Source organism: Vigna unguiculata, chromosome 8 (genome assembly GCF_037176805.1).
Source record: "Vigna unguiculata cultivar grain cowpea cultivar isolate G323 ecotype 2 chromosome 8, ASM3717680v1, whole genome shotgun sequence".
NCBI lineage: Eukaryota > Viridiplantae > Streptophyta > Magnoliopsida > Fabales > Fabaceae > Vigna > Vigna unguiculata.
Window position 1 is genome coordinate 32,016,227 of NC_140799.1, and position 269,624 is coordinate 32,285,850.

The following is a 269,624-nucleotide window of genomic DNA, read 5'->3' on the forward strand; positions in this document are numbered from 1 at the left end:
AAATAATTAATATTATTATTTTTTTATTTTACTCTCTTTTTTTTGGTTAATTGATGTTTCGCTGGTATACGAAGGATTTTTAACATCATTTATTTCCATTTTTCTACACTGATTCCAGAGAGAGATATAACATATTAGAAATTTCCATTTTATTTAGAATTTATTAAATAGTGTTGTACAATTTATTAGATAAATCTTATAATTTATAAACATGTTTATTGAAAAAATCAAATAAATATATTATATTTACTTTTATTATCCCTCATACAATAACTATGAGTCCATCTGTTTGTGCTCAGAAGGTATATTTTAAGGTACAATTTAATTTTAAGAAAAAGAACAATTATATTTTTTTACAAAAACGTATTATCTAAAATTATATTTTATGATTTTTTTAGTTTATAATCAATAAAACATTTTGATACTTTAACGATATTATGAGTAAAAAAATAAATAAAAAAAAGTCTTATTATTGAAGACAAAAAAAAAAACGTGGAAAGAAAGAAGGAAGGAAGAAAAAAATAAAACAAAGACCAAAGACCAAAAGAAGACGGAGACTATAGGCTCTACATTAATTTCTCTTTCCACCCAACTTCACACTTCTTAAAACGGAAAATTTTACATACTTATGAAACACTTAATAAAAAAAAAAAAATTTCTATTTTGTAGATGATTCTTTGTAAATTATTTTATATTTTAAATTGAATGAATAATTTAAGAACTAAAAAATAATTTAAGAATAGTAAATGGTTTTAATGATAAAACTCGATTATTTTATTTATAATTGAACTATAAATATATTTGACATTAACTAAAGTTTCATTTCGTAATAAAAACTTTTAAAATTTTTTTTTTTGCTTTCTCTCTTTTCTGGTATGTTTGACTATCAGAGTGGATTCAGGACGAAGAGGTGTACAATCTTTTCTCATAAAAATATTAAACAAAATATATTTATTTTTTATTATTCTTTTTGGTCTTTTAAGAAATATACTGTGTGTGAAGTGTTTTGGTTTTGCATGTGACATTTAAGAATTCAAGATGAATTTTGTTAGGGATGGTTGTGCAGAGCAACCTGTGTGATGTATAGTCTGTGTGAAGCAATTTAGTTAAGAGCTTAGTGTCACCTTGTTTTCACTTAATATCTGATTTGTAATAATTCAGCCAGCCTTAATACGTGAAATTAAAATATTACAAATAATGTTCAGTAGAACGTATAGAAGATGGAGTATTATTGGAGGAACAAATTGATCAACTATATTATTATATGTATTCTTCTCCAATGACAATTATTATGATGCTATTAAGAAAAATGTTTACATATACAACAATCTCCATCCCAACAACAAAGCACTGGAAACCAAGAACAATATTACTAAAAGAACAGATCTTCATCGAAGTGAAAGTGAGAGTCCAAAAGAACAGATGCCACCCCACCAAAATCCATGTCCAGATTTTGAATGTCTGCACATGAATACGCATTTTCTGCACTGTTATCAGATGCCTTCGTTAAGGGCATTATGGTAGAGTTGAATGGTTCAGATTCCTTCCAATATTCTAACCACATGCTAGACTCTAATAACCTGTGATCATGAAGATCACTTGATGTGTGAGTTTCTCTGGGAAACTCTGGTTTCATAGCTAAGTTTGGTGAGCTAATGAGATGATCCATTTCATTGGAGCCACGATCAGAATGCAGAAGAGACGATTCCCCAGTGGAAGAATCTACGGTTTTGTGTGTAACCTTAGGAATATCATTGCATGTGTGAAGATCGATGTACGTAATTCGATACATACGTGGGTTTTCTTGTTCCAGCTGCACCTGTTTGGTCGCGTTACAACCTTGATCATGTTTGTAACTGCACCTGAAGTAACTCCTATATACAGAATTATACAAAATTATTTGTTTATATTCAACTTGAAAGACACCAAAGAAAGGTATATAAAGATGATCGTGTTTTGGAATAAAATATAAAAATAAGATCATAAAGAAAAAACGATATACAATATACCTAGGATATTTATAATTCTGGATTCCCTTTTGTCCATACTTCCTCCATGCATACTTATCATCAGTGGTGCAAGACAGTGTAGTCTTTGTCGGTGCACCCTTGCTACACAACAACAACAACAAACCAGAACACAACATGTGTTAATATAAAGAATATAAAACATGTTTTAGATATATGTATAAAGAAAAGAGAACATAACATAGAATCTGTAAAATGCATGTTTGAAAAATAGCAAGGAGTTATATATATTAACCCTCTTGGATCTGACCCTCAACTAACAGAAATCATCATGTAAAATATATATATATATATATATATATATATATATATATATATATATATATAACAAAATCATCAAATCCAACATATATATGTATAAGTTATAACCTAGGAAAATCCAACTTCTATTCTTAAAACTTTAATGAACGTTAAACATGACACACTCTCTATGTGTTTCGTACACTTCCCAAATCCTCAAACCTTAACCAAATTTGTGAGACCAAAGAAGGGTTTGTTGTTTGAACTACAAAACATATGTGTCGGTGTGATTAAGAAAAGCAGCGTATGGTGATCGAGAAAGAGAAAATGTGAAGAAGTTAACCGTCTAATGTAGCGACCTCTCCCACCCTTTTGGGATCTCTTCTCACTGCAATGTCCAGACGTTGGATCATTGCCGGAACCGGTCTCCGGCGAGATATATCCGGTGGGATTCAGAAGATTCCGATGAGGCACCCCATCTGCTGAACTGGGTTCTGAAGAAGAAGAAGAGTAAATAATAGAAAGAGATTGTGTGAAAGATGAGAGGACACTGGCCACGAGTTGGTGATAAGAGAGCAAAGGTTCACTCTCAGAGGGTTTCTGAAGCAGAATCTTCAGCTCAATAGCAGCTTTTTCACCCTTAATAATTTCTTCCATTATCTCTCTCTTCTTCTTTTCTGAGACACTCTGGGATTCAGAATAAAACATGTTATTCATTTTCAGTATCTATCTCTTGGTTTTTCTTTGAATTTCTCTGTTGCTTTAATTGTTTCTTTTGGTCTAGATTTGGAAGAGGCTATGGAGGAAGGAGAAGAAAAGGAAATAGTTGTGAGAAACAAAATGAATCAACTTTCTGAAACTGAGAATAGTGTTCTTAACCTTTTATACATACAAAGAAGTTTTAAATTATATTTGACTTTCAACGAGATACTTAAATTTCAATTAAGCCTTACCAATAATATAAATATACTATTTTTAAAATAATTTTATTAGAAAAAAATTCACTCTTCCATTTAGATAATTTTTTTTGGAATGAAAAGTAATGTGTTTGAGAATATATTTTAAAAGATATTATAAGATATGAATTTAAAAAGAGTGAATGAACGGTGAGGATTTAATTGCAGTCTCCAATTATTTATTTCTTATCGATTATCTGTTTCTATTACATATCCATCATCGATTTGGAACCCTTGGAGACGACAATTATTTTGTCTTTTAATTGGATGGCGTCTTTGAACATTTATAAGAATTAATTTTTAACTTTCATTTTAAAATATAAATGTTTATTTTATAAAATAATAAATAATATAATTTGATTTTTTATACGTTTATATTTTTATTAAATTTTTTTATTTTTATTTAAAATTATTTAATAATAAATACAGACTAAATGAAAAGTTGTATCAAAATTATTGAATTGATTATCCGTAGTGATTATTCTCAGAAAATTGATTTTTGTGTAAATAAAAAATAAACAAATGTTTACAATAACTCACACGTACTGAATTAACATAATTCTATGAAAAGCATTATCTAATTCAAATACAGTCCTGATAATATTATTAGCAAGATTTTTTAAAATTTGATTTTGTTGTTGTCTTTAAAAAAAATTATGGCGGTTCATAATTAATCTTCGTATAGTGTAATTTTGTTAACTTTCATTTTAAAGATAGAAAGTTTAAGCACGTGTTATGTAAAATTAATTGGGATTATAAGCATAACTTCATTAACAGTTCTCAGTTCGGAACCTGATACCAGATAATCTTATCTGAAATAAACAACTTTATATTCTATGGATAAAAGCGACATCTCTATAGTTTATTATTTAAGTCATATAAGAAATTAGCAGGTAAATACTAAGGTCGATTATGTTTTTAAATAATATTATACTTTAATTATTTTAATTTATAAAACACGATATTTGATGATCTGAGTTAATCTAATCAATATAATCGCTAAATTTTAGTGTAAAAATGTAATTCGTTCTTGTTTAAATATTTGATATAACTTGATTTTTAACTTTAAAAATAAATGAATAATAATTAAATTATGTTATATTTTTTTATCATGTACACAATTTGACATATTCTAATTTAAATATTAGTCTTAAAAATAATTTAACTCATAAAAAAAGATTTAACAAGATGAAATTAAAAAATTATATCCATTATTTTTAAAATAATATTTTAAAATTTTAAATAATAATTTTACATTAACTAAAATTATATTTAACCTTAATTAATATTGTATATTTGTATTTTTATAAATCAGTTTAGTGTCCTCGTTCTTTTACGCGTTTCCCATTTCGATGGTGTTATCATTGTGATTAAAACAATCATTTTACCTCCATAATATTATTTACATAAAAAATATAGAGTTGCATTTTATGTTAGTAAAAATTAACTAAACAAAACTCCCATTAATAATACACAAACTAAATTCAATATAACTTGTCTTTTTTTATTAGTGTAATATAGTATATTTATAATTATTAATTAATAAAATAACTTTTGGTAATAGTTTGGTAACTTTTTTTATATGTATACATTTTACTATTAATTTTATTTTATTATTATAAATTACTTTTTATAAATTTAGTAAAATTTTTTTTTATTTTAATAATAATTTTAATAAAAATAAAAATACTTAAAAATGGATATAGACATACGTCTAAACTTATGTGTTTTTATTTGTATATAAAAATAAAAATACTTAAACAGATAAATATATTCAAAACTTTTTGAGATTTCATTATTATAAATAAATTAGATTTAAATATTGTATTTCACGTAATATATTTTTATTATTTTTCGTATGAGAAGATATATTATAATTTGATGCATGATCAAGATGAAACGAGGTATTGAAGATATTACAGATGTTGACTGGACTGCAATCTTCAGTAAGCAATGACGTTTGACAGTGAGATAGGATGACGTCACTGCGGTGTCCTTTTTTTCTCTAAACAAAACCCAATAATTGTACAAACCAATAGATGGTAGTGAGAAATTAATAATATTTAGCTTTTATTGCATTGGATAAGGATGAGTATTTAAGAAACAATGTTTTTACCTTTTTAATTGTTATTTTATATCCAATTTTTTTCATTATCTTATGTTAGTCCTTAAAATCACTGCCAAAATTAAAAAAGAGTAATTGTTAAAAATTTTGCATTAGACGTTAGAGTGTATATTTTTCTTATTAAATCCAATAAAATTTATCTTATATGTTTAAGATTTTTTGAATATGAGAGACGATTATACAAATACATATAAATGAAATTTCTGTAGGTTAGATAAGGAAGAATAAACTACTTGTACTTCTCTGGCAATGAATTAATTGCCATATGTAAATTATTTATTTATTTTCTTAAAAAAATAAACAAACATCTAAAAAAAGAGTAAGTATTCTTGTGCTAAGTAAACAAACTCATCGTAAATTTTACGCAGACAGTTATTATTTTAAGTTAATTAATACAGAAAGATTTGATTTTCTAGTTTAGATGAAAAGTGATATAATATAGATTTTATTTTCATTGCGTAAACTTGTTTATAAAATCTGTTTGAAAGTAAATAAAGTTAATTCATAAAATTTACAATTGAAGTAAATGGCATTACCATGGTCACTTATATTTTTGAAAAAAAAAAGTTTAAACAGGATAAATTAATAAAAATTAATGTCTTAAGTATTAACAAAGGTAACTTGAATACTTACAAAAGTATATTAATCATTTATTTTAGTTGCTTTCACAACATTCTGAAAATTTCACGTAGAATATTTAAATCATTGGCATAAGCTACAAAATTAACTCACCTAAAGAATAATTATGGATATTGTTACAATTATATACAAAGTCATTAATCGCCATCAAGATAAAAAATCAATTTTTTTAGCAGAGAATAACATAAACATAACATCACACTCAATATTATAATTGTTACTAACCTAATAAATTTTCATAAATAAAAATGAATATATATATATATATATATATATTTGATTATTATTTCAAATTAAACAAAGTGCTAAAGAAAAAAAAAACAGCTGGAACTACGAGTGGCACAGAAAGACCCAAGGCCAGGTCTATCTTCATGGCTCTTTCCAACCAACTTCACAATTGTTCTTAAATATATCTTTTCGAATTTTAAAAATATTTTTTATATATAATTTTCATTTGTGTTTTACATCGAATAATAATGTTGACTTGTACTCCGTCGCGAAAATTAAAGAACATGCTTTATAATTTTCAATACTAGAAAAATATAACTAGTCAAACTCATGGACTTTAATTCATACACAACTAATAAAAATTCTTCATAAAACGTGTATTAGTTTAGAAAGTAATAAATCTAAAATTAAGAAATAGTCATATACAATAATAATAATAATAATTCCATGACAGTTAATTTTTTTTTTTAAACAACAGTCATTTTTGTGACGTAAAGACAGGGTTAAGTTAGTAACAGTTAAAGATATGGTTATGTCTAGTTTTCTATACGCGTGTTTGTTCCTTCATGTGACAAAAGATTGTCCCTTATAATTTTCTGTGTCATGTTCTTATTTTTGTCGCTGCTTGTAACCTTAATTTCATTGAACTAAAGAGACAAGGTCAATGGTGGTGTAATGAAAAGGATCTGAAAGTTGAAATTCCAAAAACTGACCAAGTCTATCTTCTACTCTTAATATTCATGTTCTCACAGAATTCTATGGCTCACACTCATTCCATCTCAATAATTGAAAGCAAGAAACAAAAGTGAAATGCTAAACACCACTAACTGCGTGCCCTAAAACAAACGGCATTGAATCAATTTCAAATAGAAAGAATTTCCCAAAGGGTCTTTCTTAAGAATTCAACGATGTTTCAGGCTGAATTTTACAACCCTATTTCTACTTATATTATGCAGTGCTAAATATTTTTTTTACCCGAAAATTATACCAGAAGAAAAATAAATGGTACTATAAAAAAAAAAATTGTTGACACAGAAACATCAAAGTAAATAACCTTTATTATTGTAAAAAAGTGAGATTTTAGGAAACCAACACTAGGGTTTGAATACTTTTTTTTTAGAAATAGAAAGCTATAAAAAAAAATAACTAACAATTTCTTCACAAACCTAAATTACCATATATATAATTTTTTTTTGAAACGAAGGATGGGATTGATTTACATAAAATTTTGATTTAGAAATAAATTTATTTGATTCTTCTTCTTTTGTTTTAAAGTATTTATATGAAGAAACTTATTAATACAGTTGGTCAAAGTGAAACCAAAATGAAGAGATGCCTGCATTGTTGTCTGAGTTCTTCCCTAGGGCACATTTGGCAGCGGTTGTTTTTAATATTCTGCACCGGTTCGGGAACCGAAGCATATTGGGGCGAGGCCAAAAGGTCATAGCTTTTGGCCTCGGTTAAGAACCGAAGCCATAGAGGGAGCTTCTGCCTCGGTTTTCACTGCACCCGAGGCCATATGGGCCTTTTTTCTTTTTTTTTTAAAATTTGAGAACCCTTTTGGCCTCGGTTTTTGCTGCAACCGAGGCCATAGGGGCTGTTTTTGGCCTCGGTTTTTGTTCCACCCGAGGCCATATGTGTTTTTTTTTTTTTTTTAATTCGATACTCTTTTGGCCTCGGTTTTGGCTTCACCCGAGGCCAAAAGCACCCTTTTTGCTTCGGTTCTGGTATGAACCGAGGCCTAATACTCTGTTTTTTTTTTCAATGCAGTTTCTGTTTTGGTGTTATTCCCACATTTAAACCTGCAAATTTTGTTCAGCACCCAGCACAGACCAGAATAGACCAGAACAAAATAGTTTAAAACACATCCACAATTCAAATTCATTTAAAAGACAATTACAAATCATTTACAATCAAGATACATGTTCTAATCAATAGTATTGTACATTTCAATTATATATTTGGCACATGCTATCCTACCAAACTTGATGGACTTTGCGGGAATTGCTGCAGGACTCTTGAATGTCTACAAAATAATAGATTAAGTTAAGTTAGTATATAAAAAGGAAATATTGCAAAGTATTCATTTTAATTCAAATATATATTACCGTTTCCCAATTTGTTGTAATACGAGCACGCACAGTGGTTGTCATCCATTGCATTATATAGTAACCACACTCATATGAGCCGGTTTGTCTATTACACTACATTATATTAACAACGTTACAATTAATTAATGAAGAAAATCAAGCAAACAATCATGAAGATATGGATAGAAATATCAAACCTGGAGAGAACACCATACAAGACCTTTTGCCTTAGCCGTTGATCTCCCTAACAACATGTTATGTGCAGCAATTGAACTATGATATAGGGAATAAGTTAGGATATTTTTATATAACATGTCATATTCATAAGATTGATATTGAGGTTCTTACCAATCTATCACTTGTCTAAGATGGTTGGGGGGAGGGCGATGCAAAGAGCAAAACCACACAACAAGGTTCTCCCTTAGGGAAACCACAAGTAACTGCCAATGACGCCTGATAAGAAAATAAATTCATTGTTATGAATTAAAATGACTTATTATATTCATAAGTTAACAAAAATTACTTACCCAGCAAGATAAGGGACAAAATAAATTTCTTTTCCACGTTGAAAGCATTTGGTCACATATGCTTGAATGTCATCAAACTTGTTGCCTTCATGGGTGAGTTGGGGGTCTATAAACCCATATACATCATTCAGCCCCATAGTTTCAGTGACACCAGACAGATACCTAAACCAAAAATTGATTTGATATAAGTAAATACATAAATATATCAAATAACTATATATAATGACTAAAAGACTTACATCATCCATAATTGAATAATGGTAATATTGAGTTCTTCTTGTCCTCGTGCAAGCTCCAAGACATCTTGGGAATGCAAGTAAAGTGGGATGTCAAGATCTCTCCCAAAAATGTTAGCATCCCAAGGAACCTGCATCGGCTTATCTGCTATGATTTCTGCAAGTTGGAGCAATGCACCAAGAGGATCATCCAAAGAGAGAAGAATCTTCTTTGATTGAGGTTTTTCCTATATTGATGCAATTTCAGTTAAAATGGAATATAATTTAAGTTTGAATATAATAAACATGTAAACTTAAAAATGTAGTATATTTGTGGGTTTAAGAGTCTGTACCGGGGGGTCAGTATCAACCAAATCTCTAGGCCAGGCAAGGAAACACTGGAATGCCTGTGCCACAGTATACACCTCATCTGTTGGCACAGGAACTAAAGCATGCGGCATGAGAACCTCCTCTACCGTGACCTTCACCTCATCCTCTGATAACTCCATGCCATGAAGAACTGTGGCTGCCTCAAATACTTTTCCACGAGCCACTAGTGTCTTCTCTGTACCATCCCAAATATATAGCTGACATGGATGAGTGTCATCCATGTCATCCCCGGGTGGAGCTGAACAACTCCCCTTTCCGCTTCTACCTGTTAGAGCCAACGATTTATTAATGTTATTCAATTACTTTATTAAATATCATTTATTCAATTCATAACTTATAGAAAACAAATTTACCCGTGGGAGGCACAAATGGGTCTAGTTCTGGCGGATGATCCACTGGCGAACGAATGCCATAATGCTCAAATTGGCGCATTAGTTCTTCTCTCACTTGCGCCGTGATCATTTCCTTTAGTCTTTGTTCATAATCAGCACCATGACTGCATGAAGACTGACGAGAGGAGGAACCAAAAAATTGGCGTATGCCGACTCCTGATCCAACACCACGCACACGTCCAGGGTGCTCAGGTCGTCCAATTACAGCAGCAAGTATGTCATGACGACCTTCTGGAATGAATCCTCCTTGGGAGGTCTGCTCAACCAACGAATCCTACAAGGTAACAAAAACATTTATAAATCAAAATACAATATAAAACATGAACGAGCAATTTAGATAAAAATTGTATCTTACAATTTTCTCAGAGATTTCTCGTGCAGAGTCAGAAGTGTAGTTGCCTGATGAGCGTAAACGGGCTAACTTCCACTTCTGATGACGTGATGGTGGTGAAGGAGGCTCAGTATCTTCACCCTCAGAAGGTGGGGGCCTAGATTTTTTCTTTTCTGTCATTATCTTCTCTTCAAGTTTTCTATACCCACCACGAGATAATATGTGCGGGTTTGTATTTTGAGCACTTATGCTTTGAGCCTTTTTCCTCTTGACATGTAACATATAAAACCCATTTTATGAATTAGTTAAAATTTTGCATAATTATCAATTGTGCTATTCATGATTTCAAATAAACATACCTGCCATCCCTCAGATGTCCGAAGCTCAAGAAACTGACGCCATGTGTCTTCATCAATCCAAGTGTAATTCAACAATGGATTTTCATTCTTTTTGTGTCCAAAGACATACCTTGACGTCAACTTGGTCTTAAAACCACGAAATTTCTCAGCCACCGATGACAAACATTTTTGTCTTAAAGTCGGCACATTTGGAATATCAAATGTTAGCTGCAATATAGAAAATGTCATCAACAATATTTATCATATTATCAACAAAGTCAAAGTATAACTTTAATAACATTAATATTAGTTACCAATAAATCTTGCCATATCATTTCCCGATCAACTTCAGTGACATGATCAAAAGATGGCGTAAGGATTGATATTCTCTCTCGTGCCAACATTCCTAAATAGCTTTTGAAGACGTCCCCAGAACGACCACTAGGTTCACCAGTGTCGACGTTAATATCAACATGTGTTTTCTGACCTTTAGCTCTTCTAATTAAGACCTCTCTCAACCTAGTGGCTCCTCTAGTGGGTCTCTTAGTAGGTGCTTCATCCTCTGATGAAGTATGTTCAGCCATGTATCTGTGAAATGAAAACATAAAAAAACATTAATAAGCAACTGACAAATTAATATATAAAACATTATTTAACAAAACACCTAAATGTTAACAAGAATATGAAATTCATACATAAAGTTATTGATTGGTCATATGTATATTCCTTCATTGTGATCTTCTCGAATTGCATGTACATCATCAACTAGATGGATTTCATCAATATTTGTCGTTCTTCTAAATGGATGGGTGACAGCAATATTAAGATCACTCATATTCTCTTCATTAGGATCAATTTGTTTTTTTCCATGAAGAGCGACAAACCAATGTTCAGACGCAGGATCTTTAACATAGAAAACCTGAGATGCTTGTTGTGCCATGATAAATGGCTCGTCTCGATAACCCACCTTTCGAAAATCCACTAGAGTCATTCCTGATTCATCTATTTTGACACCACTCTTATTGTCAATCCACTTACATTTGAACAGTGGAATAGTAAACATGGTATAATCAACCTCCCATATCTCTTGTATTACACCATAGTATGTCATTGATCCTACTACGGGATTTTGATCTTTAGATGTAGAAAATTGTAGCGACTCGGCTTCAAGACTGACTCCACTATTTTGTACTGTGCTTTTATCATCAAGACACTTTGTATAGAATGTGCAATTATTGATTTCATAACCTGTACAACAGATGACATCAAATTTCAACCCATTTGCTAACCACATCAAAGTCTCAGAGCATTGCGCATCTTTCAAAACCTCAGATTTAAACCAAGGCATGAATGTTCTATTATGTTCCATCAAATGCCATTTCTCTGATTGTCTTGGATTGTTCTCTTTCACAATGACTTTGTGTGCAGATAAGTAAGGCATTACCTCATTTGTGTTGTTCAAAATGTATATGTGTGCTTGCATCAACTCTTCGCGATTTTTGGTAACCACACTCACACCTCGTATGCTGTTACTTATAGAACACCTGTTCAACCATGATCTGTGAGGAACTCCTATCGGTTTTGCTTTTGCCATGTAATCTGAACAGAACTCGACACTTTCTTCAGCAATATATCTTTCGATCATTGAAGCTTCTGGACGATATTGATTTTTCACATACCCTTTCAAAATCTTCATGTAACGTTCAATGGGATACATCCATCTTAAGTATACTAGTCCACAAAACTTGATTTCTCTCACCACATGAACAAGTAAATGTACCATGATGTCAAAAAATGATGGAGGGAAAAACATCTCTAGCTGACACAAGATGATAACAATTTCGGCTTGAAGTTCATCTAACTTTAAAGGATCAATGACTTTGCTACAAATTGAAGAGAAGAATGCACACAAACGCGTTATAGTTTGTCTAACATTTTTGGGTAAAATTCCACGAATAGCTACAGGTAACAATTGTTGCATTAAGATGTGGCAATCGTGAGACTTGAGGCCAACAAGCTTCAAGTCTTGCATGGACACTAAACTCTGAATATTTGAAGAGTATCCTTGAGGTACCTTGACACTCTTTAAACATAAGCAAAAACTTATCTTCTCTTGTCTGGACATAGTGTAACATGCAGGGGGCAAATAAGTGTGCCTACCAACCTCCCTTGGTGCCAAGTCTTCTCGGATCTTCATTTCAACCAAATCCAAACGAGCATTTACTCCATCTTTTGTCTTTCCCTGAATGTTGAGTAGTGTACCAATCAAGCTATCACACACATTCTTCTCTACATGCATGACATCTATGCAATGCCTAACTTCTAACTTCGACCAATATGGAAGGTCAAAGAATATTGATTTTTTCTTCCAAGGGCTCGATGCAGATGACTTCTTGGACGTTTTACCAAATACATGGTGTACTTTATTAACTTTTTCATGAATTTCAATGCCAGTTAATGGAGTTGGTGCTTTGTCATTCTCTTGATGTCCATTGAATGCTTTCTTTAACCTTCGATAAGGATGATTAGCTTGTAAAAACCTTCGATGGCGCAGATACACGGTCTTCCTTCCATTTTTCAATTGATGAGATGCAGTGTTTTCTTCACATATAGGACATGCTTTATGACCCTTGACACTGTACCCTGACAAATTACCATAAGCTGGAAAGTCATTAATGGTGCAAAATAACATTGCATGCATCATGAAAGTTTCAGAAGCAACAGCATCAAATACTTCAACACCATCAACCCACAACACCTTCAAGTCTTCAACTAGAGGATTGAGATATACATCTATGTCATTTCCAGGCTGCTTTGGACCAGATATCATCATAGACAACATCATGTATTTTCTCTTCATGCAGAGTCCAGGAGATAAGTTGTAAATGAATAATATAACAGGCCAACAACTGTGATTTGTACTTAAATTACCAAATGGATTCATTCCATCGGTAGCTAAGCCAAAACGAATATTTCTACATTCTTCACCGAACTTGGGAAATTCCTGATCAATATTTTTCCATTGCATTGAATCAGCTGGATGACGAAGGAGTCCGTCACATCTTCTCTCAGTTGCATGCCATCTAAGGTTTTTAGCGTCTTTAGGATTTGCAAACAAACGCTTAAGTCTAGGCACGATTGGAAGGTACCAGACTACTTTCAAAGCAGATCCTTCCTTCTCTATTTGACCATTATCTTCACTGTTTCTTTTCTGCTTGTACCGTGATGACCCACACTTTGGACATTTTTTCAAATCTTCAAATTCTTTTCTGTATAATATGCAATCATTAGGACATGCGTGTATCCTTTTATACTCCATACCCATCGGACAAAGAATTTTCTTGGCATCATAGTTTCGAGTGGGTAGAGTATTTCCTTTGGGAAGAATTTCATTCAAGAGCACGAGCAATTCTGTGAAGCTTTTATCTGTCCAACCATTGGTCGCTTTCAAATTCATAAGTCTTAAAACCGCTGATAATCGCGTGAACTTAGTTGAACCAACATACAGCGGAGTTTCCGCATCAACAGACATCGTCTCATACACATGCGCTTGTGCAAAAGCTTCTGCGCCAACATCCCGTATCATGTCCTCTATATTGTCTTCTTCTACTCGCTCTTCACATCGCTCTTCACATCGCTCTTCCCGTCGCTCTTCTCGTCGCTCTTTCATGGAGGAATTGGCAAGATATTCAGATCGAGAAACAGTTGGAATGTGTATTAATTCGCCGTGCCATGTCCATATTGTATAACTTTTAAGGAAACCATCACAAATAAGATGTTCCCTAACTTGAGTTGCATTCAATTTTCTTCCATTCAAACAGTTGACACACGGACATCTGAACTTCACCTCATCATCACTTCTCCCCTCATAACGTTGCGCAAATTTTATAAATTCTTCTACTCCATTCTCATACTCAGCGCTAATACGTGGTAAACTAATCCAATCTCGATCCATACTGAAATTGCGTGAACAATTTCAGTAATCTTTGAATCAATGCTCACGTCGTAATCAAGGTGTGACCCTATCCCATTTAAGAAGATTCACTTTCCTTATTTTATTGGTACATATTACTTTTAAAATACATATCTTAAATTTCACGAAATTTTGCCAGCATTTCGCATTGGCCTTCAGGATACACGAAATGAAAGTGATTATAAACCACAATCAAATATGCACCCGAAGATCAATACAAAACACAATTGACAAATATTCATGAATTTTAAGATATGTATTTTAAATATATATGCACTAATAAATTACTAGAAAGTGATTAATCTTCTTAAACTGTCCAATCGGACAATTCAAGATTCAATACATTTAAATTATTAGTATTGTATCCCCTTATATCTAATTTTAAAAAAATGTAATTTTTTCAAAATGAAAACTCGGGGACAATACATAATTTACGTATTGAATCTCAAACGGGAAACTAAGGCTAACTCACATATAAGAAAAACAAACAACATGTTTTAACAAATAATTAATAAAATATATAAAGCAAACAACAGATTGGCATCGTAGGAAAATATTAGAATTAGGAACCTGGGAGCGCGTAAAAAGAGCAGATGACACTGGAAGATGATGCAATTCAACGCGTTCGAAAGCTACAAGAGATAACAAAAAACACAAGAGAAAGTCATAAGTAACAAATAAAAGCAAAAACAACAATTTCCTTAACATCATATATTACCTATTTAATTATAGTGTTTTTACGATTCTCTTAAATTAAATTCAGACTTAATGCTCTACGTCTGAACACACAGTGCTCTTAAATTGAGACTCAATCCTTTCACAAAATTAATCAAAACACTCCAAACAATTTCTATCTCAATCCAAATTAACACTCACAATAACTAAAATTTAAAATTAACATACACAAAAACAGAAAATCAAACAAAAACGCGTTCGAAATTTACCTTAAAGAAAACCGCAGCGCGACAATTGCGGCAAAACAACGAAAGTGTTCGCGTGGTGGTAGAGGGACGCCGGAACACTTGCAAAGAGACAGAGAGAGGGACGAGACAGCGGCACGACGAGACTGCGGTGGCTGGTGGAGGCTCGCGTGGAGGTTCGCGTGGTGGTGGCTGGAGGCGCGACGAGACTGCGGTGGCTGGTGGAGGCTCGCGTGGTGGTGGCTGGAGGCGCGACGAGACTGCGGTGGCTGGTGGAGGCTCGCGTGGAGGCTCGCGTGGTGGTGGCAGGAGGCTCGCGTGGTGGCAGGAGGCTCGCGTGGTGGTCGCCGGAATTTGCAGAGGAGAGAAATGGCAGCTGCGCGCGCGAGGAAGAAGGGGTTCTGTTTTTGAGCCCTAATTAAACGATATGGCCTCGGTTCCACGCAGAACCGAGGCATATAACCACTCTTTGGCCTCGGTTTCCTAACACCCGAGGCCTATCACCCCTCTTTGGCACCGGCTTCTCCCAACCGAAGCCTATAGTTCAACCTTTTGGCTTCGGGTCTTCTTAACCGAGGCCTATCAGCCCTCTTTGGCACCGGTTTCTTAAGAACCGAGGCCTAAAGATGCATTTGGCACCGGTTTTTGACTGAACCGAGGCCTATAAGTTCCCTTTAATTTCAAAATTGCCACCGCCTCCTTATAGGCTTCGGTTCCGCCATAACCGAGGCCTATAAGGCGAGGTAAAATCCCAAATCTGCACTAGTGTATAAAAAAAAAAATTGTTGACACATAAACATCAAAGTAAATAACCTTTATTATTGTAAAAAAGTGAGATTTTAGGAAACCAACACTAGGGTTTGAATACTTTTTTTTTAGAAATAGAAAGCTATAAAAAAAAATAACTAACAATTTCTTCACAAACCTAAATTACCATATATATAATTTTTTTTTGAAACGAAGGATGGGATTGATTTACATAAAATTTTGATTTAGAAATAAATTTATTTGATTCTTCTTCTTTTGTTTTAAAGTATTTATATGAAGAAACTTATTAATACAGTTGGTCAAAGTGAAACCAAAATGAAGAGATGCCTGCATTGTTGTCTGAGTTCTTCCCTAGGGCACAATGGTGGCCATGAATGGTTCAAAATCCTTCAAAATCTGACACCAGGCTTGGCTCCAATGTCTTACTTTCTTTGGGAAAATCTTGTTTTACATTTTTGGTGAGCAAACTAGGGTTTCATGCACATGATCAGAGTCATGATCAGAATTCAGAAGATAAGATTCCCAATAAGTGGAAGAATCTGTGGTTGAGTTTGTTACAACCTCAGAGATTTCATTGCATGTGTGAGAGCCAATGTAAGTAGTTTGATACATCTGAGGATACTGTTCATCCCTCTGCACTTGTTTCGTTGCTTTGCAACCTTTATCATACCTATGACTGCACCTGAAGTAACTCCTACAACATGTTATATTATAACAACAATGTGAGTTTGATTTACCAAAAGGATCTGTGTAACTTACAAGGTATAAAGTAATGTAATATCCAGAAAAAAAAAAAACATAACAGAATATTGGTCTAGATGTGTTAGGGTTTCTGTTGGAACCAATGATCGATGTGAAGTTTTACATAGAATTTAGTTTTTTCAACTACAGCAATTTTCCGATTGCTGAGTATGTTAGTAAGTTTTATGGGTGAGAACATAAGGAATTAAGGAATTAAGGACTCGTATTAGGTTCTTATAGTCGCATTAGAATAATAACTTTCTATATATGTAAGTTAGTTTTTTGTACTAGGTCTTCCACTCAGACACATGTTACTGTAGTTTCTACTTTTGAAATGAATAAGTCACTCCGGAATGAACAATTTACAGAGATTAGCTTAGTAAAGTAAATTTCTACAATGTAAGTTTTGTATAAAAATCTATCAGCACTTTTCTGAGATGTAAGGGAACAAATGAATTAATACATCTACTAAGTAAACAAAATGGCATTTACAAATGATGCAACTTAATTACTACGTGTAAATAATAATGTTTACAGATATATATATTTCCCAAAATTATATATCTCCATTGGGAATAAAAATTGAAAGGTTATAATATAAGTTAAAGAGAGATATATAGATAAGTGTAGTGGTGTGTATAGCAATATAGTAAATATAGGTTATAGAAGATACACTTTGGAGATGGTATAGTTAATGTAAAAGAGTTTTAAACAAGGTAGTGATTGACTTGATGTATGCCATCATACATATATATAAAAAAGGGATGGGGCAAGAGGCATCACTTAGCATTGATAAAGAATTCTATTCTATGCTCTTAGAGATTATACTACACACAATACACCTTTTGATTACTTTTCTAGATTGTTATCACAAGTAGAAATTGTTAGTTTTAATACTTTTGAGGAATTTTATTTTCTTGAACTTTCTAAAAATTTGCATCATAATTTAACTTTGCTCTTTTAAGCAAATTTAAAAACTTCAACATATATCATAATTGTTTGAACTTGACTCTAGGTAGTGTCTTCCAACTTGAGTTGAATTTACTTAACTTTAGTAAGTATTTCATTGTAATCAATCCTTAATCGTTGCATCTATCCTTTATTCTTGTGTATTGTGCTATTTGTATTAGTTTTGTTGTGTAAACCATTTAAGTTCAATGATGCCTTTTTGTTGCAAACAATGTACAAGTTCTCAAGTGTAGAGTATATAATATGACTAGACAAATTTAATAGACTGTGGTTAAGTATTTTATTATTGAAAAGCTTGAGATATATATTGAAAACTAACTAATCGAATTTGATTTTATAAAAGTTAATATCTCTATAAGTATACTCCTCTTCTCTTTCTTTGTATTCTCTCTAGATTTCTGCATTAATTTATTTATATGTTTGAAGATCAGAGTGAACCATATGAGTCTTGGTGTAGAAAACAAACATCTTATCCAAATAAAGTTTGAATTAGGGTAAGTTCATCCACTACCTTTTTCTTGAGTCAACTTAGTGATATGCTTGTGTTTGTTTGAAAACTTGCTTGCATGTGATTCTTATGGGTTCAAGATGAATCTCTACATGTCACTGATCAATATTATGTGTTCAGATAATTGATTTGAGATTTTCTTTGTATAGATAGAACATTGTGAGAGTGAGAGTTTGTGGATCTTGATAGAGAAAGAGCTCAAGTTTGAGTAAGGGAAGGTAACTATGTTATTTTTAATTGTGAGGTTGACTGATTTTTTGTTATGGGAATTGCATGTTTGTGATGAGAGTTGATTGTTTGTTGTTTGTGGTTGATTTGATGAATCCAATTATTCAATATGGTTGAAAGCTTTTTGTTAAAATCTTATTTATGGGATGTTTAATTTGTTGAGCGAGTTTGCACCTTTGAAATGTATCGTCCAAAACAAATGATTTTATTGAAGGCAAATTTTAAATAGAATGTATGTTATTTAGAATAAAAAATTAATATAAACACCTAAATAAACCAAAGGGATAAGTTGATATAGTTAAAGAGTTTATGCAATTGTGCAGAGAAAGTTATAGACAGTAGTCTAAACGATAGGATGAGTGACTTTAGAATTAGTTGGCCTAAGGTAACTTATTTTAGAACTAGACGATATTCATTGAAAGGTTAAAGAGAGATAAACCTAAGTAGATGTTAATAATACCAAATTGATAAACTTATTAGTTTTTTTTTCTAAATAAAGTCGACGATACTAGTCAAACAATGTACTTGTTGGACGAGCCACCAACTACTGAGCGGTAGTAGTAAGGATTAATTTCCGAAGAGAGCTTCAAATGATACACTCACTAGGTGAGTCAGACTCACTGCATAAGCCTAATGAATGTGGCTCCCAAGGGTTTGGGTTGCTGGGTAAGTAATATCATTGTTAAGCGAAGAATAATTTTTTAGAAATCTAGAGAGCTCAGGGTGGCATGCTCATTGAGTGAGGTATGAATTCATTGGATGATACACTCACCAAACAATACTTTCATTGGTGAGTATATATGCTCGTTGGGTAAGGAAGAGGAAAATCTTTATAAAATTTTGGAACTTTTATTATGAGATGTAATGAGTGAAAAATGTGTGGAGCTAAGTAGAGCTAGGGAAAGGCCACAATCTACTAAAAATATAGATGTATATATGGATATATGTGTGCGGGATTTGTGGGACTGAGTAGAGCAAGAGGTCGTACTGAGGTTGTTGATTAATTTGTGCATGACATATGAGTAATGTTTCCAAGGAGGAAATGACATGTTTGTATGATTATAGGGTGTATATTGAATAAGGACTAGGACAAATATTATCCTAACTCTACTAATTATTGAACTTATATAAAAGAAGATATTTAGGTAGTAAGAGGTGATGGAGGTTCCTATATTCTTAGGGGGCAGTACAAAAAATGACCATGTACTTTTGCAGATGGTATAGGAATTTACCATGACATATGATAATGACTTAGTTCCTAAAATGTAAGGTTCTGAAGAAACAATACTTTGACCATAATCTACTGAGAGGTCGTGTGATAGGTGTAGGATCCTAGTGTCTAATTCAACACATGAGTCTTTCGAAAGTAGAATATGTTGTCAGTATTTATTTATATATGATTTCTTAAATGATTTGGTGTGGTTGATGAATGAGGTGTGAAAACATATAAGGTCTTAACATGTGTTATTTTAGAAATGATACTTTATTTAAAATATGCTAGGTTGCCCTAATTTTTTATTATGGTTTCCATATGTTATGATCGTGTGTTACATAGAAGCATACGATAGTGCAAGTGAGGGTATTCGACAATGAGGAGGCTAAGAGTTATTTCTTTTTGTAGATACTTTTATATACGTATATCTTATTTATATGATCCTCTAGACAATATGACATTTATAAAATTTTTTTGAAAACTTTTATTCAAGAGAATTGTAAACATAAATATGCATATAGAAATTACTTATAAATGTTAAATGCTTAGTAAGATGAGTTATACAAAAATAGATTTTTATGACGACTTATTATGTTGGTTATGCACTCGACATAATAAGTGGCGTAATGGTAAAGTTGTAACTATGGTTAGATTTTTTAAGTCGGTCATCACTAGAATCGGCATAAAAAGTGGATGTAGTGACATATTCGTAATAAATTAGAAAACTTTATATACCGGTTGTACCTATACATGACATAGAAAGTTTGAGCGGTGAGATTTTTGTAATAAACTAGAAGACTTTCTATACTAGTTGTATCTAGACTCGACATAGAAAGTTTGAGTGGTGACATTTTTTTAATAAATTAGAAGACTTTCTATATTAGACCTAGAACTAATATAGAAAGTAGGAGGGTGGAAAATGCTATTCTCGACGCTGTGTTCTTCAAACTATTTTCTTCTTAATCTTCTCCAAACTCTCTCAAAAAGCTCTAGCACAAACAACCCAAACATTCAAACTCTCATTTCTAGCGGTGGTCTTGTTCAAGTCATGGAGATGTAATATCAGGCGAAATCTTGTTTGGTTTTTCCATTTGATGAAATTAAAGGATAATGAGACCGACGAGACTGGCAACGAAGAGTAGTGGGTGGTGGCTCGACATAGTTGAGAGGAAGAAGCAAAGAAGGGATTGAATAGAGTGAACCATAAGTGATGGTGAGTGTGTGATGACAACAACGACCAAGTACGAGTGCGAACGTGACGACAACAATGATGGTGTAACAGAGAAGAAGAAATCCTAAATGAGAGAAGTTATACCAATTTTGGAACAATCGATATAAAAAGTAAAAACTTTCTATATTGCCTGTATTTATGCCAGTTCTGGAACCACCATAGAAAAGGTTTTTTAACTAATGTAAAAGGGCTTATCTACATTAGTGATCATAATATGACTCCAATGAAAGGTGTTACATGAAGTTTATTCCTTTCCATCATTTTAATTCTTTCTTCATTGTCTTAGTCCTAACTTCCTGCTTTACTACTTCTTTGTATCATTCAAATTCAAAACATTGCATGTCAATATATATATATATATATATATATATATATATATATATATATATATATATATATATATATATAGTATAAACTTGTCCTAAAGTAGGCTCTAGGGAAGAATCTAGTTCTTGTGTAGGTAAAAGAGGTGTATTTTCTTTTGTCATTTCTTGAACTTCTTCTTGAATATCCTAAAGATTTTTTATTCTTTTCTTTAATGAAATAAACTCATTATTCCAGACAAATCATCAATAGAAAAGATAATTCATATTATTTAATAATGATGCCTTCATCGGTCCATAGATGTGATGTGGATTAACTCAAATAGTTGTTTTGTTCTCCATGCTTATTGTTAGTTGAAAATGATAATTTATGTTTTTTTTGTAGGAGACTTCCTTCATAAGCTTCATTATTTTCTAATGCTTGGGTGGATTAACTTCAACAATTGTTTTGTTCTCCATGCTTTGTTAGTTAAAAATGATAATTTATTACTTTCCTAGGAGGAGTCTTTCACAATCTTCATTATTTTCTAATGTTTTTGTGAATTAACTTCAATTTGTTCTTCTTGATTTGTCAAGTGAAAATGGTAATCTATGTTGCTTTCCAATGAAACATCATTTAAAGGCTTCATTATTTTTCTTTAAAAAATGACAATTTTCCTCCTTTCACGTTCTATTGATTTAAAAGAATATCAGTTTGGACTTTCATGACAATACCAATAGTATATGTGAAGTGTGAAGTTTACAAGGAAACTTCAATTTCTTTTGTCCATTTTAAATTCATTAATATCTCGTCTTTTGTTGTCATAGATTCAACAAGTATCTTCTTTGAAGTGAAGAGTATATCTTTTCAGCATCATTTGGCCAATGCTCAAGATATTTCCTTTAAGATTAGAAATAGGTTAGAAATATTTTATGAATCTCACAACTATCTTTGTTTTCACCACATCAATATTGTTTTTCAATCGATTTTTCACTTTGACAAAGTCATCAGTATCCCTGAAGATGCTCTTGTCTTTGACCATGTAATTACTCTACCCACTATTCAAGTACCAATTTGCACTAATTTTATCACTAAATTCTCAAGTAGCATATAAAAAAGACGATGTTCATGCTCTTTAATGAAATTTGTTTTATAGTTATTTTAGTTGCAATGTCTAAATTTCTTGTATTGTTAACATGGTAACTTTATGCAATATTAACTATCTTTTTTTGGTTGTCTTAACTTCTTGAAGATGTCACATGGACAATAATTATCTTGATTGAACTTAGAGAAACTGTTAGAGCTTTCTTTATTTCTAGAAATATCTCCATCGAGTTATTACTACATATTTTCAATTTTTCTCACATATACGTCAATAGAGCCTATTAGTTTTGTCATCCACAAAGAAGTCAAATATTTGATTTGTTGTATATAGTTGCAATTATATCATATTTATGAAGATTAGAATTTAGAATTATCTTGATAAATTTCTTGTATAGAATATTTTTCTCACATATACCTTTATTTGATTGACTTTTTTTTAAATTTTTTTTATAATAATAATAATCTTTAGTGATTTGAGATTCCTTCATATATAATAACTCCAACTCGTGTCTTAGGGTTTGAAATTTAATAGTGTGTATATTTACATTTCCTCAAAAGTCTTGTGGTGCTCGAGGCCTCTTTAGCACTTGTTACATCCCTTATTCTTAGAAAAGTTGTAGCATCCACCACTCCTTGCTGTAGAAGATATATATCACCCTCGGATCTTTCTACTTATTTTCCTTGCGGTTGTTGATGTAGAAATATCAAAAAAATGTATTCATTTTAATTAATATTTAAGTAATCACAGTTTTCTCCCTTAAAAACATGTTGAAGAATAGATGAAGAAGGATTGGTATTAGCCATTGGTTAAGAAAATTTTAGGATTGATATGATATATACTAGGAAACTATTTCAAAATAATGGGATATTATATCTACATCAACTATTAGAATTTAGAACTTTAAGAGAGATAGACAAGTTTACTCGGTATGTATAATAATATATATTAAATATATAGAAAACGGTAAATTATGTAGAAGAGTTTTGAATAAGATAATAATAATAATAATAATTGAGTTGATGGAAAAATAACTTTTATTAAATTTTGATGAAGATATACATACATCATTAAATTTTATTAAATTGTTTTTAAATTTCTAAAAAATTTCAACATAATTTAACACCAAAGAATGATTAAAAAATATATACCTAGGGAATTCAGAATTCAGAATTTTCTTTTGTCCATACTTCCTCCATGCATGATTGTCATCAGTATTGTAAGATAGCTCAGTCCATGTGAGTACACTCTTTCTGCACAGCTCCAATTCATTCATGAATTAGTTAATATCAAATACACACACATACATACATATATATATATATATATATATATATATATATATATATATACATTTCTGCACATCATACTATCAACACTGTAAAGTTCATCCCTCAGAAATTACAAGAAACCCTTTTGGATCTGAACCTACCATGAACATATAGGAATATTAATTCTGCAGAAATTCTTGTATCTATATATATACAACTACATAACCTAAAATCCTCAACTTGTTTCATAAACCAAAAAGTTCAGACATGTCAACCATAACATACACTATGTCCGTACATTCGTACACCTCCCAATTCATCAAATCTACCAGTGATTATCCTAATAAGCAATCAGAGAAGGCTTCTTGTGCCAGTAACTGAACAATAAAACCTTTGACACTGTAAGAAAACATATACTTTATATATATATATATAGAGAGAGAGAGAGAGAGAGAGAGAGATTGGTGAGAAAATATGACATGTTAACCTTCTGTTGTAGCGACCTCTCCCACCGTTTTTGGATCTCTTCTCACTGCAATCTCCAGATCTTGGACGGTTGCCGGAACGGGGCACAGACGGCCCATTTTGGCCGGAAACAGGTGCGAAAGGAGAAGAATTGATAATAGTAAGAGCTTGTGTGAAAGATCTGAGGACCTTGGCTATGAGGTGATGAGAAGAAGAGAGAGAGGGTTGAGTTCCAAAGGGGTTCTGAAGCAGAAGTCTTAGTTCAGTAGCAGCTTCATGACCCTTAACAAGATCTTCCATTAGCTCTCTCTTCTTCTGGGCTGAGACACTTTCACTTTCAGGGCAAAGATTCGTTTTCATTTTCTGAAAGCCTGAGGTTGTAGCTTCGGTTTTTCTTGATGTTTTTTTCTGGTCTTTGCTTTCTTCGTTTTGTTTTGCTTGAATTTGCATAGCAAGAAGTAGATAAGGGGTAGAGAGAGAGATAACATTAAATGAACTTTATGTAAAACACTGGAAACCACGATGTCAAATAATAAGAAATTCTTCAATGAAATTAAACAATTTTATTTTCTACTCAGAAAATTGACATCTCTTCATTATCGTTAAGTCAATGAAAAAAAGAAAGAAAAAGTAGAAACCATCATTTTCAATTGTTTTCTTGGAAAAAAAAATGTTATTAATGGAAAGAAAAATTTTATTTTAAAACATACGAATGTTTTGAAGGAAACAAAAATTCATTATGATGAATTCTTAGAAATGACAAATGAAAGATTATATGCACACGTCTCTCAATGGACTTTTTATGTTTAAAAAATATATAAAATAACTATTTTTTAGTCTTCTCATAATACAAATATTCTTTTTCTAATTTTTTTCTCTAACTCTTGAACGGATATATTTGTATTCAATAAACTCTGACTTTTCTCTCTTTATTGTCTTCTTTTAAATGAAATAATGTTTTCTTCGGCTCTTTTTCGCATTTCAGCCCAATCAGTGAAGTGTTGAAATGCGAACATACAAATGTTGATTATTAAAATTTTTAATATTATTAAAAAATAAATAAAATCATTGGCATTCGGATTTTAAAATAAAATGTATAATTATAATCGAAATAGAATAATTCATATTGTTTTTATACGTAAGAAGATTATTTTTTTTATATTAAATTTAAATGTTGCAGTTGAAGTAACGTGCTTTATTAATATTTTATTAAGTTGATACATTTAATTTGGACGCATTATGGAAGACCAATTAATGCTAGACTGCCGTAAATAACTAGGGATGACGTATGGTTGTGGCGTTTAGATGACGTAAGGTTTTCCTAAAATCAAAAGAAAAATAAATGAATAAATGAGAATTTTTATGTAATAAACCAGAAACAAAAATGCAACATAGCTTTCTTCCCGTGACGAAACTTATTCATCTAAAACCTCATAGAAAACCGTTAGGAATAGTCGGTTCTTACATTACACTTAATATCTTTTATTATTATTAACTTTTTTGTTTTAAAAATATAAAATTAACTTTTATTAAAATTATTTTATCTTTGTAAAAATTATTAAATAATCATTAAATTGTGTTAAATAATTTTTTCTTTAATATATGATAATAAAAAGGACCAATTCGGTTCATTTTGGTCTATGCTTCACCGGTCAAAATCGGATCAAATTGAAATGGTCTGCAATCGTAAATGACTTAGTTTAATTTCCCTTTTTAATGTAAATTTTATTAGTAATAATGATTGAAATAAAGTTTAATAAATTTAAAAAGAAAAGTATAAAAGATACATAATGTTTATAATTGATATATAAAAGTTATAATTTTAAACTAGAGTCACTTCATTTGTATATATATTGTACTTTTTTCATTTGTCAAATACAAATAATTAAAAACTATATATTATCGTTTTCTCATTTGTCGTATAGATACATAAATTGTCTTTCTTTCCATTAATAAGGAGAAAGAACGTTCTCCTATAAGGAACAAGTGAAATTTTATGTTTGATTATATTTTCCAAGATTAAAATTTTTAACGATTAAAAATTATTATAATTAAAATAATCGTTAAAAATAATATTTAACAACAAAAATTTAAATGTTGATATTATTACTTGAAAAGAAAAAAAAAGTTATTAACGGTTACAATCGTAAAAGTTACTTTTTTATATAACAATTTATTATATTTGACAATTAAAAATATCACATAAGTATATTATAGTTTATTATCACTCAGCTAAAAGTTTAAAATTTTCAAAAATTATTTAATATATTTTTTTTAATTTTTAAAATTCAAAAAGATATTTATTAATTATTTTTCATGTACTTCGTAACTGATAATTTAATTGTTTATTTTATTCCATGAATAAATAATGCAGTTAAAAGTTAAAGTTCTAAACTGAAAAGTAAAGAAACAATTTTAAAAAAATCATATGTTTGTATTTTTTTTATTATAATGAAAATATGTGTTAAAGATAAAAATAGTGAAAGATATCCATACAAAATAGTCGTTATAAAGTTATAAAATAACATTTAAAAGTAAAGTTTTAATGAATGTAATTTGTTATGAGTTACTAGTTCAAATGGTTGAGAGTATTTGATTGTTTATTTTATTCTATGAATAAATAATGCAGTGAAAAATTAAAGTTCTAAACTGAAAAGTAAAGAAAGAATTTAAAAAATCATATGTTTGTACTTTTTTATTATAACGAAAATATGTGTTAAGGATAAAAATAGTGAAAGATATCCACACAAAATAGTCATTATAAAATAACATTTAAAAGTAAAGTTTTAATGAATGCAATTTGTTATGAGTTTGAGAATATTTGATTGTGTTGAAATTATTTGTTGTGAATATTTGTGATCATGGTGGGTGTGCTTGTTTGTGGTATTCGTTGTATTAAGTTCTCTACTAAATATGCCACACTTATTATTATTAATATTAATATTATTTTTATTTTTATTTTTATTTTATTTTACTATTATTATTATTATTTTATTTTACCATTATTATTATTATTATCATTATTTCTTTTATTATTATTACTATTATTATTATAATTATTCTTATTCTTATTCTTATTATTTATTTTATTATTATTATTATTATTATTTTATTATTACTACTATTATTATTATTATCATTATTATTTTTATTTTATTTTACTATTATAATATTTATTATTATTATTATTATTATTATTATTATTATTATTATTATATGCATCTTTTAAATATGCATGATATTATATTAGTAGGTGTTGATAATGTAATGTTATTAAGTTAATATATAAAATAAAATTATATTTTAAAAAATAAAGTGAAATATATCAGAAAAGATAAGAAAATAACTGTTGATAAATAGAAAAAAAGAGAAGAAACAAAGATAAACAATTTTATAATAAAAACTTATAAAAGTAAGGGTCAATTTTCAAAAATTTAATAAATAATTATATTTTAAAGGATAAAATTAGTATTTTGAAATGTGGACACAAAAAGAGAAAATCTTCTTTATATATTGTTATAAATGTTTAAAAGAAGAGAAAAAATTAAAAAAAAAATGTTACAAGCCTAATATGATAAACTAATGGAAACATAATAGTAAAACAAACTCAACTAAAACTCCTAAAGCCTGTGTTTGGATTATATTTAGAAAAATTAAATTTGGTTGAATGAAACTGAAAATCTTATTCAACGGAAAAGCTTTATGGTTTTTATTTGAAACCAACCCAGGTTTAGAGTTCAATGAAACAAAATAAAAATTTGTCAAACATCATTTTTGGCTTTTAATGCAAAATAAACTTGGGTTTGAACTCCCAAACTAAAAATCAAACACACATTAGGACTTTTTCTTGGTAACGACCAAGATATTATTTAAAATAGAAACAATAACAAAACTCTAACAAACACGTTCCTCCCTTAAACTAAATATCATGAAGCAATTAGCTTATATCAATGATGTTACATATTCTTACTAGCTTCTGAAACGGATCAACCTTTCATGACTTGCTCATTATATCTACCATATATTCTTGACTTTATCAATGAATTAGGTCAATTATACCCTCCTTAGTAAGATTTCTTAGAAGATGAAGACTCACATTAAAATGCTTGTTTTGGCCACGCATGACAGGATTTTTAAACAACTTAATGGTTGAGTTGTTATCCCATATCACAATTATACTGTCTACATAAGAATGTCCTAACTCTTTTAAGATTCTCTTCAACCATACTCCTTGATAAGCACAAACAATCATTGCTATAAATTTTACTTATGTGATTGATAAAGATAAAGTCACAATCAATTATTTCTTTGAACACCATGAGACCACACTTGAACTCATTAAAAACACATGATTTAATGCACTCTTTTTATCTTCCATATCCTCCCCGACACAATCATTGTTTGTTAATCCCAACAGCTTGCCATCTCCTGTTGTCCTATAATAAATTCCGTAGTCCATAATCCCTTTTTATATAGTGTAGTGATTTTTTAGTTGCTTGGAGATGAATATCCATTCCTTTTGCCATATATGTGCTTATGAGGCATGTGACAAACATTGTGTCAAGCCTTGTGGTGGTGAGATACATCAAACCACCAACTAGCAACTTATAATAGGTTTCATCAATAACATTTCCAGATCCATCTTTGCTTAATCAACCATGGTTGAGAAATTTTCTCACTAAAGATTTAAATCTTTCCCATGCTTCACATAATGGCTCATCACTTGCTCATGAGAAAGTGGTAATAACTCCCAAGTATCTAGCTGGTGGAACGAATATAGTGAGGAATTTCCTTTCTACATCCTCTAAGTTGTTTAGGCTTTGGTTGAGCTAGGACAATAATCAATTCTTTGCCTTACTTGTTAAAGAGAATGGAAATAACCTAAGGTGGGATGTTACCTCATCTTCTTCTTAAATCCCAATAGTTCCACAAAGCTCATAAAAGTTTGATAGATGTAAGGGTCCTCATTGTCTAAACCTAAAAATTGGTTAGAGGTTATTAAAGATAACAGAGCTGGTTTCATTTATATCCCTTTTGCAGGTCTAACAACATTAGAGAAATGTCTAGGCCCTTGCAGTGCATAATCTTCGAGCTGCCTCCTTTGCTAATTTTTGTCTGCTATTGGTGTTGATTGAGCGTGAGAATCAAGATCTAAATTAGATATATCATCTTGTTGATGCTGCTGCGATTTTGCTAGGTGTTTCTGTTTTATGGTTTTGCTATTGTTCCTTCTTGTTGTCTTTTCTATTTCAGGATCAAACAATAGAACTTGAATTTATTTCCTTCTTTGCATACAAAATAGAAGTTAAAGCAAATAAAAGAGCAAATAACAACATAGTGGTTAGATAAATTTGTTAATATACACAATTTTATAAAACAATCCAATTATAAATATTGGTTATTTTAGTCAAATCTTTGAAAATGGCACCAAAAATATAATGAAATGTCGGAGAAGCAATTAATTCAAACAAGTGCACTGGATGAAATAAGATGACATAATTTGATTGAACAATAATTTGATACTAGTCTTCCAAATCAGTCAAAACTAGTGAAATAAGATGAGTTGTCAATTCATTTAAGCATTAAGCATAAATAAAATCACAAACTATTGAATAAAAGAACATACATAAATATTAAAAGAGGTAGTGGTACAGAGAATTAGATTCGATTACATTCAACATCAACATAGGAGAGTTCAACTACTCATGTTGATAGAAAAGCTAAGAAAATTGATGCTTAAATTAGGAGCAAAACCTTGTATTTATAGATATTTTTGACTGGTGCTCATCCATTCTTTAGCGCTTAGCAACAGTGGTTTCTCTCATAGTGAGTTTTCTCATCAACTCAACCCTTTATTTTAGTGGTAAACACTTGAACTTTCCTTCTTTAGAGGATTTCTTTGGCTACTTGCATTGCTTAGCTGAAAGGCCCAGATCCAATGCTCTATAATTTCTTCTTACACACTCAATGTCAATAATTGTGGCTTAGCTGCATCGTTATTTTCCTCCAAATTCACCAAATTTTAATTCTCTATACCTCATTTGATTACTTAGAGCTAAAAAGATTATTTTAATTACTATTTTGTTACTTAGAGCTAAAAAATTATTTTAATTACAAATGTACTCGATTAATGAATAATAAATGTCAAATTAATGTAAAATTACATGTATCATATAACCAACTATATTTCAATCTAAATGTCTATGTTTCTTAATTAATTCTTATTCCCCATACACTAAAAATATTCTAAATAGATAATTAGCATATTTGACCACTTTTTTTTATCTGATTTAATTAAATATTTTTCAATCAAAATATGTGCATTCTTTAATTAAATATTATTTTCCAAACTATGAATCGCTCGATCTTATTTAAAAAATAATGAATTCAAAGCTTAATAAACATTGGTTTTTAACCTATATATATCAAGCTTTTACAACCACAGCTAAATATTTAAAAAAGTCATAGAGGTCGTCATATTAAATGTTACACTTCAATAGTTTAAAGACTAAAGAAAGAAGAAACCTACTTAAAAATATAAAACTATATTATATTGGTGTACGTGTACCGATGCATTGGAGAACAAGGTTTTATGAAAAATGTATATAAATTGAAGGTTAAAATACTCCGTTGGTCCTCGTTTTGGTTCAGAAATCTCAAATTGGTCCTCGTATTTTAATTGATCTCAATTTCGTTCTCGTTTTGGTTATTGAGTATTAAATCAGGGCAATCGTTAACTGTTGGCAAACGACGTTTATATGTGATGATGTGGCTGTAATGTTCATTCTTACGTGTCAATGAGTTGTGGGTGGCACCGTAAACAACCATTGTTGTCTTCTCTTTTAAGAAGGTGATATTGGGAGAGGGTAAGTGTTTGAACTTGAAAGAGGGTGTGGAAGGTTTGTGGCCTCCTCCGTTTTGCTCGTCCTGCACCGGTAATGTCTCTCTCTCATTCTTGCTCGTCCTACACTTGGGGAATGAAAAATTCTACCGTTTCTTCTCATGGGGGTGTGGGGAGGAGGTTCGATTTCGCACCTCTTTGTTATTGCGGTGAGAAGGCAATCATGAGAACTGCTAGAACTACTAAGAACAGGGGGAGAAAATTTTGGGGATGCCCAAAGTTCAAGGTATGAGATATGGAAATGAATTTAGTTGTGTTTTTTGGTGGATGTTGTTTTTGTATTTTGGTTTTGGAAAACCTAATTTTGCAATTGGGGTTTTTTGTTTCGTTTGATAGGGTGGAAGTGAAGAAGTTGTTGGCTGCAACTTTTTTTCATGGTGCAGTGAAAATGTAATTGAACAGAAATGTGGTCCTACTGTGAAGAATGAAGATGAGAGTGATGACACTGCGACGAAGATGGTAGAAAGGGATGGAGAAAGAAAATTACTGAAGATCGAGAAATGTATTATGAGTTTGGAAAAATGGGTCAAAGTGTTGTTTATAATGGTTTGTTTGTTGTATGTGTTAAACATCTTCCTTTTCACAATGAAGTAAACCTGTTGATGTAATAATTCGAAATCAATGAAGTAAACCTGTTGATGTAAACCTGTTGAGCATTGTGTTTGGAATTTATTAAACCTGATGATGTAATCATTCACAATATATGAAATCCAAATATTGGAATATATTGTGTTGAACTTAATTAACAAGGAAATGACACCAAATGTGATATAAAACATAAATCTGGACATCACACACATTATAAGAAATTGTAATTTATATCCATATCCACTGTCAAAGTTGATCATGGCCAAAGCATGAGCATGAGTTCTTCAAAATACATTAAAGTGGACTGCCCCAAAAAGACAATGTCTATTCCTATGAAATACCCAAAAAGACAATGTCTATTCTTATCAAATACCCAAAAAGACTACATAAGTAGAGTCTTAAATTAACAAAAGTATCCACAACAACTACAAAGCACAACGAACGTGCTTAATACAAATCATCAGGGCTTCCAAATACGTCCCCTTCTAGCCTGGAGTTTGTTCCTCATTGGTTGGACAAATTGGTTGTTTGATGCACGTTGAGATTGACCTTGGCGTGGTTGGGTCTGAATGGCTGCAATACTAGTTTGTGTTGAATGGGCTGATGGTGATGTTGGAGTTTTAGGACAAGCAGTTTTATTGTGACCAATTTCCCTACACACAGCACACCTTTTGCGAATTCCTCCTTTTCGTAATGTGGTGTCATCCTTTCTCAACTCCCAAGGTTCCAATCTTCTTTTCTTTTTAGGTCTTCCAGGCATAATTCGTTTGGTTGGTGGCAGGACATCAGGATATGCAGTCACCTCCCACACCTCTTGACCATTAATTGGGAAAATTACTGAATTATACGTCTCCTCATAGGTTGACGTCCTGAACCAATGGCCTATAAAATCCTCTCCTTGCAGATTCAGAAATTTCATGGCAGAAAGTGCGTGGCAACAGGGAAGTCCACTTATGCTCCATTTCCTGCATGAGCACTCCAACTTGTCAATATTCACCACAAATTGTTCCCCTAGATTTGAAGCATGCCTCACTTCAAACAAATTCTCAGCTGACCATCTGCGTGTAATACAACAGAAGTGTAAACACCCAATATGATTGTGTTGCTGACATAAATATATATATTAATGACATACCTTGGTATCCAGTGTCTTGTTAAGCTTGATTCCTTCTTAAGCCTGTCAACAATTCTGGGATAGACTGCACCTTTAAAGGATTTCACCTTAGATCTGTTTGTGGCCCATCTCTTCATGATATAAACACGAATGTCCTCCAGCATACTTATGATTGGCTTTGTTCGAGTCTTCACTATCACACTATTGAATGCCTCACACATATTATTAACCAAAGTGTCACACTGGGCTCTTACAGTGAATCTAGATCGTGACCAAAACCTAATATCACATAAACAAATAATTAGTTTTTAATCATGCAATTGAAATACTGTAAGTATTCAGTATGTCATACCTTGGAGGAATACCAATCAAGTGTTTAAAGGCGTCTTCATTGACCTCTTTGATGTCCCTCATTATCCTCTCCCAAGCTTGTGGATGTGTCGTTGAAGCAGCCTTCCACATCAGACGTTTTAAATTTTTTCCAGGGAATTGCTTTCTAAAGTTAGCATACAGGTGCCTAACACAAAATCTCTGGTCTACTCCAGGGAGAAGTTCTTGCATAGCTGGGAGAAGACCCTATGTTTATATATGAAAAAATACTCCAGAATTAGCATACTGCTTGATGTTAAAATACAAATAAATTGAAATAATCAAAGTGAATAACCTTTTGTTGGTCTGATATAAAAGTGCATGATGCACAAACTGAATCACCACCAAGATCATTTATCAACAGCTCCAAGAACCACTTCCATGAATCCTTGTTTTCCACTTCTACAACAGCATATGCTAGAGGTAGAATCTGCTCATTCCCATCTCTTCCAATTGCAATTAATAACTCACCATCATACTTGCCTTTGAGAAAGCAGCCATCCAACTCAATGAAAGATCTGCAGCATGTGAAACTATCTTTGCATGCCTTCAAGCATGCATAAAATCTCTTAAATATGGTTTCACCTTCTATGTTATCAACATTCACCTTTACTGTTGACCCTGGATTTGTTCTTAGCAACTCGTGTGCGTAATCATATATTATCTTGAACTGTTCTGAAAAAGAACCATCCACATGGTCTCTTGCAATAGCTCTAGCCCGAAAAGCCATGTTTCTAGATATACCAACGTTCCATTTCCTACTAACCTTATCACGAATGTCCATGACCTTCATATCAGGGTTTTCTCTCACTGTCTTTTCCATCTTCTTGCTAAGCCACTTTGCATTCATTAATTTCACATTAAAATCTCTAGAACATGTATGTTCATCTATTATTTTCCTAAGTTGCCATGACTTGACTGCACCCATATAACCACAATAAGCATACCATTTGCATTCTTCATTTGATCCCAAACATTTCACTGCAACCCTTTGATTGTCATTTTTTAAGAATTTTAAACTTTTCCCATTTGCAAGTGCATAAGTCCTAATCGCTTCAATGAATTCATGTTTCTCTGTGAAATAAGTTCCTATTTCCCATCTATATTCATCCATCTTTTTTGGCATTGAAAATGTAGGAAATGACCCATAACCCTCAACATCATCGTTGCCCTCACCAATGTCTGAACCACTAACTAATTCATCTGAATGCCACTCGAAATCTGACCCTACACCCTCAGTCCTGACTTCATCATGATCTGTATCAGTTGACTCTTGGGCTGTGTAACAACCTTCTCCATCGGATATACTTTCCATATTACATTCCACATTACCATCATAATCTGAATCGCTATGTCCATCACGATTAATGTTAACATCAACAAGACCTTCCTCATTGAATGATTCGGCCTAACCTTCATACACTCTCTTTCCTACATTTTGTTATACTCCATGACCTTCATTATCCCCCCCTGCCACTCTATCAGTACCAACATCAACCTCACATTCAGTAACCCCCCTGCCACTGTATCATTACCAACATCAACTTCAGGTTCGTCCCCTGCCACTGCATCAGAACTGCCATGAACTTCAGCTTCCTTTTCAGTTGCAACACCTTTCTCACCCTCACCACCTTCTTTTTCCAGTACTTCACCTGGACCACCTTCTTTTTCCAGTACATCATTAACCTCAGAAGGACCAACCTCCCCCATACCAACACCCTCTAGCATGTTGATTATCTCAGGTTCTGTCATTTCATGAACCACATACAAATGAACGGCACCATTTAACCTTGCTAAATTTGCCATACGAGTGGCCCCTTTATCATCACAAAGGAGCTCCAATCTATCTTCTAACACACTCTCACCTCCTACACAATACCACAACTCCTTCAAAGATACGTGTCCTATCTCTTTTAATCCAGCTATAACCTCAAAATATCCCCACGTATCAGGATCACAAAACCACGTGGTTATTTCCCCATCATATTCCAATTTCCCATTACCAATAAAGTGGCCACTATGGTGGACCACCACTTCAAAACGGTCAACAGACATTCTATTTCTACACCTGTATACATTGCCCCAAACCAATTCAAAAATTACAAATCATGCCAATACAGACAACACAGAACCAATCATTCAAATAGGGGACCACAACATTAAAAAACACATACTACAATGCATATACGGTGACCAATTAAAAAATACATTGCAATAGGGGACCACCAATAAAAAAGGAACTCGATGTCGACAATGGGGGGACCAACAACAGTATAAAAGCAATACAAGTTCATACCCACACAACAAAACATCAAAACCCCAATACAAACCCAAAACCCCAAGACGCGAAAAAACCCTACACATATTCAACTACAATAACTCGTACTTACCTCCTTCAGACTGGTGCTCAACCACGACCACAACGAACACTGACCTCCGATTGCACTCGCTCTCACCTCCGACAACGATCTACTTCACTTTCGCAATCCACGCACATGGGGTTCGCAATCCACGCCTCTGATTTTCCCAATCCAATCCCCAATCCCTAATTCCCTAATTACATCATTTAGGTTTTTTCAAACTTTTTTATTTGTAATTCAGTCCACGAAAACACTGTGCCAATCTGAAAAATAATTCATAACGCCACGTCAGAAAATCAAAACAAGTTAACGTTAAAAAATTTAACACTGTTACTGATTGTCCTGATTTAATACTCAATAACCAAAACGAGGACGAAATTGAGACCAATTAAAATACGAGGACCAATTTGAGATTTCTGAACTAAAACGAAGACCAACGGAGTATTTTAACCTAAATTGAAAAATAATTGATTAAATTAATTCAAAAAATAATTAAATACGTTAGGAAGTTGAACACTTGAATTTCAAAATCAATATTAGTGTACATCGTCTTATTGTTGGTGAAGATGCTGTGCAGCCATGCAGGGAAGAACATAACCGAAGTTCAAGATGAGAACTTTGACTTCACTGTCATCCCAAAGCCCAACCACAAAATTTAAGCATTGGTTAATGCAATGGCTGGACTCTGCCAAAACCATTGATCATCTGAAACAAACCCATGCTCTTTTTCTCAAACTCCTCTCTCAACAACCACCCCATCATTATCATCACTACATGGGTCGTTTGTTATACCGAGTTCTCCAATTCCATGGCGAAAATGCCAATCTTTGCTATGCCCACCAACTGTTTGACACAATGCCAAACTGCCCGAATGGCTTCCTTTGGACCTCCCTCATTCGTGCATTCCTATCCCATCGTGCCCATGTTCTCCATTGCATTTCTATCTATACTAGAATGCATCAAAATGGGATTTTGCCTTCCGTGCTCACCTTCTCTTCGGTACTTAGCGCGTGTGGGCGAGTCCCGGCTTTGTTTGAAGGAAAACAAGTGCATGCCAGAGTGGTGCAGTCGGGGTTTATTGGAAACAAGATTGTGCAAACTGCACTCCTTGACATGTATGCAAAATCGGGCTGTATAAGTGATGCACGTGATGTGTTTGATAGGATGGATGACAGGGATGTTGTTGCTTGGACGGCGATGATTTGTGGGTATGCTAAAGTAGGAATGATGGTTGATGCACGGTGGCTCTTTGATAACATGGGAGAACGCAATTGTTTTACTTGGACTACCATGGTTGCTGGATATGCAAATTGTGAAGACATGAAAGCTGCCAAGGAATTGTATGATGTAATGAGTGACAAGAATGAGATCACTTGGTTTTCAATGATAGCAGGCTATGGTAAGTTAGGTAACGTGGAGGAAGCAAGAGGAGTATTTGATGGAATACCTGCGCTGCAGTCTGCATCTGCTTGTGCAGCAATGCTTGCTTGTTATGCACAGAATGGATACGCAAAGGAAGCTATTTACATGTATGAGAAAATGAGAGAAGAAGGGATAAAAATCACTGAGGTGGCAATGGTGGGGGCTATGTCAGCTTGTGCACAACTGAGGGACATTAGAATGTCAAACACACTAACGGACCATCTTGAGGAGGGTTGCTGTGGTAAGTCCTTCTGTTATTGTTTGTCTGTTGTTATTACTCTGTAATTCTGCCCTTGTAGGTAAAGAATGTTTCACGTACTGACCTCTGTCCTTTTTCTTGATTTGGAACCCATTGTTATTTTATCCCAGATAGAACACATGTTGTTTCCAATGCATTGATCCATATGCACTCAAAATGTGGAAATATAAACTTAGCAGTAAAAGAATTCAGTATAATGAGATACAGGGATATGTATGCCTACAGTACAATGATTGCTGCCTTTGCTGAGCATGGAAAATCACGAGATGCTATAAACCTTTTCTTTAAAATGCAAAAGGAGGGATTAATGCCAAACCCAGTCACATTCATTGGTGTCCTCAATGCTTGTAGCTCTTCTGGTCTTGTTGAAGAAGGTTGTAGGATTTTCCAGATTATGACTGAGGTATTTGGTATTAAGCCCTTACCGGAGCACTATACTTGTATAGTTGATCTCCTTGGGAAGGCTGGGCAACTAGAAAGGGCCTATGATCTAATAAAGGAGAATGCAACCAGTGCTGATGCAACAACTTGGAGCTCTTTATTGGCGGCTTGCAGGCTATATGGCAATGTAAGTTTGGGTGAGATTACAGCCAGACATCTCTTTGAGATTGACCCTGACGATTCTGGAAATTATGTTCTTCTAGCAAACACTTACGCATCGAAAGGTAAATGGGAGCATGCACAAGTGGTTAAGAAGTTGATTAGTGAAAAGGGAATGAAAAAACCTTCAGGGTATAGTTTGATTCAGTGAGCAAACAAGAACACTATAAAGAAGAAGCACTTTGATTAAGCAGTGTATCCCCTCAATCAGTATAATGATGTTCTGCTTATCACTTTTGTACTGGTCAACACTGTTGAAGGAGTAATTGCTGAACAAGCTTTGAATTCCCCGCGTTATTTTCTGAGATATGCACGTAAGATATCAATATCATCATGTAGGTGTATGATCATTTAGTCATGAAGCCATTAGGCAAAGCTGTTAATCCATCTTAGAACAGGAACGAGTTTCATGTGGCCGTTGTGAAGTTGTATTGGCCTCAAGGTGCAAAAACTTAGTTCCCTACGCCGCAAAATTTGTATGCTGGTGATGGGGATATGGATGGGGGAGTATAGGATATATGTCACAAAATGGGGACTCTATACCGGGGCATTTACTAAAGATATCACGGACAATAGTGAAGACAGGATCCACATTACTTTGAAATGCAGGTGTTGTTTTGGAGGGAGATGGCAATAATGGTTCTGTGTGGGAGTTTTATTTGGCTGCTATGAGTAATAATTATCAACAAACAGATATAAGGACAAAGATGATTCATAAGGGAAAGAAACAGGGGGATCTTCTCCCTAAAAAAGCGGATTACCGCTCAATGTGGGCATGCAAGGAACAGTAGAGGGCTTAGAGTACTCAAAACTTTTCACAATCCGACTCAATGCTTGTTGGCAATGAAGCAGCAGCAGACATGTTTCTTACGTTCAGGCAACTTCTTTTCCTTGTGCAGTATCTTTCTTCTGCCTATAATTTCGGATATCTCTTTGTGATTGTCGCAGTCTATTAATATTTTGGTACGGAGGTTGTTAGATAACTTCAAGGAAATGAAGTTATCTATTGAAGGTTCGAGAGGTTAGTAAAAGAAGAGTTATCTATCAAAAGCCAAAATTCCTTTTTTATTATTGATAGAAGAAGATATTATAAGAAGAAATTATAGAAGGTGAAATCTCATGCTGGACATGTCAATACACAAAAGATGACAAGTGAACCTTCAAACATAGTCTCAGTGTAAGTTTTCGTACTAATAAAGTAATTGTAAAACTGCTTGAAAGTAGTGTTTGTATATAGGTTTTTTATTTGTAGTTAGTTAAGTCTGATAAAAATTACTATATACTAAATTGGAAATGACAAAAAACATTTATTTTACTTGTGTTTTTAATCACTATCTTCTTCTTCTTTTTATTCTTGGAAATATATATTTCTTCTCATCTACTTTTTATGAATTACATTTAAATTTCTTATGTTGTTTGTGTTTCTTTTATTTTTTTTCCAAGTTAAAGTTACTCATTGTTTTAGTGTCCAGTTTTATTTTTAACATTTATTTCACTGAACTTTACTACTTAAAATTCAAGTTTTTTGTATGTTAGTCATTCTTATAACTGTAATTTATTGCTTTAGTTTTTCCTAATCATTCTTTTACTAATACGATGATGAGTAAGTAGATTAATTATTATGTTATCTGAAAAAGTGAAATATATTATATAAAGATAATCATTAAAAGGGATTCTATTCGAGTCAATTTTTGTTACAAAAGTGTTTGTTTTTCATGTTTAAAATTAATTTAACACAGTTAAATTAAAAATCATATTCCATTGTTAAGGTAAATTAAAAGAACAAAATAATTTATCCATTTTATTTAAATTATTATTCATCGGTTATATTATTTTCATAGAAACTTAGGTATTATCCAAGGTAAGAACAGGTTTTCATGTATGTCATCTCTTTCATATTTGATTCCTATTGTGAAGTATAACTAGATTCATGGAGGGAACTATCTCACCCCTTAAACCCCAAATAATATATATTCTAATACTCAAACATAATCAATAGCATATATGTAGAAACTTATTCAAATTCAACATTCCAAGAAAATAGACAATCAGTATCAGACATGTCAGTGTTCTAAGTGACATTGAGATTCTATTGTATCAACATACTTAATATATCACCATCCCCATCAACCAATATATCAACATACTTAATTGTATTTATTTAAAAGAAAGTGATAAAAAACATATTGGTTACATATTCAAAGGTATGGTTAAATATATTTTTTGTCCCTCAACTTTTAAAGAAAATTGGAATTAATCCTTTTTAAAAACTTTAGTCCAATTTAGTCCTTCAATTTTATAACTGTATGAATTTAGTCTTTTTAACCTAATTTTATTAAGTTATATTTGACATTTTAAACGTGTTTCTCAGTTAAGATTGAACAAAAAAAGATATGAAACTTTACAAACAACTCAAATATTATCATGAAACACGTTTGAAACATCAAATAAACTTTAAAAAAAATTGTTAAAAAAACCAAATTCAAGCAGTTATAAAGTTGAGGGACTAAATTGGGTTAAAGTTTCAAATATGAACTAATTCTAATTTTCATTCAAAATTAAAGGACTAAAAAATATTTAACTCTCAATTGTATATTACTATTATAATATATATATATATATATATATATATATATATATATATATAATAATCATATATGTATATATTGATTTAGATATTAAATTTTGTATTTAATTATTATCCTAAAGCTTAAATAAGTTTTTAAAATTGGTAATATATTCTTTTAATATTTTTGAAAGAAAATGCTTTTACTTTTAGAAAATTTCTCAAACACTTGTGTTAAATATGTAAATATTCAGTTAAAGAGAAACTAAAATATTGCTTGCACACATGGTTTTTTGTTTTTAAATAAAAAAAGTTTCAAATCGTTATACAATTTACTTGTTTTAGTTTATCGATGGATGTGTCACATTGATGTATTTTCTTATTTAAAATATATATTTAATTAAAGGTCTTTACTATCTTTTTTTTTTTTTTTGAAACAATACTAGAGTGTGGAGTTAAAAAATTTATAAAAACAATACATATACACAATACTTATAATCTTAAGAAAAATAAAATAAAATAATTGTAGTGGTAATCACCCTCTCAAACCAATTGCTAGATAGGTTTGTTTGATTATGATATTCTAATTATGATTTATGACGTAAAAATTAGCATTTTTTATTACTTGTGCTAATAGTCCTAAATATATATTAAAGCATTTGTGATATCTTCCCTTAATATAATACCTTGATCACTTTTAGTTTATTTTTTTCTGGCATTAACAGCTTCTCTACTATAAATTAGTTTCTACTTGTCCTCTCTAATAATAACTCTCCTTTAACAAAATTGTCTTACTTAAATTAGTTTATGTGTGATGTTGTCTTCTTTGTCACGAAGATTCACTTACAAAACAATGAGCTAGTGAATCATTTGTTCTGTTCTTAACATTTCATTCTAAATATACTAGTTCCAATAATAATATATATATCATTGATGTTCGTTTTCCTTCAGTCCATTCATTCACTTCATCTTTCTCATTGACTATTGAATTTGTTCTAAGGATTGTGAAATGGAGGTGGATACATTGTTTGCTTCAATTAATCAGATCAATGTTTCTGATCATACTGCAAAATGTGGTGTTTGCCTTAAAACTCCACCCAATATTGCATCAGATGGCCTATGGGGAAATCATGGCACAGAAGGGTCTCCTTTAAAGTCTTCTATGCCAATATTTCTACTCCAAGTGATTTTGATTTACACTGTAACACGAACTTTGAATTACCCTTTGAAGAAGCTGGGTTTTCCTGCCATTTTTTCACAATTGATGGTAAGTTTTGTTATTAAGATTGTTATAGAATCTTAAATCATACAATAGATAGAAACATTAACATGGATTGATCAATATCTGTCTAACAAAATGCATTATCTTTATTTGAAGGCTGGGCTTATTTTAGGACCATCTTTGGGTATATTGGAGAAAGAGAAGACAATGTTGTTTCCTTATGGAAGTCAAGATACACTTGCTACAATAGCATCACTTGGTTACATGCTATTTGTGTTTGAGAATGGTGTGAAAATGGATTTTAGCATGATCACCAGAACAGGAAAACAAGGATGGATCATAGCCATTGTGGGGTTGCTATTTCCTCTAGTAATTGGTTATTCATCTGTAGAAACCATTTCTAAACTTGCAAACCAGGGTTCGTTAGACGAACTGCATTCAACTGTTGTTATACTGATGACACAGAACATGACTTCATTTGCAGTGATTGCTTCTGTCCTCAATGACCTTCAAATCCTGAACTCTGAACTTGGAAGATTGGCATTGTCTTCTGCACTGGTGGGTGACACGTTGAGTAATATTCTTGTAGTTGCATCTGCAGCATTGGATACCAGAAAGGTGAATGCAAGGGGTATAAATTTGGTGCTCCTTTTCGCTGTAATAATCATCATTTTCTTTGTGTATCGGCCTTCAATGTTCTTGGTGATTGAGCACACACCAGAAGGCCAAGAAGTGAAGGATATTTACATCAACGTTATCATTGGGGTTCTCTTTGTTTTGGGTTGGAGTTCAATGCTCTTCAATATAGAATTCATCCTTCTACCTTTCCTTTATGGATTGGCTACACCAGATGGACCTCCATTAGGATCTTCATTAGTTAAAAGGATCCATACTTTTGGTTTAGAATTTCTTACGCCAATCTTCATCACTACGTGTGCAATGAAGATGAATTATTCCTTGGTAGAGTTCAGATCACCTATGTTTATAGGCACCGTCCTTATGATCCTTATGGCTCATCTACTCAAAATTATATCTTACGCAGCACCTTCACTCTATTTCAAGCTTTCACTAAAGGATGCAGTTTCTCTTGCCCTCCTTCTAGATTGCAAAGGCGTTGTGGAAGTAGCCATGTATAGCTCTGCATTAGACAAAAGGGTAACCAAGAAATTCACTCTTCAAACATCTTTCACGAATTCAGATTCTCTACTGGATTTTTTTATATCGTCATCTGCAAGAACAACACAGAGCAGAGAATCCAAATGGCTTCTCTCATAATTTCTTCTGGCTTGTTTTCTAAACAGTTAATGATCATGATACTTGTTATATATGCAGGACATCCAACCAGTACGTTACACTGTGGCTCTAACAATGATCTTGATCTCAAATAGCGTTTCACAACTTCTGGTGAAACGTTTGTATGACCCTTCAAGAAAATACTTTGGCTACCAGAAAAGGAACATGTCTAATCTGAAATTTGACGCGAATCTCCGGATCCTAGTTTGCATTCACAAACAGCATCACACAGTGCCTATAATATCAGCTCTTAATCTATTCAACCCTACGCCACTGTATCCAACAACTGTGGATGTTCTTCATCTGATTGAACTGGTAGGGCGTTCTAGTCCCATTTTCATCTCTCACAAGATGAAAAAAGGTTCTCCTTGTCATGCAAGCAACTCCTACTCGGAGAACGTGATCCTCACCTTCAAACTCTACGAAGATGAAAAGCTAGGTGCAACAACAATATACCCTTATACAGCGATATCTCCACCCACACTGATGCATGAAGACGTGTGCTACCTTGCATTGGATAAAGTTGCATCCATCATCATTCTTCCCTTTCATCGAAGATGGTCTTTCGATGGAAAAATCGAACACGAGGACAAGACAGTGAGGTTGCTGAACTGTAAGGTCATGGATAAGGCTCCATGTTCGGTTGGAATACTGGTGACTCGTTTTGTTCGTAAAAGTGATTCACCACTTCGATTAGCCATGATCTTTTTCGGTGGTGACGATGATAGAGAGGCTCTGTGCCTGGCCAATAGAGCAGCGAAAGACAGTGATAATGTTGAGCTTGTGGTGTATCACATGACAACAAGTGAAAAGAAGGACGAAAAACACGACGAGGACACCATGCTTGATCATTCAATATTGAAAAACGCTAGAAGAGAATGTTCTCGTATGAGAAATGTTGTGCATGAGGAGATAATTGTGGAGGGTGGTGCTCAAGTAGCTTCTGTTCTTCACCGTCTTGCAGAAGATCATGACTTTTTCATAGTTGGGAGACGTAATGGCATTGATTCTCCTCAAACAAAGAGTCTTCAAGAATGGAGTGAGTTTCCAGAATTAGGTGTCATTGGTGATTTTCTTGCTTCTCCAGATCTTGAATGCAACTCATCTGTTTTGGTAGTGCAACAGCAAAAATTTCACCATTAATAAGTAATTTGGTTGTATGAAATCATCATCATTTTTTGTGATGATATATGTTCATAGAACCTTCTATTACAAGATCTAATGTTCATGAGATATTCAATGAAGATAATTATTTACTACACGATTGAATTATTTTTGACTTATAAAATTGTATTGCTTGTTTTGATTGATTACCGAAGTTAGAAGATGCATCACAACAAGAACGACAAGGATCAAAAGCAAAGAAACCAAGTAGGATATGTTATTACTGCATAAACCTAGGACATTACAAAATGTTCAAATCAAGAATGACACTTTAAGAAAGAAACAAAGAGGTGTCATATGTTAACATCAAAAGATCTTCATCTGTCATAAAAAGAAGCTCAAATAAGTTTTACTGCTAGCACAACATTTGATCCATTGTCTAATAAATTTGATGAATAATGATTTACATTCTAAATCTTATAATGAAATTCTTTTGACTATTACACTTTTGGAAATTTTCAAAATTGAAAACTTCAAAGCATTTTAAGACTCGAGACATATAATTCCAAAAAAAAAAGTAAAAACATATTTTTCAAAAATTAAATCCAAATTCAATTAGCTACCAAATATCCTTGAAAAAGTTCCATTTCATGTTTATGTTATACATGTGATCATAATATTTAAGGGTAAATATCTTGAATTCTAGTATTTGTTTCATGTATTACTTTTGGTCATTTTAGGATGATTCCTTGGGAACTAACTCACTTAATTCGAAGTTTTTTTCTATTCAAAAGGACGTCACTAGCAGATAATAAATTGATATAAGAAAATACAAATTCTTGCATAACAATTCTATAAACCATAGGATTATGATTTGATATAATGACAAATGTTTTTGGTTCAAATGTAAGTTTATACATTGATAATAAATAATTTTGTTGTATGAAATCATATTTTTTTTATGATATATGTTCGTAAAACTTTCTATTAGAAGATACGATGCTCATAACATATTTAATAAACAAAATTATTTACAGCTAGACGAGAGACCGTGCGTACACACCAATCTTTTTTTTTTCTGTTTTATTTTTTAATATAGATTAAGATAAATAATATAATTACTATTATATTTGAATAAATAATTTATTTAAATAATTATATTTAATTTTTATAATCATGTATAATTATATATAATATTTAAATAATACTTTTGATAACTTTAAATAATTTATTATTATTATTTTTTATAACGAATTATTTAAAAATAAATAAAATTATTTTAATATTAATTAATTTTATGTTAAAATAATGAATTATAAAATATACAGTTAATAATATCGATATTAATATATAATAATATTAGGTTATATTATAATATTATTATTTAATAACAATAATATTAATTAACCTTTTAATATAAATCACTAATTCATAACAATAATATTATAATACTATAACATTAAAATTTACGGTTAAATTTTTATTTATATATTATATTAAAATAAAGTATTTATGTATGGGACATTAAAAAAAAGTGAAATTTAGATATATCTAAAATATAAGAAAACAATGACCTCTAGAAAAGATTCATGTCAACATCCAATTTTGTCTGGATTATAATATATATATTTTTTATTTATCTATTTATTTATTTATTACTTTTTGTTATTATTATCATGTATATTGTTAGTTTTTTTATATATTTAATTTAATATAATTTATTTTCAGTTCATTAATTAAATGAAAAAATAAGTATTGAATGAAATTAACATAATTTTTAAGAATGATAAGATTTGGTTGGAGATCTTTTCGTATTCCTATAGTCAATAAGTCCATTTTCGCTTCTCAAAGATTTTCTTTCAACGAAATCATTATATTTCAACTTCCCAAACCAATGTCTATTTATATTTATACTCCAAAGACTTCTCTGAATTGCTGCACATTTCCAACACGAAATCATCATTACATTTCTCGCATTCCCAAACCATTGTTTTTCAAAGATTGCAATTGATTGCAATCGTTGATATTACCGTTGCGCTTCTCCATAATCAATATTAAATACAAATTTATTGTGATTTTAAGAGTCTTTAAAACACATATACACGTCCAGACAAACTACTGGGTGCTCCATGTTTTGCTTTATTTTATTTTATATTATATTATTTTAGAATACCTATTTTATTTTAGGGTTAAATATGTTTTTGATCCCTCAAGTTTCAATGAATTTTGGAATTAGTCCCTCATCAAAACTTTATACCAATTTAGTCCTTCATCTTTCAAAATGTGTGAATTTAGTCCTTTTAATCAAATTTTGTTAAGTTTATCTGATGTTTCAAACACATTTCATGATAGTATTTAAGTTAATATTGAAGAAAAAATGTGTCAAAAAGTGTAAATAATTTAAATACTATCATGAAATGCACTTGAAACGTCAGATAAACTTAACAAAATTTGGTTAAAAGGACTAAATTCACGCATTTTGAAAGATGAAGGACTAAATTGGTCAAAAATTTTGATGAGGGACTAATTCCAAATTTCGCTGAAACTTGAGGGACCAAAATCATATTTAACCCTTTATTTTATATATGTTTTGTATGCATTAATGAAATTCTAATTTATTGGGAGACACGTGTCTTGCTGGATACAATACAACATGTATGAAATTAATTATTTTAGCAATGAAATGATTTTTCTTTCAAAAAGATTTCTAATATAAGGCGGTTGAATTTGACATTTGACAGGTGAACATATAAGAATCATCAAAGGGAACTGCTCGATGAATTGAGAGCTAAAGTATAATCATTGTGTTATAGAGCTTAAAAAAAGTAAACGAGTTTTTGTTCATTATAATGTATCTCATCTCATGTAAAGTGCAAGATTAGAAAGCATAGAAAAAAAATTATATCAATGATATTAACATGCCTATCTTGATGGACTGTAAATTTACTAAACTTTTTTAAATAGCAGTATGCATCACCTGTTTTTTGGTTTTTCTTTACAATTTGTTTTTTCTTGGTAATTATGATATCTGCAATATCTCATACGTATACTACTTTGTCTTTAAGTTTCGATTTTTATTTTCTTTTTGCTTTCAATTTTCTATCCTTTTACTTAATTTTTTAGGATTTTCATATTGATGATTGATAATAAATACTAAATACGACTATATAAGACACAAACACCATATATATTATAATTAATTTGAATTTTATTAATATATTTAAATTATTATAAAGTTTAATCAATTATTTTTAATTTGTTTAATTTTTTATTTTTTTTGAATAATAAGATTAATTTATTATTGTGAAAATGTATTGAAATTAGAAAGTGGACATTTATTAATTATAATGTAAAACTAAGATATAAAATTTATAATTTTATCTTTGTACTTTAAAAATAAAAATAATTTTATATGTTGGAATTTGTACTTTTCCTAAACTCTTTTTGTTCACCTTCCCCACAAGATTTATGCTCATTTTCAACCTTTTTTTTGTTTATTTTTCCAAGGCATTCCAGATTGATAAATATTATTATCAACTATAATTGTTTCTATTATTATTATATTATTAGTATCATAACTAATATAATAATAATAATTATTATTATTATTATTAAAAATTATAATTATTATAATTATAATTATTGTTATTATCAACTATAATTATAATTATATTTTTAACAACTTAATTATTATACATATCACTGGTAAATTATTATGTCAATTTTATAATTTAATGCAAACAACTTTATATCCAAAAGTATTATTGGATAATCATAATATTTTCATTTTAACCAAAAATAAAATAAAATGTGTGTATGCATCAATAATTAATTATTATAAATTTAATTTCTACATTGATAACAATACCTTCATTTAGTTTTCTTTACAAATTTTAACATCAATTTTACATTATGTTTGCATTTTTGTTTAAGTTGATTATTGTGTGGATATTATTTTTGCACGAGACCAGAGTTCTCAATATTCTTATATTTTATTTTAACAATATGTAGATATGCATTTCATTTCAATATAATATATAACTTAATGTGAATTTTTTTTCTTCTAAATTCATATGTTAATATCTTTCAATATTTTTTTTCTTTTAAACTCTCTGTATCTATATGTGCTTCTATTTAAAATTTTAACATTAGCTTCTATATGTGCTTCTATTTAAAATTTTAACATTAGCTTCTATATGTGCTTCTATTTAAAATTTTAACATTAGCTTCTATCTACTCTTAATTAATTCATTATAAAAAACAATGGTAATGAATTATTTAATTGTTATTGTATTATTTAAATATTATATATAATTATATAATAATATATTTTATACAAGACCATCTTACACAATACACCAAAATTTTACTTTAACAACGATGGTGCATATCCATTTCATTTTAATGTAATATATACGTGTTTCTATTTAAAAATATTAACATCAATTTCATGTTGTATTTACTTGTACGGGACCATATTACATAATATTTCAACACTTTACTTTAACAGAACATAATGAAGCAGATTATCGTAACTACTTCTTTGTTTGATGAAGGTTTTTCTTTGAGATTCGTGAAGAGAATGACGAACACACATGTTTTTTGTTATGCTATATAGTTGTCACTGTTTCAATATGTATAAATTTAATTTAATATAGTGCTTTTATATTTATGAATATATATTTGATTTGATATATTTAATTAGTTAGTCATATCAAATTTGTTTTTATATATAATATTTAATGAATTCAAACCATCATAATGTACAGTTGTGACTCTTGGAATAATTATCATTATCCTACTTTGTTTATATTATATATACTTATAATGTTTATCAATTTTCTACTTTCTTCGATAGCCATCAAATTTTAACAATCTTCTTCAATCTTCTCTTCTTTATAATTGTTTACATTTATCAATTCCTTAATAAATATTTATTAAATGGTTTACATAAATGACTCATAAATGGTTTCATATTCCAATATTATAATTGTTTCAATTGCATTGCAAATGGACATATTCCAAGATAATGTATTAATGTCACATTTATGACTACTTAGGAAACAATGCAAATATCTTCATATTACTAAATTACTAAATCTGAGTTTATTCCAACTTATGAAAACACAACTTTCAATAAAGATATTTTTAAATCTATTCCTAATAATATTTTTTTAAATAATCAAATGTTTTTCTTATTATTTACGTCATGAATATATTTTGGAATCCACATTCATCATTGTACTGCTAATATCGTTAATATCATATTTAAATATCTATTATCAAATCTTATTATTTCTACTATTTCTTTTAATTAATTTCACTAAAATAAATTTATTATAGTTAATTAAATCAATTCTATGCTAAAATAATGAATTAATAATTATATACAATTAATCCGATAAAAATAAAAATTTAAATTAATTTTTTATTTATATATAAGAATAATAAAATCTATTTTAAAAGTAAAACAAAAAACATGACCCATGTGTATGCATTGGTCTTCTCTTTATATATTTGGTATATATAAAATGTTATAATTTTTAAAATAATATTAAGGATAAGACTGAAATAACGAAATGTAGACAAAAAGAGGGTATCCTCTTTATATATTGTTATAGATATATTTTTATTTTTTTATTTTATCTATTATTATTTATTGAATATTAAAAACAAAATTAATTACTATAATACTTTCATATTTATTGTATTATGTTTAACTTTTATTATAAATTCAATATCTACGTTGATAACAATATCTACATGTATATTTGTTTAAAAATTTTAACATCAATTTTAGTTACTCTAACTTTTAATAGGGACCATATCATCTCACAATATGTTTGCATTTTTTTCTATTTTTCTTTAAGTTGATTATTCATATGTGTACAATATTTTTACATGGAACAAAAGTTCACAATATACCAATATTTTATTTTAACAACGATATGTACATATGCACTGAACAAAAGTTTACAAGACACATGATTATTATACCTTGCCGCCAAAATCATACCCTTCAGATTTATTCTCAAATGAAATCATTTCAATATTTCAATATAAATTAAGTATAACTATAAACTATGTATTGTGTAACTATAGATTATATTAATATATAATAAACCTAATCAATAGTCTTAAATAATTAGATAATAAAGTAGATTGTTGTAATTAACCAAAATCTAATTAATATATTTACAAATTCACATAAATTAAATCAATAATAACAATACTTTAATTTAATTTTTAACTAATATAATATATAATATTTAAACAAAATACCTACAATAATGATTAAAAAACATAAAAATTCTGTGCGTACACGAGTCCATACTAGTTATGTAATATAATCACATATAAAATAAATATAACATATTAAAAATTTTAATTAACAACACATGTAAAAGAAAAATAAATATTAAAAAGATACGATAATAATAACAATAATAATAGTTCTTTTACAATTAGTAATAAAGATAAAATGATAATAATTATTACTATTATTATAACAATGTCAATAACAATACTAATATTAATACTAAGATTAATCCTACTACTAATATTAATATTAATATTAATAATAAAAATAATGTTAATAATAATAATATAAATACACAACACCACCAACCACAATAATAATAATAATAATAATAATAATTAATTATTATTATTATATGTGTAGTTATGTAATTAATTATAATTGAATAATTATTGTAATTCATTAATTATTATTAAATTTTTGAAAATTTAAAATAATTATGTATCTATATATAATCTATTATATAGATAATAGATGTAGATATAATTTTTTATTGAAATTTTTCTTTAAATGAAATTATTATTGATTGTTGAAGAGTTTAAAGTTAATATATATATATATATATATATATATATATATATATATATATAATCTGTTATCTATAATTGTAGTTAAGTGATAATTCAACACTTATTTGGTTAATGTAATAAAATTTATTTTAATTTCTATATTTATATTTTTCAAATTATGTTATTTTTATTTGTTTGTCTTTTTATACATATTTTTTATTTGAAATTTTAATATCAAAATCATGGTGTAGTGGTACTAAATTTTTAATAGAAAAAACATGTCAAATTGATTGTTATTATTATTTTAACTGTGTTATTTTCATTTTAAAAATAATATTTTTATTTAGATATTTATATTTTTCAAATTACGTTATTATTATTATTTATTTTTATATATTTTTTATTTTAACTTTCAATATAAAAATCATGAATACAGTACTAAAACGATTTATTTCATTTTATGTTATTATTATCATTTTAAATTTTTATTTACATTTATATAAATAATAAATATAAATATATAGTATGAAAAAATATTTATACTTATATGTAACTAAATATATAAATATATATATATATATATATATATATGTATGTATATATATATATGTATGTATATACATATATATATACATACATATATATATATATATATATATATATATATATATGAATATTTAAAAATAATGAAAGTCACAAAATAGGAGATAAAATAAGTGGGCACATGTCAAGAAAAGACATTGTACATGTCATGTTATTATGTAATCATGTGTCATGTTATTATTGTACATTGTACATGTCTTTTTTTTTTATTAGTTTTTTTAATTGTTTTTTGTTTGATATTTAAAAATTTTGCACTTTGTCATCCTTCCATTTATATATTGTATAGATAGATATGCAAGAAAAAAATAAAACCATAATTATTAAAAAGATGTTGGTAAATGGATAAAAAAAAAGGGTTTGTATGAAAAATAAAAAATCGCTCGAGTCTCACACACAAACATAGTATTTGTTTGTGATAAGAACATAAGCATGAGAAGTCAATAATCGGTAAAATAACCTACCATCAATAAAAAAAATGAAACACTTTTATTAGACAAAAAATAAAACTCTTACATCTACTACCGAAAGAAACAAAAACCAACATTTAATGAGAAAAAGTAAAACGCCACTTGTAAAGATTTGGAGATTAATAAAACCTACCATAAAGAATAAACATTTTATAACAACAAAAATGTTAATTATCCGAAAAAATTATCAAGTCAATAAAAAAATTAAACATTCTTCTAAGTAAAAGAAACAAAACACTTACCCTTATTAGGCTTCAAATAAATAAAATCAGGAGAAAAAACAACGTTCTCATTTTGACCTTCCACATAAAAATTTAAGAAGTAAGAAAGTCTACCACATGGATAATTAAAATTTTCTTTATCACACAAATTATTATTTAAATATATTAGACCATATGTATTATCTTATATTTAATGTTTATCATTTAAAAATTATAAACTTAAAAGTAGTTGTTTAATATATATATATTTGAATACTTATAAGAAAAATAAAAAAATAAAAAAATATATGCGTATCATTTAATGTTTAATTGTTTGAAACAAATAATTGTTAAACATATATTTTCTTTAAAATAAAATTAATCAATTTGGCTCATGCAGCAGCGGGTTTCGAACCTGAGACCTACAACATTTTTCGCATGAATTATTTTAATAAAAATTGGCCCATGCAGGTTTCGAACCTGCGACCTTCGCGTTATTAGCACGACGCTCTAACCAGCTGAGCTAATAGGCCACGTTAAAATTTTAAAGAATAAGCGTTTTAAATCACAACAGATACATATAGTTAATATTGTAATTTTATAATAATCATTCAATAATACACTTCTTTCTAACATGAACATAAATAAAATGGGCACGTTTAATAAATGACTATTACATTAATTAAATTTGATAATATATTATTTTAGTAAGCATACTATTATTCAAAAAATATCAACATTGTTTCTTTGTTATGGTTTGTTTTTAGATAAATTCAAAAATAGGTTTGTGATAATGTTTAGTACAAGGATTCTGAAGGAAAAACAAAGGACTAAAAGACAATAAGACCCCTTTATTTGAAAATGTTCTTGATAGTCCAAGTTTATTTTTTCTAAAATATGTCAACTGAGTTTTGTTGCATATGTTGCTTTTTAAAGTTGAAGTTCTGATGTTTTTAAACAATGTAGAAATACTTTCTCAATTTTTTTCCAAAGGCTTTACTATAACATTCACAAATAAATTTGTCCCATGAGTATTGTCAGAACTCGTCTTCATTTTGACGAGAAATTTCCACGTTGACTGGATATGGGTATGAGTTTGGTTATGGAAAATACTAGACTTTTTCAATTGAGTATGAGAGGATATGAGTATATATATATTTGTTCGTTCTCGTTTCCATACCTGCCATAATATTCATCTTCGTCATATTTCCGTTTTCGTTTAAATTATTAAAATAGTCATATATATATATATATATATATATATATATATATATTACACATTTTTTATTTTTTATTTCTTCTAATTTTTTGGATTGTTAGAGAATTCATTCACATTTCTAAAATATTTTTCGTCTTATCACAACCTTTATGCAATTATTTTCAAAATTATATATGTCAATTAAATAATTTTTATGTCTCACATTTGAATATTTCTACTATCTTAATTTTTTTTTCATTTTATATTTTCTTTTCACGTGAAAATGTTTAACCCCTCAATTTAAGTATTTAATAGCATAAACAATTCTAATTACCTCTCAACCATGGACTATTAATATTTGAAAGGTTTTATTAAATCTGTAAGGTATTTTTCATCATATCATATCCTTAATAATTATACATTTGTTTTCTTTTGTACGATTTTATCCAATGGTCTCTCAAATTGTTTATAAGAAACACATTTGATTATTTTTTTTAATATTTTTATTTGTTGTTATTTTATATGTAGAATACTATTTTGATATTTTTAATACAATTTTTTTTTAACTTATCATCATACATGTAATTTTATCACTATAATTATATAAATTAATTTTATTTACTATAATATAATAATTTAATATAATTGTCATGAATCATTTTTATCACCATCCAATATATATTAAATTTCAAAAGATAAAAAATCTATGTTAAAATTCTATTATTATTAGTTTAACCTATGTTCTTTGGATGATTTTGATCAATTAATGTATTATAACTTTTATTAGTATATAAAAAAGGAGATTTCATTATAATTTAAAAAATCTAAGTAAACATACATTTAAAACATTTTTTAATTTGAGTATTTATTTTTCTTTTATAGTTTTTTAAAAATATTTTTAAATGTTATCAACTATATTTCATTATCGTTTATAAATTTAATAAATATTTTGGTTCTCATAAAATGTTATTTGGTTTTCTAATTTGAAATGTATACAATTATAATTTTTTTTTAAAATATTTGATATTAAAGAAACAACCCCTTTTAATATTGAATATTTGATAATATTATGTTTTCTTTACTATAATTTTTTATTATTTTATAAAAATTAATTAATATATACATGTTACTTATGGAATGAGAATGTGATAAAAGTTTGATACATGTTGAATTTAGATATGGGATAGCGAACCCATTCGTCCTGATCCGTTATTATAATTCACATGTAGCTTGTAGCCTGTGTTCTTACTATTTTGTGATAAAATAGTCTATCTTTTAACCATACAATAATTTAAAATTTAATGTATACTTTTTAAATAGTAAAATAAATTTTTGAATACAAGAATTAAAAAAAAATAGTGTAATGTATATCTATATTATTTATATATATAAAGATGATTTATTTTTTGTGTCCACATTTATTTTTTTAATCTTAACTTTTAAATATTTTTAAAATTAAAATAATTATTTTATTAGTTTTATCTTTTAGGTCATCGTTTTTTTAAATTTAATCACTTTTTTTAATTAAAATTACCACAAAATAAATACATTTTTTACAATAAAATTGTAAAAATTATTTATATTCAATTTTATAATTATAATAATAATAATAATAATTTTATTATTTTTTATTATTATAAAGAAAAATAAACTTATGTTTTTACTAGTTATTATTATTATTATTATATAAAGGAAAATTTTCAATTTGGTGTATACATTTATTTCCATTTTTACCCTTTAAATAATCATTTTCTTAAATTAAATTAATTACTTTGCAAATTGTACTCTTTAAGTGACCATTTTTTAAAATTGACATTTTTTATTTGACCAATTTTTTTAAATTTAAAGTTTTTAAAATTAAAATAATGATCTATAGTAAAATTGTAAAAATTATTTATATTTAATTTTTAATTGAAATAATAATAATAACTATTTTTTTATTTTTTTATTATGAAGAAAAGTGAATAATCATGCACGTAGGACATGTGTTTTTGTGTTTTTGTTGGGTTTGGAATAAACATTAGTCGTTGGAGCTTTATGAGTAGTTAATCTATTAGTTGTTGGAGCCTTGTAGATAGTTAATACTAACCATTGGAGTCTTAGGGGTAGTTAATGTGTTAGTCTTTTTAACCACTTTTACCTGTTTTGAGTACAACAGTCATGAATATGTGAGTGTTGATTGCATGAATAACAGGACAATAACATAGGTGAATGAATTTATTCACCAAGTACATTTGTTTGTTGTTTATAAATTAGTATCAGTTGGAGAGCTTGACTGTCTGAATGTTCTTTGAGAAGTTTGAACGAGATGGTCAACCTTATAAACATGAACTTAGAAGGTCCCTAGGGGACCAAACCCCCAATGATTTTTTAATTTAAAAAAAAAATTCAAATATTTTTTTAAATTTTTTTAGAATTATTTTTAATTTTTTGTAAAATATAATATTCAATATTAATAAATAAAAAATAAAAAATTAAACATAATAAAGAATAATAAAATTTATTGAAATATTTTTATTGTTCTCTCTCATTTTACGTTTCTCACATATTGTATTTATTTATTATTATTGTATATCTTCCTTTGTTTTATGTGTTTTAAAAAAGGAATAGAAAATTAAACCAAATTCATTCTCCTCGTTCTCGGTTCTCAATTCATCCTTCTTTAAGATAAAAAAGGTAATTTTCTCATTTCTCTTATATAGAAAAAAATTAGTTTGATATTTAGTTTTTTTTTTATCTTATGATATTTTTGTATATTTATTTTTTCATAAATATAAAAATAAAAGTTATGTACTATATGTTTTTTCATAACCATTTCTTAAATATGACTTGATTATCATATTTTTTTTAGTAATTACCTCTCTCAATTTTTTATTCGATTTTGATAAATTATTTTTTAGTCTTAATTTTTTTTAAATAGGTATATTGATGAAAAATAAAATAATAGATTCATTTTTTTAAAAGTGATAAAAGGAAAGATACCCTAAAAGATGAAAATAATACAATTTTACTTGTTCACTTATTTTCAAGCATGATACTAAGAATTCAATTGTTCAATTAGAAACCATTTCTTAAGATTCAAATAATTATAAGTGAGAAGTTTCATTTTAATTCTTTTAAATTATATGTGGAATATTTCATATTAATTCTATAAAACTTATTATAAGAAAATGTCCTCAAATATGAGAATATCCGGGGAGAAAGATGAAATTAAAAAAACTTATTTAAAATTTATTTCATATCAAATACAATTTCAAAACTATTTAAGGAAAAACATACAAGGACTTCAATAGTAAATTATATATACTTTTGCTATATTAGTAATAATAATTAAATATATAAAATTTGAATATATTATTTTAGCCCTTCAAACCTTTTGATCAAGATCCGCCACTGCTTATAAATAGTGTGCTTATGTCAAAGTTGACAAAGGCAATCAACTAGGACAATTGGAGTCTCCCAATGAAGGCCTTTCTTGGCTCCCAAGATAATTAGGAGGTGGTTGAAAATGACTATGAAGAACCAACAAGCCTTGTGGGTTATACGAATGCACAAAATAATGCATTGAGAACAATATGTACAAAGGACAAAACAACCATGTACATATGAGTATGGCTTTGAGGAGATTGTAAGTACGAAATCTTCAAAAGAATGTGGGACATTCTTTAGAAAGAGTACAAAGGGGATAACAGAGTGAAGAAAGTCTAACTTCAAATACTCAGGGGCAAGCTGAAAATCATGAAAATGAAAGAGACAAAAGGAGTGTCCGAGTACATAACACGGTAGAAAAACACTACCCACTACTCGAGTTGTGGGAAAAATTTGAAGGTCGTTCACTAATCACTTTGAGAACACAGTGTGCGCAATTGGGGAGTCCAAGGATCCCATAAATGCTCTCGGTTGAAAAGCTTATTAGATCACTTGAGGCATATGAGCAGTGAAAGAAGAAGAAGGCGGAGCCACTTGATCAAGTTATCCCAATGGAGATTAAAGATGAGAAAGCTCAAAACACTCAAGTCAGAGGACAAGAACGAGGAATTAGAAAAAATGGCCGTGAAGGTAGACGTTTTGGTCAAGATGGAGAAAAGGAGCAATCAGGACAAAAAAATATGGACAAACATTTAAGTTTGTGGGGGAGCTTTGTTCGGATTTAAAATAAACATAAATATATTAGTGGTTAGAATCTTATGAGTAGTTAATGTATTATTCGTTCGAATCTTATAAGTAGTTAATGTATTAGTCATTAAAGTCTTATCATTAGTTAAAGATATATAAAATTTAGTTGGATTATCTTACCATATCTTTTCTAAATAATTTTCTTTTAAAATTATACCATTGATTATTTTTTATATTCATTTATTTTCCTAGAGCCAAGTGATGTAATAGTCTTACTCAAAATATCATATGATTTGATGTCTAATAAAATCAAATATTGGTACTCTAAATCATATATATCATTTAGTATATCAAAATTATTGTATTTTAATGTTCAGAAAGAATCTCTACATTATAAATCAAAAGAGACATCTAAACAAATTTAAGAATACAATTGTTAACTAGATGTCAATCTTACTAATCAAATATTTAAAAAATTAGTATATCAAATTTATTGTATTTTACTCTTTTGAAGGAATCTACATTGTAACACTACTAAAAAAACTCATTTCCTGCCAATTTTGTTTTAAATTTTTTTTGTAGGAAATAATTATAAATTTTGTTATGAAAAAAAAATTGTTGCCAATTCTTTTGCAAAATATTTTGTATAAAACACTTTTCCCAACAAATTTTGTAAGAAATACTTACGAATTTTATAATTTTGTAGGAAATAATTACCCACGAAAGAATTATCTGTCAATTAAGTTTTTTAGAATAAATAGTAGGAAAAAGTCTTTTATTGAAATTTTTATAACAAATTTACAAGAAAAATCTCATATAATATGATAATTTTTAGTAGTATAAATCAAAAGAGACATCTAAACAAATTTAAGAATATCGTTGTTAACTAAATGTCAACCTTACTAATCAAATATTTAAAAAATTACATTTTTTTAATTTATCTAATGCATTTTTAAATTTATTCTTATATTGTTCATATCATATATTTTTTAAGGAACTATAAAATCTCAATCTAAAATTTCAAAAATAATGGTTTTACCATAAATTTCTTCTATATTAACTAAGTATTTCCCTTATATTCTACATAAACCTTATAAACCTTTAAACACATGAGAAGGAAGATTTTAAGTTTGAGGTGGACGATGAGTCAGTTCAAAATACAAGGAAGGTAGGTCAAAGAAAATTAATACTAAATTTTTCAAAGCAAGAATTTATAAAAAGTACTAATGAGATTTAAGGGATTGTATATCTTAATATGCTGAGAAATTTGATTATTGAGCTTTTGTTTCCTATTAGTGTCGCATTGCTTTACTTTTTTTCATATATGATTATTGAGCTTTAGTTTCCTATCAGTGTCGCATTGCTTTACTTTTTTCCATCTATGTAGTTACTTAGTTTTTTTATAATATGTATTTTTGCCTATAAGTGCAATGTATTTTTATCATGAGTTAGATGTAGTCCCCCATTTTCTTTTATTTTCTTTTCCTTTTTTTAATAAAATCTCCATGTCATGATAATAATGTCTAACACGAGCATTTATTTGAATATTTCTTCACGTCCCTTCCTTCTTTCTATTATTGTACCCTCGTAAAACTCATAAATGACAAATTATCCCTCATTAAATTATAATAAGAAAGTAAACATTATTTTTGTATCTCACTTTTTAAATTCATTATAGATTATGCAATTGAGAACATATTTTTGAATATAAAAACACACATTTCAAAATGCATTCAAAGAATACAAGATGAAATATGTATTTCAAACGTATCTCTGAATCCAAAAATATCTTTCGAATTATACAATGTAAAATGCGTTTAAAAAAAATACATTTTGAAATGTATATTTTGCCATGCATTTAAAAAATGTATTTTGTAGTGTACATTTTAAAAATGAGCTCATTTTGTTTGATGATATATATGAATATTATTAGTTAACATGATAATGTAAACTAAAACACAGATTTTGAACTTAGTCTAAAAACATGTTTCCTCATCTTTATTGGCGCTCATTCTTCTTCCACCACTTCTATTGAAGTCTTTCGTCATTTTCTTCCTCCCACAACTTTTTCTTTGATCTTTATCTTCTTATCCCTCCAAAATATATTTTGAATTTCATATTTTAAAATTTAAAATAAAAATTGTAATTCAAATTGTACGCTTCACATTATAAATTTTATATTTCAAATTCTACAAAATGTATTTTTTATTTTACATTCTAAAATATGTAATCCAAAATATATTTTTATTTTATATTTCACAATATACGATTTAAAATACAAATTTTGTATCTATATTATACATTTTGAAATACAATATTTGTAATATTTGTATTTAACAATGTAAAATTTGAAATATAAATTTTATATTCTAGACTTAGCATTCTGGACCGTTTCTTATTGTGAGGCACAACAAGACAAAACTAAGAATATTGACCATAATAAGTAAAAGAAAAATTACTTGGGCTCAGGCCGGGGACCCGGGTCGTAGTTTTGGGTTGAAAAGCTTGGCTTGGTTCATTTTCCATACAAAATAACCGAAATGGAAGCATATCCAAACGCGGCCTCCATGCTGAGAAGCAGAACCATAATACCTCCTCCTCCACCGTTACTCGCCCTCAGTAAAAGGCTTCCGTCACCGTCACCGTCACCGTCACAGTCACCGTTACTGTCACCCTCCGTTACCCCCTCGGAACCCACACTATTGTGTTCAGGAACCCCGAAACCCTTGCTCCACCGTTTTTCTCTCTTCTCCAATTCTCACACTCTTCAAACCATGACGCTCTCCAAGTGCTTCTCTCACATTGGGCCCACCGTCCCCATTCCGGACCCACCCGGATCCGAACCCCAACCCGATTCCCCTCTCGTCGTGGTTTCCTTCTACAAATTCGCGGATTTTCCCGATCATGCTCTCATGCGAAACCCCTTGAAGCAACTCTGTCAACGCCTGGTACTCACTTTCTCTGTTCACTCTTTTTAGCGGATTAGGGGAACACAATTTATGCTGTACTTGATTTCATAGCCAACTATTTCCTTTCTGCATAATTTTTTTGGGAATACTTGCTTAGACTTAAGATAAACTCGGTGCCATGTTTTAGCTGAAAAATGAAATAAACTATTCATTTATCTTTTGAAAGTTCAACGTGTTTCTACAAATGTTGTTAGTGTGTTGGAGTGGCAGTAGAGTACGCATTGATTTTAAATTATGTGAGATCACCTCAGAAAGAGGCTATGTATGGGTATGTTTGGACAAACTTCTTTAAAGCACTTTTAGAAAAGAAAATATAAGAAGGAAAGAAGAATAAAATTTAGTTTTTTCATAAGCTAAAAAAATTAATTTATATATATGTAAGTTAAAAAGCAAAAACAAATATGAAAGATCTTCTACAAATTTGCTTAGAAATACCTATGGAGATGTTTTTCCAAATATGTAGAAGATGTAAACAAATTGATTTTAGCTTATGCAAGAAGCTGAATTTATTTTACCTTATTTTCTTTTCTTACAAGCGTTTCTAGATAAATTGATATTTATCTTAACATTCCTATCAGGTTTTCTTTACCGAAGCTTAATTGTAGTTTGCATGCATTTTTTTAACCATACAATTTTAAAATGTTACAATTTAATTTATGTACATGAATTAAATGATGGATTAAACGGCTTGGACAGTTAACAAGCTCAACTATACAAAACTAAATGTTAGTTTGAGATGGATGTGAGAAAAGCTTTTTGACTGATATGTGAGTAATGTGTCCAAAAGAGAGAAGTGGGAGAATATTAAGAACCTCTAATTGAAAGATTAAGGAAAGTGAGTCACTCTCTTGAATATGGTAATCTATAACACGGGAGTTGATTTGACATGAACTAACATACTTGATATTTTCATCGAAGTGCTACATCAACTTCATAGCAGAATTATTTAGTTTCAGTTAGAGATAGTTAATAGTACAGAACCTTAACCCTTTTTGTATTTCTGTGTATGGCAGTGGTGCAATGTTCATTACAACGAGTTTTTTTGCAAATTGTTCACTTGGTTTTGTTGAGATGTGGTGTCTCACCCATCTGATGCTACTCAGCGTGTTTCAGGTGGAATTATTCTTGCACCTGAAGGGATCAATGGCAGCATCTGTGGGACTCGGGAGTCAGTTGAGGACGTTCTGGCATTTGTGGAAGGTGATGATCGATTAAAGGGGCTTAGGCGAGTGGAATCATCTGTCAGTCCTGAGGAGGAGGCCATCCATCATGGTCATAGTGCTGCTTCTCCTCTTGCTGCTGGGGAAGATGCGCCCTTCCGTTGGGATCATGTGAGGGTCAAGTTGAAGAAAGAGGTGTGTTTGTTTGCAATGTCAGAAGGATGAACTCCTTTGTTGACTTTAACATGGATACTGTGTGCAAATAACTTACAGAGTTTTGTTTTTGCTGCATGTTTACAGATTGTTACTCTTGGAATGCCTACTGTATCACCAATTGAAAAGGTTGGAAAGTATGTTGGCCCAGAAGAGTGGAATGCTTTGATCAATGAGCCAGATACAGTGAGTTGCTAACTTCTTATTATCATCGTTCTCATATCTGCATTATGAGGAGTTGTCTTTAATATGATCTCTGATAAGCTATGAGGAGTTAATTTATTAAACTGTACAGCTTCAATTTCTTGAGAATATTTCCAACATTGAATATATTAAATATCTTATTGTTTTCCATTGCTGGGGACAAGTTTAATACGGCTTTAAAGTTAGACTATGGGTTTTATAGCTAAAAAGGTGAAAGGTATTGTGGTATCCAAACATATTTAAATGGAGTTTTAAAAATATTATATTTATGGTTATTTTCCTAATGTATTTTTAAAAGGATATGCGAAGAATTTGTAGAATTTTTACAAAATTGTAATTTCTGTTTGTCAACTCTGCATGGTAGGATTTCGAATTGTTTGTGATGTGCAGTTGGATAAAACTTTAAATAATCCTGAGAACTGCAGTGGTTAATTTAATGTAGCAAGTTGGGAAGTAGAAGACATGTTATTGCTATTGTACATGCCAGAATGTGAATTTTCATTGTTAACATTCTCATGTGTAGGTGGTTATTGATGTGCGAAATAACTATGAAACCAGAATAGGAAAGTTTAAAGGAGCAGTTGATCCATGTACTACATCATTTCGTGAATTCCCGTCTTGGGTAGAGGAGCATTTCCAGCTTAGCGAAACAGATGATAGTGAGAATCCAAAACTTGAGTTAAACAATTCAGTCCAACCTGCTGAAAAAGAAATGGAGAATCAAAAACAACAAATGCCACGTGTTGCAATGTATTGCACTGGAGGTATTCGTTGTGAGAAAGCTACAAGTCTACTTCTCAGCAAAGGTTTCAAAGAGGTGATTCTCTCCTCAAAGAGGTTTCATATAATAAGCTTATGCAATTGTGGTGAATGTGGGGTTGGAAGCTATTTTATGTTCATAATAAAATATGTTTTCTAACAAAGCAATACATTTTTGTTAAACTGAAATGATTGCGAATTTGCGACGTACTTTTCTGTTGTACTTCTAATATTATTTATACTTGAAACTTAAAAGAATTGCTAAAAGCAGAGATGGGTGCCCTTCCATGTATCTTTCTTTCTTTCCATGGTAAGGCATCGTGACGAGATTGTGTGCAAAACCGACTGTCTTGAGGCAGTGGAGCATATCAATGATTTGAACTGTAAACTCCATGAATACATCTGTGATCTGTTGTCACCAAACAAGCAGATCTCATATCACATATGCTGCGTTATTTTCTCAGGAATTAGTTTACTTTGCTGTTTGCTAATCTTCTGTTTAACCGTTTTGTGTTTTTCATTTATGCGATCCTAATAACCACATTTTTAACATAGACTTTTGTTGATATTTGATTAACAAGTAATAGTGATATCACTGTTACTTTGAATATGAGCTTTACTAGCGCTGGATTCAATCTAATTACTGTCATATAATATGATTTTGTCATATTTCTATTCAAAAACATCCCAGGTTTATCACCTGGAAGGTGGAATTCTAAAATATCTCGAAGAGGTTCCAGAAACAGAAAGCCTCTGGGAAGGGGAGTGCTTTGTTTTCGACAAACGAGTCTCTGTGGAGCATGGCTTGGTGCCAGGAAATTTCAAACTCTGCTATGGCTGTAAACAGCCTGTGAGTGATGCTGACATGGAGGCCCCAGAATTTGAATATGGAGTTTCCTGTCCTCACTGTTTTGCACTGAAATCTGATGAAGAGAAGGAGAGAGCTCGAGCTCGACAAAGACAATTTGAGAGATGGGGAATCATAGGTGGTCCAGACAAGGGTCGCCGCCCAACTACTCAAGAACCGGAAAGTGCTAGCAGGAATCCAAACCAGCTTTCACGTTCTATTTAACTACTCAGTCAGACAAGGAAAGATGAGATTGCTTCTTTCCTATCCATTTTGAACGAATGTTTGTCCTCTACTCTTTTGCCCCTTGAATTTATTTAGAATGCATGAAACCATAGATGTATCAACTCTTGGTGTCTGTCTTATCTCTAGAGAAAGGACACCACTTTATTGACATTCAATGTGTGTGTATTGTTGTAACACAATAGCAAGGCTGGAAAATTTTGTTCTTGACAACCTTTACTCTGTTACTTAGTAAAATGTTGTGAAACCACTGATTTTAAATACCAATTCACTTTCCTATAAAAACTACATAAATTTTTTCACACAAGGTAATATTACTTAATTTTGATATAAGTGGTGTGTTCAAATTAAACTCAAACTCTGTCAATGTTCTCAGGTTTCGGTTTCAGTTTCATTTCACTTGACTGTAGCTTGGTTTCTCAACATTGAATAAGAAAATTAAGACACAACATATAATAAAGAGAAGTTCTGAGTACTATGTAGTTCATTTATGTATCTAAATGACCAAATTCTATTTGTTTATTTCAAATACAAGTATGGAGTCAAAATGAAAACAAAGCTACTTCCTGCTATTAGGAAGACTCTTGTGGGAAAACATCAGTGTTATGTTCTTTGAGAGCTTGGAATACTTGAGAGCTTCTATCAAATATCTTAGCCCTTCGGTTGTAATCAGTAGGATCTTTTCCCACATCTTCACCCATTATTGCTTCCCTTTCCAAGCACTCCAACAGCTCCACAATCCCCTCTCTTTCTCCACACTTATGTCTAAACCTTGCCATTCCACTCCTACCCTTGTCCTCATCTTCATGTGTTTTCATCTCATCTTCCACTTCTCTCTCCAAACCCCATTTTGCACACCCTACCACAAACCCATTATCCCCATTATTATTCTTTTTCCGTTGCACCACAAAAGAAGCATGGCTTTGACAAGAAGTGCTGATCTTGAAGCTCAAACCTTTCGCCATGGTAACTGATGTTGGTGTCACTTTATTTGAAGAGACAAGGGTTTGACATGGAATAGCAGGGTTACTGGGGTTACTGATAGAAAGAGAAGAGATCTTGATGGAACCAGCAACATACAAAGACCCTATCATGATGGATTGTGTTGAATTATGTATGAATCTTCGTGATGAGATACTATATCTATATATAAGGGTTTGAAGCAGAGGAAACAGTGGCCAATAGTTAATGTATACAGGTGGCATCTTTCTAGAATAGTAACAGGGCTTTCCAGAATTTTGGAGGTCCTCTTAACAGCATTTGGCAAGATAGAAAGAGACCACGTGTTGAAAACAACCATTGCTACTTCATGTGACACAAATAACACAAATATGTTTTAAAATGTCCTCTTAATTTGTCTGCCAAAACTTGGTTTTTATCAATTTTTTGTTTTTGAAATAAGTCTAATGTACTTTAAATAACCTTTTTTACAATTATCTTGCAGGTGACTGAATTATTTAATTAAAAGTTGAAAGATACAATATTTTAGATATTGATGTTATTGTGTCTCAATTAAAATTAGAGTTGTACTTTAACAAATTTCTTTTGCTAAAACAAAGCACTGCTATAATCAGATGGCATTATCTTGAAGCATAGATATCATAAAAATAAGTTCTATTTTTCTTACGAAAGTGATGGTTTAGAAAATTAATATTATCAAGAAACCCAATTATCTGCCCGTTTTACTTCAATAATTAACGTAATAAAAAATTGTACTAAAAAATTATGCAAATTATGATGGTGAAACTTAAATTCAACTAAAAAAAGGTACAAACAGTAGCTTTAGTATTGTTTCTAAGTTAACAAATTTATAATTACTCGGTGCTCTAAACTCTCATCAACGAACTAAAAAGTTTATTGAAATACGTAACAGCTTCAATGATTTCCAAAACACTCATAATTTCTAATATTTATTTTCCCATTTCACTAATTGTTTAGACTCTAGTTGGGAAGACTAAAATAACTAAATCAGTTTGTGAATTAATTAGTGGGATACAATTTTGGGTGTACGAAGTTTACATGAAGAGATTAACAAAGGTGCTACAGGATTAATATATATTTTACAGATTTCTACTCAACACTTAAAACCTTAATATAACTAAAATTATGTACAAGAATAAATAAATTTATAAATATCACAGAATTTTTTTTGGTTGGAAGAATCTACAGCTGAGATTATTGCATTGCATGCATCTCCTCTTGCCTCTTGAAATTACTGCATTTGTGTTTAGTGGCATCTTTGAAATGCAATGCAACCCATCTATGGAACAAAGAGAGAAGCAAAATCATGTCCTTTGTTCATTAAGTCTCTTCTCAGCAGCTATAGCAGCGGCTACTGATGGTGGCAAGTGTCTAAGATTTGTGTTTGTGCTATGATTTTCTTCACTTTCTGGCATTGTAAGTGGTGCCCTAGACAGCAAGGCTTCCACATCCTTCAGGGTCAAAACAGGTTGATCTTGATTTTTAGTGTTTCCACTGATGAATGAATGATTGCTCCTGCTTCTGTTCAATTTGTATAGACTCTCTTCAACCGTGTCTTTTACCTAACACATACAAGAACGAAGCTATAAGAACAGAAAATGTGTTGAATTTATTTGTATGACAGCAATATAAAAAAGGACAACAGTTACATTGAGTTGGCACATGAAGGATAGGGAGAGAGATACAACAGTGCTTACAATGAAACGATGAATGAGGGTCTTGTTTTTTTGTCCAATCCGATGTACACGACTGATTGCTTGTGCTTCAGCAGCTGGATTCAGCAATGGCTCTACAAGAACCACATGCTGTGCTTCCAAAAGATTGAGTCCATTGGCACCATGTTGGATTAAAAGCAGCAACACCTGAATAGATTTTGGTGTTGACCCCTCACATCCTTTTGTATCATTCTGTTTTCCTCTGAATTGACTGATGGCAACATGTGCTTTTCTGAATTCAAATTCATAACCAAAATGATATCAGTATGAGAAAGTTGAAATAGGCTGATTGTCCAAGTAGCAGATCATCAGCCATTCTTATTAACTGAAGCAAATCCTAGATGGTTCCATAAGAAATAATCCTCTGAACCAATTTTATGGACTATACTAGGGTTATTCACGGGGTGAGATAACTACGACTCAATCTGACTCGATCCACCTTAATCTAATTCTTCATAAGCTTGTATTAGACACCATAACATGAATATTTTATTAAAAAAAAGAAAAAGATAACAAACAGGAAAACATGAGGGATCACACCAAATTCATGATAAAAATACCTATGATCCAACTTAATATAGTTCAATCTTCTAATAGTTGGGAGACAGGTTATATATGTTGAATCTAAGATCCAACACAACTAGACCATGTTGAAGAAAATTACAACCTTGTGAGGCTAAAATGAGAAAAGGTAGAAACATAGGAATGTGTTGGGGAGAAAATAAATGTGTGGGACCACAATAGGATCTTAGTCATAATCTTCTCTTTGCCTATCTTGTATTTTATTTTACCCCCAAGTGAATATCTAGTATCCCAGCATAAAAACACAAATAAATGGAGAAATAGTAACTGCACAGATTATCATACCTGCCTCCCTTCATCCGGATGAAGGTAATGTTATTGGCAGTAAAGGCATGCTCCAATACATCAAGTACATCATTCCAACTTGAAAATACAAGAACTTTTGCATTATGATCATTAGCCTTTACCCACAATATTCTTCTTGTGACTGCTTCAATCTAAACCAAATATAAAAAAATATGAGGAATACAAGAGTTAGAAGGCACAAGGGATATGGTATAAATCAAATATGCCAAAGCATGTCTTATTTTCTAAAGCAAGCAAATTACAATGTAAAATGTAGCAACAATATATTTTGAGAAATGTTAGACACATTTATAATGGATATTAAAATTTAAAAAAATCTTAATCTTCTTTTGGAGATAGTCTTTGAATGGTATCCCTGTCTCTACGATGATAGACTATTTTCCTAAACCCTTTGGCAATATGAAATTATAATAGACACCACAACACAAACACTATGTGATCAAATAAAACTTATTAGATTGATCATAATCCTTCCTAACATAGTATAATAAACTATATTTCGAACAAATTAATATTCATATCAGTTATTTAGCAATTTATAATATATAGGGTTAAATATGCTTTTCGTCCCCTAACTTTAAATGAAAACTAGAATTAGTTCCGGTTCAAAACTTTGATCCAATTTAGTCTCTCAACTTTAAAAATGTCTAAATTTAATTCTTTTGAACAAATTTTGTTAAGTTTATTTGACGTTTCAAACGCGTTTCATGATAATATCTAAGTTGTTTATACTGTTTGACATATTTTCGCTTCAATGTTAGCTGAAAAGCGCATTTAAAACGTTAAATAAACTTAATAAAATTCGGTTAAAAGAACTAAATTCACGCATGTCTAAATATTAGGGACTAAATTAGTCTAAAGTTTTGAAGAGAGATTAACTCTAATTTTCACTTAAACTTAAGGGACAAAGAATATATTTGACTCTAATATGTATTATAACATATTTAAAATTAAAAGATCGGTTATTAGCATATGTATCTAGCACAAATTTGTATACACTTTTGGTCATTGTATGCGCTCTAATTCAACATGAACAAACCTATTCTACTAATAGCTTAAGATGCTCGAGGCAGCTGAAAATGGTTTTATATCTAGTTACAAATAGAAATTTTCTTAACCAGTATTGGTTTACCAGCTTAATTAGTCTATGGAAATTTAATCTCACAGAAAATCAATTTGCCATGTTGCATATAAAACGAAAAGCATCTCAATATCACAACAATGCAGTCAAAAGAATTGAAGTCTAAACTATATGCCGAGAGACACAATCAACTCTACATGCCAGTTTTTGAAGTCCAACAATGACAGACACAAGCCTATATCAAAGAAAAAGGGTTTGCAGGCAACAAACATTGAAATTTGTTTCATGGAATTACGAGTAAAATATTCAGTGCAAAAAAGTAAAAAACCATGAAAGTTCAGAATTAAGAAAAATAAAGTGTATCCTGGGTAGTGGTATGTGTACTTGTAGAAAGGAATTATGCTTGTCTATCTTAGGGGTATCAATAGAAAAGATCTTGTGCAGAAAAAAACCTTAGTCCCATATGATCCTTTGACACTAATGGATGCTTCACATATTTCACTGCTGTCGTTTGTATGCAGCTCTGAAAGATTGGAAGATTCATTCTGTGAATCAACTGCATAGGCAATGTTTCCAAAATCAGTATGCTGCCGACATGTAGGGCACATCACCCAATTATGAAGCTTGCTATTTTGAAGTCTTTTCTCAGTCATAGCAAATAAACCTGTAAAAGTAGATGCATAGTTAATTTTCATATAATATTCATTTCGATGTCAATAAATGTTTAACTGTATGTCTGTTGAACAAAGATGGATGAGTGTAATACTAGAAGAGTACAGGCTATGCATCCTGATACTATTTTCTTTCTTCATGTTTTATGTGGACATGGAGAAATGCAGATGATCAATGCGAATTCAGTATACCAGTATTTTTTAGTAAAGCATAAAAGACAAAGGATACAAAATATTTTCTATATAATATACACCAACTATATGTCTGCTAACAGATTGAATATGTGCAGGACTCAACAACTTATCAAAATCTATTGAAATCTTAAGCTATTAGATAATGACAATAGAATGGTTTCATTAGAGCCCTTTTACACACAGAGACTCATATTTACCGTATAAAAATTCAACGTTTTATCTAGAAGAATGAAATGAACAAGGACCAAATTCCAAGTTCTTGATCATATAGGCTCCAAAATCATGCCAATAACCAACTCTCCTAAAAGCTTAAGTTGCTAGGTGAAGACCAAATGTCTTTATTAAATCTCCAACACAACTAAATAATGATGATATAAAGTTTCCTAGTATAATACTTACATTTACAGCATGTAACATGCCCACATGGAAAAACCATCTTCTGATTGCCTAGCTTTTCTTGGCAGACCGGGCATGTTTCATCATCAGTTTTAGCTATAAGTGCAGCCTTCTCTTCTGTAGAGTTTGACATTGCAGTTGTTTCTCCTGAGATTGAAGAGCCGTTTGGACTTTCAAATTGCATTTTTTGCTTGGATTGAACTAAACCCTGAAAAATGGTTCAGCTTTCCAAGTCAGAAAAGAAATATCATATTCCAGGGAATCTTAGTGGGGAATTAAAAAATATCATTTTGAATTTTTAGTTAGATTGGTAATAGTAGTCACCTAGGAAGATAAAAACACAGGTGGATCATCAACTTAAGACGGTTATTTAAATGTCAAACAAATATTGGTCTCTAAGTATAAAGTATTCTCTCAAGTCCCAACTTCCTTTTATGAAAGTCTCATGTTTAAGATTAAATCGAAACATTTCAGCACTCAAATATTTCACTGTTATGTTCATTTTTAGTGCACCTGCCATATGAAGTTTTTTTGACCAAATTTTTTATAGGCAGACCCTAGATGTGCAACCATTAAACTCTTTACAAAGTTTTAAAGCACAGGCCAAAATTACAATGTTGGTCACAACATCAAGGTTTTAGGGGTCTCCCAAACTGCATTGTAACTGCAATTACGACAGCGTTTAGGTGTAATTTTGCAATGTCAATATTTTGAGGACTCCACGACCACAATTTAGAACCTTGCAAGTCTTATGAGTTCATGCTAGAAACAGAACAGTGAAAAATCATCAATTGACAACCCTCATTAATATTGGCATAGAAGTGTTGACAGAATGATAGTATCGACATATATTAGAAGCAAAAAGGGCCTAGCTAGGGGAGAGGTTTGCTCAAGTCTTCCAAAGAGTACCATAGCCATATTTGTTAATATCCTAAAGCTTTAAGGAAAAGAGTACAAAATTATTTATAGAAATGACGACTGTCCAGATTTAAAGCATCTGAACACAAACAAACTATAACAGCTGAATGTTACAGCTAACAGAAATATAACTAACAGTTTCAACTGACAGTTACATCCGTGAGTAGTGTATCCTTAACAATACTAATAACCACGAAACACGACATGAGACATCTTAACATATACAATGTAATCTTGGGAAGCTAAAAGTAAAAAGAATTTCGAGGACAAAAATGGGAATCACTGAATCTTTTAGGTAGTAAAGGTTTCCTTTGGTTATTCATTTAATTTCGTATGTATACAAGTTTCTTATAACAAAATTAGGTTTATAAATGAACTCTTATATGACCATTCAGATTTATTTCACACGTCTCATATAGCAATTCATGATTATTATTGTCAAGAACCAATTCTCAAAATGATTTTATGTTTCAAACATACTACCCGACCCACCTCATGGTGAGACTGAAGCATGAACAATAGACTAGTCCACCTGGTGCTAAAATTTTTAAATTAACTACGAAGAATGAAGACTACAAGGATTAAACTAACCACTTTGTAATAGAACCTCCACCTCTCTAAAAAGTTATATAGATGCCCATAAGGGATTTTATAGATATATCAATTATTAATGAAAAGATTCAATGTATATACATATATATATATATATATATACATATATATATATACACATATATATATATATGTATATATATATATATATGTATATATATATATGTATATATGTATGTATGTGTATATATATGTATATATGTATGTATGTATAAAGAGTAAGCGAAAACAGTTCATTATATACAAATTTCTAACGGTTATTTCTTTATACCTTTAAGTAGCGGAGTTTTCCTTTCGTCTGGGACAACATGGTCAATGACATAAACTTTTCGTGGGAAAAGTTGGAGCTAGCAGCAGTTAATTCATTTTCACCTAAAGCATCGAGAGATTTATCATCTTCACTTGTCCTTAGGTGCAGACGGGAAACAGCCATCTTTATTTCATCATGTGCACGCAGATACTGAGCTTGAGCTAATGCCAAAGACCTTGCATGGCCAAACTCCTTTCGCATTCCCTTATAAGTCAACAACAGAGGAAAGGAACCAAGTCAATCAAAATTGTTATTACAGATAATCTTAGCTTTTAAAAGTTTTACAACTGTCAGTCAATTACTTTTTTACTGAGCACAATTAAACAATCCTGAAAAGGTTTACATGTATTTTGGGAGGAGAGAAGATTAAAATTGAAAATAAAAACACTTTAGATTAATTTAATAACTCCTTGAGGAATCCTATCCATAGAAAATATTTCATAAGGCTATACCTCAAAAACATGTAAATCCTTGGTAGCAGCCGAGACAGAGTCCCTTCCTAATCTAGCCTTGCAGTAGTTCTTTATAACTCCAAGAATTAGCTCCATTTCAGATGCTGATCTTGAAACCTAAAACATAATCAATTTGGAAGATTAAAAAGGTAAGGTTACAAGTTTCAAAATACTAACCAAATTTGCTCGAAATGAGAACATTAGCCAATCATTGTTGATGGTCAGCCTTGGAATCTAATTTGCCATACAGTGCATCTTGACACTTCGGAACAATATATTAAGGAACATTTATAACAGTCGAATGTAATACAAGAATTCTCAAAAATTGCGAATTTTCCTCAACAATGATTGAACATGATGTTGACTCCATTGATATATTTCAGGAGTCCTTTTCTCCATTTTGATTTCCTTATTATAACAATTCAAAACTCTCTTTCAATATAGACTGAATATTTCCAATGCAGAGATCTTAAGAAGGTTCTTAAATTTAAGCATCAGGTCTTATAAGAAACTCTAATTGGAGAGAGCTTAAATACCAGGTCTTAACAATAAATAAAATATTTCAAGTGTGGGTTCTTACGTTTTTAAGTATTAACAAATTGAAGTATGGGGTTCTTATATGACCTCAGCGTTGAATTATAAATATATAGCAAGAGTTGTTGAGAAGTGATGTAACGTAATGGGATTCATTTAAATTAGAACACGACCTTGTTTCTAAGAAGACTCTTGCACTGCAGATGCTCTTATATCAATAAAAGAGAAGAATCCTCTTTAAAACAACAGGAGAGAGAGAGAGAGAGAAGAGGTATAATAAATATGCAGTAGTCTATGACCCAAAGAAAATGTCAATCAAATGAAGTAACTCACCACTACTCTTTGTCCAACATTCCTTTTCTTTGATTCTTCATGACCGATATCAGATGTTGTAGAACTGTTACTAGATTGTGATAGCTTTGAGAGAAAATGATTTAGTGCAAAGTTTTTCTTCTGAAAATCTACTGCCTCCTCAGCAGATGAAATTATCCCTCCACGATCATTCTTAAGAACGAAGAGTCTTGCTTCATAATCCTGAGGAAAAAAATAAATCATGAGACCATATTACATTCATTAGACACAAGATGAAGAAAATTGACAGATAAATTATGCAGTAAACCTGAAACAATTCATCTAGCTCGCACAAAACACATGGGGGACCATCACAATTAGGCTGACAATTTCGACATTTACCCACACGTTCAATATCTTCTTCTTTTGGTTTTTCCATAGTCTGATCAATTTCTAACAGTCGATCTAGTAGTGTTTTTCTAGAGGCCTCTAACTGATCCAAACCTGTCTGAATTTGATACTTTAGAGAGCTTATGCTTCGGAAACTGGATTAAAAGCAACACGCATCAGTAATAGCGATCTCACAGTCAAGTTACCAGAAGCTATCTATCAAAATATCTTAGTAAATAATTTTGAAATCTGGTTGCACAATAGAAGATCCCTCCCAAAGCCATGTATTAGAGATTTAAAATCATTCATAAGAGTTTACTAATTGCTTAAGCTATTGATTATTCGTATTTGACATGGAACCAAAGCCTCTCTAACCAAGTGGTTAGATGTAGAAGTTTGATCATTACTGCACACTCTTAATAATTAAGTTCAATTTCAGCACAAACTAAAATGACATTTTGCATTGTATGGAAAACCATTAATGAACTTTTTGACAAATAACTATAGCAATGAAAGTTATGTAATTCTTAGAATGTGGGTTTTAGTCTTTTAGACCTAACTTAACCCCACAAAACCAATTTGTAAGGTAAGGATTGCTTCCCTTATATACTCTGACTTAGGCTCTTTCTCTAGCCAATGTGGAACTTGGCTCTTTTTAAATACATTTGTTGTCCAACACTATTGGTTTGGTACATGGATAATATGATGGATTATCCTTCTATAATGATAAATCTTTGATATATGTTGGTACAATCTTATAATGTAAATTAAAGTCTAATTATCCTACAAATTTGTCTTGTAAAGTGAGAATTGTCTCCATCTACTCTCTTTTAGGCTCTATCTCAATGAGGAACTTGAGGTTTTCCCAACAGTCATTGTTGAAGATCTCAAGTCGACTAGAAATTTAGCCAAATTGTAATAAATAAATAGATAGGTACAAACCTCACCTTTCAAGATGGTTTTATAAAGTTAAGTTAGGCTTAAAGTCCACCTTATAAGAGTTACTGACAACATATATGAAAATGACCAGTAATAACTATATATTAGAACACTGTTCATAACTGGATATTGTATGTTGTTGATATCAGTTTTAAATGTATTACATTGTTTAGCAACTTTTTTACGGTGAATCTACATATAAAGATCAAGAGCATAAAAGAGAAAGTCAAGTATATGGATACGGTTAAAACTGTAGTACTTGACAATTGTGTTAAATAGTCAAAGCCTGACTGACCGAGCAGTTATTCTTGATGACTTTGAATTGCTTGAAGTTCCTGAGATGGCTTCTTCAATCTTTCTAATCAACTCAGTGGAGAAATCTTTGCTCTGCTCAGCATGATGGAGTGCTTCTAACCACCAAAATGTATTTTGATCTGTTCGATTGTCACGATAAGCATTACTGACCTACAAAAAATACAAATGTCATTTACAGAAAATATCATCAAAGAAAGGAAAAAAAACTTGAGCAGATTCGATCTTCATAATTATAGCATAATAAAGCATCTCAACATGATTTCACACTACTATATATCTCATGTAGTTACTAAATAATATAAAAATTGCTTATCCTCAAAATGAAACAAAATTAGTGATCATATTTATTTTTTTTCACCTCTAGAAACAACACATCTTGCATTCTTTCCTTTTTTAACTATGAAAACAGAAGGCAGGCACGAATTCTGTGATTCATTTTGATTGAAAATGAACTGGCAAACCAAGGTATATGGTTAGTCTTTTATAGGATTCAACTTACTATCTGAAGAAAAAAGATTTGCATTGATTTTGGAGAAAAAAATTCATTACACGTGAGTATTGTATTACTCAGATGGCTACAATGTTTCTTAGCTGCCTATTAGTTTGTTAGTAGTTAAACTTGTAGACATTTAGTTAGTTATTACACATGCCAACTCTTACTATGACAATTGTACCTTTCTCTTTGTTGTATATAAAGAGACTCTTGTAAATTAGTTGAATTAAATACAAACACATATGAAGAGCTTGAAGGTTCTTCATAGCTATTCCCTCCTTATTCCCCTTCCTCCACAACCTATGTGAAGATTTTAGAGAAACTAGATAATTGTAACTTCTTGCTGGCAGCAACAAGTGGAACCAAGAATTAAATTGCATTGTCTTCAACACTTTATGGTTAGTCCGTCTATTTTTCATCAATTTCTTAATGAAGCTGATTGTGAAGCTGGAAAAATCAGTCCAGCATATAGACATGGGAACAACGAGATCATATATTGTGGACATGGTTTCATGGTTTCAATCTACACTATTGCAATCGTCCTTTCTCGTGTTCTTGAAAGTGTTCATTCCTATCAGGTTTGGTATGAATTTCATGAGCATTTTCACAAATAGACATGAGCAAGAGTGCAGTAACTTGGTGCTGAACTTCATTCCACGTCTCTTGAAAATTGTTTCATGATGAAATGTTTTCTTCAAAATGAAAGCATTGGTTATTGTCTTGCTTTTGTGGGTATCGGAATGTTGGTATGAGAGAAAACAGAAAATATTACCAGAAAGAAAACTGATTATTATTTCACTAATTAAGAAAGAAGACACAAGCTGAGCACATATAGGCTCAAAAGAGGTTACAGCAGTTACACACTAATCATGACAGAAAACAGAAAAACCCAGATAACTAACTAACATCCAGCTGAATAACTGAATGTTTACATTTATATCTCTAATGGTGGAAATGCTGTTTCTCTTTAAGAACACATTGATGTGATCCTTAAAGGTTTCCCTCAAGACTATGAATCTGTTCTTTTTGTTATTGAAAGTAGGCTTGAACATCTTATTGAAGAAGCTGAAGCTCTTCTTCTAGCACAAGAGTCTCAGCTCAAAAAGTTTCAAAAGAAAGTTGTTCTTAGTTGTGCTTCTGTTAATCTAATTCAAGCACCACGCCTGATTCAATTTCAAAGAATGAAGTACTGCTGAAGTGATGACTTAGAATGTGCAGAACCAAGATGCAAAAGCTCATATCACTAGTTTCGTGGATCCTCTTCCTTCCGTGATGGTTGCAACTATGATTATAGAGGTGGTGATCGTGGTCGTGGAGGACACTTTGCTAAAGTGAAGTGCCAAGTATGCTTCAAGTATGGACCTATTGCTTCCCTTTGCTATCACCAGTTTGATCAGAACTATTGGGCTCCCACTCAAGGCTATTTTTACTTAAATTCTCAAGGAAATTCAAGCCATATTTTCTAGAGAAACTTTCATCCATTTGCTCAATACAATATATACTCACATTTTCCTCAACACCAACAATGCTCTGCTCCATTTCTTGTATATCCTTCAACCAACCAATGTCCTCCTTTATAGCAATTACAACACCCCCCTGATGCTTTGCTAACCATAACTGGAGCACGTTCATTGCCTACTCCCAACATTCAAAATTCTGATTCCAATTCATTCCCTAGTTTTAATGATTGTTACATATTACTATTCCAATTCATTCCCTAGTTTTAGTGCTTCTTTCATATAACTGGATATAGTCAGAACATTCACCACAATGTTCATGAATGAAGGTCCTGAAACATTTACATTGGTAATGGCGAATCCAATCTTTTGGATCCTCCTATTTTTCAGCTCCTAATAATCATATCGTTTCCTCAGCCCTTCATCATTTACTTCATGATCCAACTATCACTAAAATTCTAACTAGCGTCAGTAAACCTGCTAAGGATAATTTTGTTTACTTTGAATTCCATGCTACTGTTTTGTTAAAACTTTTCGTTATTCAGTTAGTTAGGCTTGTTAGCTATTACTATGACAGTTGTACCTTTCTCTTTGTTCTATATAAAGAGACTCTTGTAAATCAATTGAATCAATTGAATTGAATACAAACAGGGATAATTTTTAGTTTCACTTCCTTTTCCTTTCTCTCTCTCTCTCTCTCTAGAACTCTAATATTACAAAAATATAAGAGCAATGTATGCTCCTATGCTCCCAACCAAGGATAACAACTTTGGTCCTTCTATGAGCTAAGAAAACTGGAAGGAATTCATTCATCTTGAATCCTCCCCAAATCTACTCTCCTTAAATATTTCTTAGTTTAGCCTTAGATCACGTGTAGGAGGACTATTTGAATGTGAATTTAGACTTAACCCCACAAAATCAACTTGTTGAGTGAAGGCTTTTTCCCGCTTATATACTCTCTTCAAGCTCTATCTTGGTTTTGCCAAATACACCCCTTCATGCACAACAACACCATTGGGCTTGGTGAGTAGATAATAAGTGGGTGACCCTTATAACTGATTCAAGATAAGTTTTAATGCCATGATAGAATGTGAGTTTTGGTCTAACTCAACTCTACAAAATTGATTTATACGACAAGGGTTGTTCCTGACTAATATTCTCTTTCTAGGTTCTATCTCTAGCCTATGTAGGACTGGGGTTTTCCCTAAAAGGACCATCCAATACCAGCATCACTATATTTATCAATCTCATAAAAGGTGTTAGTTTGCACCATTCAAAAAATTCACTTAAATGATCATAGAAACGGTTTTTGTGACTTAAATTAATGGTGGACAAACTCTGTATTAGGAATAAATGTAGTATTAAATAGTTTGGTTATATCCAATATTGGATAGTTACAATATTACATACACAGCTAAGATCTGATCACATTTCGCAGGAAATAATCAACTTACATAAACAAATCCCAAAGTTCAATATAAGTGAACAAATTCTTCCTTAAGATCCGGTGAAAATATTTACCTGAATGTAAGAACTTTGAAACTCCTGTTGGGCTGCAGATAGCTTTGAACTGAAGACAGACAAGAATTTCTGTTTCGAATCTTCACATTCTGCTATCAGAGATTTGACAGAACTGGCTGATAAATTATCAAATTCCTGATCCTCCTTTGTGTCATTTTCCAAAAGGCTAACATTTGATGGTTCTGCAGACGGCACGGTTGCATTTATGTAATCACAGCCACTTATTCTTTGCCTCTTCACATGACAACTGTCAACCTTTACAATTAAATGCCTTTTGGTCATCTTAAATTCAGAATTTTCAGAGAATTGTTTTCCTTTGGATGCCAATGTTAAAGCAAAGTTTGAAGCAAGTGGAAGTATTTCAGCAAGATTATGATGAATGTGGATATTTAACAAAGGATCCAGGCGAAAATCTTCAGCATGCTCTCCAGCCAAAGCAAGAGCTTCACCGTACAGTGATGTAGCTTGAGAAAAATCTTTTTGTATTGCAGCAATAGCTGCAAGTGCATTCAAAGCAATAACTAACTTCCTGAGAGCTTCCTCACCTTCGATTTTGGTCTTGCTTATAAGAACCTACAGATCATGTTGCATAAAAAATTGACAGACGAATGTATATTGTATGTGAAAACAAATCAAAGATCCTTCCAAGTAACATACCATTAGTATTTCTTCCATAGTCATTGGTGTCTGCTGTAGGGAGCGCAACCCAGAACTTCCAACCTGGGGATGACAACAAGCTTGACGAAGCTTCAGCAAAGCATTCAGTAGCTTCCCTGCCTCGTTGTGAGTGATTAAAGGATCAGAGGAACTTTGCAAAGAGATAGCATCTGGAATATGCATCAAATATTGCAAGTTCAATCATTATCATGGATGCACATTTCTTTCAAAGGATTTATAAAACGAAATTACACAGCACTAAGCAAAAACCTGGGCCTTTTCTATTAAGAATATCATTTCTCAAACTTTCAATAACTTCATGAGCATCTCTAACACAAGTTTCATGTTGCCTCTGGTAAAAGTGCTCCTCTACTGGTGAGAGAGTAAGCCAAGAGAGACACTCCTCTTGGGATGGAAGGTCCAATTCATCAGCAACATGTTTTTTAGAAGAACGCCACATGATTTGTTTGAAAACTTTGTGTGTAAACTCCATAGCTCCCACATCTCCCTTCTGCATAAGTATGGAGTGATAGCAAAGTTAAGTAAGATAAATTTACAAACCTTTCTGAACTCTGCTGAGATGCAGGACATGACAAAACTGGAGATGTCTAAACTAAAATGAAATTACAAAAAGGTTATTGATTTCCTCTATACACACAAGGCTTATAGCATGTCAAATGAGAATAAAATTTGGACTTGAAGGTAATTGCAAAAAGGCTTACTCCTAGTTGATACTCAATTTTTATGTATAAAATAGAAAAAAAAAAAAAACTAGTAATAAGGAAAGTCAGTCCGCACCAAGTTCATAAAACATTAAATTAAAAAGAAAATACCTCATAAGGATCTCTAATAACATCAGTCCACCACCTGTATTTATCAAAAGGACTGGCCACAAGGAACCTTAGAAGTCCATATAAGTCATCAAGTTTTCGCTGAATTGGGGTACCAGTAATGCACCATCGATACTTTGAATGGAGTCTTAGAGCCATTTCAGTAGAAGCTGTAGTATTACTTTCCACCATTTGTGCCTCATCCAAGCAAACCCTCCACCAATATATTCTCGTAAGAAGAGTTGGGATGACAGGGTACCTACAAGGAAAAAGAGGCTACTAAAACACTTGGGACCATAATAGACATACTGAGATCTAAATTTTTTCTAAAATATAACATCGGTGAGGATGGTTCGTGAAAAGGTTTAAAGATTAGAAATCATAAACAAAATATAACACCTCAAATACACAGTCAAAACTGATGGATGAAAAGCTCGACCAAACTCATAAACTCGTCTTGAAATGTATAAATAAAATATCCTACATATTATATAATAACAAAGGGGGAATATTGCAGCCTTTAGGGCAAACCTTTTTTGAAACCTCAGAAAGTGCCGATCACCTTCATGCCTATCAGAATCATGAGACAGATCCTCTTTAAGCACATCATATGTAGTTAATACAATGTCAGCACTAGCAAGATCACTGATATCCATAACAGACGTATTGGAAAAAGTTGTTTCTCGCACACCTTCGTAGACACAAGTTTTCAAGGAGCCCTGATGCGTATGGCTATAATGACAAATAAAGTTAATGAGAACATTTTACTATAACTAAATTAAATAACTAAAAGGGCATTACACTCGAAATCATACTTTACAGACATACTAAAGCATGAAACAAGCACATTAGTCCCTAGTCCACACATAATATGCAGAAAACCCAAGTCCCAAATTGACTACAGATTGTGTCAAAATACAATATATAAGTGAGAACAATCCTCACTTACAAACTAGTTTTAAGGGTTGACTTAGGCCCTAACCCACTTTGTAAGACATCCTTGCGCAGAATTACATAGGGTAGGAGGATCAAGTCCTCCTTAAGGCAACACAGACATACTCACACAAAAAAAGCATTCGTAGTTCTGATTAAGAAAAATACCGTATAATTTCATCATGCCACTGGGGCAAAATAGGTGCAGGGCAGACAATGAGTGTGGCGCCAGAGGCAATAGGAGATTCAGTAGCTTGAATTAGTTCAGAGCACATATGACATACATATTCTCCATCCCTCACAGATACTGTAGTTTTATATGCCTTGCCTTCAGATCCGTGTTTTGATTTCAAATATTTTCCTTTCGGTGAATAACCAACACAATCCGCATGTTGCCAAGCATCGCAAATGTCACACTGAACCCACAGTCCTTCATATTTAAGACTTTCGCTCACAGCTCCACATATGCACTCCACACGATCTCTTTTAACTCTCTTCAAAGTGACTTTTTGGTCCACATTAATTTGTGGATCTAAATCAAATAATATGTCACTTCCAGATGCTGATCTACGATGAGTAAAGATGCAAGAAAGCAATTCAACAGTTTTTCCCAAGCCCATCTCATCTGTTGCATCAAAATAAATTAGTCATAGAAGACCGAATTTTCAATTGTATATATGCATACAACACCCATATAGTTTGTATATAATATCATACATAAATACCAACTATAATATAATACTAAGTCAAAGACCAACCTCTCCATAAAACCTAAGCCATTGGTGGATGGCAAAGAATGGTTCCAAAAAACAGCTGATATAAACAGGAATTGATAGAATTTCAACAGCAAGATTCTATCAGTGGACTCATCATCCTAAAGCTACAAGATCCAATGGACTATTCATTATGCAATAAATTTGACTGTAAACAGTCAATTCAATATGACAAAAGAGGCCAACAAGAAAAAGGAATTTCTTTATATATAAAACAGTAGTTTCTCTACAGTGGTAAATATCTAGAACCTATCCAAACTAGAATGTAGCAAAGATCTACATGACGATATGAGGAAAAAAATTAAATATGCAACATAGGTTGGGACCTACCAGCAAGAATGCCTCCAAATACATAAGGCGAAGAAGTCTCTGGGTACAATGAAATATTTCCACTGAAGCCATTGTAATTCAAATAAGCACAACGGAAGAGAGAATGAATTCATAATAGTTGGGGGGTAGAGTGACCAGCCTTACATGAATAATACAATAAAAAAGAATGCCTGGATATTATATTTTGAAAACCCATAGACAAAACTTACCTGAATGGATTGAAAAACATTTGAGAACTGGCGTCCAGAAAATCCACAGGTATGCATAGTGGAGAATGAAACTGATTTCTTTCTGTTTCACCCTGACTTTCTTCCACTGCTTTCTCTCTTTCTACCATCCAGAAAGCTGCACGCCTTTGATATGGCCTCAATTTAGGAAGTAACTCTGGTATGTCATCTTCAAGCATTGGCTCTGCTCTGTACACAAGATATATGAAAGATAAACAAAAAAGATAAACAAAATGTTTGACATGAGATTGACTACCACTAGACTTCGGTGAAGATTGAACTATGTTATTGTATGATCAACTGACCATTGTACCAACTATTCTAACCGTTAAATTAGAATCCAAGGACAAAGAGAATGTTTAACTTACTTTGAAGGCTTTATGGCTTCATATAAACCTGCAGGATCAAACCTTGCATGTTTCCTTGCTTTGCAAGTGTCATCTACCATCTCTGTCTGTGGATCACCATCCATTTTCATACAGCTAAACCCGTACCTAACTTCTGAAGTCATTATTTCTGGACGCAACCAAGACATTACATTTACCATACTCTTTTTCCATAGTTGTCTAGAAGTATCAAGAAGCGACTCACATGCATTGAAGGCGTTCTTTAGTACCTCAACCCTTACCCTGAGGGAGGAAATTTCCTCCGAAAGCCTAATCCCAAGAACTGGCCTCAGTGTAACAAACTTCAAACTTGCCAAGTGAAGAAGACCAGTAACACCTTCATCAGGTCCGTCAAAAATACCAGATAACAACACTGTATAAGTTTCCACATGGTCAACGGTAACTCTTCTCGCAAACTCTAGATGAATATCAGTATAGGGTAACACAGGCCAATGGCCTAATTTAATTCGACCAAGAACATTACTGACATTACATACTCGAAATCTCAACAAGTACTGCTGATCCCGACAAAAATCCTCAGCCAATTCAAAACCAGAAAAACCTTCACTCAAGTTTAAATCCCTCAAAACAATCTCAGAAATATCAAGGTGTTGACCCGACAACCAATCCAACCGAGCAACCTCCACAAAATAAGGCTTATCAATGTCACCATAACTATCTTTTGCTTCTTCCCCTCCTTCTACAACATTTTGTTTATTCAATTCTGTCTCAGCAGAAGCATCTGGGTCTAGTATTATCCCACCTGCTCGATGCGGTTTGTTTTTTCGCCTACCCATCACTTTTCACCACTAGCAAAACAAAACTTGCTAAGCTATATTTCATAACATAATACAATACAAAGATTACTCATGATTTTAAAGAATTGAAACTGAAGCTCAACATGGAGCCAAACAACTTATTATCTCTAACACTTCGGTTTCGAAAACAACACAATCAAAAAAACCAAAAGAAACACCTTACACTGTCATAATAGAAAGTCAAGAACAAACTTAACAAGAATTAAACATATCATAAATAAGGCAAAGTAAAGAACATTGAATGAGAAACATTCAGGAGTTGGTAGATGCAACTACGGAACAAGAGATTGGAAAGAACAGAGGGTCAACTGAATGAAGGGGGTAAGAGCAAGTGATCAATTGCACCGCCATAGCCTAATACTGAAAGTCAGAAACTTGAGATAATTTTGAGAGACCCAATAGAGCAGTGAGTGTTGCACGTGAATTTTTGCATGGGAAAATGTGAAGGGGGTTTAGAATTAGAACCTGAAGAGAGTGAAGAGAGCATGAATTGGGGAAGCGAGCGAGAAAGAGCATGCAGCAGAGACTGAGTCCCACGCGCGAGTTTGCGAAATTAGGAAAGAAGCTAGAGAGAGAAACAGAAAGATTGATAGATAAATAGGATGCGAAAACAAAATAAAAGTGTGTTTGTCTATGTTTCTGTGAGTGAATGTGAAAGTGTTGGATGGTGTTGTTGTTACAGCCGCAAACGTTGTTTCCAACGAATCCAGAGATCTTGGATCCACTTTCATCTTGCCAACATCACCCTTCAACCCCTCTCGTATATTCAATTTTACCCATCTTTAATTGCTAGGTTAAATTTAAATTTTAATCCTTTATTTTTTTATTCGCGAATATTGATTGTCCCTTTTTTTTTAATTTTAGTTTTAAAATGTTTGGAATTCACAATTTTTATTTCATTCTAAATTAATATGTTAAATTTGAGATTGAATTGAAATAGAATAAAACTTGTATAATTAAGGATTACACTAAAGGTTATTTGAAAACATAATTCAATGAGAAAGAATAAGGAAATTAAAAGTCAAAATTAAATATAAATTTATCTTTATTATTTTTGGACTTCGTTAAAAAAACGATAAAGAAATAGAAGAACCATAAATATATTCACAATTATGAATATTATTTGAATTTATTTCAGATTTAAAACAAAATACTCATATAGTTAAGAGTTTAAGAATAAGTATAATTATATTGGAGGACTTCAATCCTAGTAGTACTTCTCATTTTAATTAATAATTAGGTAACTTAAAAGCTTATTTTCAATATCTCATTGAACATTGATTTTATTTCACTTGAAAAATTCTTTTTCTGTACATCGTCTTTAACCTTTAATGAATTATTTGATTTGTTCGATATCTATCAAATTCATTTATATTTCTAAAGTATTTTTTTTCTCGCATCACAACCTCAATTAAGATTTCTAATGGATTTACTCTTGACACTTGGAAAAAATAATAAATGTAAGTTATAAAATTTCAATTATGTATAATTACTTACTATCTTCTATTACATGTATGCAATTGTTGTTTGTTATTTTATTGTAAGATTTGTGCAAATATAATTCTTCCTTGATATTATATGTTGAGTTATTAATAACATCATATGAATAGTAAATAAACTTATAGTAGTAGGTATCGTTCAAACTCATTCTAATTTTAATAAGGAAATCCTCTAACACTTTGAATATTACACAAAAAATATTGTTGTTTAATTAAAAATTGGGAGCAATAACCCCTCCATGAATTAACTTTCTCTCGAAGATCTCCCAAACTTAAAAAAAAAAAATAACATCTATTTCCGCTCGTACCACAAATACATATAAAAGAAAAACATGAAAATTGTTAGATCTTTGGATTAAATATGTTTTTAGTCCATATAACTTTTGGTTTTACTTAACTTTTGGCTTTGATCAACCTTCCACCTTTATTGAGTCTAATCGCTTATGTTAGAATATGTGGTTCTCATTTAATTCCTAATATCACACGTTACTTAAGCACTAATTATTAATTATTTACTGCTTAAGTTTTGAAGACTCTTCATATGGCCTATTTATTGATTCAGTTTTGAAGACTCTTCATATGGTCTATTTACTGGTTCAGTTTTGAAGACTCTTCATATGACCTATTTACTGTTTCAGTTTTGAAGACTCTTCATATGGCCTATTTACTAGTGCAGTTTCTGAAGACTCTTCATATGGCCTATTAATTGGTTCAGTTTTGAAGCCTATAAATAACATCTCCATGACTTGAAAAAAAACATAGAAAAACATTTACAGAGACACACTGTGTAATATACACCTGAGTGTATTTTGGTGAGGATTCTTGTTCCCATTCAAGAGCTTTGTACTCTTCTTTTCATAGTGGAACTTTGTTCATTATCGTCCCGTGGTTTTTCCTCTTACATTCAAAAGAGGTTTTCCACGTAAATCCTTATGTGTTATTTCTCTTGCTCTTTTACTTACTTCTCTTTAATTTCCAATTGTCTCGATCCCGTGCTTCCGCATGCTATGATACCATAACAAGTGGTATCAGAGCTCTTAGTTGGAAATTCCAAAATGTCTGCAAAATTTGACATTGAGAAGTTTGATGGCAAGATTAGTTTTTCTATTTGGCGAGTCCAAATGAGGGTCGTTTTAACCCAGAGTGGCTTAAAAAAGGCTTTAAATGGAATAGAAAATAAGCCAGCTTCCATGACTGATGAGCAGTGGGAGGAGTTGGATGAAAAGGCGCTATCATCAATCCAACTCTCTTTATCAAAGGAGGTTCTCCATGAAGTAGCAAATGAAACAACCACTGCTGCATTATGGCTAAAGTTAGAGTCTTTATAAATGACCAAAGCCTTGCAAACAAGCTTCGTCTCAAAGAACGCTTATATACAATTAGAATGGTTTAAGGTACTCCTATTCAATCTCATCTTAATGAGTTTAATTCTATCCTCTTGGATCTGGAAAATATTGATATTAAAATTGACGATGAAGATAAAGTTGTTTTGTTGGTTGTCTCTCTACCTTCTACCTACAAACACTTCAAAGAAATTATGTTGTATGGAAATAATGATACCTTATCCTTTGAAGATGTTAAATCTAATTTATTGTCCAAAGAAAAATTTGATCTTGAAGTTCATTCTGTGGACAAGGGTGAGGGTTTAAGTGTCAGAGATAAAACTCAAGAAAGAAGGAGTACAAGTGACAAAAAGTTCAGATCCAAGTCTAGGGGACGCAAATCCAACAAATTTTGTTGCTATTGCAAGAAACCTGGACACGAGATTTCTTATTGTTTTATCTTGAAGAAAAAACAAGAAAAACAAGAAAAAGGAAAAGCCACACAATCCCCTGAAGCTACCAATATTGAAGCTGACTTTGACGGTGACATTACTTTGTCTGTTGTCTCTTCTAATAAGAGGAGTAAAACAGAGTGGATCCTTGATTCTGGATGTACTTTTCATATGTGTCCCAATAAGGACTTATTCACTACTTTTGAATCTGTTGATTGTGGTGTTGTCTTGATGGGTAATGATGCCCAATGCAAGATTGCAGGAATAGGTACAATTCAGATCAAGACTAATTATGGTGTCGTCAGGACTTTGTCTGATGTTCGCTATATACCTGAATTAAAGCGAAACTTAATTTCACTTGACACTCTTGAATCTCTCGGGTGCAAGTACTCAGCTGAAGGTGGAGTTCTAAAGGTATCAAAAGGTTTTCTTATTCTCTTGAAAACTAACCGAATTGGAAGCTTATATGTCCTGCAAGGGACTGTTGTGACAGGTTCAGTAGTTGTATCATCTTCTATGGCTGAAAATGATGTCACTAAATTATGGCACATGCGCCTAGGCCATATGAGTGAAAAAGGTATACATCTTCTAAGCAAGCAAGGTTATCTTGGTAAGCATGTCATTAGTAAGTTGGAGTTTTGCAAACATTGTGCTTTTGGGAAACAAAAAAAGGTTAGTTTCTCTACAGCAACTCACAATACAAAAGGTATTCTTGATTATATTCACTCTGATCTTTGGGGGCCTTCTAAAGTTCCTTCCTATGGAGGACGTCGTTATATGATGACTATCATTGATGACTTTTCCCGTAAGGTCTGGGTTTATTTTTTGCGACATAAAAATGAGACTTTCCCCACATTCAAGAAATGGAAAACTCTTGTTGAAACTCAGACAAGGAAGAAAGTAAAGAAGCTCAGAACAGATAATGGATTAGAGTTTTGTAGTGGTGACTTTAATGAGTTCTGCACAAATCATGGTATTGCTAGACACAAAACCATTCCAAGGAATCCTCAACAAAATGGTGTTGCAGAACGAATGAACAAGACTCTACTTGAGAGAGCTCGTTGTATGCTCTCAAATGCTAGGCTATGGGATCGACATGATCTTTGGACTGAGGCAGTATCTACTGCATGCTACTTGGTCAATCGTTCTCCACATTCAGCACTTGACTTCAAAGTTCCAGAAGAGATTTGGTCAGATAACCCTGTTGATTATTCTAATTTAAGAATTTTCGGATGTCCTGCATATACACATATTAATAATGGCAAATTAGCTTCAAGAGCTATTGAGTGCATATTTTTAGGTTATGCATCTGAATCTAAGGGGTATCGTTTATGGTGCTCTGAATCAAAGTCTCAAAAGCTAATTCTTAGCAGAGATGTAATTTTTAATGAGGATGCTTCTGGAAAACAGTCTTTTGTGTCTTCTTCTACCAATACAGCTACTATACAGGATACTAATGAGAAGGTGGAGTTTGAATTCAAATATGAAGTTCCTGGTATTGATGTCCCATCTTCCTCTACAAATGATTCCAATATTGATAATCATCATGATGATGGTGAATGTGATGATAGAACCATTTCTCCTATTCAACAACAAGGAGATGATTATTGTATTACTCAGGACAGAGCTAGAAGACAAATCAGAAAGCCAGCCAGATACACTAATGATTATTTAACCGCCTATGCATTATCAATTGCACAAGAGGTAAATGATGGTGTTGAGCCTGTCAGCTACACTGAAGTTGTTTCTTGTGTTGAGTCTTCTTAGTGGCTAGGTGCTATGAATGAAGAAATTCAGAGTCTTTATAAAAGCAATACTTGGACTCTGACAGAACTGCCTAAAGACAAACGACCATTAAAGTGTAAATGGATTTATAAGAAGAGAGATGGCATTCCCAGGGTTGAAAATGCAAGATGCAAAGCACGACTAGTCGTTAAAGGCTTTAATCAAAAGAAAGGTATTGACTTTAATGAGATATTCTCACCTGTTGTTCGTCATACTTCCATTCGTGTTTTGCTTGCTTTTGTTGCTCTGTTTGATTTGGAGTTAGAGTAGCTAGATGTAAAGACAGCTTTTTTACATGGAGAGCTGGAAGAAGAAATTTACAAGGAACAACCAGAGGGATTTATTGTTCCTGGAAAGGAGCATTTTGTTTGTCGTTTGAAGAAATTCTTATATGGCCTCAAGCAAGCACCTAGGCAATGGTACAAGAGGTTTGATTCTTTCATGATTGGGCAAGGTTACTGTAGGAGTCAATTTGATGAGTGTATTTATTTTCAAACATTCCAAGATGGATCTTTCATATACTTGTTACTATATGTTGATGATATGTTAATTGCATCACGTGACAAAGCAATGAGTTTGAAATGAAAGAATTAGGTGCAGCAAAGAAAATTCTTAGTATGGAGATTCGCAGGGACCGTCAAGCTGGTAAATTATTTTTATCTCAACAAAGGTATATTTAGAAAGTACTTGATAGGTTTAATATGAATGATTGTAAACTTGTTTCTACTCCACTTGCTGCACATTTTAAGTTATCCTCAGATCTTTGCCCAGATACAAAGGAAGATATGAAGTACATGTCACATGTTCCTTATGCTAATGCTATTGGCAGTCTTATGTATGCCATGATATGCACCAGGCCAGACCTTGCATATGTTGTTAGCATGGTAAGCCGATATATGCATAATCCCGGCAAGAAACACTGGAGTGCTGTAAAATGGATTTTTCGGTATCTAAAAGGTACTTCTCATGTTGGCTTGGTATTTGACAAAAAATTGGCTACAACTGATAATGTTGTAGGATATGTTGACTCAGATTATGCTGGTGATCTTGATAGAAGAAGATCTCTCAGGTTACATCTTTATCCTCTGTAATAGTGCTATCAGTTGGAAAGCAACACTTCAATCTATTGTTGCATTATTTACAACTGAAGCATAGTATATTTCAGCCACAGAGGGAGTGAAGGAGGCTATTTGGCTCCGAGGTTTGGTAAATGAACTTGGTCTAACACAGAAAGTTCTTAATGTGTTTTGTGATAGCTAAAGTGTTATTCATTTAACCAAGAATAATCGTTATCACGACAAGACCAAACACATCAATATAAAACATTACTTTATTAGAGATGTTGTTGTTGGAGAAATTATGGTTGAAAAAATTCACACTTCTGAGAATCCAGCAGACATGCTTACCAAGCCGCTTCCAGTTACCAAGTTTGAACATTGTTTGGACTTGGTTGGTCTATACAACATTTGAATGCCCTTTGGGGCTTTATCGGACAATGAACACTTGTAGAATTCGAGCCAAGGTGGAGATTGTTAGAATATGTGGTTCTCATTTAATTCTTAATACCACATGTTACTTAAGCACTAATTATTAATTATTTACTGCTTAAGTTTTGAAGACTCTTCATATGGCCTATTTATTGGTTTAGTTTTGAAGACTCTTCATATGACCTATTTACTAGTTCAGTTTTGAAGACTCTTCATATGGCCTATTTACTGCTTCAGTTTTGAAGACTCTTCATATGGCCTATTTACTGGTGCAGTTTTTGAAGACTCTTCATATGGCCTATTAATTGGTTCAGTTTTGAAGCCTATAAATAACATCTCTATGACTTGAAAAAAACATAGAAAAAAATTTACAGAGACACACTTTGTAATATACACCTGAGTGTATTTTGGTGAGGATTCTTGTTTCCATTCAAGAGCTTTGTACTCTTCTTTTCATAGTGGAACTTTGTTCATTATCGTCCCGTGGTTTTTCCTCTTACATTCAAAAAAGGTTTTCCATGTAAATCCTTGTGTGTTATTTCTCTTGCTCTTTTACTTACTTCTCTTTAATTTCCAATTGTCACGATCCTGTGCTTCCGCATGCTACGATACCATAACAACTTCTTTGGCTAAGGTTGACTCGATTTGATTCTTTGATCTGGGTTGACTCATCTCAATTCTTCGGCTTAGGCTAACACATCTCAACCTTCATATCAGGCCAACTCAACTCGATTCTTTGACCCGAGTTGATTAGACTTGACTTTCCAACTCGCCTAGACCTTCGACTGACTCGTGAAAGACTTGTCTAGACCTTCAGCCTAGGTAGACACGTCTCAACCTTTGGCTCAAGCTGACTCGTCTCGACCTTTGGCCTAAGGTGACTCATCTTGACCTTTGGCCTGAACTAACTCATTTTAACCTTTGGTCTGGACCAACTCGACTTAACCTTTCAAGCCAACTCTTCTCGAGCAAGGAATACTCGACTAAACTTAGGTTAATCTGACTCAACCTTCGTATTGGATCGATTCAGCTTAACTTTTGACTCAGGCCAACTTGACTTGACCTAATTCTCAATCGCCTTGGCTCAACTTAGATATATCATGATTTGGATTTTCAAAATCCAAAAAATAATCCAATTTTAATTCAATCCAATGCGATTAAGTGAATTGAACTTAAAATCCAAAAATATGATTTTAGATTTGAAATAATTTAAATAGACTTGATATTTGAATTACTATGTATTGAATTTCACATTTTATATTTTTCCCACGCTTAAAATAACTTAATTCAAATAATACTATTTTAAAACTTACTTTCAAAAAGGATGTTTGATCATTAAAATGAAGATGAATGTAAGATGCATGCATCAAATATAGAAATTATAACTATGAAAGGAAAATCAGCGTGAAAAAAAATTATTGAAGAAAGTAAGTACTAAACTTTAAATGTTTAGAAGTGTTCAGAATAAATAAATAGTGAATGAAATTGAATATAGAGAAATATTATTTAAAGATAATATGAATTTAAAGAGTAACATGAATCATAAAACACATTTTGATTGCCTCCATTTGCATTGGGAACCTACCGTTGCTCCAATGTTGTGACCACTTCATCCATGTTTGATCTAAACTTGGGATCTATTGACACACATTGCAAGGCAAGGTTGGTCACCTTATAGGCATCATCCATTGAATATTATCCTTCAAACTGAGTGTCTAATACCTGAATCTATTAGTAACAATAAGAACAGTATTAATAATGATAATTATAATTATATAAATAAATCCAATATTAATATAATAAATAATAATTATAATAATAAAATAATGTTATTGTCCATTTTTATTATGGTTTAATATCATTGTATAAATTGTCAACATAATAATTATGACATATTTTTTGTTAACAATAATTTAAATAATAATATACAAATTATTATTTAAGAAAGTATATTTGAAATTTATTCCTACAAATCCCTTTTATAAGTTTTAATTTTATTTTTCAATTTTAATTTTTTTATTATAAATAATGAATTCAATTTCATATAATATAATTTTTACTACTTACATTTAAATTTATATCACATTTCTCTAAAATGGTAAATTGGTAATCATTTATTTTTATCAATTAAAACACTTTTTAGTTTATCACACTAATCAAATATTCACAAAGTCTCACACTAATCCCTTTTAAAACACTTTTTAGTTTATCACACTAATCAAATATTCACACTATGTACTGAAGGAGCTCAGCAGAGATTCTCTTAGAAAGATTCTTGCTGGTAGGTAGGTGAAGCATTGAATTTTTTTTTAACTAAACACTAGGTGGATGGGTGGTTGGCTTGTGTATTTATAGTTGTTGTGGCTGAGTTATTTGGTGCATAGTGTAATTACAAAGTGTTCACGAGGCTTGGCTTGGTTGAAGATGTGAAAAGAGGTGCTTTGTGTGGTTTGAAGCAACTTTGAAGACCCATTTCTGAGTAAGCCATGCACAAATGGGGTTCTATAGTTCAAGGGCAGAGGTTTTGAATAATAGAAGGTTCTATATGTAATGTCATTGTTTTTATTTATTAAATAAAATAGTGCATATAGGATTATTTCATGTTGTCATAGAAAATATTTAAAGTTTTATGGAATTAAATAATGATAGGAATTAAATTTGAAAAATTAATTTGTTTTACCTTTTTTTAGTTCTTGAAAAGGAGGAATTAAGTCATTCAAATTAATTTGTCATTTTAAGTATAAGCATATAAAATTTTAACGTGCAAAAATTTGAGGTTCATTTTTTGTGTCAATTTCAAAAATGGCGGACGATATGGATTGGGAAAATTTTATTGCAATGACGATTTTGAAGTTGTTTTGGGTGATGACTTTAATTTAATTCAATATTTACAACAACAAATAAAATGCATCAATTCCAATCCTTTGTGTTATTGCTTACGTTCTCAATATGTTGTCTATGTTAACTCCAACTGTTTCAAAGTTAGTTCATCAAAAAGAGAATTGTAGATAAGAGTTCCTATCATACTTAATACACAATGCACAATCTCGAGGCATTATTCAAATGGGTCCTTAAGCTTTTATTATCGTATGTTACAACTTTGTTAAAGATTCTGATTGTTAAGAAACCTAATCTACTGAGAGAGAAAATGTATGACAAAGGAATGAAAAATATTATATTCTCTTAATGACCAACATCTAATACTATATACAACTGTGAACTAACAAAGGGTAACTTTTTCAATATTTTAATCTTTTTGAATCATTTGCATTCAAATTTTTCTTTCTAGGAAAAGATGACTACGTGTCATCTTCTCAGAATTTTCAAGATAAAAAAATAAATCAAAAACAAAACAATCTCACACATTTTGTTTTCACTATCCGTATCCCACACAGAATATCATCTCTTTCAAACTTCTCTCTCTTTCTCAAACCTCTTTAACTTCCTCTCTATCTTCCTCAAACATTTTCATTGTCTTCTCTCTCTCTTTCTCAAACTCTTCAGAGCTTCTTCTCTCTCTTTCTCAAACATCTTCAGCTTCTTCCTCTGTTTCTGGATCACTCACACACAACACCATGGCGAACACCAAATCTTTAGCTTCTTCTCAACCTTCCTTTTTTCTCTGTTTTTCTCACGCGCAAACAACACCTCTTCATCTTCCTCTTTTCCGCTTTTTCAAATGAGAAGATCTGAATATATCGTTTTTTTAAGCAGATCTGAAGATGTTGTATCTCTTTTTTCGCAAGTGTTATCACCTTTCTCAAGCAAGCATCTCATTTTCTTCTTATATTTTGTCAAATCTAACTTTTTCATGTGTTTTTTTACAGGTAAGAATCCAAAAGTCAATTTTATTTTAAGTTTTTCAAGCGAACAACTCATTTTCTTCTTATATTTTGTCAGATCTAACTTTTTCATGCGTTTTTTTACAGGTAAGAACCCAAAAGTCTATTTTATTGAGTTTTCTAAAGCGAACAACTCATTTTCTTCTTATTTTTTGTCAAATCTATCTTTTTCATGCGTTTTTTTTACAGGTTTAAACCCATAAGTCGTTTTTATTTTGAGTTTTCTCAAGCGAACATCTATTTTTCTTCTTATATTTTGTCAGATCTAACTTTTTCATGCATTTTTTTACAGGTTTTAACCCAGAAGTCGATTTTATTTTGAGTTTTCTCAACCGAACAACTCATTTTCTTCTTATATTTTGTCAGATCTAACTATTTGTTTCGTTTTTGTACAGGACTAATATGGTTCACTACGACATATGGTTTTATTACGCAGATTTCGTTTTCATTTTGACCTTTCTCAAGCGAACAACTCATATTCTTCTTTTATTTTCTCAGATCTAACTATTTTTTTCCGATGATGGTATTTTCTAGGGTTGCTACATGTCTAATATGGTTCACTGCGACAGATTTAACATCAGGTTTATAAAAACTTTTTATCTAACTATATTTGGCGTTTATGTACTTTGATCTAACTGTTTCTTATATTTTTCTTCTGTTTACAAGCTTCAAATCAAGATTTCAAACTGATTCAAGAGTCTTTTTCGCTGTACAACTTAACTGGTAAGTAATTTGTATCAAAATCTACCTTTTTATTTACCAATTTATCTATATTTTTCCACCTTTTACAAGCAACCTGTTCATCTTCTTCATTTTTCTACCTTCAACTCTCTTGGTGTCATTTTTTTTCGTTCATGGTATTTTTTAATAATGCATTCTATCAGCATATCTCTTTATTGTTACCTGATTTACGTTTTTATTTGGACATTTTTCAAAGAGTTCATCATACATTATATTTTTTCAAAGTTCTACACCAAAAAGAGTTAATCTAACTATTTTTCTGTTTATGTACTTTGATCTAACTGTTTTTCTTCTGGATACAGGCTTCAAATCAAGATTTCAAAGTCATGCACGAATCTTTTTCGTTGTACAACTTAGCTGGTAAGTAATTTGTATCAAAATACCTTTTTCTTTACCAATTTATCTGTATTTTTCCACCTTTTACAAGCAAACCCTTCATCTTCTTCATTTTTCTACCTTAAACTCTGTTTGTGTCATTTTTTTCGTTAATGGTATTTTTTAATAATGCATTGTATCACCAAATCTCTTTATTTTTACCCAATTTTTGTTTTTATTTGGACATTTTTCAAAGAGTTCTTCACATTTTTTCAATCACCATTTACTCCATCAAAACCATTTCATTTACAAAACGTTTTGTATTCCAACCCCTTCAAATACTGCTTCAAATTTGTTCCAAATCAACCTGTCAATCAATATTCAAACGCATTAAATTTCGCACTGCTCGAGATAATGATGAATAAACTGCTCCATCATCTGCCACACGTCATAATTATTAAACTTGATTCTATTCCAATATTAAATACCCCATCCTGAAAAAAATCAACATTAATAAATTACATTAAATAATTCTTCTTATACTTTTACGACGCTTCATAATTCTTTTTTTGTTAACGTATTATTTTTTAATTCGTAATTATTAACCTATACTTTTTACCAGTTCAAACTGTCCAATATGTACGGATACTTCCAACAGCTATGACTTCTCCTATTCTTTATATATATATATATATATATATATATATATATATATATATATATATATATATATATATATTCCCTATGTTTACCAATTCAAAGTCAGACATATGATTTTTCTACTGTTACCTATTTTCTTCTCTTACAATTTTACTTCATCACCAACCTATTCTCCTGCAATGGAATCCATGCCCACACCACAATCCATACTTTCTTCATAAATGGTTGGCGGATTCATTTCCATGTTTTTGAAAGACCATGTATATTTTTTGATTCAAACTCATTTATTTTTGTTATTTATATTTATTTATTTCTTTATTCTTAACTTGCTAATCTTTTAAGGACTTTGGACATGTCGACCGAGTGTTCATAATACGCTATTGGAAGGACCTTGCTGTTAAATGGATTGTTGTTGATTACCAAAGTAATGTTCACCATGTTACTTACAACATGGATATTCACACTCCAATGATTACCCAAGGCTGGAACCAACTAAGATCTTTTTATGGAGATCATCAACTCTCTACAGAGGATCACCCTGAATTGTTTTTTGAAGTTTAAAGTGAAAGAACAAGCAGAGATATCAAAGTTCTTTATCTATTTTTTTTTTGTATTAAAGTTGAAAATTTTGTATGTAATTTTGTTTGAACTTCTAAATATATAAGAAGATTTCAATTGGACTCTTATTTTGTATGCAATTATTATATATCTCAATATAAAAGTTATATTTTATTCTCTTTTATTATATGTATTTTCCTTTTTTGTATTAGATTTTGTTCGACTTCATTTTAGTTAATATAAATTATTTTTAATTAGAAATTGAATTAATTAACATTAATTACCATTCCATATAAATTGGAAATTTAAATGTCAGTGAAATACAATAACTATTACTTATTAATTATTATTATTATTAAAATAATATAAGTTATAAAATAATTAAAATATTTTTCACCATTTTCATACTCAGAAGAATTTAAGATCAATTTTTATGGAAAAATAAATTTAAAATGTCCATTTAAAAAAAAAATTGTATTCCAACGCCTTCAAAAAGTGGTTCGAATTATCTCCAAATCATGTCAATCAGTATTCAAATGCATTAAATTTCACACTGCTCGAGATAATGATGACTAAACTGCTCTATCATCTGCTACACGTTTTAGTTATTAAATGTTTTCATATTCCAATATTAAATACTAAATCGCCAACCAAGAAAGTTTCATTTTTTTAAATTTCTCTTCATTATGGTTTTCACTTCTCAAGATAAAATTAATTGCACTGTCCAGAGTTATCAACACTTCTCAAGACATAATCATGATTGCTCTATGTAATATTATTATCACTAACACGCTTTGATTACCGGTAACTCTTTTCACACTCAAAGAACGCTGCTACGTCTACAGTTTACAACTTATCTTCTTTCAAGGTACTCATATGGGTTCATCTGTGTAGATCAGATTTCTAGACATGTATTGGAATATACAACATTCATTTATTATAGTAAAGAGTGTCATGTCCCAAAAAAACATAATTGGTGGTCTTCATAATTAATGTTTTGGAGCAGTAAGTATCATAAGATGACATTTTAGGAACCTTTACAAAGTTTTTTAGAGGAAGTAACTATTGTTTTTAAAAAAAATTAAACTAAAAATGGTAATACAATAAATTAATCAGGATTTGGTGTGAAATTTACAAAATATTACACGATATTTACTGAAATGTTTCGTAGTTTTGAGAGTGAATACTTTCAAATATAATTTTCATGTTATTTTGATACAATTATATTTACTGTTTAAGAATTATAATAGTGAAGTAAATGAAAATCATAAGTTACAATTTATTTTTAAAATAAATGCAAATTGAGGTAAAATCTAAATTTTCTAAATTTTTCAACAAACAAAATTGAAATAAAGCTCATGCTTCAATAAGTATTTATTAAAGTTTAATAAGTTAAATCCATGAATGAAATATATTATTTGTTTGCTTCCTCATTCCAGTCTCACGTCTTAAAAATTTCAGAGTACAAAAAATATTTATAATTTAAAATTAAAAGAATACATAATGATAACTATCAAATATTTTTATATAAATATTAATAGTTTCTCCTTTTTTATAGACAAAATTAGTTATTTTTTTTAATTTTTGTTTTAAAAATAATATTACATATTACACTTTTTTGAATCTGATTAATTAATAATTTATTATTAATAAAAAATGCAAATAAAATTATTTACTTTAAATACATTTATTTACCAAATTAAAAATTAAAACTTTTTTTTCACTTGGCTTGCTAGATATGCTTTTAATACTTTTCAACTAATATTTTTCATCTTCCAGAAATTAAAAGATGTTGAAGAGAATAAAAATAACTTTTCAGTTTCTTTCAACACTACTTTCAAGATAAAAATTTGTCTCTTCCAACACATCTTTATAATCAATTAGCATTAATTATGAAGAAACCAACAACTTTTTTAGTGTCTCAATACAATGTTATATTTGAATTTATTGTATTAAAATTTTAAATGGAAAATATTTTAAAAATCTACCTACCTTTTTAAGAGAGCTTTATACAGTTTTCAAAAATCTTCTTAAATTTTAACGTAGCTTATTGAATAAACTTTATAAATCAACACTTCCGTATTTCAATATAAATGTCACACATATAAAGAATAAATGGAAAAATTTTCGTCTTCCAAGAATTTTGCATTTTGAATTATGACTATTTATTATGAACAACAACAATCATGATTTGTGGGACTCAATGAATCATGAAGTATCAATCAAACACATAATTAGAGTTTAAGACATTCACGAAAAATATTATTTATCAATTTTAGGTATATAAAAAATATAAAAATTTTATATCATCATGTTGTTTTTTGAGATGTTATATGCTTCTTTATTTATCGCTAATGATTAATACAAAATGCAAAATCTTCTTCTATTAATGTGCTTGAAAACCGATTAATCTAGTATTACTTATTATGGTTGTATTCTTAACTTTATATCAATTATGGTTTTAAAATATTGCATTGGAAACCAAAATCTTCTTCTATTAACGTGTTTGAAAACTGATTGATCTAATAATACTGATTATGGTTGTATTCTTAACTTTATATCAATTTATGATTAAATTTAAATATTAATTTAAGAATAAATTTATATTTATGTAGGATTAATGTAATATTATCATTTTATATTTTTATATAATATTACATTACATTGGAAACTATTTTTTTTCATTTAATGTCCTTCAAAACTGAACTTTTCTTATAGTTGATTTTTGTAAACATCAAGCAGTAGATAATATTAGGTAATATATTCCTTCCGTGTGTTTTTAGAATAAATTTCAAAATTAATTCATTGAAAATAATATCGTTTTTAAGTTGTGAAAAATTAATCATAATACATATAATAATATTAATAAATTTTTTATTCAAATTTAAAATCGTAACCGACAGTAAAAGAAAGAGAATGTGATAAAAAAAATTAAATTTAACATTTAAAATGAAAAATATATACAAAAAGTTAATTTTTGTAATAAATACTTTAATATTTTTGAGAAAAATATATAAATTCAAATATTCAAAAAATTTGATGACCCATAATGATATAATAATATATTATAAAATATAATAATATGTAACCATGTAAATATAAAATATAATAATATTAATATAATTAAAATATAAGGTAAAAAATAAAAATTATAAAATTTTTAAACTTTTAAAGATATGGAAATAATTAACTATTTCAATTTCAATATTATTGCAAGATTAAAATTCATATATTGTGAAAATTGGAATTCGAAATATATACAGTAACATTTTCTCTAAAAGCAATTACCAAACTGAAACTTTAGAATGAAAGTGGTACTATTTGACTAATTAAACAAAAAATATACCAATAAAATTTAAATTTTAACATTAAAAAAATTGTAAAATAGTGTAGGTTTTTCAATAGATTCTTGTAATGTCTCTAAACAACTTTCAAATATTTTTAACTTATAAGAAAGGTTCGTATTTTATATATTATCAAAATCTGAAAAATGATAAATTAAAAAAATTTAGTGAAAATACATTAATATTCACAATTAAAAACAATAAAAGTTAAAAATATGATATAGAAAATAAACAAGTAATATAATATTTAGGAACAAAAGATCTATGGTTCTTAATAATATAATAATATATTAACATATTAGTCCTAATATAATAATAATAGTAAAAATAATTAAACTATGGTGTAAAATAATAAATAAATAATTGTAAAATTTAAATATGAATTTTTAAATATTCTTCACATATTTTTTGACATTTTACACAAACTTAAACAATAATTTAAAAAATAATTTTTATAACATAGACATTGGTATATCATTACAAGTTAAAATTATACATTCTTAAAATTTTTAAAGATATAAAAATCACTAATAATCTCGATTTCAATATTTTTTTTTCTAAATTAGGATATGTATTGTCAAATTTGAAATTCAAAATATATAGTAATAAAGTTTGAATTTAAATTCTAAATTTTAAAAGCTATGGAATATGGGAGCAAAGTTAAAATTTGAAATTCAAAATCCAAAAAAATTGTAAAAAAAGGACTCCAATAGAAAGTCTATCAACGTCTAACCTTTGTATTTTTGCATAGTGTACTATTTATATTTGTCTACATAGTCTACATTTTGTAAGTTTTGATTGTTTACTATTTATATTTTGTTTGCAGTCTAACATTTGTATCTTTAAAGAATCTACTATTTATATTTAGGTTAATTAGTCGGATAATACTCACTTTTGTTTGGATATGTCAGTTTCATACCCACTTTTACAAAGATGTCAATTGGGTCCTAACTTTGGAAAAGATGTCTCAATCAGGTCCCTTTGAGAAAAAAATATTAACGCCATTAATGGTATCAATATTTAAAATGACTTACAAGAGTGAAAGGAACTTAATTGAGACATTTCTACAAAAGTTGGGATTCTATTGACACATTTTTAAAAATGAGTACCAAACTGAGACATCTGAAGAGAGTGAGTACTATCTGACTAATTAAACATTACATTTATATGCACGATCTATCATTTGTAGCTTTATATCGTTTACTCTTCACATTTTTTTGTATCGTCTAATGTTTCTATCTTTATTAAGTCTACTCAACAATTTCTATATCGTCCATCATTTTAATTATTAGAGAAACAACTATTATATTTTTCTACATTTTTTACTCAATATTTCATTCAAAATTAAATTTGATTTCTTAATTTTAATTATCTAAATCTTAATATATTATTTAAAATAGTTATATATAATACATTTTATTAAAAATATATATAAATAACTTAAATACATTTTTATTATAAAATCAATTAAAATATTATTATTGATTTTATAAAATAAAATTTATATTAAATTTAATTATACTTTTATAATTTCAAATTAATTTAATAAATATACTATAATTTTTAATTTTAAAATTCGATATGCCGTGCGCACGGGTAAAAATACTAGTTATGTACAAATGTCCTTTATATAAGGAAAAAAAACATAAAACAATAAATGCAAAAATACAACCTATAAGAAACGCTAACTACCCAACATCATATTAAAACATAAAAGATATAGTCAACAATAATAATCTAACAAAAGAGATTTTAACAGAAAACATTATATGCTAACACTGATTAACTGTCGAGGAATAAGTAGCTAAATTTCTTCATATTATTAAACATGACATGAAGAATAGAAATGTCTCATTTTTTTTCCATCAGTCTTGGGAAACTGTTTCTCGACACTTCCATAACGTGTTGAATGTTGTTTTCATGTTGGAGAAAGAATTCTTAATTGAACCCTCTGGGAGTGACATGCATCCTTGTGATCTAATCAACAATCGATTTATCCTAACTTTTAGGTAACATATTCAAAACTACATTGTCACTTCATAAGAGTAAGGTTTTACATATTATCAATGTCTTTTTCTATTACCCTTTATGATTGTTTAGGTGTAATAGATCATGTAAGAGTTAGGGTTCTGCTAGTTGATGCCCATCCTTTTAGAAGAAGAAAAGATTGGCTGACCTAAATAGTTTTCGCAACTTGCAATTTTGACATGAAATTTATGTATGTTTTAGTCGATTGGGAAGGAACAACATCTAATTCACGAATATTGAAGGATTCCCTTGCACGAGAGGATCCATTGACTATTCGACAAGGTGAGTTGAAGAGAATTTGGTTCATATGATTTAACTTGACTTTATCATGATGAATATAATGTTTGAAGTAATAATTGTAGGAAATTTCTACCTTGGGGATGTCGGTTTTATGTTGAAGCATAATATTTTAACACCGTATCGAGGTGTAAGATATCACCTAAAAGAATATAACAGAAAAGGCCCCCAAAATCCAAAGGAGTTGTTTAATCTTTGGCACACATCACTTAGAAATGTTATTGAAAGGGCATTAGGTGTTCTAAAGAAGCAATTTCCTATCATATGTAATGGAACTAAACCATATTACTCATTAGAAACCATGAACAAGATTCTCTGAGCATGTTGTATTCTCCACAATTATCTCCGCGAAATGGATAACAATGAGGCATTGGTTGAAGAAGTTGATCGAAAGTTGATGGAAAAAGACAAACATCCTTCTAGAACGCAAAATTGTGATGAAGAATATAGATTGGGGTCAAACTTTAGAGATGTTATTGTCAACAATATGTGGTTAGACTATGGAAATATTTAAAATGTTGTGTTTTGTTATTCATTCATATGTATAAGAATTGAATGTCAGACTTTATTCACTCATTAATTTGTTTTTCTTTAACAATGTTTACATTCAATTGTGTTTTTATTATTGGTAAGGTTTTTGCAATAGGTTAATCATGAATAGAGGCAAGAGACATGGGGCAAAGATATCTGTTGGAGTTAGAGAGTTCACTAAATGACTACAAACATGGACTTATGGCTACTATTGATGGAGCCCATTTCGGGAATAGAGTTGATGGAAGGTGAACTTCACAAGCTTATGATAAAATAGTGGAGTCGCTACAACAATCTGGATTGGTGGGGATAAATAAAAACAATGTTAAGAATCGATAAAAGACACTAAGGTACAAGAGGAGAAAGGTTCATAACATGTTCTCTGGATTAAGTGGGTTTGCAAGGAGTGAATCGACTGAGATATTTGAAGTTGTAAGTGAAGTGCGGGATCATCTCATAAAGGTGCACAATATTCCTTTACTATTTCTTTGCAATATACTATTAACGTTAGTAATCTTCGCATAATTGTATACACTTGTTTGTCATACTTAGGTGAAACCTTTTGTTGCTAAGTGGAGAATATCTCCAATCAAACACTACGCCTTGATGGAGGAATTCTGGGGTGCGAATTGGGTCGCTAGACATGGAGTTGTTAACACCCAATTTCGTCTAAGTGATTAAAAAAATTATTTTCAAAAAATTCAAAAGAAAATAAATGTTAAATAAAAATAATAAAAATAATTTGTCTTAAAATTAATAATAATAAAAAGTTTCTTTAATTTATGTTTTTAAAGTCTAGTAAAATAAGAATTTTGTGTTTTAAATTAAAAAATTAAAAAGTTAAAAAATTATTAATTATTAAATATTTTTCGTTTTTTATTAATTAAATTCAAAAAATCAAAAATTAAAAAATTAAAATTAAAAATAAGGAACAATTTTAAAAATTAGAGGAGCAGTTTCTCATGGTTTCAACTTCCTCCAATTGCGCAAGCACCAGGAGGTTCCCACTCACTAGGGGTAAGCAGCAGTCGGATTCGGGTCTGATCTGCCTAATCTGACGTAATCCATATTTAATATTTCAAAATTCAACACGACCATTTAATTTATCAGGTTAATCGAATATGGATAAGTTTGGATACAGATAATTTCGGTCGGGTTATTCGAGTATTCAGGTATGACATATATTAAATTAATTAAAAAGTTAATGATTAAATTTAAAATCTTACTCTCCTGACATAAACTAATGAAATTTATCAAAAATAAAATAAAATCAAAGAAGTTTTTATGAACAAAACTCAAAAATCACACAAAAGACATGGCACTGAACAAGCATAATATACATAAAAGTATATTAAAGGGATACAATGATGCAGGAAGCAAAATCTTCTTCACACCAAAAATCAAATATTTAAATCATTTAACCTCATTATTAACAATCAGACCCATTTCAAGCCTCCCTTTACCTAAACCCTAAAATTCACAAACGCACAAACCACTCTTTCTCTTTTTCTCTCTCGATCCACAATGCCAGATCGCGGGGCAGTCTCGCGGTGGGCGGTCTCGCGGTGGGCATGGCAATGATAAGGGGTCGTGGACGCCGTTGAAGACCTTGCTAGGAGGAGGAGAAAGCGATCTCTGTCATAAAACTTGAGTGTCACACGATTTTGGAGATGCTAAAGGTTTCAGAGAAGAAATGGAAGGGCAGTTGCTTCGATGAAGGAATTGAAGTGGGTAAAGTAAGTGGAAAGACAAATGGGAAAGAGGAATGACTAATAGGAAAGTGGAGAAGAAATGAAAAATAGGGGCTGTCAAGGTTTTTCACGTTTTTCACTCTTAAAGTACGGTCGGATCGGGTATCGACAATTTTTTTTCTTAATCTGAATCTGACCGTTTGTATCTATTTTACTTGTTTTAAATCATTCAATCTTTCCCGAATTCGTACCAAACCAACCCATCACCTATTTTTTCATTGGGATTGGTAGGGTTTGATCGGTTTAACCATTTTTGCTCACCCCTACCACTCACACGTTGATCCATCATCAAACATCCTCTCCTTTTGCACCACTTCTATCAAAACAATCTTCATTCAATCATTGGTACAAACAATAGTCACCACATTAAACCTCCATTTTTTCCAAATTTGAAAAGCACGTTAATAGTCAAAGTGGATTTCTCATTTCTTCTCTTGAGAATCGGGAATTGCAACAAAGGACAACCAATTGATAACCAACAACATTTGGAATCAAGAAAAAGAGTTCAATAGGTATACATTTTCTATCTTCGAACCTTTTTTAATCTTGTATGATGTTATGAGTTGGGGCTCTTGGTTGTTGATTATATGCCGGTAAAAAATCTCAATTGAAACAGATTTCATGTCACAAAAACACTTCTTTGTTCTTTTTTACATTGGCAAACCAATTTATAATGAAATAAAAGAGAAATAGAAAGGTTGCCGTTAGAAAATAGAGTTGTGGCAGTGAACATCGACATTGCGGGAAACATTGGAGGCAATTTGAGTTGGTGTTGGAGAAACTTGGGTTCAGTTCTGAAGAAGTGAAATTCTTGCGCGAGAGAAAACACTGTTGCGGTGGCTCTGTTCAGACACTGATGGTGGCTGTGATGGCAAATGGTGGCAACACTAACAAGCATTTTCGACAACAAACATGGTAAGCACGAACCAGAGGGGGCTATTGTGCGTTAGGATTTCGCGACTGAGAGAGGAGAAGTGGAGTGGCTAGCACCGCTATTAGTGGTGGCGTGATGGGGATGGCCTGCGCCGTCGATGTCGTGTCGTTGCTGGCCTAACTATAAGCATGAACGTGATTGGTGGACGCACATGACGGTGTGGTGGCGTAGATGGCTGTCGGTGTTGTCGAGGGCGGTGCCTTCGTGAGCAGTGCCGCCACGGCCTTGTACGAAATTGGCAACATTGGTGCTTGCGTGGTGGCCGTTAGCGGAAGGAAGAAGATGAACTTTGGGGTGTTAGTATCAAAAGCTGTGTTTTAATTAGATCTAGGGTTGGGAGATTTATTTTTCTTCACGTAACTCCATAATTTAATTCGTGCACCCCCTGCTTTAATTTGCTTTTAATTAGGGTTGGCATATTTATTTTTCTTCACGCACCTCCATATTTTAATTCATACATCCCTGCTTTTAATTTGGGTTATGGTTATTTGTTTACTTCATGCACTCCCCCCACACCCTTTACATTAAGTTTTACTTTACCTTATGTACCAGTGTTTTCACTAAGCCCACTCTTCACTCCTTTAATTTCCTTTTCTATACTAGGATGCATTTACTTTATGCACCACGCGTTTTCTCTTTATGCACTATGTTTCGATATGTGTAGTTTTTCTCATTGCACTCACATACTCATATATGCACTCTCATTTTTATTTTATTTTATTTTTTTTCTTCCAAGTTTACCTTTTTTTAATTAAACTCACATTTCAATCATCTCATTTTTTTTAATAATAAAAGTATTTTAAAATTAAAATTAAAATTAAAATAATTTTTTAAAATGATAAAAATAAGAATAAATAAAAATTTAAAATTATTTTCTTTATTTTTTTAGTGTCTAATCAATTGTTCGTGTCGCACGACACTTCTTTTTAAAATACAAAAATTATAAAAATTATTTTGGTGTCTAATCGACCGCTCGCGTCGCACGATACTTCTTTTCAAAAATATAAAAATTAAAAAAATAGTTTTGGTGTCTAATCGACCGCTTGCGTCGCACGACACTCCTTTTCAAAATATACAAATTATAGAAATGTTTTGGTGTCTAATCGACCGCTCGCGTCGCACGACATTCCCTTTCAAAAATACAAAGTATAAAAAATGATTTTGGTGCCCGGCCACATGCGTCGCATGACACTCATTTTCAAAAATGTCAAAAGACAACTTTAAAAACTTAAATATTCTAATCAAGTTTTATCAAGAACTACGTGATCCTTGATTCTTCATTGTGAATGGAGATAAGTAGTAGGACAAGTCCTTGTTAGGTTCACTTCCCAAAAATTAAAAGGTTTTTCAAATCATTTTAGTTTTATAAAGAACTACGTAATCCTGATTTCTCATTTTTAATGAGAATACGTAGGACCAAGGTTTTAATCCTTGTCAGGTTCCTTTCACTCAACATATACTTGTTCACTTTTTTTTTGGGGAAAAATAAATATTTTAAATAAACACATCTCTTTTACAAATTTAATTAAAGGTACCGCCTTTGGGTGAACGTTGTAGGGTGCTAATACCTTTCCTATGCGTAACCGACTACCAGACCCTAAATTTGGTTTTTCCAGACTTTATTTTATTTTTATGGTTTTCCATAGTTTTCCAAAATAAACTATGGTGGCGACTTCAAATATATATTTTTTTCAAATGAATTTCTTTTTAGTTTGTTGTCCCGTTGCGATATAGGTTGCGACAGGGGTGAACATAACATGTCAATTTAGACAGAACCTCTAAACACAAGAATATCGAGTTTATCTTAATAATGACATGGATTACATTCCTGAGGAGCCTATATACCTCGTTCACCACTAATGAGCAGATAAAATGTGTATGCATTCATGCTTTAGTTGGGCCATTTTTATTTCTTTTTGCATTATTAGAATGATTTCATCATGCATTATCTTTGTTATGGATCACACATTTAGGTTTGTGCATTGTTTGTGTAAACAGGTGTTTTGAGGTGCAATCATAGTTGGAAGGAGTTAGTGTCAAATCTAAAGTATGCAAATCAGTGAGATCCACATCTGACTTGTGGATTTTTCCACAACCTATGGATTTAGCTTCAAAGACGCAGCGAGTTCCATATGTGTCTGTGGATTTTTCCACGACCTGTGGATTTGGTTTCAAAGATCTAGGAATCAAAACAACGAGTTCCATAGGTGCCTGGTGGATTTTTCCACGACCTATGGATTTGGCTCTAGAATATAGGATGCAAAATAGTGTGTTTCATAGGTGGCTTATAAATTTTTCCACAACTTTTGGATCTTTCAACGAGAAATCTTAAGATGACATGGACTGACAAAGATTTAAAGGAAAAAGAAAATAAAAGAAAGAGAAAAAGGGGGAAACGATTAAGGGAGAGAAGATCGTTCACGAAAAGTCTTCTTCTTCATCATTCTCTTCTTTTGTTAGTTTTAGTTTTCTTCTTATTATGCAGAACGAATTTTCTTTTTGTTGGATGATTGATATAAGACTCTGGATTATAGTTTCTACTCTTTACAATTGATGTTTTGTTAATGTTATTTATCTTAGTGCTCTATTTATGATTTTATTGTTTATTCTATGAGCAATTTCACAATTGGGAAATTGAGGATTATTTACGATTATAAATAAGATAGGTTAGGTTATGTCACAATTGAGAAATTGAGCATATGTAATTAGTTTGCAATAGAGATTATTATTGATTTTTCATGATTTTATTGGATTTTTGTAAACTGACCTAAGGGATTGCGGGTTCAAATTCAATGAATAAAATTTTATCTACTAAAAAATTAGGGGTAAAACAACTTTGAGTACACTCAAGTGAATGATTACATTGCTGACATCAATTGAAAGGAGTATAATTCTATAGGAAAGGGTACAAAATCAATCCTCCGACAGTTCTTATATTGATTGAATTTTTTGTTATAATTTTATGCTTGTCATTCTATTGAATCTCATTTGCTCAAAATTACATAAACTAGGAATCTAGTATTCAACAACTTAATCCCAAAGGACGATATTTTATTATTACGTTAACGATTAGTGCACTTGCCAAACATTCATCAACCATCAAACGTGTACTCCTATAGTCCATCTCCTATGCCATCCATTTTGTCATGTGGGACATCCTCCTTTTGAGGTTCAGAAAGGAAGGTAACCATGATCAATGTTATCAAAACCTAGTTTGAAAATTTACACACAAAACTCAATGTATTTGTCAATGGTATTAAAAAAGGTAATGAGATATGTTAACAACAAGTTGTAACTGCAAAAAGACAAGTCTTAATATCCGAACGTCATGTGGTTGTAAATGAATGACGAAATGAGCTGCTGACTGAACAAGTTAGTAACATGAGGAGGAAATCAAATTTCCAATACTCCTCCTCTGATAGTTGGCTAATGTTAGTGGAAATACAAATCAGTGATGATAAAATTATTGATAAGTGCTACAACTTTCTTGATCGTGCGCCTATTCGAGATGCCTCCTAAATGGTGTCTGAACAAGCTAATCAGTATTATGAATGGTAGAGGCTAGATTATTTGTTTTTAAGAAGTAGCCATGAACTTTGATGTATTTCTTTCTGTGTTATTATTATGCACTTGTTGCATGCACTATTGAAAACTTATGAGGAAATTAACTTTGTTTTCAAATGTAGAGCATGTCTATCCTTTTTTTCATTTAACATTAGGTTTTGCAGGAATGACTTCATCTTCTTCAACGAAAAGACAAAGAAGTTCTAAGAGAAGTGAAGGAAAAATGCATGCAAGTGCTAATGATGATGGGGTTGAACATGTATATGTTCACGCTGCATTAAATTTGACATGGTAGTTTAGCACATATGCGCAGATGAGAGAATACAACGTCCATTTCCCGGGGAGGAGAATATTGTCACCAAAAGTCATGGTCATGTATTTTTTCCAAGAGTTTAGGGTGGACTTGATATAACCCATATTGTTTCAAGGTGTGAAAAAAATTATCCAAATCTATAGTCCAACTTAATACAAATAACTGGTTAGAGTTTTTTACAAAAACCTCAAAATCAGTGAATGAGATTACATGTCCACTAAGATCAAGACGACAAAGATTAAAATCACTCCTACAAATTGGTTGACTCTATGCAATTTAAGATATGAAGGTTGAAAGTTATCATTTCTAACTATACCTAAAGACCTAGATTAGGACGAGCAGGCAACTTTAAACTCCATGGTCATATCACACCTACAAGGTCGGATGGTTAGGAATGCAGGAATCTTGTATATCAATGACAGACTATTGCATTATGTCCCTGTGCATATCTTGTCTCCTTGTGGTGCAAACTTTGCAACAATTACTAAGGAAAACATTTTTTATGTGGTGTTTGAAAAATAATATTGCCATCAACTGACCATATCACATTATGCAACACATTATTAAATGCAAGGACAACAACATATCTCTTCACAAATGCCATGTTCATTACAAGGATATTTTCTCACTTTAAGGTTAATCTTAGTTATGAGACCTTCATTGGTCTAGGATGGAATCACTTCTTTGGTCCTAAAACATTGTCAAAATTGGACATTGTAAATATCAAAGGCATTTGGTAACATGGTAGGGTACAAATCTCAGATGAAGATGATGGTGATGAAAACCCTCCAAATGTTGTAGAACATGTTCAAAACATTAGACCAGAACACCCTTTTCAACAACAATCAGTTGAGCGAGTCCCCGATTATGATGACAAGTTGGACAAACTTTTGGTGGCAATTGAAAACATTCAGAATATGATGCAAATGATGGAAGATGGCATGTCCCATTTAACCATAATTGTGAACCAAGGATTCGACATCACTAACACGAGAGTGCAATATTTGGAAGATCAAATTGTTAAACTCTATTAAATTATCTTTCGAAATTCTTCTATTTACTTTAATAGATTTATATTATCAGTAATTGATTGTGTTATGTAAACTTATTTGTATTGTGAGTTTTTGGTAATCCATAAAATCTTAATATGCTTGGGTAAATTAAATTTATTGTCAAATTTAATTATAATCCATGTTTGGGTACAATGTTGGTGTTTTATATTATCCGAAAATAATTTTATAATATACTACAAATAAACCTTAATAATATTTGAACTTATAAAACTAATAACAACTTTCTTGTTTGAATCTATAACAATATATAAAGGGGATTCCCCTTTTTGTGTCCACTTTCTTTAATTCCTATTTTACCATTTTTAATATAATAAGTTATTTATTATTTTTAAAATTATTTCACAAGTAACCATTATTTTACAGTTTATTTTTCTGTGCAACCACATTATTTCATCACTGTTCCTTTCGTGAAGTTGTTTTGTCTTGCTTATTGTCTTAGTTTTCACACTCACTTTGCCGATGTTATTTATCTTCATTGGACTTCATTGGACAAAACAATAACGGTATTTTCTATTGCTCCTTTTCATTTATGATTACTATTGAATGTCCAATTTATGATTATTTGCTTTGGGTAATTGTCCAATTTCCTTTTTTCATTTATGTTATAGATGTTGGCGAGATCTTCGTCGTTGGTGATGGAAATCAGGGTCTCCAAGTCTCCCTTGGGTAATTGACACTTCAAGATCACGGATGAACCGCAAAACTCAGTAAGTTTGACCATCAATTCTGCACAACGACGCATCAAAACGTTAAATTAAATTCACGAAACAAAGTAGCGAGTGAAAATGAAGGTTAAACATTACGAAACGAACCTGAAAAGGAGATCGAAGAAAATTCTATAAAAGAACAACAAAAGCACTTACTTTCGGAACCTTCAAAACATGCCGGATTCAAAGCCAAATTAAGGATACTTCATCTTTGGAACAGTGTAACATATTTCATATCTGTTTTCAAAAAAGTTTTTGTTGGACATAGATGTCATTATACAAAAAAAATTAACAAAATTTTAGAAATTATTAATGCAATGTATTCTAATTTATTTTAAAAAATACCATGGCCACTATAAGATAATTATTTAAACAAAAGCTGTAGTTTATATTTAGATTAAATTATTTTAACTTTGAAATTTGAAGGTTAATTAATTCTTAAATTATCAAGCACTGTGCAAAGGAACAGTGTAAAGTTTTTCGTTGTGGAAATGGAAGATGAGTGAAGATGCTAATATAATAATGTTTGGTGGGAGTGAAAAAGAAGAGAAACATCATTTTAGAAAACGGTAACAATTATATATATTTTTAACTTATATCTATTTTTAATTAATTTTATCAAATTACTTCAATTAAAAGTCATTGGTATGCATTTTTTTTACTTTATAAAATAACTACATATCAAACTTTATTTACTAGAGGTGCATAATGAAATAACAGGGTTACTATAGATGTTTTCAATATAAAAATAATATTCTTATACATAATACGGGTGTGTTTGTTTATATCATATATAAACTTGACATAAAAAGCTACCATATTTATCACAATATGTTTTAAAATTCATTTTTGTGACAGAGAATACTGAAGAGTATAGTTTTCATCAGTTTTTAAGTTTGACTTTTTATAGAAATCAATAAAACTTAATATTTTTAAAAGTAGATGCTTGAACAATTTTAATACGGTTGAAAAAAAAACTTAAGGTACTAATGTTAGATTTATTTATGTTTAGTCGGTATACATCTTAACGTTCTAATTAAAACATATTTTATAAACTTTTGAATTCAGCCTAGATTTTATACTCATTAGTCTCTCTGTAATATGGTTATCAATTTATTTCGTTATTTATCAGAGATAAAAATTTATGACACTTGATATTAGTTTTTAAAATTATAATAATAAAAATTAATAAATGTATTGTTTTGTGATAGAACAGTTATATTTACACTACACTACCCTTCATGTATTATTTATTTTATCATTTTACCAGATAAAATATGTAAATGGTCGTTTGATAATAAGATTAGTGTTAAAGTAATAAATTGTAACAATATAATCATGTATTAATATCAAATTTAAAATGTAATTTTCTTTTTATTATTGTACAAATCTTTATGTCTCTAGCCTTATGTCCAAACCAAACATAGAATATACTAATACTAAGCAATTTTTTTTAGAAATTAGCAACTTTTTTACATCCTGTATTATTTTAAAACTGACAAATTATTTTTTTTAATTACAAATCTTTTTTTTTCAGTAACTTGCTAACTAGCCTGTCATCATCTGCATTGCTGCTCTTCATTGTTACATCAAATCAAATTTTGTAGTCTTTCTACTCACACATTTAGGTATTTCTTCCTATATCATTATCTTCTTTTACTTTTATTTGTTGTACATATTATGCACTACTTTCATTGTCCTTCTTTTCATTCATTACTTTCTTCCAAGTAATACATTTTTAAATTGATATTAATTTTGGATTTATTAATTATTGTTTTTTGTTTAAATAGACAACATACCTAAATGGAAAATATTCCTTCTAACAAATCAACATTAGAATAACAAAGACAAAGATGGAAAATAAATGCTGTAAATAGAAGACGTAAAATGACCCCCCAATAAAGACTTATTGAACAATCTAAAAGAAGGAAAAATAATCCTGAAAACACAACCAACATTGTCCAAATGCCAAACAGAGCTCCCCAATTGAGAATGACATCTTTTCGACAAATGGCTCGGTCAGTAACTAATGCAGGTAACATCACATTTTTCCTCATCACTACTGTATGTAAACTATATATTCGATTTAAATAAAATTTAACTTATCTTTTAAATATTAGGTTATGGTTTGGTCCCACAAAGGTTTGCAGGACGTAATGATAATGAAGCAGAACCAAGTAATACACACATTACTGACACTCTACATGGTCAGTCAATTTTATTCATCAATATTTAATCCATGTTATTTACTTACCATTTTATGAAATATTTACATATTTATATTTATTATGCTTCATGCTTTCACATAACAGGTTCTCCTCATGCACCACAAAGGTTTAAAGAATATAATGTATATGAAGCATTGTCAAGTACTTCACCTGTCAGTAACATTGATTGTGGTCAGTACACTATATTTGTATTATGTACAACAGTAAAAAACATATATAAACAATAATGTATTCTAACAATCTTAAAAATACTTCATAAATAATTACATTTACTTACGCTTAAATGTAAAATTATATCTAACTCTATACAAAAAAGTATAATACACCTTCTTTGTTTAGGTTTAAACCCACCTCATCACTACTGTATGTCATTAGCCGAGAAAATTCTTTCGAGTATGCTTACATTCTTTTTAGTTTTTTCCTATAAAGTATATATTTGATTCAAATACAATTTATCTTATTTTTTAAATATTAGGTTATGGTTTTTCCCCACAAAGGTTTCCAGGACATAATGATAGTGAAGCAGGACCAAGTAATACGCACATTACTGACAGGTTTCCAGGACGTAATGATAATGAAGCAGGACCAAGTAATACGCACATTACTGACAGGTTTCCAGGTCGTAATGATAACGAAGCAGGACCAAGTAATACGCACATTACTGGCACTGAACATGGTTAGTCAACTTTATTCATCAATAGTTAATTTATGTTGTTTACATTCCATTTCAAAAAATATTTTCATTCTATTTATTTACTATTATAGGATTTGTAATTATGATTTTGATATAATTTATTACAGTGTTGAATAATAAAACACCTTTAAGTTGTTGTTAATTTTCGCAATTACTTCCTTTTTTTCCTCTGTGTATCAAGATATGATTATACTTTATTACCATCTATCATGGTTTTTAATTTTCTCTTTATTTATTACAGTGATATTGGTTTTTTATTATGCACTTTTTTTCATTGATTTAATACCACACATGTTATGATTTTCCTACACAAAGATTAGAAGGATGTAATCATAAGGAAGCAGGACAAAGTAATACACACATCAGTGCCCTTCAACGTGGTTAGTAAACTATTTCCATCAATAGTTAATACTCATTTTGGTACCATTGAACCTTATTTGTATCTTTTTCCTATCATAATTAATACATGTTGTGCTTTAAGAATGCACTTTTAATACTTTTGCAATTTATAATACTACATTATTTACTATTCCTCCAATATATCACAATAATGTAGATATGCTACGTAGATTCCCCCGAACACATAATAGTGCTAGAAATTTTTCAAATACGGTTTCGATGCTCAAATTTCAATTGCCTAGACCAACTATATGTCCACATTGTCATGCACAATTATTTTATCATGAATTGCGCGATATGTGTTGCTCTAGTGGGAAAGCCTTACTTCCACGTGTTCCTCCTCCACATGAGCTTCTTCAAATATTTTCAGATAAAACATCTGAAAGTAGACATTTTAGACAACATATAAGAAGTTGCAATCATGTCTTCTCATTCACTTCTCTTGGTGTTCATATGGATGAAACTATAGTAGCAAATGGTCGTGGTATATATAGTTTTTGTGCTCAAGGTGCAATTTATCATAGGATAGGAGGATTTTATCCAAATGATGGGTCCAAACCCCGGTTTTTGCAGTTGTACATTTATGACACTGAACATGAATTACAAAATAGGATGTTGGAAAACCCTTAACTTCATCAAACTATTGTTAATAAATTGCAACAAATATTACATCGGTGCAATCCTTTTGTGCATGTATTTCGACAACTTGCTCAAGAACCAAATATTCAGATATGTTCTTTACTCATTAAAGAGCGTCCTGCGAATCAACCACATTATAATCTTCCAACTACATCTCAAGTAGGAGCTATTATTGTTACTGCAGACACAGAATCAATGGAACATGGCCGAAATATTAAAGTTGTAGATCATAATGGAAATTTAATAAACATACAAGAGACCATAGGATATTATGACCCTTTATAATATCCTTTATTATTTCCATTTGGAACATATGGCTGGGACACCAACACAAAAAATCATAATGGCCAAAGTATCTCTTACTAAGAATATTATAGTTTCATGCTTCAGGTAACTTCTATCATAATTATCCCAGTTTCATTAAATTATGTAATATGAAGAAGGCTAACATATTTTAAAAACACGTGATTATTTAATGTAGATTCGTCCAAATGATCAGTCTGTAATATTACAAGCGGGACGACTTTTACAACAATATGTTGTAGATAACTACGTTAAGATTGAGACCGGAAGGTTACGATGAATTCGTAATCATCAAAACAACATTCATGCTGAAGTGTACCAAGGTTTGCAGGATGCTTTGCATGAAGGACAAACTCACGCAGGTAAATATATTTAAAACAACATTTATTACATCTAAATATATTATCATTCACTCTTTCATTTCTTTGAAGATACTGTTGGAAAGAGGACAATATTACCATCGTCATTTATTGGTAGTCGTCGAGACTTGACACAACGATATCAAGATGGTATGGCAATTGTTGCTCACAATGGAAAACCTGATATTTTCCTTACAATGACATGCAATCCATCTTGGAGTGAAATTTCTTCTGAACTACAAAATCAACAAACTCCACAAGATCGCCCTGACTTGCTCACAAGAATCTTTCGAGCAATTGAAGGAAGATATTGTTAATAAATGAGTCCTTGGAAAAGTTATTAGTTATATGTATGTTACTGAATTTCAAAAACGTGGGTTGTCGCATGTACATATGCTATTGATCTTAGATAATAATGATAAGTTACGTGATCCACAAGATTATGATAGCATTGTGAGGGCAGAAATACCAAATAAGGAAGAAGAACCACAATTGCATGAAGTTGTGTTGAAACACATATACATGGTCCTTGCGGAACTCTCAATCCTAGATCACCATGTATGAAGCGCAATCAATGGCAAAAGAGATTTCCCAAGGATTTCTTGGAAGAAACACGATAAGGTAATGATTCATATCCACAATATAGAAGACGTTTTGATGAACCAATTTCCATAAATAGAAATGTGACAGTTTACAATAGATGGGTGGTTCCTTATAATCCTTGGTTACTCTTAAAATACGACTGTCATATAAATGTTGAGGTCTGCAGCAACATCAAAAGTATTAAATATTTGTATAAGTATGTTTACAAAGGACTAGATCGAGTAGCAATGGAGATTCATATTGGACCAATTATAGATGAAGTCCAGCAATATCTTGATGTTAGATGGATTTGTGCTCCCAAGGCTTTATGGAAAATCTTCAGATTTACAATCTATCAAATGAATCCAGTTGTTGAAAGATTGCAAATTCATTTACCAAATCGACAACAAGTGCGATTTTATAAGCACCAAAACATCAATGACGTGTTGAATGATGATAACAACTCCAAAACCATGCTTACACAATTTTTTGCCCTCAATCAAAGAGATCCCCAATCTAGAACATTTTTGTATCGGAAAATTCCAGAGCATTATTGTTGGAATAATAGACATAAGGAATGGTATCCAAGAAGGTCAAACAAGAAAGTTATCGGTCGAATTTATACTGTATCTCCTTTTGAAGGAGATAAGTTCTTCTTGTGGGTTTTGCTTTCTCACATAAGAGGACCAACCAGTTGGGAGTATCTGTTATCACCAAATGAAACATATTGTTACACATTCAAAAAGGCGGCTGAGAAATGGGGATTTTTAGAAAGTGACAACAATATTCATGAATGCTTAGTTGAAGCATCAACTTTACAAATGCCATATGCTTTACGAAGACTATTTGTGGCCATATTACTTTTTTGTGAACCAACTGATGTTAGAAGCCTTTGGAATCAGTTCCACACCTATATGCTAGAAGATTATACTTCAACCAACACTTTTGTCAATGAGAACTTTATTCCTATATTATTGAGGGATTTAAATGACCTTTTAATTCAACATGGTAAAACAATCAAGGATTTTGATTTGCCACCTTTATCTTATGATGCATTGGCAACTACTTTAGTACCAAGAATTATACAAGAAGAATTATCAATACAGATACCTAATGAAGATGTTGGCAATGTACACAAATTGAATCATGACCAACTCATTACCTTCAATACCATTTTAGATGTAATAAACTGTAATCAAAGTCAGGTCTTTTTTGTGGATGGACCAGGCGGAACCAATAAAACATTTCTTTATCGTACTTTAATTGCACATTGTAGGAGCAACGATCAAATTATTTTAGCTATAGCCTCCTCTGGTATAGCAGCAACATTATTACCGGGTGGTAGAACTGCACATTCTCGATTTAAAATACCTATCAATGTCGAGGCCAGTTCATTTTGTTCTATAAGTAAACAATCAGATCTTGTAAAACTAATAAAAACAACAAAGGCAATTATTTGGGATGAAGCACCCATGATTAACAGATATGTTTTGGAGGCACTAAATCAGACATTAAAGGACATTCTAGATTCTGATGCTCCATTTGGGGGGAAAGTGATCATATTAGGAGGTGATTTTCGTCAAGTACTGCCAGTTGTTCAAAAAGGTACAAAAGCACAAATGATTTTTGCCTGTATTATTAACTCTCATTTATGGAGTAACACAAAAATATTACATTTACAACAAAACATGCGATCATTACAAGATCACAACTTTGTTGAATATCTCATGCGCATCAAAAATGGTATTGAACCAACACAAGTTGATGACATGGTAAAAATACCCCAACAACTAGCAATAACATGGGAAGGAGAAACCTCAATACAACACCTCATACACCAAACTTTTCCTGAGTTACAATTTCATACATGTGATGCATCTTATATGGTTGAACGAGCCATACTAACTCCAAAAAATGAAGATGTAGAAAAACTTAATGACATAATTATCAATCTATTTCCAGGAGAAGAACGTAATTTGTTGTCATTTGATGAGGTTGAAGGAGACACATATCATTTATACCAACATGAGTACTCGCACACTATTTCTCCAGGAGGTTTGCCACCACATAACTTAAAGGTATGCTAACAATTTTTTTTTATCATTCATTAACAATTATTATTTCTTCTTTTCTCAATTTATTTCACTTTGTTCTTACCTAATAAATATAAATTTACTCTCTATATTAACTATTAACCTAATCATGTTACAATATTAATCACCTACTAATATAATATTATATATATATATATATATATATTTAAAAATGTGTACACATATTTATTTTACTTTATTCTTAATTAATATGAATTTAATTTCTATACTAACTTAATCATATTACAATATTGATCATCTATTAATATAACATCATATGTTTACTGTATTTGGTATTAAGGAAGACACAATATTTCTCTATTTTGTAAAAAAATATTCAGATAAAATTCTAACAAATAAGGGTGGATACTAAATTGAAACAAATAAACATAAATGGGTACAAAATTGAAACAAATAGACACATGTGGGGACTAAATTGAAATCAAAACAATGACACTTGACAGGTACCTTGCCATGTGGCAGTACCTTGCCACGTGTCACATCAAAGATTTGACACGTGGCAATTTTTTTAATTTTTTTTTTAAAATTAAAAAAAAAATTAAAAAAATTTAAAAAGCAGAGACTGACATGTGGCAAGATACTTAATAGCGTTTGCAAAGACTTAACGGAGGGTACTACATTGATGCACATTGCGAATTTAGGTACTAAATTGAGACAAACTTAAAAGTGGATACCATTTTGAAATTTTGGAATCAAACTGGATATGTTCCGAGTAATTAAGCCTAGAAATAATGATAATAATAAAAAAATTATATATTTTTTAATTTCAAATAAAAACTTCAATTTAATTTTAACATTATTTCTCATAGTGTTATTAATTTTGTTTGAATTTTTTAATAGTTGAGATAAATGAATATATATTCCTTTTTTTATCTTTAATAATTATTAAGTGTGTTTATTAAAAGGAAAATTAAGGTTAATATAAAAATTTATCCTTTTCTTTCTTGTTTGGTAAATTAAAAATTCTTAATAATTTCTTTAATGTTTTAATTAATAAATACTATATACTAAATACGTGTTGAATCATATTAGTTATTAATTGGATTTCAGACAAAACTAAAGTTATTAAGATGATATTTTTTTTACTATACTAAACAAAATTATTAATATTTATTGCACTTGTCAATTATTTTCCTGGAATGTTTTACTCATTTCTATATTTTGTTCACTCATTTTACATAATTTAAACAACCTTACTTTTCAATTTTTACTTTCCTGTGATTCATTTAAAAAATTAAATTAAAGAATATAAATAAAAAAAAACATTAAAAAATTTAAAGGTGAAAAATTGGAATGAAAAGCAAAATCTACAAATTTATTTAGGATAAAAACCTTTTTTAAAAAAAATTTGACGCATGTTAATAGTATTTGTTGGTGCGACTCAACTATAAATATTTAAAATTTATTTAAGAAAAAATTAAATTAATAATGAAAAAATTAAATTCATATTAATTATACCATTAAATATTTCAACTTAAATTACAACATATCAATTTTTTCTTATATTCATATATTAAAACTTTTTTATGAGAGCTAACAATTAGAATAAAAATAAAATATCTATCTATAAAACAATTTTTCCTTTCCATGGAAAATTTTCGTATATAGAAATGTTGAATTCAATTGTTAAAAATCTGTACTCGTTAAACCATCCACGTCATCGTCATGACACTAGCGAACACAATCATTTCTTATAACTACCACATGAAAATTCAATCGACCAAGAAAAAATAATAATAAAAATCGTTCATTTTCTCAACTTCCATCGTCATGGCGGTTTCGGGGTTGAGAAGCGGTGGTTTACCGCTCTTCCACCACCATCACCACCACCAACTTCGCTTCCTTCAATCCCCTCCTTCCTTCGCGAAATTCAACGTTCTTCGCTCCAAGTCGAAGAAGGGGTTCACTGTCTTCGCTCGCTCTGCACAAGCGCGAGACCTTTTCTCCTCCCGTCGATTCCAAGGTTCCGTTTTTCTTCACTTTACTTCTACACACTCTCTCGCTTTTCAAATTGAACGAATTGGGTGTTTTTGTTGTGTCAGATAGCATGGAGAAGCTGCCGAAGCTGGTGGAGGACATTGTGGAGACATCCTTAAACACCGGTCCCAGGGGTGTCCTTAGGTTGGCTCAAGGGGTTCAGGCCTTCATTGGCGTTGGTCAGGAGTGGTTAACTGATGTCTCTAAGGTAACCATAACACTTTATCACAGGGTTTGGTCCACAGCTTAATTCGAGAAGAGCTTGTGTCGTAAGTGCATAATTCAATTAAAGATTATCCTGATGAGTTTAGCAGAGAAGCTCGTTGAAATAGATTATGGGTCTATTTGGATTAACTCTTCCGAAGCACTTATAGAAAAATAAATTAAGGGAAAATAAAAATAAAAATTCTCCACAAATTAAAATTAGATTGTGTATTATTTTAAACCAGTTTTTAGATAAGCTAATATGATAGAACTTCTTCAAATTTATCTCTTGCATAAACTTATTTTAGTGAGAAAATGGTTTTTGTTCTTTAAAAGTTGGTCAAGTCCATTCATTGATTTGGTATGGACTATGGAATTGATGTTACATAAGTTACCACCTCTGTCCGCACTTGTTATAAAGTAAAGGAGGATATTTCTTCTAGTCATATAATGTTGGAAATATAATTTTATTATGAATGTGTAAGATGAGCTCTGAGATATGTTACTGTTGTATAAATTGCCAACATTTTTTTTTTCTTTTTCAAATTGAGCACCTGCTTTTGTTGTCTTGTTTCCTTATGAAAATAGTTAATATTCCTCTATTTCCATCTTAATATTTTTTATGAAAATTTGGGACAGAGTTATTAACTCTTGCATCATTTGTAGTCGGCAAATACATCTGCTGGTTTACAGACTGAAATGCAGCTTGGTTTACTCTCCCCCTTTTATTTGAGGAGGTTGTTTGAGCGCATGGGCGCAACCTATATCAAATTGGGTCAGGTATGAGAGGATTCCCCAACTTATTCATCCTCCTCCCAGTTTATATTTCATTATATTGAGTTAAAAACGATTATACTTGTGTTCAGTGTAAAATGGCTATATCATAAGTTTTAATATTTTAATTAACTTTAGTTGAAGAGTAGTGCTAGTTGTAGATAAAATTTATAATTTATAGCCATGTGGTATGATTATTTTCTCACAACAAAAGTTATTTCTAATTTGGTAGTTGATCTTCTTTATGACATGCAATGCACCTTTTTCTGATGGTTATATTTGATTCTCTGTGGTAGTTCATTGCATCTGCTCCAACACTGTTTCCACCTGAGTATGTACAAGAATTCCAAAATTGTTTTGATAGAGCTCCTCCTGTTCCTTATGAGGAAATCGAATCTATATTACGTAAGGAGCTAGGAAAACCATTGGAAAGTGTTTATGAATACATTGACCCAACACCCCTTGCTTCTGCTTCTATAGCACAGGTATATCTTGTGCACCTATATTTCTCTTTCAAAAACTTTTATTTGGATTACTATGTTGCTGCTAATACAATACTTTACATCTAGGTTCATGGTGCAAGGCTAAAAGGGTCCCAGGAGGATGTGGTTATAAAGGTCTTAAAACCAGGAATAGAAGACATATTAGTGGCAGATCTTAATTTTGTTTATGTTGTTGCTCGAATATTGGAGTTCTTGAGTCCTGATATAAGCCGAACATCTCTTGTAAGTAATATGCGAACGTTTTACCTCTACGTGGATATTTTTTCTACGACACAAAAAATATGTTTTTTCTGACAAGCATCAGTACACGGAATAAAATTCTTAACTATGCTGCCTATATATTATCTTCCTTTGTTCTTATCCATTCTACTAACATCATTTTTCTTTCTAGTTTGTGACATAGAAAGATATTTATAACTTTTTTCCTCAATCCTCTGTTGTTATTTTCTTCATTGTAAATAAATGGTAGCGGTCAGAATTTTCTTGTAATGATAGCAACTTTTTAGTAGGTTGGTATAGTCAAAGATATACGTGAGTCTATGCTTGAAGAAGTTGATTTTTACAAGGAAGCTGCAAATATTGAGGCTTTCCGGAGATATTTAGAAGCAATGGGACTAACAGGGAGTGCAACAGCTCCCAGAGTGTACCAGTACTGCAGTACAAAGAAAGTTTTAACTATGCAGAGACTGTATGGAGTGCCTCTTACGGATCTAGACTCCATAAGTTCATTAGTTTCTAATCCAGAAACCAGCCTTATAACTGCCCTCAATGTGTGGTACGACTCTGAAATTCTAATTTGCAGTTAATATTTCTATATTTTCTCTTTTAACATGAACGTTTTGTATCTTGGTATAAAATGTTGTTGCAGGTTTGGAAGTTTGCTGGGATGTGAATCTTTTCATGCAGATGTACACGCAGGAAATCTGTGGCTTCTACGTGATGGGCGAATTGGGTTTCTTGACTTTGGTATGCTCGAGCTTAGTCTTCTTTGTGCATATTTACAGATATGATTTTAAATTTTTGTTGCACATTTGTCATCCGTAAATGTTCTAAAGTATCAAAATTGCCTATTCATTCTATTTGAAATTAACATGTTTTTACACGTTTCTATCTGAGTCTATTCTTTAGCTAAACTCTAATCATTGTTGCTTTGCTTAATTTTTTTTGAGCTTGGTTACCATTTCTTTTCTAAAACTTACGAGTTTCACAGTATGCGGTTGTGTTATGCACACATTTGTTTGGGATTTGCAGGAATTGTTGGTCGTATATCCCCTAAAACATGGGCTGCTATGGAAGTCTTCTTAGGATCAATTGCTATTGAAGATTATGTCTCCATGGCATCTGCCTTAATTGAAATGGGTGCTACAAACAAGGATGTTGATACAGAAGCCTTTGCCAGAGATTTGGAAAAAGTATTCTCGTCAATTAAGGTAAGTATTGTAACAAACCTATAATCACTTGTCAGCCATGTGTGACTCTACATAAGTGAATGTGTATGTACTTTGCTGATTTGAGATCTTACATCAACTAGAAATATAACAAAATTATATTATATAAGTAGATACAAACAAAACTCATCCTACAAGTCAATTTTGTAAGATTGAATTAGGCTTAAATCCATGTTTTAAGAGTTTACACACATGCTTTTAGTCTTTCAGCTTTGACCAATTGCACAAAATCCAATGTTTGGGATTTTCTCTACATACTAACAATAGGATATATCGGTGCTGTCACTTAGAGTTACTGTTATTGTTTACATTTTTGCATTTGTGGGTGATCACTTTGCAACTGCAGGAGTTGGACACTGAAATAGTTGTAGCGACTACAAGTGGAACAGCCTCAAATACAACCACTGTTGCAGCTAATATAGTTTTCGATGAAAGGCAGATGAATGCTCTCTTTCTTGACGTGGTAAGCTATTTTAGATTGAACGAACCAGATCGCAAATACAACTCTTTATGTAATGTAAAAAGTTCAAATTCTCATTGTTTACCACCGGTATTTGAATTGATACATGTGTGGAGTTTTGCTACTCATAAAGCAACAATTAGTAGTGCTTTCTTTCTGTTTTACAAAATAAGATGACGCTTCAAAATTGCTGTCAGTTTGTACTCTTATAGTTTGTATCAACCCCATCTAATACAGCACATGGCAGCAGATAATATTTCAACTAGAAATGGTATTGAAATATGATTTTGGATAAACATGACAATTTTCATATTAATGAGTCAAACTACATTGCAATGTTCCATTATACAATGATCCTCCACAACTGTGGGAATTTCTTACGCTGGTTGTTTTGATGATGTGTGTTCTACAGGTTCGTGTTAGCGAATCATATGGATTAAAGTTTCCTCGTGAATTTGCTCTTCTCCTGAAACAGCTATTGTACTTTGACCGCTACACACGGTTGTTGGCTCCCAATTTGAACATGCTTCAAGATCAGAGAATTTCCATTGCCTCCAATAGAAGAAGAATGTATAGAGACAATTATTAACACATATCTAGATGTACTCATTTTCGTTCGAAAGATTTAATTATTACATTGGTATATAAATAGAATAGTCCATAGTTGTCATGTGAGACAACCTTTTATAATCATGACACTTGCTATGGATATATATTCTTCTACTGATTTTAGTTTTTAGATAAAAATAAGAAATTTGCAAAGAAATGTTTTCAGGTTTTGAAAGGATTGTCCCATTTATTAAATGATGCCCCTTTAAAGGGTTAGATAAAAGTATGCTTGTAGAGTTTCCTCTTACAAAAAGTTTGCTCCCATAAGAACCGGACTGGTAATTGAATTCTTCAAGTATGGATTCGAAAATTTATTTGTTGAACTATGGTTAAATTGGTACTAATAAAATAATATTAAAAAATAAATTATATATAATACTAAAATTGAAAAATAACATATTTTGTGACTCTTAAATATTTAAAAACACATAAAAGTCAAAATATTTCTTAATGTTTAAACTTATTTGAAAATAAAATCATAAATGCTTTATTTCTTATTTTTAAGGAGAAATCTAACTAATATTTTGAAATTATAATGTTTATAGGACTGCTACAATGGTAATTCGGCAAGGCATTTGCTTGCGTTGATCTTAAAACATTGCTGACCAAAAATTAACTATGACTAAGAAATAAAAGTATAAAAATCACATAATAATTAGATCTATACAAGACAAAATTACATTTTTACAATAAATATATTTTCAGCATATATTGCCAAACTGTTGCACAAAATTACTGATACACATCTTAGAGGAACAAGTCAATCTTACTGCCCTTGTTCAATAGAATCAAACAAAATAATTGACTATGTAAATGCCTCATCACCACATCCCAAAGTTGGAGAAAAGAACTCACCCATTTCTTGATCCTTCAAGCTTCATTTTAGATTCACCATATATAAAGAAAAAATCGAATTGTCATCTGAGCCAGTGCATGATGTTGAGACTCATGACTCAACCATTTTCTCAATTGATTATGTGCTCTTTTCCTTCAACAAATTATGGAATCCCTCTTACCACTTGACTTGGTGAGGAATAACCCATCAGTTGATGAAGTGGTGAACTTTTTGGCTGTAAATGTGCTTCAATTTCTGGTGCAATATTGGAGGAGATCATATTTGATTTATCTGTTTCAACTGAAGCCTCACTGGTAACAGGACCTCTAACAGCAGTTTTCTCCTTCTCTGTTATAGTCTCCAAGGTACCAGAAGATACAATTGGTTTATCATATTCACTGCCATTCAAGGGATCTAACGGTATGGCATCTCCTTCAGAAGCAGAATTTCCATAATCATCAGAATATGAAGCATGATCTGCATGGGGGGAATGATGGTTGTTGGCACGAGACTCTGATGGTGGGTTACTGCCATAGATCACCCCGTTTTGGGGCTCTGCAGCATTTGATGCATAAGAGACTATATGACTTTTGTTGTGCAGAGAAAATTTGAGTACCTCTTGACATGCACCACATTTGAGCTGGTGAAACACCCTTTTGAAAAGGAGGAAATCTGCAGGCAGTTGCAGCAGTTTCAAGCATTTATTGCAAGTGACAAACGGTGCTCCACCGGCCACCGGCCGGTAATGTCGCCTGGTCAAGACCGGTTTCTCCTTAAAATGTTTCTTCACCTCAGGCCTGTACATCTGATCACAAGACATTGTTTCATGGACATGTGCTTGAAGGTTAGAGGTCACGGACCATTGTGGACTTGCAGCATAAGAGTGGTGAGGTGAACAACAACTGTGACCTGGATTAGGCCTACATAACTCTTCATGCTGATAAAGATCACGTGGAGGCAACTCTGCAGAGTGTTGCCACTGTTGGGGACAGCAACTGAAACAAGAAGGATCAACATGGTGTATGCTGCATGTTGGCTCAGTTGAATAAGGTGCACGCGAAAAATTATGCTTTTGGCACCAGTTGATTCCATGACTACATATTCCATCACACCTGGTGTAATCCAAACCATGATAAAATCTTCTTTCATGAAGATCATGACTTTGGTATGCAGACATGTGACTTCCCATGGACAGTCTTCCATTCGTTTCACCACTCACATAGCTAGTTCTGTTGAGTTGATCCTGCAATTTATAAACCAATCTCAACAGTTTCATCTTCTCCTGGTCAGGGTCATCATACGAGTCATGTGAAAGATAGCTTGAGCCGCAGTAGAACTCATCAATAATTTGATTTGATGTGCTTCCACTTTCATAGCCAGATTGTGAACCACTTCGATGGTGAGGTATTCTGGGCGGAAACTCATCTCTCTTTGTTCTCATCCAATGTGCATGATCATGTCTTGTACTCTCTGGAACTTCATTTATATTCATCCTTCTGTCTCTTTGGACATAAGGCCTTCCCTCGTGAAAATAACGGTTTAGTGTTTCAAGATCTCCATGTAGCATGCTGTTTACAATGCCTTTACCCTTTTTGGATCCTCCCTCAAAAACCCCACCAGCAACAGCGTAATTGTTCTCAAAAGAATCTGAATATTGATTAGGGAACTGGTCATCTACCCCATCATTTGAAGAGACACTTCCATCATAAGCATGGTAGCTTCGAGTGGTTGAAGATTTAGAAAATCCTCCCAGAGTACCACTAGTCTCAAAACCAGGATTAATCACTTCTGTGTTATCAAATGTATCCACAGACCTTACACGATCAAAGCTATGAGCAATGGTTTTGGAAGATGCATGATTGCCAAATGAACCCTCTTCAAGTTCACTGGGGTAGGCACATGAAATGCTTCCTTCTTCAGTACTTAACCTTTTGGCCTTAGATGTGTTTCCTGCATTGTCAACTTCAGATTTTGCACCCACTAGATCTGATTGCGGATGTTTAAGATCTTCACCATTCAATGCAGACACACTCAACTGCTCTTCTGTTACCTCTAGTAACAAGTTTCTGTCATGTAATTCTTCTGATCTTGCTTCTCTGCTTCCATTAATGACCACTTTAGGATTTGCACCAAATAGCTCCAATTTGTCATTATTGACTGCTTCTCCATCTGATCCACAAAATAACTCTTGTTGTACTACTTGTAAGTCATTTCCTGCTACAGGCTTTACGTGTACTGAAGCTGATTTCTCATCATTGGCATCTTCTTTATCCAATGCACTAATTAACTGCTCCCCTGCTCCTTCTAATGGCACATTTCCATTACATTCTCCTTTTAGATGCAAGTTTGTATTCTTAGCATTTTCTACTGAACTTTCTGCCATCAATTCTGCTGAGGCATGCTTTTCAAACTGAGTTAGCTCATCTGAACAACCACTTTGGCTTCTCATATCTGACGATTTATAGATATCCATCTCATTTTTCAGTGTCTCATCTGGCAAATTAACATGTTCAATCCGTTCTACATTGCGTTCACCATTTTCAATTTGATCCTTTCCATCATTTTCATCCAAAGAAAATTCTCCCAAGGAAGAGCCAGATGTTTTTTCCATAAGACCACTCTCCTGCGAAATAACTGTCTGCTCTCCATTGTATTTACCATCTTCAATTTGATTCCCTCCACCATTTCCATCCAAAGAATATTCTCCTGAGGAAGAACTAGCTGCTTTTTCCCTCAAACCATTCTCTTGAGAAATAATTGGCTGCTCTCCAGTGTATTTACCATCTTCAATTTGATTCCTTCCACCATTTCCATTCAAAGAACATTCTCCTGAGGAAGAACTAGCTGCATTTTCACCCAAAACATTCTCCTGAGAAATAACTGGATGCTCTCCATTGTATTTACCATCTTCAATTTCATTCCTTTCAACATTTCCATTCGAAGAACATTCTTGTGAGGAAGAACTAGCTGCTTTTTCACTCAAACCATTCTCCTGAGAAGTAACTGGCTGCTCTCCATCGCATTCACCATCTTCAACTAGATACCTTCCACCATTTCCAACCAAAGAACACTCTCCAGAGGAAGAACTAGATGTTTTTCCCCCAAAACCATTCTCCTGAGAAGTGACTAGCTGCTTTCCATTGAATTCACCATCATTAATTTGATCCCTACCACCATTTTCACTCGTAGAAAATTCTCCAGAGGAAGAAGTGGCCGTTTTTTCATTGAAACCATTCACCCGAGAAGCAACTAGTTGCGCTCCATTGCATTCACCATTTTCAATTTGAACCCTTCTGTCGTGTCCATCCAAAGAGCCTTTTCCTGATGAAGAACTAGTCAACTTTTTCTTCACACCATTTTCCTGATATCTAAGCAGCTTCTCTTCATTGTTGTATTGTTTATCATCAGCTTTAGTATCCACTGCATTTCTAGGAGCTGCGTCAGTTTCATGCGTACTGGATTCTGAGTTAACAGCCTTACTTCTCCGTTTCTTAGCTGTATGGGGCGCAATGAAATGATTTCAGTTACATAATAAGAACTATCGAGGTATATGTACATAATCAACAAATATTTCATAAAACTAATATACACACAACAACAATATTTGCTTTCTAGAGTGGAAAATAGCTATTCTAACAAGACTTTTATTTCAGTCTATCAGAGAAAAAAAAAATCATATCAGAAAAATCAATTTTGCATGCCTAAGCTCAGAAGAAAATAACAACCCAAACATTTTGTAAGAGCTTAGCAGAGTGCAACAGCTTCAAATTTCACAGCTGAAAACTTTTACTCCATCATGGTTCTCTAGATACCCCAAAGGTAAAACCATATTAAAATGAAATTTTTACCTTGAAGTGTTGTGCCACATCCACCACACTTGTACACATCATAGTCTGGAGACTCTGGAAGAAGTTGCCAGCATTTAGGGCATAACACTAGTCGTGGTTTGGGTTTGGGAGCTGATTCATCGGACATCTTGCTCAAAATTTGTAAAAAATTACCAACAGATCTTCCACAGTAGATCTCAAAAGTGAAACACTAGATTCACTCACAGCATTCTGATGGGAAAAAATGGTCTCCCAAACTCTCACTGTCTGCATCAAATAAGATCGCAGTTCAGCTCCGCTCCAATTCTCAAAAACAGTTGGCTCCTTAATTATCTAAGAAAGAGAGCATGGTGTTCAAGAAAACGAAACAAAGAAAAAACAAGAGGTAGAGATAATAAAAGCGGGTGGTTCATATTTAGTAAATTTTGATGTGGCCTCATGGGTCTTGAATCAGTTAACTCTACCTAATTAGCAAACAAACAAACATGGCACTACCACCAAGATACACCAACTACTGAAATAAATGTTTTCTGATTAGTAAATAAACTTCAAAAGGAGCATGCTCCAAATTTAGGAAGCAAATACATAATTCTCAGAATCTATCTATCGACCACGTGCTCTTCAGAAGTAGTCTCATAGTCCGTAGTATTCAATCTCAAAAACTCATTTTTAACTACCAATTTCAGAAATTCTTTACCATGTAAGATCAATTAAGTTTTTAGGTCTGAAAGTGACAACAACCAAAAAACAAAAAAAGGAGAAGAAAATAGAAAACAGAGAAGATGGAGTTGAATTTCATAGAATGAAAAGTTAAAGCTCACATTACCACTCACACAAAGGGAATCACGAATCATTGGAAAAAATATGTTAAATATTTTTACAAAATAAGCTGATTTATAGCGTAATTTGCGGTTAACAGAAAATGTCACCAAACAAAGAGAAGCCCACCACACCAACCAACTATAAAATCAACATACGCACCTATCACGCAAAAACAGAAACATATTGGAAAGAACACTCTTCACAATACACAAACCCACAAGGAAAAAACAAAAACATATGCTTAAGAAAACCAGCCCAAGAAAAAAAGCAGAGACATTCACCAGAAGAATCAAGGTATCCGCACCCATTAAGTGAAAACAAAAGAAACAACATCGAAAGGGAAAAAAAAAAAACTTTTCAGAACACACAAACCCAGAAAGAAAAATAAAAAATAAAATTCATTTTTTTCTCCAAAAACCGATTTTTAAGCAATAGAAAGAAAGAAGAGAGACTCTCACCGGAAGAATCAGGGTTCCCAGTACGCAGCAACCTCAGTTAGCATATTAGATCGGATCATAAGGTATGTAGAGAGAGGAAAGGAAAAGGATAAAGAAGAAAAAAAGAAAAGGGCGAGAAATTGAAGTTAAACGAAAAGGGTGAATGAAATGAAGGTGACGGGAAAGAAGGGGCAGAGAGAAAACCAGAAGCTTTATCTTTTTCCGCAGGCTTTTTTTTTTTTAATTTTTTTTCCCACGGAACAAGAAGAGAGACAGAGAGGGAGGGAAGCTGCAGTGGCTTATGAATGAATTGCGTTTGCGTCTGCGTTGGTTTGGTCAACTCTTGATGTTTTATGGCTGCAAAAACAACCTTTGGATGGTCATTGGTGTGTGTGTGAACTGTGGTGTGTTTGTTTTGGTTTGAGAAAAGTGAAGAAAGAGGAAGTGACGAAAGAGACAGGAGTGGAACGAAGGTGGTTTAAGAGTCGGCGCTGTTCCCATTTAAAGCGGAGCCAAACAAACCAACCACCAACTGTTTACGTGGCACTGTGTGTGGGTCCCACCATTTGACTTTTACATTTGTTTGATGAAGATTAGGTTTTGTTATCTTATCATTATCAAGTTCCCTGCTGGCTCACCACCATTTGCTTCCATTTAACACTGTGTCTTGATTAGAGAAGTGATTTTAATGAATAAGTTAACTGATAACTTTATAATTTAGAATTTCTGAACTCATTTATTAGTTTATTGAATTAGATTTATTTAATGAAATTAATTGACAAATTAGTTACTAAATATGAAATGTAGTAAACAGGTATAATTATGTAAACTTTTGTACATAAATGAAATTTTTATTCTTTTGGATAAAATATATTATATAATTTTGAATTTATTTTTTTAAATAATCAAATGTTTATTTTTTTAAATTATATATATATATATATATATATATATATATTGTCTAAATTATTTTATTTAGAAGAGTTGATGTAATAAAATTAAATAAATATAATTTTTATCGGTCCTTTCTAAATGAATTGATAGGGTATAAGACTTATATTTAGTGTAATTTATAATATTGAATATTTTTATAATTTAAATTATATAAAAATTTAAAAACAATTTAATAAATACTAAAGATAATATATATCAATTGTCTATGTGGATTTAAAAAGGGTAATAGTTAATAAAAAGAAATTACATAAAATATAAGAAATAATGATAAAAGAAAATTAGAAAACCTCATAAGTTAAAATAACTTACACAATTATTAAACAAGGAATTAGACAGCCAAACTTCCACGACTGTTTTTATTGTAGGTGCTTTTTTAATCATGTTTAAAATTTCATCTTAGCAATAAGTAATGTTTTAATTAAACGCAACAACTCATCAAACTGAAGTTCTTGCAACGTTTTGTAAATAAATGTTTTAATATAATTTGTTCTTTTCGATTTGCTTGAGTTTTAGATTTAATAGAAAAAATTATTTCTAGGTCGTTTAAATATTTTGCTTAAAGAAATACAATAATTTGTTTATTTCTTATAATATAGATTTTATGTTTTCTTGTTTTTGCTGTTAATTTTTTTTTTCTTTTTCATAACTCTTTAATCAATACATATTAGTTATTTTTCATTTTCATACTTCTATAAATGCGTAAGTTTCGAAATTAAATAGAAAGAGAGGGTATAATAAAGAAAGAAGACAAAATTAGAACACAAAATATACTTTTCACCCATAACAAACTAAAGTATGAATTTTTATGTGTGAGAAACAAAAGAAAAAAAATAGTGAAGTAAATGACAATATTTTCTCAAACATTATATCATAAATTGTCTGCTAGTTATTATATTACGCTTACTTTATTTTTATTTTCTACTTAATTATATATAATATTAAGAATAGTATAATCTTTAATTTTTTTCAAACTTTTCTCCAAGAATTTTTAAAGACTAAGCAAAGTCTTGGAAATAAGATATTGTTTGTCGCGTTCGTATGAATGGAAGATTCTGAGATATTATGAAAATCAGTGCTCTTTTCGTGGCCGATTCGAATTCGCAAACCAGAACAGTCAGAATATTTTACTTTACTTTTCTTTAAAAATTAAAAATTAAAATGTTATACTGTGTTTTCTTTTTCACATCCATGATTTCCTGAAACCTAAGGCAATATTGTAACAGTGGTTGATTAAAGGAGTTTTGCATATGTTGAACATGATTTACAGTTACATTAATCTCTGATAATATGATTACAATATATCAAATTACTACACTAATCTATCCAGTTTATAAATTACCATTAAAGTTTTAATAAATAAAAGATTTAATTAGTATTTTGGTTTGTATAATGTAGATAAATACTTAATTTTTTTATATTTTTGTACTTAATTGAATTTCTATTTTGTTTAAAATAGCACAATGTTGTGATTTTTATAAAATAAGTGTTGAGTGTTAGTTTAAATTTATTTTATTTATATTTTTTTAATCTTTTTGCTTTTTTTATATTATATAAAAATCATTATTGAGTAAGCTCTTCTCACTTGAATGAGATTGTTTCTTGAAAATTAAAAAAGACTTTAATTAAATTGTTTCACACTATACTTCAAAATGCATAATTAATTGTATCCTGTAACATTCCATTTAAATATTAACATAATCAAATGGAATATTACACATGATAACATAAATGACCAATTTGTGGAGTATCAAGTCACTCCTTACAAATATTCAAGGTACTTAAAAATGAAATACCAGGCACACCACGATGTCAATAACTAGACAGAGAAAATAGTTCGACAATGTTTAAAACAAATACTTAGAGAGCAGATGATACAAGGGTCATAACTCTAAAGTAAACTCTGAAAAACGGGATTTGTCCCAACACGGACTAAGCAGCGAAACCTCCATCACCCTGATGACCACGGGGAGTTCTTGCATATGCTCACATCAATAAATTGATGATCATCGCAAAAAGAGAAAACCACACACATAACAATCAAACAAACAAAGGGTAAGCTAGAGCAGAAAATGGTTTAAGATACAGTTACATATAATTTCATAGTCCAAGATGCTCATGTCAACCAATTATGTTATGACTTGCACACAAAACACTAGTACTCAGACACGACTCATCCGAATATATATAATTAGTCGGATTTAACGGATGCTTGCACTTGTGGTGGATTACCTTGCTCTACCGAGTTGCTCTCCCCCGAGCTAAGTGTTACACTGTCTCAACCCCCACACAAGGTTAGGCCTTAATGGGTTTCAACGGAAAATATCGGCAATCCCAAAAACCTTTATAAAGTTATAACGGAAACCATAACGGGTTATAGCAGAAGTAATTATAACGGAAACCATAACCTTTATAAAAAAAATATAATACCACCACATATAATTCTAATGAAAAAGTAATGATATTATGTATAAAAATTCAAAACACTACAAATTTAAAGTTCAAAACATAAAATAGCAACAAATCATTAAATGTATGTATTAGATTTCTTTCTAATCATCAGATTCTTCTTCAACTCCAACATAATTGTCTTCAATGTCATCATCCAATGGGGCATATCCCTCCTCATCTTCCCCTTTTGAGAGACTCTTGTCAAAGTTAAGTAATCTTTCAAACTCGGAATCAGAGCTATCATGCAATTCATTTTGAACTTGAATTTGAGTCCTCTCTTTACCCTTCTTAGATTGTGTTGGAGTTGGAGTTGGAGTTGCACCTGTACCTTTCTTAGAAGCATGGGAAGATCCAATAACAATACTATCACTTGATGGTTGCTTTCTTTTATTAGTTGCTTGTCTCCTTGTATAAACTACTGGTTCTCCAATACCTGAAGCTTCATAAATAGTTGCCCAATTAAGAGTGGGATCATCATGAAAAACCAAATCATTACCTTCCTCTTCATTATCGTTATCATCATCAACTTCTCCCACTAACCACTCATTACATTCATCAATATCATTCAATAGAATAGGGTCTATTTCATCCCTAATATTGTATCTTTAAACAAGTTGTTGATTATACTTTATGTAAACCAAATCATGTAACCTTTTGTGGTCCAGTCTATTCCTTTTCTTTGAATGAATCTGCAATGTGAATAAGTAATATGTAAATTAATTTCTTTCTACAACTTACAAACTAATATAATAATAAAATGAGTTATGTCTTATTACTTGCTCAAAAACACTCCAATTGCGCTCACGTCCCGATGAACTACATGTCAAGCTTAAAATCTTGATTGCTAGCTTTTGTAAGTTGGGAGCTGCATGCCCATAATTCTTCCACCATTGAGCTACACAAGCAACGAAAGTAGCTTAGAATGTAACCATTGTATCTTAGCACAATTTAAAAAGTGTTTAAGTGTCTCACCTGTGACCGTGGTTTTCCTTGATTCTTTGGCAAAATCATCACCAAAGAGTCCATTTGCACTCTTATAAAGAGGCAACTCAGTTAAAAAAATTTGATGCACATCTTTACTTGGCACCAACCTCCTGATGCAATCATATAATCCATTTGTAACTTCCAAATCATATTCCATGTCCGGGTTGGAATAAAAAACTCTGGGTTCAAAAAGTGACCAGCTGCATGCAAAGGGCGATGAAGTTGACATGTCCATCTGTTATCAATGATTGTAAATACATCATTGTATTTACTTTCATCCTTGTTGAATGACTTCGCTATTGTTTCCTTGGCTTTCTCCATTGCTTCATATATATAACCCATAGCTGCTTTTCTTTCCCCATCAACTAAACGAAGCACATGAACAAGAGGAGCCATGACTTTGAGAGTAAATACTACTTGATTCCAAAATGAAGGCATAAGAACAATTTTAGTAGCCTCCCTCCCCTTGGCTTCCTTTGATAACTTGTTATTGCTCCATTCATCAGAAGTGAACATCTTTCTCAAACTTCCCTTCTCTTGATGTAACCTTTGTAATGATAAATAGGAGGTAGCAAACCTTGTAACTGCATGTCTTACTAATTCCCTCTTATTTGTAAATTGTCTCAACAAACTCAAGGTACTAGAATGGCTATAGATAAAGCCAACAAGATTAATTCCTCTTTGAATTGTCTTCTTTATCAAAGGAATCTTTCCAATATCTTCAAGCATAAAATCTATACAATGGGCAACACAAGGAGTCCAATAGAGATGGGGTCTTTTCTCTTCTAACAACTTACCAGCCAACACATAATTGCTCTCATTATCTGTTATAACTTGAACAACATTTTCTTCTCCAATTTCCTCCACAAGGGAATCAAGCATCTGAAATAGTTTTTCTCCTGTCTTCACAAAGTTTAAACCATCAATGGACTTGACAAACATTGTCCCTGCAGGTGAGCTCACCAAAAAGTTAATCAAGCATCGTTGCTTTCGGTCAGTCCATGCATCTGACATAATAGAGCAACCATGTTTGCTCCACTACAATTTATGATCTTGCAACAACTTCTCAGTGTACTCAACTTCCTTGTTGAGAAGTGGAACTCTGATTTCATGATAATTAGGCGCGGGTAAATTGGGTCCATAAGCACCTATGGCATCAATCATATCTTGAAAACTTTTCAACTTCACAAGGTTGAATGACAAGCCTGCTTGGTACCAAAATCGAGCAATATATTGATGAACCGAGGCCTTTAAATTTTTGTCACATGCCTCTTTGATGTTAGCTTGCCTTAATTTTTCCTTTTTTCTCTTCTCTATTGCAGCAGTTGGATTTCTACAAAACATATACATTAGTCATTTTCTTCCATCGCTATTTCTCCCTTTATCATTACTAGCCGTGGAAATTTCAACCTCATCTTCACTCTTATGGTTATCATTGGTTGCAGTATATCTAGGATTGATGGAGGAGCTGTTTGCTTTTTCTTTGTATAATTTCCAAAGTTCTTCTCTCACATTTTTCGGAGTCTTGGTGCAAGCAACAACATTGCCCTTCTTTGCCATGAGATATTCTTTTGCTCTAGTAACTCCTAATTTCATAACTTTCCCACAATAATTGCAAATAGTTGTATTTAAATTTGATTCATCCATCGGATGACAATATTTCCATCCTGGGTCACTCCTATGGGATGCTCTTGAAGGATCATTATCATTGGCCACTATTATTGCTGAAAAATAGGTATATTTTTTAAAAAATAATTATACTGAAATTAGACAAATAGAAAAAAAAAACTTGGCGGTGGCGGCCGGCAACGGTGGCGGTCGGCGAAGGTGGTGGCTGCTAAGTGCTGCTATAGTGATGTGCAGCACAATAATGCAACGTTGAAAAAAAAGAATTACTGCTGCTGAATTGATTTTGAATAAAAAAGAGAATTGACTGTGGGGAGGACAGAATTTACTGCTGTTGTTGGCTAAATGGCTGAAGGGAGTTAGGGTAAAAAAATAAGAATGAAGAAAAAATGTAAGCGAGATTTGTTTAAATAATAATTTAGTGGGTGTGGGCCAGGCCCAACTATTTAAAATAGTCCAACTCATGCGTTTAGGGTTTCTTTCACGCGTTTCCTGTCTTCCTTACATGCACTGCTGCTGCAACTCCTTTCTCTCTTTGATGTTGCAAGTCCGACCGTTCTTCTCTTCTCTTTCACTCGTTTTTTTTAGTCTGATATTTTCGCCTCCACTGTTTCGCCACCGCAACCTGCCATGTATGAAGCGGCCGCCATGGGCCGCCATAAAAAATCCGATTCGCCTCCGCCTTGTTGTGGCAGCAGGCTCAGAAATCGGTACCGATTTCTGCCATGGCAGCGCCATGACCGATATTCAATAACACTGTGGGGCACCATCATGAACTCCCACTAACAGAGGTCATGGAATTACATCCCAACCAACTGAGGCACCACCATGAGGTCTCACCTAGAGGCTCATGGAATTACGTCCTAAGCCATGAGGCACCACCACGAAACTATCGTGGAATTACGTCCTAACCCAACCAAAACCATGATTCCAACCGTCAATGTAACATTATTGCTCACACCAAATTCATGACCACATATATAACCAACCATTCATGTATATTCCATACCAAGATCATGCCAAACTCATCATTCACCACCCATAAACAATCTTTACTCATGCATATTCACTCATCTCATGCTTTAACATAGCAATCCAACTTAACATCACATTATGCAAATGATTTTGGGATTTTAGAAATAAAACTGCAGCTTGTGTAAAGCTCAGAAAATTTTTGTATTTATATTCAAATTAAATATGATTAAATCAAGAACCAAATGAAACAAGAACCAACTTAATTGAATAACTATAAAGAAAGTTGTACACCAAACAAGCAACAAAGGTCAATGCTGTTAACAACCAAACTATAGTGATCTTGCGATAAAAACTGCTCTCACTACAGAGCTCTGATTCAAGATCGGACCGGTCAAAGTAAAAAACTATGTGTTAAGGATCAGCTGTTAAAATATTAGCTCGATCCAACAGTTAACGAAGTAGTAACTTTCATTTTACGAAAAGTGTGCAGTGTTGTCAACAACCAAACTACAGTGACATTGCGATAAAAACTTCTCTCACTATAGAGCTTCGATTAAAGATCCGACCAGTCAAAGTCAATAATTTTGTGTTAAAGATCAGCTGTTAACATTTCAGCTCGATCCAACGATTAACGCAGTAGGAATCTTCATTTTACGAAAAGTGTGCAATGTAGAAAAAGAGTAGCACCACATCAATCAAACATACTCGCACACCATACATTTTTATTCGACCAACAACCTCATTCAAACATCGCAACCATGCAAACAGACCAAAAATCAGCAAAATAACTTTAAATACATAAACCCTAGCGTCCCTTACCTAGGAAAAGCTAACAGAATATCCCGACACCCAAGCAAGTGAGTACTACCGACCACGAAGCCGATTCACAATCTGTAAAACATTGGAATAGATTCAAGATGGGTTACCATGGTGAACCCTAGTTAGAATCATGATGATAGAGTTGGGAATGAAAAAGGTACGGTGGAGAATCAACTTACATGGATTGAAGAATGGGGTTGAGTTAACGCAAAGAAGGGTAAGACCCAAACCCTAGTAGAGCTTCTGTGGATAGAAAAGGAAAGAGCGAGAGCACTGATTTTGGCAAGTGAGTGCAGAATGAGGGACCTTGGCTATTTTAGGGGCCTTGTCACCCTATGGGCCAGCCTATAGGCGCAATTGATTAGGGACAACCCTTACAAATAAGAGCATAAAATAATTGAGTCTTACATATCTCTCCTTCACTCAAACATCAAATAGTGAAACATCCACTTAATGCTTACTATCATCAATTGAGCATCTTTCAACGCTGGAGGAATTGCATTCATTGTATCACACAACTAATTCAATAAGTTCTAGAAACATTAAACTCATTGTATATTCAACAACAATTTCATTATCGCTTAAGCATTAATACATGTTAATCCTCAAAGCTTGTGTTACCAAATGATAGAAAGTTTCCTTCACCTTTCACTTACTTAAGTTTAAGTCATCACTTGAGTTTGAATATCTAGAATGTTACTTAAATAGTAGGTAGTAAGAGGTGTATGTAATCAGTGACGGAACATGAAAAAAAATTGAAAAGTGCCAAATTAAATTTTATATGAAAGTGTAACATAAGTTTATCATCAAAACAATATATATATATATATATATATATATATATATATATATATATATATATATATAAAGTTACCTTTAGTAAAAGTGGTACTCTACTCTCTTTCAATGACTTGAAATCTCTTCAATAATTGAATCATAACTAAAGCTTGTTGCAATATCACATTCAATATAGACTATCACCTATCACCTATTTACAAAAATGTAAATTTATCATTGTTCAGTGGCACACAATAATTTATCACATGTAAGAGAAAAATAGATGACTTAAGAAAAGAGGTAAAAAATGAACTTATTTAAAGAAATTGATTGATCCAAAATGTTTCTCAACTCTTCAATTTCATCATAGTACAATTTAATTTTGAAAAAAATGAGAGATTGAAGGTAAAAATTGAGATAAAAAAAAAGATAAAAAAAGAAAGATGAAAGTATGGTGAAAAACATCTAGAAAAATAAAACAGGTCGTGAAAAAAAATTCTAAAATTTTGTATAAATAATATATAAATATAATTTTAAAAAATATATAAAAGATTATATGACAAAACGTTGGGAGAAATGAGTCGTAACAAAAGTTTATCTCTAATAAACCACTTAAGTGATATTAGTCTAGGGAACATATTTTCAAAACAACACTCGTAAAATATATCAAAACAATATAATATAATTACATTCTTCTTATATTTATACCTCACAATTTATCAACAAACACCCTCTTCTCACACATCTTGCAATTTTCTCCAAAATATACTTATCCATAGGAATTCATTTTTCTAGAAAATACAAACATACACTTATATAACATTTCACACACATATGTTCTACTATATCTAAATATTGAAATTAACTCTTACTCGAAAGTAATATATCTATAAACAAAACTTTCTTTTGTCTACTTCTAGAAATTTTAACTAAACTTTTGATAAGCTAAAATAACATTTCTCAACAACATTTGCTCCCTCTCTCCTTATTTATATTTATCTTAAAAAAAAAAACAAACAAAAATATAATAGATAAAAAATTAACACGTTACACTTTTTCAATAACAAATGAATAAAATAAAGAAAAATGATATTTTTGACAAAGTTTTGACAAACGTAAAAAAAAAACCCAAAAATTTTATTACTTTATTCTTCTAACTTTCATAAAAAAAATAAAAAATTACTTTATTTAGTAATTTTATCAATAAAATATTTGTCAAAAATATTTTTTTAAAGTAAAATATTCCAAAAATCAGACATTTTAAAAAAAATGGAAAGAAATATTTGTTTTTTTTAACTGTCAACTTTTTTTTTAAAGTAGTTTTGTTCAATTATCTCTTTCAAAATGTTAGAGATTAAACTCTATCCTTTACATCCTTGTTTTTATTATAATATATATAAAAGTCCTATAAATATTTCATTAAAATTAACAAAATTTATTGCATTTATTTATTTCTCTGAAAGAATTTTAGAGTATACATAATAAAACAGTATAATGTAACTTTCCAACATCTTTGATAAAATTTCAAGCTTTTTTTCTTTCAAGGACTTTCATCTTGTTCCTGTTACAACTTTATTATTTCTCTCCATTCAATTACATATTCACCCATCTTCACTCTCACCAGTGGCGGAGCTTAGTGGAACCAGGAGGGGCTTGGCCCCCCAATTTTTTTTATATTAATCTATATATAATTTAATTTTTTTTAAAACTTTAATATATTTTTATATATTTTATATATTTAGTATTTTAAAAAAATTTATACATTTATATAAATGTGTTAGTATTTTTAATTTTTTTCATAATCAATTTTTAAATGTGATTAATTATCATATATTCTTTTTTTAGTAATTACATTTCATAATTTTTTATTGGACTATGATAAATTATTGTTTAGTTTCAACTTTTTTAAATAGGTATATTAATGAAAAATAAAAAAATAGATTTATTTTTTAAACTGATAAAAGGGAAATTATTTGTGAAGATGAAAACATACAATACATAATGAAAGTTTGTGAAGACTTGTTGAATCAATATATTCACATTAGTAAAATGAAGGATGGAATTTTTGCTGACAATAGACAATATAGTTATGTACATTGAAGGAAAAAAAAATAGTTAAAATTTTTAATTTTGATTCAATTATAGATGAGTTAAAAAATTTAAAAAAACGAAGGATAATCCTTCATGTATGTGTGACTTATTTTACAATTATAATTATATTAACGTATATATTCATTTTTATTGCATTAGTAAATTTAAATATATAAATCTTGAATGTATTATTTTAGTTCCTCAAACATATTGTTCAAGATCAGCCACCAACTCTCACCATGTTTACGTTCATCTTGCTTCTTCATTCTCCTCATCTAAGTTATATCATTTCCTTGTTACTACAACAAAAATTAAAATTGGTAACAAAATAAATTCATCGTCTTTCTTCCTCATCCACCTCTCCTAGCTTCATAATTGCTTTATTTTAACCTCAAAAATTAAAATAGTAACGAATTAATTTATACGTGGTTTCTAGAAAACCCATATGGTTTATTTTTATTTTTTAGTTTTCGATTCCCTATAGTTTAATTTCTGGTACGAGTTCAATAATTTGTCTCTTAAATTTGACAAGTGAGAGCTCAAAAATCACTTATGGAAGAATTTGATGTTTATATAAAAAATAATTGTAAGACAAATTTCGCCCAAATATAAAATTGGATAGGAATAAGTTTATACTCACGGGTAACATTGTTGTTTAAGTTTTTTTTTAATTAAGAAAGTTGTCTAAATTTTCTATTTTTAATGTGTTTTAATATTTTTACTAACTTTATTTTGGTATATTTATATATTATTGTTTTTATTCATTTATATAAGAGATTCATTAACTTGTTGATTAAACATTGCTGATTGCTGTAGGAGTTTAGGAAATAATGGTTTTTTTTTTAACTTAAATTTATAAGCACATTAAAGTGACTTTTAAAGATTCATTTATTAAGTGGCTTAGTTTCGTGATCCAAGTAGAGTAAATTGATTTTTTTTTTTTTGTGACTTTTAGTTTTTTAATTCCTATATCTAGAAGAAGAATAAGATCTTTCAAAATAATATAGTCATCAAGAAGCTGTAGAAGTAACAGGTTTTGACTTCTATGCATGGAGAGTTGACATTTGACCAAGTAAAAGTCATAGCTATTATCACTTTTAAAGCAAACTCTAACAAGACCACACATAACATAACATTTATTGGTCACCGATTGCAATTTATTTATGTCAATAAATGTTATGAATGCAACCCTCGTCATTTTTAGGTGTTATATTATAAAATTAGTTTTAACCATATGGAATTTTTACTGTGAATCATCGTCTTTTTATGTGGACTTTTTTAACATTTTTTTTTAAGATTTATTTTTCTGTTTTCTCTCTAATTTGTCTTAAGGAATTTTTATACGGAAGTTTCTAACTTCTTGCATTCATAATAACAAGTTTAATTTTTTAAAGTTTTTCTTTATTTAGGTTACAATTTTTGTTTCAGAAATTCCTTTATTCTTCTAAACTCTTTAACAAGGTTACAAAATTTTAACAACGGTTCTACGCATGTTGTTATTAAAGGTGTCATTGTTAGTTATATTGTTCAACAATCCTTTTATCTATCATTAAATAATTATAACGGTAACTTTCACTCTAATGTAAATGGTATATCTTCCTAACAAGACTAAAGAAATTACTCATAGTAAAATTAAAGAAAGGATGTAAGAGACAAAAGAGAAGGTAGCACCTGGAAGAAAAGTGTGTTATATCGGATAGAAATCAATCATCGTATTAATAATGTATTAGTCAAAGAGTATTTATACAGAAAGAAAAACAGAGAAAGAAAGAGAAGAAAAAAACACACATGAGGCACATAAAGAAAGACACATAAGAAACACATGCCATGTGCTAAACTATCCAAAACTCTTCCTTCAAGCTGGAGAATGTATGTTAATAATTCTTAGCTTAGATATAATAGTTTTAAAATTAACATTGTGTAAAGGTTTAGTAAGAACATCAGTGGGTTGATCACTTGACCGAATAGGGAGGAGGACGAAGAGATGAGCATTTAGTTTCTCATGAACAACGATTGCAACATGGTATAAAAGACAAAATGCAACATAGAGAGTGATGCAACTAGGGCATGATAACCGATAAGTGAGGACCCAATGAGACGTAAAAGTTTCACCAACAATAGAAAAATGACAATGAAAATGAAAAAAGAAAAACGACGAGCAATTAAATTTTCAAAATTTTAAGGAAGAAATAACTTAAATGACAACAGTTATGCGAAAAACCGTTGTTGTTTTTCAAATTTTTTACTTTTAATAATGATTTTACAAGTAATCGTTGTCGATTTTCAAATAATCTTTTACTTTTAACAATAGTTTCTTATATAAAATTATCATTGTTTCTCAAAATTTTCTAATTTTAATGACAATTTTGAGCAATTGTTGAAAAGTTATATTTATTAACAACATTGGCATGATGTCTTTTTTTATGATATTGGCTCTAAAACCATCGTTAAAATAGATTGTGAAAAAATATTTTGCTCTAGTGACATTCCATGGATCTTTCTAGTGATAAAGAAAATATCACCATCAACCTTAGAGACTTCATCTTCTAATAGATTTTCCATACGTTCTTCCACCTTGAAAGCTTTGGTAGGTATATGTTTTTCTTGTGAACTTTGATGTCAAGTGAACTTTCATGCACCTTCGGCATGCTTATGAGATCTTTTATGGATATATTGTCCAATTCTTCAAAATGATAGTATTTAATCTCCATATTCTCAACAATCTTTTTAGTGTTTTTGAATGCGAACATAATTATCATAAGGAATTAAACTCATTTAATATAACTTGAAATTCATTAAACATACTTTATATGTTTTTGTTTTCTTTCATATCAAAGAGTTCTGTAATGAAACCAATATCAGAACAAGCAAATGAGGAGAAAATAGGAACAAATGGTAACAACCACGTGGCAGTGGATACAAATAATGAAGTTAGAAGAAAGAGCCCACGGCCCAAAATAACAAACGTATGGCTTAGGGATTATGTTTTGTGAGGCAATTAGCATATAGGTCATGTTGATTGGTGGGGGAAGGGTAGCGGAGAATGATTATGACAGACTCGTCCTCTCTTTTTGGGTCCTTTCTGTTCTTGTTTCAGCTTTTTACTCTGTAATTACTGCTATATTCATAGTAGTAGACAAACTCTTTGTTTTTCTTTCCAGAAATAATACAGTTACAGAGTTTTCTTCTCCCCATTTTAATTCTTTGTGTGATCTTTGGTGACTACTGTTACCTTGGTGCTTCCATTGAGTATGGCGGAAAACACTCGCCTGAAGGACCTTACCTCCGATGTGAAGCGGTTGTTAGAAAGGATGGATGCACGTGACAAGGAGTACTCTACTCGTTTTGCAACGATAGAATCAACGGTAGAAGACACGCTCAAACGGTCACCGCCGGTGGAACCTAGTTTGTCGAACCCACTCTTCCAGGTCTGCAATGTCAAACTAAATTTTCCCCATTTTGATGGAGTTGATGTTCTCTCGTGGATCTTCAAGGCCGAATAATTTTTCGATTATTACCATACCTCATATGCTCATCGTCTAACCATTGCAGCGATACATCTCGACAAAGACGTGGTTCCATGGTTCCAAATGATGTCACGAGCAAATGCGTTTCCTACATGGGTTGCTTTCACGAGAGCTCTTGAATTAGAATTTGGACCCTTTCCTTACGAAGTCCCTCGATCAACCTTGTTCAAGCTTACTCAAACTGGATCTGTACAGGACTATTATACCCAGTTCACAGCCTTAGCCAATCGCGTCCAAGGAGTCACCACTGAGGCTCTGTTGGATTGCTTTGTGGGGGGTCTTAAACCAGATATTCGCAGAGATGTTATTGCACAAGCCCCAACAATCTTACTTCATTCAGTATCCCTAGCTAAGCTTTACGAAGAAAAATATGTACCCAAACCCAGACCTTCTTACCCACAATTTCAGACCAAAACACAAACCCCAAACACTAGCCAACAGGTGACCCAATCACTCAAATCCACCAACCTACCACCCTTATTGCTCAAACCTGTGACCAATCAAAAAAATACCAACATCAAAAGAATTACCACAGCGGAAATGCAACTACGTAGAGAGAAGGGACTTTGTTTTACATGTGACGAAAAATTTTCCTCAAGCCATAGGTGCCCAAATAAGCAGTATTTGTTCCTGCAATTGGAAGATGAGGAGAACGTTGATATTCAACCTGAGCCACCTGATATCTCTGATTTGGTAGACCACTTGCACGTACAAGAGCACCACTTATCATATAATGCATTAAAAGGTTCTTTTGGAGTAGGTACTATGAGGTTCTATGGATCTATTAAGGGTATGCAAGTGCAGGTCTTACTTGACAGTGGAAGCTCGGATAATTTTTTGCAACCCAGAATCACTCAATGCTTGAAACTGTCGGTTAAGCCCATACCAGATTTCCAAGTGCTAGTGGGGAATGGCAATGCTCTGATAGCAGAAGGATTGATTAAGGAGCTGGAAGTAACAATCCAAGGACATTCGTTAAAGCTGCCTGTTTATCTTTTACCCGTATCTGGGGCTGATTTAGTTTTAGGAGCAGCTTGGTTAGCAACCTTGGGAGCACATATTTCCGATTATAGCAAATTGGTATTGAAGTTTTGTTTGGGCAATCAGTTTGTCACCTTGCAAGGGGAACAAACCAAATTACCCACTCAAGCCCAGTTCAATCATATGTGTAGAATGCACCAAACCAATGCTATTGATGAGTTGTTTACATTGCAAGTAGCATCTTCTCTATCTCCAGTGGATCAAGGGATCGACATCCCGACTAATTTAGACCCGGAAGTCGCCATTTTGTTATACACATATAACGAAGTCTTTGCTATTCCTAGGGGATTACCTCCTCCTCGATCGCAAAATCATGCCATTCCATTGCTTCCAGGATCCGGACCTGTCAAGGTGAGGCCCTATAGATACCCTCACAGTCAGAAATTACAGATTGAGAAAATGATTAAAGAGATGTTGGAGGGAGGAATTATAGTTCCGGCACTAGCCCTTTTTCTTCCCCTATCGTTTTGGTGAAAAAGAAGGATGGAACATGGCGATTCTGCACAGATTACAGGGCCCTCAATTCTATAACTGTTAAAGACAGCTTTCCCATACCTACTGTGGATGAACTCCTTGATGAGTTATTTGGTGCTAAATTTTTTTCCAAGTTGGATCTAAGGTCGGGCTATCACTAAATACTGGTGAAAGAGGAGGATAGGTATAAAACAACTTTTAGAACCCATCAAGGTTTGTATGAATGGCTTGTTATGCCATTTTGTCTTTCTAATGCCTCGACAACCTTTCAGAATGGAGTATTTCAAGGTATCCTCAGAAAATTTGTCTTAGTATTTTTTGATGATATCCTTGTCTATAGTCCCTCGTGGTCTTCTCACTTGCACCATTTGGAAGTGGTTTTAAAATTATTACAGCAGCACAAGTTGTTTGCAAGAATATCCAAATGCTCCTTCGGATTACAACAAATCCAATATTTGGGTCACACGGTTTCGGGTGAAGGTGTGCCCATGGAGAAAGAGAAAGTCCAAGCGGTGATAAACTGGCCTATTCCTCTAAATTTGAAGCAATTGAGGGGTTTCTTGAGACTCACATGATACTATAGAAGATTTATCAAAGGTTATGCATCTATAGCTAGCTCCTTAACTAATTTGTTAAAGAAAGATAACTTTCAGTGGGATGTCAGAGCCACTGCAGCTTTTGAGAAGCTTAAAATGGCCATCACTCAAGCCCCAATTTTGGCTCTTCCTGATTTTTCCAAACCATTTGTTTTGGAAACAGATGCCTCAGGTTTGGGCATAGGAGCTGTTCTGAGTCAAGAATCTCACCCTATAGCATACTTCTCAAAGAAATTAAATACGGGAATGTAGTTGCTTTATGCCATTACGGAAGCAGTGGCTAAATTTAGGCACTACTTGCTGGGTCATAAATTCATCATAAGAACAGATCAAAAAAGTTTGAGAAGCCTTTCCAATCAAGTACTTCAGAATCCGGAGCAGCAGAAGTGGTTCCACAAGTTGTTGGGGTATACTTTCACAATAGAATACAAAAAGGGAAAAGATAATATTGTTGTTGATTCCCTTTCTAGATCCTTTTATGTGGCGTTATCCCAGCCTCAAATCCAATTCATTCCTATCTTGAAAGAAGAACTACTGGCAAATTCTAAATTAAAAAAGATTATAGATGCTTGCTTGCAGCACCAACCTCCAAATCCTCATTATTCAGTGAAGCAAGGTCTTCTTTTTTGGAAAGGCAGAATAGTTATTCCAGCTGACCATAACTTAGTCCAACAAGTATTACAAGAATTCCATAGTTCTGCTACAGGAGGTCATTCTGGTTATTCGAGAACGTTGGCCATAATTTCTTCTCAATTTTACTGGCACGAGATGAATACTGCAATTAAAGAATTTGTTCAAAATTGTTTGATCTGCCAACAAGCAAAGACTTTGAATACTCTTCCCTCGGGGTTATTACAACCACTTCCAATTCCTGATATGATTTGGGAAGACATAGCAATAGATTTCATTACGGGACTTCCACCATCCCATGGTTTTATAGTGATCTTCGTCGTTGTGGACAGATTGTCTAAGTATGACCATTTTTCTCCTCTGAAAACAGATTACACCAGTAAACAGGTAGCAGAAAATTTTGTGTCCACAGTAATTAAACTACATGGATTTCCAAAGAGTATCGTCTCGGATAGGGACAAGGTTTTCACTAGCCAATTTTGGCAACACTTGTTTCGATTGAGTGGTACCACACTTAGTATGTCATCGGCTTACCATCCGCAATCCGATGGCCAATCTGAGATTGTGAACAAGTGTTTGGAAATGTATTTAAGGTGCTTCACATTTCAAAACCCTAAAGAGTGGGTTAAGTTCTTGCCTTGGGCTGAATTCTGGTATAATTCTTCATATCACCACAGTACGGGCATGACTCCTTTCAAGGCAGTATATGGAAGAGATCCTCCACCATTAGTTAAGTATGTGCCTGACCCAGCAGATCTTATTTCAGTTCAAGAACAGTTGCTACAAAAAGACATTATTCTCTTCCATCTTAAACAAAATCTTCAACGGGCTCAGCAAATAATGAAGAAAAAAGCATATTAGAAGCGGAGGGATGTGGAATTTAAAGTTGGAGATAAAGTCTTGGTCAAACTGCAACCTTATAGACAATACTCTGTTGCTGTAAGAAAAAAATCAGAAATTGAATTTAAGGTACTTTGGCCCTTTCCCAATAATTGAAAGGATTGGCAAGGTTGCTTACAAATTGCTGTTACCGGATACTGCTAAAATTCATCCAGTTTTTCACATTTCACAGCTTAAGCCTTGTAAAGGGAATCATTCTCAATCTTATATTCCCTTACCAATAACTTCAGAGGACACACAACCAGTACTTCAACCAGTTGCTATCCTTGACTCTCGAGTGATTATTAGGGGCACAAAACATGTTCAACAACACTTAATCTAATGGGAGGGATTGGATAACACGCAAGCCGCCTAGGAAGATCACACTGCATTAGAATCTGCTTTCCCACAACTCAACCTTAGGGGCAAGGTTGTGCTTAATAGGGGAGGAAATGTAATGAAACCAATATCAGAACAAGCAAATGAGGAGAAAATAGGAACAAATGGTAACAACCACGTGGCAATGGATACAAATAATGAAGTCAGAAGAAAGAGCCCACGGCCCAAAATAACAAATGTACGGCTTAGGGATTATGTTTTGTGAGGCAATTAGCATATAGGTCATGCTGATTGGTGAGGGAAGGATAGCGGAGAATGATTGTGACAGACCCGTCCTCTCTTTTTGGGTCCTTTTTGTTATTGTTTCAGCTTTTTACTCTGTAATTACTGCTATATTCATAATAGTAGACAAACTCTTTGTTTTTCTTTCCAGAAATAATACAGTTATAGAGTTTTCTTCTCCCCATTTTAATTCTTTGTGTGATCTTTGGTGACTATTGTTACAAGTTCATAGTTGAAAGTTATTTTTTTTTATTTTTATCTCAGTGTTTTATTTCTATAACAAGAGACTTCTATGTTTTAGATAAACAATAAAATTGGCAAACTAATAAATAATGAAATGGAGGAAGAAGAGACTAGAAATGGTAGTGGAAGGGATTGATGAAGACGTTATAGAGACGTCGGGGCTCTAGTGGCGTTTACATCGGCATGGTGGCTCCGGTGGTGGTCTCCGTGCCGCGGACGGTGATGATTGGAGAAGAAACCCTTGGGGTTTGGTCATGGAGAAGAAGCGAAACCCTAACAAGAGGGGGAAAAGAGCGCCCCTGTTCAGATGTTGTTGGCAACGGCCTGGACGGCAACGGAGTTGCCCGACAATGGTGTTGGCCCGACGAAGGAGGCGCGCGAACATGGGGCTATGCAGTCGCAACAGACTGAGAGAGACGGAGCAAAGAACGGCGATGACGCCGACAAGGCTTTTGACGGTGATCAGTACCGGCGGCAGCGGCGGCCTACGGGGAGCAAACGTCGGTGGCTGTGCGTTTTTGGTTGGTGGCCACACATGGTAGGGGTTGACGTAAGGTGGAAGATGAGAATGGGGAAGAAGTTGATGTTTTAATTCTGGAAGAGGCTTCTCCCTACACCTCCAAAGACTTCTACTGCACCCCTAAATATTAATTGCACAATCTATTTTACTCTTCTGACTCACTTCTCTCTTAAGTAGGTAAAAGTAATTAAAATATTTACTGAGTTAGGTGAACTAAAAGTTTTGTATATAGTGAATGCATGTTTGTGAATGGTTATGAATGAGTGATTTGTGTTTGAAGATGTTGATAGACAATTAGACATTGATAGATAACGAGATTGAAAAGAGAAAAAAAACTTAGAAAGCATACACCCGACTTTCGACATCCGGTTATGCACAAAAAGGATTTAGAAATCCGGTTCAAAAATTAAACGGATTTTGGTATCCGATTTTACACAAAACGAATTTGTACACATATACCAACGGATTTAGAAATCCGGTTAAAAATTTAAACAAATTTTGGCATCCGATTTTCCATGTACACGTACACCGACTTTCAAAATCTGATTAACCAAAAACGGATTTAGAAATCCGATTCTCAAATTACACGGATTTCGATATTCGATTTTCATAAAAATGATTTAATTATTAAAATTTTAAATTATTTAAAATTTTTGTTATTCATTATATATTTTATTTAATTTATATTTCTTTTTCCAACTTTTAAAAATAAAATCTTTTGTTAAATCTTTAATTATTTGTTTTTAATACAAACCAAATTTCCAGTGGTAATGATAATCACGGATTTTATTTTACACAAACTGGAAATCGAAATTCAATATTTATTTTGGATTTTTTTATTTAGCTTTAGGTATAATATTTTATTTATTTAACGTATTTGTTTTATATTTTTATTTTTATTTTTATTAATTGGTTGAAAATTTAATTTCCTTTTAATTTAATGTTAAATAGTTTTCTAATAATTTTTTATTTGTTATTTTTTAAATGTTATATTTAAGGTTTATTGTTTTAATAATTTTTTTTTATGTTTTGTTTATTTTTTAAAGTTTTTTTATTGTGTATCATATAATTTTACTATTGGAATTGGAATGCCGGTATACAAATATCAAACGGATTTCCATTGTCGTATATAATTTTACTTAATATAGTTATATATAATATAAACAATTTAAAATTAAATAATTAATATATAAATTAAAAAAATTGAAATTAAATTTTATAAATAAAATCAGATAAATAAATAAAAACATCAAAAGCTAACAAATAATAAATAACTAAAAATAACTTTAAAATAATTAAATATAATTAATCTAGATATTATAAAGATAAATATTTTAAATAAAAATTTATCATTATTAATTAAAAATTAACAAAATAAAAATAACTATAAAATATGTAACTAAAAAATATATGAAAAATAAAATTAAAAATAAAGTAATTAAATGAATAAAAAAATTAACAAATTAAAAAAAGTAAAAATAAATACATAATAGCTGAAGTTTAAAATTCAAGAAATAATAAATATTAATAAAATATATTCTAAAAACAATTAAACAATAACTAAATAATATTAATTAAATTGAAATTAAATTTTATGTTTAAAATAAATAAATAAATAAACTAACGGAATTGAAATGCCTGTATACAAATATCAATTTTAAATAAAAAAATAGTTAACCTACCAGATTTCTATTGTCGGTATATAGTTTTATTTAATATAAAATCAAAAATTAAGAGGTAACAAATAATAAATAGGTAAAAATTATTCTAAAATAATTAAATATTATTAATCTAGATATTATAAAGTAAAATACTTTAAATAAAAATTTATCATTATTAATTAAAAATTAACAAAGTAAAAATAACTACAGAATTTAAAATAATAAAATTTTATTTAACGTACTTATATAAAATATAAATAATTAATACATAAATTATAAAATAATAGAAATTAAAACTTATAAATAAATGAATAAAAAAATACGAAAATTTAAATCATCAGCGGACTACCAATGCCGATTAAAAAGAAGATTTTTAATATTTTAACCGAGCTTCGATTGCCGATAGAAAATTAAACCGGCCTTCGAATGCCGGTAAAAAATTAAACCGGGTTTCCAATGCCGGTCCACAAATAAAACGGAGTTTAAATTCCGTTTAATCACTCACCGAATTTCAAATGCCGGTGCACCATGGGTTACGAAAGTTAAAGTTTTTACCGGGTTTAGAAGGTCGGATAAATATTTTATCGGGTTTCGAAACCCGTTCTACCTAAATCCGTTTTTAACTTTTAAGAACGATGCTATAAACGATGTTACACGATATATTTTTTTCATGTTCAAACAATAAGCATATTCATTCATATCTCCAAGTATATTCAAACAATAATCATAAATAGAAGAATAATTTACCACTCTTGGAAAAAGAAAGAACCTTTCCTGGTAGATCTTCAATGCAGTGGGTGGTGTGTGTTTGGACGCAAAGGGTCTCCCCTATCAGCAGAAGCATTGCTTTCAATTTGGGGGTGTGAGATTAAAGGTAACTTTTATTGAACACAAAGTGGAGGAGGGATTTATGACAGCCGTGAGTTAAGAGCAGAGAATCTTTTTTAAGAGCATACAATCTTTTTTAACTTATTTTACCGTTAAACAGTGAAAGGTTCAGAATGATATTATTAAAATTTTGAAATTTTTAAGTGTAGTAAAAGTATTTGAAGGTGTAGGGAAAAGTCCCCATTTTGGAGAAATTAAAGATAATTGGACTTAGGTTTGGCAGATTCCATAATTCTTCATGTACCCCATACTTAACTATAACACCTTCATCTTATTTTAGGATTTGGCAGATTCCATTTTTCTTCATGCACTCCGACAACTTAATTTCTACACCTCTTGCAGATTTGTTTCATAATTGAATCATTTATTTTTGCACCGCTCGATTTTTATATGCACCAGCTATTTTATATGTTAAATTTTGCTTTTCCTTAATGCACCCACGTACTTACTTATATGCACTCCCATTTCCAATTTTACTATTTTCTCCAAATTAAATTTTACATTTCACACATTTTTTATTTTGTAGTATTTTATTTTTTATTGCATTTTTACCTCATCAACTTTTCGTATATCTCACTTTTTCTAAAATAATAAAAATATTTTAAATTAATTAAAATAGCTTTTAAAAATATATTATTTTTTTTAGTGTTTATTCGGTAACTCTCAAAATATAAAATATATAAAAACTTTTTGTATTTATCCGATTAGTCGTGTCATATGACACTTATTTTCTAAATATTAAATGTAAAATACTTTTTGTGTCTACTCGACCATTCACATCATATGACACTCATATTACAAAACATAAAAATCAAATATTCCCATCAATTTTTTTGTCAATAACTATGTGATCTTTAATTTTTCAGTAGGAATAGAAATACGTAGGAGCGATGTCAGACTTTGTCAGATTTACTTTCAAAATGTCATTTCCAAAGTTTACAAAGAATTATATAACCATGATTTCTAATTCTTAATGAGAATAGGTAGGACTAAGGTTAACCCTTGTCAAGTCCTTTTCAATAAAAAATATTTTTGGTCAATAATTTCTTATTTTTGGAAAAAATAAATATTTTAAAATAAACACCTCTCTTTTTGCATATTTAATTAAAGATATCTTTTTTGTGCGGACGCCGTAGGGTACTAATACCCTTCCTTACACGTAACCGACTAGTTTTCGCATGTTATGCTTTATTTATATGATTTTCCATAGTTTTCCAAAATAAATTATAGTGGCGACTCAAAATATCTTCTTCTAAACATAATTTCTTTTCGGTTCGTTGTCTCGTAACGATTTAGGTTGTGACACAAACATTTAAGTTAATTAGATTTTGATTACTTTGAGTCTTACACTCAAACTCTAGATAACTTGGAAATATTATTTTCTCTTACCTTTTTTTACATCATGGTTCATACAACTTGACACCTAATTAGTGATGAAAAACTTTGAGGTTCATTACATTATTATTGGGTGTATGTTTATGTTATTGAAAATTGTAAATTTCATTAGTACTAATCGTCAAACCATTTCATAGGCATCCAAGATACTTAAAATCCTACGTCCAAAATAAATCACAATCAAAAAGTTCTACTGTTGAAGGACACCTAGATGAAGAGGTTGACATGTTTTGCTCTCAATATATAGAAATGAATTGAGTGAAGAATCAATAGGACCACACATATTGATGATTACCCTAATAGAGATTCTTCACATTTGTCATCCATGTTTCCACTTTTTGGTAGATTAATAAGTACTTCTTCAAGCTTTGAGTTGTCAACCACAGAGAAAGCTCAAACCCATCAATGTCTTATTTAATCATCTTCAAGTCAAACCTTACATTGAGTGAGTATTTACACAAATTATAAATCATGTTATTTTTTAGTAAATTTTGTGGCACTAATAGTGATATGTTGCTATGGAATATTCTTATAGGCAATTTAAAGATCATTTGTAAATAAAAAAATGAACACAATACATAATATATTATATAGTTATTTTACATCATCTGATGTATATTTTTATATATTCACATACACTAAAACTATACTCCACAATTAAAGTTATAATTTATTAATAGTAATTTGTTTGCTGAAGTTTTATGATAGAAAAAGGAAAATAGAAGTGGTAGGTGTGTGATGGAAGGACAAATCTCCATTTCCAATGCAAATACTATTCACTGCACGAATGTATGTGCAATTATTTAAAGAGGTTTACTTTTACCTGTGTGCGCGTCCTATAGAACGCACAATTTGAGACCTTTCTGAACCACATGATTGTGTTGATGATCATGATTCTCGAGTTCAAACCTCATCTGAGTGCATCCCACGCCACTACTCTAGTTTATGTTTACATTTTCAAACTTTCTTATCATGGATGAAAATGACCCTAACCCAAAAAGTGTTTCCAATATATAATTTTTCACAATAATATTTTTGTTTATTGTTTTTCATCGTGTATAAATCATGATATATTATATTTCTCTTTTTCCTTTATATTGTTTTTAAACAAAAATTATAAGTAATGTGGAATACAGGTAGAAAAATACGTCCAAGTAGCAGGTAACTCTGAAATTAAATTATTCACTTAAATAAATATGATGTTAGTTTATTAACAAAATAATAAGTTTTTGATTTTGTTTTTATCCCATCTTTTTTGTTTTTCCTTTTTATAAAATGTGAAATAACTCTTTTTCGTCGTTGTAAAATATGTTAATTTTAAGTTTATTTGTTATGAAATATTCTCATTTTTCATTTCTAAAATATTTTGCATCATTATTTCTACTCTCTAGTATTTAATTTAAGACAGACGCATTTATTATGAATTTAAGAATTCAAGCAAAGTAAACCAACAATATAGGATTTGTTTGTTTTTTAAAAAGGTTATCTATCACTCTTTCTTTCGAAAAAAGACACATAATTAATTAGAAATAAAAAGTGACAATAATTTCAAATTTTGCGGAAGTGAAAAATAGAAAACATTTATAAAAATGTAAATGAAAACTTACTAATATTATAAATAAAAATATCAATTTAAATTATTTTAATAATACGTATAATAGATAATAATATGGTTGTAATAGATTATAACCCAAATAAACTGGTGTTTGAAATATGTTAAAACTTTAATAACAAATTTTCAAATTGATAAGAACTTTTTTTTTTGGAGAAACATTTTGTTTTACAATATATAATTTTATTGACTTTTATAATAACTGTTTCAAAATATCTACTTTGGATATTTACCGGCGTAAATACACTTTTACAAATTTTTTATATATGATACTATATTAAAAGTTAAGTTGATAATATTATAATGTTACTGAATTATTGAATTAATATATAAAATAAATTTATATTTATTAAAAATAAAATAAATGAACAGAAAAAAAATAAAAAATAATTATTTATAATTAATTATCTTTTATAAAAAACATATAAAAATAACCCTTAAATTTTATAAATTTAACAAATAATTATATTATATTATAAAAATTAAAATTAAAATTATAAAATATAGACAGAAAAATAAATCTATTTTTATATAGCTATAAATATTGTTTGACCAATAATAAAATTAAATGCATACAAAATATGAAGTTGTCTTAAAAAGAAATAAAAAAGGAAAATAATGAGCAGAGTATTTATTTATTCTCTCACCATATTTATCCTTCCCACAGCAAAGTTGAAAAGAGGTGAGATGTTGGTGAAGGAAGAGAAAGCCATGGCAGTGAGTGAGGAAAGTGGTGATCCAAGAGGAACAATTCCCTTATTGAAACCACACTTTGTGCTGGTGCATGGCATTGGTGGAGGAGCTTGGTGCTGGTACAAAATCCGGTGTCTCATGGAGAATTCTGGCTACAAGGTCTCATGCATAGACCTCAAGAGTGCAGGAATTGACCACTCTCATGCTGATTCTCTTCTTTCTTTTCATGATTACAACCAACCCCTCATGGATTTCTTGTCTGCTCTGCCTGAAAAGGAACAGGTTTTGATCTTAATCGTGATCAACCACTGTAATTAGTTTATCTTCTTTCCTTGGCATGAAAACTGACCCCATATGTTATGCAGGTGATTTTGGTGGGACACAGTGCAGGAGGGTTGAGTGTTACCGAGGCTTGTCACAAATTTGCCAAGAAGATCCGTTTAGCTGTGTATGTGGCAGCAACTATGCTCAAGTTAGGATTCTGCACAGATGAAGATCTCAAACATGTGAGTCATTTTCACTTCATTGAATTTTTCAATATCCTAAGAATTCGAGAGAAAGTTTAATGGATGTTAATATATCTGGATAATAACATCCTCCAAAATAATATGTTATATATATACATACACACACTGTGATATTAAAGTATGATCTTAGATATATTAGTGTGATGTGAACAATAAATATGATTATGCAGTGATAGTTAGAAGCACAGTACTGATTACAAAAAAATTGATGGTGTGGTTCTGACTGTTTGTAAAAGTTGGTATGTGATAGTGTTGGTGATAGGTTTCCATTGATGTGTAAGTTTTGGAGACTTTAAAGTGTGAGCAACAATCTTGATGTTGATGCTGGGTTGAAATAATATGGTGGCCAACTGTCTTGTAAATCTGAGGCACACGCACCAACTATCACATTTTTCAAAAGAATACTCCCACACCCAGAGAAACTAGCCAGTAGCTGTTCAGCAACACTTTCGAGGTCTTAAACCAAAACACAATATTTTCTCTCTCTATTTTGTTGTAATTTTTTGACAGTGACTTTGTTCTAGGATAAATAACCAATCTGATTCTTCAATGTTTGATTAATTTAATTTTTAAGAATTTAAAAAATCTTAATTAGATTCTCCATTACATTCTTTTATTAAATTTGTCTATAATATTTACAGATTAATTTTATATTTTACTTATTGAAAGATTTTTTTTGTTTTTAGATTTACAAAACCAAATATTTACCCTTTATATTATACAATAATGGTATTACCCTTTTTAGTCAGATGAAAGTAAAAATTTCTCTTCAACTCAGAAGCCTATATAAGCTTAAAAATACTTTGTTATGAAGTTAGAATCTGAGCACGTAATTTATTTACAATCTTTTACCTCACATGCATTTCTTATTTCTGTCACATACTTTTCTTATTTTTCTCTTCCTTTTTACTCCATTCTGTGTATTTTTTTTTTCTGACTTTCTTTCTTTTTCTATTGTCTGTATTTTTTTTACCGATTAATTTATTTATTATTTTTGGAAGAAAAAAAATGAAACATAAACAAATATCGAACTAAAAACAATTAGCACTAATAATATTTGAAAATGGGTCTTGTCAAGGTCAACAATCTTGTGCAATCTAAACCCTCACCAAAATGTCTATCTATTATATCTAACACTTATAATCATCTCTCTTAGCCATGTTTACTTAGTTTGAGACATGGAAATTGTCTAAGTCTAGAGTTTTCTTTCTTTCTTATACTATGACTTACCCGACAACCTGTTCCACATGTAATGTTTGTGTTCCTGAAGATGTGTGTGAATGACAGAATAAAATTTTCACTGTGTTGAAAAGTATCTCCAATGATTGAAAGGAAACAAAAGAATCAGTGATCCTAATCACCATTTTTGCATGACAATAGAGTAGTTAATCGCTTCTTGTGCCTCATTATGAACACAATGAGAATGGTGATTTTGATCTGCGTGAAGCAGGGTGTACCTGATCTATCTGAGTTTGGAGATGTATACGAGCTAGGATTTGGATTGGGAGAGGATAAGCCTCCAACCAGTGCTTTGGTGAAGAAAGAATTTCAACGCAAAATCATCTATCCTTTGAGTCCACATGAGGTATGCATTCAAAAGGGAGAAAAAGGTTCATGCATGTCGTGCTTTATCTACACAAACTGTTTATTTAACCCATGTTCACTTGGTCAGGACTTGTTCTAGGGTACCCCACATGCCATCTACTTTTTACTATCATCAACTTCATTATCATCTGCTTTTTTCCACTTGTAGCACCTTTTATGGCAACTTCTTGGAAACAGATAAAACCACACAACATTTATCCAAAACATCCTAAGAGAACATTGTAGCCATAAAGAGGTGGTTTTTTACTTATTCTGAATGAAAGTGGAGATGATTAATTATGTTGTTGATGATAGGATTCAACCCTAGCTTGTATGCTGTTGAGGCCAGGACCTATTGAGGCATTGAGAAGTGCAAGGTTTGTGGAGGATGGTGAAGTGGAGAAGGTGCCAAGGATGTACATAAGGACAAGTCATGACCATGTGATGAAGGCAGAGCAGCAAGAAGCCATGATAAAGAGGTGGCCACCATTGAGTGTGTGTGAACTAGACAGTGATCATAGCCCTTTCTTCTCCACCCCTTTCCTCCTCTTTGGGTTACTTGTAAAAGCTGCAACTCTTCACTTTGGATGCAACTTTTCTAACCCAGCTTCCTAAGTTTTCTCTCCAACCCATGTGTTGTGAGAGATCACAATTTCAGGATATTTCCTAAATAGGGAAGGATGGGGTTTAATAAAACTCTGATTAATTAATAATATAAGAAAGTAATGACAATCTTAATGAGAAGTGTTACAAAACCATTGTGTCTCGCTGTGTGTTAGATAACAAGTATAGTAGACTATGTTGCCTATATGTTAAGTTTCTTCCAATATTGTTTTAAATATATTACATAAAAATAAAAAAAATAATAAAAATAATAATAAAAATAATAATAAAAATAATAATAAAAATAAGAATAATAATAATTATTATTATTCTTATTATGTAAGTAATATCATAATAAAAATACTTTTATCTCATTTCTATTTTTTTAATTCAAATAATTTTCATTCTAATTCAATTTTTTTCTACTTCTCCTTAATAATTCAATTTAAACAAAAAAATAGAGTGAATGACCTATACTAGATTGAACTTTTAAAATAAAAGTTTAATTATTATTTTTTAATCATTGTTTTTGTCAAAATTGTTAATCGATCCTCAATTTTTTTCTTAATTTAGTCCTAGCTTTTTTAAATTGATTCAATTTGGTCTTAACTTTTTTAAATTAATTTAATTTGGTTTTGAATTTTTTCCTAATTTTTGTAAAAATGATTTAATTTTGTATTTTTCATTAGTATACAGACAGTCATAAAGTTAGTGTTATGTGTTTCTTAAAACTTTTTAATTTTTTAAAATTTTTTAAAAAAATAATTTTTTTCATGTGTCACTTCACATTTGTGTCACGTGACATGATCATTGTGATGTGACAATAACAATGTGATGTGGCTGACATTGCTACATGAGCATAATCTCAATCTAGTCTCTACATTTGGTTTTTAAATTCAATTTAGTCCCGACTTTTTGTAAAAATTAACCAATATTGTTTCTCTTGAAATTGAGATAAAATTTATTTTGTATAATATATTGTTATTTTTACTAAAATTGTCATTTTTATTAAATGTTTTTAAACTAACTTTAACATCTATATAAATTTATTTAAGATCATGTTAACATAATTAGGGATGTCAAAAAATTGTTATTCGTGGATATTTGTAAATAAAATCTTCAATGGATAGAAAATAAATATTATGTATGGGTATGTGCAGATAATATGTACAAATATTTTTTATATCCACGTGTTAAAAGGACAGGTACGAGTACCATAATATTGTACTCGTGAATATTGTACCCTTTATAATCTAGTTTAAATTTTAAAAAATATTATTAACACTACAAGAAAAAATGGTATTACCTACCACCCAAATCCGTAGATAATGGCTAAAATTCGAAGATAAAACAGATTTACCTACGGATTACCTACCGGCAAAAATCCGTAGGTAATATAGGCGTAGCTAATGCTTACCTACGGAAATCTAGATTCGTAGGTAATTACCTACCGATAAATCCGTAGATAATGTCGTAGGTACTTACCTATCGATATATCCGTAGGTAATAACTACCGATATATTCGAAGGTAACTGCCCTTTTTAAAAAATATCGTTTTGGTTTGTTTGTCCTGCTGTTTATCCTGGATATATTTTTTGATACAGTTCAAAATAATATTGTATCAACACATTATGTAGAGGAATTATAGTACTAACACACAAGTAACATAACTCAGAAATAACACACATTCCAAACCTTACAAACACAATGTTTTATTTAAGTTAAAGCTACCATAATCCAAACCTTACAGAAACATCCAAGCATACTAATATAAAGGTTCCTAATATAACATAATGTTTTCCCTAAGACTAATAATCAGTATAAGGATGAGGTGGATTAATTTGGCCTTTTTCATCTTGTTGCACTTGTGGATTGTCCTCCTGCTCTTGATTTTGTTGTTATTGTTGAGTGTTTGGTGGTTGAAGAATATTCTGTGCAGCAACTGCTACTGGAGGTAGGAGATACTGCATGAGTGTACCAAGTAAATTTTGGAACGTCTGGAATTGGGTTTGCATTTGGTTTTGAAATTGAGTACTCATTTCACGAATTTGCTCTGACATTCGATCCTCGGTAGTTGTTAGTCACTGTCGAAGTTCATTAATCTCTTCCAAAGGAACTTGCTGACTAGAACACGCCTGTGTTTGTTTTAAGAGACTCTGAACACAATCATCTCGAGAGTGCACATGTACAACTCCATATACTCGTCCTTTGTACCTTCCACTTGCTGTCTCTAACCAACACTTGTTCCTCAATCTCTCCTCCTCAACAGGGTCTAAAGGGGTGCATTGTGAGACACCAACAGACTAATGCTTTCTCCACCCCACCTCTACCTAATTCAATAACACTGAAATCTGTGTGCTATAATTCTTTATTTGACTAAAGATAAATATATGAACAAAAACTTAAAAGGAATCATGGTCAGACTTAGAAGGTCAATGAAAGTGATTAAATTAAGATTCCTTCAGATAAACAGATTAACAACTTCATTTTTGTTAAGGATTTCATATTTTCAGTGACTGTATATATGTAACATTAATAAAAAATTATTTCTCCAAAAAAAATATATTTCTATATAAAAATTTGCTTGATGAAATATTTCCAAAACAAGCCAGTGACATTTTTTAAAAGATAAAAACTTCATACCAGTTTTGTGGTCTTTTATATCAGGTCCAAACTAATTTAATGTGTTTAAATAGAAAAAATATAGCAATAACAACAACCAAAGCCTCAAAACTAACCAAAATAATTGTACTTAAGAATGAGTGTAACCGTAAATTGAAACAAGAGAAAGGGAAATAAGTGTTTTGAATAGCTGACTGGAAAAAAAATGACAGCAAAAATCATGTATAAAATGGAGTGAAAAGTTTATTCAACCAACAGGTTTCATGTCCCACAAAGAGGTATAACGCAACCAATTAGGTGAAAAGTAGACAACTAAAATTTCCAGAAAGAAAATTAGCAGAACAAGGACGTGTTGGTCATGCTTAAAATATTGCATAATGGTAGGGAATGGTAATTCTAGCAACCTAGGCACAAAGTTTACTATAAATGATAATAAAGCTATGTGATTATCATAGAAAAGATAATGGGGACAAATGGCAATCACAACAAGAACTTCAAAGAAAGTTTAAATTCTGCAATGTAATATTTTGATCTAATTATAAACTAAAAACAAAGACTAATCAAGCTATGAACAAGGCTCATAACTTACTTGTCCACAACTGCTGAATAATGTTGCAAGCCTCTCTGTAGTAACCTAAACCAAGACAAAAGGTTCTTCAAATAATTTTGTTTACCATGATTAGAACAGTACAGTAAACAAACTAGAGCAACAAAAGCCCTATGCCACTATGTGATTGGCTACATCGATTACAAGACTATCTTTACCACATACTATTCTTTTAATGCTACCTTCTCTTTGAGCCTTTAGTGATCTTCCACTCACCCTCCTTCTCCTTGGTTAAAATTATTTCTTCTCTGCAAGATAATGAAAAAGTTAAATTTTTAGTAAATACAATTTTTCAACAAGATTACTTTGCTCACAAAAACTCGATTGTTCACATCAACTTTAAAACACAACAACTTATCACTATCCTCACCGGGTTCACTTCTGATGAACAACTAAGCTTTGACTTGGACTCCAAATTCAAGCACGACTTGGGGCTAGGGCATGCGATTCCCTTCAACCAATCAAAGATAAAAGTTTAACACAAAAATAAACTTTAAAACACAATAATCAATGACCTCTCTCACCTAAGTTCAATCGCGATAAAGAACCGAGATCCTCTTCTTCGATTCAGCTCCAATTTAATTGATGACTTCTGTTACGCGAGAAATGTATGAGGCAAACAACAAATCTTTGATGGCGAACGAGAAATCCTTGATTCAGGGCACACGAGTTCGGGATGCGCGAGCAAACTTCAGTGTTTAGCAATGAAGACTTTCGATTTAAGCTTGTGCGAGTTCGACCTGTGTGTGAAATATTTGAAGGGGCGCGAAAAATCCTCAGCTCCAGCCACACGATCTTCAGCTTAGGGCACACAATCTTCAGCTCAAGGCTCACAAAACAGTTGGGGAAAAATGGTCGAAGAAAGGAACTTAGGGCTACGAAGTCTGTGTGCAGATAGAAAAAGCGTTAATTAATATTGATTTATCATTTAAAATTTCATTTATGTTGATCAGTAGGTAATATCAGCAGGTAAAAAAAATATTTACCTGCTGATATAAATATTATTACATACGAAAATATCCTTCGAAACACTTCCCCGCTTAAACGCGCCAAAGTTATGTACGGATCTTACATACGGATCTAGAACCCTAAAATATTACATAGATACATACGGAAAAGCGTAGGTAAGTAAAATATTACCTGCTGAAAAATATTGGTAGGTAAATCAGTAGATAGATCTCAAATTACCTACGGATTATAATCCGTATGTAATAATCCGTAGATAACTAACAAATTTCTTATAGTGTAAAATATTAACACATTGATTGTAAATGAGTTACTTTTTATCAATTGATTATAAAAAAAACTTTATCTCTTTGTAAGTTGTCATTCAACACTATTTAAATTAGTTATTTAGACTTTGTTTGAAACTTATGAATGTTATGTATTGTATTCTATTTGAATTTATAGTTAAAATATGTTGTTAAATATTTTTTTAAAAATCTTGTAAATACCCACCCGTGAATATCCGAGGGTATTAAAAAAATATACGGATACCCGCATATATATGAAGACAATACATGACGAATATTTATCTAGTGGATAGAATAAGAGAAACTACCATCCATATCGTATCCGTCCCGTTGACATCCTTAATCAAAACAAAGGAATAAAGGAAGAAAAAAAAATTATAGTCATATATTATACAAATTATTATGTCTTGTATTTATAAGCTGATATAAGAACCCGTTAAAAACATATATGTAATGTTCTAATACAAGACTTACGATGATATTGAAATATTTTCCATTTTGGAGGAAAATCTAGGTTTGATGAACATTAATTCTTATTTTATAGTTAAAAAAAAGTATAAATGTTTTGGAATATGCCATATGTAGCCCTAAAAAGGATCGCTTTGTCATCATCAATCTCAGGTTTTAAAGTTTTGACTTGACAAGCTTTTGGAGAACAAAGTTGCTTGCTATCTTCGAAAGTTTATGACTTGAAGAGCAATATGCAATCATTATTATTAGTAACTATTTGATTCATGAATGTGTAAATGGGGAAAAATAGTATTTGAGAGAGAAAATAATTAATTTAAACTTAAATATATTTATAAAAAATAAAAATTGATTTCTGAACTTTATAACTTAATGGCAAGTGTGTGATAACATAGAAAATAGTAGTTTAGAATGAGTAAGTGTTTAAAATAATGGAACTTGATTGTTTTATTATTAAAAATCTTAAATATAAATAGAAATCTAATAAACGAGTTTCATTATTTATAAACACTTTATCTCTTTAAGAATTGTTTCTAAAATTCTCGCTGCCTTCTCTCTAAGTTTTTTACTCTTGTAATCATCTATACAACGATTAGAGACCGCTAGGGGGATTCCTGCGACACGCCCTACGTCTTTGTCCGATCAATTTCTCAAACAGAGTAAGTTGATTTTCTGCTCTTTTCTCTGATTTTGTCTAAATCTTCTTGCATGTGGATGATTCTAGACCGCATGTGCCTTCTGAGTTCTCCTTATGTTTCCACTAGTCAATGGTTCCATTGATGCACTCTGATCATGTTCTTGTTGTTCTTAGGGAGAATTGGGGACTCTGTCGGGTTGTGAGGTGTATTTGAACTCTTTATGAATTGTCTGTATAGTATCTCAGGTAAGGGAAGCTAATATCTATCATGTCTCACAAACCTATTAGTAATGTTATTATATGATTATTTTGTAATTGACTGATGTGTTTGATATGTGGACTGAGTTGTGATGTTTGAAAATGATAAATACTTATGTTTTATCTGTTGTTTGAGAATAATTGTATGCTATAGGTGCAATTGGATTCAATTTGTGTGAATATTTTGATAGAATTAATGTGTGATACTCAAATGGTCTTTGTAGAGGTTTTGGGGTTGTATGGATTGGTTGAATAGGTATAATTTTGCTTAAATCAACTTTTGCATAATTGTACAGATTTGCTTACTCGCTGGGCGAGCCTCCTCGCTGGATGAATAAGTTGATCTGTATAATTATGCAGAACACTGATCTGTAGAATTATGCAAATTCGCAGACTCGTTGGGCGAGTAATACTCGCTGGGAGAATTTCCAAGTTAGGAAATTCCAGACCTGGACCAGTGGTTGGGCGAATGCTACTAGCTGGGCGAGCATAGGCCAATGGATGGGCGAGTAATACTCGCTGGGCGAATTTCCAAGTAGGAAATTCCATACTTGTACTAGTGGCTGGGTTAGTGCTACTAGCTAGGCGAATGATTCTAGCTGGGCGAGTAAGTACGAAATTGAAACTTGCATGCTTGAGTGATTTGAATGATATTTTTGTAGTTATAGAAGCTTTTTAATTATTATGAATGATGAGTATATGATATGAGATTTTTTATATGATACTGAGTTGAGATTGGTTGATGCTAACCCAAGGAGGATTAGCAATGATTGTGGTAGTGTATGCATTGAGGTAGGGATTGTCTTGGCAGTTATCTTGACGCTCTAACAACCATTCAAATTCTCAAGTAGAGAGGAATGAGGTATGTGGTGAGAGGAGGTTCTAGCCTAGGGTTTTTCCCTTGACCATAGGTGTTAACGAACTAACCTTGTATGTGGTAGAGTTTTACTCTGTATTTGTCGCTCTACAGAACATGAGATGCCACTACAAGTGCACAACTGTCTGGATCCAACTTCAATGCATGAATTCGGATTAATTGGGTCTTAGATTATTAAATTGTGTGAAAGTAATTGATTATTTGTGCTTGTTGTATGTTATTAACTATAGAATTGATTTAAGTTCTCTTTTTAAATCATTAGCTTACCCTTATTTTGTCTTTTTTGTTTTTGGTGTCTGTTATTTCTTGCCATGATCACCTGATTGGTGTGAGCAGTTGAAGATCTTGCTATTAGTCCCGTGCAGGGAAGAGCAGGAAATGCTACATAGTAGAGTTTCTTTGGAAATTTTAGTATTTTTGGTTTAGACTTGTGTTTTCTCTTTTGAAAACTTTAGTGCAAGTTGTGTATATAAATTGTATAACAGTTTATCTAGTTTATGTGAGATGACTGTAACATACTGTTTATATTTTGGGTTCTATGTTTTGAACTATCAGATATGTAATGTTTTGTTTGATGGTTTAGACTATTAAATGGGATGTTACAAAGTGAGTCTTTAAAAAATTAGTTTCAAATTGATATTATATATATATATATATATATATATATATATATATATATATATATATATATATATATATATATATATATATATATATATATATATATCACAATTTAATCGCCACACTTTTGTAACATTAAAGGACCAAATAAGAGTTTTGGTTATATAAAAGCTAAATCGATATTTAGTTTATATTTTAGGGATCAAAATCACCTTACTGAAAATTATTGTTTGCTTATTAAAGATAAGAAAAATGAAAAATATTCATTTATAAGCAAATAAAGAGGAAAAAAAAAGTTCAGCAAAACTTGTGTTTGAAAACTACTTAAAAAGAATCAAACAAAAGGAGTAGGACATGTTCACATGCTATATTAGTTTTGTTCATGTCAAAATTTATTGCATTATTGAACAAGATTAGATCAACACACGCGTCAATGATGCAACAAAAAAGAAGTTCTCACACATGATTTTTGGATTAAATAATATAATGAATTTAGATATGAAATTTTGAAGAACAAAAACATGGAATTTGATTTGCATACGCAAAGAAAAGAAAAGACATGATAAAGAATTGCGTACAAGTACATCCACGCGGTAATGTATTCTGTTGCTTTGCTTGAGGTTCATTTAATCAGATCCCAAACGCAAAGCCACAGATAGAAGTTTCAATTATAATTTTTTTTCAAATTTTATATATATTAATGTTAATATAAAAGTTAGTGGTAGTAGTTGCAATAATTAGAAAAATAATGAAACATGTTTTGTGGAAAATTTTCAATCATAACTCAAATAATCCTTAAAAGAATTTTTATAAAACACTATTTCGATGTTGTTAAAAGAAAAAGGTAAAATCTTATTTTAAACGTGTTTTTTTTCTACTAAAAATTATTTTTTAAAACACTATTTATACATGTTTTGATACTTTAACGTTGTCCTCTTCTCCTCAAAGTCAACTTATGTTGATCTGTTGTACACGACACCGAAGCCGTGAAAAAGAATAACCGCCGCCAAAACTAATTTAACATTTAAAAAAAAAAATATTATGAAAAGAAGGTAGAAAAAGAAAAACCTTTATAGTTTCGTTTGTTAACGGCTCTGACCTGCATTCTCCTCAATGTAAGTTAAGTTAGCTTTCAAACTCTGTCCAGAATTTGTTCTGTGTTAGTGTATTTGGGTTTTGTTAATCATATTTGCTTTTGTGATAAAAACAAATCTTTCCTACCTTGTGTTTTATGGATGATGATCAAGTTTCCCTCTGGAATGTCTTGTAAAATTGTACTTTTGTTCTTGTTCTTTATACCCTTTTTCGATTTCTTGATCATTTGGGAGTTGATTATGACTGAAACAATAATGCCTTTTTGGAGTTTATGTTATCTCATCATTTGAACTTCTCTGAATTGTGGTTTTCTATCAGTGTTTGTTGTGATCTGTGAATGCATGTTTGATGTTTGATCCCATGAACTCCCAATTTCGTTTGTTTGGAGCCTAATTTGAAACTGCCAAGCGACGATATTCATTGGGTTCCTCCTCCTCCCACTTTCCCTGCTGCAATTTCATTCATTTCGTTTTTCTGAGTTTAAACGTTTGTTGCATTCTTTAATGCAAGAAACTTGAGTTAACTGTTTTATTGTCCTGAATTACAGAATTGGCAACCCGTTCTTCATGAATTTGACAAGTGTTGATACATTCACCGTTTCCTGTAGAGCGGGAAGCAACAACAATTTCCTTTTCCGGATTTTGGTTTGCTTCTTGCTACCAAGTTTTCTGGGAGCTCCTGAAGTATATGTTCATTCCCAATTGATAAAGCTCATTATTGGGTTTTCGTTTTCCTCCATTTGGGGTGGAATCTTTGGGCAAATCACACCTACAGTTCTGAAGCTTCTTGGTCCCATTTTCTGCACTCTCCTTGTTTCATCAAAGAGCCATGGTTTCTTCCCAGTTCTCTGTCTTAAACGAAAACAGTTCACCAAAGTCTTTCCTCAACCAACTGGTTCTACCAAATGGACCACCTGATCTTTTGCCTTCTTCGAATTCTGAGGAATTTGAATTCTCTGATGTGTTTGGTCCATCTCCTTCTGGTGGAAAGGTTTGCAATGATCCTGATTGCATTAACATCCGCTCTCAATCTTTATTTGCTCCCACAACTTGTATTGGTCAGTCCTTGCAGCTTAGCAAGCTCACCTTACATGAGACAGAAGATGCATTGGACCTTGTGGAGGTTTTAACAGAAACACAGAAAGAACTTGAACATTCTGTTAACAATGCAGCAGTAGAGAGACATAATTTACATTTCAATGGTTACTGTCTGAACAATCAGACTATTGGAGTTGAGGATTTTGGACTTCTGAAGGTTGTTGGGCAAGGTGCTTTTGGAAAGGTGTACCAGGTGAAGAGGACAGGTACTTCTGAAATATATGCTATGAAGGTCATGCGCAAGGATAAGATCATAGAGAGAAACCATGCTGAATATGTAAAATCTGAAAGGGATATACTTACAAAGGTGGACAACCCGTTTGTTGTGCGGCTCAGATACGCTTTCCAAGTAATACTTTTGATCATATCATATGTTTCAGTCTCAGGTTAGGAAAATGGACAGTGCTGTCATATTTGCATAACGACAACCTTTGTTTGTTGGACTTACAGACAAAATATAGGCTGTATCTTGTGCTTGATTTTGTCAATGGTGGCCACCTTTTCTTTCAGCTCTATCACCAAGGCCTATTCAGGTATTGTAATTTGTAAGTTGCATGGTATGACTATATTATGAAATGCTTATACATATCTGTCTCACTCACACAACTTTTGTCAGGGAAGATTTGGCACGCTTCTATGCCGCAGAGATTATTTGTGCCGTTTCTTATCTTCATGCAAATGATGTAATGCACAGGGATCTTAAGCCTGAAAACATTCTTCTCGATGCAGATGGTCATGTAAGATAACATAAACTTATGTCTCTGATTCTGTCTCTCTGCATTAGGCATGCCACATGCCTGCGTATCTATTCTGAAGGGATTCGTGATTTGTTTCTAACTTCTATATGTGCTTGATATCAGGCTGTGTTAACAGATTTTGGCCTGGCTAAGCAATTCAATGGCACTGAAAGATCAAATTCTATGTGTGGAACTGTAGAGTACATGGCCCCTGAAATTGTAATGGGAAAAGGTCATGATAAGGCAGCTGATTGGTGGAGTGTGGGAATTTTACTATATGAAATGCTTACCGGAAAGGTTAGAATCTTAGTATTTTTTTTGTCTTGTATATTTTTCTATTATTTTTCCAACTCGAAATATCTCTCTCAAGCATTTACTACTGAAGATGGAGCTCCAATTTCATGGAACTTGATAGATAAACTTGATTATCTGAAATGCAATTGACTGTTTTCTACTTTCATGAAAATAACTGAAAGTTATTCATTGTTCATTATACTTGGATTACATAATTTTACTCTGGTTTCTAATGAATTGCAAAAATAAGTTTGTATGTCTGATCTGCAGAAATTTATTTTGCTTCTGGAGCAAGAAACATAAGTTAATCAGAATTTTCTTCCATAATGATACGGAATAATAGTATTATTGAAGTAAATACACCAATCGCTGTCAATATAAGAAGTCAAGTAAGCGAATTGGTTCGATTGGAGAAGAAAAGAAAAGATTTAATTAAAAATATTTTCCTGGAATATCTATTTTCCCGGAGAGATGGATAAGATATCCCGGCACAGTGCCATGTTGATATCACCGAGAATGGTAAAAAAAAATTCAAAAGGATAAAAAAAAAATGAAAAATTGGATCTATGTCCAATAGATCACAATTATGAAAAAAAAGTATTACTATGGGAATTAACCCTAGAATGGTGGCTAATGATATCAATCTCCAACTGAATTCTGCTAAGATTATGGTGAATGATTTCTATTAGCCAGTCAATGACCTGTAACTCTCAGAAAATTATATCTTACATTTCCTTAAATTATGGTGCTGCGTCAACTTTGATTGTTTAAACATGATTGTATTTGAAAATCCTGTTTCTAAGTAACTGCCAATAATTATCATTTTGCTCAAGAGATTGAGAAAGTTATCTAGATCATGCGATTAGGTGTTGGTTTGTGACATATTTCTGGAGATTTACAAGTCACTTGGATGTATTTATGTAAAGCTGATACATAAGTTTGCTGATGTTTGAGTGAGTTATTGCAACTTTTATAATTTCTCTAAACTTTATATTACTGTGTACTCTAATTGCAGCCTCCTTTCTGCGGCGGAAATAGACATAAGATCCAGCAGAAGATAATTAAAGACAAAATAAAGCTCCCAGCATTTTTGTCAAATGAGGCACATTCACTGTTAAAAGGGGTACATATTTTCTCCTACATCTAATCATTAGTTTTTTTCCCTCCTTTTAATAATATGGTTATGAAAAACAATCACTCTTGAGGGAAAAGGCTTTTGTTGTTGCTGTATGTATATATGATTCTGAAAAATCCATTACTTGTATGATAGTGAAGTATTCTTTTTTTACACATTGGCTTCACAAAATGGAAGTTTTCTTCTACAGCTGTTGCAGAAAGATGTCAGCAAACGCCTTGGCAGTGGATCAAGAAGCAGTGAGGAGATTAAAAGCCACAAATGGTTTAAGTCTGTGAACTGGAAGAAACTGGAAGCCCGTGAAGTCAGGCCAAGCTTTGTGCCAGATGTTGCTGGGAAGCACTGTGTTGCTAACTTTGAGGAGAGGTGGACTAGTATGCCTTTGCTGGATTCTCCAGCTTCTACTCCCAAAAAGGATCACAGTACCTTCAAGAAGTTCTCATATACTGGTGCTCCAGTTCAGTAATGATAGAAATGCATGATTTCTACAATAAAGGTCCAATCAGAGCAGCCAATTCATGTAATCTGTGATGGCTTAGAAAAATATATCTCTCTGATACTCCACACCTATAATTTTTAAAATATAGAATACAGCCACATGTGCATACATTGAACATTCTTATGAATCATTTAAACTGATAATGAACATTATATTTAAAATCATTTACAGAAATTTTAGTCAAATATAACCAGTTCAACACTTCTTTTCCTATGCAGAAACGAATTTAATCTATTCATCTAAAGTTCTGAAACATGTTCAACTGTGGATCCGTCAAAATATGTTTTTTAAAGTTGAGACTTTAACTGAATGTCCAACACCTTAATATGGTAAAAACAGAAGCACTAGGTGCAGAGATTACAGTATAAGTATTCATTTTGGTTCTTCTACTGGTGCAAACACATTCGCACAGTTAACGAAGAAGCTCTTATTCTAGCAACCACACCACGCAAACATTACTATTCTTTAATCTCTTAGACAACAATATAAAGGGGAAACTAAAAGACAAGCAGAACACAGAAACGTGAAACTGAAACAAACATTATCCTTTTTGCACCTTCTTATTATTGAAGCTTCTAGTTGGGGTATTAAGATTAGCTAAACCATTGAGTTTGCTGGACTTATATCAGCGTTAGAGTTTTTGGTTTCCTTTTCTGTATCAGTTGTTTTCTCGTTTGCATTGTCTTGAGCAATATTGCCAGTGAGTTCTTTATCTTCTCCAGAGATTTCTTCAAGTGACCGACCTCGTGTTTCTGGCACTAAGAAAGTGCAGAGGAATCCTAGCATATTCACCACTGAAAGTGTCATAAGCGCGGTCTTCATAGCTTCTGATTTGTCTTGTGTACTATTTATATAGCTTTGCACAACAAAAGCACCAATGATAGCTCCTGCTTTACCAGCTGCTGCTGATATCCCATGGCATGTTGAACGGAATCTGGCAGGGAATAGCTCTGCCGCCACTATAAATGTTGTGCTATTGGGTCCAAAGTTTGAAAAGAAAAGGGTGACTTCAAAAAGAATGACAAAGAGGGTGTTTTTGCCAGCACTATCATCATAATTTTCATCTGGGTTGCGTTCATCTTCCCTATATTTTGTATAATTGAGTCCCAAAAACAGCATGCAAACAGACATAGCAAAAAATCCGCCAAGTTGGATTTTGAACCTTCCAATCTTGTCAATGAAGTACACTGTGCACCAGTATCCAGGGACAGTGGCAAACAGTGCCACTGCAGACATTGCTTTGGAGAGTTGAAACACCTCCTCTATGCCATTCATTTGGGAAGCATTGGGTAAAAACCCAGTCGCAGGGTAAATATCTTGTTGTGTTAGCTGAAGACTGTAGAAGGCAATATCCAAGAAGAACCAGGTGCTGGTTGTTCCTAGAAGGTGAAGGCCGTGTTTCTCAAGAAACTCTGAAGAGATGAATCCATAAGAGAGACTAGGTGTGGCAGTGGCAGCAACCCTGATATTTGATTCTTCTAAAGGTACATCATTTTCAAGAACTTTGGCCATATCTTCAACAGCCTTCTTGTGATTTCCTTCCACTAAGAAAGTGTATCTTGCAGTTTCTGGCATTTTCATTCTCCAGTAATAAGTGAATGCAGCAGGAAATGCACCAAACATTAGCACTATTCTCCAAACAAAGTCTCCTTGTGGCTGAGTACATTGCACTGGATTAACTGCATAAACGCAGGCTGGATAAGCCCATAGGAACAATTTGGAGACCAACATGGCTACACCTCCAGCAAACAATATTCCCACCCCTTGCATAGCAAAAACAGCAGCAACAAAAGCTCCCCTAGTCTTCGTATTGGCACATTCAGACATTATAACAGCTGAGAGAGGATAGTCTCCTCCTATGCCAAATCCTAGCCAGAACCTGAAGAAGCAAAGAGTAGCCACCACACTTTTGGCTGTGGAGCCAAAAGAAAGTCCTGATGCCAAGGCACACCCCACCATGGTGGCAAGGGTTATGCCATAAACCTTTTTTCGGCCGAGTTTGTCACCCAGCCAGCCAAAGAAGAGCTGCCCCAAAAGAGAGCCACACAATGCAACTCCTGTTATTGCATTGCTTACATTCTTTGGAAGCTTCCCTGGACTCTGACTCATGGGGTCATAGTAGTACAAGCGACCTATGAGCTTGATAACTGCAGTGATGCAAAAGAGATCATATGCATCAGTGAAGAACCCCATCCCTGCTATCCCAATTGCCTTGTAGTGATATCTTTGTGTCTTGGCTTTGTCAAGTGTTGAGAGGACACCTTTGTTGGTGGCCATGGCTCTTAACAAAGGTTGGTGTCTGATGGTAAAACGGGAGCAGGAGAAGAGGCTAGAAACATGACAGTTTTATATGCCATATTCATGAAACAAGTTCACTTGTCTTCTTGGATTTTGACAATTCAGACATTGCTTTCTTAAAGCTGGAATAACATCATTGGTAACATCGCGTCTCATATATCGTCTGGTTCAAGGAAAATGCATTGATATATGAGAACACACAATGTTTATGTTGAAGCTTGAAAAGCCCTCCTCCTTAATGGCTAAGTTGCAATTGGTTACTATCTTAAGTTGGCTTCCAACATAATATAAAAAAGTATAGCTTTGTTATTATCTTGTGTCTTTCATCTTAGTGCCTTCTTTCACCATTCTTTGTTCCTTGGCAAGGGATTCGGATTCCTTGGTTCCCTTTGGATATTCTGCGATATGCATGGAGATTGTTTGATGAAATCCATGCACGTAATCTCCAAACATGTTTTTCCTCTGTTGAGTTGACACGTGATTGTTTACAGGGCCAAATCCGCGTATCCTTCAAGGCAAAACTTTCAATTTTCTAATGGTTACAAATGTTGACACAAAAATGTACATCTTTGAACTATGCCTTAGAGATGTGGGGAGATTGATGTAACTTCTTTCCTAAAAGACTAATTTAAATTACAGACATATAAACATGTATTCTCAACACATTTCAAGCAAAGATGTGTTAGGAAAAGAACAGTGTTAGACAGGTTTTGGGTCGGAGATCCACGTGGACTAAAAATAAGAGAATTTCATAGTATATAAATAAGTGTAAACCTCACCTTACAAGTTAGTTTTGTGAAGTTAAGTTAGGTTTAAAGTCTACTTCTTAACATTTTGTAGTTTAATTTTTTTTTTTCCTTTTAAACCATTTGAGTGGACGAACAACAGGTTAAAATACTCTTCAAGATGCTCAGAATCTTCTGAAGTTTTGTGTTTTCTATCTATTTACAAACACGAATTGTTTGTATTCATCAATTTTGTTTAATTTAATGACTTTGGAGTTCCGAGCACATTGGTCTTGAGGATATCACACTCCAACTTTTGATGATTTGAGTTTGTCCAATTGCGTTGTAAACTATGCAGAGTAGAAAATCCACACCTGCAGGTACTTACCATGTCTTCATGTGAGAGGGCGCGACAAACAAATTGATTTCTTTAATGAGACATTATAGGCCTCAAACATTCATCAATCTATATATAATACAAAATTAAGTTTTCATTTCCGAGAAAGAATAATCAAATTTGAGTAAATCATCAATTTTTGGTACATCTCTCTTACTTAGGTATTAAAATCTAATAACGAGTCTTTAATATTTCGAGGTATTTTTTCCATTTGTAGATCAATGAATGAAACCATTTCAAAGTGTTAAAAATTTAAGAATCGAATTAATTTGATTTTTTTAATTTGATATTTCAAAATTAAGGACATATTAATTAGGATGACAAAGCAGGCCAGCTCAGTTCGTTTTGGCCCGCATCATGTTTTGGCCCGCAAACAGCCCGCCCTGCAATTCAAAATCAGGTTTACTTTCCTAGCTCGTGGACCTACATTTGTGATTAGCAATTTTTTTTTTTTTTGTGATGAACAAAATAAAAACTTTTTTTATTTTTCATAATAATTTATATTCATTTTCTATCAAAATAATTTTAATTTGTCTAACTAATCAGAGACAAGAAATAATAGCAACGAAGATTATAACTAAAGTACAATAGTAACATGTCAACTTACAAGACATATACAAATTTGTTAACCTAAAAATGCATAAAAGGATATTCCATATTCAAGAACTAAAATCATTATCTTATATACAATGATTATACATAATAATAATAATAATAATAATAATAATAATAATAATAATAATAATAATAACAACAACAACAATAATTAAAAAAAAAGGAACTTACAAAAATAACATGATGAATGATGTGAGAATTAAAAAAAATAAAAATATTTAATTTTGTGAATGAGCCAGCAGGCCAATTCGCCCCGCCCTGCCTTTAGCCTGCATGGGTTGCAGGTTTGTACGGGCCAACGGGTTCAACATCCCAGCCCGCCCCGTGTTTTTTTTTGCAAGCATGTGGGTCAACACGTCTCGATTTGTCAGCCCTAATATTAATATTAATTCTTTCTTTAATAAGCAAATGCGATAATAAGGAAAGTGATCTTCAAAATTAGGAAAGTTAAGTTGGGTCGAGTCCAAATTAGACTAGGTCAAGCTTGCCTAAACAAGTTGGGTTGGGACAAGGTAAAATCAGAAAATCAAGTTGAAATGGGCTAGGTCAATATGGGATTGAATTAGGTTGAGCCTAGGTTAATTTGGATTAGGTTAGATGAGCCCATATTAGGTTGGGTCAAGCTTATGAATCGGACCAAGTCAAGCTTGGTCAAGTCAGGCCGAACTGAAGTCAAGTCATGTCGAGGTTAAATTGAGTCATGTTAGGTGTAAGTTAGACTAGGTCGAGCTTATGATCAAGATGAGTCAGAACGAGTCAAGTTCAAGTCAGGTCTACTCAAGTCAAGTCATGTTGAGGTCAAGTTGATCATGTTAGGTATAGGTTAGGTTGGACCCAAGTCAAAAAAGTTTAATCGAGTTGAACCAAGTCATACAAATTCAGGTTAGGTCAAACCAAGCCCAAGTCAAGCTTGGTGACCCAAGTGGGTTGGGTCTTAACCTTGTAATTAATAGCAAATGATGAAAATTAATTAGCAACCAATCCACAATTAATATAAATACTTTGGAGATCAATTTGCAATTTAGAATAGTTTTAAAGACTTGTTGAAGAGTCTTATTTTAATTGAAATCTTGTTTCATTATGTATTGGGTCAAACCCACTTTGTACCACATCTTATCAACTCATTCATTCGATGCATCAATAGAAAGAAAGTTGCTTTAAAAGTGAATTAGGATTGATGCATGAATCATGGGTAAAATTTACGTCTAACAATGTTATATATTTTAACTAAGTCTTAACGTGTGTAAGAATGCAACACAAATAATTCTTAGATCAAATTTTACAACAAATAAATGTTTAGGGGCTCCAAGAATTGAAGTTGTGGTCCATTTCTTACCTTCCGTGTTCTCATATTTACTGCAAACACCTTTGCCAGATGTGTGGAATTTGAATAAGGCTACAATCATATCATCCAAGCTGACCTTTGTCAACCTTCCTTAATTACTTGCCACCATCCATTATTATCATGCAAAACACCCAGACATTTAGGTTTTTAGGTGCTACAAATAGTTGCAACTCACTTGGTTGTAGGATTTAGACACAAGAGGTTTCAACTTCAACATAAAGACTGATCCAATGGTGTCACAATCATAAGGCATGAACATGGAATTTGGATCCCCACCCTTCTACACATGCTTTGTTTTTGTAGGGTCATCATATCCATAACCCAGGTATTTATATAGAAATTGTAAAATGTCTTATAAAAAGTTAATAATTTTTCTTCTACTAAAATGTATAATAAGGGTTAATCTCTAAACTTTGTCGTGAAATTGGAATTTGTCATTGTCCCAAATTTTAATACATTTTTGTCCCAATTTTTAAAAATGAATAAATATAGTCAATTTAACCCAAAGTCATTAATTTGTTTGACCTTGTTAAATGACATTCTAATTGAGTATTTGAGCCGGAATGAATCAAATGATACAAATAATTTAAATGTTAATCTTAAACACCTTTGATATGTTACAAGCATTCAACCCTATACGAATTTCAATTTCTAACCCCTCATACAATGTACATGATGAACGGTGAATTTTTTTTTTTTCATAATAATATTTTGTATATAGCCAAAGGAGAAAAACTTCATTTCTAGTAGCACACTTTTTATAAAACAAAAAAAAAAAAAACGTAAAACACTTTCTTAAACCTTCTTTATTGATTAAAATTTATTACAAACCAAAAAACCAGGAAAAAATGTGTAATAAGTGAAACTTAAAATTTTGTGAGTCTAGTAAAAATTCTGTTGAAGAGCGTGCTCCTTGATCAATTGAGTACCCATTCTTGGTCTTTTAACTGTGGAAATAAGATCCCATTTCTTTGGGTTTATCCTAGATCAATTTTACAATAAATTTTATGAGCAAAACATTCTTTCCGAATTCAACTGTAGGTGTAAACTGTGTGCATTTGACACATACCCTGATATGGGAATTCTTTGATTTCCAAACTTTCTTATGTGGAATAATGTGACAATAAAAGATCATGCAAGATACACGAATGAGTGATACTGAACTGCAAGGTTTGAAAATTTTTACTTCTTCAGTGTCACTCACTTGATACAACGTTTCTCACTGCATTTGTGGAATAAGAAACTACTACTAAGTCATCTGAACATATCATGATACAATACATTTATCATAACTTGAATACTCTAGAAACACAACAAGGTTATTCTTTGTGTGGTACAGAAAATAAGAAATCCATTGCAGGGCAAGCATACCAATACAAAATAATCATGGAGTTTGTACATTAGATTCAGACTCAGATGATGTGTTACGGTTATTCATTTCAGGAAGCCTAATTTCCTCTATGTTCCTAACAGTTTCATCCATTGTTGGCCTATTATCTGCCACCTTAGCCACACATGCAAGTGCAATCTGAAGCATCTGCACCATTTCCTCTTCAAAATACTGCCCTCTAAGAAGTTCCTCATCAAAAACTTCAGCAGTCCATTCCTCTCGAACCACAGACCTCACCCACCTTGGAAGATCAACCATGTCCTCATAGCCAGGATATCCAATTGGAGCCTTTCCAGTGAGTATTTCAAGAAGGAGCACTCCAAAGCTGTAAACATCAGACTTCTGAGTGATTCTCCTGTACTCGGTTACTTCGGGAGCACGGTAGCCATTGGCTTTTGACATGGTTGATTGGGTGGTCATCATAGGAGTGAGTCCTATATCAGTGATGCAGCCATCACATTCTTTGGTTATGAGCACATTGGAGGACTTGATGTTGCCATGAGTAAGTTTCGAATCCATGTGATCAGTGTGAATGGAAGCAAGTCCCTTAGCAGCTCCAAGTGCAATCTTCATTCTTGAATCCCAGTCTAATGGAGATCTTCCAATTCCTCTGTTCCCTGTTGTTTTTTAGGAAAGGATGGAAGAATTAGGCAAAGATGTAGCTTTGTTATAGTTCATTATGTGTCAGCTAGTTGCATGATGAATTGCTTATTGCTACATAAGTAACATAATGCAGCTGTTGAATGGTGAGCAAAAGACACCATATGTTGTCCATTATCTTGCCTAATCCCTAAAACTACTGCTAAACAATCTTCAATGGTGATAGAAATAGAAAAACAGGCTACTTTTTCCATGACATCAATCTGGCCAGTGAAATTTTCCTTTAATAACTAGAATAAATATTGACTTCATCACACCAAGTAGCTAGATAAATATAATGCAGATGAAGAAAGGTGAAGAAAAAACGTACCATGCAGCAAGGAAAACAAGCTGCCTCCAGGCATGTAGTCATATACTAGAAGTTTCTCATCTTTGGAGAAGTAAAAAGCTCGAAGGGGCAAAACATTGGGGTGCCGACCAATTCTTCCTACAACCTCCATCTGCTGCTCAAACTCCTTCTTTCCAACTAGAACTTCCCTCAACCTTTTAACTACCACTGCTGTTCCATCCTCCAAAGCAGCCCTATATGTTGTTCCATAGCTACCCTTTCCAAGAACTTCAGCTGAAGCCTTTAGCAAATCTTCAAGGTCAAAGCTGTAAGAGCAACCTTCAAAGAAAAACAACCTGTTTTTTTCAACCTCTTGCACCCCACTCCCAAAACTCTTTGAAACCTCGGTCTTTCCAGAACACGGTGCCTTTCCTGTAAGTATGCCACTGCTTTGACTTTTGTTCTTCTTTAAACAGCATACAAACATCATCAAAACCAAGAGAGAGAGGAAAGCACAGCCCCCAATTGCCAGAGCAAGTATAGAAGCTAGGCCAAAGTAACTCTTTGAAGTGGTAGCACTTCTATTTTGGGGAGCTGCTGATGGAGAGAGTGGTTGATGAACAGGAGAAGGAGAAAGGGAGGAAGAAGATGAAGATGGAGTGGAGACTGCAGAACAGTTATTGAGAGGTGGTCCACACAAGTGAGGGTTCCCAGCAAAAGAAGTGTACGGATAATTGTTGATGGACTTTGGAATTGAGCCATTCAAGTTGTTATAGCTCAAATTCAAATACTTGAGACTTGGAAAGTTGAAGTCAGGAATAGCCCCAGAGAGGGAATTGTTTTGGAGATACAACCAGGTTAGTCTACTGAGATTCTGAAAGGTAGGTGGGATACTTCCGGAGAAATTGTTAGAGGAAATATCTAATGCTATGAGTTTAGGGGAGATAGAAGAAGGGATTAGGCCTGAGAAGCTATTTTGCTGCAGGTTTACATATTGGAGTGAAGGAATAGAGAGAATGTCAGAAGGAAGGTTTCCTCTAAGGCCATTGGAGTGAAGGCTCAGAATTTTAAGAGAATTTAGTTTTCCTAAGCTATTTTCTGGAATGGAGCCCTTGAAACCTGCCCCTGGAAGATGGATGCTAATGACACTAGTTTCATTTTGGTTGCAAGTCACACCAGCCCAAGAAGTACAAATTGGAGTGGACTCACTCCAATTTAACCTTGGGGCGTGAGGAACATTTGAGAAGAACTCAAGGAGAGCTTTTCTGTCGGAGTTCAAGTCAGCTACAATCAGGCCAAAGAGAGACACTGTGAAGCTTAGCAGAACAAATGAAACAGCACGGAATTGGAACTTCATTGGTTCTTGTTTGGTGTGAAGTGGAGGCAAGTGATGGTTCCAAGTTCTGATCTTAGCTGTTCTTCATCCTTGCTTGGTTCAGCTTTGGAAAATTATGGTAAAGTGTTAGCTGATCATATGGCTGAGAAGGATAAAAATGTTGAAAGTCATAATGAACTACTTTTTTATTCAGTGACATTGAGTTACTTGAGTAAGAAAGAGTTTAGTCTAACAACAATGATGTGCCACTTGGAAAGTGATGCAGAACTTAGACATGAAATGGTGGTTTAGATTATTAGTTTACAGAGTGGATTTAGAAATTGAGTAGAAATCAAGTCAAAAACTTCAGCAATTCCGTTCTTAGAGAACTTGAATTTTAAAGTGAGAATGTCTTCTGTTGGTACATTTTTTCAAACAAATCAGTCATTTCAAAACAAGTAAGAAGATTCCTTTACCAAAAAAAGTATTCCTTTAACAAAAAACAAGCAAGAAGGAAGGGGGAAAAAGGAGGGTTGTGATTGAGAATCCAAGAAAAAAAGAAATCAAAAAAGAAAAAGCTGAAGTTTGACTCACTTTTGTACTTCATAAAGAAAAGGCATTGTCGCTAAAAGTAGGCTGAAATCTCCTAATTTAAAATGATGCCGTGAATCATGAGTCTTGATTTCTAGTTTTTGCCACCAAAACTGGTCATTGCATAATCTAAAAGTTCACCATCAAATACTGAAAAACTACTTTTTTTTCTTTGGAGCTAGATTGAGACATTTACTGTGACAAAGGACATTCAAAAGGGATGCAGATGGGTAAAAAATTTCACACTCAAAAGAAGCATACCACCAAAATGTTAACTAATACAAACTTGCTGATTCATCCAGTGAAGTCATACAAACATAACATCAGTCACCTTAGGAGCAATGCCAGAAATATTAAACAAACAAAACAGTTAAGAGAGAAGGAAGTGACAGAATCAGCAGATCATACCAGAAAACTCTCATTGGCTACATATATGAATCACTTGACTCCATTCAACTTAATTAAAGACCAGATTTTCAGAGATAAATAGATCATTGCAACCATTGTACACAGAAACAAATGTTATACAGATTTGTGAAGAAGATGCTAAAAGCAAAGGATCAGGTTCCAAAAACAATTATGATGAGCAACAGAGGCAACCACCGACAAATGGACCATGTTCATAAAAAATGCCTTCTTTTCCAATCCTTAATCAAGCAAGTGTTCACATTTGGAGTTTAGAGGAACCAAGAGAACATACCTGTGTATGAAATTCAGTGTGAAGATACCAAGAAAAGAAGCAGCACTACCACTTCACAAAAATAATCAGGAGATGTTTAATCCAGTTCATCAAAAAGAGGAGAATTGCAATGAAATTCAAAATCTGTAATGAAGATCTAATGAATTGGTGAGCAACAGAGCAAAACTATAGTTTTTGTGCACGCAACATATGACATGAAAGCATGAAATAAATAGAGATTGAAACTAAGCACTTAGGAATTGGTGATGATTTTCCTACTTAACTACAAATCTACTCTGGCAGCAATAATGAGGGAGCTAACCAACACCAAATTACAAACTCTTTTCTGTCACTAACAATCACATTAATGTCCACTTTTTGCAGTTGAGATTAGCTCAACGTAAGAGGAAAAAAGAACATGGCTTTGCATGACTTCAACTCTAACGTTTGAAATGAAGCAGCAAGTCATAAATTAAATTAGTTGGCATGTCTTTGGGATTTGGGAATGAACCCTATAGAGAGTATTCACTAATTAAACAACTCACGCAACAACTTTACGTCTTGTTTTTACCTTCATTATGAACAGTGTAATTTTAGTTCTTTAAACCATAGGACCCACTCAACCCATACACCAAATTTATTTCTACCAGCATCAAAAGCCAAATCAAATTTAAAAATATTTGTTTGAAGAAATCCTACCTGTGTATGTGTTTAATATTTCAAATGTTCAATATTTACCTGCACAAGTAAAAGAAAATTTGAATCATTATAGAGTGGTATTCAATGGTAATGGGTACACATATATTGGAAATTGATGGGAGCAAGGAATTATGCATAAAAGCTATGACTAGCTGTTGCAGAAGAGAAGCACTTCCTGAACTTTCCTTCTGTCTGTCACATAAATAACAAAATTTTCCTAATTTTTTAAAGTAAAAATTGATGGAGGGATTCAAATTCTATAATTAAGATATTTGAAAAATGAAAACTGCATTCAAACCTAAAAGTAAATGGTATTAGTCTAGATTGTCGTTTTTGTTATCGGTCAAGGATATTTTTTTACAGTACATGAAATATTAATATAGATTATTATTATATCCTCGTTCACTTGAAAAAACTATAAATTATATTTATAACTTCCACCGTATCTATATACTACATTCATATCTCATAAATAATAATAATAATAATAATCTATTACCTTTCAAAAATAATGTTATTGACTTTACATAAATATTAAACATTAAAATTAAGTTTAATTTGAATGTTATTTTAGTAATAGGTTCAAGTATATCTACAATATACATACAATAAAACTAATTAATATTATTGCCTTTAGTCTTTTAAACTTTTTTCTCTAAGCACTACCATTGTTTCAGTAGTATTTGGTGTTGAGCTAATCTAATTCAATATAAAGTAAAACTCCGTCAAGAAATTATATTCTGATTCAACTTTATATTCAAAACATTAATTCGTTATTCTAACTCTTTAATTATTTTATAATATAAACCCATTAGTCATTAATTAACCATAGATAAAAAGAAATATTACAAAAGTAGTTAAAAATTATGTCACTAGGGACTATGTAATGCATCAATATGAACAATGAGATCATGACAGAAAAAATGGTTGTACATTTTACCTTTTCCACTTAATTATTATGTGACCTAAATGCAACTAATGAAACTCATATATTGTTCCTTTATTTTCACTGAGTCTTTGTTGTTTTCTACGTGGAATTTACCAAGTAAGAAACGATATGCTTTCGATTTTATTGACATTGGTTATAATTGCTTGCAGTATTGTTGCTATTATTTGGTTATTTAATATGATGGTTGATTGTGAAAATTTAATTGAGGATGTGATGTTAGGAATTGGCAATAAAATGAATTTTGTTATGTGTGGGAAAAATCGAAATGAGTGAGAGATAGAGATGGTAAAAATACTCGCGTTTGCTGTGAAATTTGCGACCAATAGTTAATACTTGCGAGTTTTTATTACTCGCAGGTAGTGGGTATTTTAATACCCACTTATAAATGGATCGGGTGTGATATTATACTATTCGTGTGGATACCCGTTACCCGCAAAAAATTAAAATTAAAATTTAATTTATATTTTATTAAGTCAAATTTAATTAAAATTAAAATTAACAGTATATTTTATTATGTCAAATTTAATTATAATTATAATTATAATTTAATTTAATTTAATTTATATTTTATTTTTATAATTTTATATTAAAAAATTTATAAAATATATATTTTTTAAATATTTACGGGTATCGGATATTCACAGGTACATACATGTTTTAAAAATATTCACGAATATTTTTTAAACGGATACTCGACAGGTAAACAAGTAGGTAGTGAACAATTTTTTTTTTTGTCGGATCGAGTTGCGGGTAGACACTATTGGTGTTCGACTTTACCCGTTATCATCTCTGAGAGAGAGTGTTGGTGAATGGTGTATAAACTTGAGCATGTATGAGATACGGGAACCATTTTCAAAGATAGCCGTTTTATTAGAAGATCCTGGTAATTGTTGTTCTCGAGATATAAAGAAAAGTGGTTCATGTCCATTATATTTAACCAAAACCTATAACAATTGAATCCTTCACGTTTTGGTTTAGTGACTCAGCCGTAAAATTCAAGAAACGTCGTCATAAAAAGAATTGAAGAAGCATAAAAATGGATAGGAAGCAATACAAAAGGTGCAGTTTGTAGTCCATTCTATTTCATGCTACTCAATGTAGGTAGAGCTAATTATGTAGGAGTGTTATGATATTTTATTTTAGTTGAATTCTAAGTATACACTGCAAGTCTTACTTAGTGAAAGAAATTGAGGTGGAAGAAAAAATAAGGAGAAATGAGTAAAAGGTTAAGATGTTGGATTAAAATTAAGTAGAGTGGAAAGGAAAAAAAATGAAGGAAAGGTAAAATATTATGTGAATAAAACAGCTATAGTTAATGAGAAAAACAAATTTGTTCCTGTATTCTTTGCTGAGTTTTTTATTTTGTTTTTAGAAGAATCTTGACGCAAATCCGGTAAATGATATTAGAGTTCTATTTTATTCTTGGGAACACATCACAATTGATTGCGGATTCATGCTTGATATAGATATTGATACGTGATACTCTAATTCTAATTGATAAAAAAGATAAAAATTGGTGATAAAAATACTGTAAAAATTTGTAATTTCAAGGATTAGGTGAAAAAAATTAAAATTTAAGATATCACGATTGGTTATTGAGAACGTATTCTGTTAGGATTAACTCCTAACATGATTACATACTTTTTTACATATTTAATAACCACTCATAATCATATTATATTATTTTTATAAATTAATGGTCGTCTGATGATTTGATTTGATGATATTACTCACATGATTGATACTCATATAATTCATTAATCTTTACACTTTAACTCTTTATGTAACATTTTGTATTAACTATTTGATTGATATTTTCTTTTGGGGTTAGCATGTTGTGTTTATAAATAGATTCTTTCTCATTTCTCCTTATTCTCTATTCTTCATTTATTTTTCCTCTTTATTATTAACTTTATTTTATAAAGCGTTATCAGCATGATGTTCTAACCAATTGAACGTTGGTGAAACATTTTTCCTCTCTAATGATGTGTGTCTCAATCCAGGCTCTTTCTAATCCTTTCTTAATTTACAATTTTATCTTATATTATTATGTTTGAATTTGTGACCCTTGATATTATAAGAAAGAATTAATTATATTGGATTTTAAATATTGAAATACATTTATATGCAATAGGTCTTGGTGATACCATTAAAGAAAGAAATAAAGTATCTGAGCAACTAATTTGCTCCTACGACAACAATATTGTGAAAAAAGATTTCACAAATATTATGGATTTATTTCATGCCTTTATATGGTTGAACAAAGCAATAAAGCTTTTGATGAAAAATAATGAGATTTGTCCAACTAGTTCTGCTACATTCCCAGAAGTGAATTCAGCAATAAATATTATGAATTTATTTCATGTCTTTGTATGACTAAATAAAGTAATGAGCTTTTGATCAAAAATCATGAAACATGTCTAATTGTCTGATTGGTTCTGCTCCATTCCTAAAAGTGAATGCAGCAATAAATATTATGAATTTATTTCATGTCTTTGTATGGTTGAACAAAACAATGAGTTTTTGATAAAAAATCATGAAACTTGTCCAATTGGTTATGCTCCATTCCCAAAAGTGAATGTGCCAACATTTGATTTATATTTTCATGATCGTGATATTGATTATGGACATGATTATAAAGGAAATTTCAAAGACATATTTTGTCACCAAAAGTAGCACAATAATGTGAAAAAGGAAAAAACTGTAAAAATATTGACAAATAAGATGAAAGTATATATTATCATTACGATAGTAAAGACCATTTGAGTTGTACATTTCGTATACAAAAGCATCTTACAAATAATGAGAAGAACATATAAACACACTTTGCTTATGAAGATGGTGATTCTGATTATAGCCATATGGATGTTACTCCTCTTGATATTATTATCTTCTTTGCTAAACCAAATGGAAGCATTGATCACCTCATTAGTTATGAGAGTGTTAAAAAAAAGATTTTCTCATATTGATATTTATGTTTGTAAAAAGAATGAATGTTGGCAGTAGCACGAATGATGAAGATATATGTCTTATTGATAGTACAACAACTCATACAATTATCAAGAGTAATAAATTTTTCTCTTATTTGTAATGCGAGAAGTCAATGTTAGTACTATTTTTGGTACTACAAATACAATTGAAGGCTCCGGAAGAGCTATTGTACTTCTACCAAGAGGTACAAGATTGCATATTAAAAATGCATTTTATTCTTCTAAGTTTAATAGAAACGTATTACGTTTCAAGCATATTCATCTTAGTGGATATCATATTGAGACAAATAATGAAGGAGATATTGAATATCTTTATATTACTCGAATGAGTTGAATATAAAATGTGTATTGAAGAAATTGTTATGGCTTATACTACACATATTGTAATGTAATTGAGACGCATATCATTGTAAGCTAGAAGCTTATAAATAGAAATTAATTTCTTTTTTGGCATGATCGGTTAGGTCATCCTTGATATATCATGATACAAAAAATAGTTGAAAAACTCATGTAGACACCCACTTAAGAGCCAAGAACCTTCTTCAGACCAATGACTTCTCATGTACTATACGTTCACAAAATTGATAATAAGATCATCACCAGAAAAATTAGAAATGAGTCAATCTCATTTTCAGAACGAATACATAGTGATATTTGTGGTCCAATACACGCACCATGTGGATTATTTATATATTTCATGGTTTTATTTGATGCATCAACTAGATAGTCACGTTTTTGTTTACTATCAACTTGCAATCAAGTATTTGTTATTAGTATAGTTAAGAGCTCACCTCCCAAATTATTTGATTAAGAAAATTTGTTTTCATAATACTGATGAAATTACATTTCATGCTTTTCATGAGTATTGTATATCAATTGAAATTGAAGTTGAGCATCCAGTGGCACATGTTCATACTCAAAATAGACTTGCAAAATCATTATTAAAACATCTAAAATTGGTTGCAAGATCATTATTTATGAGAGCTAATCTTCCAATGGCTACTTGGGGATATGCAATTTTGCATGTTATTGATTCACATCAAACCAACAAGTTATCACAAATATTCTATTGTGCAGTTGGTTTTTGGTTAATAACCTAATATTCTCATGTAAGAATTTTTTTTTTTTGGTGTGGTGTATATATTTTCCCCACCAAAAAGGAATATGATAGGTCCTTAGAGACAATTGACAATATATGTTGGAAATGATTCTCCCTCAATAATGAAATATCTTGAACTACCAACAAGAAACTTATTTATAGTTCGACTATTCGACTGTCACTTTGATGAATAAGTTTTTCCAACATTAGGGGGAGAAATAAAACAATTGGAAAAAGGTATTGGTTGGAATGAATTATCATTATCTCATTTTGATCCTTGTACAAAAGAATGTGAACTAGAAGTTTAAAGGATAATTCATTTACAAAATTAGTCAATTAATTACCTTATGTTTTATGGATAGAAAAAAGGTAATTAATATCAACTGCTAATGCTCCGAAGATATTTGATATTAATTCATAACACGCCTAAAGCGTGGTAGGCCTGTTAGTTCCAAAAACACGTTTAAAGCGTGGTAGGCATATTGGTTCCAAAGATAAAAACTCTTGAATGAGAAAGGGAGCTAAATTGCAAGAAGACCTGATAAAAAAGGTGGAAATCCCAAAAGATTCATTTGACATAATTAATGATTTGGTTCCAGAAGAACATCAAGTACTTGAAATTGTTGAAAATGATGAGATCTTAATAAATTATGTCATCAATCATATAATATGGAACCAAAATAAAGTCAATATTGACGAAACTTTTACATATAATATAGCGATGAATGCTATGAATGAAAATGATGATCAATAACCAATGATCAATGATCATTAAAGATTGCCGACAAGAAAATGATTGGCCAAAATGAAAATATGCAAAGAAACATAATTAGATTTGCTTACTAAACGAAATGTTTTGGACTTATAGTTTGCACACCTGAAGGTGTGAAACCCCGTTGGGTGCATATGGATTTTTGCGCAAAAACAAATTAATAATGATGGAATTGTTAGATATAAAGCACAATTGGTTGCTCAAGGTTTTTCACAAAACCCTGATATTGATTTGTGAAAAGACATATTCAATGGTATTAGATGCAACAACATTGCAATATTTGATTATCCTAGTTGCACAACAAGGTCTGCATTTACATCTAATGGATGATGTTACAGCCTATCTGTGTGATTCTCTTGAAAATGATATTTATATGAAAATTCCTGAAGGATTTAATTTGCCTAACAAAGCAAATTTTAAAGAGGATTATTCAATAAAATTGAATAAGTTCCTTTATGGTTTGAAACAATCAGGACGTATGTAGTATAATTGTCTTAGTGAGTGCTTGTTAAAGGAATGGTATAAAAATTATCCTATTTCTCCTTGTATTTATAAGAAAAGATCCGAAAATGAATTCGCCATAATTCATGTTTATGAAGATAAACATCGTTGGAACTCCTAATGAGCTCATAGATGCAATTGATTATTTAAGGAAAGAATTTGAGATGAAGGATCTTGAAAGGACAAAATTTTTTTGGGAGTACAAATTGAATATTTAAACAAATGTGTTTTTGTACATCAAGAAGCTTATTATAATGAAAGTGCTTAAAAGGTTTTATATGGACAAATCATATTCATTATGCCCTTCAATGATAACGAGGTCGTTAAATGTTAATAAAGACCCTTTTTAGACCTCGAGAAAAAATATGAACAACTTCTTGGTTCTGAAGTACCATATCTTAGTGTTATAGGAGCACTAATGTATCTTGTTAGTTACACTCGACCTGATACAACATTTGTTGTAAATTTGTGAGCAAGATATAATTCTTCACCTATAAGAAGACATTGGATTGGATTAAAACATATATTTTGTTACCTTAAGGGTACTATAAATATGAGCTTACCCAAATGATTCAAAATCATATCTAATGGGTTATGCAAATACAAGTTATTTTCAGATCGTCATAATGGTCAATCACAAACAGGATATTTGTTCACATGTGGTGGCAGAGTGATTTCATAGCGATCTGTGAAACAAACAATAAAAACAACATCGTCAATTCATGCGAAAATTTTAGCATTGCATGAGGCAAGTCGTGAATGCGTTTGGTTAAGATATATAATTCAACATATGTGACAAACTTGTGGTTTATCCTCTGAAAATATAAAATCAACAATCATATATGAAGACAATAGTGCATGCATTGCTCAATTGAAGGATATATTAAATGACATCGAACAAAACATATTCTTCCAAAATTCTTTTTCATTCATGATCTTCAACCAAAATTCTTTTTCACTCATCATCTTCAAAGAAATAGTGATATAGAGATCCAAAAGGTTCGCTCATGTGAAAATCTAGCAGATTATTTACAAAGTCTTTACCAAGAAGAACTTTTAAACAATTGGTTCACAAAATTAGACTTCATCATGGACACCTAAGGGGAAGTGTTATGAATTAATTGTCGTCCATTGATTTGATACAATCACTCCTATGATTGATATATAATATCTATAAATAAAACAAAACTCTTTTTTGTATTTTTATCAAACATACGGTATGCAACAATACATGATAAAGACTTCATTGGGATTGAATTTCATAATATATTCAATTCAAAGCCAAAACACTAAATAATATATTTCTAGTTCCTTCTCTAGCATTCACACATTTTGTAGCAAATTGTACTATCTTACCGATAAATCTAAATTTGCATAGTAAAAACTCCATGTCTGGCAATTTTTATTATAAATTCGCATTAATAATTAAGATTTTGATGTTGTGAATGACTAAATGTTCCATATTTAAGCAGAACTCCTGTCAACACTCAATTTTGTCTGGATAAATGCATTTGTTTTGTTAAAAAAATAAAATAAAAAATGTGTTTTTGATTGATGGTAGTTTTTTTAACTTTAATTCTACCATGAAAGAAGAAAAAGAAGGGAGAATCTAATTTGTCTTTAATTATCACCCCTTTTCATGAGCCCAAATGTTTTGCATATCCTTTCACCCCATTGTTTGCCTATTTACACTCCAACATGACATGTCACAAAAGAAGAACATTTTATAATCTTTGTTTCTTAGGGAAGGGTATAATATTAGAAGCAATATTCTTCATAATATTTATAATAAATATCTTGAATTTATGCTTATGTAATGTGTCTCATTGATTTTTCAAAGTTACAGAAGATATTATTTTAATAATTAGAAGCAAATATTCTTGATAATAATGTTTTTAAGAGAATGGTAGGTTTTTAGTAATTGGAAGAAAATATTTCTGGTAATAATTAGAATCAATTATATGAATAATATGTTATGATTGGATCAGGATTTCATGTACCGGAAAATATATGATTCTAGTAATTACAGACAATCTTTTGTTAATTATAATCAATATCTGCATATTATGCAACGATTTAATTTCTATAATATGTCTCATCAGAACCAATTCTTTCTCATATATTTTATTATAATTAAAGATTAGGATTTCAATGGTATCCCAAGGTGTTTATATAAGCACAAAACCTCTCCAATGCAAGATAGAAAAAAAAACCCAAAAAACCCCTCACCAGAGCTCCTAATGTTATTCATGTACTTTGATTGACTTGTTGTATGATTAAATGTGTTTGGGGTTCGAACCTTAGATGATTTTGGGTTTGGGTTTGTCATTGATAAGGTCAACCCTTCTCTTTTCCTTTTATTTGGAATTTCATTAGTTGGTAAGTAGGAATGTTTTTTTTTTAGGCTTTAATTCTCTCTTAAAAAAATAATAAATAAATAAATATATAAAAAATTATATTATTTTGTTTATATAAGTATTGAAAACCATGTTAAGTTTCAACCTTGTTTGATAATTAAAACACTCCTTTATAGGCTTTTAATTCTTTTTTTTTAATTAATAATAATAATAATAAATAAAAATTATAAAATTATTTTTGAATATCATGTCAAGTCTCAAATTTGCTTGATAAGTAAATTTTGTATCATGTAGAATCTCGGATTCTTTTGATATTAATAATATATATAAATCTAAAATTTAGAAAATAATAATAATAATAATATCAAACAACTTTTTTTTAAAGAACTACGTTATGCCTGATTTTCCAAATGAAATATGTAAGAGCAAGGTACAATCCTCGTCGGACCAATAAAATAAAAGAATAATTTTGTTTTTAAACCTTATTATTTTGTAAGTGTTTTTATTTTGTTTGATTTTTTGGGAACAACAAATATTTTAAACATCTACTTTTATCTTGCACACTTAATTAAAGAGGAAACTATCTTAAGACGGACGTTGTGGGGTGCTAATATCTTTCCCACACGTAACCGACTCCTGAATCCAAATTTGGTTTCGAAGACTATTCTTTATTAAGGTTTTTCTATAATTTTCCATAATAAACTACGGTGGCGATTATTTTTTTTTAAAATTATTTTCATCGTCCTGCTGCGATTTCGGTTGCGACACCTCCCAAACTATCTTTCAATTAGTACTCACAAATATGCAATCAATCTACAATATGCAATTAAAATAAGAATAGAACACGAGATTGGTGGAAAAAAACCATATTTAATAGTGGAATTCAAAAAATTAATAATACATTACACTCAATCCATATGAATAAGAGAATTAAGTACTCTTGAACCTTTCGAATTCTACAATAAGAATAAAGACAAATACCCTCAACCTTCAAAATGTGCCTCTCTTGATCCTCTCCTTCTAGGTCAAGTGTCATTCTCTTCAAAAGAATTATAATCTTCTTTTGTTGTTAACTTTGATAATCGAATTCAATTGATATTCTTTTGAATTTCTTTGACATATCCACTTATCTACAAAATATTAAATGTGTAAACCAAATATTTATCTTTTTTAAATTTAATAAATAAAAACTAAAATATCTAAAGAGACAATAATAAAATAACAATAAAAGATAAAAAATAAAATAAAATAAGACATAATAATACCAATTATCAATTACCGTACAACTAACGTTATTCAAATTCATATATAAACGAAGGACATCAAAATTATTCATAACATATAACATTAACACTTAATAAAATAGTTTTAAAATTACAAACAACAAATGATTATGTCATTAAGACCTTCATCAAAGAACAAAACTCTATATTGTCTACGTTAATTATGATTAGTTAAAATTTTTTTTCTTATCTAAAACTAGGGATGGCAATGTGGGCCTCGACCCGCACTTGGCCCGTCTCATATTTTCAATACGGATTGAAAATTCTGGTCCGTTTCGCATAAGTGCGGGCCTATAGGTTCGTGGACCATCCTACTCTTTTTTTTAACCAAAAAAAATTGATGATAAAGATTTCAATGCTCAACAAATTGAAAGACTTAAGTCCATAACGGAAACAACTGATATACACAAGTGCAAATTATTTTTTTGTTTCATACGAACCGTAGGCCAGCTTGCACGAACTGAGAACTTTTATGGACCAGACTTCTATGTATTAACGGGCTCAATGACCTGACCCACCTTACATTTTTTTTTGCAGGCATGTGGACCAGTCTGTCAAGTCAGGTCATATTGTCACTCTTATCTAAAACCTTATTTTCTTGAGAACCGCTAACTTAAGAAAAAAAAAATGTCTACCACCTATAAATTATTAAAATGAATTTATTTAGCAGAGATAATTTTTTAGTCTATTGTGAGACATTTGAATTTTAAAAACATGTATTTGATAAGATAACTAATAAAAAAAAAGAATAAATTTGACATATAATAAAAATTATATAATTTATAAACTAACTTACTTGTTCTCTAAGAAATACTTTTAAATAAATAAGTTACGTAGTAATAAACAATTAACAATTATTTTATATTAAACTGTGAACCCGTTAACAACTATCTTATTACTCAATTAACTACTATTTAGTTATTTTGAAAAGGTTGAAACTGACCATTTTAAAACAAGACCTATATTTAATTTTCCAGATCAACAATATATTTTATTTGATTAGTAAAAATTAAAGACATTAACACATTCTACTTAATTAAATTCTTATTAGTCAATAATGTATTAATATAGAAATATTTTAAATATATATATATATATATATATATATATATATACTTTTATATAATTTTAATTATTACTGTACACTGTTATCTAAATTTCATTTTCATTTAAAGGAGCTAAAAAATCCTTAATCTCAGTATCGTAGTACAATAGTCATAATAAATAATTTATATTTATATAGTTAAGAGATAAAACATATGGATATATCTTTTATTATTATTTTGTAATTTAATATTTTCTTCAGTCCTTGACATGGAATATTTTTAATGCGATCACAAATATAAATAAAAGTAATTGCAATTAATCTAGTTAAGTATTTATAGTTTAGTACTAAATCTTGTAACTTCTTTTATCAAAGAGATTGAAAAAATAATTTTAATAATCTTCAAAAATCACTAGTTTTTTTTTCTCTCATAACTATATGTAAGAAATAATAATCTTCAATGTTTTTTTCTTCTTTATACATTATTATTTTAATCTAATTGTAAAAATAAAAGCAGAAAATTAATTTGGATTGATAAGCATGTTTGAAATATAATTAGAGTAAATATAGATGATGAGACAGGTCTTAGAAAAAGTGGAAGAAATTCTATATTTAATTTCGCAGAGTGTCTGAAGAGAGAAGAAGATACAAATTTGTCTAAGAAAGTGATAGGTGAAATACCAAAAGTGGGTAAACCCCCCCAAATAAAAACCAAAGACATTTCTCCCTCTTCGAACAATAGGAACACAAGTTGATTTTTATTCTTTAAATTTTTGTTCTTCATTTCTTTATTCTCTTCATAATTAGCTTTATTTTATAAAAATTATGTGTTTCCTTAAACCCAATCTTTAAAATGGTTTGCACAAATGTTAATTTCTTGGCAAGGGAAGGTGGGATGTTACTTTCTAGACTAATTATGCAGTTCTTTAAAACCTAGCTAACATCTGAATAATATAATATACCAGAGACCGCTAATTTCTTCAAAATCAACAGCAATAAACTAGAATGAAACAGACAGAAAAGGAGTAATACAAATTAAGAGAAAAATGCTATTGACGAAGAATGGATTAAAAGTAAAATAGGAGGTTCCAGTAAGAAATTAAAAATTCGGCAGAGAACATTTGATTTGTATACAAGAAAACGATACAGCCGCCACTCATTCCAACAATATATCGTATGATACGCACCTCAAACACCACCTTGCTCAAGACAAGGCCACTAAATTTGTGTCCAAGTAGGCACCAGGTATCATTCAAGTTAATGTTTGATACACCAATATCGTTAATAAGAGAATACCAGGTACCATCAGTGCAGACGACAAAAAATCAAATACCAAAAAACAAAAAGGAGACATAAAATATCATAACAAAATATAACATTAAAATAACAAATACAAGAGGTTCTGACAAAACCAAATGAACTCAACTCAGTTTAATGGAGTGTACTGACAAAATAACAGATTAAATTTTGCAAAACTACTATAATTCAATCTCTAACACTTAATATATCAGACACAGACTTAAGCAGTAGCACTGTTCAGAAAAGCTCTTCCAGGTTGGCGGTTGGCCAATGGTCCATGGCATCCAAGAAGCTACAAGACCAAAAAAAAAAGAAATTGATGAGCCTAAATGATTACAACTAAAAAAATTAAAGTATCTGATTACACAATGAAAATATTTCATTCAGAAACGAGATTTTGTGCCGTCCACACTTAATGTTGTGAACACATGTATATGCCAGAATCTACATAACAATATTCAATTGTACTACACAATTCGTTCAAATTACCTTTGCATTAACACCATCTGGCACAATTCTGTTCTCTGACTTGAACTTGATATAATCAGAACGGCTAAACTTGGTGAAACCCCTGAGCAAGCATTTCAAACAATAATAACCAAAATTACACACAAGAAAAAATATGGCTGTGTAATAAAACAGAAAATTTATGCAGAAATTTATTTACTAATCTGCCAAAAGTGCAAATATATACCATTTCCTGCTAACAATAATCTTTTGACGACCAGGGAATTTGAACTTGGCACGGCGAAGAGCCTCCTGTGCATGGTGGCTGTTGCTGTCCTTGCAGCGGACAGAGAGGAGGACCTGCCCGATTGCCACTCTAGCACAAGTACCTTGTGGCTTTCCAAAAGCACCTCTCATTCCAGTTTGGAGCCTATCAGCTCCGGCACATGAAAGCATCTTGTTGATCCTAAGAACATGGAAAGGGTGCACTCGGACCCTCAAGTGGAAAGCATCCTTTCCAGCAAACTTTGCCATGTACTTGTTGCAAGCAATGCGGGCAGCTTCCAATGCCTCACTCGACACATTTTCCTTCTCCCAACTTACCAGATGGACACAGAAAGGAAACTCATCTACACCTTTCTTCTTCATGCCGACATCATAAATTCTGATCTTGGGATCCGGAACACCACGACAGAAACGGGACTTGGGGTATGGCTTGTTTTTAATTTGTCTATAACACCTAGCGGGTCCTAAATCAAACACAATTCATAATTACAATCACATCAATCACACATGAAATCTGGAGCAGTTCATTTCAAAACAATATATTGTAATTGCAATTCCAAATAGTAAATCATAAATCATATTCAATATTAATACTAGAAGATTCACAACCAAGAATATGACAGCACTTGGACCAGCTCATTCAATAATGAGATTGTAATTTTGGACAGAATAACATATATTCAAAATGAATATTAATACTGAAAAAGATAAGTTAGAACATACCATCAAGCACAACGCAAAAACACTTTTACAGTGAACAAAATAAAATCAATTAAAACAGTCATCTAGCTTCAAATCAACAGTAATCACATCAACACGAAAATAAATCATATCTAGAAACTCATTTTCCAAAATCGAGATAAATTTAAATAAAAGAGGAAACAGTTCGCGAGAATCGGAAGAATATAGATTCAAAAAACAAACTCCATATGACAATAGTAAATTACAACATAGAAGACAAGAAATTGAACCAAACAATCAAAACACAACGAAGAGGATAAGGAAGATAGGACTTACTTCTCCCCATGGCTGCGTCTCTCTCTGCTCCACACGCGTTATGGTTGAGGCTATCTACGCAACACCAAACCCTAGAAAAAGTTGTTTATATAGAGGCAGTTCCGTAGGGCTTTTGCCTGTTCATGAGTTGGGCTTTGTTTTGGGCCTAAATTGTTCTATCGGGGTTGTAAACTGAAACAAAACATTTTAACGAAAAAATGTTTTATTATTTTTTAACGAAACAAAAACATTTTATTTTATTTACTAAATTTAAAAGATGAAGCATTCTAGATTTACGAAATCTAAAACTAAAAAACTGAGTGTTAAATAGGTTAGAAATTTTTTGGTTTCTTTTAGATTGATTTAATTTGACTTAAGTAACAAAAAAAGTTTAGATTAGTTAATTGGAATCAATTGCAAGAACCATTTGTGTTTTTTTTTCTTTTAAAAAGGTGAAAATTCATGTATTTTTTTTTTTAACTATTAGATTAAGCAATGGAGATAAAGGAGTGCAAAAGAAAAGAAATTAAGAGAAATAATATGAAAACAAGTTTAAGAAAAAAATAATGAAAAGTTTACGGGTATTTGGTTCATATGATAGGATACAAAAATTTAATTGGTATATTTAAAAAATATTAAACTGTCATTATGTTAAAAATAAAAGTAGAATAATGTTAAGAAATGTTTAGTATGTATCATCTTTACTGTCTTACCCTGTGTGTTCGTGTTCGTTTGAGGGAATCGATTAAATCCATTGATTTGGTTGGATAGAAAATAACTTTTCTCATGTTCCTTTGCAGTGATTTAAAAGAAAATGAAGGGATGAATCTGTGAAATAATGTACAAAATTCATCCCTCTAATCTGCGAAGATTTGCAATAATAAATCATACTTTTACAGTTTTAACCTTATCTTTTTTGTATTTTATTTCTATATGTGATGTTCCAAATATTAGTCATAATATACATATTTTATTTTTCTTTTCAAATATATATATATATATATATATATATATATTTTTTTTTTCTTTTTTGTCAACACCCAATTTTGTCCAGATTATAATGTATTTTACTTCTCCTAATCTTATTGTACTTTTATTTTGTTTTTTTTTTATCTTATTTTACTTTATTTTTATTTTTATTATTATTCTATTTTTACTTTATTTTATTTTATATTTTTATTTTGTTTTGTTTTATTTTTATTTTATTATTTTATTATTTTCTTTTCGTTTTAATCTTATGTATTTTTATTTTATTTATAATTTTTCTTATATTTCATTTTTACTTTTTATTATTTAGGAAAGAAGAAAATAGATTAAAAAAATAATAATAAGAGAGAGAAAATTGCAAAGATCAATGAAAAGCTAGTGTCTGTGGCAGACAGGAGATAGGGTGGCCAAGTTGCAAGAAGCAACCACGTTTTCCAATTATCGCATGGCTCAATAAGTAACCGATAACCAGTTACATAATAATATAATAATTATTAATTAATAACATATATAATATAATAATCAATAAAAATATGTAATAATTAATTATGTATATAATAAATATTACTATAATTAATATATATATATATAATGATAATAAATAATATAAAGTAATTAGATATAATAATAAACAATAAAATTTGTCTATATAATAATTAATAATAATAAAATAAATTATTAATAATAATTTTAAATAATATAATTATTATAAAATTAATAACACTAATTTAATATAATTTTAATTTTTTAATTTTTTTAAATTTATCACATAATAGTTTTTAAATTTTAATATTTTGTCTAATTTAAAAATTACTTCATATATTTATAAGGTTATTTTAGTAATTTTTAATTTTTATTTATTATAACATTTTATTTTATCTATCATATCACTCAAATCATTCACTAACTCTCATAAAATTTATTTCCAAATCTACTCACTTCACCCTCTAAATTCACTCAAAAAAACACACATATTTATCCATCCAAATTCACACAAATCCATCTTCACACTCTCTCTCAAATCCATCCACACAAGTGAACACAACCTTAAATTTTCTCTCTCATTATTAGTCAAACATGTAAAATAATCCACCAATTTATCTTATATCTTAATTTTGTAAAATAACTTAATGCAATAACTTTAAGAACCTTAATTGATGTTGAAATTAAATAAAAAGTAAAATAAACAAAAATCACTATAAAATGTTGTTGATGATCATGGTTGATATGCAATGTTGTTAGAGGGGTAAAATATCTCTAATGCCAATCGATCGAAGGATTTTCATCTTTAAGATGTTAATAATCATGGGTGATCATGCCTTGTTGTTAAACATCATTAAATTAATGACATATTTTTTTAAAAGTTGCATTTCATTAAACCAATTTGACCACTGTGAAATGATGTGTCGTGACAACAAAACCTATGTCATAAAATTGCAAAATTGTTTTGTTGACCTCACTGTCTAGTCTAAGTTATTGGTAAGAAGCACTTTCAAGTTTAAGTAAAAGACCTTGATTATATCTTCAAAGTACAGAGTAGTTTGAGAAATAAAGTGGTTCAACAATGTATACTACTAAATACTAATTAATGAAATCGTCAAACAGACTCAATAAAGAGAGAGAAGTCCATTACCTTAAGGAAAAAATTGCATTGAATAAAATTTGACAACATATATAATAGTTTAAACATGATTGTTGAATTTTGATCTAAAACCTCCTTCACTTTGTGGTAGCTTAGGAGAAAGAACTCCATCAATTGTTATCAAGATTTTATCCTTCCTATCCTTTTCAATTTTGTGTCTCTTACTTTTGAAAAAGGAAGACATAAATGATGAACTGAAAAATATCAAACAAATTAATGATAAATATGTAACATAAAAATGTCTTAGGGAATGTGCATTAAAGAGTTGAGCAATGAAAATGCAAAAAATAGTACCCATTAATTTAAAAAAGTAACATGGATAAGAAAAATATAATCAATGTCAATATCAGTAAATGAAAAATAAACGTATACAAGGTTAACATAATCCTAACATGTCACATTTGACAAATTCCCAATATTATGCCTTTGAGTTATGCATCAATATGTAGACTTATTTCTCCATGAGTCCCATATGACATTTGTTTTAGTCAATATATTTCAGGTACTTAGTGCATTTACAAATTTGTCTAAGCCTAATGTAAGTTTGTCAAATTGGACCACTAGAAAATTCATCATACTAGTTTTCCTTTTCGTTCCTTATGATGAAGTGGAACCATCATATGTGATACATTGAGAAGGGTAAGTACTATATGAATGCATCAAGTGTTGTAATAAATGGCTACTCCATGGGGCTTTCTTCAACCTCATCATTGTGTTCAACCCCTAAATTTTGATTAGTCATGACTCTACAAACTTTATGTGTTGCCCCAACCATATGTTTAGTTGTAAGATTGACACCCCACAATTCCTTTAGTTGATTATAATTTTGAAACACACAACTTAGTTGTGAATGGTTTTGCTTGAAAGTAAAATCACAAAGTTTATGTATATTTTAATCAAATTAGTGTCAATATTTTAATCAAATTATCTTAAATGTCATTATTTACATCAATTTTTTTAGTGACATCATTTTAGGAGAACCAACTTAACCACCAACATTTGTGTATGTTTGCATTATCCAACTACTATCAATTCGATTACCCTTCCTTGCTTCATCAACCATAACAATCAATATGTTTACCATATCATCCACCCATTTAGTGAACACACAAATGTCATAGATAATACGCAGTAAAGAAATGAGTGAGAGACAATCACTCACCATGAGAGTGAAGGAGAAGGTGAGAGAAATTGCTCACAACTTGGGGGAAAGTGTGACCTTGATCAAGATTTTAAAGAGAGAAGGAGAATAAACATTATTGGAAAAGATAGGTTGACAATGGGTACACATGGCTTACATAGTAATTTGTTAAATGTGAAAGCCTTTGAACCCAACTAGTTAGATAACATAGTAATAATCGTCCTTGCCTATCACAACCACCATCCAAGAACCACTTAAACATGACAATTTTCAGGTGAGGATGATTTCATACTAACCTTATGTCATTCTGGATTTTTAAGCATGAAGATGTAAAATAAAAGTGTCATCCATAGGCTACATGTCCACTTCTTCTCATGGGAATACCAATCTGATGTGGGAAAAACTAACGACTGAACTCTTGGAATGATATAGTGGTTTAGGGAAGGTGACTTCTTCGAACATTTGGCATTGATTAAAAATGAAGGAAGTGTGGATGAGTATATCTACGAGTTTGAGTGACTAACAACGCATATATCTCATATACCTAATGGTAAATACTTTGTATATTTCATCCATGGCTTACGATAAGGCATAAACGAGCATGTGCATAATATTGGTACTATGGGACTAATACCACATTCATGTTCACATTTGATGAATTTAGCTAAAGCAGCAAAGTTGGAGTTGCATTGCAAGAGAAGAGGAGTGACATGAGTTTCAATCATAAAAATAATGGAGGGAATAAGGGAGAGGGCTTCTCCCTGCACCCCTAAAGTTTCTCTTGTACTCCCAAAGATTACGGTTTTGTCCCTCATAAATTTACCTACGCTGGTGGTTGAAAATAATCAAAGCAAAATTTACTGCACGCTACCAAACGTTCTTTTTTTATCTCTACTTCAGCTGCACCCCTAACTTTCCTACCTTCATTTTTCTTCGATCTCTTCCATTTTTTTCACTCTCTCCTACCCTCTCCGTATCATTTTGTTTTCAATTTGTCTGTCTCCCTCTGCTCATTGTCTCACTGATTCACTCTCTGTGGTCCATTGTCCTCTCTGATTCAACTTCCCACAGTGGTCCCTCGCTCAAGCTTCATATGTGCTTCAAGGTGACTTTGTTTCATTAATCTTTGAAACCTCCTTTTGAAAGCTCCTTCTCTTCGAAGTATTCATTTCCATCTGAATCGTATTTGTCAACACCCAATTTCGTCCAGATAAAAATAAAAATTTTAATTTAAAAAGAAATACAAAAAAAAGTGAATATTTAGGTGATTATAAACATATATTTCTATTTTTACTTTTTATATTATTTTATCTTTAATTTTATCTTTTTTTTTATTTTATCTTGTTTTATTTTTATTTAATTTAATTACTTTATTTTATCTTATCTTATCATTTCCTTTATTTTATTTTATTTTCATCTTCTTTTATTTTTTGCGTCATCTTGTTTTATTCTAAAAAAACATATAAAAATGTATATAAGAAATAAAAAAAAAATGAGAGCCAATTGGTATTGCCCATTGTTCTTTCCCCGTTCGCGCAACAAAAAAGCGTTCAAATTTTGTTTTTCTCCACTTTTGGGGTCTGAAAAAAAGAAGGAAAAGGAAATGTGTGGGGGCTGTATCACTACTGCAGCCATGACAGTCGCAACAGCAAACTAGCTCCTTCCTTATTTGGGTTATTTGGGTGAGGATCAAGCATGCAGAGTTTAGAGTCTATACCTGCAGTGAGTTTTATACACAAAAACGGAATTGCATTGTTTGAAGGGATAGGATGGCTGAGGTGTAGGAAGCAATCGCCCTCTAGCACATGGCTCGAGAATGCTAGAAAAGGGGTTAGAGCAAGGGGAAGGGGAATGGGAGATAAGAGAAAAATGGGATATTGCAAAAGAGACTCGAGGAGGAGAACGGGCAGATGGATATGCTCTCTGGGAGGACTGGAACATGATATCATCATAGAAGGAGAACAAAGACTTGAGACCACCAGCAAGAGCTCCGAGAAGTAAGCACAACACATATGATACTGGAGTGAGCATGATATAAGTGTTAGGTGTGATATGTTTCATTTCCAATCCTGAATGCCATGAAAGAACATGATATTGTTGTGTTTACTGCATTTTATTCGTTGGACCTGCTATGTAAATGTATCTCACCATTTTGCTAATCTCCATTCTTTTCCTCATCACCATACTCATTCATCTATGCTCACCAAACTTCTCACACACTTTAGTGCACACCAAAACATGACGCATTCTCCTGCATAACCATCGAGACTATAGGGAGCAATCATGCACACAATCCTCTCTCACAACAAACATTCACTCACTTCCACCAAACACAATCCGCATATACACACCAACCATAACACCATCATTCAACTTAATTCATTTCCCAAACTCCAGCACCTTCATTCAAATCCCAATCATCAGCTCCCATCATCGCCAACCTTCATCTTCAGTTCCTGCATTTGTCATTTGCGTTTTTGTTCACCCACACCTTCATCCTTCACCTGCACAAAAATCAGAGAGAACAAAAACCCAAAACCAGAACCCACACGCTCAGAACAGCAGATTCACATCTCTCTATCATTGAAATAAACCTTCATCATCTTCATCTTCATCTTCCACCTATACCATCATTCATCACCCTCGAGCCACGGATGCAGCGAAACACCCAAATTCATCATCATAACCTAGCACGAATCGGGAACGAAAAACAGTGAAGTGAGTGAGATAAAACCATCGCCGACGGTCAGAGGGTTGGTTCCCTTAGTGCTCGCAGACCCAGTCTCAGTGGCTGGCACGGCGGCAGGAATCATTGACGGTAATCTCCGGTGGGGAGGGCCGCGCAGCCACGAAGGGGATTGGTGCTGTCATGTGGTTACGCGAGGAAGAAGATGCCCCTATCTTGCACGTTTCGAAGACGAGTTCTCACCGGCAACGACGGTGACGTCTCGCGCCGGCCGTTGGACGCGCGGTGGTGGCATATGCCGCTAAAGTCGCGGGGACCTGCTGCAGGAACTCCATGGAAACCGTTCGCGTGAGATGGTGAAGGAGGAAGCTACCATGGTTTCGCTTTAGAGAGTCTACGTTGAAGATAAAGAAGAAACCCTCGTGGTTTCTGTTTTGGAGAAGAAAAGAGTTACATTTGGGCCACTTAACCCTTTGTCGTGCCTTGCCTCTACTTCAATGCAATAGAACAAAAGTTCTGAAATGGCGTGCTGTTACAAGTGCCAATAAGAACCATATTGGTCACAAGTGCCAGAAACGCACCCACCGATGCTGGTTTCAAGGACCAGAAGAACTTCATCACCTATGGTGGAGTCAGTGGCTATTCCAGAATTGAGAGCAATGGACTACCTTTTGGAGGAGCTGGTGTCAGTATAGGAGGTGGTTATGGCGCAGGTGGTGGCCTCGGAGGACTCGGTGGTACCGGCGATGGAGTTGGTGGCGGTGTTGGTGGTGGCGTTGGAAGCGGCATTGGTGGAGGCAGTGGTGTTGTTCCTTTCCCTTGAGATCGTTGAAAGTGGATGCATGCATGCATGGGTTCTAGCTTCTTCACCTTCCTTTAGGTTACCCTAGTGTTTTGTTTTTCGTTCAGGAAATAATGTTGTTTATGTGTGTGTTGGAGGAGGCTAACTTGTTTTTCGTTCAGGAAATAGTCGACAAAACATTCATTGTTGACAGTCTCAGAGCAGACATTGGAGGAGGCTAACTTATTAATGGACCATGATGTGAGTGCCCTTGAGTAATGTAGATCTTTACCGTATGTTTGGTTTGACGTTTGGAGCCTTGGATTCATATTTTGGATGTGAAAAATGGAATCTAGTGAAAGTAACTTGGGCTTGGATGTGAATCACAATTTCTTGGTATTGATTCTTCTATAGAAGCTTGATGCTCCTGATTCCTCTCTTGCTCACAGATTCTTCTAGAAGTATTACCTGATGGAGATCAATCTTCTCATTTTGGCATGGATTCAATGGGAAATGGACTAGCTTTGGTACCATTAGAACCTTCAAGGTCATTTGTGTCAATTGCCGGGGGACCCACCATGTCAAATGGTCACTCAACTGTATCTAGTTTTAGTTTGTATCAGGGAATTTCTGTTAGTTCGTCATTGACCAATATGGATGATAAACATGATATCTATAAAGGTGAAAGGGGTGGTTTGGCAGGACCGCAGAACTTGGGGAACACCTACTTCATGAATAATGCTATTCAATGTTTAGTCCACACTCCACCACTTGCTGAATATTTCTTACAGGATTACAGTGATGTGTGTCGTGAACATGAATCCGTTTCAGAGAGTGTGTGTATTGGCAATGTTGGCAATGGAATGTGCAAGGAGTGTATTGGGGGTGCAGGGGTTTGTTGAATCAGAGAGAGTGACAGTTACTTTTTCACTTTTACTATGAGCAAAGATATAATTATATATGTTTTTGGGGGTACAAGAGAAACGGTTGAAGGTACGGTTAGAGGTGTAGGGAGAAGCTCCCATAAAGGATTGGGTCGTACTAGCACAAGCCTAAATGTTCGCTAAAAACACATGAAACTGAACTTGACCTTGGGCCAAATAGGTTTATTCGTGAAATACATGAAGGAAATGGTTGATTGATGTTTGGAGACCTTTCTACTTTTTTTTTGTAGTAGATCAACCAATATAGTGGGTACAATGGTTATCATGGGTTGAATATTGGTACAACACCAGTTTCCATGCTTTTATAGGGACAACACCATTTTGAAGTGGTTTATGGCATACATGGAATTGCTAAATTGATTTCATCATCACAAACTAACTCTATAGACAATTCATCATACATATTATAATCCCTAACTACCTTTGTTAGTAAAGGGACATGAAAAACTGGATGAATCTTTGTTGTTTCAGGTAACTACAACTTGTAGGCTCCTACTCCAACTCTTTTCGACACCTTAAGTATTCCATAATAACGTGCACCCAACATAGGATTCATATGAGCTTCTAAACTCAATTGTTTATGCGGTCTAAGCTTGATGAGCACAAAATCTCCTACTCTAAATTCAGTGTGTCCTCTTTTTATTTTCAAAATCATACCTTGAAAATACGTGTGTATAAGTTGACATGTTGACTTGGTTTTGCAATTGCTTGGTTAGAAACACTAAGATCATACATATCAAATTATAGTAAGTTGACTTTAAAGTTTTTAGTTGATAATCAATTTATTATCCTACATGGTGAGCAAAGTAAATCACTAGCTCAAGCTTAATTTTGTCAATTTTTTAAAATGCACATGGCAATTCAATTCTCATAACAATAGAACTGGTTGCATAAGCTCTTGGTTTATGATTTAACCATTGAACATAAGCTTAGTAGGAATAATATTGTAAAAAGATTTCCTAAAGATCATATAAATTTATATGGCATTATCTAAACCTCAAATACAAATGATTACTCAAATCAATTCATGAATGAATGATATCACTATATAATTTTTTTTTTCAGAGAGAAAAATCGAACTGAAATGTATCATTGAACCTTGTCCCACTAATGTTCTTCTTTGGGGTTTTCTTTTACACAATTGTTTGTGAATTCTCCTATACATGCCAACATATTTGATGGATAATGAATAATATGTTTTTACAAAGTTTTATTTTGGATACCTTATTTAGGAATAACAACAGGATATGGGTAGTACTTTACCAATCCTCCTGTCTAAAAACTATGTTCATGACTTATCAATTACAAGTGAGAAAATATCCAAATTTTTTTATACTCCTCCTTGGATATATATATATATATATATATATATATATATATATATATATATATATATATATATATATATTAATTTTTAAATTTTTGAATAAATTTATTTAAAAATAATTTTTTAAAGTAATAAACTTAAATTAAAAAAACTAATTTGAAATATAGTTTAAATTAAATTACTTACTAAAATATTAAATTTCATTTTTCTAAAAAATAAATTTAAAAGAATTACATCAAAATATAAACTTTAAAAATTAATCATTTTATAAATAACTTTAGTTCATAATTTTAAAAAAATTAAACAATTCTTTAATAATTAATACTTTTTTATTAACAACTTAATTTTGACAATTTAATTTATCTTTTAAAAAATATTCAAAAAAAATTTACTGATAATTATTGACAATAACAACTGTACCATAATACTACACTTATTATTAATGAATAACACCTGAGCCATAATACTATACCTACCATATTAGAAAGTGAATAATTAAATATACCATAATACTATACTTAAAAAGTGAATAATTAAATATCTATTATCTATTACCTACAAATATCTAATAATAATATCAATCACAAATATTTGTTGATACAGACTTTTTCTTTCATCCATAAATTTGTTTGTTGTTCTAATTTTCTGCTTTTATTCTTTATCTCATTACGGTCTCTATAATCTTCCACGCAAATCGTTATTCTTTAATACAAATGAACTATAATTCTATCTTTCCTTTTTTGCCAATAATACAACCTTAGGAATCATGCAAAACATAAAACTTTTAATTATACAAATAATCGTTATCTCTTCCAACAAAGTTTTCTTCCTACCGAATAATTAAAGTATAAAAGTGAAAAGATTGGAAATAAAATAAAAAATATATTTTAAAAATTAGACATGGAGGAGAGAAGGAGAGATTGAAATGGTGCTATTTTTCTAAACTTTACTTTAGAATATTTCTCGAGTTTTAAAATTTTCTGTAAAACATTTTTGGAAACAATTTTCATGAATACAATGTTTGGGATATTAAACATAAATTTTAGGTTAAATCATTCCATAGGTCCCCAAATTTGTAGCGAATTCTCAAGTAGGTCCCCCAATTTTCATTTGTCTCAATTGGGTCCCTAATTTTGAAAAACTGCAACAATTTAGCCATAACCGTTAAAGTTGCCTAAACGGCATTTTTAGATGATGAAGTGGACAAATAAAACGGATACGTGTCAGTGATATTTAAAAGGAACTGTAGCCTACGTGTCAAATGTGAAATAAATCCAATGAAACCCTAAATGGATTCATCTTGTCCTCCACATTCTCTTCGCTGAAGTCGTATTCGTCGTTGGAGTTATCTTCTTCGAAGTGGTGCGTTTCTTTCTTCATCCTCAAATGTCGCTTTGCCATTCTTGTTCCTCTTGCACTTGTAATGGTTGGGGGAAGAAGAACCCTAGTTTATCTTCACGTGGTGTTGGAGGATCGAGGAGTTTGGGTTCACAACCACTTTGCTACTGTGGAGAGAAATCAGTTTTAAGAACTGCGAAAACAGTAAAGAACAGGGGAAAACAATTTTGGGGTTGTTCAAAATATAAGGTGAGAGAGGTTGAAGGTATTTTTTGTGTGTTTTTGAATGGTATATTGGATGACTGTTTGTGCTATTTTTTCGCAGAGTGGAAATGAAGATGGTGGATGCAATTTCTTTAAATGGTGGACTGAAGATGGCATTGAAGAGATTGGTAACAGTGAGAATTGCGAAGGAAGGGGTGAAATTATGGTGAAGATTGAAGAAAGTGATGGTGATAGGAAAACGATTATTAACTTGGAGAAATCAGTTGCCATATTTGAGAAATGGATGAAGGTGTTGATTGGGATGGTTATCTTTGTTTGTGTGGTTAATGTAATAGTGTTGTCAGTCCTGATAAAGAATGCGTGATTAGTTGTTGTAGTGTCCCTTAGTGGTTATAACTGGGTATCTTATTTGGAATGGTTATTTCCAATACTGTATTTATGTTTGAGTATGAATGAAATTGGAAGTTATTTCGATTTACTGTTTTAAGTGTATACAGTTATGTAATTTTAAATATGATTCTACATACAGTGAATGAAAAGCATGGGGCTTGTAATTGATAATAGATTCCATATCAAAAGGTAATTCATAATAGATTCCATATGAAGAGGTCCTGAATTAACACAAACTACATCAAAAAAGTGGTCCACCGACTAAGTACCAGTATTAAATTACATAACAAAAGTGGTCCACCGACTAAGTAGCAGTATTAAATTACATAACAAAAGTGGTCCACCGAAAAGGACCTTAAAAGATGTGTTCATGGAAGTAAAGAAATTCAAAAATTCCAAAAGGACCTTAAAGGTTCACAGCTGTTACAAAACAAGATCACAAAAAAAACAAGACATGCAGCTTCACGCCATTCGACCCCTTCTAGCATTCAGTTTCAGTCTGGCATTTAATGCACCTCGTGATGGCTGGTGTGATGGTTGTGGTGGAGGTGGCTGCTGAGATGGTTGAGGTGGAGGTGGCTGCTGAGATGGTTGAGGTGGAGGTGGCTGCTGGTATGCTTGAGGTGGAAGTGGCTGCTGGGTTGCATGTGGTGTTGTTGGCTGGGATGCTTGTGTTGGTGTTGGTTGCTGGGTTGCTTGTGTTGGACTTGGTTGCTGGGATGCTTGTGGTGGATTAGTTGGCTGCTGGGATCCTTCACCACTACGACGCTGCTGGGCTTCCCTTAATTCAGCCATATGAATTTCAATAGCTTTTGGACAAGCCCTTCTGTTGTGCCCAATTTGGTTACAGAGACGACATGTTTTACGTAAACCACCTTTTCTCAGTCTTGTCTCATCTCTTCTAATCTCCCATTGCTCCAATCTTCTTTTTTTCTTCGGTCTGCCTGGTAAAATTCTCTTCGAGGGGGGCAAGACATCAGCGTATGGAGTTTTCTCCCACAAACTCTGGCCATTGATGGGAAATATAATTGAAGTATATATCTCTTCATAAGTGGACTTCCTAAAGACTGCTGGGATGAAGTCTTCTCCATTGAGGTTTAGAAACTTCATTGCAGACAGTGAATGACAACATGGAATACCAGTTATGCTCCATTTCCTGCATGTGCAGGATTGTTCATCTATATTGACAACGAACCTCTCCCCTAACTGCGACACATGCCTAACTTCAAATAATTTCTCTGCTGACCAGCTGCAAGAACACATAGAAGAACAATAATTAGACAGCTTTCATTTTTTCAGGGTACACAAAGTTCAATCCTTACCTAGGAATCCAATACTTTGTTAATTCTGACTCCTTCTCAAATCTGCTCATAATTCTGGGACAAATGGATCCTGATATTGATTGTATCTTCATTCTGTTTTTTGCCCACCTTCTCATCAAGTATACCCGAATATCCTCCAACATGCTAATCACAGGCTTAGTCCTTGTATGCAGCAATACACTATTGAAGGCCTCAGACATATTGTTAACCAAAGTATCGGATTGAGCCTTTGAGGTAAATCTAGATCTCGACCAATATCTAAGTACAACAGAAATATTCCAATTATGATAGCACACAATCCCATTTGAAAACAATGAATTGAAAATTGTATTACCTGGGTGGGATTGCAATCAGATGCTTAAATGCATCTTCATTCACATCTTTTATATTCCTCATCTCCCTTTCCCATGCCTGTGGGTGTGTGGCTGCAGCTGCTCTCCACATTAGACGTCTCAGACTTTTTGCTGGAAATTTCTTTCTGAAATTGGCATACAAGTGCCTTACACAGAAACGTTGATCAACTCCAGGCAGAAGTTCTTGTATGGCTGGTAGCAGCCCCTGACAATATCATAAATATAATGATAAGTTATAATTTTTCATATCAAAAATAAGTGGGAAATGAGATTGCATTTGCATGTGCCTTTTGCTGATCAGATATAAATGTATAGGATGTACACACGGCAGGTCCACCAAGGTCCTCAATAAGGAGCTCTAAAAACCACGACCAGAAATCCTTGTTCTCAACCTCCACCACTGCGTATGCAATGGGTAGCATTTGGTCATTAGCATCTCGACCAATGGCTGTTAACAGCTCTCCTCCGTATTTCCCTTTCAAGAAAGCCCCATCCAATCCAATTATAGGTCTGCATGAAATGAAACTGTCTTTGCATGCCTTTAAACATGCGTAAAACCTCTTGAATATTGGCTCCCCTTCATTCTCCTCCACATTTACTTTCACTGTTGATCCTGGATTTCTAGCTAGAAGCTCATGCGCGTAATCATATATCCTCTTGTATTGTTCTTTAAAGGATCCTTCAACATTTTGTGCTGCAATGGCTTTGGCCCTATAAACCATACACTTTGATATTCCAACATTCCATTTTCTACTGATTTTTTCCCGGATTTCAATTCCTTTTACCCTTGGATTTTCCCTAACAGTTTTTTCCAGTTTCTTACCCAACCACTTTGAACTAAGTACACGTAGGTTGAATTCCCTACTGCATGTGTGGTTATCTACAATTCTACGCAGCTGCCAGGTTTTAATAGCTTTCATGTAACCACAATAAGCTGTCCATGGGCATTTTCCTTTTCCACCTATACATCTCAGCCTCACTCTTCTTTTGTCATTCTTAACAAACTTTATGTTTCTCCCATTTTCAAGTGCATAGCATTTGATAGCTTCTAAAAGTTCCTCCTTTTCAGTGAAATAGGTACCCACTTCCCATTTATAATCAGTCATTGTCTTGGGCATTGTAAAAGTCCCAAAATTTTCATACCCCTCGTCATCACTATCTACTACATCACTCATATATTCATCAGATATCCATTCATTGTCCGACAACCCCCTAACATCATCCTCCACATCAGTGTCATACCTTTGGTTCAATTCTGGCCCAGAGGCAGTTGATTGTCCACGGGAACCAGATTCAACTTCAACATCTACATTACCAGACCACTCTTTATGACGTAGTTCATCATCAATATCACAATCAATACTAACATCTAGAAGGTTGTCAGCACTCTCATCCATGCTATCATCTGGTCCAGACTCAGTCCAACTGTGAACATCACCATCTTCTTCTATCTCAGTATGCCCCACATCTTCTGCAACTTCTTTGGTAACTTCAACATCCCTTAAATCATCCATCATCTCACCCGCACCTTGAGGTTGACAATTGACTTCAACATCCCTTAACTCACCATCACCTTCACCTTCACAGCCAACTCCATCCTCCCTCATCTCACCAACACCTTCAACTTGACACTGCACTCCATCATCCCTGATCTCACCCTCACCTTCACTTAAAACACCACCAATATCAGCCTCAGTTCCCACTTCCCTCATCTCACCATCACCTTCAACTTGAGACTGCACTCCATCATCCCTGATCTCACCCTCACCTTCACTTAAAACACCACCAATATCAGCCTCAGTTCCCACTTCCCTTATCTCAACATCACATTCACCTTGACATGCAACAGGAACACTCTGATTCTCAGCCTGAGGTTCACCCTCCTCCTGTGTCTCAGGTTCATCCGGATAATACTCCAACATTTCAATGACTTGGGGTTCAGACAATGAGTGTTCCACAAATAAATGCACTTCATCATTCAGTCTAGCGATATTAACCATAAGCAACGCACCACTGTCATCACACAGAAGCTGCAATCTGTCATCCAATACTAAAGAACCTCCAACTGAGAACCACAACTTATTTTCTCCAACATACCCCATCCCTTTTATCACGCTTAAAACAACAAAATAACTCCAGCAGTCTGGGTCAAATGATAACCTAGTAGTTTCCCCATATTCGTACCGCAACTTCCCATCACTTATGAATTTACCTCCATGGTGAAAAACCACCTCAAATTCCTCATCCATCACGCAAAAACGTATAGAAATAGATACATAAACCTATACATTAATCACATACCGACAAAAAAAATATGAAACATATATTAAATACAGAACACACTGAAAAAGACACTACAACAGCACTTTAAACATGGGGGACCACAACGCAAAACCATTTACACATGGTGGGCCAAAAATGTATATTTAAACACCGACAAACAACAATCAATACTCTGGTTCCCCAAACAAGAAACATCAGAACATGCACCGAAAAAATTATTCCCAAATTCAGAAAACCCATGCAGAGAAACTCACCTTCTGCGCTTCTATTTATACCAAATCGCGATTCAGATGATGGAAACCCTCTACAGCAACTCTATTCCACCACCTTCTGCCCCTTCTATTCTCTTCAGATCGTTTCGCTTCTCTTCACGCAAGAACCCTAGGTCACTGCTTTTCCCCCAAATCTCTTTCAGAACATAACACCTATGGTATTCTCGAGCATTTGTATTATTAATTTTTAAAATATAATTTTTAAAACTTAATTACTAATTAATTGTGATCCAGCCACGTCAGTAAATAACAACACCTCAGCAATCCAAGTCACTGTTCATTTACGAGTCTTTGACGGCCGTTAACGGTTATGGCTAAATTGTTGCAGTTTTTCAAAATTAGGGACCCAATTGAGACAAATGAAAATTGGGAGACCTACTTGAGAATTGGCTACAAATTTGGGGACCTATGGAATGATTTAACCTAAATTTTATTTTAATAAAATAAATAAATATCGTTTTTAGCAAGGGATTCAAGAAGGTTCACGTGGTATCTTTAACACAATCGTTCTAAGTAGAGTCAAAAGCAATAAAATTGAATTATGGAAATGAAAATTTCAGTCATTTATAACCGCTAGATACTCGATAAAGGAATCGAATTTGCGAAGAGTGTTTGAATCGGAAAGGGAAAGATGAAAATCCAACACATACCATGTCTCGAAGACAATTATTCTTATCTGTGTGAATCTAATCTAACATTCATCCATTCATTTGGCTTTGTCTCTTAGATTTTGCTGAACCAATCTGAGTGGTGCAGGATCGTGGATGAGAGCACGAAGGAAGCCGCGGCGGTGGACCCCGTCGAGCCGGAGAAGATTCTCGAGGCTGCCAACTCGCATGGTGTCACTCTCAAACTCGTCCTCACCACCCACCATCACTGGTATGGTGTACTATGATGTTTTTCTCTTTATCTGAAATGTTCCCTGTGATGTTTTGTTTCACCGTTTATTATTGTGTGACAGGGATCATGCTGGTGGAAACGAGAAGATAAAACAACTGGTGCCTGGAATCAAGGTCTATGGTGGTTCCATCGATAACGTGAAGGGTTGCACCGACAAGGTTGAAAACGGTGATAAGGTCTCTCTTGGAGCTGACGTCAATATTTTGGCCCTTCATACACCTTGGTATGCTACGCTGTGTTGTGTTATGTTATTGCTAACTCAACTTTTCAAGTGTTTCCATCAGTGCACTACACTATAGAGTATGGATTGGAATCGTAGTAACTGTTGGGTCATGTTTGGATGAGTTTATCAGAGAAGAAAGTAAAAAGGTGAAATGATTTAAGCTTCTCTAACAAATTGAAGTTAGTTTATGTATAATCTAACTTTTGAAAGTGTTCTCTTATTTCATTATAGATACCAATTTTAACTTTTTCGAGTGAAATGAAATTAGTCTGGTGGAACATAACTTAGAAGTGCTTTGGAGAACTTTCCTACCGGAAATATGAAGTTTATTCTTGGAGAAAGTCTCAAAAGCACTCACAACGTTTGTATCCAAAACGTTCTGACTTAACTGAAACAGGTTTGAATTTGAACAAGTCATAAACTTGTTTAGTAGTTGTTAGTCCCAAGTATAGTGTTTGAATACCAAGAACTGTTAGCTGGTCAGGGTGAATACTGTAGTCTTTGACACCCACAGCTATAACTTCTCGTAATGTATATCTCTAGCCAGAAAAGTCTGCATAGAAGAATCAGTTTTGTAATGCATGCTGAACTTTTGCCAATTATTCACATCCTCTGTTAGAGGGCTATAGTCCTGCTTATCTGATGATTAAACAAATGATGTGCCAAATTGGGTGAAAATATACCAAGAAGGCATTGCCATGCCTTATTGGCCTTCTCATTATATTTTATTGTTAATTCTTTATTGCTGCATTGTCATTTATCAGTTTTTGATATTTGTCATTCTTTTGGTATTTCTTGATGTTTGCTGTAGTGATGATTCTCCCTTTTTCTAGTCATATTTACCCTCTTGTTAACCTAGGCTATGTTTGTAATTTGCTCAGTCACACAAAAGGCCACATAAGTTACTATGTTACTGGCAAAGCAGATGAGCATCCGGCTGTTTTTACTGGAGATACATTGGTAAGATGACTGATCAATCTTTTTCATATCAGAAAAAATGTTGTTATTTTGGAAAACATGTAATAAACTTGTTCTTAAGGCCGTCGCAAGTGCTTGAAGTCAAGGTATGTGACTTGTATTTGGTTCTCTCTTCTAAAACTTTCATGTATTTGAACTTTGAAGAGGCTCTTCTTTCAAATCTCTACATTTCTGTCTTATTGCCGGTTTACAGTTTATTGCTGGTTGTGGGAAATTTTTTGAGGGAACTGCTGAACAGATGTATCAGTCTCTCAGTGTAACACTAGGTTCATTACCAAAGACAACTCGAGTATACTGTGGCCATGAGGTAAATCATACTGAAGTCACCATCCATACTGAAAAAAATTATTTGGAGAGTATCAATTTTGTTTATCTATATAGGTAGTGTCAATAATGATATATCTTCTTATAATTTAAATGATGAACGGAATTGATCTAAAAACACTTCTTAAACAGTTAGTTTACTCATGATTTTATCTGGTAAATACTTCTAATTTGATTAATGGAGAAAGGGGTTGTGGGATAATGCAAGCATTTAAAAAGTTGTAAACAATCCAGACTAATCTTCTTGATCCAGTTCACGCAGTTAATATTATGTAAAAACTGTGTATTATGGGAAATGCACTCCAATTCCTGCGGCATTTGTTAGTCAACCTGATATAAGTATAATGGAATAAGAAGTTGAAATGAATTGATTATCACTTATTGTAACAAATTTTATGCTAAAGATTAGGTATTCATGAATACTGTTTCCTAACTTTTTATTATGCTACAGTCTGTGTTTGTCAATTGAAGTGTCTAGATTGATAAATCATATTTGGGATTAAGAGCTAGCACTCTGCCACAGTAACCCTTGAGCAAGTAAATCAATAAATCCTTCATTCTTTAGAACACAATTGTATGTTTTTTTCTGAAAAATAAAATATATTGGTTTTTAAATGTATAATATTCAGCAACTCAGATGTAAAGTTATGATTTGGAATTAGTGACTTACTTTAGATATTCTGTAGTGACTGTTCATAAGAACTCCTTTGTTTGGATTTGTCGTGCACTTCTGTTTATCTTGCAAAACTTATGACTTACATTAAGTAAAATATGGAACTGTGAGGCATAAGGTGAGGAGGGGGAAAATTTAGATTGTTTTACTTTTAACATATAAAAGCCTAAATTCTTCTTAATGGCTTATTTCTTATACGCTTTTTCCACATATATATTAATCACTAGTAAGAGTGTGAAGTTTTTTTTCTCCAGTACTCAGTGAAGAACTTGCAATTTGCTCTCACAGTTGAGCCTGACAATTTGAGGACACAACAGAAATTAACCTGGGCTCAGAATCAGAGACAAGCTGGTCAAGCAACAATTCCCTCAACCATTGAGGATGAGTTGGAAACCAATCCCTTTATGAGGGTTGATCTACCTGAGATCCAGGTTTGACACCTCTCCACCCTCTCTTCAAAGTGTGAACCAAAATATATTATTCCCTGCTGATCAGAAAAACTTTCAGGAGTTTATTGATGCTTTCTACAATCAAACTAAAATTGTAACATATTTAGTTAGAACAGGAGCTGTTATTTGTGCAGTTTTTTTATTTTTTTCTTGGATAAAAAATACAGTGACTTACAAAAGTTGAACCTGAAGCTTTTGGTAAACTGTGAACATGTGCAGGAGAAAGTGGGCTGCAAATCACCTGTTGAAGCTTTGGGAGAGATAAGGAAGAGGAAAGACAACTGGAAAGGCTAATGGAACTAGCATTCTCATTTGTTCATACTTCAATTTCCTGCTCTGTTTTATCATATGAATAAGGCCTTTAGGTAGATACTGTAACTGTTTGATTTACCTGAAACTGATATGTCAGGCTTGTCAAGCTAGGGGCACGGATTCTGATTAGCACTGTTGCTTATATGCATATTATGTTGGTTAATCCAAATACTAAAATGGTCTATTTAATTCATGTCATTTACCTGTGAGCTTGAAATCAATTTTCTTCTGCTTTCTTTTTCTGTTTGCAATAGTGGCTTGTTATTTTATTTAATTTTTAAGTAAAAATTACTAGAACCACCTCTTAGATTACATGATACGATTGGTTTTATCTGTCTAAAGATTTCTGTAAAGATCACAAAAGAGCTAAGTTTGCAACTATCGGAGTTTTACATTGAGTAAAAATATAAATATAGAGAGAAAGATTTATAAATCTAGTCTCTTAATATTTAGAGTTAAAATCTAGTTTCTCGATGTTTTGTTTGTAATGATAAAAGGAAAGAAAAAGGGTGTAAGGAGGTGTGCCTCTTTCTAAATTGACGCAATGAGGAAAAAAAAGAGAGGAAGCTATCATAGCACGTGTCGACTATGTCTTTGGTAATTTTTTAAATGATCAAATTAACATTTTTTTTATTCTAACACATTAATCAAATTATTTATAAGATATTTACTAACATTTTTAGGTTTATTACAACTACACAAGATGCCAAGGCAAAGAAAGGAATGAAAGTTAAAATTTGTAAGTGAAAATTCTCAGCTTTATTCAATAATGTTGTAACCCTAAATAGTTTGTTTGGGCCAAAAGTGTCTGTTACAATGAAAAAACTAAGAATTTAACATTGCATTTTTTTTTCAGATTTATTGTTTATAAGGATTAGGAAACGAGAAATAGGAGGTAACTTTTGTATTCCTTTGAAGGAGATGGAACGTGATGGTGGAATTCCTTCCAAATGTCATCCTTCTGTATATGTGTACGGTGAGATTAGAGTGTAATTTAGTCAATTTTACTAAATTATCTTCGTTACGTTTATGTTTTTACTAAATTATCCTTCTCATAATTTATTTTTTGGTTCATGTGACAGTAAAAAACAATATTGATTTTACAATGTCTTCACTCATATTCATTTATGCTTATGAAAACAGAATAATAAAAATTAATAACGCAAATAATAATTAATAACTTTTATTTTATGATTATAATAAAAATTTATTATTTTTAAAATTACTATTAAAAAATCTCAATGTAAATAATTATTTTTCATCTAAATATTCAATATGTAAATGTTAAATTTATTTTCATACTAAATATATTATATTATTCATTCTTTATAAATAATTTTTTAATAATTTCAATCATTCAATAAAATTTATAAAAATAATTATAAGTCATTTATATATCATTTTATGTTATTTTTAACATCAGGAACAATTTTATAATCTAACTTTTTTATCTATTAAATGTTTTTCTTAATATGTCACATTAATCATAAATTTCACTCTCTAATTTATCCTAAAATCATTTTTAAATCTCTTAAAATAAACAACACCAACTTCGTTCTCTAACCTTCTGATTCTTTCTCTCTTTTTCTCCCAAATCTATTTATCAAAAATAACATGGTCTAAAGGTTGTGTGGGTTGCATTGGATCTATCATTAGATTAAAGGTCACCTGCACCTACCTGCATGTTTTTCTTGATGCACCCCATAAAAGTTGAACTTTCTAAACTATCCCTCATTGAAAATATAATAAAAATTCCTACATCTCTTTATTTTTAATATTTTTCAAATCCCTACACCTCTTTATGCTTGATATTTTTCGAATTGGATGTTCCAAAAGGTATGGAAGAAAAGAAAGGAAAAAATGGTGATTTGAAGACGAGGGAGGTGTGGCGCTCATAGAAGAAGTAAAAGAATAATAGTTAGAGTTTTTAAAATTATTTAATTGAGGGGTATAATGGAGATAAGAGTTTTATGGGTGAAGGAAGGAAAAAAAAGGGATGCAGGAAGGAGAAGCCTACATTAAATCATCCGTTCAATTAAGCCTATTGTCATGTCTTGGGGGCTTTGTTTGAAATGAAGATGAGTTATATTCTTCCTACACATCCATAACTTTTTCTTTTGCACCTCTATAAAGTTTTTCCCCGTGTCTCTTTTTATATAATTTAGAAGTCATTTTTTTTATTACGATGAATAAATATGACACGTATCCGATACGTTGATATATTTATATATATATATATATATATATATATATATATATTAAAGTTGTAAACATATACGTAATATATGGATATAAGTTGCAATAACCATTATGGTGGTGACAGGTATTTTTTTTTTTAGTATGTAGGGGCATTGTTGAATAAAGGATCTGCTTCAACTACACTAGGATTCTAAGACAAAGGAAGGAAAGTGAGCGAATACTTTTGAAGAAAACAATTTCTACCCTTCGTTCAATAAAGATGCAACCCTAAATAGTGTTGGTTAGGCTTTTGGTGGTGCCTTTATTATAATGGAAAAACTGAGAAATAAAAGTTCTGGGTTGCACTTACCCTAATTTTAGTTGAAATCCTTCGTTCCATGGAACTTGTTGTTTTGTCTTCTCGTTTAAATTGGGCCAATTTCTATCAAATTTTTCCTCATTTTTTCACTCAATTCAAGTAAAATCATTTTTCACTATTTTTCTTTATTTTTCATTCCTTCACTTTTCACTTCCTAAACAGAGAGCAAAGTTGGATGGATATCTAGTAATCTCAATTGGTATGCACATGTTTAGAATAAATTAAATTAAAGAATAACAAGTTTTTTTTAAGCAATAGAGATGTTACTTATCCTCTTATACATAGTTAAAATACGTACAATAATATGTTTGTAAGTAATTTTGATCTATGTTAATAATGTGCTTGTGCATAATTTTGATCTATGTTTAATTAGTAGAGTTGTCAATACGGACCACTTGGTTCAATCTGGTTCGGTCTACCATTGGTTATTTAATGAGTCAACTTAACATATCTTACTTATTAATGAGCTCAATAAATTTGAGTTCGGTTCACCACAGGTTAGTGGGTTAAACATTTTGGCTAATTTAATTAAAAAAATACAACTTTTTTTCTCTTCAGTCTAACATTATTTGAATATGTAACCAAAATTCAAAAAGTCCAAACCTATTTTAAAAATTTGTTTTTCTCATTTTAGACAACAAATAAACCATTCATCCCAAAAACTAAATCATAATTCTAATTAAAAATTACTCTTTTTGCTTATCCAACTATAATATTAGAGTCTTGAATAGATAAATTCACAATATGAGAAGTGTAAGAAGTTAAAATGTAGGTGTAGGAAGAAGTAGTAGCTTATTAACTTAAGGAAGTGCATGAAATAAAAAGGTAGGTGCAGGAAGTATAAGAGTGATGTGTTTTTTTGTATATGCAGCAGGTTGGTGAGCAACTCAGCTCATCATGGGTTCAATCCAGGTGAACCAGATTCTTAGTGGATCGGGTTCATTTCTTGCCCATACTAAAATTTATAATTTTTTTAACCCAACCCGGATTAAACTCGTGGTACGCCGAATTAACTCACAGATTGTAATCCATTTTAACAACTTTATAAGTTGGGGTAAGGATCGTCCCTGCTTTGGCAAGTGGAGTAAAATGTCTCATCTTTGTTATATGCTAGTTTCAAATAATAATTAGTGACTGCTGCAACATCTAGTTTATGTTGTGGTTACGAATTGAGAAGTTGGTAATTGTGACTTCATTCAATGTTGGTGTCAATCTCAAATAGCTTGTGTGAATCTGGAAGTGAAATCATTTTTCAAGGGTTTTGAATGATTACTACTCCAATATTAGACCTTAAATTTAAAGGTTTACGGGAAAACTCTAATAAATGCTCTGTTGGAGGAAATCAGGATTCCTACTACTGGTTGTGGTGGTAGGCTATTTTTTTTTTCAAGAATTTTTCTTTTATTGAGCATTGTTTTAGGTTTTTTATCTAGCCATTGTTTTCCGACACCATTGTTCTACAACCACCCAGTCTGGTCCTCCTGTCGTTGTCTGGACTGACAACATCATGGTTGTCCTAGTCTTAGCCAGGCGACTACCATGCCACAAAATTTGTGGCGATTGGAGCTCTAATGCACCTACACACACTACTACAACCCATGTCACTACGCATGGCAATGTGTTCGATGGCGACCACTATTGTCAAACTCGCCTCTCCATCCTCTTTTCTTAGATCTATAACTTTAAAATTCTCATTTTTGGATTAATTTCAATTCACTTTGGATTAGATTTAGATCGGATCACTGGTTGGATTTTGAAAATCCAAAATCAAGATGCATCTAAGTCAAGCCAAGATAATTGAGGATGAAGTCGAGCTAAAGTTGGTCTAAGTCTAAGGTCAAATAAAGTCAACCTAGGCCAAAGATTAAGCCAAGTCGGCCCAAGATGAAGGTTGAGAAAAATTGATCTAGGTAGAGTTGAGTCTGTCCAGACAAAAGGAATAAACTGAGTCAGTCTGAGAAAAAGAATCGAGTTGAGACGGCCAAGACCAAAGGGTCAGGTTGAGTTATCCTATGTTAGAAGTAAAAATGGATTGCTTTGGCCCGAAGGTTCATATGGGTCTGCCTAAGTCGAAGGTTGTGATGAGTCGGCTCAAACCAAAGGTCAAGGCCTATCAACCCAAGTCCAAGGGTAGAGTTGAGTCATCATGGACCTAAGATTGAGCTGAGTCGGTTCGTGTCAAAGAATCAACCAAGTTAGTTTGAGTCGAAGAATCAAGTTGAGTCGACCAAGGTCGAAGGCCAAGACATGTTGGTGTAGGTCAAAGATCGAGATGAATTAGTCTAGGCCGAAGTTTGGGGCCAAGTCACCAAGCCCAAAAAATTAAACCACGTCATCCCAAATTAAAAACTTGAGCTAAGTTAATCAAAGCTGAAGGCCAAGTTGAGTGAGCCCGAGTCAAAGATTGAGACATATCTATAACAGTCTAACGGAATCGTCCTAAACTGAAAGTCAAGTCAAGTTGCCCCAAGTTGAAAGTCGAGTCAAGCTAATTCGGATCAAAAGTCGAATAGAGTTGTCTTAGACTGAATGTTAAGCATAATCAATCTGAATTAAAGGTCAAATATAATTATCTCATAACAAAAGTCAAGCAAAATCGGAATCATATCTAATAACCCTAATAGTTTGATACATTAGATTGATCTCACACAAAATAAATTTAATCTAAATTTAATTAAATTAAAAAATATAAAGTTAGTTGATCTTATAAAAATAAATCTGAATTATACATCCATATTATTGCATATCTAGACTTTTAAAAACCATCCTAACAATTTAAATACTCATTATATATACATGTCCATTGACACACTTGTTGATCACTTTTTTTCTTTCTTTGTACGTAAATAAATAATAGTAGAGACTTTTTCAGAATAGAATATAATTAGTTGTAATAGAAAAAACCTTCAACATATAAATGTTATTTTATTTAGGATTTTATTTATCTATTTTTATTTTCACAACACTTCCTTATTATGGAATAAAGAACGTGCTTGAAAAAAATTTAATTTATATAATTTTGTCACCGTTGAATAATTTTTGTTTTTTCTAGTTGTCATATGTCATAACAACAGACACCATCAATAACAGCGATTGAATCATCATCGCATGATAGGTGAGAATGCATTTGGTACGTCTATGTCAAGCATTTATTCTGGTCCAATTCGAATGTCTCGTAAGTAAAAAAAAGTCACTCTGGGAAAGTGTCGGATATATATTTATTTTTATTTATTATAAGATCCATGCAAATTTAAATGTTAAAGCTCATATCTGCAGCAGCCACTCAGAAAGCAACCATCACTGCCCGCTCATCTGAAAACTCCAACAGAACTAATACTAACTTATTAAGATATCTATATATCTTTGAACCAGTGCTAATATATATATATATATATATATATATATATATATATTAATACCTTATATAATATTGTTACTACATTATGGACAAATAAATAGGTACCATTTCCATGTAAATCAATTTTATAAAAAAATTAAATGAAAAAAGGAACAGGAAATATGTATAATTTTGTGGTCCACTATGCCAATGTGGAATACTCATACACTGTCAAGTTGTGCTGGTCTTTTCTTCTCACTTTGGCCTCTTACCATCATTATTGTAACTTTTGACCACTACCCACCAAAAAGTATTAAATTTTATTTTATTTTATTGCATTTAGAGATCCTAACTTTTCACCCTCACTTTTTGGTATGAAACTGGAAACCCTCTTCTTTGTTTCTTCACTTGCTCATTTCTTCAACCAATTTATAGTGGTACATTATTAACACTTTCATCATTGTTTACTTTTGCCATATATAATTTTTTTTTTGACCATTCATTCCTACATATTATTATTGTTTAATTTTCAACACAATTATATTCAAAATGATTAAAGAATCACAATTCGTTGTTGAATGTGAAGAAAAGAAAAGAAGTGAACACTTTTGAACACATTTGTTATTTTTTTAATCAAGGATAATAACCCTCATTTTAGAGCTCATAACTCCAACTTACAAACAAGTTTATTGTAGGGAGAAGATTATTTGGTTAAATTTGATTGTAACTTGCTATTATTAGTAGAGAAAATGTTTCGAATGGAGTTTCTCTCCAACAATATGATAATTTAACTCTATGTGAAATAATTAATTGGCTTTCAACAATATATCAATCTAATTTTATGTGAAAAAATAATTGGCTACAATATATCTATTATAAACAAATATTCAAGAGTATATGCTATTTTAATTCGTAAAGAAGTTAGATTAAGTACTGGCAAGACAATAAATTAATGGGAGTTGAAATTGCAATGGAGGGGAAGGATTCGAATAATAGATAATTCAAGCATTCATGTTAATTTGTTAGTAGTAAGAGATGTGAGTTTTCAGTTCAATTAGTAATTATATAAAAAGATAATTGCTACTCTGGTAAATAATGCGTGTTATAATAATTGATTTCATTTAAACTCTTTTTTCTTTTCGTTTTTAAATAATATTCGATTTGGGATTATCTTAGTAGAAAAGAATCTTAGAACACAACCTAGTCCACAAGGGTAAGTCTATATCATCCATACAAAGGTCTAATGTTGACTTTGGTACGAGTAGTGACACCATAGTCAATAATGGTAAGAAATAGATTTTAAGTCTAACTCAACCTTACAAAATCAATTTATAATGTGAGATTTGTATCTTCTTGTATATTATAAATTGACCATATCTCAAGTTGGTACGAGACTTCCAACAAATAGTAAAAGCTTAAGACATGCTTATACGAGTGAGAGGAAAGCCAATGAACTATGTTATTTTTGTGATGTGGCATATTCACGAACACAATATAACACATAAAAGAATTCAACCGTATGTATTGGAGATAGAGGAGGAGAAAGAAGATCATATGTGAAATGGAATAGGATGACTTTCATATGAGATTTGTCCATGATAAAGGAGCTGGTAAAATGAGAGCATCACTTACTAAAAATTATCACATGGGAATATGATCTAAAGAAGTTTCCAAAAGAGATAGTTTTTCAGTTTAATTAGCAGTTTTTATATAAGATAATTGCCACTATTGTAACAACTTGTTGCCAAATTAAGATTGGTGCCTTAATCCAATAATATGTAAAAATATAAAATTCATTATAGTTAAGACACTTGATCAAACTAGAAGGGAGAAATAAAATTATATTATATATAAAATACATATAGACAAATATTATTGAAAGTCTTAATGTAAGAGGAAAATGGAATGAATACCTAAAAGTGATTGAGGAAGTGATTAATGATTTGGAATGGAGGGAGTTATAACTAACAACATTGTGAAATACTATTATTGGTGTAATAGAGCCACACTAGGCATAATAATAGTAAAACACTAGTGCAGAATTGTATTTTTAACTTGCCTTATAGGTCTCGTTATTGCAGAACCGAAGTCTATAAGGATGCAGTGGTATTTTTGAAATTTTTTGAACTTTTTTGCCTCGGGTCCCTTTCCAACCGAAGCCTATAAGGGTTTATATGCTTCGGTTATCACTCAATCGAGGCCTATAACTCATCAATGTTCCCCAAAATTTCAAAATTGCCACTGACAACAGAGGCTTTGGCCTCGGGTGAAATAGGACCGAGGCCTATACGACTTTATGCCTCGGTTATTAATGGAACCGAGGCCATAGACCTTATTTAGGATTCCAAATTCGCGAACTATGCACTGTTCATCTTCTCTACGCGAACCCAAATCGCGAATTGTTTTTTCTCCTCTGCGCAACTCCCCCAAAACGCAACCAGACCGGGAGCCAACGCAACATTAGACCACCGCGTGCCACAGCGACGCGAAACCAGGCTGCTGCTACGCGTTCAGAGCCATACTTCAATGATAGAGATCGACACTGCTGTGAGCGAAGACTCAAGCAGCCTCTGTTGCGACGCCATCAACCTCACCATTGTTACTCTATCTTGCGAACCAGATCTGCCTCGCGCATCCGACAACCACCACGAGTCGCGCCGCTGAAGGAACATCACCTGCGACTCGCGCGCAACTGCATCATCGACACCGCCATAAAAAACCTCTGCCGCTGCCGCTGCAGAATGACCACTGAAAGTCGCATGCCGCTGCAAAAAAACACCTCCCGAGACGCGTGCTCCACCATGGTAGCAAAGTATGAGGATGCAGATAGAGGCAGTGCGATGAGTTCAAAAGCAAGTTCAAAACATTTTGGATTTAGGGTTCTAAACCCTCGAGAATCAGTATACCAGGATAGCAGATTTGGGGATTTTCAGTTCTAGATTTGGCTCCGGTCCTTTGCAACCGAGACCAAAAGACACCAGTTTTTGGCCTCATCCCAATATGCCTCGGGTCTAAAACCGAGGCAGAATAACAAAAATAACTGGGGCCAAAAGTCCTTACTGCACTAGTGAAAGTGCTACGATATGAAGGGTTGTGCATAATTTATTGAACTGCACTGTTAAAAACTATAGTGAATTGAAAACTAGTTTGCATGAACTGAACTGAAAAATAGTTCAAATAAACTAAACTAAACTATTTTCTGTTCTAAAAAATTGAACTGCACTAAATTGAACTGCACTGCAATATGAAGTAAACTGAACTGCTATGAAATGAACTATTATTCGAATTGCACTATTTTTGAATTGAACTACACTAACTTTGAATTGAACTGTACTAATTTTGAACCAAACTGCATTATTTTTGAACCAAACTATACTATTTTTGAATCGAATTACACTAATTTTGAACCGAACTGTATTATTTTTGAACTGAATTATACTAATTTTGAACTGAATTGCATTATTCTTGAACCAAATGATACCATTTTTTTAATCCAAATTGCACTAATTTTAAACTAACTTATACTATTTTTGAACTGAATTGCGCTAATTTTGAATTGAAACTCTTGAATTGCACTAATTTTATTGTATATGGTTGTACAATGCAATAGTAATCTAACTTTTATAATTTAAAAGTACTTAGGAAATAATACTTGAAATTACTTTTAAAGATTTTGGAGGTATTCATGGGGTGGAAGAGGGGATGAGAAATTGGGTTTTGAGATATTGGTCATCTTAAATGAAATTCTAGATCGTTTTGAGTTCCAAATCTCTTTTTGTTTCAAGGAATTCATGTTGATAAAAACTATTTTTTGTTTAATAATTTTGTTAAAGAATAAAAAAAATAGTGTTTTCATTTTTTCTTTAACATTAGTGATCTTCGGCGATGGTGAAGTTGAACTATCAAACATATGCAACATATGTTGAGTGGGTTTGTCACCTTTTTATGAGAATTTACATTTAAATTTCTAGTTACCTAATCCATCGCTATATATGATGGATCTTTGTAGAGAAATTGTATCCTAATCATATATAAAATTAATTTTTATTATTATATTGTCTCCGTCTTTTTCTTGAATCACCGATGATTTTGTGAGAGGTAAGCAATTGTAGAGAGACCGGTCCTTGTGGAGGGGTTTGGAGCACTCAAAACAATATTCATACTCAAAGCAGTTTCGAGCGCTTAACTGAATTACACTGTAAATGATTTAGTATTTTAAAATTGAATTATACAATAGTTTAGTTCCGTTTTTACTTCAAATAGTTCAATAAATTTAGTGTAAAATAGTATAGTTAATTGGCAATTTAGAATATTTCAATTAATTTTATCTAGACCTATTAATAAGGAATATGAGGTGTATTAGGCCTTGCAGTGACAGTATTTAAGCATGCTAAATAAAATCAAGCAGAGAGAAGACTCAGAGCATCAATTGAAGAATGCACACTGATTCAGATGTAAACAAAATGTTCCGGTATATAGAGTTTTCATTCTTGTACTGCCACGTCTTGTTCATAGAGATTAATGTTGTAATATTAATCAAACTTCATCAAGTTCAGACAGTAAAACTATGAAGACTGGTTTTATCTAATACTCTGTCAAAACCCAAGCAATATTTTCATGACTTTACGTGGAGAATGATAGCTATTAATTAGTGTGGTAGCTGCCACATCTCATAATAGTGTTTTGTTTCAAACACTCATCATTGTTGTACTGAATTTAGTTCATGTTTCTTTCTTAGTTCCGACAGAAACAAGTTTCACTTCCCAAACTGTCCTGCTAGTCACCACCCACTCTCCACAGTGGAACTCTCTGCACAACATTACATCGAAACAAATGGAGACTGGGACAATCGATGCTAAAATAATACATGTGTTAACTCTATTGAACATTCATTCAAACTCTTATTAAACTTCATATAAAAAATTGTAATTAAACGTATAAAAAATGAAAATGATATGATGCTGTAAAAGGATTTAAAATAATTATATTTTAATATAAATATATATTGGGACATTATTTTTTGTCAAATATTAGGAATCGTATCATGATAAAAAAAAAACAAAATAGAATTTAAAGTGCAAGGTTGTGCAAACCTGTCTTGGAACCCCATATGCACATGGATCATGTTTGAGATCCGAAAGGTACTGTTCACAGCTGAATGAATGCAAATTCCAGCTAAGAAGACATGTAGTATGCAAATTCATGAAAAGTATGCATCTTGGGTTCAGAAAAAGGGCATTCACATATATGGATGTTAACTATTACAAATTCTATGTTCTCAAAAAGTAAGATGTTGTGTTAATGTTTTTCAAAATGTTGTTCGATCCTTAATGTTAGGAATCTAAGTGTAAGTCTAAGTTTTATATTGACTAAAAATGAGAAAGTAGAACATTATATAAAAATAAAGACTCATAAACTCATTGTCTTAATATTTTGGGTTGAAAATGGTGTCAATGTCTTATGTGATTGGACTTAGATCTCATTAAACAGTGGTACATAAAAGGATAGAAAAGGAGTACGTCGAACGAAATCCAAACGTGAATCTTAGTCCCACATTAATTAGAAATGAGAAAGTAGAGCACTATATAAAAATAAGAATAAAGACTCATCAACTCATTGCTTTAATACCCCCTCCTTAAAAACTTACAACTTAATTTCACCCACGTTTTTTTTATCATTTTAATCATCACTTTGCTTTTCATAAAGACTGTTATTTATATATATATATTTGAAGACCGTGTGCACAGTGATTATCGTTCAAAAATTAATAATTAAAATTTTATTCAGGAATTACTAATTTTTTTTAACCTAATTACATGTTTAATAATATTTTAATATATATAATAAAAGACTACATTGATCGTAATGTATAAAATGAAACACATGATTAAGGTAACAATGGCATTGGTCTTGTAAACAAAGATATATAAGTTTTGGAAGGACCTAACATTAGTTATATTATAGTTGAAATTGTTCCGAGAAAAGCTAGTACCATTAAGTAAGCATTATTCTTGTCCATGTTAAAAATGATAATGACTACATATTTCCTAACTGAATTATATCATTTTCTAATGATTTCAATTCCCTTTTTTTTTTATTTAATTAGACATTGACTTAGTAGTATTTTGTTACATCACACACTCTTTAACATAATGTTTTGTTTGTTTTAGTGCATTGAAAAAGTCTATATAGGATAGATGGAAGGATGTTAGAATTATTTGTATCAGTTTAATCTTGATAATTAAGCTTTCATTGTCTTTTATAGTTTAAAAGAAAAAGACCTACATACTTTCACATAGCAAAAAAAATGTGTTTCTAATTAAAAATATTCATATAATATTTTATAGACAACGTCACACTCTAATCCTGCTTTCTGTGGTGGCTAATGGTGTCTGAATTTACGAATTTAAGAACTGAAGAAGGAGAAACTCAAGCAGCACCGACATAAATTTGGTTGTTTAAAAAGTCCTTAAGAATGAAGAAGAAGGAGAAACTGATTATCAATTTGGAGGCCCCTCTAACACATCCAAAAACATGACCAGGCATAAGAACATGTTCATATGTATATAAGAATGGGACAAGGTTCACAACAGTGATATTTGGACAGTTGACAATGTGAGGAAGAAGAAAAAGTGAAGGTGTCTTAATTTCTCCTTCTTAAGTTTCGAAGCCTTATTAAATAATGATATTATAAAGAAAAAATTATCAAAAATTTAGTTATTACGATACAAGTTTTCTAAACAATTATATCTATCTATACCTCACGTCATGTCCTGTGCTTTGGTCCTACCCACCTCATCTTTTATCAACTCTTAAAAGTACTTAATCATGGTTATTTACGTCTTTATTAAAAATAAATAAATAAACGAAAAGATGTGTACAAGAATTCAAGTATCACCCAATAAATAATAAATAAAAATGCATGATGAGAACTTTAAAATAAATTATAAAAAAAATACAATAATAGTACATTTATAATTATTAATGAAAAAGAGACATATTTAGATAAATTTTGTTATCGTTATAGACCACCTTTAAATTCAACTGACCTAAGTGAATTAGGAGGATATTTTTTTTTCTCAAATTAGATATTTTACTGTTCCAGTACCATTGCAGATTGTTTGCAGTTGTAATTGAGAATAAAATTTTAATGAATGATTATAATAAATAAGATAATTTAAATATATTGTATATGGTAATAGAAAATTATCATAATAAAATTTTATAATTATGATGTTTTTTCTAAAATTTATTTTGATAAATATATATTTATTTGGTTAAAATAATTTATGTAATAATTTTTGTGTGTAATAAGATAGAAAAATAAAATAAAATTTTAAGGTATAAATTTGGATTGTTTTACATTATAGAGGAAATAGAACGACTATATTGAAATAAAAAATTTAAATAGAGGACTAAATTGAAAATAATTAATATCATTGATACCTGACACGACTATAACATGTCACGTGACACAATATAACCTGACCTGACACATAACAATTTATATATTTTACAAAAAAAATTAAAAAATAAAATTAAAATTAAAAATTTCATGACTTGACATATGTCATGTATGAATATCGTGATAACGTCAACTCAACCGAGAGAACCAAATTGATCTTTTTAAATAATTGGATGATTACATTGAACCAATAAATAATAAAGAAATCAAAATGAACCAAACCAAATAACTAAAGGATTAAATAAATAATTATACCTTATTCTTAACATTTGGATATTTTTTTCATTTATTTTTATTGTTTTCAAAAACAAAATTCTCTATTTTGTGTGTATATAATAAACAAGGGATTTGTATAACCAAACAACTGATAAACTCTTAACTTTCTGAACTAATAAAGATACTTTATTCAATTAGAAGCAGTTTGGTAAACTAATTAATAAGCAAATTGACAAATGTAAAATAATACAAAATGATATAAATTCATACTTTTTTTTACTGTATGCATGGAATTTTAGTTTCTAAGCAAAAATATATTATTATTTAATTATAATTATAGTACTTTCATTTATTTTTTATAACGAAATATTTTTTATTTAGGCAAATCATCCGTTTAAACATGTTGATCTATTGAGTATTAATTTAATTTTGATATTTATTTATTTTTAAAATTTTAATTTTTTATTTCTCAATTTAAATTATATTTACATTGAATTTCGTTTTGCCAAAATTTATTATATGTTGTTTTTACATAATATCATATAATGAAATAATTTTTTATTTAATTTGTAATTTTAAATTATTTTTATTAAACTACATAAATAAATAAAAGAAACAATTGTTAAAAAGTAATTAAGTGTCTCCATAATATTATAGATAACAATAGATAAAAATAAATTAAATATAATAAAAAAATGTATTAAAATATAAAGGATAATATTGAAAGAAAAACAAATAAATTGGTATAAGCTAACTATGTAGCGTATTACCTCAAGAATTTATGCAATAAGGTAATTTAATTGCTTACTTAAATAAAATTGTAAAATACATTTTAAAATAATTTTTTTATAAACAAGTTTCATTATTTTAAAATACTATCTCTCTAAAAATTATTTTTCTAGAATTTTATCTGACTTCTCTCTAAGGGTTCTTTCTCTCTACTCGTTTGATTGAAGATTTCAGACCGTAGTGGTGATCCTCGCGACGAGCTCTTCAAGGATCAATTAGTTTCTTCATTTGTGTAAGTTAAGTTTCAACCGTTTTTCTTGGTCTTCTTTTGAGTTTTGTTGCATATGAGGCTTTTTCTGCTTACATGTGAGGTTTTAATCTTCTATATGAGTCTTTGTTGGTTAATGATTATAACGTTATATATCGTTCTTGTAATGTTTATATGTGTGGATAGAACATCCTGTAGAGTTAGAAATATTTTGGTATTCTTAAAGTCGTTTAGTTTGTTGAGCTGCTTTGTCAAATAAGGAAAATTAGTCTTTAATTTTGTGTGTGAATTTATGAATTTGATGTTTTGCATGCTCTTATATTATTCCCGGTTTGGAAAGGAAATATGACTGATTTGATTTGTATGATTGGATGATCTGTTCATGTTTCTTTTTTCTTGTTGGTGAGACTAAAAAGAATTTAGAATCTAGGTAATTGAGCAAAATGGTATGAGTTTCATATTTAAAATTGTTTTAAACCATTTCACTGCGAAAGGAATACCAATTTGAGCAGTTGATCAGGTTCAAGTTCACTTAGAATCACAAAAATCCATATGTTGTGATTTGGTGAAGCGTTGAGCGGCAGTAAAGGATCCTTCTATCAAATTTCATGATGCTGACAATGATCCTTCCATCAAATTTTTCATTGCAATTTCAACAACCAAGGATGATTCTCTAACAACAAGAAACTAATTTTTTCTGATGTGAAATATCAGACTACGCTACAACAAAGCATACTGAGAAAAAAGCCTACCAAACCATAACTCGAATACCACTTGTTAGGAGCAAACGCTTACCACTAGATAAAAAACTATAGTCATTATTCAAGGTGCAACTCTTTTTACTTAAGAGCTTAAAAGCCCAAGTGCCACATTCGATTATGATTCAACCATTTGGCCTATGCCACGAGACAAAGGCAACAATTTCCCCCTCAACATTGTCTTCCTAGGAATCTCACACTTGTATTGTGACTCGGCCTACCTGGCCTCCGCCACGGGACAATTGTGCAACCTGCAACACTCTCTCCTTAACAATTGTCCACTTGGAGTCAAACTTGTGACCGCAACTCTTATACCAATTGCATCAATTAGAAACGTTACTGTCTGTATCCCAATAATCACTTCATTAAACTCCAAATACTGAGAAAAACCACCAAAGAGAGCTAGAACTTAATACACCTCACAAAACCCTATTGCAAGAGTATAAGAGTATAAGAAAAGTCAAATATTAGTTGAAAGTGGCTTTGATTTGGGACAAAGAACATCATAGACTTAGAGCCCATTATATAATCACTAACATGCACTCCCTAGTTTATCTTAGGCGATGTGGGACTTTTCAAGACATATTATTTTTATCAATCCAACATTATATATATATATATATATATATATATATATATATATATATATATATATATATGTTTCGATACACCTAATAAGTCTCGTCGCTTAGGAGTCGAGGTCAAACACAGTTTAAATACTCTTTCCTCCCTTTACCCATTGAGGCGCCTTGTAAAGGCAAAACCGTGACGGAGCTCCACGCAGACAATATCTCAAGAACGCGATCGTTGTTCCTAACGATGGCTAGGCCTGAGAGGATGTCCAACTATTAGGATGCAAATTTAACAATAAAAATTAATGATTAAATATATTTTTACCTAAATTTAGACATGAAATTGTAATTCATTACTGTTTCAACTTTGTTACATTTTTATCTTCAAACTTTAAAAATTAATAGATATATATACTCCTTTAAAAAAAATTATTTTTGTCCTATAAATTACTAGAAACAAATGATATTATATTTGTCTTAATAATTTCACAATCTATGAAATTTTCATGCATTTCTTTATTAATGGAGTTTTTACCACTACAAGAAAATCTCTATATGGTAATCAATTTTAGTAACAAAAATAATTAGTCACTATAGTGACCAATTTAGATATTAATTTTAATGATAAAAATAGTTAGACATTATAGTGGTCAATTTAGATACAAATTTACAAAAATGAAAATTATTGGTAATTATTATGAATAAAAAACTATAATTAATTTGTAAATTGGTCTCTAAATTTACCTACCAAGATTTTGACTACCAAAGGAATTAGTTTGTAAATTGGTCACTAATTTAGATATCAGTTTAAAATATATTTAAAATTTCATATTATTTATATATTGTGAAACAAAAATTTAAATCTCATATATTATATAAAGAGCTTAGATAAATAATTAATTCATTGTTTTCATATTAAATTTTTATGTGATTAATTTTATATACTTTTGTACGAATATTATATTAATTTATTCTTTTAGGGTAAAATTGAACATGATAAAATGATACATTTTAAGATTTTAAGAAGAAAGTTGTGGGTTGAGTAAAATAAAGTATGAAAGTTTACTTAAAGTGAACTTATTTATAAATTTCATCTTACTTTTTAGCTCTTTTTTCAAAGAGCGTGCAATTTCCTAAATTGTTTTTTTTTTTCAAGTATGAGTTGGTAACGCCCCCATACCCAATATGTGAAAAGAATTTCTTGACGCCTAGATTACAATACAACATTTGCTATTGATTTGGTTATTGAGGGGAATGTGTGTAGTGTGATGGGTGATTTTAACATTTAGATATACAATAAAGTGATTATCAATTATGAGTGTGGAGTGCATTCAATATACTATATATTTAATTTATTATTCTTGTTTGTTTCAATACGCATTTAATGTTCAGCAGACCCCGTATATTATTATATAAGACTCTATATCACCCTAGAAATAAGTTAATGAAATAAATACAACAATGAGCAATAACTCATCCTATCCCATGTCAATAGTCACAATAAATAAGTATTCCTCATCTCAACATATATTTATTTTTCTTTGTTCATAGTAAATAAACAAAAACTCGAATAATGAATTACCGAAATTAATCTTAATACACAGATTGTATAAAAAATGATTCTCGTAAAGACAAGACTTACGAGAATATATAAAATGCAGAAATGCAGAAATAGTAATGTGGTAAAGTTATTGGATAAAATCACTTATTCTCACCATGTGAATCCTCAATTATTGTCGTTGTTTTTAAGAAGGAATTTTAAAACCGATAAGTGTTGAAAACTACACAAACAAAGGTTTGTCCACACACTGATTTCAACATTAAAATAGTGACAATGGTTTCAATAGGTTGTTGAGAGTAGCTCACGTATGAACAGTAGTTCCGATAATGACGTTAAAGCTGTCGGATTTTAACTCCAAATTCAGATGAAAAATGCAAAGATAATCTTCCATTACACTAAACTTAAGAAACTTAGAGTTAAATTTCTGTAGATATAGCTAATAAAAAACAATGTCCTAGGTGACTTTTAAGGTGGTTGTAACAACATCAACAAAATCACTGTGCATTCATAATTGTAGCTGATGAACTATATACAAACTTTTTACTGTGTCAATGTGAATGAGTATGTGATCCCACTGAGTAAAGCAGAGAAGAGGGTGGAAAAAATTTGGCAGAAAAGAAAATTTGGTGTGACCATTATCATACACCTTCATCTCTCTCACCCCATTCTCCTGTGCACCTTTCTTCCACTAGAATATTTCTTGGATTCACTTTCCTGTCTGTGACTCTCATGGGGACAATGACCCATCATGTCTATGAATTTCTCTTTCTTCAAAAACATAAACACTAACAAACAATTAATTAATCTCTCACACTCTTTCTTTTTTCCATGGTCACTCTCATTACAACCTGCAAGTCCTTTTTCGTCTTTACAGTTTTCGTTTTCTTTATAACTCTGCTCGCCACTCTTGCATCTCTTCAGCGCAGGAATCAATAAAACCACCCCAGAATTAGGGTTTCTGCCACCCATGCTTTTCAGTTTTAGCTCTAAGGTTGGCCTTTCTATACCTCTACTTCATTACTCAACTTCACCTTCTTTTTTATCTCTCTCTCACCCAAAACAAAAGCTCAGATTTTTCCTCTCCTTTCAGATTTATTCCCTTCTTTTTATCCAATTTCACGAGTTGGATTTCCTTGTTTTTCACTTTTTCTTCACCTTCAAAAGTAGGGTTTTCTTCAATTGTGATCTGGTCACAGACCTTTTTTAGCATGGCCTAATTAGTTCGATCGGCACCAATTATTGTGAAAAAGTCTTTCCACTGAAAACTGGTCTGCATATAAATCACTTTCTGAGCTTATAATAAACTTGCATGTATAAAAGAATCTGGTTTTTTTCTGCTATATACCTTTGCTTTCTTCTTCCCCTTGCAAGTACGTTCTCTCTGATGTTTCTTGTTTAAAGTTTTCTTTTATTTGAAACTCACTTTGTGGAAGTTTGGGCCAACAAGTGTCTTTTCAATGTAATTTCTCTTTAATTTCATGATTATAGGTAGTTAGATTTGCATTTGATTTCAGATCAGATGAGAAAATATATATAATTCCAACTTCAAACCCCAGTTTTCTTTGTCTCCTTTGCATTCACTGATTTATTTAACAAAGTCAGAAAGCATGCATTAAGAATCTCCTCTCCTCCAAAATTATACATATTATTATCCCTTCTGTCATAACCTTTGATTTGATGTTTTACTCATACCCCTCTTTCCCACTTTCATCTTAATTACATAAATTTATTATGTCCAAAGTCTGGATTAATAATATGTTGAAGCTTTAATTGATCCTGGTTGATCTAACTATACTTTCTCCATCTTGTGTCAGGAAAAAAAGATGTACATGTACTGCAGAGTTCCATTACAGCTTAGTCACATTGGGAAGGAAAGAGAGTGAAGGAGCTTCCCTCAGCCCATTCATGGACACAGAATAAGATTGGGTTGCAAAATTAACCACTAATTGATTCACACAATAGTATTGAGTTAGGGTGATGCTGTTTTTGCTGTGATATGATTGTGTGAATGAAGTGGTGCATATATATTGTGACCCTCTTTCTCTGTGCTTGGACTGAAGGGAGCTCCTTCTTTCTGTTGCCTCCATTTGTATCCATCTCTGAGATGGCTTTATGCATGTCTAAGCTTAATCTATATATACTTAGCACAAAAAAGGTGAGACCAGTACACTGTAGCTGATGTTACATATCATCTTCTGGATCTTTGTAAGTATCTACTCTCTGCCAAAACTGCACAAGATTCAGCAAAAACATCTGCACAGTTGCATATGAACAGTTATATACATGCACTAATTTCTTTAGCTTAGTCTTTAAAAATGATCACTACATATGAATTTATGTTATCACTTTGTACACAAAACTCTATGCCACTTCCTTTCAGGTTATTTGGTACCAGTTTCTCTTCGATCTCTTTCTCTCTACAGTACTTTTCTGAGTTCTTCCTTTGGGGTTTGGGAAAGCAAAATTTAGGTTAAAAGTGAGTAATTCATTTGCATCTGTATTGCCACTGTCTATTCTTTTCAATTTTATGTTCCGTGACCTTACAGATAATTAGCATGTGCCAAATCATTATTATTGTAGGTTTGAACTTCATTTTTTTCACTCACTATTTATGTTTATCTGATTTTTCTTCCCATAAATATCTTATCATCACTTTATAATGTTATTCATTTACCTAAATGTAAATGGCATGTGGGGTATAGCATATAAAGAGGAAATAACATATGTATTATAAGACCATATAAATTATGCAGTATATGAAAATAAAGGTAATTTGTTTACAGCAGTAGATAAACTTTTAATTAAACTGCACAAGAAGTTGTTATTCATTTATGACTGATATAAATCATAATTGTTGTTGCATTTGCATGATGAAGTGAGTGTGAAGAAAGGAGAATATTAGTATGGAGTGAGAAGAAAAAGCATTGAAGGTGTGCATTACTCATTTCAATGCACCAATTATTCCATCTCTTTCATTTTCCAAGGTGTGAGTAAAGAAATGCTGCTATAGTCCACGTTGGGATGTTCCTTCTGGCTTTAACACAGAGCAAAATGCATTAGTTAAATATTGATTCTCCTCTACACTCAGAGAAGTGCACCTGCAAATTTTCATTAAACATATTGAATGGCATTAACTATAAACAGTAATCTGTTATGTCTTTTTTTGCCTAGAACAGATAGTTTACCCTATAATAATGAGATTTAGTGTAAATGTGGCTTTGAAATTAGTGATAAATACTTCTGACATGTATGCAGCATAAAGCTGAAACTATTCTGGTTTTTCCTCAACTTCACTGGGAACATTTGAATTAGTGTACAGTCAGGTGTGTGCCACCCCATATTAAATTTCATATATAGAAGAAAAAATATACAAATATTTTATTTGTTGGTGTGTTTCAATTCTTTATATATTGTTTGTAAGCTTAACAAATTTTCTATATTTATATTTGATTACTCTACTACGAGATTAATAGAGTATGTAGTCCTTTATAATTTTCAAAGTACACTAGTAAATATTTTATTAGTGATTAATTTTAGAGTAATACAAAATAATTAATAATTATAGTAATTAATTTAAATGTTAATTTATAAATTAAAAATTATTAGTAACTAAAATAATTTTTAAATTGTTTTTTAAATTAGTCACTAACATTAGTTATTAAGGTTTTAGTTATAAAAAAAATTGGTCTCTAAATTTATATCTAAATTGATCACTAATAGAGCAAATTTAGAAACCAATTTTTTTATAACTAAAATCTTTGTAGCTAATGTTAATAATCAATTTAGAGACCTATTCACTATGGTGTCTAATTTATTAATAATTTCTAGTTTATAAATTGATTATTATAGCGACTAATTATTTTTTATCTCTAAAATTTGTCATTAATTAATAAGATATTTTCTTGTAGTGATAACAATTAAATTATCGAAGAAAAATAATATTAAAAGTAAAAAATCTGAGATATTAAGTAAAAAATACAATTATATTTGTGATGAAAAGTATAAAAAGAAAATAAAAATAAAAATTCTGAAAACACATTATCATTTCTAAAGTAAAGATTAGAACATATTTTGAAAAATATCTAAATCATATTATATCGCCAGTTAAGTTCTAGAATAAAAATTATCTAATATAGATTAAAATAGTATATATACATATATACTATGAAATAAAGAATTAAAAAAAATGAAGTGATGAAGTTCTAAGGTAAATATATAGGTATAATGGAGAAGCTGATTTAAAATTACAATTAAAGATTTGTATAACTGCAAAGTATTGTTCAAAGAAAAAGGTTACTACCTCACATCAGAAGGTACATAGTATACAGCAATGTTGTTGAAATGAAATAATTAGAATGAATGGTACCATAAAAGAGATACATCAAAATGAAAACTTCACAGAGATGCCTCAAAATGAAACATCAAACATTAATTGTTTCTTTGTAGCTGACACTGATAGATATAGATATAAAACGTGTATCAAGTTGTTTCAAACTTACAAAATTATGGGACCCTCTTATAACAGCCATTTTTGTATATATATTTAAATAGAATACACCTCACTAAGAACCCTAGAATGAAGAAAAACAAAAACATGTTAAGAAACCTCTTTAGAGTAGTTTGTTGAATCTACAAGATTTTGAGCAAGAACAAGGCTTGTGATCAGTGCACAAATTTCACTTTTTAAGAGAAAACAGTTATATAGAGTTTGTCTATAATGGAGTTCTTTGGTTTAGCTGAACCTGCAAAATTGATTTCCTGAGAAGCTTAAAAGGCTGTAAAAAATTTATATTCTGATAAAAAATCTCACTTGCTATATGAGGATTAAACATACCTGAAATTTAAGGTTAACTTGTGTAAATTCTGTGTCTTTCAACTTGTTTACAAACGTTCGAGTATTAAAATATTTTTTAAAACGAAAAAATATAACCTCTAGTTTTAACCAATGATATAATTATAAACCTAAAACAAGTAAAGATTTCACTTAAATTAAAAAATAAAAGACTAAGAGTTTTGTAAGATATAATATGAAATTACTGTGTTTTTAGTTTTTTTATTATATGTCATTTAACTTTCTATTTTTATCCAATGACTTCAATATTTATTCTTGGATTTTTTAAAAATACAAAGTTCTTAAATTAAGTTTTTTCTTTAAATATCAGAATTTTAATCATTTAGTTTTAATTTTTTAATCTAGGGATTATAATATATTAAAAAAGATAGAAGATTATTTTTTTGCATAAACTCACTTTAGATAAACAGTTTAGGTTTTATCTAAATATTAATTATTTCATTGTCTATTTAATGGTTGAATAAAAAAAATTAATTTAACCTAATTCATTCATTATTTTTTAGAACTTGAGATATCTTTGGATCTAAAGACTAATTCATCTATATACTGATATTCGTGTAAGGATTTAATATTTTCCACCATAGTTTTTCATAAGCATGGCTCAAACTTGAAATTAAACTTATAGCCATGCCATGTATTCACAGGTAATGTTTGACACACCATTTTAGTTTATTTTTATTTTTATTTTTTATTCATTTTAATTTTTTGTTCTCAATATTTAAAAAATAGTTATCACTCAAAATTGTATGATTTAATATTTTATTTTAGTTCATCAATATAACTTATCCATTATAATTTCGTAAAACAATTAATTTTAAAATAGTCTAGACAATTCTTAATTTTTAAATGTAAATTTTGAATATTAATAATATTGATTTTAACTCTTAATAATATTTTATGAGTAATAGATGAAAACAATGTTTTCATATGACTGAACATTTCTATTTAATTTTTTAAAAAATTTAATGGTGATAATTGTTTTTAATATAACACTTCAAATTTCACAATTCAATTACATAAATAGTGGAAAAAATATCCTAGCATCCAATCATAGATTTTTATTATGTGTGATAAATTATTAAATTTTATAATAATTATTTTAAAATTCATCTCATTTCCATTTGGTTGATTATTGTTTCAAAAATTAGCTTGTAATATATTAGACTAGATTCCCTATAAACTTTACCTTAAATTCTGGGTTTTTCAAAATACGCTCTTCAGCGCATATTTTATATGGACAAAAGAGAGAAACAATGACACAAAAAAAAAAAACTATAAATTAATAAAGTAATATATGGACAAATAAAACTAAAAAAACTGATTTTTTTATATAGATAATTAAATTAAGAAAATTGCAAAGTCATTAACTGCATTAATCAGGCGTTTTTATTTATTATTAAGCTTATTTAATTAATTAATTTTATTGATTCAAATTAAAAAGTATATATATATATATAGATTATTATATATAAAACATATTGTAATAATTTTAACATATTTAAATCATACAATGCGTTTTTAAAATTATAAAAGAATTATTTCATATATATGTTCTATGACGTTTAAAATAAATGACCAAATTAAGATAGTAGAAATAGTAACTTGTCCAATCACACAGCAAACTAAAAAAAAAAAGTCAAGACAATTTGCTTTTCTTTGACATGAACTGAGAGAAGCAAATTTCTCTTAACCAGAATGATATATCCAATGGGTTCACACAACACAATTTCTGGAGAGAGGATGCAGAATATTTAGGAGGAGAAGATCTATATTCATTTGAACCATCATTTCCCAATAAAATCATCTTAATGACAAATAATTTAATCTGGTATGTATGTAATTTCAAGTTTAAACTTCACTATCATTGTTGCAGAAAAATAACTTTCTCCAACTTGCCAAGAAAACTTTGATCAGTAGAAAATCACTAGCAAGAAAACTTCATGTCACATAATAGGCACCAGGCTTTCTTCAAGCAGAAAACTCTGCAACTGTGTTTGAACTACCATCATCCCTGTATCCATGTTTAGACAATTGGACCTACAATAATGCCTCTGTTCACCTAATATATATAACAAGACACGGTATTGCAGACATTTTTTACCAGAAAGAGAGCACCATGAAACCAAACAAAAAGAGTAGTCATAACACCTCTAAAAAAATTGACTTCAGATTCAGACAGAAGAAGAAAACTCTTGAGCATTTTTTTTTCCCAACAGGTTAACCTTAATCCTAAAGAAAGTAGTACTCTTATGGCACAATGGCCATAATGTGTGCAGCCCAATAGAATAATTACAGAAGCTGCTAAACTCATGTTGATCAGAAAAGAGGATCAGTTGCAATGGTAAGAGTGGGATCACCTAATTGTGACATGAAGTTATCACCAAACATCACAGCCCCAGCTGCCAAAGCTCCTGCACCTGCCCCAATGGCAAATCCTGGAGGCCCTCTTGGCCTAGGACCTGCCCCAGATGATGATGATGATGGCATGTTAAAATAACTAGGTGCCATGCCACCATTACTTGGGAAAAAAGTGGGAGCATGATTGACATTTGAGTGTGGTGGTGCATGATTTGTTCTGGGTGTTTGATAACTTGGTCCAGTTGCTGCAGGGTAGCTTGGTCCAGTCATATAAGGAGGATTAGTAGCATAGTCTGCAGGAAATGGCACTGGATGTGAGTAGGGGACATTATTTTGGGTCTGTTTTCCTGTCCCATGGAAATGATGGAATGAAGCTTGAGGCTTTTGCTGTGGGTAGGCTTGCCCAAATCCACCCCTTGGGATCAATTGAGTATTATTGCCATAATCTAGCAGCACTATTCCTTCCCCATTACCTGCATAACAAACATAAAGCCTCAAAATCACTCAAAGTGGCAAGCTTTTTCATCCAAATATGGAACCCCTTTTAGCATGCTGAATCAAAAGCTCACTCACCCTATAGAAAATAAATAAAAAGATAAGATATATTTCAAGGTTGTAAATCCTCATCTTGGATCTGATTTTCCACATTTGGAATGTTACCTTAAAAACCAATCTTCCAAATGTGACCTCTGTTCTCTCAATGAGTTACTAAAGACTCTAATAATAGATAGCACAAAAAACTATATGGCTTGGATCAATATTCCAAACACTATCAATAACACACAAGAAACTGTTCTATGGTTTGAGATCACACAAATTTATGATTTCAATTCTACCAATCTTCACTGAACAAGTTAAGTTTTTCAATTTAACATTGAAGAGTTAATAAAACATAAAAACTGGTAGAAGATTATAGGCACATGATGACATCAAATCATTGCATGATAATACCTGGTTGGTGGAAACTAGGTTCCTCCTTGTTCTCAGAAAGACGGATTGAAACATCAATGAAGCCACTTGGTTTGTTGGATTTCTTCTTTCTCAACTGGTAGCTTCCAACTTCCTCAGAGTTGTGGACTTGCTTGGCTAAAAACTCTCTGAGAACAACTTTTGCGGAGCCATGAAGCTTCTCTGTGAGGAACAAAGGATCTCTGCTATAAACCTCCAAGTGAAGTGCAAGATCTGGGTCGGAGGTATCAACCTGGATGGCAAACTTGGTCCTCCAAAGAGGGTTGGCAGTCCCAGAAGCATCAACTTTGGTACAGTACTTGCTCTTAGGATCAACCCACCCAACTGCATACCACTGACGCTTCCAGAGTGAGGGTGAACCCCTCACACCACGAGCAGATATCAAGCACACTTCAATCCAGATTTTGGCCATGAGAAAAGACAAAAGGGTGGTGATTGTGCATGCAGAAAAGAGATTAGGTGAAGGGGTTTTGGTGCACAGTGTCAAAATCTCAATGTGGGGTGAGGAAATTCATTCCTACAGCTATGAGGGGTAGCAGGGGGTGGCCATTCTTTTTCTTACTGATAAGTGCATCACAGCCAGGCAGAATCTGGCAACATTTTTAAAATACACTACAGTATTGCATTGGGAAAAATGAAACCCTAATTGAATGCCCAGGAAAATCGGGTAACTATTCATTTGTATTGTACACAGGAAAACAAAACACACAGATTCTTATTTAATTCGTTCTGAAAAAAGGTTTGACTAATATCCAAACTCTCTTTAATCACTCCGTGATGAATTCTGAATATAGGCAACAATTTTCTTTATCTGTGTGTATATGAGCCATGGTATCTTTATGTCGAAAGAAAATTCACTTGTATAGGGGTCCAGCGTTTAAATATAAAAAGAGTATAAGTAAAGTGTGTAAAATCAATAGCAGTAAAAGTTAAAAGAGTTAACCTTCCATTGTCCTTCTGAATTTTTATTCTTTATATACGACGACAATGCATATTGAAGAATGCACGAGGTGAAACATAATCCTCAAGAAGGATATTTTTCATCAACCGAGTACAATGATACTAGTTTTTGAATTGCTTTAGTGTAATTATAGACACAATATTACTTGTCGATGATTATTTACATTTTATTTTATTTGTTACGCAATAAAACTGAAGTTATGTCTATTTTATGAATTTTGTTGTATTTATTGGTATACAATCTCAGATCTTAAACACATGATAACAAATTAAAATTAATTTTACCTAAATACCTTCGGTGGAATGATTGATATGTGTTCCTTTTAAATGTTTCTCTATAAAATCATCGTGCTTTTAGCTTCTTTCTCATCTCCTTTCATGATTTTACACTTTTGTTCATTGTTTTCTTTGTTGAATGTTAAGTTGTTGCTTGGATTGAATGTCATTTTGCTTTTCCCACTTTTGGCATGAAGGGAGTATTTCAGGTGATTGAGTTAATGGTTTTACGCATAAATGTTTCATCATTGTTAAGTTGTTAATAGGTTTTGATGCTATGTGATTTTGCGTTTGTAATGGAGTTTTGTGTTTTTTAATCATAAGTTGGGATTTTGCGTTTTCAATTGTAAGGTATGATATTTGTATTTTATCAACTACTGAGAAGGTTATGATTCCTAAAAACTCAATATAATGGTTGTTCTATGGTTTTTTTCATCTTTCATTGTGTTGTATTTTTTAGTTATGATTATGTTTTCTTGGTTAAGGTTAGTGTTTTTTAAGTTTTTAAGAGGTTTTGATGGTGTTCTCAAGTTCTAAGGTTGTTAGGTTCAACCGAAGGTAATATCTTTTGTTTTCAAACCTAAAATACTAAAATGTTATATTTTTGTTATAATTTTTATTTGTGTGTTGTATTAGTTATCCCGAAATGGCCAAGAAATTTGATATGATCAAGAACATTGATGGGAAGAGAGAAACATTATAACTAGCTGTTAGAATAAGAGACTTGTGGTTTGTTCAGAAGCGGGATGCAAATCGTCATATGAAGCTGGTTCTTTTGGATTATAAGGAAATGATATGTATTATTGTTTTCTTTGATGAAATGTGCAAAATTTTATATTGAATTTTAATTTTGTTGTGACGTTGAGCACTAACGCTGAACGCCAGATGCCATGTTTTGGTTAATTTGAAGGTTTTGTGTAGGCTTGAACATGATTTTATAGTTCTTATTGCTATAAATTGCATTGAATATGTGGTTGTAGCATGTATTGGGATGTTGTTGAAAGAATTTCAAGGAGAAATTATAAGTGGTGGTATTTTAATATATGTATTGACATAAGGATTCAATATGGAGGTATCCTTTCTCTAATAATTACTCATACTTAATTACAACAAAGTAGTAGGTTATGTGGTAAAAAGAAGAAGGAGATCTTAGTCACTTGACTAGTTTGGTCCTAGGCACGAAATAGAGTTACCTTGTGAGTGATTGGGTGATAACCCATTGATGCCAAACTCTACCACATGTGCACACTATTAATGAGTTTAATGTCAAGTGCATGTATCCAGATAATTGAGTTTAGTGTCAATTGTTTCAGTGTTTATAGATAATTATGTGTTATATTGTGACTTAAGATTTGTGATATGATCTTGATTTTGATAGGGATACTTCTTTTTCACGTTAGCTTACCCTGATGTGTGTTTTATATTGCTTGTGCTTTGTTATCTCTTTTGCATTGATCACTTAATTGTGTGAGAGGAGAAGGATGCATGTGAGGATAATCCTATGATGGATAACATTAAGGCTACAAATTAAAGTGTGATGGTTGTGAGGATATATATATATATATATATATATATATATATATATATATATATATATATATACATATATATATATATGTATGTATGTATGTATATATACATATATATGAATGGCAACAGGTCGGATCGGGAACGAATAGTACTTACCCGAAAAAAAAAAATCCACTTGTTACCCGCTTATTTATTTGTCGGATACTCGTGAATACTCGATACTCGCAAATATTTACAAAATATATATATATTTTATAAAATGTTTAAATAAAATTATAAAAAGAAATATAAATTAAATTTTAATTTTAGTTAAATTTAACCTAATAAAATATAAAATTAATTCTAATTTTAATTAAATTTAACTTAATAAAATATAAATTAAATTTTAATTTTAAGTTTTTGCGGTAGTGAGTATCCATGAATACAAATAGTATGATACATGCATTGCACTCGACTCGTTAGTAAACGAGTATTAAAATACCTACTATCCACGTATAATAAATACAAGTAGTACTAATTATCACAGTAAATTTGATCCATATATATATATATATATATTTAAAAAATATTCAGTAATAGTTTGTTCTGGTTATGTATATATATTATATTATTATAGTTATTATTTTGGATAATTATATTAATATTATATATATATATATATATATTTTTATTTTAACAATATTTAATGTTTTATTTAGTAGATTATTAAGTGCGATATTACAATATATAAAAACAATCGATGAAAAGTGTATAATTTAAAATCCTATAAATTTTTTGTCTCAAAAAATGAAAAATTTTACAAATACCAAAATTTTCTTTTGTTGCTTAACGAGACACACTCTTTATATTTCTCATATTAACTATGATATTGAGTATAGTTATAATGATACTGAGTATAGTTATAATAGCAATCTGAAACCACTTTTAAAATTGTCCAAATTTAATAACTTTTCAAACTTACCTGTTAATAATAAACCAATACTGTAAAACTGTTCTCTCTGAAACTCGCAATTTCTAAATTTTAAGAATAATCCAATTTATTAATTAAGACTACTTCTCTTTTATTTTGTATCTAATATAGATCATATCTAATCAAAATTATACTTTCCATTAATATTTCAAAACCTAAATTTAATAATCATTTGCAATTATCTTAAAATATTTGTTATTTAATCACTATTTATGATTTGTAATATACGAAGTTAAATTTTATTAGTAGATCATCACAGTATATACATATAAGAAATCTATTCTGTTTTTTTTCCAACATAATTCCATTTTTTTTAAATATGTATTTTTAGGTATATATATTTTATGCTTTATATGCTATTTCCTTCTTTGTCACACCAATTAATTTATAATTGAAACAATTAGTATTGGCCCACAAAATGTTGCACTAGAAAATTAATTACACTTAGTCATACTTGGACAAAAATAAGTATTTCTCTTACATTTTAAGCACAAAATATTTTGTTAGCATTTTATTCTAATATAATAAATATGTAATGTAATAGAACAGAAACATAGTGAATATGTTTCCTATTATAAATATAAATTTTAAGATAATAAAAGGAAATATTAATGCAAGACGAATCACATCACATGACTTAATAACAAATAAAGTAACTTTCTGAAATAAAATCTTAAGATTTACAATATAGGATAAACAATTAAATCAATACTTAATTTGTACCTTTTCTTATTATTAATTTTATTTTTTATCATTTTATATATAATTATTAAAATATTTATTATTAATAACGTTTATCATTAATAATTAGTAAAACATATAAAAAAATGTGTTTTTATAAAAGTCCGAACAAAAGGACGCTATTATGATAAGTTTGGGGAACTACTTCCCGACCTCCATAATTTCAGTCTCCATTCTAACAAAATTATTGTATTGTAAATTCTGTAATATGAAATATATATTTTAAATTTTATTATTTTATTTTAGAATATAAAATATAAACTATTTATTTATTTATTTTGATATATACGACGTAAAATGCAAAAATTATATTTTGAATTATAAAAACATATGGGTGCAGATTGAAATTATAGAGTACACGAAGAAGATACATAAGCTGGGCTTAGGCAATGAGATCCATGCTGGGCCCAGGCCTGTGAACAAGTTTAAGCCTAAGTTAGCATCATTAGCATGTTGAATGAGACATTAATAACAGTGTTAGTATAATAACCCTTCACCACACTCAGCTTTTTCAATTCTTCTCCATATCCCAAACGCTGTCTCTTTTTTATTATTTTATTTTATCTTTTTTCTTTACTTTCTAGATTTTCCTTCCAAAATTTGAAAATCACAAATCAGATCCAAATTCGAATTTGAAGAAGAGTAGCACTTGAGAGCGCTCTCCCAACCCTAAGTCCCCGCTCTCTGTAAATTCTCGCCGGATTCAGGGTTTTCCCTCGTTCGGTGGCGGCGGAGGGATCCTTCGCTCGCTCAAATGGAAGGCGGAGGGAGGCGGATCACGGTGAGTCCGCGGCCTTGCTGCGGCAGGCGCGTGTTGGCGAAGAAGAGGCCGCGGCTTGTTGACGGCTTTGTTAATAGCGTCAAGAAGCTTCAGCGCCGTGAAATCAGCTCGAATCGTTACCGTGCTTTCTCCATGACCGACGCGCAAGAGAGGTTTCGCAACATTCGTTTGCAGGTTTGTTTTGATTTTGTTTGTGAACAGTGAACATTGAATTTATGTGCAGAAAAAGAGTGATGAATTTGTTCTGGCTGATTGAACAAGTTAGTGTTAGGAGAAACCTTCTTTTTTCATTGTGAAATTTTGGATGCGGAACAATTCTAGGGTTTTTATTTTAAGAAACTGTGCTCTAGATTTCTCAAGTTGCTGCTTAACTGATGAATTCTCTTAGACGAAGATGTTGTTTGTAGTTTAACCGTGTAAGATGACGCGTATGATGAAGTTACATTCGATAATTTTACACAGGTTAAGGACTAACGTGGCCTTGTCGATTGTTTGTTTCCATGTAGTGCAACAAAGCATGTGGGCCAAATTAGAGGCTCTAGGAACGAAAACTTAGGTTAATGTGGATCAATGATTACTTAGGTCAGTGTAAATGTGTCTGAGGTCAAGAAGGGCCCTTACTAAGGGTTCAAGATGTATATACTTGTACATAGTTTTTTTTTTTTTAATTGTGTATTATAATCCAATATTTGTTATTTATTCAATGATTGCTCTTTTGTTTGAGATGTCCCCATAGATTTGTTTTGTCATCCAGACTTTTGAAACAAGTCTATTTTAATTTGTTGGATGTTGATAAACCTATTTGATGGGGGATCAAAATGAGTATGTTGCAGAAAATTTTGAGAGAATATTTAAGGGGATATATAGTAGAAAACTACACTATTTTAAATCACCACTAAGGAAGCCAGACAAATGTGTATTAGAAAATTTGAGTTCCAGTTTTAATACAAACTTGTCATGTTATTTTGTTTGTGGACATTCCTCATACATTTGGGTAAAGCAACATTTGAAACCACTCTATTTTAAACAGTTGGATGATGAGGAAACTCTACCTTCTGTTTTGTCTACTGAGACGTGTACTTTGCTTACTATACCCATTTATCCCACTTCTTCTGACTGTGTTTTATGGATCTATTTATAGGAAGAATATGATACACATGATCCAAAAGGTCCTTCGACTGCTGTATTGCCATTTCTGAAAAAGAGATCAAAGATAATTGAGATTGTAGCAGCACGGGACATTGTTTTTGCACTTGCACAATCTGGTGTTTGTGCAGCATTTAGCCGAGGTAGTTATTATAACTGGTTACTGGTGTGTCAACATATTTTATATTATATCTGAATATGCTTTTACGTGATTTATGTTGCTTGTTTCCATTGATTGCTACTGTGCAGAGACTAATGAAAGGATATGCTTCTTGAATGTCAGTCCTGACGAAGTCATAAGGAGTTTGTTTTATAATAAAAATAATGACTCGCTTATCACAGTTTCTGTCTATGCATCAGACAGTTACAGTTCTTTGAAATGCCGAAGCACAAGGATTGAGTAAGTATATCTGTATTACTTTGTAATTACTATCCTTGTTTTCTGTGCTTAAAGAAAGAAAGCCTTAGGAAAAATAAAATTGTCAAGAGTGAGAGTTAAATAAACTAGCACATAGCAACAATTGCTTGCTCAATTTGGGGCTGTTGTATGCTAAAATATCTGTTTGTCATGTTCCAGATATATAAGAAGGGTCAAACCAGATGCTGGCTTTGCACTTTTTGAATCTGAGTCATTGAAATGGCCAGGTTTTGTAGAATTTGATGATGTAAATGGGAAGGTACTCACGTACTCTGCACAGGATAGGTAAATATTTTGTTCTGTGCATCTGTATGGTGATATAATTATATAATGTTTCAAAGCTTCTTGATTGTGATTGACAGATATCTGTTTTATTATTTTTTTGCTATACAGCATATACAAGGTGTTCGACCTGAAAAACTATACAATGTTGTACTCCATTTCAGATAAAAACGTCCAAGAGATTAAGATCAGGTATTATTTCCTTGTTAATTTTTCCTTTACATGTACAAAATAGTCTACTGTGGATATAAGGTTTGTGGTAATTCACTATTTTTTAAAATATTATATTGCATTATGTTTTAGTTTTTGTAGTATTAAATTTTCTTCGTTTTTGAATATTTGTGTAGCCTACAATGTTTATACTGTTTAACTCTATTTTTTTATTTTTTTATCAGTCCAGGGATTATGTTGTTGATTTTTGCTAAATCAAGTAGCCATGTCCCACTTAAAATCCTCTCAATAGAAGATGGTACTGTTTTGAAATCATTCAATCATCTCCTTCATCGGAATAAGAAGGTGGATTTCATTGAACAATTCAATGAAAAACTTCTTGTTAAACAAGAAAATGAGAATCTCCAAATTCTTGATGTGAGTAATTTCATATTTTACAAATGAGAATGAGTTGTATACATTTTGAATCATGGTATCTCTGACTTTCTAATTAATTTTAGGTACGGACTTCTGAGCTAACAGAAGTTAGCAGAAGCGAATTTATGACACCATCTGCTTTTATATTTCTTTATGAGAACCAATTATTTCTTACATTTCGAAACCGAACTGTGGCTGTGTGGAACTTCCGTGGAGAACTTGTAACTTCTTTTGAAGATCACCTTTTGTGGCATCCTGACTGCAATACAAACAACATATACATAACCAGTGACCAGGATCTCATAATATCATACTGCAAGGCTGATTCTGATGATTCACTTTCTGAAGTAAATGGTACTTTTCTTCTTTTTTATCCCTGCCCAGTTGCCCTCACATTATTTGTGTTCTTCCTGTTTTTTATGCACCTTTTTCTTTTGTCTAGTTCGAGGTACAGTGGTATCAATATTTTGAAAGGTGGTGTTATGTCGTATAATTGAAAGTTGATTCAATCAAGTGTTTTTACATGTTGACCTAATAAACTAAAATGTTAAACAGGGTACCAAATCATATAATTTTCCAATGCGTCAGTGATCAGTTTGTGTTGGTAACTGAGCACCGTCTTTAAAGTTACTAACAAGTTATGCTTCTTCAACGCAGCAGGTTCTATTAATGTCAGCAACATTTTAACTGGCAAGTGTCTTGCAAAGATAAGGGCCAGTAATGGGTTTCCCGTCATGAAGGAATGCAGTTGCGTTGATGAAAATTGCTCATGCAGTGGTTGTAATTTAGGGAAGCGGAAGCTTTCCTCCAGAATTAGGAGTACAGTTGCTGAAGCCTTGGAAGACATTACTGCTCTCTTTTACGATGAAGAGCGCAACGAGATTTATACGGGCAATAGGCACGGTCTGGTTCATGTCTGGTCGAACTAATGTACTATCAAAATTTATTATTGTTTTGTTTCTGATTAGCATTTATCCATGGTTGTGGTGATAGTTCTCACTTGATATAAAGTACCTTTGTGATAGCTGTAACCATTAAGTGTCAATTGTATCATTCTTTTTTTTGGGGGTTGTTTTGTCATCCATCCCTTGGTGGCAACAACCCTGTATCAAGTGATACTGTATGTTGGTAGCTCACCACCTGTTTAAGCTGTAATCTATATTTGCATTGATGAAATCAGGTCTATGTAGTGAAATATATGTGAATAATGTTCAATTTTCTCTACCCATTTCTTTTTGGTACTTTGCCTTGTGGGGACCTACTCTGAACTGACCTGCTTCCTCTCACGTGGTTTGCTACAGCATCAGTGTCAAATCTGTGGGGTAAAGGGAAGAGCAATCAGTGGTGTTATAGCTGTTCAAACACTGGCTTCTGTGTTGCTACCTCAATTCAATCTTTGTTCTTGTGTCTTAACCTTTATTGTTTTTACCTTTTCTATTGTTTTTATCCCAGTCAGTTGCCAGGCCAAATAGAAAAAGACAATTTTCCTTCCAGCAAGTTGAAAATAAAAACGTTCCTAAGAAATGAAGTTCTGTTTTTTAGCTTTAATTCAAGATTTGAATTACTTTATATAGTGCATAATTAAAGAAGAAATTATATTGGTAAAGCATTATTTATACTTGGTTTTTTACTTTTTGTATTTTAAAAATAATCCATACCTATGTTCCTGGCATCAATCAGTTGCCTATTTGTATGGTATCTACTCTGATAGACGTGTGTTAATTTGGTACTTGTTTTTAAAAAAGTATTAATTGCATCTTAATTTTTAAAAAGTATTTCAATCAAGTTATTTTCAGATGAAGATGACTAACGTCATTCACGGCATGCTATACATGTGTCAGTATGTAATTTTTTTTGTTATTTTTTTTATTTTTGAAAAAAACAATGTCATGTGTCAAGTTTTTGGTGTGACACGTGGCATTGTCAGTGCCACATGGTAATGCAATGTCACGTGTTAATGTCACGATCATATGCGATAATGCAATATCACGTGTTGATTTTAATTTAGTCCCGTATGTCTTTTTTATTCAATTTAGTTCTAAATTCTTTTAATAATTAAAATATTTTTGTAATCCATTTTTTATAAGATTAAAACCAATTAAATATAAATATTTTTACAAAATTAAATACTGATATTTATATTGTTTCTCTCCAATTTCAGATCAAATTTATTATTTGTATAAATGTTATACTAATATCTTTTATTAAAAACACGAAATTTTAACATATTACTTTATTAATTACTTCTTATTACGTTCTCATGTTTTGTTTTTTTTTTCAAAATACAACAATATTGTCTTTTACTAATTTTAAACCCAAATTTTTATTTGTATGAATGTTATACTAATATTTTTTTATTAAAAATGACTTAATAAAATGATTTTTACTACTAAATTTAAATATAAATACCAAATACTTAATTTTTGTAAAAATTTTATACTTAATTAATTTTAATTTTATAAAAAATTGATTTTAATTATTAAAAAAAATTGGGTCAAAATTGAATCACACAATTATCAACTAAATTGAATCATTGAGATATATGTAGAGACTAAATTGAAATCAACACAATAATGGTGACACTAACATGTGACATTACATTGTCACGTGGCACTGACAATTATGCCACGTGTCATACCAGGGACCTAACACATGACATTTTTAAATTTTGTTTCAAAGAAAAATAAAAAAAAAATTATTTAAAAAAAATAAAAAAAAATCACAGACTGACACGTGACACACTATTAACCGTGTTAGTCATCTCCGTCTGAAAGGAACCTAATTGAAACACTTTTTCAAAAGTTGGGATGCAATTGACATTTTTTTTAAAAGTGAATACCAGATTAACACACATGTACCAAAGTGAATACCATCCGAGTAATTACCTTCGTAATATTATCTGACACTCCGACATTGGTTCAAATTTATTAGGAAATGAGTATTGATAAGATCGGATTGAATTATTGAGTGTGATTATTAAAATCGAATCATTTTTATTGATTTTTAGATTAATTTAAGTAATTAGGTAATTTATTGTAAATCTAAATTAGTCAATAATATTTGATTTGTTATGAATTAATAGTCGTCCATTGATTTGATACAATTACTCATATGATTGATACTCATATGATTCATTCCTCTTTATGTAAATATTTGTATTAATTATTTGATGTGTATCCTTTATGGGTTACCATGTTGTATCTATAAATAAGACTCTTCCTATCAATAATAAGACACAAAAATTGCTCCTTATTCTCTCATTCTTTATTCTCTATTGTTTCTTCTCTTTTCTCTATTATCTATTATTCTTATTCTATATGTTATTTGCTTTATTTCATAAACGTTATCAGCAGGATGCTTCAACCAATTGAGGACTAGTGGAAGTTGTTTCTCTCTAATGACAATGCTCTACGTGTATCAATTTATAATTTTACCTTATACTCTTCCTCTTGTGAGAAGAATTGTTTGACTTTATCAATTTTCATCTCCATCTTATTATTTTTTATTTTTAGTATGACGGTGATTATTACTATTATTATTATTTTATGTGCTAATTCTAAACACGTCAAACACTGCAAAATTTGAATTTGTGACCCTTGATATTACAAGGAAGAATTACTTATATTTGATATTAAATGTTGAAATACATTTAGATCAATTGGTATTGGGATACCATTAAAGAAAGAAATAAAGTATCTGAGCAACTAATTTGCTACTGCGACAACAATATTGTGAAAAGAGATTTCACAAATATTATGAATTGATTTCATGCCTTTGTATGGCTGAACAAAGCAATGAAGCTTTAGATGGTAAATCATGAGATCCGCTCAATTCCCCGAAGTGAATGGAACAATAAATATTATGAATTGTTTTCATGTCTTTGTATGGCTGAACAAAGCAGTGAGTTTTTGATAGAAAATCATGAAACATGTCCAAATTGGTTCTGCTCCATTCCCATAAGTGAATGCAACAACATTTGATTTATATTTTCATGATCGTGATCGTGATATTGATTATGGACATGGTTATAAAGAAAATTTCAAAGACACATTTTTGTCACCAAAAGTGGCACAATAATGTGAAAAAAGGAAAAGGAAAATGTGAAAATATTGACAAAAAGATGAAAATATATATTATCATTATGGTGGTAAGGGCCATTTGAGTTGTACTTATTGTACACCAAAAGCATCTTACAAATAATGAGAAAAACATCGAACACACTTTGCTTATGAAGATGGTGATTCAGATTATGGCCATATGGATGCTACTCATCTTGATATTATTATTTTCTTTGCTAAAGCAAATGGAAGCATTGATGACCTCATTGATTATGAGAGTATTAAAAAAATAAATCTCATATTAATATTTACGTTTATATGAAAAATGAATGTTTGCACTAGTACCAAAGGATGTGTGTCTTATTGATAATGCAACAACTTATACAATTCTCAAAAGTAATAAATTTTTCTCTTGTTTAATAATGCGAGACATCAACGTTAGTATTATTTATAGTACTACAAATATATTTGAAGACTCTAGAAGAACTATTATACTTCTATCAAGAAGTTGAATAGAAACTTATTAAGTTTCAAGGATATTTGTTTAAATAGATATTATATTAAGATAAACAATGAAAAAGATATGAAATATCTTTATATCTCTACGATTGAGTTGAAAAGAAATGTATATTAGAGAAATTATCAACATTCTCTTATGGTTTATACTACACGTATATTAGTACAATTGAAATGCATGTCATGGTAAACTAGAAGTTTACGAATCAAAATGAATGCCTTGTTTGACATGATCAGTTGGATGATTTGTACTATGTATATATTAGTATAATTAAAAGGCATGTCATGGTAAACCAGAAGTTTACGAATCAAAATGAATTCCTTGTTTGGTATGATCATTTGGGTCATCCTGGATCTATTATGATGCGAAAAAAAAGGGTTGAAAAACTCATGTTGACACCCACTTAAGAGTCAAGAAACTTCTTCAGACTAATGAGTTTTCATGTACTATACGTTCACAGAAGTTGATAATTAGACCATCACCAAAAAAATTTGAAATGAGTCATTCTCATTTTCAGAACGAATACAAGGTGATATTTGTGGTCCAATACACCCACCATGTGGAACATTTATATATTTCATGGTTTTAAATGATGTATCAACTAGATGGTCACATATTTATTTATTATCAACTCGCAATCAAGTAATTGCAAAGTTATTAGTACAATTAAGAGCTCACTTCCCAGATTATTCGATTTAGAAAATATGTTTTGATAATACTGGTGAAATTACATCTCATGCTTTTTATGAGTATCGTATATCAATTGGAATTAAAGTTAAGCATCCAGTAGCACATGTTGATACTCAAAATAGACTTGCAAAATCATTACTAAAACGTCTAAAATTGATTGCAAGATCATTACTTACGAGAGCTAATCTTCCAATGGCTACTTGGAAATATGCAATTTCGCATGTTGCATTATTGATTCGCATCAAGCCAATAAGTTATCACAAATACTCTATTATGTAGTTGGTTTTTGGTTAGTGACCTAATATTCTCATGTAAGAATTTTTTTAGTGTGGTTCCAAAGATAAAAACTCTTGAATAAGAAAAAGAGCTAAAATACAAAATAACCTAATCGAAAATGTTGAAATCCCAAAAGATTCATTTGACATAATTAATCGTTCGGTTCCAGAAGAACCTCAGGTACTTGAAATTATTGAAAATGATGAGATCTCAATAAATTATATCATGAATCATATAATATGGAACCAAAATGAAGTTAACATTGATGAAACTTTTACTTATAATTATAACATAGCGATGAATGCTATGAATGACAATGAGGATCAATAAGCAATGATCATTGAAGATTGTCGGCAAAGAAAAGATTGGCCAAAATGAAAATATGCAAAGAAGCGTAATTATATTTGCTTGCTAAACAAAAGGTTTTTGGACGTATAGTTCGCACACCTGAAGTTGTGAAACCCGTTGGGTACATATGGATTTTTGCACAAAAATCAAATTAAGAATGATGAAATTGTTAGGTACAAAGCACAATTGGTTGCTCAAAGTTGTTCACAAAACCTTGTATTGATTTGTGAAAAAACATATTCACTAGTATTGGATGCAACAACATTGCAATATTCGATTATCCTAGTTGCACAACAAGGTTTGCATTTACATCTAATGGATGATGTTACAATCTATTTGTACGGTTCTTTTGAGAATCATATTTATATGAAAATTCCTAAAGGATTTTATTTGTCCAACAAGACAAATTCTAAAGAGGGTTATTCAATAAAATTGAACATGCTATTTTATTAATTAAAGCAATCAAGACGTGTGTGGCATAACTATCTTATTGAGTACTTATTAAAAGAAGGATATAGAAATGATCATATTTGTTCTTGTACTTATATGAAAAGATCCAAAAATGAATTTTCCATAATTATTGTTTATGTAGATGACATAAACACCGTTGGAACTCCTAATGAGCTCACAAAGGCAATTGATTACTCAAAGAAATAATTTGAGATGAATGATCTTTGAAGGGCAAAGTCTTATTTAAAATTATAAATTGAGTATTTAAATAAAGGTGTTTTTATACGTCAAGAGGCTTATATAATTAAGGTGCTTAAAATGTTCTAAATGGACAAGTCATGTCCATTATGCACTCCAATAGTTGTGAGGTCATTATATGTTGATAAAGACTCTTCTTAGACCTCAAGAAAATGATGAAGATCTTCTTGGTCCAAAAACACCATATCTTAGTGTCATAGAAACACTAATGTATCTTTCTAATTATACTCGATCTAATATTGCATTTGCTGTAAATTTTTTAAGCAAGATATAATTCTTCAACTACAAGAAGAAAATGGTTTGGAGTAAAACATATACTTCATTACTGTAAGGGTACTACGAATATGAGCTTATTCTATCCAAATGATTCAGATTCAGACCAATGGGTTATGTATATGCATGTTATTTTACATATTCTCACAATGTCACAATGATTAATCACAAACAAGATGTTTGTTCACATGTGGTAGCACAATGGTTTTATGAAGGTATATGAAACAAACCATAGTAGCAACATCGTCTAATCATACAGAATTACAAGGAAAGTTGTGAATATGTTTGGTTAAGGTCTATAATTCAACATGTGTAAGAAACTTGTGACTATCCTCGACAAAGATGGAATCAACAACCATATATGAAGGCAATAGTGTATTGTTCAATTGAAAGGATGATATAGATATCAAAAAATTCATTCATGTGAAAATATGATAGGTCTATTTATGAAGTTTTTGCCAAAAAGAACTTTTGAGCAAATAATTCACAAGTTCGGATTTCGTCACCTTAATGATGTAAGTTTACATGAGGGGAGAAATAAAATATGTGATGAACAATATTGTATTAAAGAATACAAAATATTGTACTATTTTTCCTTCACTAGGTTTTTTATCCCAAAGAGTTTTTCTAGTAAGATTTTGACGATGCACATTCTTTTATCAATGGACACTCAAAGGGGAAGGGAGGTGTTATGAAATTAATGGTCGTTCATTGATTTGATACAATTACTCAATACTCATATGATTCATTACTCTTTATGTAAATATTTATTAATTATTTGATTTGTATCTTCTGTGGGTTACCATGTTGTATCTATAAATAGGACTCTTTCTAATAGTAATAAGACACACAAAAATTGCTCCTTATTCTCTTATTCTTTATTCTTTCTTCTATTGTATATTTTCTCTCTTCTCTCTATTATGCTTTATTTTATAACATGATTTTATTTGTTTTGCTCTCTATTATGCTTTATTTTATAACATGATTTTATTTGTTTTGAAGTTTTTGCACGTGGATGTTAACATTTTAAAAACTCGGAAGGAGATTTATTAAAAAAATGAGTAATTATATTGGATTTGATTTAATGAATGTGAAAATTTTAATCGTATCACTTTTTATCGTATTAGGTGAATTTAATTAATTACTTCACTTATTTGTAAACCGAACTAAAATGAATAATATATTCGCTTTCCCTTCCAGCAAGCTTTGCCACTCTTTGTCCAAATGATAAAATTAAATGTTGGGTTCTCTTTTATAATAATGAGATTGCGGAGTCTAAGGTGTTAGACCATTGATGTGTGATAAGTATTAAGATATAGTTTATAAAACATTTAGGAAAAAAAAAAAAGATCTTTCTTTACACTGGTTGTAATATTTTCTTAAAATTATATTATTTTAAAGTCTTCCAGATATAACAATTCAAAATATAAATTTTGGATTTCATGTTATAAACTGCACTTTTAGAAAGTAAAAATTACATTATGAAAAAAGTACAATCCACAACTATGATGGTAGAAGTTCTGGATTTTACTATTCAAAAAGGGTATCTCTTCAAAGTAACTTCAGATTTTGTAATTTGTAAGTTTTTATATATAGATATGTTCGTTAGTAAGATATTTCTTGATCATCAAATTTGGAAGGTGATTAATGACTTATAAAATATTTTTCAAAAGGTATTTTGTGATCACCTAATTTGGAAGGTGATTTATGATTTTCAAAAATCACTAATTTAGAATATATTTGGACAATTTTGGATTGAGTAATCTGGAAGGGTTAAGTATGTGTTACAAATTATGTAATATAGAAGTTATTTTTCATATTTCTAGATTACTTAATCCATAATATAATTATTAATTTTTAAAATCTAATGAATTTGTTTGATAGAGCTACAATAGATGATTAACTTTGGAGAAAAATATTGAGCGAAGTTAACATATTGATCACTATGGATGAAATTAACAATCTTGTAAGATTTGGTTTTTTTCTTAATACATTGTATTTTGTACATATTGCTTCATTAATATGCTTCCTTTAAAGACTATAAGAAAACTAACATTTACTTAGAGAAAAAGACAAATAATTTATTTTTGCTTCTCTGAATCTAATAAGGTTAACTTTAATCATAACAATGGTGGATTGATCTTGTTTCTATAATCATGTTTCAAATACCTTACAAGATATGAAAAAACCTAAAGAGGCGATGAGAAGTGAATAATGTTGAATATGTGAAACCACAACTTTATGTTTCCGTTATTATTTTGTTTCTGTCAGTTACGTTTGTGGCATTAACTGCTGTATTTGGCATTAAATGGCACCTGGTTCAACAATAATACAGAAGCCTTTTTCTGAGTGCATTTAACACTCTCATATAATTACCTTTTTAGAGCTTCTGTTCTCATAACAGTTTCCACTTACTGTTTCATTGCCTTTCTCAGTAGTTTGACTCTGATTTGAATATGGTATCCAGAGCATAGGTTCCCCTGTGTATTGTGGTAGAGGGTGTTGAGCGTTGTTGTCAGGTGTGTGTGGAAGGAGCGTGTGGTGGAGTGCGTAGCCAGGAGAAAAGCACAATCTTCAGATTGTAGGTATCAATATTTGTGCAGATTCTTGAGGGAGTTCAGAATCAAGATGGCTAGTCCAGGTGCACTTCCGGTGTTCGATGGAAAGGGTCAAGTCTGTAGCAATCTTTGGCTTTCATGATGTAGCTGAGGTGATGATGAACGGATTTGAAGAGCCTGGAACCAAGGCTACTGATGAAGAAAAAAGAAACTACAAGAACCTCCAGAAGCTTGACATCAAGGCCAAATTTGTCTTGTATCAGTGTGTTGGGCCAAAAATCTTTAACAAGATTTCAAAAGCTGCAACCGCAAAGGAGGGTTGAGAAATTTTGATGAAGATGTATGGTGATGATGATAAGAACAAAAAGGTCAAGTGACAGACATGTGACAAGAAGGAAGGATTGGTTGATCAAGCTTGATGATACTTCTCATGGTAAAATCAGGTTTGCCAATGATAGCAGCCTAAACTTAGAAGGTGTTGGAGGTGTGGTGTTGAGAGATTCAGATGACAGAGAAGTAGTAGTTGATGGTGTCCTATACATGCCAGGTTTGAAAACAAACCTATTGAGTCTTGGACAACTGCTGTAAAAAGGATATATCATGGAGATGAAGGAGAATGGACTGAGTGTATATGATAATCAGAACAAGCTGATTGTTCATGCGAATCTTTCAGAAAATAGAACATTCTGTGTTGCTATGAGTACCTGAAGACACCAATGTTTTGCCACTACAGTAGATAAAGATGAGTGGTTGTGGCACAATAGATTCAGGCACTTGAACTTCCAACATTTGTGTCAATTCATCCAAGGAAAAATGGTTAAAGGGCTACCAGAAATTAGAATTCCAGAGGAAGTCTGCAAAGAGTGCATTCAGTGCAAGCAAGCTCGGCCAAGATTCAAGAAGTTCATTCCAACTAAAGCCACTGAAAAACTCGGTGTAATCTACTATGATGTCTGCGGTCCAATGCAGATAGAAACTCGCAGTGGAAACAAGTATATAGTCACGTTCATTGATGATCTTAGAAGAAAGATGTGGATTTACTTGATAAAAGAAAAAAGAATGAGGTGCTTTCGGTGTTTGAAAAGTTTAAAAGGCTAGTTGAAAGATAGAGTGGAAACCTTGTTAAAGTGTTGAGATCTGATGGAGGAGGGAAGTATGCTTCAACAGATTTTGCTAATTTTTGTGAGAAGGAAGGAACTGCACCATATACCCCTCAGCACAATGGAGCCGCTGAAAGAAGGAATACGACACTCCTCAACATGATTAATTGTATGCTGAAAAGTAAGAACTTACCAAACAATTTCTTGGGAGAAGCAGCCAATGCAGGCACATATGTGATAAACAGATCTCCCACTAAACGACTGAAGATGATGACTCCTGAAGAGGTATGGTCAGGAGTAAAACCATATGTTGCATACCTAAGGATCTTTGGTTCTTTATGCTTCAAACACGTAGCCGAACAACAGAGGAAAAAGCTGGATGACAGAACCAAACCACAAATTTTGATTGGCTATCATGAGGCAGGTGGCTACAAGCTATATGACCCCATTTTGAAGCAGGTGTCAGCAAGTAGGGATGTATACATTGATGAGTCATCAAGCTGGAGTTGGACAGCTAACACAGAAGACGAGTTCAGCAGACCAAGATAACTCCATTGAGCAGACTATGAGAAAATCAAGGAGAGTATCACAACTTCCCTCTTATCTTCATGATTACGACATGTCTAATATGTAGCAGAAACAACAGAGGGAAACCTTGTGCATTTTGCACTAATTGCAGAATCTAAACCCATTTCATTTAAAGAAGCAGCAAGAGATGGTCATTGGTTGAAAGTTATGGAGGAGGAAATTGATTCTATCAAAAGGAATCAAACTTGGGAGTTAGTGGAGCTTCCACCGAACAAGAAGTCCATTGCACTCAAATGGATTTACAAAGTCAAAGTGAATGCAGATGGTGATGTGGTGAGACATAAGGCCAGGCTTGTGGCCAAAGGCTTCCTGCAGAAAGTTGGTGTAGACTACGGTGAAGTCTATGCACCTGTGGCCAGAATCAAAACTGTGAGATTGGTTGTGGCTATGGCAATGAATGAGGACTGGAGTTTACATCAATTAGATGTAAAATCTGCGTTTTTGAACGGTCCACTACAAGAGGAGGTGTATGTTCAACAACCTAGTGGCTTTGTGAATGAATTTGAAAAGCATAAAGTCTATAGGTTAAAAAAGGCCTTATATGGGCTGAAGGAAGCTCCAAGGGCTTGGAACAAGTGGATTGATGGGTTCCTTGAGAAAATTGGGTTTGTGAAATGCATATCAGAATATGGCGTATATGTGAAAAACTGTGAGAACAACAGAGTTGATGGAAGAGCCATCATATGTTTTTATGTTGATGATCTTTTGATCACGAGCAACAATGAGGAGTTAATAAAAGATTGTGAGGAGGAGCTGATGAAGGAGTTTGAAATAAATGACCTTGGAAAATTGAATTATTTTCTAGGCATTGAATTCACTCAAACACCAAGTGGAGTGGTTATGCACCAAACTAAATATGCTCGTGACTTGCTCAAAAAATACAATATGCAGCAGAGCAACACTACCATCACTCTTGTTGATTATGGTTTAAAGCTGGAAAACAACTCTGAAGAAGAGGCATGGTTGTTAGCTTAAGGTACTTGTTAGGTTTTACAGAGGGGGTTTCACTGGGAAGAACAACACCAATGAGATCTGAGCCTAACCACATAAGATATTGACACCACTCTCAACCCAAAACCTTAAGGCAATGGGTTTATGGGCCTTGATCCTTATATGGTGCTCTACTTTCTCAATTCTGGTCAATGTAAGACTTAGACTCACACTTGAATTCCTAACAATACTTGTGTAACAGAAGGCCTGATTTAAATTAAGCTTTAGTGTTGGTGTATTTAGTAGATTCATGCAAGATTCCAAGGTCTCATCTTCTAGCTGTGAAACCAATTTTGAGATACTTACATGGTACAAAAACTTTTTATGTGTGAGTTGACTCATGTTTTATTAGAATTATATCTTACGGTAATCTTCTTTCGAAATACCCATCAATATATCAATATATATATATATATATATATATATATATATATATATATATATATATATATAGTCGTTAACATGTGCAACAAATAATAAACAAACTATTTTAACAACTAAGTTGTAAAACTCACCTTTTCTACAAAGTATGTCAATATTTTAAGTAATAGTCAGATATGTTAGGTCATTGGATAAGCTACACAATACAACAACACAAGATTTCAACGCTCATAATAGATGGAATACAAAGATTTTGTTGAATTTATTTTGCAAGTTGCCATTCTTTTGGTAACAAAATCGCCGAGTGTCGTGGAAAGGAAAAACAAAACAAAATAAAAGGTTGGTTGAACCTTCACGTCTTGCTACAAACATTTATTCTAATCAAGTTCCTCTAGTGACTACCTTTGAAGATAAGGTAAAAAAAGAAACAGAAACTCCTTCTAACAAAAAGTCCTACTTCCTACCAGTTCATTGAGACATCCATGTTGATCCCGTGTTTGTGCCTGATATGGGCATCATGGTTATGGCGAAACCTGATTCTGGGTGGTTATGTTTCTCTAGGAGATCCTTGATGAGGTTGCCTGCTATATATGTTACTCCTGAGGTTGAAAGTGCCATTGCAACATAGTACAACACAGTTTTCATATAGGCTTTGGGTGGTCTGCTGGTGTAAACTTTCCCAATAGCAAGTAAAATGATGCACACAACAGAAATAGCTGCTACCATAGCAAGCTTAAGTTCAGTGTCGTAACTCTTATTGATCAAGAGGCCATAGACAACAAGGGGGACAGCACCAAAAATCAGGAATGATAAAACAGCTACAACAGCATGAAGCAAGAAGTTCTCACGGCGTCCTAGAAATTCTCGATACCGATCTTGCACAACCGTTTGTGTTTGATCCCCTCCAGAGTGACCATTTTTCAAGTCAACAAGCTGGTGAAAAAGAGAGCATAGACTAAGTATTTTTTTTTTTTGGATTAGTTTATGAGAAAAGAGACTTGGGTAAAATGGGTGTATAGTGAGTGCATTTCAGGATTTAAAACCACTCCCAAGTTTGTCTTAAGGAAATAGAATTGAAAATGGAATTTCATAGCATCAAGGACATGTCACCATGTTTTGAAATAGCATAGACTGATTAAGGTTAATCGAGAGAGAACATTCTTCAGCTATCAGATCATACATTCATGCATTATGTTGTAACATGTGTTAAATAAGGTGTTGTTGATGGAACTAGAATATAAAAAATAAGTCAAACTTAACAATAATTAATCATTGTGACTAAAGAGAGAATATATAGCAAGATGTTTCAAGGCTCAGGTTACCGGAGCAGTTATGATTTAATTTTAACCTGTCAATATGATGAGTCATTTCTACTGCCATTCTCAATAACTCTATCTCAACATGGTATTTCAACTATATTTTGTTTATGCATGAAAGATATATGAAAAAAGATTGCCCACAGAGATATGATGATACAATTTAGAAGAGATTGGAGGAGCACATGAAAGCCCACTCACATTGTGACCAAGGATGACAAGTCCACCAATGATATTTGCAAATCCCAATGCTATAATATTCACTACAATAAACACAAACAAAAAATTAATTTGCCATCAACCAAAATTTCACCTTTTTAGATGAAATAATACTCAAGTATAGATAGAGCTCCTATCAATTCAGTGAACCTTCTCATAAAACTAGGAACAGTACAGACAAATAGAAATTAAAGTAAACTACTTTAAGAACCAAAAAAGCTCAGGACAAAGATTTGAATTTGATTGATAAACATATGTTTTGCACAAAAGCATAAATTTTTGAAGTCCAACAAATATACTTGGCAACTTATATGCTTGACAATTTATGAAGACATGTTTCAATTACATTACTTATATTTAGTATTAAAAAAGTGGGCATGAGCATAAGTTATATTTGGCTTTTGCAACGTCATCAAATTTATTGGTTCTTTTAAAAGAAACTTCTCCATCAAATAGAACCACCCTGGAAACCAAATTTCAAGTTAAAACAGATTAGATGAAACACAACATACCAAAGTTGCAACACTCGTGTGAAAAAATTTCATGTATGCTTTTAGTTATAAAATGTGCTTCAGGTACCATAAGTAGATGCAAGTTGTAATGACCTAATTTGTCTAAAAATACAAAATGAATCTCTTTAACATATACTACTGTGAGGAATGGAAAATTCAAATTTAGAAATGCCCCCCTCCCCCTTTCAAGCTGATATGGTGAGGTTTGCACTTACATACATAATTTACTTTTTCTCATATTTCTGAACGATGTGAGAACTCCAACAAAGTTAGGCTAAAGATTTTTTCAAAGCCATTTAGGTAAAAGGCCAGGCTTTAGATTGCCCAAAAAGCCTTTCAATCATAAGAAACTAAGTTGTTTAAGAAAATATAAAATAATAATAAAACAATGATGATATTATTTTTAGTATTATTGTATTAGATTCTTCTACAATATCTTGAAGTTGAGTGTTTGTGAGCCTAATTAAGAATTAAATACATGTTTGCTGGCTTACTTAAAAGACCTCGTTACTGAATAAGCTTTTAGCCAAAATGGGCTTTAAGAAGCTAGGTAAAGTCTTGAAAAAGCTGATACCAGTCAAATTAAGGTCTTATACTTAGGAAATAGAACAAGCTGGTTTAAAGTAAACACTAGTCTGACCCATTTGCACCCATAACTATACATATATTATCCAATTAACCGATTTTCACTCTTGAAAAGTGCTCACTAAGCCCCACTTAAAGGAAGAGAGAAACTTACATGGGGTAACACCCGAACTAACTGCAGATGAGACAATTCCTAGGCTTGTGATTGACTCAACTAAACCACCATACACAATGCTTTTAAGTATTTCCCATCCTTGAGGTTCGCCAACTTCATCTCTGGGTTGTACAGTTTCTATCTGAGTTTCAGTTATAGTAGTACTTTCAGCTGGAATATCATCTGCTGTATGAGGTGCTGCGGGTACAAATGTTCCTTTCCCAATATCAACTATCACGTCTCCACCTACACCAAAATAATAAGCGATAACTCTGTTATTAACAAATGCAAACCTGCAAGATATCTTCTGGGAACACACTCAGCAAGTGATACAGGTTAGCAATAATGCTCTATACACGTGGTTAACTGATGACATTTATTTCATGCACATACCTTCATTTTCTTTTCTGGTAGGAGGATATATTTCCTTGTCAATACCTTTTTGCACATTGCCAATTGGAGTAAAATCTAGTTTTGATGGAAAGATGGCATCTGTTTTAAAATTTTGCTTATTACTAGCTACATCATTTGCATGTATTGCACTGCCAGATGATTGAATCGGTGATTGTGCTCCTTGTACCACAGATGAATAACCATTCCCAATAATTTCAGGTGTCTTGTCTACATCTTTCAGTGTACCCTCAAGAAATTGAAACCCTACAGTTGTAGAAGTAAGAATTTCAGTTTTCCCTTCATAAGGTTTCAGAACGGCTTCTTTTGGAGTAGAAGCTGCTAATGGAAGACTATCATATCCCTTTTTCTCTCCCTCACTGATCAAGTTTCCATCCAGCAATTGTTTCACGTACGAAAAATCTGATGTATCACGCACAACTTTCTGCATTCCATTCACCAAATCACCGGCACTTTTTGTACCGGACTGTATAGATGACAAATCATTCTGAAACAATGAGTCAAGACATTTTTGGTCAGCAAATACCTCATTTCTTAATGCTGTACGAAATTTGATGCCATTTTCTATACATGGTTTAATCTTTTATTGACTTACTGTTGATGAAATCAAAGAATCCATGCCTCCATGTGCATGATTGATATCTGGTGTAGGTTTTACATCCGTAACTACAGATGTATCAGCAGGTGGATCTTCAGAATGACCAATTCCACATGAGGTGAGCTCATCTGAAGTGATTGATGTTGAGTTATGCTGCTGAGCAGAACCAGTTCCAGAATATTCAAGGGGAGCATCACCTACACAATCATATCAAGAAAATGGGCAAATTAGAGACTGATGTCATAATAACAAATTTCAATCTCGAGTGAAATTCACTGCAAGATATAGAATGATTTCCCATATTTCTTAGTTTACATTTGATATGAACAATTCTCAACCATTCAAGAAAATGTTGGAAGGGAAAATATGAGAAACTCTATTAATAGGATATTCAATACGTAAGTAAATCACAAGGAGTATACAGAATTTGAAATGCTTCTGAAAACAAGTCTTTTCAGTAAGCTCAAATATCACATTTAAATGTATAAAGATGTTTGAAGGAATGCTATTCATTTTGTATTGTAAAATTCTCTTCAGAAATGACAATGACAAAATTATATAATTGAATATTTAGGTTGGAAGGCTGGAAGCCCCACGACAAACACCTTGGTGGTGCCTATCTTCAAATAAGCATCATTGTGAAGGTGACTTTTCTAAGTAGTACCAATAAATAACTATTTAAAATAAAACTTGCTTACTAGCTTTTTTCCCCTTATTAATCAGAGATTTGAACCAATTTGCACTGGAGCCTTGTGGATTTGAAGGAAACTGCAAATTACTTGCAGGTACACTGGGAGGATTTTGTGCACCTTCCTTCTTGCTGGCACCACCAAAAATACGGATTGCATCAAAACATTTTCCTGTTCAAAATAACGAGATTATTAAGTAATCATAATAGATCAATCATGATATATCAAAAGAAAAATTCTGCTTTAATTTGCGGAAGAGTAATTTATGCACAAATGTCAGAACAATAACTTTTAGATATATAAAAACATTAGTTAGCCTACACCAAATAGAATAACTTTAGGTTGAGTAGTACTTGACAATGCCTATCAAGCACATCAGAAAGCATATGAATGTTTAATTCATAATCAGATGTCTACAGAAACACTTTTATACCTCAAAGTTAACACTACTTCCAAGAAATTACAGGTCTAAGTCACTAAACATGAGGAAGTTCAGATTCACTCGTGATATTATTACCATCTGGCCAATAAATTTCTTTTATCAAACTTACCAAAGACCACACTATGCTCTGATAACAGAACAGGTAACCCACTTACCACTAGGAATAAAGATGCTGAAGCATGATAAACATCTGAATACTTCTGGTTCTTCACGAAGCTGATTATCTTCAGCAGGTGGCTCTTGACTAACAATATCAGGCTCAGATCTTACATTTGCATTATCACCTGGGTTGGCATTGGGATGTTCAGGACTATCTAACATCCCTGGGCTGCCTATAGTCTCCAACTTATCATGCTCTAAATTATGAATTTTCTCCAACTTATCACGCTTGGCTTCAATATCTGTTTTTCCAGGATTCCTTTTTCTTTTTTTGAGGATTACCCTTTTAGTAATGCAAGAATGACACTTAGGACAGAACAAATCATGTGTCTCTTGTTTTTCCAACACTGCCTCAACATCAAATTCTTCAAGTGGCTGATCAATCTCTTCTTTTATCAAATTAGGAGCTTCCTTTGCACTAGTTTCTTCATGAAAATCTGCAACAGCTGTAGCTTGTATATCAGATGAATTGTGCTTATGGGATAGTTCTGGAATGGAAGGGAGCTTGTTGTCCACAGTTTTCATACACTGACTTGTGTTTTCGCTGCATAGACTGTTTTGAATAGCTGACAGATCTGCTTGTACATCAAATTCTCTCTCCCCCAGATTTGTTGGATGGACAGACCCATTAGCACCACCATTTAGAACTCCATTAACTTCATCATCTGCACATATAAGAATGACATAATTATAATAGCCCAAAATGAGCTTCAAAGATATAATTATTACAGGTTATGTTACTCTATGCTATACAAGCAGATATATTCGTATACTTGTTCCAAAATCATAAAAGAACACTACAGTAATTCTAAAATAAAAATAAAACAGATACAATTACAGAAATTTAATGAGTATCAATACTGGCGCCAACCATTCAAATAAACAAAAGTTACTTATGTCTATCTAAACATCACAAAAACAATGTCAAAAGTGCATATACAGAAACATTGAACAAGAGCGGGGATGTTTCTACATTCATATTCTAACTACTCTAAGCTTTTAAAGCCAACAAAGTAAAATTAACTGTTACAATTTCATCCGGAAATTTACAATAAAAGTTACTTAAAGTCCTCATAACTCTATGGAGAATCTATCTTGTTTAAAGGCTATTCAACTATGCTGGTTGGAACTGCTAATGTGAATTCTAGAATCTTGGCATCTACTGACCTTTAATTTCATAAACAAAACATGGTGCATGTTGAATCATAGGTTTGACACTCATCATCAAGTCAGGATAACCCTTAAGATTCCAATTTGGCACAGTCCAAGGACTGTCAAATCTCTTGGTCCATGTGCAGTGGTGACATTTCCACATTCCTTCAAGCATAAAAAGTGAAATTTTTTTACTGAACATCAGAAAAAGAAAACTAATTCCCAGAAATTTGATAACAGAAAAACATTTCAGTCAAGCAGGATTTTTGTCCAAATTTTTGGTTAGTTCCAGTTAACTCATCTATGTAGGAAATCATTGTTCACATGTTATCAGTAAGCTGGGAAAGAAAATTTGAGGTCCGCAACATCAATATGGATTGAGGACTATCTTTAACTACTTAGACCCAATCTATGGTCAACCTAAACCATGGAAAGAACCAGAACTTCAGCACAACAAGACTAGGACAAAAAATTTTCAGACCAAGGCTAGGACAATTTCCCACCACAATATCATGGATTGCAACCACAGTTCAAAACCTTGTTAGAACTAATGCACACATCACAATTCACAACACAACTTAATAACTTAATTTGAAGAAAACATTGGGAATGAAAGTGATGCAACAACAAACACACAACTGTGGTTTCCTGAAAAAAGTGTAATACAATTTAATAAACCGAAAGAAGACTACACTCTATCAACCACGAACCAGATCCTTTAACGCAAATAGTACAACAAAACAAAAACAAAATCCAAGAAAAAGTAGGAGGAGGCGAGTTACCTTGTTGCTTATCAAAATAAACACTGTTCATATTCTGTGACATATTAAAACCACTTATGGCCTCTACATTTGTTGGTTCTCCTGCAAACTCTGCTACTTGTGCAAGCCCAACAGCTTCATAATCTGACTTATCACCATTATCATGGTTGAAATTTTCACCACCATTTCCTATCTCTGAAACTTCTTCATCTTTCTGAACAGGAGATCCATCTGGGGCTGTGACCACTGAACAAGTTCCACTATCATGCTCACTGTCATTGCTACTAGAAGAGGAGGAGGAAGTGGTGGAGGAGAAGGATGTTACTTCTTCTGTAACAAGACCACCCTTGCTATGTGACTCAATTTTCTTTCTTATCAAAGCACCATCTTCCATCATTCCTTCTTCTTCTTCTTCTTCATGAGGATGCACTACCCATTGATGTGGTTCTTGTTCCATTGATGATGGCTATCCCACAAGAAAACAGACACAGAAACTATGGCAAGATTGGATTTTTTTGGGAGAAAATTAGGAATTGGATGGAAATTTATGGTTTCCTAACTCTTTGACAGTGCAGACTTTGCATTAATGCCAGCCTTCCTACCAGAACGCGCATGGAAAACGAATATATAAAAAACTCAAGAAGATTATCAGTGACTATGTCAACATAAGCTCAGAAAAATACACAGAAAAACAGCAATTTCGTTAAAAATAAAAAATAAAAACTCCCTTTCAATCATAATTTATTGTGTAACTCAAAATTACTACAAATTTCCATAAATTGTAGTGCTCCAGAAAATAACTTAAAATAATTTCTAATTAGGGCTGAACATGAGAATAAATTAGTTTGAAGTTAAGTGTATTAAATATTGAGGGAAAAATTATCATTTACTCTTTTCGATTTTATTTATAACTCTCAATCAAATTAGAAATAATATTTGTTTCTTTTTGTGCGCTTAATTCATAATTTTTGTTTTGTTTTACTTATCGCAGTTGCAGACTAAAGTATCCGTATATTACAGAAGCAGTATAATAAATCTAGGTTAAATATCTTCTTCTTGGCTGATCTTTTATTAAATTTTAAAATTAATTATTTTAAAAATTTGGATTAATTTAGTTTTTTTATTTTTCGAAATACGTAAATTTATTGTTTTTAATTAAATTTGTTAAATTTATTTGACATTTTAATCGTGTTTCATAATAATATTTGACTTAACATTAAAACCAAAATATGTCAAACAGTATAAATAACTCAAATACATTGAAATACATACAAAATATCAAATAAATTCAACAAATTAATACAACTAAATCCACATATTTTAAAAGATGAAAAAGCTAAATTAGTCCAAATTTTAAAATAGACTAATTTTAAAATTTATTTAAAATTAAAGTTAACAGATAAAAAACGTATTTAAATCAAAATAGTTTTAATTTATCCTCGTGATATTTATAGTTACACAGTCCCTGAACTTTCCTTGTACTGAAAATTGTTTTCATGATTTTATTTGAAAATAAAACAAAGCTTTTTCAGAGGGTAATGGGACCAACTTGGATCTCCATGACCATGACTTAATCATAAGCAATTGTCTTTTAGTTTTCGTTACATGGTCGCGTTTTAGGTTTATAAGTTTTTATTTTAGTTAATTAAATATTTTATTTATAGATATATATAAAATTACTTTTAGCGTTTTTTATTTAAAAATCTCTAATTACTAATTCTGATTCCAAAGCTTTCAAATTTCTTCTCTATTTTTTTCTCTTTTGTTAATTTTAATTTTGGTTTACAAATAACTACCAAAAGATGCAGAATAAAAAACTGTGTTTATATATAATAGGAACAAATAAATGATGTTTGAAAAGTCACGTCTGCAAAAGCACTTAACATCACCATCGATGTCTTATAACATCACAACAAACAAACGCAGCCGTAAAACTTTAATTTAGTGGAAACGTGACAGCTGGATAATGTTGTAGAGAGGAGTACATCCAGTCCAATCAATAATCAATAATAATAAATAAAATAAATGGTGTGAGCTTAAAGAGGGGTTCACGTAGCTACTTCTAAAATACTTTCTATATGAAATTTAAAATTAAATATGTTTTCATCGCTGAAAAAAATCTTAATTTTATACTTTATTTATAATAAAAAGATTCAACTTTTGTACTTCGGTAATATAATATGTATAAACTATTTTTCACATTAACTACACGTTGTAGAATGTTAAGCTAACCATGAGCAGTTCTTTGTTCAAATAATACCGTACATAAACTTCGTAAGCAATGTTTAAGTAATTGTCAGAAATTCCAAAATAAGATTTAACTTCTGAATCAATGTAGTTTATTATGGATTTATTAAATCGAGTTGTATTAAAATAAATTCAATATTTTTAAATGGGTGAAAGTCAATTGAACTTGCTTAATTACATATTAAATGGTTTGAGTTAGGTTGACAGTGATTTGATATGTATTTATCAATAATAATTAACTTTCTATTATTTTTTTAGTTTTTAGTATTTTTTTAAAGTTTATTAAGGTTTTAAATGTAGTTTTCGGCTA

At 31.5% G+C, this 269,624-nt stretch overlaps 22 protein-coding genes, 2 long non-coding RNA genes, 1 other non-coding gene and 3 pseudogenes across 34 annotated transcripts; 12 read left to right on the forward strand and 16 right to left on the reverse strand.

Moving 5' to 3' along the window:
- Positions 1 to 1,200: 1,200 nt before the first annotated feature.
- On the reverse strand, positions 1,201 to 3,130 carry LOC114194097 (WRKY DNA-binding transcription factor 70-like). The gene is made up of 3 exons (XM_028084153.2): positions 2,611 to 3,130; positions 2,010 to 2,111; positions 1,201 to 1,874 (listed from the first exon to the last, which is right to left on the reverse strand). The coding sequence occupies exons 1-3, from the start codon at positions 2,982 to 2,984 to the stop codon at positions 1,373 to 1,375; spliced, it is 978 nt and encodes a 325-aa protein (XP_027939954.1). The 5' UTR covers positions 2,985 to 3,130; the 3' UTR covers positions 1,201 to 1,372.
- A 4,294-nt stretch (positions 3,131 to 7,424) lies between these two features.
- Positions 7,425 to 16,313, reverse strand: LOC146884405 (uncharacterized). Its single transcript, XM_085665323.1, has 13 exons — positions 15,416 to 16,313; positions 15,042 to 15,103; positions 10,813 to 11,086; positions 10,520 to 10,726; positions 10,185 to 10,427; positions 9,791 to 10,103; positions 9,401 to 9,702; positions 9,072 to 9,295; positions 8,833 to 8,994; positions 8,654 to 8,758; positions 8,503 to 8,578; positions 8,324 to 8,419; positions 7,425 to 8,241 (listed from the first exon to the last, which is right to left on the reverse strand). Exons 3-13 carry the CDS (start codon positions 11,080 to 11,082, stop codon positions 8,143 to 8,145), a joined length of 2,097 nt encoding a protein of 698 aa, XP_085521449.1. The 5' UTR covers positions 11,083 to 11,086; positions 15,042 to 15,103; positions 15,416 to 16,313; the 3' UTR covers positions 7,425 to 8,142.
- LOC146884406 (uncharacterized) lies at positions 11,202 to 14,610 on the reverse strand. The gene has a single exon (XM_085665209.1). It carries the CDS (start codon positions 14,451 to 14,453, stop codon positions 11,211 to 11,213), a length of 3,243 nt encoding a protein of 1,080 aa, XP_085521335.1. The 5' UTR covers positions 14,454 to 14,610; the 3' UTR covers positions 11,202 to 11,210.
- Positions 16,314 to 16,464: 151 nt separating the features above from the next.
- On the reverse strand, positions 16,465 to 24,697 carry LOC114194045 (putative WRKY transcription factor 70; annotated as a pseudogene). Its single transcript, XR_014984012.1, has 3 exons — positions 24,213 to 24,697; positions 23,606 to 23,707; positions 16,465 to 16,853 (listed from the first exon to the last, which is right to left on the reverse strand). The product of XR_014984012.1 is annotated as a putative WRKY transcription factor 70 (transcript).
- Positions 24,698 to 32,139: 7,442 nt separating this feature from the next.
- On the reverse strand, positions 32,140 to 35,217 carry LOC146884407 (uncharacterized). Its single transcript, XM_085665973.1, has 5 exons — positions 34,651 to 35,217; positions 33,458 to 34,570; positions 33,146 to 33,369; positions 32,815 to 33,072; positions 32,140 to 32,737 (listed from the first exon to the last, which is right to left on the reverse strand). Exons 1-5 carry the CDS (start codon positions 35,215 to 35,217, stop codon positions 32,140 to 32,142), a joined length of 2,760 nt encoding a protein of 919 aa, XP_085522099.1.
- An 836-nt stretch (positions 35,218 to 36,053) lies between these two features.
- LOC114194019 (putative pentatricopeptide repeat-containing protein At5g37570) lies at positions 36,054 to 39,136 on the forward strand. Its single transcript, XM_028084048.2, has 2 exons — positions 36,054 to 37,185; positions 37,314 to 39,136. The coding sequence occupies exons 1-2, from the start codon at positions 36,132 to 36,134 to the stop codon at positions 37,952 to 37,954; spliced, it is 1,695 nt and encodes a 564-aa protein (XP_027939849.1). The 5' UTR covers positions 36,054 to 36,131; the 3' UTR covers positions 37,955 to 39,136.
- A 2,242-nt stretch (positions 39,137 to 41,378) lies between these two features.
- LOC114195056 (cation/H(+) antiporter 3-like) lies at positions 41,379 to 44,087 on the forward strand. Its single transcript, XM_028085452.2, has 3 exons — positions 41,379 to 41,636; positions 41,748 to 42,746; positions 42,924 to 44,087. The coding sequence occupies exons 1-3, from the start codon at positions 41,379 to 41,381 to the stop codon at positions 44,025 to 44,027; spliced, it is 2,361 nt and encodes a 786-aa protein (XP_027941253.1). The 3' UTR covers positions 44,028 to 44,087.
- Positions 44,088 to 52,545: 8,458 nt separating this feature from the next.
- Positions 52,546 to 52,619, reverse strand: TRNAI-AAU (transfer RNA isoleucine (anticodon AAU)). The gene has a single exon. It is a non-coding gene; the product is annotated as a tRNA-Ile (tRNA).
- Positions 52,620 to 59,919: 7,300 nt separating this feature from the next.
- Positions 59,920 to 64,008, forward strand: LOC114195395 (Rhodanese/Cell cycle control phosphatase superfamily protein). Of its 2 annotated transcripts, none has more exons than XM_028085848.2 (5): positions 59,920 to 60,348; positions 61,473 to 61,724; positions 61,830 to 61,928; positions 62,470 to 62,763; positions 63,397 to 64,008. In XM_028085848.2, exons 1-5 carry the CDS (start codon positions 59,941 to 59,943, stop codon positions 63,775 to 63,777), a joined length of 1,434 nt encoding a protein of 477 aa, XP_027941649.1. In that variant the 5' UTR covers positions 59,920 to 59,940; the 3' UTR covers positions 63,778 to 64,008. The 2 variants fall into 2 exon arrangements, with proteins under 2 accessions (XP_027941649.1, XP_027941650.1); XM_028085849.2 differs by having other exon boundaries at positions 60,119 to 60,348; positions 61,483 to 61,724.
- A 240-nt stretch (positions 64,009 to 64,248) lies between these two features.
- LOC114195396 (uncharacterized) lies at positions 64,249 to 64,943 on the reverse strand. Its single transcript, XM_028085850.2, has one exon. The coding sequence runs from the start codon at positions 64,887 to 64,889 to the stop codon at positions 64,368 to 64,370; it is 522 nt and encodes a 173-aa protein (XP_027941651.1). The 5' UTR covers positions 64,890 to 64,943; the 3' UTR covers positions 64,249 to 64,367.
- Positions 64,944 to 65,755: 812 nt separating this feature from the next.
- On the reverse strand, positions 65,756 to 83,636 carry LOC114194072 (RING-finger, DEAD-like helicase, PHD and SNF2 domain-containing protein). The gene is made up of 20 exons (XM_028084115.2): positions 83,374 to 83,636; positions 82,073 to 82,899; positions 81,687 to 81,893; positions 81,478 to 81,539; positions 80,543 to 80,999; positions 79,973 to 80,173; positions 79,445 to 79,700; positions 78,882 to 79,122; positions 78,612 to 78,781; positions 77,955 to 78,527; positions 74,464 to 74,633; positions 73,168 to 73,384; positions 72,882 to 73,082; positions 72,015 to 72,131; positions 71,524 to 71,766; positions 69,726 to 69,930; positions 68,913 to 69,124; positions 67,359 to 67,510; positions 66,474 to 66,723; positions 65,756 to 66,338 (listed from the first exon to the last, which is right to left on the reverse strand). The coding sequence occupies exons 2-20, from the start codon at positions 82,885 to 82,887 to the stop codon at positions 66,081 to 66,083; spliced, it is 5,007 nt and encodes a 1,668-aa protein (XP_027939916.1). The 5' UTR covers positions 82,888 to 82,899; positions 83,374 to 83,636; the 3' UTR covers positions 65,756 to 66,080.
- A 5,825-nt stretch (positions 83,637 to 89,461) lies between these two features.
- LOC146884408 (uncharacterized) lies at positions 89,462 to 101,752 on the forward strand (annotated as a pseudogene).
- Positions 101,753 to 115,563: 13,811 nt separating this feature from the next.
- Positions 115,564 to 117,402, forward strand: LOC114195057 (uncharacterized). The gene has a single exon (XM_028085453.2). It carries the CDS (start codon positions 115,564 to 115,566, stop codon positions 117,400 to 117,402), a length of 1,839 nt encoding a protein of 612 aa, XP_027941254.2.
- Positions 117,403 to 119,117: 1,715 nt separating this feature from the next.
- On the forward strand, positions 119,118 to 123,488 carry LOC114195591 (Protein kinase superfamily protein). Its single transcript, XM_028086110.2, has 10 exons — positions 119,118 to 119,392; positions 119,472 to 119,614; positions 120,277 to 120,390; positions 120,681 to 120,869; positions 120,954 to 121,109; positions 121,397 to 121,662; positions 121,756 to 121,853; positions 122,139 to 122,317; positions 122,682 to 122,798; positions 123,208 to 123,488. The coding sequence occupies exons 1-10, from the start codon at positions 119,200 to 119,202 to the stop codon at positions 123,382 to 123,384; spliced, it is 1,632 nt and encodes a 543-aa protein (XP_027941911.1). The 5' UTR covers positions 119,118 to 119,199; the 3' UTR covers positions 123,385 to 123,488.
- A 552-nt stretch (positions 123,489 to 124,040) lies between these two features.
- On the reverse strand, positions 124,041 to 129,795 carry LOC114193435 (uncharacterized). Its single transcript, XM_028083236.2, has 3 exons — positions 129,347 to 129,795; positions 128,088 to 128,399; positions 124,041 to 127,734 (listed from the first exon to the last, which is right to left on the reverse strand). Exons 2-3 carry the CDS (start codon positions 128,212 to 128,214, stop codon positions 124,403 to 124,405), a joined length of 3,459 nt encoding a protein of 1,152 aa, XP_027939037.2. The 5' UTR covers positions 128,215 to 128,399; positions 129,347 to 129,795; the 3' UTR covers positions 124,041 to 124,402.
- A 3,021-nt stretch (positions 129,796 to 132,816) lies between these two features.
- Positions 132,817 to 136,075, reverse strand: LOC114195058 (uncharacterized; annotated as a pseudogene).
- An 18,661-nt stretch (positions 136,076 to 154,736) lies between these two features.
- LOC114194050 (methylesterase 17-like) lies at positions 154,737 to 157,645 on the forward strand. Of its 2 annotated transcripts, none has more exons than XM_028084086.2 (4): positions 154,737 to 155,061; positions 155,145 to 155,285; positions 156,754 to 156,891; positions 157,206 to 157,645. In XM_028084086.2, exons 1-4 carry the CDS (start codon positions 154,774 to 154,776, stop codon positions 157,503 to 157,505), a joined length of 867 nt encoding a protein of 288 aa, XP_027939887.1. In that variant the 5' UTR covers positions 154,737 to 154,773; the 3' UTR covers positions 157,506 to 157,645. The 2 variants fall into 2 exon arrangements, with proteins under 2 accessions (XP_027939887.1, XP_027939888.1); XM_028084087.2 differs by having other exon boundaries at positions 154,739 to 155,061; positions 156,757 to 156,891.
- An 8,317-nt stretch (positions 157,646 to 165,962) lies between these two features.
- On the forward strand, positions 165,963 to 169,906 carry LOC114194473 (serine/threonine-protein kinase AtPK2/AtPK19-like). The gene is made up of 6 exons (XM_028084723.2): positions 165,963 to 167,377; positions 167,479 to 167,561; positions 167,645 to 167,765; positions 167,889 to 168,062; positions 169,075 to 169,182; positions 169,385 to 169,906. The coding sequence occupies exons 1-6, from the start codon at positions 166,760 to 166,762 to the stop codon at positions 169,658 to 169,660; spliced, it is 1,380 nt and encodes a 459-aa protein (XP_027940524.1). The 5' UTR covers positions 165,963 to 166,759; the 3' UTR covers positions 169,661 to 169,906.
- A 384-nt stretch (positions 169,907 to 170,290) lies between these two features.
- Positions 170,291 to 171,970, reverse strand: LOC114194472 (low affinity inorganic phosphate transporter 8-like). The gene has a single exon (XM_028084722.2). It carries the CDS (start codon positions 171,968 to 171,970, stop codon positions 170,291 to 170,293), a length of 1,680 nt encoding a protein of 559 aa, XP_027940523.2.
- A 4,256-nt stretch (positions 171,971 to 176,226) lies between these two features.
- Positions 176,227 to 180,411, reverse strand: LOC114192991 (putative inactive receptor kinase At5g58300). The gene is made up of 3 exons (XM_028082676.2): positions 179,998 to 180,411; positions 177,434 to 178,830; positions 176,227 to 177,080 (listed from the first exon to the last, which is right to left on the reverse strand). Exons 2-3 carry the CDS (start codon positions 178,746 to 178,748, stop codon positions 176,458 to 176,460), a joined length of 1,938 nt encoding a protein of 645 aa, XP_027938477.1. The 5' UTR covers positions 178,749 to 178,830; positions 179,998 to 180,411; the 3' UTR covers positions 176,227 to 176,457.
- A 12,618-nt stretch (positions 180,412 to 193,029) lies between these two features.
- Positions 193,030 to 194,858, reverse strand: LOC114194714 (large ribosomal subunit protein uL16-like). The gene is made up of 4 exons (XM_028085087.2): positions 194,720 to 194,858; positions 193,665 to 194,166; positions 193,460 to 193,541; positions 193,030 to 193,262 (listed from the first exon to the last, which is right to left on the reverse strand). Exons 1-4 carry the CDS (start codon positions 194,727 to 194,729, stop codon positions 193,191 to 193,193), a joined length of 666 nt encoding a protein of 221 aa, XP_027940888.1. The 5' UTR covers positions 194,730 to 194,858; the 3' UTR covers positions 193,030 to 193,190.
- Positions 194,859 to 206,385: 11,527 nt separating this feature from the next.
- LOC114174597 (uncharacterized) lies at positions 206,386 to 210,144 on the reverse strand. The gene is made up of 4 exons (XM_085665215.1): positions 208,122 to 210,144; positions 207,816 to 208,039; positions 207,482 to 207,739; positions 206,386 to 207,408 (listed from the first exon to the last, which is right to left on the reverse strand). The coding sequence occupies exons 1-4, from the start codon at positions 210,081 to 210,083 to the stop codon at positions 206,622 to 206,624; spliced, it is 3,231 nt and encodes a 1,076-aa protein (XP_085521341.1). The 5' UTR covers positions 210,084 to 210,144; the 3' UTR covers positions 206,386 to 206,621.
- A 706-nt stretch (positions 210,145 to 210,850) lies between these two features.
- On the forward strand, positions 210,851 to 214,465 carry LOC114195399 (hydroxyacylglutathione hydrolase cytoplasmic-like). Its single transcript, XM_028085854.2, has 7 exons — positions 210,851 to 211,067; positions 211,146 to 211,268; positions 211,351 to 211,512; positions 212,394 to 212,472; positions 212,684 to 212,797; positions 213,742 to 213,918; positions 214,156 to 214,465. The coding sequence occupies exons 1-7, from the start codon at positions 211,021 to 211,023 to the stop codon at positions 214,228 to 214,230; spliced, it is 777 nt and encodes a 258-aa protein (XP_027941655.1). The 5' UTR covers positions 210,851 to 211,020; the 3' UTR covers positions 214,231 to 214,465.
- Positions 211,532 to 211,796, forward strand: LOC146884409 (uncharacterized). Its single transcript, XR_014984294.1, has 2 exons — positions 211,532 to 211,658; positions 211,744 to 211,796. It is a non-coding gene; the product is annotated as an uncharacterized LOC146884409 (long non-coding RNA).
- A 17,693-nt stretch (positions 214,466 to 232,158) lies between the features above and the next one.
- LOC114193343 (uncharacterized) lies at positions 232,159 to 235,092 on the forward strand. 3 transcript variants are annotated; one of them, XR_003606253.2, is made up of 3 exons: positions 232,291 to 232,702; positions 233,526 to 234,187; positions 234,588 to 235,092. It is a non-coding gene; the product is annotated as an uncharacterized LOC114193343 (long non-coding RNA). The 3 variants fall into 3 exon arrangements; XR_014984053.1 differs by having other exon boundaries at positions 232,159 to 232,702; positions 233,526 to 235,092; XR_014984054.1 differs by lacking the exon at positions 232,291 to 232,702 and adding an exon at positions 232,709 to 232,979 and having other exon boundaries at positions 233,526 to 235,092.
- Positions 235,093 to 238,488: 3,396 nt separating this feature from the next.
- On the reverse strand, positions 238,489 to 240,706 carry LOC114193108 (uncharacterized). Its single transcript, XM_028082809.2, has 2 exons — positions 239,873 to 240,706; positions 238,489 to 239,394 (listed from the first exon to the last, which is right to left on the reverse strand). Exons 1-2 carry the CDS (start codon positions 240,300 to 240,302, stop codon positions 238,880 to 238,882), a joined length of 945 nt encoding a protein of 314 aa, XP_027938610.2. The 5' UTR covers positions 240,303 to 240,706; the 3' UTR covers positions 238,489 to 238,879.
- Positions 240,707 to 244,903: 4,197 nt separating this feature from the next.
- On the forward strand, positions 244,904 to 248,806 carry LOC114195247 (uncharacterized). 2 transcript variants are annotated; one of them, XM_028085649.2, is made up of 8 exons: positions 244,904 to 245,322; positions 246,290 to 246,437; positions 246,544 to 246,694; positions 246,872 to 246,997; positions 247,106 to 247,186; positions 247,390 to 247,582; positions 247,666 to 247,936; positions 248,243 to 248,806. In XM_028085649.2, the coding sequence occupies exons 1-8, from the start codon at positions 245,122 to 245,124 to the stop codon at positions 248,509 to 248,511; spliced, it is 1,440 nt and encodes a 479-aa protein (XP_027941450.1). In that variant the 5' UTR covers positions 244,904 to 245,121; the 3' UTR covers positions 248,512 to 248,806. The 2 variants fall into 2 exon arrangements, with proteins under 2 accessions (XP_027941450.1, XP_027941449.1); XM_028085648.2 differs by having other exon boundaries at positions 244,907 to 245,322; positions 248,240 to 248,806.
- Positions 248,807 to 260,303: 11,497 nt separating this feature from the next.
- LOC114194506 (membrane protein of ER body-like protein) lies at positions 260,304 to 267,715 on the reverse strand. Of its 4 annotated transcripts, XM_028084774.2 has the most exons (10): positions 267,089 to 267,709; positions 266,322 to 266,471; positions 265,688 to 265,819; positions 265,151 to 265,591; positions 264,563 to 264,724; positions 263,862 to 264,061; positions 263,249 to 263,753; positions 262,856 to 263,101; positions 261,587 to 261,648; positions 260,304 to 261,002 (listed from the first exon to the last, which is right to left on the reverse strand). In XM_028084774.2, the coding sequence occupies exons 1-10, from the start codon at positions 267,522 to 267,524 to the stop codon at positions 260,538 to 260,540; spliced, it is 2,799 nt and encodes a 932-aa protein (XP_027940575.2). In that variant the 5' UTR covers positions 267,525 to 267,709; the 3' UTR covers positions 260,304 to 260,537. The 4 variants fall into 4 exon arrangements, with proteins under 4 accessions (XP_027940575.2, XP_027940574.2, XP_027940576.2 ...); XM_028084773.2 differs by having other exon boundaries at positions 265,151 to 265,819; XM_028084775.2 differs by lacking the exon at positions 266,322 to 266,471 and having other exon boundaries at positions 265,151 to 265,819.
- Between the last annotated feature and the right edge of the window lie 1,909 nt (positions 267,716 to 269,624).

What these genes read in the sequence shown, in the direction of transcription:
- LOC114194097 (XM_028084153.2), bottom strand. Translation starts at nt 2,984, where the DNA reads ATGAATAACATGTTTTATTCTGAATCCCAGAGTGTCTCAGAAAAGAAG. An exon ending in AGAGGTCGCTACATTAGACG is followed by an intron (nt 2,112 to 2,610) that starts GTTAACTTCTTC and finishes GTTGTTGTGTAG; the next exon opens with CAAGGGTGCACCGACAAAGA. An exon ending in CAGAATTATAAATATCCTAG is followed by an intron (nt 1,875 to 2,009) that starts GTATATTGTATA and finishes TTCTGTATATAG; the next exon opens with GAGTTACTTCAGGTGCAGTT.
- LOC146884405 (XM_085665323.1), bottom strand. Translation starts at nt 11,082, where the DNA reads ATGGCTGAACATACTTCATCAGAGGATGAAGCACCTACTAAGAGACCC. An exon ending in GGACATCTGAGGGATGGCAG is followed by an intron (nt 10,428 to 10,519) that starts GTATGTTTATTT and finishes TTACATGTCAAG; the next exon opens with AGGAAAAAGGCTCAAAGCAT. An exon ending in TGGTTGATACTGACCCCCCG is followed by an intron (nt 9,296 to 9,400) that starts GTACAGACTCTT and finishes GCATCAATATAG; the next exon opens with GAAAAACCTCAATCAAAGAA.
- LOC146884406 (XM_085665209.1), bottom strand. Translation starts at nt 14,453, where the DNA reads ATGGATCGAGATTGGATTAGTTTACCACGTATTAGCGCTGAGTATGAG.
- LOC146884407 (XM_085665973.1), bottom strand. Translation starts at nt 35,217, where the DNA reads ATGTCTGTTGACCGTTTTGAAGTGGTGGTCCACCATAGTGGCCACTTT. An exon ending in TTATATCAGACCAACAAAAG is followed by an intron (nt 33,370 to 33,457) that starts GTTATTCACTTT and finishes ATATAAACATAG; the next exon opens with GGTCTTCTCCCAGCTATGCA. An exon ending in ACAAGACACTGGATACCAAG is followed by an intron (nt 32,738 to 32,814) that starts GTATGTCATTAA and finishes TATTACACGCAG; the next exon opens with ATGGTCAGCTGAGAATTTGT.
- LOC114194019 (XM_028084048.2), top strand. Translation starts at nt 36,132, where the DNA reads ATGAGAACTTTGACTTCACTGTCATCCCAAAGCCCAACCACAAAATTT. An exon ending in TCTTGAGGAGGGTTGCTGTG is followed by an intron (nt 37,186 to 37,313) that starts GTAAGTCCTTCT and finishes ATTTTATCCCAG; the next exon opens with ATAGAACACATGTTGTTTCC.
- LOC114195056 (XM_028085452.2), top strand. Translation starts at nt 41,379, where the DNA reads ATGGAGGTGGATACATTGTTTGCTTCAATTAATCAGATCAATGTTTCT. An exon ending in CCATTTTTTCACAATTGATG is followed by an intron (nt 41,637 to 41,747) that starts GTAAGTTTTGTT and finishes CTTTATTTGAAG; the next exon opens with GCTGGGCTTATTTTAGGACC. An exon ending in GCTCTGCATTAGACAAAAGG is followed by an intron (nt 42,747 to 42,923) that starts GTAACCAAGAAA and finishes TTATATATGCAG; the next exon opens with GACATCCAACCAGTACGTTA.
- LOC114195395 (XM_028085848.2), top strand. Translation starts at nt 59,941, where the DNA reads ATGGAAGCATATCCAAACGCGGCCTCCATGCTGAGAAGCAGAACCATA. An exon ending in AGCAACTCTGTCAACGCCTG is followed by an intron (nt 60,349 to 61,472) that starts GTACTCACTTTC and finishes GATGCTACTCAG; the next exon opens with CGTGTTTCAGGTGGAATTAT. An exon ending in TGATCAATGAGCCAGATACA is followed by an intron (nt 61,929 to 62,469) that starts GTGAGTTGCTAA and finishes TCTCATGTGTAG; the next exon opens with GTGGTTATTGATGTGCGAAA.
- LOC114195396 (XM_028085850.2), bottom strand. Translation starts at nt 64,889, where the DNA reads ATGATAGGGTCTTTGTATGTTGCTGGTTCCATCAAGATCTCTTCTCTT.
- LOC114194072 (XM_028084115.2), bottom strand. Translation starts at nt 82,887, where the DNA reads ATGGGTAGGCGAAAAAACAAACCGCATCGAGCAGGTGGGATAATACTA. An exon ending in TGGCATGATGAAATTATACG is followed by an intron (nt 80,174 to 80,542) that starts GTATTTTTCTTA and finishes TTGTCATTATAG; the next exon opens with CCATACGCATCAGGGCTCCT. An exon ending in AGGATTTACATGTTTTTGAG is followed by an intron (nt 71,767 to 72,014) that starts GTATAGCCTTAT and finishes TTGACTTATAAG; the next exon opens with GGAATGCGAAAGGAGTTTGG.
- LOC114195057 (XM_028085453.2), top strand. Translation starts at nt 115,564, where the DNA reads ATGGAGATTCATATTGGACCAATTATAGATGAAGTCCAGCAATATCTT.
- LOC114195591 (XM_028086110.2), top strand. Translation starts at nt 119,200, where the DNA reads ATGGCGGTTTCGGGGTTGAGAAGCGGTGGTTTACCGCTCTTCCACCAC. An exon ending in ATAACTGCCCTCAATGTGTG is followed by an intron (nt 121,663 to 121,755) that starts GTACGACTCTGA and finishes ATGTTGTTGCAG; the next exon opens with GTTTGGAAGTTTGCTGGGAT. An exon ending in ATGCTCTCTTTCTTGACGTG is followed by an intron (nt 122,799 to 123,207) that starts GTAAGCTATTTT and finishes TGTGTTCTACAG; the next exon opens with GTTCGTGTTAGCGAATCATA.
- LOC114193435 (XM_028083236.2), bottom strand. Translation starts at nt 128,214, where the DNA reads ATGTCCGATGAATCAGCTCCCAAACCCAAACCACGACTAGTGTTATGC. An exon ending in ATGTGGCACAACACTTCAAG is followed by an intron (nt 127,735 to 128,087) that starts GTAAAAATTTCA and finishes CGCCCCATACAG; the next exon opens with CTAAGAAACGGAGAAGTAAG.
- LOC114194050 (XM_028084086.2), top strand. Translation starts at nt 154,774, where the DNA reads ATGTTGGTGAAGGAAGAGAAAGCCATGGCAGTGAGTGAGGAAAGTGGT. An exon ending in CTCTGCCTGAAAAGGAACAG is followed by an intron (nt 155,062 to 155,144) that starts GTTTTGATCTTA and finishes TATGTTATGCAG; the next exon opens with GTGATTTTGGTGGGACACAG. An exon ending in CAGATGAAGATCTCAAACAT is followed by an intron (nt 155,286 to 156,753) that starts GTGAGTCATTTT and finishes ATCTGCGTGAAG; the next exon opens with CAGGGTGTACCTGATCTATC.
- LOC114194473 (XM_028084723.2), top strand. Translation starts at nt 166,760, where the DNA reads ATGGTTTCTTCCCAGTTCTCTGTCTTAAACGAAAACAGTTCACCAAAG. An exon ending in TATCACCAAGGCCTATTCAG is followed by an intron (nt 167,562 to 167,644) that starts GTATTGTAATTT and finishes AACTTTTGTCAG; the next exon opens with GGAAGATTTGGCACGCTTCT. An exon ending in ATGAAATGCTTACCGGAAAG is followed by an intron (nt 168,063 to 169,074) that starts GTTAGAATCTTA and finishes CTCTAATTGCAG; the next exon opens with CCTCCTTTCTGCGGCGGAAA.
- LOC114194472 (XM_028084722.2), bottom strand. Translation starts at nt 171,970, where the DNA reads ATGGCCACCAACAAAGGTGTCCTCTCAACACTTGACAAAGCCAAGACA.
- LOC114192991 (XM_028082676.2), bottom strand. Translation starts at nt 178,748, where the DNA reads ATGAAGTTCCAATTCCGTGCTGTTTCATTTGTTCTGCTAAGCTTCACA. An exon ending in CTTGTTTTCCTTGCTGCATG is followed by an intron (nt 177,081 to 177,433) that starts GTACGTTTTTTC and finishes AAAAAACAACAG; the next exon opens with GGAACAGAGGAATTGGAAGA.
- LOC114194714 (XM_028085087.2), bottom strand. An exon ending in ATTATTGTTAGCAGGAAATG is followed by an intron (nt 193,542 to 193,664) that starts GTATATATTTGC and finishes ATGCTTGCTCAG; the next exon opens with GGGTTTCACCAAGTTTAGCC. An exon ending in CAGATGGTGTTAATGCAAAG is followed by an intron (nt 193,263 to 193,459) that starts GTAATTTGAACG and finishes TTGGTCTTGTAG; the next exon opens with CTTCTTGGATGCCATGGACC.
- LOC114174597 (XM_085665215.1), bottom strand. Translation starts at nt 210,083, where the DNA reads ATGGATGAGGAATTTGAGGTGGTTTTTCACCATGGAGGTAAATTCATA. An exon ending in TTATATCTGATCAGCAAAAG is followed by an intron (nt 208,040 to 208,121) that starts GCACATGCAAAT and finishes TGATATTGTCAG; the next exon opens with GGGCTGCTACCAGCCATACA. An exon ending in ACAAAGTATTGGATTCCTAG is followed by an intron (nt 207,409 to 207,481) that starts GTAAGGATTGAA and finishes GTGTTCTTGCAG; the next exon opens with CTGGTCAGCAGAGAAATTAT.
- LOC114195399 (XM_028085854.2), top strand. Translation starts at nt 211,021, where the DNA reads ATGAAAATCCAACACATACCATGTCTCGAAGACAATTATTCTTATCT. An exon ending in GAAGACAATTATTCTTATCT is followed by an intron (nt 211,068 to 211,145) that starts GTGTGAATCTAA and finishes TGAGTGGTGCAG; the next exon opens with GATCGTGGATGAGAGCACGA. An exon ending in CTCACCACCCACCATCACTG is followed by an intron (nt 211,269 to 211,350) that starts GTATGGTGTACT and finishes ATTGTGTGACAG; the next exon opens with GGATCATGCTGGTGGAAACG.
- LOC114193108 (XM_028082809.2), bottom strand. Translation starts at nt 240,302, where the DNA reads ATGGCCAAAATCTGGATTGAAGTGTGCTTGATATCTGCTCGTGGTGTG. An exon ending in ACCTAGTTTCCACCAACCAG is followed by an intron (nt 239,395 to 239,872) that starts GTATTATCATGC and finishes TTTGTTATGCAG; the next exon opens with GTAATGGGGAAGGAATAGTG.
- LOC114195247 (XM_028085648.2), top strand. Translation starts at nt 245,122, where the DNA reads ATGGAAGGCGGAGGGAGGCGGATCACGGTGAGTCCGCGGCCTTGCTGC. An exon ending in TTCGCAACATTCGTTTGCAG is followed by an intron (nt 245,323 to 246,289) that starts GTTTGTTTTGAT and finishes ATCTATTTATAG; the next exon opens with GAAGAATATGATACACATGA. An exon ending in AGAATCTCCAAATTCTTGAT is followed by an intron (nt 247,583 to 247,665) that starts GTGAGTAATTTC and finishes AATTAATTTTAG; the next exon opens with GTACGGACTTCTGAGCTAAC.
- LOC114194506 (XM_028084773.2), bottom strand. Translation starts at nt 267,524, where the DNA reads ATGGAACAAGAACCACATCAATGGGTAGTGCATCCTCATGAAGAAGAA. An exon ending in TTTTGTTTATGAAATTAAAG is followed by an intron (nt 265,820 to 266,321) that starts GTCAGTAGATGC and finishes TTATATGTGCAG; the next exon opens with ATGATGAAGTTAATGGAGTT. An exon ending in CAGCATCTTTATTCCTAGTG is followed by an intron (nt 264,725 to 265,150) that starts GTAAGTGGGTTA and finishes TATTTTGAACAG; the next exon opens with GAAAATGTTTTGATGCAATC.